At 41.4% G+C, this 228,666-nt stretch overlaps 6 protein-coding genes and 1 long non-coding RNA gene across 13 annotated transcripts; 4 read left to right on the forward strand and 3 right to left on the reverse strand.

Annotated features, from left to right (window-relative positions):
• Positions 1-264: 264 nt before the first annotated feature.
• Positions 265-77,492, reverse strand: LOC123793863 (uncharacterized). The gene is made up of 25 exons (XM_087865584.1): positions 77,252-77,492; positions 76,889-77,071; positions 72,030-72,142; positions 70,294-70,420; positions 69,091-69,187; positions 65,298-65,441; positions 55,530-55,618; positions 54,417-54,532; positions 52,903-53,041; positions 52,664-52,758; positions 51,566-51,668; positions 14,347-14,478; positions 10,011-10,032; positions 8,199-8,287; positions 7,888-7,965; positions 7,443-7,553; positions 6,790-6,853; positions 6,483-6,621; positions 4,361-4,462; positions 3,629-3,689; positions 3,489-3,524; positions 3,342-3,409; positions 3,124-3,218; positions 2,103-2,185; positions 265-453 (listed from the first exon to the last, which is right to left on the reverse strand). Exons 2-25 carry the CDS (start codon positions 77,024-77,026, stop codon positions 265-267), a joined length of 2,430 nt encoding a protein of 809 aa, XP_087721710.1. The 5' UTR covers positions 77,027-77,071; positions 77,252-77,492.
• On the forward strand, positions 77,469-89,238 carry LOC148110518 (ERI1 exoribonuclease 2-like). Of its 4 annotated transcripts, none has more exons than XM_087865654.1 (9): positions 77,469-77,584; positions 78,861-78,928; positions 79,015-79,098; positions 79,606-79,733; positions 80,331-80,487; positions 81,424-81,524; positions 81,784-81,865; positions 82,650-82,738; positions 82,944-89,238. In XM_087865654.1, the coding sequence occupies exons 1-9, from the start codon at positions 77,562-77,564 to the stop codon at positions 84,261-84,263; spliced, it is 2,052 nt and encodes a 683-aa protein (XP_087721780.1). In that variant the 5' UTR covers positions 77,469-77,561; the 3' UTR covers positions 84,264-89,238. The 4 variants fall into 4 exon arrangements, with proteins under 4 accessions (XP_087721780.1, XP_087721811.1, XP_087721790.1 ...); XM_087865685.1 differs by having other exon boundaries at positions 89,128-89,238; XM_087865675.1 differs by having other exon boundaries at positions 77,539-77,584; positions 79,020-79,098.
• On the reverse strand, positions 78,584-112,079 carry LOC148110519 (acyl-coenzyme A synthetase ACSM3, mitochondrial-like). 4 transcript variants are annotated; one of them, XM_087865727.1, is made up of 14 exons: positions 111,899-112,077; positions 106,462-106,731; positions 105,713-105,923; positions 100,679-100,886; positions 98,314-98,457; positions 98,042-98,198; positions 97,687-97,766; positions 96,295-96,418; positions 95,273-95,357; positions 90,670-90,770; positions 88,932-89,059; positions 88,728-88,827; positions 85,844-85,963; positions 85,062-85,456 (listed from the first exon to the last, which is right to left on the reverse strand). In XM_087865727.1, exons 2-14 carry the CDS (start codon positions 106,678-106,680, stop codon positions 85,370-85,372), a joined length of 1,764 nt encoding a protein of 587 aa, XP_087721853.1. In that variant the 5' UTR covers positions 106,681-106,731; positions 111,899-112,077; the 3' UTR covers positions 85,062-85,369. The 4 variants fall into 4 exon arrangements, with proteins under 4 accessions (XP_087721851.1, XP_087721853.1, XP_087721850.1 ...); XM_087865725.1 differs by lacking the exons at positions 85,062-85,456; positions 90,670-90,770 and adding an exon at positions 78,584-78,608 and having other exon boundaries at positions 95,277-95,357; positions 111,899-112,078; XM_087865724.1 differs by lacking the exon at positions 90,670-90,770 and having other exon boundaries at positions 95,277-95,357.
• Positions 112,080-112,194: 115 nt separating this feature from the next.
• Positions 112,195-124,041, forward strand: LOC148110520 (uncharacterized). The gene is made up of 3 exons (XR_015726217.1): positions 112,195-112,358; positions 123,076-123,193; positions 123,373-124,041. It is a non-coding gene; the product is annotated as an uncharacterized LOC148110520 (long non-coding RNA).
• A 9,117-nt stretch (positions 124,042-133,158) lies between these two features.
• Positions 133,159-141,762, forward strand: LOC148110521 (THUMP domain-containing protein 1-like). The gene is made up of 4 exons (XM_087865745.1): positions 133,159-133,700; positions 135,590-135,764; positions 136,739-136,987; positions 137,762-141,762. Exons 1-4 carry the CDS (start codon positions 133,470-133,472, stop codon positions 138,181-138,183), a joined length of 1,077 nt encoding a protein of 358 aa, XP_087721871.1. The 5' UTR covers positions 133,159-133,469; the 3' UTR covers positions 138,184-141,762.
• Positions 138,108-224,943, forward strand: LOC123793862 (transport and Golgi organization protein 1 homolog). The gene is made up of 15 exons (XM_045799884.2): positions 138,108-138,210; positions 144,168-144,202; positions 198,496-198,627; positions 200,590-200,653; positions 200,822-200,960; positions 202,943-203,044; positions 203,722-203,782; positions 203,887-203,922; positions 204,002-204,069; positions 204,193-204,287; positions 212,071-212,141; positions 213,734-213,896; positions 214,494-214,576; positions 222,293-222,446; positions 223,037-224,943. The coding sequence occupies exons 3-15, from the start codon at positions 198,550-198,552 to the stop codon at positions 223,285-223,287; spliced, it is 1,365 nt and encodes a 454-aa protein (XP_045655840.2). The 5' UTR covers positions 138,108-138,210; positions 144,168-144,202; positions 198,496-198,549; the 3' UTR covers positions 223,288-224,943.
• Positions 142,784-160,941, reverse strand: LOC148110522 (acyl-coenzyme A synthetase ACSM4, mitochondrial-like). The gene is made up of 12 exons (XM_087865592.1): positions 160,741-160,941; positions 158,564-158,774; positions 153,285-153,414; positions 152,309-152,465; positions 150,061-150,140; positions 148,240-148,363; positions 147,433-147,513; positions 147,196-147,297; positions 146,592-146,719; positions 146,396-146,495; positions 144,002-144,125; positions 142,784-142,854 (listed from the first exon to the last, which is right to left on the reverse strand). The coding sequence occupies exons 1-12, from the start codon at positions 160,939-160,941 to the stop codon at positions 142,784-142,786; spliced, it is 1,509 nt and encodes a 502-aa protein (XP_087721718.1).
• Positions 224,944-228,666: the final 3,723 nt, after the last annotated feature.

Below are 228,666 nucleotides of genomic sequence, written 5' to 3' on the forward strand. Positions count from 1 at the left end.
GAGCCCAAAACATCATGTCTGTGCAGGGCACCTGGGCAATGCTTTTAAGTCTGTCTATTGCACAATGTCACACTTCTTCTCAATGGCATACCCCTGCTGCCCAGTTCTGTATGGTGAAACGAGACAGTCCACGAAATGGATGTCCACAGAAAGTTGAGGAATGTTCCTGTGTCCTCACTCAGGTTGATCCTTGCATTGCAAAGCCTCGTGGTACCTCCTCTACATCTTCTCCACCGACACATGTAGTCACATGATGAATACGCGCTACAACTCACATAATGCAATCCAGATCATCTTACCACAGGGTGGCGGAACGAGGGGCAGGGGAGGCCCGCATGTCGACCAAGGTGGAGGAGGCTGAGGTGGCCCACAGCCAATGAAGCCTGGTAAAGTTTGGTCCATAGGGCAGGGCATGCAGGTGGGCCGAGGAAACCCTCTCACATCTGGACCCACCTGCAGACAGACAGGAAAATAGTTTGGTGAGACAGACAGAAGTTGTAACACCAAGAGATGAAACCCAAAGAAAGAGCTCTCAGCATCTGCCTCCTTCTCCGATACCACGTTCCAGCAGAGCCGCATCCGTGCTAGAGCACTTGACCCCTCCCCACTGCTGCCAACTATAACAAGGGGGGAGAGGGGAATGGATATTACAGGAATAACCTACTGTCACCAAACATCACTAACCATGTCTGCCAATGGTCACTAGCAAGAAGTAGCATCTTCGAAGATGAAAAAGGAGCATGGCAAACTAGTGAAGGCAGGACACTCCAGACACGGAGGCATCGGGATCCTGGACAACACTTCATCTTTCCTCCTCAACCACACAGAATATTTTGGTTTGTTAACAAGAGAGAGAATGTGATGAAACTGCCCTTTCTTCTCAGGAATCCGAGCCACTCGAGGTGAATCCTTTGCCTGCAAGCCCCTGACTGTCCCCACGCTGCCTCACTTCCTGACACAAGGGTCTTCTGCTCTCTGCAGTTTCTGGCCATGGCCACAAACACACTTGAGGAATTAGGGGCCTGTGATCTGACAGGGGAATTGGAAAAGTGTTTTCCAAAAGGAACGTGATACCAATAACCCTTCTATAACTCAGCAGCTGTGCTTATCTTAAAACACAGTCACTCGGACATTTCAGCACACTGAGTTCCAGAGTAATTTTGTCCAATAGGAAATTAAGATGGGAAGCATAAGTTAGAGAATCCACAAAACTGTATATGCTTTCCGATGGAAAACTCGAGAACGTGTGATGAGAGAAGAAACCTGCTCTCACTGTGACTTAGGACCAAACGACCTGCTCCTAGAAGCCCAACCGAAGGGCTTGTGGGGCACCGGTCATGCAGATAATCGCTAACATCCCCCCTTCAGAAAGTGTGTGTCACAGTGTGTTTTGCGACACGACACTAACAGCTTTGATCATGCAAAATAGTTGTGGAAAGGGTACAAGGAGAGGGATTCTGTATAGCACGTTTACCAGCAGAAGTAAAACAGGGATGACTTACGAAACATGGCCTATCTAAGCACATTCCAAACCGCATAGCAGATAATAAAAAGTCGACGGAGAGCTTCCCCTGGTTTCCAGTCGTGAGGATGACCACAGACCTTGTCACAGGTTAATTATCTAACTGCAATACGAACACAATACATATCGCACCTAAACCTACCCCGATGGGAGTCAGGCAGCCCAGAGACTTCAGTGTGCAGTGAGCTGTCATGTTCCTTGAGTTATTTCCCCGTTGTGCGCTATGGGTGAGCAGGGGTACACACACACACACACACACACACACACACACACACAGACACACACACAGTGTTCTGCCATCCTTCACACACACACACACACACACAGACACACACACAGACACACACACAGTGTTCTGCCATCCTTCACCTGTAACCACCTGTGGCTTTGGGAGAGGCCCCCAAAGATGATGATTTGTAACGGAGAAGCCTGTCAGCCCCTGGGTGAGCCGCTTGTATTTTGAGAGGTGAACGACGCCACAGACAAACTGGACGACCCACCCAACAGACACAAGGCCAGGACACGGTGTTGCTCAAAATCGGAAGTTTCTGGAAAAAGTGGAAAAGGCCACGGTAGTTACCTTGTACATCCCAGGGTGTCTATTAGGCTCAGTGCCGTTGTTCCTCATGGGTGCCCCATCAGCTTCAGCATCAGACCAATGCCCTAGAATGCATGGAAGTTTATTCAGACTGTAATTGTGCAGAATTCAACCCAACCCTCCAAACCCTCCCCCACCACGTCCCACCTTCTCCCTCTTTCGGGTCCCTTCCTAGACACAGAGCATTTCCCTCATGTCTCTGCTGACCCCTGATGACAAGGGGGACACCTGCCCCTCCCCCTCGAGGAAGGGACCACCGTCCTCCATCTGCTTCAGGTGCTTTCATAGCTAAAGAAACAGCAGTAGACTGCTCCGGGGAAACCAACTACGAATGAATAAAGCCTCAAAATGAACAGCATGCATTCTTCCTCAAGCCACAGGCTCATGGTTCAATCTTTCAGTCTACAGATGAGGCCTAGCATGTGTGACTGGCTATTATGGAAATATTTAACAGAAGAAATGGAGTAGACTGATCGTATAGTCGGGAGCAAAGAAACAATAGGAGATTGAGAAGTAAAGCTGTGACATCATACTAATAACATTACAGGAGTAAAATGCACACATCTCACTGATAAATGCAGTACTGCAGATTGCAAAGAAAACCAAAATAAAGGAACCTCCATAAAGAGTAAATAAATGACTTTTTTTCAAATAGTCTTTTTCTTTTCTCAAAAACTCTTTACCACTGAGTCAAGGTGGGAAGGAAGCTGGGGCTCATGACTCCTCCAGGCCCATCTCTTCAGTTGGGCGGTGGTGGGGGGCAGGGGAGGTTCTGCAATGATGGGACGGGCGTGAGCTCCGCCTGTCACAGGGACAGGTGCCCTGCTGCCTGGGGGAATCTGAGGAAAACACCCACCTGTCACCCCTTCAGACAACCTGCTGTCCGTAGGTACTGCTTGTGATTCTCTCCAGGACACACAATGACCACCCACAGGAATGGGAAGGACACCGTGTGCTTTCCCAGCAGAAGTCAGGCTGCCCTGTTTCACAGCGCGCTCCCTACCTCTCCGTGGAGGGCTCCACATCTCAGGTCTTCCCAGCATCGCTTCCTGCCTCATGCATCCCTCAGGCAGCATCTGTCCTTTCATCATGCGCAGTCTTGAATACAGAGAAAGAGCAGACATCTATAAGAATTACATCACCACGTCCTCTACTGGACACCAAACAGTGTAGTTGTCACCCCTCAAAACACCCGTAAAAAGGCACATCAGACTCGCACACCTGTGTATCATGTAGGCGTTCTCCCTTCTCTGCTGCTGTATCTTCCGCTCCCAAACCCGAGCCTTGATCTGCGGGAGAAAAACCCACCCATCTTCAGTTGTGCCGGACTGTGCCCCAAATGGAGAGCAGGGAAAAGAAAACACTTACCCAATTCCCTACAGCATTCTTTTCATGAACTGCGATCTGAAAAAGCCAACACACCAAAAGCGCATGTTCAGGGATCTAAGGGCCACTTCCGTCCCCTGCAGGAGGCGGTAAGGGGCCTGTTGGGGCACAGCTCAGGTTACCTTGCGTTCAAAGGTGAGCTCTGCCTCCTGCAGCTGGTCTTGCATCTTTCCGATCTGTTGTCTGTCAGGTACAATTGCTTTCGTCAGATAAAGCCCAATATTGGGTGTGATTTTAAATCATCGGCCCATGTGGCCGTCCTCCAGTTATCTGTCCCCTCATCCAATTGATCCTGACACAGGAAACACTTCCACATGACTATACGTGGACAGCAGGATCAAAGCTATTGTCACATCCTTTCCTTACTCATTTCTCCACACATGCAGGGTTCAGAGTTGATATAATTTCCTTACCCGTTTTCAATCTTTCCCTAATTTATCACATGACAAGTATCTTTCGTCATGAAGCTCTATTCTCCTTTAACTTCTATCCTCGCCACGTTTGCCAGGGTTGCAAAGACCAGCGCCATCAGATGGCACTACCGTGTTTATGGGTAGGATTCATCCTACGACAAACTGCTTTCCTCAAGATGACCACCATTGACACCACAACCAGGGACTCTGGCGTGGAACAAGTTTCCACAGAGTCAGGCCAGCGCTGGTTATCAGGACATGTTTACTAACATGGTTGTTTTGCTCTTTCTAAAACTTATCTCTTTGGGTCTGTTAATTCTTTCTGGATATGTCCCCTGAATTTTTGTTTATATTACTTGTTGAGTCTAGACATTGTACAAAGGTGAAAAATACAAAGTAAACAAGGATTTCAGGAGCCGCTAGTATGGTGTCTGAACTCACTTGTACTTGTCTATTTCTTCTTTGGTTACTTTCAGATTTTCCTCGGCATCTGACAGCTGATTCTTTGTTGCCTCCAGTTCATAAAGTGTCTTTTCCAGCTTCCTAAAATGGGAAAGGTATATACATAGACCAGTAGCCAAGGTCCAGAATTTCTGCCGTTTTTCCTCCCAGCACACTTGCGGCCTAGATTTGAATGGCTTCCATAAATGCACAGACTGTGAACACCATCAGGGAAATGAACTGAAGGCCCCATTTAGGGCTAAAGAAAAATCAGATTCTGGCTGCTGCCACGTCCCCTGCAATCAGAGCTGTCTTTGTACTTCTCTACTTCAATTCATTCATCACCAAGTCACCAAATAACACTGCACTTTGTGCCCTCTCAGAATAGGTCTTTCTTTCTCTGAGATGGTGAAGGCTCATTTCAGTTCAAAGTGAGAAACTAGGCCTGAAAACTATTTGGATGAAGCAGGAGACCATCATTAGTCCTACACCTCCATGGGGAGCCCCGATCCTCAGACCAAGGCTGTGCCCGACACGGACAGCCCAAAAGGAAGCCTTCCAGAGTACGGCTTCATCAGCATGGTAACTCACTCCCAGACATCTCTAGGGTTTAGAAGTACAACCCCTGCTTCCTCCTTCAAAGATCCTGGTGGAGGAAAAGGCCAATCTTAGTGCTGACAGTATGTCCTGAAGTATAAAATGATGTGAACTGTCACACAGTCAGGGTGTTATCTCCAGGCAACAGATGTCAGATGGACAACTATCAACTGCATGGAGTCAACCTACTTTAACAGAGTCCACTGATAGTGAAAGCAGCAAAGAGCGATGCTTAGAAAGGCTGGTTTCCTGTGTCGCCCTCAGACTCTTTTGTTCATGGTGTTGATTTAAAGGGTTTCAATGTGATTCTTGATTTACTCAAGAATCACATGCAAAAAGACTCTTAGAAACTGAGACAAAAGCTCTAGACAGAGAAGGACTCATGCATTTGCTTCTGGTCTCTCAGGCAATCCTTCAGCACATGCTCTGTGGAGTGGCTGTAATGTAGTGGTTCAGCTGTGAGGTGTTGAAGAGAGAAAGGTGGTCAGGACACTGTACCTGCCCCAGAAAGAACTTACCAATGAACAGAACCAAGATGCCAGTGAGACAGAGCGGCCCCCACCCCCGGTGTGGGAAGGATTAGCACAAAGCTGAGTCTCCAGGGAAGAGGGGGAACAGTTTTGCTTTTCAGCATGAATGAGGGACTCTAAGGTCCTGAGAACTTTCTCCTCCTGAGGAAAATAGAGGAAGTACTGTACAAAAGTGGAAACTCGTGAGTGAATGCACCCAACTTCTAAGGAGCGCATGAAGAAACAGGAGAACCAGATGCAGAAGAAGGAAGCCCAGGAGAAAGCCAACCTGGCAGTGGGAGCCAAGCTCCCCAGGGCTCATCAATGAGTTCTGGAACAGGCAAGTGAACTGCAAAGAAACTGAACGACTTTATGAGCACAGCCTTAGAAGGAAACAAGTGCTGTTCAGGGTCAGCCAGCAAAGGTGAGCCCCTAGTGAAACTGCAGGCTTTGCTTGGGACGCAGGAGAGTTACACCTACAAAATCAGGTTGACAGGAAATACCCTGGCCTTCTTAGGATTGGGCCACAGTGAACGATTTTGGTTGTACACTGGATGAAGGGATCCAGTATTGCTGGAGCCCCAACCCACTTTCCACAAAGAAATTCCCATTGTTTCTGCAGCAAGAGAATTCCATTTTTCTCTACACATTCTTGACCCAAGTCTGGTACTGAACAAGAAACTGACTGAATTCAGGGCTGATGAGAACATGTGATGAGACTGAAACCAAAAGGACAATGTAGATGGACCCAGAGGGGATCCAGGTATCAAGCTGATTAGTGCTGGTACCTTCCCTCTTCTGCCCCAGTGAATCACACCACAACGTGTGACAAGCAGTTGGAACAGAAACAAAAATGCAGGTTGCACAGATCAAGGTAGGAAGGGCAGGTACTTCTACAGAATGCATTTGGCAAAAATACTCTAGATCCAATTCCCAACGAACTACAACTATCTAGCTTGGCTGCCACATAAATTCATACAACAGTGTTTGTGACGATTAACACAGGAATAGCTTACTCTTCGGCAGCCACTTTTCTTCGTTCAGAGAAATCCATCACGATACCCAATTTCTTCCTTAGCAGCTTCAATTCCACTTCCTTAGCTGCTTTCAAAGAACTCAGGGCGTTGCACTTCTGTTCCAGGACCTTTTTGCTTTCTGTAAAGGATGAGTTTTCTTTTGTATGAGTGGGCATGGGACCTGAGAATTTGGTTTTGTTGGGGAAAGGAGAAGGGCAAGACCTTGAAGGCAGGAAGGCATTCTTTGCCTTCCCAGTGCAAACTCATTGCCAGCATCTGGGGATTTCTTTCCCTAAAAATAACATACCCTTCAGTACACGTTTTTTGGACTCCAAGGCTCCCTGCTCTTCATCCTCCAATGCATCTTGGGCCTTGAAGACGGATATGAGGAAAGACATTCAAGAAATCATGATCACAGAACAATGTGAGTGCACCTAACAGAACGGGATCATGCAGTGCAACAAAGAAAGCCCTTGAGGCATAAATAGAACAAGGAGAAAGTAAGGAGACCCACACTTTTGTATACACACATATACACAAACACACACAAACACATATACCTAATTATATACATAAATTATATATGTACATATCTTCCCCTATTAACATTGAAAATTCTCTCTTCAGCATTGAGAGGAAGGGACTATACAATTTGGCTGGCTATCACCCTTCATAACTCAAGTATCTTGTGGGATTTTCTGCATATCTTGGAGGGCAGGGCTGAACGATGTGATAATTACCTAGCTGTGAAATAAACCATACTTCCTAGTCCTTGAAATAGCAGACCTCATCGTGATGGTCCTAAGTGAAATTCCAGCTCACTGTTCGGTAGGAGTTTCAGTTCCCAGATGCCCACTCTCTACTGTGGTAAACAGCAAGCGAATACGCTGCCCTCCCCTCACCCAATGACCAAAAGCCTCCCGAGCCACGTTAAGGTAAATCTCAACAGCCAACTCTTACCATGTCCTCATTCTTGACATTCTTCTCTCTCATAGCTTGCAACATAGTCCGCTTGAAATGAAGGGTGACACTTAAATTTGCATTAACCCGTTCAACCTTTCCGATGTTCTCCTTCAACAAAACATATTGAATGAGTAATAATAATTCATCACTTAGGGCACGTGGGTGGCATCTGGGTGTCGCAGTAGGTCCAACTCCTGCTTTCATTTTGGCTCCAGTCCCCACCTCAGAGTCATGGGACTGACCCCTGCGTCAGCCTACACACTCAGCATGGAGTCTCCTTGGGATTCTCTCTCTCCCTCTGCCCCCCTCCACTCGCTCTTTCTCTCTCGCAAATCAATCTTTAAAATAATAATAATAATAATAATAATAATAATAATAATAATAATTCATTACTTTTATTTCTGTTGTTAGAACACAATTCAGGCAAAGAAGGGATCCTTACCTTCAATTTAAGAATTTTGTCAGAGACAAACTGATGTTCTCTCTTCATTTCTGCGCGATGTTTCTTTCTTTCCCTGATCTATAAAATATACGAAAAGGGAATCAGAATTCAAAAATAGCAGAGTGTTAGGCAAAGCTATCTAACGCTGTGTGACTCCTTTCTCGGATAGAGAGGCAGTGCTCTACACTTGTGAAGCTTCTCTTGAATCGCGATCATTTGTGGGTCACGTGAAATAGGTCAATAGGATGAACTACCAGAGGGGGAAGTAACCAAAATGAAATCACAAAAAATATTTGAAAGGGCACTGATACCTTCTCCTCCCAAATGGATATTTCTTTAGCAAGTTCCCTGTTTTCATTTTTAAGCCGATGGATCTTTTCAGCTATTTGTTGTAAAGTAACTAAAAGGAGAAAAAAGAATTTCTAAGATAATTAGCAAAACCAGTGACATCGAATAATCCCACTGTAATAGCCCCAGAGACACATTCTTGGACACTTGGGTGTAACTAACTTGATAGCATTCCCATTGTGCCTGAAAAAGCAAGGTTTAGCAGCATTTGAAACCTAAGACAACCTATTTCAGGGAGATTCCTACTTAAAATGTTTTCAGAAATAGAGAAACACAATCAAATGTCTTCTATTTTTCTCCCATCTGTAAGCATCATTCTTGGAAAATTCAATCACTGCAAATACTTATGTCATCACCAGAGATGTAACAGAAAAATCAAGCATCCTTTCAACTAACATCTCTCTCCTCCAATGATTAAGGTACGTAAGTAGGTCCCTGCAAACAACCCAAAATGAACAAAACCATCCTTTGCTCCTGCTCAGCGCCACGTCTACTTCCAGGTCCTACTTGGAATTCCACACAAGGAAAGCTCAAAATGTCAACTGAGTGGCTACTCAAAGGCCTTCCATGACTTCCTGCTGCTCACAGATTGCCTTTCAGGAACCCCAGGCTGGGGGCTCTGGAGGACCAGATCTTTGGAATCAAACACACTTGGGTACACTCTCCATGTTACACAGAGTCTCTGGAGTGCCTGGTAACTCACACTCCCTGGAACACAAGGTTTTCTCAGCCCAACTTGAGAATGCCACCCTCCATCCTTAAGGGAAAACAACCCTCATGAAGCTCCCTATCACAAGTGGATAACACCTGTAAGCTCTAGAACACAGACTCCTCTAACAGGCACTTAATTCTCTCATCTTGGGGCACCTGGGTGCCTCAGTTGGTTAAGTGACTGCCTTCAGCTCAGGTCATGATCCCGGGGCCCTGGGATCCAGTCCCACATCCAGCTCTCTGCTCAACTGGGAGCCTGCTTCGCCCTCTCCCTCTGCCTTCCACTCTGCCTGCTTGTGCTCTCTCTCTGTCAAGTGAATAAACCAAATCTTTCAAAAAATAATAAGTCTCTCATCTTACCTCAAGTGCAGATTCTCTTCTATTGGCCCAATGTGAGTGCTCTCGTGCCCCGAGATCTCTCTTCTCACCACCACCACTGCTGCACTCACAGGGACAAACACCAGCATTCGAGGGTTTGCTAAGGGCCAGGCAGCCACCTCGGCCGTCAGACAGCACCATGGAATCACCACAATCCATGAGGCCCGGACACAATACATTACCACCCCTGGCACACGTTCCTTTCCACTCCTTCTCCCCTGGCAGGAAAGGCTCCCTCCACTTCAAACTCAAAAGCATGCTTTAAACCTCTCTTGTGACACACACTCTGCCTGGCAATACCTGTCTTCTTCTCCAAGTGTAGCCTGCTTGATAGACTCAGAGTGTTTTCTCATCGTCACATTTCACCAAGAGCCAGGTCATGGCAAAGTACCCACTCCAGACCTCAGGCTCCTATCCTCACTTGCCTCCTAAACTTCTCTCTGCAAAATTACACCCTTTTTGTTCTCCCTCCTCCCATGAGGTGTTCCTCCTCCTGGTCTCCTAAGAGATGGCAACACCCTCCACATTATCACTTAGACTCCACATGGAGAAGAGAAAGATTTTCAAGACTTAACAAGTCAATTAGACATCAGAAGTCACCACATTTATCCCTAGTCAAATTACACCCACATCAAACACCGGTACTGAGAATTTATTACAAAGAAAACTAAAGCCAGAAATCTTACCTTCATATTGTCGAGGGGCAATCTAAGAGTGGAAGAAACAAAATTAAGTTTGATGTCAAAACATATTACTAGAAAAAATCTACAGTTCAGATAAATACTGAAATAGTAATCGAAAGAAGTTACAGTAATCATTTTACTTAGCAGAATGAATTCACAGGATTAGAAAGAAGACAAAATTAGCATTTCTAACTATGAAACTCATCTATGACTTTCTCTGAGTCATCATAGTTCACAATTCATTTTTGATAAAGAGCACAAAGGTGTATAACTTACGTTTTACCTCAAAATCTATTCACATTCTATTAAATGAACGTTCACCCTATTCAATTTTGACAAGGGATCGGGTGGACATTTAAAAAATAATCATTAATTCATCGTTTCCCTAACTGTTTTGTAACCAATATCCACACTGAAGTTTAGAACCTGGGATTATTGTTCAATCCTGAAAGATATAAAATGGAAGGAAGGAAGAAAGAAAGGAAGGCAGGCCGGTAGGGAGGAAGGCGAACAAGCAAAAACTCTGAGAAAGATATGCTTCTTGCCTTCTCTAGAAAGCCTTTCTGAAATCTTACAAAGACTTGGCTATTTGCTGAATTCACATGCAGTTACAGCACACAAGGTGTTATGAATTTTCCCAGACTACTACAAATGGAGGGTCATCAAAAAGAAATGAAAGCCATCGACGAGAAAAAGAGTGGCACGTGGCGAGTGATGAAGCATGAGCAACAACAGAAATGACAGCTGATGTTTCGAAAAAGGGGAACCAGGCTCCCCAGAATCGAGTCACCCAGATAAATTATAGCTCAATAAAATCTAGGCAAGACCCCATTTTGACACCATTAACATATTTCCCCGTTCAAAAGTTTTACAGGATGATGAGAGGCTGAGGCCAGCCCCCAAATCTTGCCAGGATATTGGAATATCAGCACACTATCAACAAGCCAGTCATGATAATGTTGTTGGGGAATGTGCATCAGTGGAGGGCAAACAGAAAATCATGGCTATTCCATTAATTTCACGTGCTGCTTAGGAACCTCTGAGCTTCCGTGGCCCTTGTCACCCAGCCCCACTGGCGGGAAAAGTGAAAAGATGGATGGGGCACACCAAATACTTAATATTTTTGTTTTCTTTCTGAAGGGAAGCTTTCTCCATTGGCCGGGACAGGGAGAAAATTCCCATTTAGAAATAAACTCAAAAGTTTTCTGTTCTTCTCAGAAAGGTCTGCCCTCAAGTGAAATATGTCACCAGAGCCTAATTGGGGGTTTCCCAAAGACTAAGCAATAGAGCTGAGGGCAAATACTCAACTCCAGTGCTCTCTCCTCCCTGTCTCACCTGGGAGTAAACTCAGTCTAACCCCTAGCCAGTTAAGTAGAAAACATCACCCTAAAGTCCACTTATCTAAGTTTCTTTACTAGGACACAATACCTACCTTTCAACACAACCTTACAGGGCACACTACAGGTAAAAACCACAACAGCAAGCACTAGAAACACACTTCCCATGGCAGAGATGATGGGATTAAGCAGGCTAGGAATTACAAGTCCCTTCCATGTATGATACTGGATCTCAGAATAAAATGGACAATAGGAAGAAGAGATGGTGAATGTACACAGAGAGATGAACCTCTAAGATTTTAATGTAATTCTAGACAACAACACCATAGCAGAAATCAAGAATGCCTTTGATGGGTTCCTTAACAGACTCAACATACCAGAGGAAAGAATCATTGAGCCTAAAGAAATTCCAGTAGAAAATTCCAAAAGAGAACACAAAGACAAAAATTACAAAGACGGCACAGAAAATCCAAGACTAGTGGGACAAATACAAAACATGTAACACACAAATTATAGGAATACCTATTCCTACAGGAGAGAAGGGAGAGATATTTGAAGCAATGACTGAGGATTTTCCAAAATTAATATAGTCACCAAATCACAGATCCAGGAAGCTCAAAACATCGAAAGCCAGATAAATACCAAAACAAACACACAAACAACTAACAAACAAAAAACACTAACAATGCCTGATCTAGACTATTCAGCTACAGATCATTAAAGACAAAGAAACAATTCTGGAAATCTGGAGCAGGGGTTGGGCTAGGTGTCTGAAGGAGGTGGAGGGGAGCAATAACACCTTACCCAAGAGGAACAAGGATAAGAACTACATCACACTTCTCAGAAACCATGCCATCAAGAAGGACAAAATGTTTACAGTGTTAAAAGAAACATCAAACTAGAAACCCGGCCATTGAAATGATCCTTCAAAACACACTACAGGGTAAGGAAAACTGTCAGGGGTAGTGACAGTCATTACTTCAATGGTAAAGGGGTCAATTCTCCAAAAAGACATAACAATTTCTAATGTGCGTGCATTAACAACAGAGAGTCAAAGTACATGAGGCAGAAACTGAAAATATTGCTGGTGGGAATAGATGAATCCACTCCTACTGCTGGAGAATTCAAAATCCTCTTATTGGTCATTGACAGATCCAGCAGATACAGAAGTTCCATGAGAACACAGGTGAACTGAACAGCATCACCAATCCACGGCATCCATTAACATCTGCAGAATACTTCATTCAACAACAGAAGTACAGACATTCTTCACAATCTCCCATGGAAAAGTCACTGAGAGAGGCCATATTTGGGGCCATAAGATACATCTGAACAACCAAAGGAATAGAAATCACAGGAAGTATGTTCTCAGGCCACAAATGACTCACACTAGACATCAAGAACAGAAAGATAGCTGGAGAATGACCAAACAATGGAGATTAAACAACACACTTCTGAAGAACACATGGGTTGGAGGGTAAGAGGAGGGAAGGGTGAAAGAGGTGAAGGGGATTGAGAGTACACTTATTGTGATGAGCACTAAGAAATGTATAGGATTGTTGAATCATGTTGTACACCTGAAACTAATATTACACCGTTTGCTAATTATGCTTGAACATAAAGAAAAACACACGTATGGATCAAGAAGGCACCTCAATAGAAATTTAAAACTATTTTGGCCAAAGCAACCTTTTTCATGACACATCTCCAAAGGCAAGAGAAACAAAAGATAAAATGAACTTGTGGGACTTCATCAAGATAAAAAGCTTCGGCACAGCCAAGGAAACAGTCAAAAAAACTAAGAGGCAGCCCACAGAATGGGAGAATATATTTGCAAAGGATACTACAGATAAAAGACTGGTATCCAAGATCTGCAAAGAACTTCTCAAACTCAATAGGCGGGAAACAAGTAAACAAATCATAAAATGGGCCGAAGATATGAACAGACACTTTTCCAGTGAGGACATACAAATGGCTAACAGACACACGAAAAAATGTTCAAAATCATTAGCCATCAGGGAAACTCAAATCAAAACCACACTAAGATACCACCCTACGCCAGTTACAATGGCAAAAACTGACAAGGCAAGAGACAACAATTGCTGGAGAAGATGTGCAGAAAGGGGATCCCTCCTACATTGTTGGTGGGAATGCAAGTTGGTACAGCCACTCTGGAAAACAGTGTGGAGGTCCCTTAAGAAGTTAAAAATTGAACTACCCTATGATCCAGCCATTGCACTACTGAGTATTTACCCCAAAGATACAAACATAGTGAAGAGAAGGGCCATATGAACCCCAATGCTCATAGCAGCATTGTCCACGATAGCCAAATCGTGGAAGGAACCGAGATGCCCTTCAACAGATGACTGGATTAAGAAGTTGTGGTCCACATATACAATGGAATATTACTCCGCTATCAGAAAGAACGAATTCTCAACATTTGCTGCAACATGGACGGCACTGGAGGAGATAATGCTAAGTGAAATAAGTCAAGCAGAGAAAGACAATTATCATATGGTTTCTCTCATCTATGGAACATAAGAACTAGGATGATCGCTAGGGGAAGAAAGGGATAAAGAAAGGGGGGGTAATCGGAAGGGGGAATGAAGCATGAGAGACTATGGACTCTGAGAAACAAACTGAGGGCTTCAGAGGGTAGGGGAGTGGGGGAATGGGATAGGCTGGTGATGGGTAGTAAGGAGGGCATGTTTTGCATGGTGCGCTGGGTGTTATACGCAACTAATGAATCATCGAACTTTACATCAAAAACCAGGGATGTACTGTATGGTGACTAACATAATAAAAAAAAATTAAAGAAAATAAAATACTGTGTAATGTTCCAAAAAAAAGAAATTTAAAACTATTTCAATCTAGGTGATAATCAAAATTGACATTATTAGAGGGAAATTTTTAGTGCTGAATGGATATAAAAATGTCCAGTGACTATAAAATTTTCTGCTTATTTATGAATAAAAGTATATCAGGTACTTTGGTATACTTACAGCGAGGACGGTTCTCCAGATGTAAATGAGAAAGGCACAAATGCCCAAATAGCCAGTAAGAATGGCAAAGTTCCACAGAACTCCAGCCCCATCAAGGCCGAGAATGAAACGGTCAGGCACAACGTGGACAAGCTGAAATAACATTTGAGATAATGAAGAATCTCAACGACATTCACAATGTATATGTCACAAGGAATCAACTTCACAGACTCCCCACCAGCCTCCAGGAAGTAAGCACACCTCTCAACTGCCTCCTCCTGGAGGAGAAGGAGCACAGAGGGATTACAAAGGAGCAGGGGCCAACTTTGGGGACTGATGAGTGTGTTTGCTCTCTTACTTGGTGATGGTTTCATTGCTGCTTACCTATGTCAAATATCAACAAACTGTATTCTTTAAAAAGATGTTGTGATCATACAACATGGAAGCTGCAGGAAAAATCTAATAGGCAAATCTTAAGAGATTTTATTTTCCCTACAAGCACATTGCAGATATTTTTTCTATAGCTAATAGAACTTAAGAATTTATAAGTCAAAATAAAATAGACAATGCAAGTAAATGTAAACTTAGAGTAGGTAAGAAGTCAGTGACTTCTATTGTACATCCATGAAGGACCTGGATAAACTCCTTTGGAACATTTCAAAAAATACACCCAACATGTATGGAAAAACAAGAGAAAGCAAGAATAAAACATGTACTAGAGATAAAAATGAGAATGTTATATGGACAGATGTTCAGATAAGGACATAAGTGAGACAGACAGGAGGTTTCTCATTAACTCATTAATATAACATGGGATTGTTATTCCAACAAAAATAAATTATAGTTATTGTTTGGTTTCTGAAAACATTGATGTTTTCTTTCAATGCTCACTTTGCTTCTGAATCACAGTCCAAAACATCAGATTTCTGAAGTACATAAAGATTTGCATCATCAGGTGATCTTGTATATTTTGAGGATATCTGTGAGGTTTTAGTTACTCGAACACCTATCTCCAAAAAGCCAATGAAAGGAATCCATGTTCCTATTTCTTAGTATTGTAACTAAATCAGTCAGTAGCAATTATAAAATTTAACTTTTTAAAGAGAGAAAACATTAAAATAAAAGATTGCATTTATTTATTTGAAAGAGAGAGAGCATGAGCTGGGGGAGGGGCAGAGGGAAAGGAGGAAGCCGACTGCCTCTGAGCAGGAAGCCGGACAGGGCTCAATCCCAGGACCCTGGGATCATGACCCAAGCCTAAGGTAGACGTTTAACTGCATGAACCATCCAGAGGCCCCTGAATTCTAAAAGAATACTAAATTCCTAGAGATGGACCCCAAAATAAAGAACACATCTCATTTTACAAAAACTAGAGTTATAAGTATTTCAGGAGAAAAGACGTTCACGATGCAATTTGTACTAACTCACACCAAGCTTGAATTTTGTGCAAACACAACTCTCTAGAAAGTAGCCCTGAAATCTATAACATTTCCATCTTTAGCCCTCACTGCTGAGGTCAGGAAAATGTGTGCTGGTGGAAACATACACTGTCTTTGAATAGCCACTGTCTGAAAGACAGCAGTAGCTGTCAGCACTATGGTTGATCACGGGGATCAATTGCACACAAGACAGAGGCCATCTTGTCATGAATGTAAAACACCCCCAGTCGTGGGCACTCGGTACATCTGGCAGCTGTCTGGATGCTGACCAGCAGCTGACTCTTAACTGGATGACATCCAATGGGGCCAATAACACTAGGTTTTCAGAGACAGTGGCCATGAGCAGGTGGAGGTGGGAAATGCAAGACCAGTTAGTTTATGCAAGAGCCCAGAGATGAGGCAGGGTGAGAAAGCTGAACTGATGCAGTTGAGATGATGACTGGGTAGAGGGGAATAATTCCAATCAAGACTACCAAGAAATGTCCTCCTTTGAAGACTCAAAAGAAACAGAACAGAGTCTATTTTGACTGGAGGTATTTGTGTGGAATGATTCTGCCTCAATATAAGGATCCTTCCTGACTACTGACACTTTCCAGATCTCTCTGTAAGAATCTGGTGCAAGCCGATCTAAAGAAGTCTACTTATTTCTAGGGGTGTTCCCTGTCTGTCTCTTTCTTTCTTTCTCTCCTGAGGGTACAGGTTTTACTTTTTAATGACAAAATGAAATATTCACACTGGAAACCAGGTATTTCTTTATATTTGGACAATCCTAAGGACGTTCAGGACCTTTTTACTTTGGGGAAATCAACACTCTGTACATACTTGGCCTAAGAAAGGACGACAACTCATTCACTTCCTGATCCCACCACTCCTAGTGATTTTCCCATGACAAATGTCTCAGCAGAATAAGGTCACTTAGTGTCTGCTGGGCGTCTCAGGGCTCCCATGGACCTGGTGGGACACAGAGTCCCTGGGGACAGCCTCCAAGACCAGAAGGAAAGGGCTGACTCAGAACTTGTTAAAAGTCAACAAACCAGGAAGCATGGAGCACAAAGGACATTTCACTTTTTTTTTTTTAAAGATTTTATTTATTTATGTGACAGAGTGACAGAGAGACAGCCAGTGAGAGAGGGAACACAGCAGGGGGAATGGGAGAGGAAGAAGCAGGCTCATAGCGGAGGAGCCCGATGTGGGACTCGATTCCGGTACGCCGGGATCACGCCCTGAGCCGAAGGCAGACGCTTTAACGACTGCGCTACTCAGGCGCCCAGGACATTTCACTTTTTAACACTCTAGTCCCAACACCAATGCTTGAGATATCTTTGTTCCCAGGGCTGCCAAACTCCACAAATATCAACAATGTGCTGATAGGAAAACAAACTACACATAAGATGGACCCTAAACTTACAAGGCTTGAAGCAGCAGCTTCACCGGGCTTCCAGAAGCCAGTCTAATACCCATAGTTCCTATTAAATTCGAGTTCCTGACATTTTTAAGGACAATTTTAATGAGATATAATGTACATATCATCTAAGCCCCCTCTTTAAGACAAAGAGCTCAATGGCTTTTCGTATCTTCACAAATCCTTCCTTCTTGACACCATAAACCTAGTATTTTCAGGTTTCCATCCTGCCAGCACTGTGGTTTTTGGACCAAGCAGCGCAGACAGGGTGTAGAACTTGGTGTGGACAGTTGTGGCCACAACCCCTTCAGGCTGACCGAGAAACCTGCCCTGTGGTGCTCGGTCTTCAGGGAAATGTGAAGGTCTTCTGAAGTTCCCATCAAGAACCCCAGGAAAAAGCTGTTATTTAACCACCGTGTCAAAGAACCCACTAGGAAGGAAGACACTACCAGCAGCTTTGGGGCACCTGGGTGGCTCAGTCAGTTAAGTGACAAAGTCTTGGTTTGGATCAAGTCGTGATCTCATGGTCCTGAGATTGAGCCCCTCTTTAGGCTCTGGGCTCACCACACAGCTGGCTTGGGATTCTCTCTGTCCCTCACCCTCTGCCCTTCCCTCTGCACCTGTGCCCTTTCTCTCTCTCAAATAAATCAAATCTTAAAAAAAAGAAAAGAAGGAAGACACCACTGAAGTGCCATGTTTACTCACATTTGGGTTTGGGTAACTGGGACATTGGAGCAAGAGAAGCCAGAAGAGCAGCCTCTGCATCTTCATCTCCTGGCGCTTTCAAGGGGTGCTGGGGCACCAGGGAGGAGGTGGAGATCGGGGGTGGTGTGGGAGTGGGGGTGGGTGGGGTAGGGAGTGGTGGGAGGGGATAGGGTGGTAAATAGGGATGGGGGTAAGGTGGAAATAGAGGGTAGGATTGGGGAAGGCGTTTGTCAGGACAAGAGGAGGTCTGGGACAGTGTCAGGGTCAGATCAAGTACTCAAGGGGAGGCAGGAAGGTTCAGAAAGGTTAGTAGGTCAGCAGGTTAGTAAATCACTAGGTCAGCAGGATACAGTAGCAGGTTAAACGATTGGAGGAGGATCCACCTTCTTCCAAGCCTTAACCTGACTGAAGGTATCCTTAGCAACACAGAGGCTGTATACTTTCTCTCGACCAATCAGCTGCCTTTGCCCCTGGTACATCATAATGGACACCCCGTGTGACCTCGTTTGTAAGTATCCCCTTCCCAACTGTCGTCTCACCACACACCATCCCAACGACAGGTCTTCTCTGGAACTTTGGCAGACCTTCTTGTTTCTGCTCCCTCCCAACCCAGGTCCCTGTTCCCTCTATTTTTCTATTTTTTATTTATGTATTTATTTATTTAATTTTAATGTTTTTTAATTATATTATGTTAGTCACCATACAGTACATCCCTGGTTTCTGATGTAAAGTTTGATAATTCATTAGTTGCGTATAACACCCAGTGCACCATGCTATACGCGCCCTCCTTACTACCCATCACCAGTCTATCCAATTCCCCCACCCCCTCCCCTCTGAGGCCCTCAGTTTGTTTCTCAGAGTCCATAGTCTCTCATGCTTCATTCCCCCTTCCGATTACCCCCCATTCTTTATACCCTTCTTCCCTTAGCGATCATCCTAGTTCTTATGTTCCATAGATGAGAGAAACCATATGATAATTGTCTTTCTCTGCTTGACTTATTTCACTTAGCATTGTCTCCTCCAGTGCCGTCCATGTTGCAGTAAGTGTTGAGAACTCGTTCTTTCTGATAGCGGAGTAATATTCCATTGTATATATGGACCACAACTTCTTAATCCAGTCATCTGTTGAAGGGCATCTCGGATCCTTCCACGATTTAGCTATTGTGGACAATTCTGCTATGAACATTGGGGTGCATATGGCCCTTCTCTTCACTACGTCTGCATCTTTGGGGTAAATACCCAGTAGTGCAATGGCTGGGTCATAGGGTACCTCAATTTTTAACTTTTTAAGGGACTTCCACACTGTTTTCCAGAGTGGCTGTACCAACTTGCGTTCCTACCAACAATGTAGGAGGGATCCCCTTTCTCCACATCCTCTCCACCAATTGTTGTTTCTCGCCTTGTTATTTTTGCCATTCTAACTGGCATAAGGTGGTATCTCAGTGTGGTTTTGATTTGAGTTTCCCTGATGGCTAATGATTTTGAACATTTTTTCATGTGTCTGTTAGCCATTTGTATGTCTTCATTGAAAAAGTGTCTGTTCCTATCTTCTGCCCATTTTATGATTTGTTTCTCACGTATTCAGTTTGAGAACTTCTTTATAGATCTTGGATACCAGTCTTTTATCTGTTGCATCATTTGCAAATATATTCTCCCATTCCGTGGGCTGCCTCTTAGTTTTTTTGACTGTTTCCTTGGCTGTGCCGAAGCTTTTTATCTTGATGAAGTCCCACAAGTTCATTTTATCTTTTGTTTCTCTTGCCTTTGGAGATGTGTCATGAAAAAGGTTGCTTTGGCCGATGTCGTAGAGGTTGCTGCCTATGTTCTCCTCTAGGATTTTGATGGATTCCTGTCTCACATCAAGGTCTTTCATCCATTTGGAGTTTATTTTTGTGTATGGTGTGAGAGATTGGTCAAGTTTCATTCTTTTGCATGTAGCTGTCCAATTTTCCCAGCACCATTTATTGAAGAGACTGTCTTTTTTCCACTGGATGTTTTTTCCTGCTATATCAAAGATTAGTTGCCCAAAGAGTCGAGGGTCCATTTCTGGAGTCTCTACTCTGTTCCATTGGTCTATGTGTCTGTTTTTGTGCCAGTACCATGCTGTCTTTGTGATCATAGGTTTGTAGAACAGCTCAAAATCCAGCAATGTGATGCCCCCAGCTTTGTTTTTCCTTTTCAACAGTTCCTTGGCGATCCGGGGCCTTTTCTGGTTCCATACAAATTTAAGGACTATTTGTTCCAGTTCTTTGAAAAATGTCATCAGTGTTTTGAGCGGGATAGCAATGAAAGTGTAGATTGCTCTGGGTAGCATGGACATTTTAACTAGGTTAATTCTTCTGATCCATGAGCATGGAATAGTTTTCCATCTTTTTGTGTCTTCCTGTCTTTCAAGAGTGACTTATAGTTTCTAGAATATAGGCCCTTTACGTCTCTGGTTAAGTTAATTCCAACGTAACGTATGGTTTTTGGTGCTATTGTAAATGGGATGGATTCCCTAATTTCTCTTTCTTCAGTCTCAGTATTTGTGTATAGAAATGCAACTGATTTCTGAGCATTGATTTTGTATCCCGCCACATTACTGAATTGCTCTATAACTTCTAGTGGTTTGGGAGTGGATTCTTTTGGGTTTTCCATATAGAGTATCATGTCATCTGCGAAGAGAGACATTTTGACTTCTTCCTTGCCAATTTGGATACCTTTTATCCCTTTTCGTTGTCTGATTGCTGTTGCAAGGACTTCTAGTACTATGTTGAATAATAGTGGCGAGAGTGGGCATCCTTGTCGTGTTCCTCATCTTCAGGGAAAGGCTTCCAGCTTTTCCCCATTGAGAATGATATTTGCTGTAGGCTTTTCATAGATGGTTTTTATGAGATTGAGGAATGTACCCTCTATCCCTACACTCTGAAGGGTTTTAATCAGGAAAGGATGCTGTATTTTGTCAAATGCTTTTTCTGCATCAATTGAGAGGCTCATATGGTTCCTGAGTCTTTTCTTGTTGATATGATGTATCACGTTGATCGATTTGCCAATGTTGAACCACGCTTGCATCCCAGGTAGGAATCCCACCTGGTCATCATGGATAATCCTTTTAATGTACTGTTGGATTCTATTAGCCAGGATCTTGTTGAGGATTTTGGCATCCATATTCATTAGGGAAATCGGTCTGTAATTCTCCTTTTTGATGGGGTCTTTGCCTGGTTTGGGGATCAAGGTAATATTGGCCTCATAGAATGAGTCTGGTAGCTTTCCTTCTGTTTCTATTTTTTGAAATAGCTTTAGGAGAATAGGTATTATTCCTTCTTTGACTGTTTGGTAGAATTCCCCAGGAAAACCGTACGGGCCTGGAGTTTTGTTATTTGGAAGGTTGTTTAGCACTGACTCAATCTCTTCATAATTAATTGGCCTGTTTAAAAAATCAATTTCTTCCTGTTTCAGTCTTGGTAGTTTATAGGTTTCCAGGAAGGCCTCCATCTCTTCCAGATTGCTTAATTTATTGGCATAGAGCTGTTGATAAATGTTTCTAATAATCCTTCCAATTTCATTGGTGTTGGTTGTGAACTCTCCTTTTTCATTCATAATTTTATTAATTTGGATCCTTTCTCTATTCTTTTGGATAAGTCTTGCCAGCGGTTTGTCAATTTTATTGATTCTCTCAAAGAACCAGCTTCTAGTTCTGTTGATCTGCTCCACTGTACTCCTGGTTTCTAATTCATTGATTTCTGCTCTAATCTTGGTCAACTGTTTCCTCATGCGTGGATTAGGCCCGTCCCTCTGTTGCTGTTCCAGCTTCTGGAGGTGAGAATATAAAAACTGCATTTTAGATTTTTCTATTCTTTTGAGTGAGGCTTGGATGGCTATGTATTTCCTTCTTCTGGGCGCTCTCTCCTTCCTTTCCCAACTCCCGTCCTAGGGCCATTGGCTGAACAACATAAAAAACAAAGGAGGATAGAACTGCAACAACAATCAAATACTCAAGCAGGGTGGGAGGTTTCAGCCCCCTCTCAGCAACTCAGTGCAGATTGAACATCCATAAGATGTAGGTCCTGAAAGCAAACCATCTGAATCCCACAGCTATCTCCACATATCTGTCCACATCCTTATACCACTGTGGAGGACACATTAACTGTAGGCACACAGGGTGCAGTTACAAAAATGCACCCGATTTATTTTGTCCACAGGGGAAATTTCAATGTTTCCAGGGAGTGAAATCACACAGAGTACATTTTGGTAATAAAATGGGCTAGAAATCACTATAAAAAGCTAACTAGAAATTCCCGTATGTTTAGAATTTGAGAAGTAACTCTGTAAATAAGAGTAAAGAAATCCCAAAGAAAAAGAGCGATGTTGGAACTCAGTGAAATGAGCATCATAAAATTATAATCAAATACGTCTTCTGGCCAGAAATTCCTGGAATATTGGTGTGAGAAGATTGTACGGTCTCAAAATCATCCCTAATTGACCAAGACATTTTAATACTGCAAACAGCGGTAGATCTGTCACTTATCTCTATGACCCTCCTACCCATTAGCTTGGGCTTTACGTTATGAACCACACAGGGAATCAATCCAAGCTGACTCTCATGGGATCTCCTGGGACCTCCAGGAATGAGAGCATTTTAAGAGAAAACGTTCACCAGCTTCTCTCCTGGGAGATCCAGGGGCCCAGGTTACTCGATGAACCCCTGTGATCATCTCTCCTGGGCCCTGTCCTGAGCGGCACTTCCTAAACTGTTTCTCTCTAGGACTAACACAATGTTTCCTCAACTCATTCAGGCCCAAGGCAGCTGAAAATCAGTGCTCTACAAACCACCACTTCATTATTTTGCAAATTTCTTGTAAATAGGAACCATTCTAGCTCTGCTAAACTAGGAAAACAGTATCTTTAACATAAATATAGAGAAACGATAAAAAAACAAGCGAACAAAAACAAAAGAAGGATCACAAAACATTAGTATTAAATTCTGTTTAGATGCCGCTGCCCACCTCAAGAGCCCCAGAGTTGGGCTGTCCTGGTTATAGAAGGAGAGACCAGCTACAGAAGGGGTGGAGTCAGACTAGCCCAAAAGTGAACAGAGAGAGGCCCAGGCTATAAGGGGGACTAGGGAATTCCATGAAGGATGGCCAGGGTCACCTGATTATAACTGGAACAGGGAGCAGGGAAAGAAGAAGCAGTGAACAGAGTTTGGGGGCATCAAACAGGTGAGATCACTCATGGAGGTGAAAAGTGTCCCCAAAGCCAGTGTCAGCCTCCCATCCACAAAGCCCTTCGTGGCCCCTGGAGACAGGGCCAGGAGCCGAGAGTTTGAGATCCAGCTGTGCTGCTTACCAGCTGTGTGACCCTGGGCTGGTTTCCTTCAGTGAACTGCGAGTGTCCACGCCTGTGTCCGTAACTGTGCGGAGGCCAAGTGAAAGACACATGCTGAGCACCTTTGGACATCAGTATCATCGTCTCCATGGGGCAAGTGTCTCCCAGATCTGGTGCCTCACGTCAGCTGTTATGTCACACCAGTGTTGCACTGGTGACAACCACAGGTCCCTCCTGTGTCAGGCCTGTGCTAAGTCGTGTGCTTTGCACACATCATCTCTCAGGCTCCAGATGGCAGGAGGAGGTCATGAAGAGTGGACAGAGTTATGGGCCCCTGGCGAGGCTGAGGGATTCCTGGGCCCTGGGAAGGGTGAGTGAGTGGGGTCCCCTAGGGAGGGCTGAGAAATGCAGCTCCTGGGCTTACCTTGGAAGGAATGGGGGATTGAGCACCCCTGGAAAGGACTGGAGGAGTCTTACAGGATTCCTGGGTCCCCACAGGGCAGATCCCTCCCACACCTGTGCTGATAAAGGCTGGCATCTGGAAGCAACAGCAGCAGCAGCAGCATTCAGAGGCAGCAGAGGGAGCAGATCCATGGGAGGCTGGATGGAGCAGTGAAGAATGGTCTGGCAGCCAAGTGGACTCACCAGGCTGGGCTGCCCTCGGCCCCTTCCCCTTCCCCAGCCACCTCACTAGCTCTGGCCTTGACCTCACCCTCTAGCAGGGCATGGGCAAGCCAGGCAGAGGTGGACACCTGGGGCCAAGGAAGGGTCCCTCCCCAGATCTCTGTGTCCTGGTTGTTGAATAGACAAAAGGAGTCACCCAGGGCCCCTGGAACCAGGAGGAGAATCTGGCCCGAGAGGCCTCTCTGCTGGGGCTTGGGGAGAATCATGGAAGGACAGCATTTAGCACTGGTTCATTCACAGAATAAAAGCACAACACAAGTCCCCTTGGATGCTGATATCCGTTTATTACCCCAGCCACATTCTGAGCGCTCACTCGGGGACTTGGAAGCAGGAGAGTAACTGACATTAATTTAAAAGAACAAAAATGCTGAAATGTGGTGCTCTTACAAATCAACGTCCAACACTCCCCCCCTCACACTCTCCATAGTGGGGAAACTGAGGCAGCCAGGGATTTGGCAAAGATGACACAGTGGTTTCTGAGGGTTTTGCTGATTACATCTGACTGAACTCCTTTTTCCAAAGGTCACTCCTTTTAATCTTGCCAGTGATGGTTTTGGGCGGTTCTGAGACAAATTCCACCTGGTCAAGGATAAAGCAAACTCATCCTGACTTAGTCCAGCTGTCATTTCCTACCAATGCCCCATGCACCTCCTCTGCCCCTGCACAGTCCCCTAGAAGGGGTGGCACCATGTGGTGGCCCCAGTAGGCTCCACCAAGCATGTCAGGGTGTCATCTGACCCTGGAAGTTAGATGCATCCCTGTGACGTGCTCTGGCCAGTGAGATGTGAGTGGGAGTGAGGGGTGCCACCTCAAACAGAACACTTGGGACAACTGAGTCTGGCATCCCCTCTGTCCATCTCATATAGCACCTGGCAGTTACCTACGGTGGGTCTGCTTTTATCCTGGTCCCAGGAAGACCATGTGGGTGTCTGGCAGGAGCAAGAAAGATACTTCCCTCGTTAGAAGCCGCTAAGACACAGGGCTACTAGTTACACACAGTAACATCTGGCCCATGCTAACTGGCAGGCACCCTCCGGTCTACTCTCTATGAGGCAGCACAGCCTAACATGCAAAGCATGAACTCTGTTGTCAGATACACATGGCTTTGAGCTCCAGATCTGCCCTTTTCTTCACTCCAACCTCAGGCAGTTTACTGTGAGTCTTTGAGCCTCCATTTCCACTCTGCAAAATAGACGGTTATACCATCTCAGGTTTGGAGGGGCTGAAATGAAACAGTAATACATGTAAAGCTTTGAGTCCAGTGCCTGGCACACATAGTAAATGTTCAATAAATATTAGCTGCATGCCTTTATGTTTCGAAGGTAGACATTCAGAAAGCACAGGAACGTATTATTACGAAAGAAGGACATGTTAAATTTTTGGCCCGTGTATCCTTTCAAACTTTGTTTTTCAACAAATAGCATAATATTTACATTCATTCACAGCCCTTTTCCTCTCAACAAGATACTGTGTTTTTTCCATGTTACAAATAACTACCTGCATCATGTTTTTAAGTTATATAATATTAAATACCATGAATAATTTAATCATTTCTCTATTGTTGGGCATTTTCATAGGTTGCAAATGGCATCAAAGACAAATGAAGTAGAATAAAGTCCATCATAACGTATTGCAGGCTAGAATAAATATTATTCTATTAACTCTTCTTTGTTATGTATCTATAAACATATTGGGTTGCGATTTAAAATGTATTCCTGGAGAGAATCCAAGATGGAGGAGGAACAGAAGACCTTAATTTCATACGGTTCCTGGAATTCAGCTAGATAGCTATCAAACCATTGGAACATCTGTGAACGCAACACAAGATGGAATAAAAGAATAGCTGCAACTCTCCAAATAGAACAAGTGACCACCTTCTCCAACGTAGGAGGTGTGAAGTGAATCTGAGGTGATATGCGGGAAGATAAACTGCAGGGGGAGGGAACCTCTGTTAGTTGGCTACAAGAAAGTGGTAGAGAAATGTAGCACAAAATCAGAGCTTTTAGAAGTCTGCTCCAGTGAGGGATGTCCCTGCCTGAAAGGTGCCCAGGTGGCAAAACAGGGCAGAATCCTAGGTGGGTTAGTGTGGTCTCGGGATCCCCGGGGTCACAGAAATAACAGGGGTGCCTGAGTGTGGCAGAGCTCGCAGGCATCGGAGCAGGGAGCCACCTGGAATCAGTGAGCCCAGGAGTGGGCTCTTAGCTCAGGGATGCCATATACCATGAACTGCAGAATGGCCAGGCAACCGCTCTCTGAGCAGGGGCCCAGCAAATGGCAGAACCAGCAGAATCCCCCATTCCTCCCCAGGGAGGAACAGCTCAGGGTGTGCACTGCAGGAGTCTGCAGGGGTTAGAGACACCAGTGGCATCCAGGCTTGAGATACAGATGCTCAGTCACAGGCTGGGTGAGCACAGAGAGCGGGCGGAGACCAGGGAGATAGGAATGATTGACTGCTTTTCCCTGAGGAAGCACTCAGGGGTGGGTCCCCGAGTTCCCGGATCCGGGACTGGAGTTTGGGAGGCCCCCATTTTCATTCTCACATCCGCTAAAGCTGGGCAGAAACCCTTCAGGGAACAAAAGCCACATAGAGCAAACTAGACCAGATTACTTAGCCGGGACCCTGGCAAGGGCGCTACAATTCAGCCCTGACAAAAATACCTGAGAATCAAGGCAACAGGCCCCTCCCCAAGATCTCCAAGAATATCCATTCAAGACCGAGTATACCAATCATTGAGAACTGCAAAACTTCAGCACTAGGGGAATATAGTATATAGAATTCATGGTTGTTTCCCCAGGAATCTCGAGTCTTTCAATTTTAATTTTTTTTCTCTTTCATTTTTCAACCCATTTCTTATTTCATCAACTCTTTCTTAAAAATCTTTTTAAATTTTCATTTGTACAGTTACATTCTATCCTTTCACTGTATTTAATTTTGTTTTTGTAAATACTCAAGTTTTTTTCTTTACAATTTTGGGATGCAGTTTCCTCTAACAGACCAAAATACAACCAGAATCTAGTGTATGGTTCAGTTCTCTTCACCTGTCTGATCATATTCTCTTTTTTCCCCCTCTTCTTCTTCTTCTTCTTTTTTTTTTTTTTTGTTTATTCGTTTTGTTTTCTTAAACTCTCTTTAAATTTTCATCTTTACAGATACATTCTATCTTTTCAATCTGTTTAATTTTTGTATATATAAATATGCTTTTCTTTACAATTTTGAGATGTAGTTTCTTCTAACAAACTGACCAAAATACACTCAGGATATAGTGTTCTGTTCACCTATCAGTGTATATTCTTTTATTTTCCCTTTTTTTCCACTTTGGTTTTTGTCTTTTAATTTCCATTTGTACGGTTACATTCTATCTTTCCATTGTATTCAATTTTATTTTGGTACATATGTAAGTTTTTCTTTCTTTACGATTTTGGGATCTAGTTTTCTAACAAACAGACCAAAATACACACAGGATCCAGAGTATCGTTCGGTGTATATTTCTTTGGGGTCGTTGTTGCCGTTTTAGTATTTTGTTCTCTCACTCATCTATTCTTCACTGCACCAAATGACAAGATGGAAAAACTCACCTCAAAAAAGAGAACAAGAGGCAGTGCTGATTGCCAGGTCCCTAATCAGTATGGACGTAAGTCAGATGTTGGAAGTAGAGTTCAATAGAGATAACTAGCTGGGCTTGAAAAAAGCATAGAAGACACTACAGAATCCCTTTCTGGAGAAATAAAAGAACTAAAATCTAACCAACTTGAAATCAAAAAGGCTATTAATGAGATGCAATAAAAAATGGAGGTTCTAAGTGCTAGGATAAATGAGGCAGAAACAGTGACTTTACAGATAATACAATGGCACTAAATTCATATCGTTCAATAATTACTCTGAATGTAAACGGGCTAAATGTCCCAATCAAAAGACAAAGGGTATCAGATTGGAGAAAAAAGCAAGACCCATCCATATGCTGTCTGCAAGAGACTCATTTCAGACCCAAAGACACCTCCAGATTCAAAGTGAGGGGGTGGAAAACCATTTATCATGCTAATGGACATCAAAAGAAAGCTGGGGTGGCAATCCTTATATCAGACAAATAGATTTCAAATCAAGGCTGTGATAAGGGATGAGGAAGGACACTATACCATAATTAAAGGGTCCATTCAACAAGATCTAACAATTGTAAATATTTATGCCCTGAACAGGGGAGCAGCCGATTATATAAGCCAATTAATAACAAAATCAAAGAAACACATGGACAATAATACAATAATAGTAGGGGAATTTAACACCCCACTCACTGCCATGTACAGATCATCTAAGCAGAAGATCAACAAGGAAACAAGGACATTGAATGACACACTGGACCAGACGGACTTCACAGATATATTCAGAACATTCCAAACTAAAGCAACAGAATACACATTCTTCTCATGTGCACATGGAACATTCTCCAGAAAAGATCACATACTGGGTCACAAATCATTTCTCTACTGGTACCAAAAGACTGGGATCATTCCCTGCATATTGTGGGACCACAATGCTTTGAAACTGGAACTCAATCACAAGAGGAAAGTTGGAAAGAATTCAAATACATGGAGGCTAAAGAGCATCGTGCTAAAGAATGAATGGGTTAACCAGGAAATTAAACAAGAATTTTAAAAATTCATGGAAAGAAATGAAAATGAAAATACAACTATTGAAGACCTTTGAGAAGCAGCAAAGGCAGGCCTAAGAGGGAAGCATATAGCACTACAAGCCTTTCTCAAAGAACAAGAAAGGTCTCAAAATGCAACCTAACCTGACACCTAAAGGCACTGAAGAAAGAACAGCAAATAAAGCCTAAACCCAGCAGGAGAAGAGAAATAATAAGGATTAAGGCAGAAATCAAGGAAATAGAAACCAAAAGAACAGTAGAACAGATCAATGAAAGAAGAAGCCGGTTCTTTTGAAAGAATTAGTAAGATTGATAAACCTCTGCCCAGACTTACCAAAAGAGAAAGGACCCAAATAAAGAAAATCATGAATGAAAGAGGAGAGCCACAATCAACACCAAAGAAATACAAACAATTATAAGAACATATTATGTGCAACTACATGCCAACAAATTAGGCAACCTGGAAGAAATGGAAGCATCCCTAGAGATGTCTGAACTACCAAAACTGAACTAAGAAGAAAAAGAAAACCTGAACAGACCCATAACCAGCAAGGAAATTGAAGCAGTAATCACAAATCTCCCAGCAAATAAGAGCACAGACCAGATGGCTTCCCAGGGGAATTCTACCAAACATTTAAAGAACTAAAGTCTTCTTCCAAGGTCTTTCTACAAGGCCAGCATTAGCTTGATCCCAAAACCAGATAAAGACCTCACCAAGAAGGAAAATTACATACCAATATCCCTGATGAACATGGACGCAAAAATTCTCACCAAAATACTAGCCAATACGATCCAGCAGTCCATTAAAAGGATTATTCACCATGACCAAGTGGGATTTATTCCTGGGCTGCAAGGGTGGCTCAACCAGCACAAACCAATCAATGGGGTACACAACATTAATAAAAGAAAGGACAAGAACCACATGACCCTCTCAATAGATACAGAAAAAGCATTTGACAGGTACAGCATCCTTTCTTGATTAAAACTCTTCACAGTGTAGGGATAGACAAAACATACCTCAATATCATAAAAGCCACCTAGGAAAAGCCCATTCATTCTGCATGGGTAAAAACTGAGAGCTTGTCCCCTAAGGTCAGGAACATGGCAGGGACGTCCACTATCACCAATGCTGTTCAACATAGCGCTAGAAGCCCTAGCCTCAGCAATCATACAGCAAAAGGAAATAAAAGGCATTGGCAAAGAAAAAGTCAAACTCACTCTTCACAAACGACATGATGCTGATAACCAAAAGACTCCACCCCCAAATTGCCAGAACTCATACTGGAACTCGGCAAAGTGGCACGTTTAAATCAAGCACAGAAATCAATTGCATTTCTATACACTAACAATGACACAGAAGAAAGAGAAATTAAGGAGTCGAAGCCATATACAATTGAACCCAAACCATAAGATACCTAGGAATAACCTAAACGAAGAGGCAAAGGATCTATCCTCCGAAAACTACAGAACACTCATGAAAGAAATTGAGAAAGACACACACACACACACACACACACACACACACACACACGGGAAAACGTTCCATGATCATGGATTGGAAGAACATATATTATTAAAATGTTTATGCTACCTAGAGCAATCTCTACATTCAATGCAATCCCTATCAAATACCATCAACTTTTTTCACAGAGCTAGAAGAAATAATCCTAAAAATTGTATGGAACCAGAAAAGACCCCAAATAGCCAAAAGAATGTTGTAAAAGAAAACCAAAGCTGGTGGCATCACAATTCCGGACTTCAAGCTGTCTTATAAAGCTGTAGTCAACGAGACAGTATGGTACTGGCAGAAAAACAGACACATAAATCAATGGAACAGAATAGAGAGCCCAGAAATGGACCCTCAGCAATATGGTCAACTAAACTTTGACAAAGCAGGAAAGAATATCCAATGGAAAAAAGATAGTCTTTTCAGCAAATGGTATTGAGAAAATTGGACAGCCACAGGCAGAAAAGAAAGAAAGTGGACCATTTCCTTATACCATTCTAAAACTGGATAAAAGACCTAAATGTGAGATAGGAAACCATCAAAATCCTAGAGGAGGACACAGGCAGTAACCTCTGTGACCACGGCCACAGCAACTTCTTGCTAGACACATTTCCAAAGGCAAGGGATGCAAAGGCAAAAATGAACTATTGGGACTGCATCAAGATAAAAAGCTTTTGCACAGCAAATGAAACAGTTGACAAAACCAAAAGACAACCAACAGAATAGGAGAAGATATTTGCAAATGACATATCAGATAAAGGGCTAGTATTCACAATCTGTAAAGAACTTATCAAACTCAACACCCAAAGAACAAGTAATCCACTCAAGAAACGGGCAGAAGACATGAACAGACATTTCTCCAAAGAAGACATCCAAACGGCCAACAGACACATGAAAAAATGCTCCACATCACTTGGCATCAGGGAAATACAAATCAAAACCACAATGTGATACCACCTTACACCAGTCAGAATGGTTAAAATTAACAAGTCAGGACACGACAGATGTTGGCAAGGATGTGGAGAAAGGGGAGCTCTCTTCCACTGTTGGTGGGAATGCAAGCTGGTGCAGCCACTCTGGAAAACAGTACCGAGGTTCCACAAAAAATTGAAAATAGAGCTACCCTATGACTCAGCCATCGCACTACTGGGTATTTACCCCATAGATACAAATGTACTGATCTGAAGGGGCACCAGTGTTTATACCAGCAATGTCCACAAAGACTATCTATGAAAGGAGCCCAGATGTCCATCGACACATATTGAATGGATAAAGAAGACGTGATATATATAGATGGATAGATACATAGATAGATAGATAGCTAAGATGGAATATTATGCAGCCATCAAAAGTGAAATCTTGCCATTTACAGTGATGTGGATTGAAAGAGGGTATTATGCTGAGCAAAAAAAGTCAATCAGAGAAAGACAATTATCATATGATCTCACTAGTATTTGGAATTTAAGAAACAAAAGAGAGGATCATAGGGGGAGAGAGGAAAGAGGTTAAAAGAAGACAAAACTAGAGAGGGCAACAAACCGTAAGAGACTCTTAATCATAGGAAGCTGACTGAGGTTTGCTGGAGGGGAGGGGGGGTGGAGGGATGGGGTAATTGGGTCATGGACATTGAGTAGGGCATGTGATGTAATGAGCACTGGATGTTAATATAAGACTGATGAATGACAGACCTGTAAGTCTGAAACCAATGATACCGTCTATGTTAATTAAATGAATTTAAATATATGTTTTTAAAAAAAGGAGAGGACAAAAATAAATAAAATCAAAAATGTAAGAGGTGAATTAACAACCAACATCACAAGAACACATAGGATCATAAGAGAACATTATGAACACTTATCTGCCAACAAATAAGACAACCTACAAGAAATTGATCAATTGCTAGAAACATATAAGCTTCTAAAATGGAATGAAGAACAGAAAATTGGAACAGACCAATTACTAGCAATGAAATTGAATCAGTAATCAAAAACCTCTGATCCAAAAGATGAGGACTGGATGGTTTCACAACTGAATTCCACCAAATAATTAAGGAACATTTAATACCTATTCTTCTCAAACTATTCTAAAATACAGAAGAGAAGGATAAGCTTCCAAATTCATTCTATGAGGCCAGCATGACCCTGATGCTCAAACCAGATAAACACACTACAAAATAAGGAAACTAAAGGCCAGTATCTCTGATGAAACTAGATGCAAAAATTCCCAACAAAATTTTAGCAAACTGAATCCAACAGGGCATTAAAAAACAAAAACCATTCCCCCCGGTCAAGTGGGATTTCTTCCAGGGATGCGAGGGTGGGTCAATATGCACAAATCAAGGCGACAGATCATAGTAACAAGAGACAGAAAAACAACTATATGATCATGTCAATAGATGAAGAAAAATCATTTAACGAGGACAACATCTATTCATTATTAAAATGCTCAACGAAGTAGCAATAGAGGAAACATACCTCAACAGAATAAAGGTCAGCTATGAAAAACCCATGGCTAACATCACCCTCAGTGCTGAAAAACTGAGAGCTTTCACTCTAGGTTCAGGAGCAAGACAAACATGTCCACTCTCACCACATTTACTCGACATATTACTGAGTCCTAGACACAGCGATCAGACAAGAAGAAATAAAAGGCACTCATATTGGTAATGAAAAAAACAAAATTTCCCCCTATCTGTAGATGACATGAGACTATGACATGAGACTATACAGAGAAAACCCTAAAGACTCTACCAAAAAAACTCCTAGAAGCAATCAATAAATTCAGTAAAGCTTCAGGATACAAAATTTATATATGTTGCATTTGTATATGCTCCTAATGAAGTTGTAGAAACCAAAATTAAGAAAACAGTCCTGTTGACAGTTGCACCATAAAGTTTAAAATACCTAGCAATCAACTGAACCAAGGAGGTGAAATGCCTGTACTCTGAAAGCTATCCAACACTGGCGAAAGAAACTGAAGATGACAGAAGCAAATCCATGAGCAAATTCCATGTTCATCAATTGGGAGAACCAATATTAAAATGTCCCTGCCACCTGAGGGAACCCACAGATTTAATGCAATCCCTATCAAAATACCAACAGCAGTTTTTCACTCAACCAGAATAAAGAATCTTAAAATTTGTACAGAACACAAAGACCCTGAATGACCAAAACAATCTTGAAAAAGAACAAAACTGGAGGTATCACAATTCCAGATTTCAAGACATACTATAACTCTGTAATAATCAAAACAATATGACCTGGCACAAAAATGAATACACAGACCAATGGAATAGGACAGTCCAGAAATAACCCCATCTTTATATGGTCAATTCATCCATGACAAAGGAGACCAGAATACACAATGGGGAAAAGACTTGTCTCTTCAACAAATGGTGCTGGAAAAACTGGACGCCCACCCACAAAACAATGAAACCAACCACTTCCTTACACCACCCACAAAAATAGACTCAAAATAGATTAAAGACCCACATGTGAGACCTGAAACCATAAAATTCCTAAAAGAATACATGCAGTAATTTTTTTGACATCAGCTATGGGAACAATTTTCTAAGCTAGGTCTCCTCTGGCAAGGGACACAAAAGCAAAATTAATTAACTGGGATTACAACAAAATATTAACTTTTGCTCAGTGAAGGAAGCTACCAACAAAACACAAAGGCAATATACTGAATGCGAGATGTTTGCAAATGATGTGTCTAATAAGAAGTTAATATCCAAAATACATATAGAACTTATACAATGCCACACCAAAAAAACCCCAAAGTATCCAATTAAAAATAAGCAGAGGACATGAATAGACATTTCTCTCTAAAGAAATACAGATGGTCAACAGACACCTGAAAAGATGCTTACTTTCACTAATCATGGGGGAAATTCAAATCAGAATAAGATATCATCTCACACACATCATAAGGGGTAGAAGAAAAAACACAAGAAATAACAAGTGTTGTTGAGGATTGGAGGAAAAGGTACCCTCATGCACTGCTGGTGGGAATGCAAACTGATACAGCCACTACGGAAAACAAGATGTGGGTTCCTCACAAAATTTCTAAATACCATACAATCCAGTAATTCCACAGTGGGCATTTACCCAAGGTAAATGAAAACACTAATTTGAGAAGAGAGATGCACCCCTACATTAACTGAGGCATTATTACCACAGCCAAGATACGGAGGCAACCCAAGTGTCCGTCCATACATTAGTGGATATAGAAGATGTAGTATATATTCAATAAAACATTACTCAGATATTAAAAAGAAGTTGAGATCTTGCCATTTGCAACAACATGGATGGATCTAGAAGATATAATGCTAAGCGAAAGAAGTCAGAGAGAGACAAATACCATGTGATTTCACTCATATCTGGAATTTAATAAACAAAGAAAAAAGATGAATCCAAACAGACTCTTAAATACAGAGAACAAACTGATGGTTGACAGAGGAGAGGTGGGTGGGGGGATGGGTGAAAAAGATGAAGGGGATTACGAGGACACTGATGGTGATGAGCACAGAGTCATGTATACAGTGGTAGAATCATATTGCACACCTGACACTAATATAACACTTACTTATACATGAATAAAAAAAATTTAAAGAATAATGGCACAACAGATTTGTTGATTTCTTTATCTTGGAATGAAAATGTGACACATTTAGTTTCTGAAATCATTCATAAATTGGAAAAAAAAAATGGGGGTATTGTCCTATTATTGCCCCTATCCAGATATATAATTGAGTAACTATAGCAGGTCTGTGCAGTATAAGCCATTATTTCTTCCCCCCAAATGATTATGCCCCCTTGCATCTTATTCAGCAAATTACCTTAATTTCATACGCAAAAGGTCTCCATTTATGATTTCAAATGTGCAAACCTTAAAATTGCACACATAGGATATATACCTCTTTTCAAATTAAATGAAATGGGGGGGGGGAGTCTTATGTCTAAAATATACCTATATTTACTACATAGTTAAAATATCAAATGAAATACACTATGATGAAATGACATCACACTGATACAGATACATTCCTTTTTTAAATGACTAGTCAATGTGGGAAGATATTTTCACCTGTGTGGAAAAAGTTAGTAATAACCTACAACAACAAATCCTGAAGTTATACAAAGCTGCATTCTCCTTAGAAGGCCTATCTTCTTGTCTTACAAGTCACAGGAAGGAGGCATGACAGTATGTGTTATGAATGTACAACTTAGGAAGATACAGGGGTGCCTGGGTGGCTCAGTCAGTTAAGCATCTGCTTTTGGCTCCGTTCATGCTCTCAGGGTCCTGGATGGAGTCCTGCATTGGGCTCCCAGCTCAATGGGGACTCTGTTTCTCCCTCTGCCTCTCCCTCCTGCTCACACTCTCTCTCCCTAAGGAATAAACAAAATCTTAAAAAAAAAAACAAACAAACAGGAAGATATATGAATATATGTGAATTAGAAAATAAACAAAAGAGAAAAGTGAATAAATTGGAAATGTATGAATTGGTGGATGCAAGCACCATTTTTGGGTGTTATATGCAACTAATGAATCATCGAGCTTTACATCTAAAAACCAGGGATGTACTGTATGGTGACTAACATAATAAAAAAATATTATCATAGGGGCGCCAGGGTGGCTCAGTCATTGCGCATCTGCCTTCGGCTCAGGGCATGATCCCGGCGTTATGGGATCGAGCCCCACATCAGGCTCCTCCGCTATGAGCCTGCTTCTTCCTCTCCCACTCGCCCTGCTTGTGTTCCCTCTCTCGCTGGCTGTCTCTCTCTCTGTCAAATGAATAAATAAAATCTTTTAAAAAAAATAGTATAATAAAATAATAAAATAAAAATTAAAAATTAAAAAAATAACGTTTTTTCTTCCAAAACAGATTCAAAAACTCTGCTTAGTACAATCTTCTCCATATTTAGAAGTGTTCCTGATAATTTTTTTTTTTAAGATTTATTTTCTTTGAGACAGAAAGCAAAAGCCAGTGGACAGGTAGAAGGAGGGGGAGGAGAGAGAGACAGAGAGAGAGAGAGAGAGCGCGCACCTGCAGATTCCATGCTGAGTGGGGAAGCCCAACCCAGGGCTCAATCCCAGGACCCTAAGATCAAGACCTGAGCTGAAATCAAGTCAGACACTTAACTCACTGACACCCAGGTGCCTCTGACCTGGGGTTTTGAGGCCAAGTTTTCTCCTAGATTTCAAGCTTCATACCCTGTGTCTGAGCTCTCCAAGCTTTACCTGGGATCTATTGATGGTCTTTTTTTTTTTTTTAATCACCCCTGAGTGTACTTGTTTGGCCTTCAGGTCTGATTCAGATTCTTCCTGAAGGATCTGTGCAGTCTTTAGTCTAATTCCTGTCTGGAATGGGACTGCTCCTAATGGAATTGGGCTAGCCCTCAATCTGAGTCCTTTTAAAAGCAGACCCTTCCAGTGGGAACTCTGTCAGTTGCAATTGTGTAGGCTTTGGTCCTATTCCCCTTTGCAACTGCACTCTTCCCTTTGGGACTGTGCCTGTTGGAACTGCACTAGCCTTCAGTCTCTGGTCTGTTTGGGACTGAACTGTTCTCTCTGAAACTGGGCTGGCCTTTGGTATGATTCCTTCTGGAAACAGGATGGCCTTGAAATTCTTTTATAAGAAATGGGATCCCAGTCATCAAAATGCTTTAGGGCATTTCACCCATGGGGACACTGGATGGTTTTATGTTTAAAAATAGTCTTTAAATTTGTATGGAACCAGAAAAGGCCCCAAATCTCCAAGGAACTGCTGAAAAGGAAAAACAAATTGGGGGCATCACAATACCGGATTTCGAGCGGTACTACAAAGCTGTGAATTCAAAGACAGCATGGTACTGGCACAAAAACAGACACATAGACCAATGGAACAGAATAGAGAACCCAGAAATGGACCCTCGGCTCTTTGGGCAACTAATCTTTGATATAGCAGGAAAAAACATCCAGTGGAAAAAAGACAGTCTCTTCAATAAATGGTGCTGGGAAAATTGGACAGCTACATACAAAAGAATGAAACTTGACCAATCTCTCACACCATACACAAACATAAACTCCAAGTGGATAAAAGACCTTGATGTGAGACAGGAATCCATCAGAATTCTAGAGGAGAACATAGGCAGCAGCCTCTATGACATCGGCCAAAGCAAACTTTTTCATGACACATCTCCAAAGGCAGGAGAAACAAAAGATAAAATGAACTTATGGGACTTCATCAAGATAAAAAGCTTCTGCACAGCCAAGGAAACAGTCAAAAAAATCTAAGAGACAGCCCACGGAATGGGAGAAGATATCTGCAAATGATGCTACAGATAAAAGACTGGTATCCAAGATCTACAAAGAACTTCTCAAACTCAATACACGAGAAACAAATAAATAAAAAAATGGGCAGAAGATACGAACAGACACTTTTCCAATGATGACATACAAATGGCTAACAGACACACGAAAAAATGTTCAAAATCCTTAGCCATCAGGGAAATTCAAATCAAAACCACACTGAGATACCACCTTACGCCAGTTAGAATGGCAAAAATAGACAAGGCAAGAAACAACAATTGTTGGAGAGGATGTGGAGAAAGGGGATCCCTCCTACATTGTTGGTGGGAATGCAAGTTGGTACAGCCACTCCCGAAAACAGTGTGGAGGTCCCTTAAAAAGTTCAAAATTGAGCTACCCTATGATCCAGCCATTGCACTACTGGGTGTTTATCACAAAGATACAGATGTAGTGAAGAGAAGGGCCATATGCACCCCAATGTTCATAGCAGCATTGTCCACAATAGCTAAATCGTGGAAGGAGCCGAGATGCCCTTCAACAGATGACTGGATTAAGAAGTTGTGGTCCATATATACAATGGAATATTACTCCGCTATCAGAAAGAACGAGTTCTCAACATTTGCTGCAACATGGACGGCACTGGAGCAGATAATGCTAAGTGAAATAAGTCAAGCAGAGAAAGACAATTATCATATGATTTCTCTCATCTGTGGAACATAAGAACTAGGATGATCGCTAGGGGAAGAAAGGGATAAAGAAAGGGGGGTAATCACAAGGGGGAATGAAACATGAGAGACTATGGACTATGAGAAACAAACTGAGGGCCTCACAGGGGAGGGTGGTGGGGGAATGGGATAGACCGGTGATGGGTAGTAAGGAGGGCACATATTGCATGTTGCACTGGGGGTTATAAGCAACTAACGAATCATCGAACTTTACATCGGAAACCGGGGATGTACTTATGGTGACTAACATAATAAAAAATCATTAAAAAAAATAAAAAATAAATAAAACAAAATAAAATAAAATAAGGGGGCAATATGAGAAAAAAAAAAAACAAATTATGGTCCCTCTGGAGGCATATTTTTAAATAAATGGACTGACCTAACCTGAAATAATTGACAACTTCAATGGCCATGATGAGGAACTTTTGATCATCCCAACCTTAATTTTCTCACACCTGAATGGACTGCCATGGTTCTAAAATTGACAAAACAGGATACCGATTACAATAGGTATTTGGAAGCTGCCAAATGCTAACAAGAATCGAAAATTGCATCTCTCCAAATACAATTTGTAAACTAAATGAGGGGGCGACGGGGTGGCTCAGTCAAGTGAGAGTCTGCCTTCTGCTCAGGTCTTCATCCCAGGGTCCTGAGCTGAGTTCCCCATCAGTCTCCCTGCTCAGTGGGGAGCCTGCTTCTCCCTCTCCCTCTGCCTGCCACTCTCCCTGCCTGTGCTCTGTCTCTGTCAAATAAATAATTTTAAAAAATTAAATAAATGATGCAAGCATACAATTAAAGAGACAAAACAGGGCTTCTGAGTCCTCTTCTTCTCCTCCCCCACTTTCTTTGTCTAAGGAGGGGAGGCAACCACATTGTGCTCAGGCCACACCTCAGGCCCCACCTCCAGCACCATCTCCCTCTGTTATCTCTGCACCCTCTCATCTCCTCTGCTCACACACTCTTATCTGATGTGGGAAACAAAGACAGAAGAAAAATTGTTAAATTTCCTTACTTCCTAGAGCCCAAGTCCTTGAAACAGGCAGAGTGACATTCCTCTAGGGACTCAACTGCCTTGATGTTAATACTTTGCTAAGGCCTCTCTCCCTCTTTTCCTTTTACCAAACCTTCCTTTTCCTCTGAAGCTCTCTCTGCTTCCTCCTCTCCTAAACCTCTTGAAACCTGCCCCTTTGAAGTTAAATCTCCTGAGGATCTAAATAGATCCCACATTTCCAACTTTTTTTTTTAAAGGTTTTATTTATTTATTTGACAGAGATAGAGACAGCCAGCGAGAGAGGGAACACAAGCAGGGGGAGTGGGAGAGGAAGAAGCAGGCTCATAGCGGAGGAGCCTGATGTGGGGCTCGATCCCATAACACCGGGATCACGCCCTGAGCCAAAGGCAGTTGCTTAACCACTGTGCCACCCAGGCGCCCCCCAACTTTTTTTTTTTTTTTGACTACAGTTGACACACAATATTACATTAGTTTCAGGTGTACAACTTAGTGATTCTATAACTTTATACATTAGGCTATATTCACTACGAGTATAGCTACCGTCTATCCCATTACATCACTACGAACCATCATTGACTGTATTCCTTATGCTCTGCTTTTTATTCCCATGACTTACTCATTTCATTACTGGAGGCCTATATCTCCCTCTCCCCTTCACCCATTTTGCCCACCACATGATAGTGAGTGTGCTGTGGGCTCTCCTTTGTTACAATATGTAGATGATTGGCATCTCTGCTCCCCTCCTCACACCTCTTCACAGGAAGACAGCATCCACCTGGGAAAACTTTTGGCCTTAAAAGGGTCATGCAGTCTCCAAAGAAAAACTGCAGTTTGCTCAAACTCAGCTTAGGTATTTAGGTCACCTGATCTCAGAACAAGGACAGTACCTGGATCCAGGTAGACTCAAGGCATCCTCAATTTCCCACAACCTAAAACTAAGCACCAATGACCAGGCTTTCCTGGACTGGCCAGCTACTGTCAACAGTGGATTCCAAACTTCTCTTTTAAGGCTCAGCTGCTGTACATTTTACTAAAACATGAGAAACCTAACACAATTATTCAGAAAGAGGGGGATGACACCGCTTTGAAACTTTAAACAAAAGTCTACCATTAGCCCCTGCCCTTGGAACTCCTAATGACCAACTTCCCTTTTTCATCTCTCTGATACGGAAGGGAATGTCCTTGCAGTGCTCACCCCAAAACACAAGGACCACCATCATCCCACAAGGTATAAGAGTCAACAGGTAGATGCTATGGCTGGGGGATACCCGCCTGCCTCAGAGCCATTCCTGCCACTGCCCTCTGGGATAAGGCCACTGAAGAATTCATCACACCATCCCCTTTAACCATCGCTGCACCCCATGTAGTAGAAGCCCTTCTGAACTCTCCTCACACTCAACATTTTCCAGACAGTCACCTCACCTCCTATGAAATCCTCCTGGTACCACTCCTCACATAACTCTTTCTGGTTCCAAAAGCCTCAACCCAGCCACCCTTCTCCCCTCCTTCACAGATGAAACCCCCCCACAGCCACTTCACACCAACAGGTCACCTGTTGACTCCCTGTGACAATTTTCAGCAAACTGCTCTAACCAAAGCACACTTTTCATGCTTTCCTGATGGTTCTTACTTAGAGGAGGAAAATGATAAATATCTCGCCAGCTAAGCTACCACAACTCCCTTTGAGGACACTGAGGCAGCACCTTTCCCTCTGGCTACTTCAGCCCAGCAGGATGAGTTCTGTGTCCTTAAGGCAGCTTCTATTGTAGCCGAGGGCAGCACTGCAAACATGTAAGGTGATACTCGGTATATGCTTTGGATAGCTAGCTCATGGTTTTGGAATATTATGGAAGAAACGAGGTTTCCTTCCTTACAATGGGGATGAGATTAAAAATGGCTGCTAGGTCTAAAATTCATCAGATGCCATGCTTTTGCCTGCAGATCTAGCTATTATTAAGGTCCCAGGGATATTCTGCACTTGACTTTCTGGAGGCCAAAGGAAACCACCTGGCTTATAGTTCTGCCCAAAAAAAGCTGCTCAAAAGGACACCGAGAGCCAGACCTCTGTCATGTTCTGAAGGGATGTCCTACCAACTGACAATTGGGAAAAATTGAGCAGACATGGCCAAAAACAGGGCCCAGACAAGGAGAAACAATGTTGGGAATCTGATGACTAGTTGATAAAAAGAGAGAATTCTGGTTTGGATCAAATAACAATATGGCCATCTCCAAAATTCTAAAATTCCCACTCCTGACAACTGTACAAATATTAAACCATTGGTCTACTGACAAACTGATAGGGTTGATGAACCAGTATTGGTGGGGAAATGCTAAGAAGACTGCAGAAAGTGCCAACCTTGCTTGTCCCACTTGTCCAAAATACGATCCTGGAAAACAAATCCATACCTCCCCTGGGCATTTTAGACTGCTCAATGAACCATTTGAGATTTGGCAACTGGATTTCATGCAACTTTCTCATCTCATGGAAATAAGTTTGTGTTAGTCAATGTGCCTATGTTATCTCACTGGACCAAAGCTTTCCCTTGTAGAAAGGCCAATGACTCTTCTGTGGCTAAAATCCTGTTAGAAAAAATTCTCTCTCCGGGAAAAGCTCTCTTGAACACCACAATGACCAGAAAACCCATTCTACCGTGCAGGCATTTCACTGAGTTTGTGATCTTTGGCCGGTTTTACAATACTTTCATTGTACATTACTATCCCCTAACCTCACAACTGGTCCAACACCATAATGGCAACACTGGGGACCCAATTGGCAAAATCTGCAGAGACTTTCCAATGACCTGGGCCAAAGGCATTGCCAATACTTCTTCTAAATCTCAAGGCCATCCCCTTTGGAGCTCTGACTCCCAACCTTGGAGATAGTCACTGGATATCCATGCATTTGACCTCTGCCCCCTTTTGACCTGGAGTTGAGAAAAGGGGATATATTTCAATAATGCAAAGATCTAGTTGCTTCTATCAAAATGAACACTGTTGTAGCAGAGCAATCTTTTCAGTGTCCACTCCCAGGGGATAATTATCTTGACCATCACACCCTGCAAGCTGGGGATTCTTTCTCTTGGGAAAGACACTTCCACAGAGATTCTCTTCAACCTCCCTTGAGAGGACCTTATCGGATACTGCTAACCAAACCTTGTGCTGCCAAATCCCAGGGAATGGGCTCTTGGGTCCACGGGACACATTTAAAGAAGGCACCAGACCCTGACTGGACCTGGACACCATCTGGTCACGAGAACATAAATACTTCCCAAATTGAAAGAGAAAACATCTGGGGAGACAGCTTTCCCCCACATGTCCAGACCAGGCCTGCATTCCTTTTCTCACTGTTGCTCCTCCTACCTCTTTTGTGCAAAGAACATGCCTTTTTCTGCATTTCCCAGTCTCTTGCAAAAGGAGGAAACCTCTTTGGAGTATGACCTTTCCAGAAATAGCCTCATTTTTATCTTGTGAGCATTTCTAGAGTTTTAGAAGTTTCAGAATTCAAAAGTCTTTCTTTTACCTAAACTATTAACTGCACCCCGATTCCTTTTGTTTGTTTTTGTTTTGTTTTTGTTTGGTTTCTTTAAAGAAACAGAATTTTTAATTTATTAAAAACATTAAAGACAAATAAAAAAAAAAAACCATGCCGTGTTTATAGACAGAGAAATTCAAAATCATAAAAAAATGTCAATACTTTTCCAATTGCCTTGTATATTTTATGCAGCAGCAATTAATATCCCAATATGAGTTTGCAAGAAATATGACAGGCTAATTCTAAACTTGATACGGAAGAGCAAAGACCCATAGACAGCCAAGATGCTTCTGAAGAAAAAGGAAAGGGGAGGGCGCCTGGGTGGCCTCATTCGGTTAAGCATCTGCCTTCGGCTCAGGTCATGATCCCAGGTCCTGGGATCCAGTCCCACATCGGGTTCCCTGCTCGGCGGGAGTCTGCTTCTCCCTCTGCACCCCCTCCCATGTGCACAAAAATAAGTAAATAAAATCTTTAGGGGGGAAAAAAAGGAATAAGGAAAGGAGAACTGCCCCACCAGATATCAAGAATTATTATGAAGCTATAAGATTTAGGATAGGGTGTTATTCATGCTGGGAGACTAATGACTACCACTAGTGCACCCAGACCAGAATCACAAATGTATGAGAACTTCATCCATGACACAGGGGGCACTACAGATCACTGGGGAATGGTGTATGAAATACATGATGTCAGGACAACTGGTCATCCACATGGTAGATCTCTATCTCCTGCCATACACAAAATCTAATTTCCAATGGATTTACCGACTTCAAAATGAAAGATAAAACTGGTTAAACTTGCAGAAGAATATATAGAAAGATATCTTTATGATCCCAGGATAAGAAAATACTTCTTCACCAAGGCAAAAAAGCATTCTTCAGAAAGAAAATTGGTAAGCATGACAACGTTAAAATTAAGAATTTTTGCTGGGATGCCTGGGTGTCTCAGTCGTTGAGCATCTGCCTTCAGCTCAGGGCGTGATCCCAGAGTCCTGGGATGCAGCCCCACATCCAGCCCTGCATCAGGCTCCCTGCTCTGCTGGGAGCCTGCCTCTTCCTCTCCCACTCCGTCTGCTTGTGTTCCCTCTCTCACGGGCTCTCTCTTTCTCTGTCAAATAAATAAATAAAATCTTAAAAAAAAAAGGAAAAGAACTTTTGCTAACAAAAAGATACCTTAGAGAAAAATTAAATTAGAAACCAGAAAAAGATACAGGCGTCCCAGGAAACAAGAATATTTGAATGAAATCTTTGAATTATACTTTATCATTCAAACTCCAGCTAACTTTTATATGAAAATCAGGAACCAAACAGATTCTGAAATCTAGGTAGTCTTCATTATTTTAACTCAGCTATCTGAATTCAAAAACTGATAACAAAGAATGTTTTATTCATAACACGCACAACCAACCACAGATCAATATCCAGAATATTTGAAAAGCTAATTCCTACATAACAAAAAGAGAAAAGCAAATAGCCCAATGGCAAAACTAGAATTTTATGGAAGAAAAAAATCCTAGTGGTGAATAAAAACATGAAAAATGTTCAACCTCAATAATAATCATAAAAATTCACCTTAAGGCCACAAAGAGTAACCCTTTTACATTCATCAGGTTGGCAAAAAATTAAGCTTGGCAAGACCAGTTATTGGTGAAGATAGGAATTCTATGCAGTACTGGGACAAGAACAATTGGTACAACTATTTTGAAAGATACTCTGCATTATCTTGCAAAACTCTACACGTTCATTCTTACAAACCAGAAATTCCAATACTAGAAAATGTATATGCCCTATTGAAAATCTTGAACCTACACACCAGGAAACGTGTGAGAATGTCCGTTGCAGCATTGTTCAGAATAACAAAAAACTGGAAACAATTATTCACCAAAAGCAGAATAAATAAATGGTGCTATACTTATATAATTACATAGTTTGAACATCCGGATTCTAATCCAAATGCATGGTTTCTGAATTTATAACATAACAGACCATTACTGATAACACATGGAGTTTTAAACAGCTCTTTTGAGATAACAATACTGTTTTGAAATGTCCCGGAAGTATTCCTATTCTTGCAACAAGTTCTCTAATGCTTCATGTTCCCCAGTGTATCTGTATTCCCAGATGTACTCAGTGATTTCATTTAGTGCATTCTCGCAGTATTTCACTATTTTGCTCCCAGACACTTGAGGAAGACACTTCCAGGAGGCACACGTGACTCCGGATTTGCCTTCATAGGGAGAAACCTGTCTTCCTTCAGGTAAACAACTGCCAATAAATATTTTCAGTTGGCTCCTTTCAAACCTAGGGTCCTGGGTTAGAACCAACACATGGTTTGGAATTGTCATCTTGCTTTTGATTCTGTACTTGCTGTCTGTCAATCCTTTGTAGAAACAGTGTCCCCAGTGAGGTGATGCTGGCTCACTGGTCTCAATCTCGAGCAGATACAGACTTCACACAGGAAGTACATGAGAGTTTCTCCCTTCTAACCTTCCCAGTTCTTCAAGTGTCACTTGAGTAGTTTACAACTGTGATGCACATTTCCTCCAACATGAGACACGCCACCAGAAAAAGACCTTGCTGGCACTGAAACACAAAACCACTAAATACAAAGAACTTGACTGCTGATCAGAAATTCTTCCAGGGACACCTGGGTGGCTCAGTCGGTTAAGCATCTGCCTTTGGCTCATGATCCAGTGAGTCATGATCCCAGTATCCTAGGACTGAGTCCCACACTGGGCTCCTTGCCCAGCGGGGAGCCTCTTTCTCCCTCTGCCTGATTCTCTCTCTCTCTCTCTCTCTCATACACACACGCACAAATAAAATCTTTAAAAAAAATTCTTCCATGGAAACTTTTTTAAAGTTTTTTAAATTACAATTACCTCACAGTTATATTCATTTCAGGTGTGCAATCTAGTGATTCAACACTTGTAGGCAACACCTGGTGCTCATCACAAATGCATGACTTAATCCCTATCACCTATTGAACCCATCCCCCCAAACATCTCCCCTCTGATTACCAACAGGTTGTTCTCTATAGTAAAAAGGCTGTTTTCTTGGTTTGCCTCTTTTTTCTTCTCGCTGCTCATTTGTTTTATTTCATAAATTCCACAAATGACTAAAATCATATAGTATCTGTCTTTGACGGACTTATTTTGCTCCTCAAGGCAAATCTTGATCAGAACGGGGAAATGTGAAAAGTCGTAACGGGAAATGCCACAAAACAGTCAGGAGGTTTTGGCAGGGGGAGCTCGGACACACTATCACTCTGAATAAACTGGGGACCCAACAGGAAGACATGGACTTGACCTCGCACGTGAATACTCCACTATTCCAGCTACAGGAACTCTATTCTCATCTCTCCATCCCCTCCCCCCAGCCCCCACCTCCCAACAGGACTCAACCATGAGAAGCCACAATGATTTGAACTACCAGATGCCTCCAATGGACTTTTGGTTCCTAACAGCCTTCTAAACTGCCCCCTTTTCGCCTGAAAACAGTGAGCCTCTCTGATGCTCCCCAATGTGCCTAAGGGTTAGTCACTGCTTCTTTGTCCTACATTCTATTCTTCTTCCTTCCCAAACAAAACCAACTTCGGCTGATAAATCCCTCAGAGTTTCTACCTTTAAGGTTACAAAATGGAGGGCAGTTTGTGTTTCTACCTGGGTCTCAGGTTCCAGCAGAATTAGGGAAGTGGGACCCCAGCTCATTCTTTTAGGAAGTCCTGAGAGTCAGCAGTTAGTGCATTCAAGTCCCCACTGAAAGCGGCTCCCGTTCCTCTGAATTTGGCTCAGGATTTCTCCCCAGAAACAAGCCTGCATCTGTAACAAGCCAACCACAGCATCTCTGATGTGGTGTCGCAGGACCCCTCAAGCCACGGATCCCTGAGTAAAACAGGTCTGTTCAAATACCCGCAGGGAAAATGAGGACTGAACCAGGGGAACAGCCCTCAAAATGCAAGCGACTGTGCTACTCACTTACCAGCATGTCCTGGGAAGCCGCCCAGAGCTGCCCCCTCAGCACTCAGCCAACAAGGCAGCTTCTTCCTCTACCTCGGGAGGCGACAAGTTGCTGCAAAGGCCCCAGGGTCTTCCCAGGGTGGGGGCCGAACCTACTGAAATGGCAGCTTTGGCGCTCTATTCCCTGCAGCCAGAGAGGGGCCGGATCCTTGGGGGCCTTCCAGAGCCCTTCCTGCTCTGAGGCGCCCTGTGTCAGAAAAGGCCACGGCGCGCCCTCTGCTGGCCGTGGCTGCGCACGCAGAGAAACCGCCCCCTTCCTGTTGGAGGTGCGCGCGCGCCCTCTGCTGGCCTCCCTGGGAATCCCTGCAATGCTCAAAGTCATGACCCCTCAGATGGAGGGACAGAGGGTGCTCTGTTCCACCCAAGCCATCTCTCTCCATGATAGAGCCTAGGGTTCGGCCCCACAATGCAAAAGGAGGGGTCCCCATCTTCCCAAGGGAAACGTCCTCTGCACAGCTCTGCCCCAGAGAGGTCGGAGGTTTGGGCTCAGGGAAATCTGACGCCCTGGATTCCCGCCTTCTCCAGTCCCAACGCTCAGAGTAGCTACCTAGACCTCCTCCCCCCTGGTCCATGGTCCACCTCCACACACCTAGACCAGCAACTGCTTTTCATCCTTCCAACTCCTCTTTGTCTCTGCTTTTCTCTACCCCCTCTCCCTCTCTTGGTTCCTCTCACTTTCCAGGATTTGCCCAATCCCCCCACCACCCACTCAGTGTCCCTCTCCCTGACAGTCTCTTTCTCTATCTCTCCCCAGGCCCTCAGGCCTTCTGCTCTGTGCAGCCCTGTCCAGGACCACCACAGAGGACCACCTCTCCTGTCTCCCCCTCTCTCCTGCCATCATTCGGCCCTGGCCCTGCGCACAGGGCATGACAATCCCATTTACAAAGGCTGCTCAGGCTGACCTTGGCTGTAGCAGGGCAGTTACCCGCCTCTCCAGGGCAGAATGTGGACAGACAGACCTTGACACCTTGGCCCAGCCATGACCCCAAGGCTGCTGGAGGATGTCTTCTTCCACAACCTGGAGAGAAGGAGGGCTTTGCACGATCCAGGAGCTCTGGTGCAGAATGGACTGGAGTAAAGGACCTAAGAAGCAACAGACACATACACCCAACTCCTGCGTGGTGAGAGAGGAATGGGTCTCCTGTCACTGGCCTCTTCCCTGCCCATCCCTCAACATGGAAACTGTGGAGGATTATGGGGCATCAGGGGTCTTACCAAGAACACTGCCACCATCAGCGACCCTCAGAGCCCACCCGCTGTTGCGAGGCAGCTGGTGAGGTGAAACCAGTGCACAAAACCTGGATTAATGCAGGGCCTCCTCACCGGTCTCCCGGGGCCACTACTGACCCTTCATACATTCCTCACCATCACAACAGACCACTGCCTGGGGACAGACACCTATCCTGCTGATCACCACACACCCCCAAAACAAGCAGACACCATGTACTCAAGGGTATCTATCACCAGAGTTAATACAACCACCAACAGATCTAAATACAGGGTGTGTCCACCTGCCCAGAAGGACTGCTTGGGCCCCTTGCAGTAAAGATGCCACAAAGGGTAATCTTGCTACTATCCTCCATCACCACCACTGCTGCCAGTTTGTTTCTGTGTGTACAGGATTCACACTGTGCTCTTGGAGGGAATGACTGTAGGTCCTCGTGAAGGCAGACGCTGACACACAGACAGAACCGTGAAAGGTTTATTGGGGGGATACGAGGAGAGACAGAGCACAGGGGACAGGATGGGCAGGGAAGGCATTCAGACCATTAGGCTCATCTGACACCTTTACAACATATATACTCTGCATAGCCTGGTTGTTACCGCTCAGGGAGATCTTCAAACTTCAAACTGACTGTCCTGTAAGTCAAACAGATTTTGGATTATTTCAATGGGATCTTATGTTCTGCCATATGCAATTTGCCTCCTATAGTATATCTGAGGCCTTGGATGAACACCTGAGTGTGTGGCTGCCTCTGTGAGTCTATATGTAATAGAAAATAATTGTCTTCACATCTCAGACATCAATGTCTGAATGTACCCATTCTCAAAAGTATCTTTTATTTCCTTCTTGGCTAGGACCTGAAATTTAATAGAAAAAAAGGAGGTCATTTCTTTGTTGTTGAAATGAGGCTCGCTGCTATCTGGGCTGAGATGTTCTACTCCAAGTGAAATTTCAAGGTCTTAAATGAACACCTTTTGATGATCATCTGCATGGAGCTATTTTTTTAAACAGTGAGTAGGGTGAGTGGCCAAAATCCCAGATATTTGGCACATTCTTTTTTTTTTTTTTTTTTGAAACAGAGAGAAAAAAACAAAGACAGAGAAAGGGTAAACTTGTGAGCGAACAGGGAAGGCGGAAAAGGAGAGGGAGAGAGAGAAACCCTAAGGGTCTCCACACTCAGCGTCAAACCCGACCTGGGACTCAATCTCAGAACCTTGAGATCACAGCCTCAGCGGAAATCAAGAGTCCAATGTTTAACCGCCTGAGCCACCCAGGGGCCCCTGCAGATTCTTTATGTACTTCAACTCCTGTGCCTCTAATGACCTCAGAAACCAATATGCTCCCGGTTTCAAAGAAAACAAAGCTGAGGTTCTGAGTAGGCCCCACGGAGAGCTGGCATTCGGGCTGAGACATCAGCAACACAGGCAAATCCGCAGGATACTGTGGCAGAAGTTCTGGGAGATGCAAAGCTACAGGCAGGGAGGGGACTCAGATGCAGAGGGTGGTGACAGGGCTCGAGCTAGGGCGGCTCCTGGTCAACCCCGAATTCCCCACTAAGAGCCTCACTCAGGCTGAAGCCAAGGCAGCAGCTCTCTGATCTCAGTCCTGTCTTCACTTTCTCACACGGGGGCACACAAACTGAGGCAGACAAGAATCCCCAAAGAACCAAGTTAAATTTCCCACATCTCCACGGCATTCTTTCACACAGTTCAGAACTTTCAAAAATTTAGGGAAACAATAACCTTTATAGATTATGAATGAACAGCTTTATGCCAACAATGACATTTTCACGCAAATAACTGCATTATTCACACTGTGTGACAAACACACGCAGCAACTCGGTGTGGACCTCACTCTGCCTTCACACTCACTGCTTAAGCTGCTGGCCTGCCAGGAATCGCCTCCGCTCTACCTGAGAGAGACCATCCACTCCCCTGAGCACCTCCATCCTGCTTCTCATCCACAGTCTCCTGTTTCTGTGTGACCCACGGCTCCCTCTCCTGTCCTTCAGATACATCGCTGGTGCTTCCCTTATAAGGAACACAACGTCTGTGTGGTTTAATGAACGTGTCCCTCCCTTCTCTCAGACACCCTAAATTCCTAACGTTAAGAATAGACCTCATTCCTTCCAGAGCGCAGGATATGGTCTCAGATACAAACATAGTCTTCATTGAAAAAGTGTCTGTTCCTATCTTCTGCCCCTTTTATGATTTGTTTCTCGCATATTCAGTTTGAGAACTTCTTTGTAGATCTTGGATACCAGTCTTTTATCTGTAGCATCATTTGCAAATATATTCTCCCATGCCGTGGGCTGCCTCTTAGTTTTTTTGACTGTCCTTGGCTGTGCAGAAGCTTTTTATCTTGATGAAGTCCCACAAGTTCATTTTATCTTTTGTTTCTCTTGCCTTTGGAGATGTGTCATGAAAAAGGTTGCTTTGGCTGATGTCGTAGAGGTTGCTGCCTATGTTCTCCTCTAGGATTTTGATGGATTCCTGCCTCACATCAAGGTCTTTCATCCGTTTGGAGTTTATTTTTGTGTATGGTGTGAGAGATTGGTCAAGTTTCATTCTTTTGCATGTAGCTGTTCAATTTTCCCAGCACCATTTATTGAAGAGACTGTCTTTTTTCCAATGGATGTTTTTTTATTATTCCATAAAGTGGGAGACCATTTGGGAGTTGCAAAGCAGAGATGAGATCCAAACTATTATCATTATTTGTATGTCCCAGAAGACATTTTAGAGTGTCTTTCTACCACTGTGACACAAACAGTATTCTGGATGCTTATGATTCTACATAGACTACCATTTATTTCATAGTGGAGTCATGACAGAACATATCATGCAATGGGACAATCGAATAAGTTAGAATGCATTGTAACAAGGTCTGTAAGAAACTGTCTCCTTCAAGGTTTCCCTTATGTGCTGTTCTAATCTACACCCACTGAACTGCTACTGAAGCAATGGCATGCTCCCCCCACCCCAAAAGAGCAAAAATCTATGTAGATTTTTCATAATTATTATTACAATTATCAGCATACAATGAGCCACACATTATAGTGCTTAATATATTCAAGGTACTGTACTAACCAGCTTTATATGAGATCTCATTTACCCTCACCAATATCCCAGAGACACGTGTTTCCATTTTACACATGTAGAAACTGAAGTTCTTCACAGAGAAATTGACCCAGATTATGTAGCTAAACATAGTAGTAATCTTTTTTTTTCTTTAAGATTTTAAAGTAATCTCTACACCCAACATGGGGCTCAAACTCATAACCCTGAGACCAACAGTCACATGCTCCACTGCCTGAACAAGCCAGGAGCCCCTGTACCATCTTTATTTAAAAACAGATAAGCCTGGACCCCTGGGTGGCTCAGTCAGTTGAACGTCTGCCTTTGGCTTGGGTCATCGTCCTGGGATCGAGTCCTGTATCAGGCTCCTTAGTCGGCAAGGAACCTGCTTCTCCCTCTGCCTGCCGCTCCCCCTGCTTCTGCTCTCTCTGACAGATAAATAAAATCTTTAAAAATAAATAAATAAAATAAAAACAGACAAGGCCAACTTCAGAAACTACATACTTAACTACTACATTATGCTAGTCATATAGGTCTTAATTCCAAATGCTCAGCTTGAATTACACTCTTATTTTTGTAAAGAAAGGTAATAACAGGAAATGGTGTCTGTGACTATCTGTTCCAGTCTCATAATTTTAAGAAAAGCAAACATACAGGTCAAAGATACTAACCTTCCTTGGGCCATACTTAAGGAAATACCGAGCCAATTCAAGGGTTGTTCTAGCATCTTCTGTGGCATCATGACCAAGCCTATCTGGACACTGTATATCCTTCCTGGAAAGCCAAGATAAAACTGACACACTCGACAGCATTTTCAATGATAGGTTCTTTCAACCACCTCTAATATTCTGGTTCCATGTAAAATTTCAGCAATCTGATAATCAGATTTTATCACAATAATCAAAATTCCTTTATTCCTAAGTGCCAGGAGAGTACCCGGAGTGAGAGGCACTGACGATGTACAATGATCAGGAATGGCTTTGTCTACAGCAAGAGTATCATCTGGACAAAAGGCTACCCAGTAAAGGCTCTGGCCACTCCCCAGCCAACCCCTTGCCTCATTCTTTTAGATGTAACCACTATTTAAAGTTACCTTCCAGAAATCTTATATTTCCATGCAAGTGTCTATATGTACTTAAATTTTTTCTTGGTCGTTTTCAAAAACCTTAAAATAGTACATATGTTTGTGTCTATAAATTTATCTAAATCTAATCTATATCATACTGATATCTAGGCATATACAGATCTTGTTCTAAATCTCCATTTTATTCTTAGTACTTTAAGAGGTTTCCTTATTAGCACTTACAGATCCATCACATTCTTTTAAGAATAACAAAGTATTCAATAATACAGATAAATGTAATTTATTTAACCACTCCTATAGAATATTGGCAGTTTTTGGCTGTTTTAAACCATACTATAATGAACATCTTTGTACACATGTGTTTGTACATAATAGGATACATTCAATATAGAAACATTATGTTTTCAAATTTTGGTTAACTTTTCTGGCAGTTCTATCCAGTTCTATCCATCAACCTTCAGATATAAATGTATACCCCTTTCTGGATTCCCATAATTTCTTCATCTCTGAGTCATACTTCTCTGGAATTAGGATCCCAGGATTCATAAGAAATGAAAGGAATCATGTTTACAGACTAAGAGGAAGAACAGAGACCCTGAATTCTGCAATATGCATTAAATAAGAAATTATATGCTAACTTACATGCAACTTGTCAGGACAATATTATAATATGCAAATAACCTACCCCAAAATAGCTTTGGCTAAGAACTTTAGCTTAAATCTTCTGCCCTGCTCTCTGACATAAAGCAATGATGTATCAATAACATATGGATGTATCATCTGAGGAGGAAAGAGAATAGAATGAGTAGCATCCTGTGCTAAAGGAAAAAAACAAATGGGCTGGGGAATAGAAGAACCCAAGACTTTAGATTTGAAATAAATGGAAAAGGCATATATGCTGGAAAAACTAAGTCAGATACTCACTTTCAGTGCTCTGAGATCCAAGTCTAAGGAATGGCCCACTAACACAGCATCAGGAGGAAGCAGTGCTTTTAAATGTCTCTGTACATCTTTGAGTTTGGTTGTCACTGGGTTAAGAATCTTCTTTGTGATTCCTGAAAAGCTTTCAATAAAAAAAGAGAAATGGACAGGTCAGGATATTAATAGGTTTTCCTCCTTGAAAAGTCATTTCAAAAAGAATATTTTAAAAAATTAATATATGCTCAGTGTAAAAAGGTTGAAAAAAAAAAAAAAAGGTTGAAAATACAGATAAGCAAAGAGGGAATTTAAAATAACCCCAAATCCCATGAATCAGAGATGATCACTTTTTACATTTTAGTAAATATCCTTTCATATTTTTTGATACATATATTCATGTGTGTGTATATACACACACACACACATATATACATACACATACAAATATATATATATATATATGTATATATATACACACATATTTAAAGATTTATTTGAGAGAGAGAGAAGCAGAGAGAAAGAGAGAAAATCCTCAAGCAGACTCCCCGGTGAGCACGAAGCGTGATGCAAGGCTCGATCCCAGGACCCTGAGATCATGACCTAAGTCGAAATCAAGAGTTGGATGCTTAACCGAATGAGCCACTCAGGTGCCCCCATGTATATATTTTATTTTTATAAAAATGCAATCATAATGCATATTACTTTATAACACGATTTTATCATTTGCCATATATCAAGTTTTCACATCGATAAATTTCAACACATCCTTTTAAATGGTTAGAGTATTCCATTATATAGATTTCACATATTTTAACCAATCCCCTACTTTCAGATGTTTATATTCCCATATTTTTTAAATACTGTGACAAACACGCTATACATACATCTTTGCCACAAATGATTGTTCCCTAAGAATACTGTCTAATTATGTCTGCTAATAAGACAATCTTTATCACTATCATGGCCTCTCTGTGCCTAAGGTAAGCATGAATCCATAGATGCAACTTCAAGAGTAATGTTTTACTAGCTTTTCTTTGCCTAATCACTATAATATGTACATTCTGAAATTACAAGATAATCTTTAAAAAGACAGACTAAAATTTTTGAGCTTCCAATTTCTGTTATGGAAAAACTTTGTTTTGTTTTGATTTTTTGAGGTCAAGGCAGCTTAAGCTCTAAATTTGACTGCCAAATAGTGATTCGCAGATTTTTCCAATGAGGTCTTATCAGAGAGCAAAACTCCACCTGTTTGGAAGTTGCTACATAATGATTACAGCTGGGAGAAGATCTGCTTACTTAAGGTCACAGGAAGACTAGAGAGCAAGAAGGTTTAAGAGCTTTATACACTGACGTTGTGCAATTTCAGTTTTAAAATTTACAGTTGTGCTACCCCAGCCTTGTCTTTGGTAACACAGAAGTAGATTATACCTAAACAAACAGAAACTACAAACTATTCCTGTTATCACATTCCACTCTAGTCTGCCAGGGCTAGGGAGGGCAGAAGGCAAGGTGAAAAATACCTGGTAAGGTAGTCCAGAATCTTGTTGTCAGGTTTAACGAGTTCATCCATAACACAGCAGCCTCCTTCAGCAACCAGTGAGATGCGTGTTAGCTCTCTCCCTTTGGATGTGAGGCACTGAAAGACCAGGCCATAGTCAGACTGCTGAACTGCGGAAGCTCTTGCTTCCTCTCATTATTCACACTATCTCAACCGCCATCAGCTGTAATCTACTGGAGTCCCAGTGACAATGGCAGAGACTTTGCTAACTAGAGAGCCCAGTTTGAATGAAATTAAAGCTAGGCAGACTGCTGAACATTTCATCTAATTGCTCTGAAAAGGATGTGCTCAAGGAAGATGGGTGGAAATAACATCATTCATCATTTTACCATTTATTGTGTATGACATCCCAGTATTAGCTGAGTACCACTAGAAAGTAATTTTTTAATAGTGCACTCCATTATCATCTAATGCAATACTAAGCATTCTACATACAACACCTGATAATAACATGATGAGGTACCTCTATTATTATCCCCACTTCACAGAGGGAGAAGTTGAGAATGAGAGGTTACGGAATTTGTCCAATGTGACAATGCCATTAATAGGCAAGGCCAGGGGATACACAACCTGATGCGAGACTCAAAAACTTTAGTTCTTAGCTACTCATTAAGAAATGAGAGACTGGTACCTGAGTACTGACAGGGGATGCCCTGTCTTCGAAAGGAGACTTACTAATTAGACAAAGTAAAACACAAAGGGAGCTTGAGGGAAATTCTACTTCTAATCTTAACTGTGTGAAACTAAGCCAAACCAATGGTAATTGAGTCAAAGTCTTTAGGGAAACAGTAACAAAACACTTGTTCAAAGGACAGAAGGAGTAAAGTTAGGGTAATTGCCAGAGATTTGGTTAAACATAACAACTAGTTAGAAAACTTATGTGATATCTTTTCTTCATCCTGGAGCATATATCCAAGTTTTCTAAAATGTGAGTAAAAGGGTCTACTTTCAGTTATTTAAACTGAAATACTGGAACTAAATGCACTGGTTCACTGGTGCATTAGACTCAATAAATCATCTTCTACTAGACTCTAGTTTGTAATCCTCCAGTTGAAACATTAAAAGTAGTACTTACTATTTCACAGTCAAGTCCAAAGAGAGGACTGTTGTCTGTTATAGAACCATTACATTTGGTAAGTACAAAGTTTTCACAGTCAGGAAAACCTAGGAGGAAAAGAAAATATCTGCCTTTAAAACTAGAGATGATAAACATCATTCTTAGATTCATTCACCGAGGGAAAACTGAAATACTATATTTGCTAGTCACCTTCTCTGTTAGACACTTGAAATATAAAAATTATATGAGAGACAATGTCAGTCCTCAAGTTTTTCGCTTATGCTCATTTTTATATTATGGGAGAATACTACAGGCTGCCCTTATAGGGGATAATAGGGCCTAGACTTCTTGGCAGTTACCAAGTAACAATTTTTCCTCCATATAAGAAAAGAGATTATAACTAAATTGTAGCTGGGGCGTCTGGGTGGCTCAGTCAGTTAAGCATCCAACCCAATTTGGCTCAAGTCATGATCTCAGGGTTGTGAGATCGAGCCCTGCATCAGGCTACACGTTCAGTGCTGGATGTAGAGCCTGCTTAAGATTCTCTCTCTCCTCTCCTTCTGTCCCCTCCCGTGTCCACGCACTCTCTCTCTCTCAAAAAAAAACCAAACCAAAACAAAAAACACCTAAATTTTGACTAAATCCCAAGTCACTGGACTAGAGGAGGATGAATAAAGTATGCAAAAACTGCATGTAACATCTTTCTTTCCTAAATAAAGAAAAAATAGGAATGAAATTCCACCACAGTAGAGATCTAAAAGGATTTCACCATAGGCAGAAAGTAACATTCACCACATGCACCCCTGCACCTAACTCTACCCTTAAGACCTCCCCGAGATCTCTGTTCAGAAACATGCCTGCATTTTTCTGGAATCAGAGCCTGAAAATTCCCTACAGGAACCCACTTAAGGTACCGCCTCCGTTGTGTACCCTTAGTCAATAACCAGGCACATTCAGCTCAGAGGTCCCAAAGTGTTTGAACCATTGAAGATTTCCTACCTTCAGACAGAGGCTTAAACAGTAAAAATACCTAGATCTTGTAAGACAAGAAACAAAGTAGAGTTTGAGAAACTTTGACTAGTTTCTATGTCATCGTACCTCAAAATTGCCAACTAATTACAATTAAAAAAATTAAAATATGATCTACACCAAAAAAGAGAGGCATCCCCAAATCTGGGAGACTTTATACTTGCTGCCCTTATCTATATGATTAGTAGCAATAATAACAAAAAATAACTTTTAAAAATCACTATGTGCCACCCACCATGCTAAGCACTTTTGTATACATTAACTCATTTAATCCCCATGGCAATCCATGATATCTGAGCTATTAACTCCATTTTACAGATAGCATATGAAAAGATGTTCAACATCATCAGCCATCAGAGAAACAGAAATCAAAATCATGAGCTACTGCTTCACACCACTATAATGGATGTAACAAAAAGACAGAATAAATAGTTGTTAAGAGGGGCGTCTGGGTGGCGCAGTCGTTGAGCGTCTGCCTTCGGCTCAGGGCGTGATTCCGGAGTTCTGGGATCGAGCCCCGCATCAGGCTCCTCTGCTGGGAGCCTGCTTCTTCCTCTCCCACTCCCCCTGCTTGTGTTCCCTCTCTCGCTGGCTGTCTCTGTCAAATAAATAAATAAAATCTTTTAAAAAATAAATAAATAAATAAATAAATAAATAAATAAATAAATAAATAAATAGTTGTTAAGAATGTGCACAAACCGAAACCCTTATTATTGCTGGAGGGAATGTAAAGTGGTGCAGCTGCTCTGGAAAAAGTCTGATAGTTCTTTAAAAGACTAAACAATTACCATATGACCCAGCAATTCTACTCCCAGGTATATACTTCCCCAAAATGAAAACACATGTCCACACAAAAACTCGTACCTGAATGTTCATAGCAGTATTATCCATAATAGCCAAAATGTGGAAACAATCTAAAAGTCCATCAACTAATGAATGCACAAAATGTTATATATCCATATACAGAATATCATCTGAATGAAAATAAAGGTGACAGACAGCAGCTACACTTAATGAGCACAGCATAATTACAGAGCTGTCAAATCACTACGCTGTACACCTGAAACTAATGTAACATTGTATGTCAAGTACTATACTTCAATAAAAATAATTGCTTGTTAAATCTTAAAAAAATGAAAGTATAAGGCTTTAATAAGTAGGACAAACTGAAAGAAGAAAGATACGAGTTTTCATATATGGATGGAGCCACATATATTATTTTCAAACTAAATTTTATACACACACACACCACACATATATGTTTTTAATACTTACTTATTTAAGTAACCTCTACACCCAATGTGGGGCTCGAACTCACAACCCTGAGATCATGAGTCTCATGCTTCTGACTGAGCCGGTCAGACACCGCCTAAAACTAAATTATATTTAATCTTATTAAAATTAAATTTAAAATAAAAGGAAATTAAAAAAAAAGAATGAAGTACTGATACATGCTACAACATGGATGAAACTTGAAAACTTTATGTTAAGTGAAAAAAGCCAGCTACAAAAGACCAGCTATGGTTTAATTCCATTTATATGAAATACCTATAATAAGTAAATCCACAGACAGAAACTAGTGATTGCCTAGGGGGTATGGATGTTGTGTGAAAAATAACAGTACAGGGTTTCTTTTGTGGTGATGAAAGTATCCTAAAATTGATTATGGTGATGGTTGCAAAATTCTATAAATACGCTAAGAACTATTGAATTGTATTATGTTAAATGGGTGAATTATATGGTATGTAAATTATGTATCTCAATAGAGTGGGGTTTTTTTATTTTATATATATTTTTTTTTTACTCTTTTTCCAGCATCCCCTTTATTTTTTTTAATAATGATTTTTTATTATATTATGTTAGTCACCATACAGTACATCCCCGGTTTTCGATGTAAGGCTCGATGATTCATTAGTTGTGTATAACACCCAGTGCACCATGCAATACGTGCCCTCCTTACTACCCATCACCGGTCTATCCCATTCCCCCACCCCCCTCCCCTCTGTAGCCCTCAGTTAGTTTCTCATAGTCCATAGTCTCTCATGTTTCATTCCCCCTTCTGATTACCCCCCCTTTCTTTATCCCTTTCTTCCCCTACTGATCATTCTAGTTCTTATGTTCCATAGATGAGAGAAATCATATGATAGTTGTCTTTCTCTGCTTGACTTATTTCACTAAGCATTATCTCCTCCAGTGCCGTCCATGTTGTAGCAAATGTTGAGAACTCGTTCTTTCTGATTGCTGAGTAATATTCCATTGTATATATGGACCACAACTTCTTAATCCAGTCATCTGTTGCAGGGCATCTCGGCTCCTTCCACGATTTAGCTATTGTGGACATTGCTGCTATGAACATTGGGGTGCATATGGCCCTTCTCTTCACTACGTCTGTATCTTTGGGGTAAACACCCAGTAGTGTAATGGCTGGATCATAGGGTAGCTCAATTTTTAACTTTTTAAGGGACATCCACACTGTTTTCGGGAGTGGCTGTACCAACTTGCATTCCCACCAACAATGTAGGAGGGATCCCCTTTCTCCACATCCTCTCCAACAATTGTTGTTTCTTGCCTTGTCTATTTTTGCCATTCTAACTGGCGTAAGGTGGTATCTCAGTGTGGTTTTTATTTGAATTTCCTTGATGGCTAATGATTTTGAACATTTTTTCATGTGTCTGTTAGCCATTTGTATGTCTTCATTGGAAAACTGTCTGTTCATATCTTCTGCCCATTTTTTGATTTATTTGTTTCTCGTGTATTGAGTTTGAGAAGTTCTTTGTAGATCTTGGATACCAGTCCTTTATCTGTAGTGTCATTTGCAAATATCTTCTCCCATTCCGTGGGCTGCCTCTTAGTTTTTCTGACTGTTTCCTTGGCTGTGCAGAAACTTTTAATCTTGATGAAGTCCCATAAATTCATTTTATCTTTTGTTTCTCTTGCCTTTGGGGATGTATCATGAAAAAGGTTGCTTTGGCCGATGTCGTAGAGGTTGCTGCCTATGTTCTCCTCTAGAATTTTGATGGATTCCTGTCTCACATCGAGGTCTTTCATCCATTTGGAGTTTATTTTTGTGTATGGTGTGAGATAGTGGTCAAGTTTCATTCTTTTGCATGTAGCTGTCCAATTTTCCCAGCACCATATATTGAAGAGACTGTCTTTTTCCCACCGGATGTTTTTTCCTGCTTTATCAAATATTAGTTGCCCAAAGAGCTGAGGGTCCATTTCTGGGCTCTCTATTCTGTTCCATTGGTCTATGTGTCTGTTTTTGTGCCAGTACCATGCTGTCTTTGTGATTACAGCTTTGTAGTACAGCTCGAAATCCGGCATTGTGATGCCCCCAGCTTTGTTTTTCAACAGTTCCTTGGAGATTCAGGGTCTTTTCTGGTTCCATACAAATTTAAGGACTATTTGTTCCAGTTCTTTGAAAAATGTCCTTGGTATTTTGATCGGGATAGCATTGAAAGTGTAGATTGCTCTGGGTAGCATGGACATTTTAACTATGTTAATTCTTCCGATCCATGAGCATGGAATATCTTTCCATCTTTTTATGTCTTCCTCAATGTCTTTTAAGAGTGATTTATAGTTTCTAGAATAAAGGTCCTTTACGTCTCTGGTTAAGTTAATTCCAAGGTAACGTATGGGTTTTGGTGCTATTGTAAATGGGATGGATTCCCTAATTTCTCTTTCTTCGTTCTCGTTATTCGTGTACAGAAATGCAACTGATTTCTGAGCATTGATTTTGTATCCCGCCACGTTACTGAATTGCTCTATAACTTCTAATAGTTTGGGAGTGGCTTCTTTTGGTTTTTCCATATAGAGTATCATGTCATCTGCGAAGAGAGACATTTTGACTTCTTCTTTGCTGATTTGAATACCTTTCATCCCTTTTTGGTGTCTGATTGCTGTTGCAAGGACTTCTAGTACTATGTTGAATAATAGTGGCGAGAGTGGGCATCCTTGTCGTGTTCCTGATCTTAAGGGAAAGGCTTCCAGCTTTTCCCCATTGAGAATAATATTTGCAGTAGGCTTTTCATAGATGGCTTTTATGAGATTGAGAAATGTAGCTTCTATTCCTACACTCTGAAGGGTTTTAATCAGGAAAGGATGCTGTATTTTGTCAAATGCTTTTTTGGCATCGATTGAGAGGATCATATGGTTCTTGAGTCTTTTCTTGTTGATATGATGTATCACGCTGATTGATTTGCGAATATTGAACCACGCTTGCATCCCAGGTATGAATCCCACTTGATCGTGGTGGATAATCCTTTTAATGAACTGTTGGATTCTATTAGCAAGTATCTTGTTGAGGATTTTGGCGTCCATATTCATTAGGGAAATCGGTCTGTAATTCTCCTTTTTGAGGGGGTCTTTGCCTGGTTTGGGGATCAAGGTAATATTGGCCTCATAGAATGAGTTTGGTAGCTTTCCTTCTGTTTCTATTTTTTGAAATAGCTTTAGGAGAATAGGTATTATTTCTTCTTTGAATGTTTGGTAGAATTCCCCAGGAAAACCGTCCGGGCCTGGAGTTTTGTTATTTGGAAGGTTGTTTATCACTGACTCAATTTCTTCATAATTAATTGGCCTGTTCAAGAAATCAATTTCTTCCTGTTTCAATCTTGGTAGTTTATAGGTTTCCAGGAAGGATTCCATCTCTTCCAGATTGCTTAGTTTATTGGCATATAGCTGTTGATAAAAATTTCTAATAATCCTTCCAATTTCAATGGTGTTCGTCGTGACCTCTCCTTTTTCATTCATAATTTTAATAATCTGGGTCCTTTCTCTTTTCTTTTGGATAAGTCTTGCCAGTGGCCTGTCAATTTTATTGATTCTCTCCAAGAACCAGCTTCTAGTCCTGTTGATCTGCTCTACTGTACTTCTGGTTTCTGCTCGATTGATTTCAGCTTTAATTTTGGTCAACTGCTTCCTCGTGCGTGGATTAGGCCTGTCCCTCTGTTGCTGTTCCAGCTTCTTGAGGTGAGAATATAAAAACTGCATTTTAGATTTTTCTATTCTTTTGAGTGAGGCTTGGATGGCTATGTATTTCCCCCTTAGGACCGCCTTTGCAGTATCCCATAGGTTTTGGACTGTTGTATTTTCATTCTCATTGGTCTCCATAAATTGTTTAATTTGATTTTTGATTTCCTGGTTTATCGAGTCATTCCTGAGCAGGATGGTTCTTAGTCTCCAAGTGTTTGAGTTTCTTCCAAATTTTTCCTTGTGGTTGAGTTCCAATTTCAGAGCGTTGTGGTCTGAGAATATGCAGGGGATAATTTCAATCTTTTGGTATCGGCTGAGACCTGTTTTGTGTCCCAGAACATGGTCTATTCTTGAAAATGTTCCATGGGCATTAGAATAGAATGAGTATTCTTTGGTTCTGGGGTGTAGTGTTCTATATATATCTAAGAGGTCCAACTCGTCGAGTATGGCATTCAAAGCCTTTGATTCTTTGCTTAGTTTTTGCCAGGGTGTTCTGTCTATTTCTGAGAGTGGAGTGTTGAGGTCCCCTACTATTAATGTATTTTTATCTATATGTCTCTTTATTCTGGTTAAGAGTTGGCTTGTGTATCTTGCTGCTCCCCTGTTGGGGGCATATATATTTATAATTGTCATATCCACTTGTTGAATACTTCCCTTAAGAATAATATAGTGCCCTTCTGCATCTCTAACTATAGTCTGTAGTTTAAAATCCAGTTTATCTGATATGAGAATTGCTACCCCAGCTTTCTTTTGAGGTCCATTTGCGTGAAAGATGGTACTCCATCCCCTTACTCTCAGTCTGAATGCATCTTTGGGTTCGAAATGAGTCTCTTGTAGACAGCAAATGGATGGGTCATTTCTTTTTATCCAATCTGCAACCCTGTGGCGTTTGAAGCCAGAATTTAAACCATTAATGTTCAGGCTGAGTACTGAGAGATATGCTTTTAATTCTGCCATGTTGTCAGTAAAGTCTTTGTTTGTATTGGCTGTGACTTTCTGTTTTGTATCACTCTTGGGGCCTTTTTACTTTTATAGAACCCCCCGTAATACCTCCTGTAGGGCTGGTTTCGTGGTTACGAAATTGGCTAGTGACTGTCGATTCTGAAATGTCTTTATTTCTCCATCAATTCTGAATGACAGCCTTGCTGGATAAAGGATCCTTGGCTGCATGTTTTTCTCTGAAAGAGCTTTAAAAATGCTCCCCCAACCCTTTCTCTCATTCCAGGTCTGTGTAGACAGGTCTGACGTAATTCTGATGCCTTTGCCTTGGTACGTGAGAAATTTCTTTGCCCTGGCCGCTTTCAATACTGTTTCCTTGGATCTCATATTTGCGAATTGCACTATGACGTGACGTGGTGTAGGTCTGTCATGGTTGAGCTTGGGAGGGGTCCTCTCTGCCTCTTGGACACGAATTTTTGTTTCCCTTGCTAGATTAGGGAAGTTTTCAGCTACAATTTGTTCAAATATCTCTTCTAGACCTCTGTTTTTCTCCACCCCCTCGGGGATGCCGATGATTCTAACGTTGGATCGTTTCGTTGAGTCAGTAATCTCCCGTAGTCAACATTCGTGGGCGTGGATTTTTTTAAGACCATCTTCTATTTTTATTTTTTCCTCTATTAACCCATCCTCCAATTCACTAACCCTTTCCTCTGCTTCCATGACCCTGGCCGTCAGAGCCTCTAGTTTTGCCTGCATTTGGCTCATAGAATTTTTAATTTCTGTCAAATTCGCTCTCATTTCCGCGCTTAGGGATTCTATATTCTCAGTAACATTTTCCTGAATACTTTTTTCAAGTCTACTCATTATCTTGACCATTGTTACTCTGAATTCCATTTCTGATAATTTGGTTACATCCATATCCGTTACTTCTGTGGCAGAGGCCACTGACTCACTGTCTTTTCTTTGCTGGGGGGGGGGGGCTTCTCCTTCTTGTCATTCTAATGAGGGGAGGTTGCGGGGTTGTCCACAGCCCAAAATTATTGACTGGGTCCCAGGCCGTGCCCCTTGTTTTATAGGGATCTTAGAGATGTGGGCTTCTTCTTTAAAGATTTTATTTATTTACTTATCTGAGAGAGGGAGACAGACAGCAAGAACGGAACAGAAGCAGGGGAGTGAGAGAGGAAGAAGCAGGCTCCCAGCGGAGGAGCCTGATGAGGGACTCCTTTCCGGAACGCTGGGATCACGCCCTAAGCCGGAGACAGGCGCTCAATGACTGCGCCACCCAGGCGCCTCGGGTTGTGGGCTTCTTGATTTTTCAGCCTGCCTTCTGGGGGAGGGGCCTGCCGCGCGGATACTCAGGCAACCCTGTTTGGTTAGAGTCTCCGTGTCCCCTGCGAGGGAGGATGGGGATGGGCACTCTCTGATCCGGTATTTCCAGGCTTTTGTTCTCTGGCGGCTTTCCCTGGCGGCCGGCTATGCCTCTTCTGAGGGTCAGAGCAGCAGAGGCTGCATTGTCACAGGACAGAGGGATTGCGGCCCGTTCTCCACTGATGTTCTGGCCACTTTAACTCTATTACTGTTGGTGCTGCTCAACCCTGCAGCGTCCCGGGATGTGCGCACCAACTCGGCGTCCCTGCCCTCACTTCCAGGGCCGGCGTGTCTCTGTCCTTTGTGTTTCTAATGCCGCCAGCCACCGGCCGCCCCGCACGCTCCCGGGTCTCCCGGTCTCAGTCTATGCCCGGTGAGCACACCTCGATTCCGGAGTTTCCGGAGAAGCCTGGTGGCGCGCGCACCCGGTTGAGGGTCTCAGTCTGCTTTTTCGCGGGTGCCGACCGCGAGTCCGCCTGCTCCCCCGTGCAGGTGGCCCGCCACCGCCCCACGCGCGCTCCAGGAGCTCTTGGTCTCAGTCTGGATCCCGTGAGCACACCGGGATTCCGGTGTTCCGGGACATGCCTGGTGGCTCGCGTTCACGGCTCACCGCTCTCAGTCCGCTCTCTCGCGGGTGCCCTCTGTGAGTCGCGGGTGCCCTCTGTGAGTCCGCCCGCTCCCCAGTGCAGGTGGCTGCCGCTTCCCGGAGCCCAAACGCGGCGGCTCCCTCCCCCTTCCGTTTATCTTCCGATATCTGTGCACGGTTTACAGCTCCCCTCTTCGTACCTCAATACTCAGCGCTGGAGATGTTCATTTGTAGAGATCCAGATGCATCATCTTGCGTCTCAGGCTGATTCCGTGGTTATTTAGGCTGGTCTGGTACCTATCCAGCTCGACTCGGGACCGGCTGAAAAAGAGGTCCCCTACTCCTCTGCCATCTTAACTCTCTCCAGCATCCCCTTTAGCATAAATCTAGAGTGGTTTTTTTTTTAAAGAAATTTAACATTATTGCTATGATTAAGAGGTAATAAAGAAAATAAGCTGAAATTACAGCATTTCTATTAAATTCTTGTTACATAACTGACCAAGGCTCTGAGCCTAGACTTGATCTATTCATTGAAGAAAAAGAAGATGGGGTATGGCAGGGTAAGAGGAAGACTGGAAGTACTAGAGAAGTGTTAAAGACATACTGACTTCCTTCTAATAGAGTAAGGAGGAAAGAAAGAAAACTGAAAAAGGAATAACTTTCTCACAGAATATTTCAATGATATTTAAGGTAATGTTTATGCACTACCTGAAATCATCACTTTACCAATCACGGTACACATCTACTCTTACAGTGTTTCCTTATTAATAGAAGATGGACTAAGTCATTTGGAAAGCAGCCAAAAAAATGAACTTTCAACAGTAATAGTTTTGAAAAAACTGTTAAATATTCTTACATTGTTACCAACCTCAGATTAAATATAAACCAACCTTGTAATGGAAAGTGAAATGTTTTCATTTCCTCCCTTGTGAGAAGGCATCTGGTTAAGCCCACTTTCTTAGAGCCATACTTTTGAATGATAGGGTCATTCTGCAGGTTAATGCTGACTTTTGAACTGGCAGAAGGTAAAGACCCTGAAACAAAAAGAACAATTAAACGTATGTCAGAATGTGTGTTTAAGAAAGGACACCTGGGGGGTGCCTGGGTGGCACAGCGGTTAAGCGTCTGCCTTCGGCTCAGGGCGTGATCCCGGCGTTATGGGATCGAGCCCCACATCAGGCTCCTCCACTAGGAGCCTGCTTCTTCCTCTCCCACTCCCCCTGCTTGTGTTCCCTCTCTCGCTGGCTGTCTCTATCTCTGTCAAATAAATAAATAAAATCTTTAAAAAAAAAAAAAAAGAAAGGACACCTGGGTGGCTCAGTCGGTTAAGTATCTGACTTGATTTTGGCTCAATTCGTTATCTCAGAGTCATGGGATCTAGCCCCACATTGGGTTCTGCACTCAGCACAGAGCCTGCTTATCCCTCTCCCTCTGCTCCTCCACACTCCCCTTGCCCACCACCAAGTTGTGCTCTCTGTCTCTACCTCTTAAAATAAAATCTTAAAAAAAAAAAAAAAAAGAAAATATTTGTGTTTAACCTAAACCTCAAAGGACATGTTTCTAAACCTTGTGTCAGGTAAACACAGTGAAGATCAAAAGATGTATAAGCCCCAGCCCCAACTTTAAGAAGCCTGTATTGTAATATAATTAGAGGAACACAAAGAGAATTTAAGTCTCAAATGGGTTATAATAATAAAAGCTATAAAAGAAAGGAAGAAGAATACACTGGCTGGGGTGGTAAGAGATGGTTCAACAGAGGAAAAGATTAGCTGAGTCTAAAAAGCAGAAATTAGAAAGTTTGTGTCTTAGACCTGCCCATCACAGTGCCTGCCACTCCTAACAGCCCATTCTAGCTCAGTCTATTCCACCCCTAGCCACTTGCTCAACCATCAGCCTATTCTTTAAGCAGGAGTGGTCACCAATTGGTTTGAGAGTGGGAAGTGGCTTAAGAGAGACACATCTACAGGTGCCTGGGTGGTTGTCGGTTGAGCATCCGACTCTTATTTTGGCTCAGGTCATGATCTCAGGGTCCTGGGATCGAGCCCTGTGTTGGGCTCTGTGCTCAGCATGGAGTCTCTTTGTCCCTCTCCCTCTGCTTCTACCCCCGACTCATGCTCTTTCTTTTCTCTAAATAAATAAAATCTTTGAGAAAAAAAAGAGACCCATCTATAAGTAGACAAATAAGTTGATATTCCTAGCCAAGACATGCTCAAAAGGGACAATGGCAATTAGTTAAGCTGATCAGATTGCTTGCTTCCAAAATCAAACTAGGAAATACAGAGGACTGACAAGTTAGAAGAGAACAGAAAGCAGAGAAGATGCCATGAAAGGGTACTTAGACTCCTGATGGCTTTCTAGTCTACATGCATCCTTTAAATAATATCCCTCTCGCTTAAGATGGCCTGAATGAGTATCTGGTCCTTGCAACTAAAGAAGTCAAAATACTGTAAGTAGAAAAGAGGGGATTCCAGGTAAGACAGAAATGTACAAAGCAAACTTGGTATGGTAGTGACTAGACCAACTGAGAAAAAAAAAAAAAAGGTCTGTGTAGGAGAGCAGTGTAGGAAACAAGGTTGAGGAGTATAAAAATGAATTATAGACCACTACAAATGCTAGACTCAAGAGTTTGGACTTTAGTACATTATTCAATAAATAATGGAGAGCAACAGAAAGTTCCTAAGATGGGAAATGGCATAACCAAACAGTATTTAAGAAAGATCAACCTCAGAGATAATGTGGAAAATGGAGGAGAGAAATGAGAAAAGGTTTTGCAGAAATTCTGGACCAAAAAAGATAACAAAAAAAAAAAAAAAGAAAGAAAGAAAAAAAAAGATTAGAGTCTGAATCAAGATGGTGGAAAGAATGGAGGAAAAGGAATATATTAAACAGTCTGTAAGAAAAACTGATAGAACACAGTGATGGAATAATTCAATTCAGACAACAAATATTTACTAAGTACTTATTATATGCCTGGCATTGTTCTAGCCACTAGAGATTCCTCAATGAACAAAGTCAACAAAATTCTCCATTGGGAGAATGAAATTCTAGTTGGGAAGATGAACAATAAACAAATATATGCCAGGTAAGGATAAGGACCGTGGAGAAAATCAAAGGAGGGAAAAGAGGAGAGGGTGTACTGGGGAAAGAGAAGGGTTACTGTCATCTATTTTACAATCAGGGAAGATCTCTCTGATGAAGTGACATATGAATAGTTACCCATAGGAGCAAAGGGAAGGAGCTATCCAGATTGGGTACAGGGAGCCAAAAGGAAAGTAATTCTAAAATTAAAGATTGTTGTCTTAAAGAAAAATGATACCAACAGAAAAGGCGATTTGAAGATGGGAGACTGTACATTATTTAAGGATGAGAAAAATGCTTTTAGCTATGTTATGATTGAGGGGACAGGGGAATATCCAAGTGGCACCATCCAGCAGGCAGCTGAAAATGCAAGCCTGGAATCTGGGACATCAGACCTAGAAATAAAGATACAGGAGTTAACCAAAGAAGAGTGATAAGTCAACTTGGAGAGACAGATAAATATTTCTAAAGTTTGCTTTGGGACTCTGATATTTAGGATGGGAAACAAAGGAAATCCTAAGAGGATAGAGAACTAGCCATAATCTTCTGACTCCTCAAAGTCTACAGAATAAAATCCAAGGTTCTTAGCATGACATTTACAGCCTACAGGACAAACCTTTACCCTACCTCTTGGCCTCGTCTCTCACCACTACCATCCTCCCCCAATTATCCCCAACAATCGATATTCTTTAGCCATATCAAATTTCTTTTTTCTGATGATTTCTTTTGCAAAGCTATGTCTTACATGAGCTCTGAATCTAGTAATGACTACTCTGTTATTTACTTAAAGATGTTTAAAATACAGTGGAGGTCAAATCAAACACAGAGGCAGGTCAGATACAGGTATCTATTAGGAGAGGGGAACAATGGAAAGGAAGGAAGTCAGGTGTCTTTGAGACAGGAAAATAGGAAGCACAGTCCTAGAGGAGATAGGAAGGAATCACTGGCTATTCCTCACCACTTTTTCATGTCTCCTCAGTTTAACTATTCAATTATTTCTGAACACACACAAAAAAGCATCACTGAACAGTACTTAGCTTACTATGTCCAATGAACTCTAGTAAGTTCTTTTCTATTCCATCACTTACCTGCTTCCTCCTACAAAAACAGAAGGTTCAGTACAACTTACTCCTGGACACAACCCAACATTTGAAAAACACTGCCATCGTGGGTATTTCTCTTTTAGATGGCCAGCATCTAAACCTCCTGCCTATTCCCCACTGTGAGTATTATTAAGGGTGTCCTTTACATTAGTCAAAGGCAAGATCTTCCTTCCCATCTGTACACTCGTGGGTACAAAGACCTACTGACAGTTTCAAAATTATTCACAGTAATTTGTAAGAGTCCAATGTTGAGTGATACGCAGGGACAGCCTTTGCTATTTCACCTAGCAAGATGGTTTCTGGGGCATGAATATGGGCTCCTGCTATCTATTCTCCCTAGGTACTTACCCATTTTTTCTTTAAAAACATATTGCTTTTCTGTTTAAGGCTGTAGAATTGACCTTAGTTGTTTGAAAGAATAAACTTGACCGATAAACCCACTTATAAACATATCCATGTCTTTTAGAATGAGCAAATCATCAAACTAGAGTCACAGCCATACCTTCCACCATCTTGGATAGATCCCCTGTTGTTTGTTTCTTTTGCAGTCCAATAATATCAGCTAGAAAATTAGATGATGGAGGTGGCAAGCGGAATTTCTGAAAATACATACCAAGTTTTTATAAAAATGTTTGAAAGCAATTAAAATATTGTAAAAGACTTGCACTTTTATTGTCAGCTCAGCTATGAGCTGTCAGCTATGAAAGGTCTGGACCTTAACTGTTTGTATTGCAAAATGAGGACTGTTTCCTTAATGTGTAAAAGTGACTAGGTAATTAAAAAAAAAAAAGTGACTAAGTAAGTGAAGCCACCTTTATCCCACCCCAGATATTTTCTTTGGCTCTGATTACACTTTGGAAACAAAGACAAACATTACAAAAATGTGTAACTCAGAAAAGGAAAGTTCTTTATATTTTTCAAAGCACTTCTGTATCTATTACTTTAGTGGACAGCTTGCCAGGTAGTTAGGCTAGATGACACAGCAAAGCTGAAATGTTGAGAGCTCCAGCCTTAGGCTCACCTGTGCTGAAATTCCAGCTCCACCACTTACTAGCTGTAACTTGGACAAGTTACTCACAGTTTCCTTACGTACAGAAGATATTTATATCTCTCACAGAACTGTGAGAATTAAGGATGATGCATGCATAATGATTGATGTAGGTCCTAGCACATATGTAGCCTTTGATAAATGAAAGCAAAAAAGAAAATGGAGACCCAAGGAAATTAGGACTCACCAACTCAAATCCCTCCGTGGTAAATGGATGAAACAGTCCAATAGACTGGAAGTGGCTATGGGAAGGAAAATGGGGAGCACATGCCTCTTCTAAAGATGACAACTGCTATTCAGCTCCAGATACTGTTCTAAGAATGTCCAATCTTGTGATGTTGTCAAGAGACCAAAAAACACAGACTTACATAAAGTGTATAATTTCTGAAAACATCATAACCCGAATAAAATAGGAAATATCAGCCTGGGAACTACATACAGATTGTAATCTGGTAATAAATATTTTGCCCAAATATCAAAGAAAATCAGAGGCAAACCTAATCTCAACAAGAGATCTCTGAATCTTAATCTTTCTTGCTTTCTACAACCTCTACTGCTTGTTCAGTCAGGGTGCCAAAGAGCATAGTTTGAGACAAGCACTAGTCTCTGGATGAGAGGACTCAACTCAGGCCCTAAAACAAAGTTTTCTTAACTTACGTGTCTAAATGCTTTTCGGAGAAATCCAAACTCCAAATAGAACCTGTAAAAGTGTAGCTGGCTCATTCCCTGCAGTACAAAAACCACCACGTTGTTCAGGTGATTTTGGTGAAAAAGCTGGCACCAGCTGTTGAAAAATCAAACCAATACAGCTAAAAGTGATACCATCAAGTCAGTTATAGACATACAAAAGGGAAGTGTGGGGAGAAAAGCAGTTTACCATTACTCAATGAAAACCTGGCAAAGAATGGCTATTACCGTACAGAATTCAAATAAAGATCTCTTGAGATAATTGTTTATTGCATTCAAATCAAGTAGGATACCAAGGGAAACACAATGTATTCAAATCCACAATCCTATTATGATTTGTTTTAAATTGGAAATAAACCCATTTTACAAAGGCATATCCTCAAGATCCCAAGCTGCTGAGTCCTTCCTAAGCTAGTAATCATGTGACTGGCTTTAAGAAAGCCAGTTTGGGATAAATTGACAGACTACTAGCAATATTTGTTAATGTGGAAGATGGCTTTTGAGGTATCTAGCCAATCTCCCTCAGATACGTCTGAAAAACTGAAAAGTTTTGAAAATTTTTTTGTTGGTCCATATACAAAAGCAATTTTCATTAGACATTTAACAATGGCATTGAAGATATCAGAACAGTAAAATTCTCTTTGTCCCTTAACGTAAAAGGAACAAAAAAGATTAACTGGGATTCTTAACACACGATCATGTTATTTCAGTTGGGTCTCCACTAGGGGTTACAAACCAAAATACCTTTAAGTGGTGTTGGGAAAGGTCATTGAAAAGACATGACTGCCAGCTAACCTGTCAGCTGGACCCTGGCACCTGCAGGCTCCTCACCCCCTTCTCCTCTGTCCTTGGAATGTGGGTTCTGCTTGTCTTTCCTGATCCCAGAGGCTGCTCCAAAGACAAAGCCTTGAGACGGTGATGCGGTGTTGAAAACACCTGCATGGTTCATATGACTGAACCCAGTTAAGGCCTCTATATAAACTTTTTTAAGATTTGGCAGGCATGTGTAGGGATCCATTTGTCTTCCTCCTGCCCGAGACAAGCCTTGTAGGCAAGTTCCCTTTGCTGCCACGTACCAACCTGGAGCAGCCTACCTCTTTCTTCAGTCTCTCCCTGACCTCCAAGTTAAGTGGGGCAGGTTTCACTTTATACCCAGGAAGCTCCCAAGAGGGTTGCAAACCATAGAGCAGCTAGAGAGATAATGTAAATAAGGGAAGCAGGCCTTATTTACCAGTAGGTGCTACACTAGAGTGTATCTGCCACATCAATAAGAGGCAGGCTCCTATTCAGCTTTGACAAAATGTTGCCACAGGGACAAGTGCCAGATCTTAGAGTTTTTCAAAGAAATAAAGTATCTGGATTTTAATAAAGGAATTCCTAAATTAAATGTTGGCAACTCCTGTAAAGAAAAAAATTTAGGGGGCACTGGGGTGGCTAGGATGGTTAGGCGTCTGACTCTCGTCTGACTCTTGCTTTCGGCTCAGGTCATGATCTCAGAGTCGTGAGACAGGTCCCACTTGGAGCCTGCTTGGGATTTTCTCTCTCCCTCCCCCTCTGCCCCTCCCCCACCATTAAAAAAAGAGAGAAAGAAAAAATTTAGGACACTCTCTACGGCAAACAAATAATGTCAATTAAGGAATATATGGCTCTCTAGACACCAATTTGAAAACTCTGGTCTATACCCACTATTTAAGTTCATCTTATACCTGGGTTTAGGAACACTGGATTTGCCCAGAACTGCATACTTCAGCAATTCACATAACTGGTCATGGGTTACTTCACAGTTTTCAGCAAATAAAATGGCAGATAAGCGGGCTTTCTGCAAAGATATAAATAAAGGCATTAAAAATTAAGACTACTGGGGCACCAGGGTGGCTCAGTTGGTTAAGCAGCCAACTCTTGATTTTAACTCAGGTCATGATCTCAGGGCCTTGGGATTGAGCCCCTGAGTAAGGATCCCTACTCAGCAGGGAGTCTGCTCCTCTCCCTCCTCCTCTCTCCCTCTCCCGTGCGCTCTCTCTCTCTCTCTCTCCAATAAATAAATCTTAAAAAAAAAAAAAAATAGAACTGGGGGTGCCTGGGTGCTCAGTCAGCTAAGCATCTGCCTTCAGCTCAGGTCATGATCTCTGGGTCTTGGGATCAAGACCCAGGTCAGGCTTCCTGCTCAGCAGGGAGTTTGCTTCTCTCTCTCTTCCTCTGCCCTTCCCACCGCTCATTCTCTCTCTCTCTCAGACAGATAAATAAAATCTAAAAAAAAAAAAATTAGGACCATTGAGAACAGTAATAAAGCAAAACAAATTATATGCAAATATAAGGAGGAATCTAATTAATTGGAAATGATAAAACAACCTGTGATACGACATTATTAATTCAATATTTAATAAACGTTGATACAGAACCTTACTACAGATACTTGGTTACTTGCTAGGGATAATGGAATGAATTAAACATGATTCATGCTCTCAAGTTCTAAGTACTAAGAGAAAGTTCTAAGTACTAAGTACTAAGAGAAAACAAATGCAGAAATAGGTCATTCCAATACAACGTGGGTAAGTGCTATTATAAAGGTGTAGGAACAAAGGGGCTAACTGCCTTGGGGGTTAGAGAGTTTGGGGGATAGCTTCACTGATACTGAAAATACTGGGGCTGTCCTGAGAATAATTTGTCAGTCAGATGGGGGGAAACATCGTGTCTAAACACTTAGTTTTGTTTGGCTGGAACCAAGTTGACATGTTGCAGAGTAGTGGAGATTTGAGAGTAGAGAAAAGAGCGAGTCAGGTCATAGATCAATGTGGTCTAAGCTAAGGAGTCTGACATTATTCTGGGGAAACAGGGAGCTCAGAAAAGTTTCTCCCTCCTAAAAAAGCTCTAATTCTTCATCTCTATATGAGACTGCCCCAAAGGATTAGAGTATACATTCTGTTTGGTAACCAACTCTGCAACCCTCACTCCCCCCACCGCCGCCCAAATCAGTATCTTTTCACATCAGTTAAATGTAACAAACACCAATTTTAATAGTCCATTCTCTAAATTTATCTCAACACTTACTATGTATATGAAAAAAAGTCCCTATTGATGACACTTTAAAAAAATATATAAATAATATCATGAGCATCCTTTCAAACATCCCTGTGTACCAGAATAAATTCTCCAGATAAGGTCCTGGTCAAAATAAGCACCTACAGTTGACCCTTGAACAACACAGGTTTAAACTGTGCAGATCCACTTATATGTGGTTCATTTCTGTTAAATATAGTATAGTATCATGAATGTATTCTCTTCTTTATGCTTTTCTTAGTAACATTTTCTCTGGCTTACTTTATTCTAAGAATACGATATATAATACATGTAATTTACAAAGTATGCATTAACCGTCTATGTTATCAATAAGGTCTCTGGTCAACTGGTTACCAATATTACTGGTAAGGTTTCTAGGCTCTAAGTAGTTAAGTTTTTGGGGAGTGAAAAGTTATACATGGATTTTGGACCACACAGGGCATGCAGATGGTGGTTTGGCACCCCAATCCCCCATGTTGTTCAAAGGTCAATTATTTAATTCTGACAAGTACTATTAATTCCTGAAAGAATACACCAATTTATATTTACCAATCAAAAATATGAGATTGATGGGGCGCCTGGATGGCTCAGTCAGTTAAGTGACTGCCTTCACCTTGGGTCATGATCTCAGGGTCCTGGGATCGAGCCCCATGTTGGGGGTCCCTACTCAGCAGGGAGCCTGCTTCTCCCTCTCCTTCTCCCTGACGCTCCCCCTGCTTCTGCTCTGTCAAATAGATAAAATCTCAAAAAAAAAAAAAAAAAAGAGATTGATAAGGTGAGACTGAGTGAGGTAGGTAGGGTCTATGTGGCAGTGAGTAATGGTTGCCAAGCATGGGAGGTCAGAGCTTCAGTAGGGGAAGGAGGGCATGGTAATTGGCGGGGGGGGAGAACTTGAGTAGGGGGAGTAGGGATTGGTATAGGGGAGAGAGCTAGGATTAAGGGTAGGAACCCAGGGCACACATGCAGAAGGATGGCTCACTGTGGGGTGTCAAAGCCTGAGTGGTAGAAGGCATCCATGCAGCGGGAAGTGGAGAGCAGTGAGGGCTGGTATCAGATATCAGAAAGTATTCAAGGTTTTAAGGACAGCATCAATACTGAGGGACAACAGTGGCCTGTCACAAGATTCAGAGTCTGAGCAGGGTGAGTGTGTCCATGTATGAAGGATGAGGATAGTAGACTGTCACACAGGAGGGTGGCCTGGTACATGGTGCAGGGTGACAGAGCCCAAGCAAGGTGAAGACAGTGTGGGAGTGTGGGGCGGTGGCAGCATGGGGAACTGGTCAAATATACCGAAGATAATGACAAATCAGGTTTCTCACTGGAGAGAGAAGGAAATTATAACCATGAAGAGAGAAAACCAGAATGAACCTTGTGGAAATAGACTGCAAGCAGAGATTTTAGAATGTATGGATAGAAAAATATTTAAATGTAAATATGTGTGTGTATATGGGTATACAGATAAACACATATTTCCTAGCTCTTTTTTGGGAGTACTGACATCCCAATAGCACTGAGTACATCTAGTACCCAGAACCTTGAGTTTCTAAATGTCATTCTCTACTAAAAGAACCAAGCGACCCAGAAAAAATTACTGATTCCAGGGCTGGGGCAGGAAAAGCACAGATGAGCCTGGAACATCTTTTTGTGCCAAAAAAGTAAGGAAATGCTCAAAGAATTATGAGGTCATGTTGAAAGAACACAGAAGCTAGCTTAATGTTCAAATATAGGATGTTTTGAGCATCAAAATAAATATAGTAATGGATTATAACCCATTGAATGAAATAGGCAATTAGTTCATACTAATAAAAAAATGAATTACAAGTTTAACAAGGAAGCATCTCTCCACAAAATTAGAGAAAAAGAAAACAAGAATGGGACAAATCAAAATCATGTACAACCTAACAAAATACAAGAGAAAAGAGTGTCACTTCTGTGATAGTCCTGCCAAACATGTATAGCCCAAAACTAATCAATGAGGAAACAGACAAACCTAACTTGAGAGACATTGTACAAAATAACTAATTTGGGATTCTTAAGAGTAGTAAGGCCAAAGATGTTAAGGAAAAAAACCAAAGAATTGTATGGATTGAAGGAGATACGACAACTAAATGTAACACATAGTTCTAGACTGGCTCTTATTGCTAAAAAGGATATTACTGGAACAACTGAGGAACTTGAATGGGGTGAAGATAAGATGGCAGCAATATATCCATGTTATTTTTTAATTTTGATGGTTGCATATGTAGGTTATGTAGGACTGTTTACAGGAAATACATATTTTAGTAATATGGGTGGGTGGTCATGGAGCATTGTTAGCAATCACTTTCAAATGCTGTCTGGGGTCGTTTTGGGTACTGTTCTTGCAACTTTTCTGTAAGTTTGAGATTGTTTCAAAATAAAAGAGAGATTGTCTATTTCCTTATACTTTTCACCATATTAACCTTTAAAAAGTTGTTTTGCCAATTTGATAGGCAAAAAAAGAATCCCTTTTAAATAAAAAATGTTTTCATAGCACTATTTTCCATTTTACACCCTACAGGTATCCCCTGCTTCCTGAAAGCTTGTGTTCTGCCACTTCCCTTTTAGGGCGGACCTATTAGCACTGTACCTGTTTTCACTTTTATCTTCAGCATTTGTTTCACAACAAGCCAGTTATAAAGGCAGCACACCCCAAGCAGAGTGGTACAGCGAAGCTCCTTTCCCAAGAACTACACTTAGCACGAAGCCCCCATAGCTTTGAATTGTGTCTGTGAGCATCTGCGCTTTATCTTGATTTTGTGCATCAGTTAGCAAGATCTGTCTTGAGATATGAGAAAACCTAACAGAGATTATTTTGGGAGTATGGAAACGCTCCAATATCCCCCCCCCCCCCATAAATTAATAACTGCTTCTTTGCTTTACACCATTTCAGCTTGGAAAGATTTCACGGGACCGCTCTACTTTCAGACAGTGGGGGAAACCTATATATAATTTCTATTGTTTGTTTTCGGTCTCTTTCCACTAGAACGAAGTAGTAAACCTCACTGATGTTCCCCAAGTGCCTAGGGCAGTGCCCAGCACGTGACAACAGAAATCTGATGACTGAATAGATGGACCACGTATATTTAGTTCTCAATACACAGCAGGGATGTTCATCTGCCTTATTATTCCCCTACCGGGGTGGTATGTAAACTGCATGAAGGCCGTGGGTTCGTGCACTGGGATATCCCCGGAACCTAGAACAATTCCTGGCACACGGAAGACTCAATAAAGTATTTGTTGAGTGAACATTCTTTTTGGGTCCCACGCACCACACCAGTTTTAAAGAGCCATTATCAGCCCTGAGCTAGGAGATATTAACATTATCGTTCCCATTTTACACACTGGAAAGCAGAATTCCGAAAGGCCAATGGGTGGATGAGGCTGATCTGCAGCGTCCAGGGCAGGCAGGGCCCCGAAGACTGCTGGGGCGCGGGCTTGGCAGCTTCTAACCTCCTCGGGCCGCCCACTCCAGCTCCCCGTTACTCACCTTGGCCTCGGGCTGCCTTTCCTCCAGATCCCAACGCGCTCTCATCGCCTCAGCCGCTCCGACCAGCGCGTTCGGGGCCCTCCTCCTCTTCCTGCCCTTCTTGAGGTGCCTCCCTGTCCTCTCCCTCTCGGGATCCATGAGGCTCTGGAGAAAGACCGGCGTGAGTTGAGGAAACGCCGCCTCCTGACGGGGGAGAAGGTGGGGCTTCAATAGCCTACAGCCTCCCTCAGATCCTCGCCTCAATTCAGTGTATGGAGCCCTCCCAACTCTCCCAACCCTCCCGACCCTCCCGGAAAAGCGAGGGCGCCAACGATCCTCCCTGTTCCGCGGCGGAGAAAACCGCACGGAGACCAACGGTTTTACCGTCCGCGCCGGAGGCCGGATTCGAAACGGTTTCCCAACGGCGCACACGCGCCTCCGCCCGTTGAAAAAGAGGGGAAAAGTTGCTGCCAAGCGACTTCCCTGCCAAAAAACACTCCCCGCGCCCCCCGATCCCCGAAAACACCGAAGAGAAGCCGAGCAGGCAGCAGAGGCCGCAGCCGCCGCCGCCTCAATCACAGCCAGAGCCGCCGCCGCAGCCGTCTCCCCAGACGCGCCAGGCGTTTGAACAGACCGGAAGTGCGAGTTCAACGACTTCCGGCAGTTGGGCTGGGAGGAGTAAGGAGTCCCGGGAATGGCGACCAAGGAGCTTGCGCGGTACGCGAGGGGTTTCTGGGCTGGGGGTGGCTCCTGGTCGGGTGCTGGCGCCCCCGGTAGGTCTGGGCAGTGGGCATCCACGGTGTCAGCCTTCATTCTCTGCGGCCCCGGCGTCTCCGACGTGCACTGTGTGGCCGGACTGAAAGGTCTCTGCTTGGATCTCGATCTCGAGCCTCAGGCAGTTTTCTGCGCGAGGGTGGAAGAACCGGGGTTCGGGCTGTGTGGCCTTGAGCCACTGTCAGCCAGTTCTAGGCCTCGGGAAACGAACTGGGCATGACAGCACCTCGTAGGCCGTTCCGAGGTTTCAGGCAGCCCCCACCTCACCCGTCAAGCTGTACACGCCACCACTTCCTAGTGATCCGTTTAATTAGTAATGTTATTTATTGTGTCCTTCTCCCTGATTCCTGGTCACGCTGTGCACATTTCTGATTTCTAGAAGCACTGTTGTAATGTATTCGTAAATAGCATGGGCTTCAGAGTTGGGTTTCACATACCAAATCTGTGTTCTTTCGCAAATTACTGAATTCGTTATCTCATCCATAATATAGAAGTAGCAAAAGTGATTATCTCGTACAGTGTTGAGGATTAAGTGAGATCACCAGAGTTCAGTGCCTGCTATTTAGTAAGAAATCAAATAAATATTCGCAATTATTCCCAACTCCTTGCACTTCCCATCACGTTTTAAACAAAAAACGACAACAGGAAGTGTCTGCTTAAACTCCACCTGTTCCTCTAGGACCTGTACCTCATAGTTGTCTTACTTAACACCTCATTAGGCTCATCCCTTTCTATGAACTCAACTATTGCCTTTGCGGATCCTTTGTCATATATTACCTTACAGTGGTTTGCCATGGATGTCTAGTTTCTTTACCCAGCCGTATTTTGAGCTCCTGGAAGACTGGATCAGCCGTATCTCCTCAGAACTGGGCTGTGCACGTAGCAAGGGCTTGAAAAATGCAAAGGCAGAAAATACGCTTTTCAATACATCTTTACCTCTGCAATCACTCAAGTTCCTCAGTATTTACTGTAAAATAAGGAAAGCAGAAGGAATTAGTCTAAGTTTGCAAATATGAACTTTGAGGCAGGTGAAATGACTATTAAGAGAGGGTGGCAGTCCATATAAGAACCAAGGTCTTCAGCTCTCAAAGCCTAGTTCAATTTCCTGTCACTCACATTAATACATTAATAATGAGGGTTATACCATTAGTTTGTTAGCATATTCCAACAGGAGTGTGACTGAGTTTGTTGAACATATTGGGTTGTTTTACATTTTTAGGCAGCTTGGATTAATTAGAAGAAAGTCAGTTGCACCAGCAAATGGAAATCTAGGAAGAAGCAAATCCAGTAAGTAGTGTGCTTCATTTCTTTACATTTTGTATCCTTGCACTTTTAACATTGATAATGCATAAGGATACCCTTTGTTTTTGCAGAGCAGTTCTTTGACTACTTAATTGTCATTGATTTTGAGTCCACATGTTGGAATGATGGGAAACGCCACCGGAGCCAAGAAATAAGTATGTCTGGACTTCTAGTGGCCAAAGCCAGCCCTGGAGGAGTCACTTTAATAGTCAACAATTAGTTTAAAGAAAACAAGATGCCCTGTGAATTGGTAGTTTACTGTAAAACCTGACTCGACAAAAAAAGAACAAAAACCTAATATCTAAAAGTATCATATAAAATAATTATCTTAGAATTCCATACAAAATCTCGATTGCATAGGAACTGAAAAAATACCTTTGCAAAAAGGAGTATATTTTAACTTCCATATGGTCTTCATATTTAATTATGGAAATATATTCAAGAGTTTTAAGTAGAAATACTGATAACTTTAATATTCTGGCTTATTCTTTGGCATAATTTTATTATAACTTATATCACACTGCTTTGGTCATTTTAATAAGCTTTTACTGAAATAATGATTGTTTAATAATGCTATCTGATGGCCAAATATGTTTAGAGTGATTACAGCATTAATTTAACAATTTTGTATTTAAGTGTCAATTGATAATTCTTTCATGTAGTTGAATTTCCAGCAGTATTGCTGAACACATCAACTGGAGAGATTGAATCTGAGTTCCATGCTTACGTTCAGCCTCAAGAACATCCAATTCTTTCTGAATTTTGCATGGAACTCACAGGCATAAAACAGGTATGCCCTTCTCTTTTCCCTACCTCTCTTCTCACCCTGCCCCCCCCCCAAACAAAACCCAAGAAAGTATGATGCAAATATTAAAATTCAGAAATCAGTTTTTAAAAGAAAATAAAAAGTATATACCATTTGGAATTAGATTTGTGTACTGCTAGAAATAATGTTCCCTCCAGCACTCTGTTGGAATCTTTAAAAATTAGATAAAATAGTGTTGTAAAAATGAATATCAAACTTTCTTCATGGAAATTAAGTGACATCAAATTTCTGTCAGTCAGGATTTAATTAGTATATTTTTTTTGTAAATTTTTAAAAAAGGTTTTATTTATTTTTGCGAGAGAAAAAGCGTGTGTACGAGTGGGGGGAGGGGCAGAGGGAGAAGCAGACTCCCCACTGAGTGGGGAGCCGGATGCGGGACGTGATCCCAGGACTCTGGGCTCATGATCTGTGCCAAAGGCAGATGCTTAACCAACTGAGCCACGCAGGCACCCAGAACCTCTTCTTTTTTATATCCCCCTATAGTGCCTAATTATGTGCTAATGATGTGTTCAATAATTATGGAATTCGATTGTTGAATTCAGATTTTGTGACTTTACTCAGGCTCAGGTTGATGAAGGAGTCCCTCTGAGGATTTGCTTATCTCAGTTCTGTAAATGGATTCAGAAGATTCAGCAAGAGAAGAAAATTATTTTTGCTACTGGGATTCCAGATCTGCCTAATTCCGAAGTAAAATTATGTGCATTTGTTACTTGGTCAGGTAAAAAATAAGTCATATCTATCAATCATAAATGAGTAGAGTTACCACTATGTAATTCTTTATCTGTAGGAAGAATTGTACTTGTTAACCTCTTAGGCCCCGAAGAGAAATCTCAGTGCCTGACAGATGTTAACCAAGGAAAGTAAATTTATTCATATTTTTCAAATTTTACCATCCTGGGATACTTAAAAATTTTTTAAGACTTAACTTTAAGAATCTTTCTGGATTGTTCCTCCCTGTTCTTCTGACTCCAGGCAAAGATGATTTAATGAAAACTCTTATGCTACTTTCTACAACCTTGAATAAAAAGAGTCTTCATTCAACTCACATCCTTTGCTTTAAACTTTCACACTAGGAAAAATGGGCCATTAAAGTAGATCTTTTGTATGCCTGTGTTATAGCATTGCCATTAATAGTCGTTGATAGCAATGCTGTGCCATCGATAGTCATATTTTTGGTTTCAGGTTTCTATAAGATGTCTGGTTTCCAATTACATTAGTATTTTCTAGAATGTTAAAAGCAGATAACCTTCTCCTTGTGGCCTTGTAACTTGACCGTACTCTTCTTTCTGAAATACTCAGTATGTTTAATTGGGTGTTTAAGAAATCATTTAGAAACTTAGTTACCAACATAATTTCTTAATGGTAAGTTATGTAAAGTGGATAATTGTTAGATATTAACAGCAATTAAATCCTACTGTCTTGTTTTATATAGTATATTGTTATAGTATATACAATACAGTATAGCTTACATTCTATATATAGTACATATTACACTTCAGTATATAGCACGTGATGATAGTATACTATATAGTATTATATATATTACGTCTTTCTAAATCTTATATAATATTTCTCTCTTTTATTTATAAACGATAGCATGAGTAAAAACTGCTGGCATCACTGAATTTGTACTATTTTAATATCCTTAATGCAGACTGGGACTTGGGGGTTTGCCTGGAGTATGAGTGTAAGAGAAAACAACTGTTAAAACCCGTGTTCTTAAATTCTTGGATTGATCTCAGAGTCACTTACAAGGTAAGGGTCAAAGATGGGGGCATGGTCACTTTCCTTCTGTTGAAAAATGATTAAACTTCATCCCATACATGGTATAGGTTACATAAATAGAATGTTATTTTAAATTTTCACATAAATACATTTCTTAAACTATGAAAAATGACAATAAAATAAGTACATTCCAAATCTAATAGAACAAAAAATTATGAAAAGTAAATGGTTAATACATAACCTTTCTAATAGTAACCTTTTTTTGCATATGTTTCTTTCGTTTGGTTAGATTTTCTATGGAAGAAAACCAAAAGGACTTAGTGGTGCCCTGCAGGAAGTGGGAATACAATTCTTAGGACGAGAACATTCTGGTTAGTATAAATTGAAAATAATTTTACTATGTAAGTCATCTTATTTCTATAAAGTCTTTCATATGAATCTCATGGTTTTGGTGATGTCATTAATAAGGACTATCCTTTCAAGCTAAGAAAAGTTCCTGGGGCGCCCGGGTGGCACAGCGGTTAAGCATCTGCCTTTGGCTCAGGGCATGATCCCGGTGTTATGGGATCGAGCCCCACATCAGGCTCCTCTGCTATGAGCCTGCTTCTTCCTCTCCCACTCCCCCTGCTTGTGTTCCCTCTCTCGCTGGCTGTCTCTATCTCTGTCAAATAAATAAATAAAATCTTTAAAAAAAAAAAGTTCCTAATCTATACAATTCAAAGATTTCTGACTTTAAAATTACACTACTGTAAAGTAGTATAAGATAAAGACTGCCATCTAGTGGCTTTCTAGTTGTAAAAAAGAATAAAAATGAGCTAAATCAAATGGAGATTAAACAAATGCCCAAACAACACAGCGAATTCGTGAAAAAACTGAACAAGGCCATTGGATTACTCACAAAGCATGGTCCCTACAGAATGTTGCTTACCTTTTTGAGAACTGTAACAAATTTTTATCTCTTCTGTAAATGTGGGAGATCTTGTCTCTCATTGGTAAGGTTGCAACAGCATGTGCTAATCCAATTTATCACGATTAAAATTAGTAGATGATCATAAAACTAATAGTATGTTCCAATATAAATTGTGATTTCTTATTTTTGCTATATTTCTTTACACTGGTACTACTAAATTCCGTGTTTGATATCTGTTTCCTCAGGGTTGGATGATTCTCGGAATACTGCCCTACTTGCTTGGAAAATGATCAGGGATGGTTGCTTAATGAAAATTACAAGGTTCTTGAACAAGGTTAGTGGTGTCTTGCCTCTTTATTCTGTCACCTCAAACTCCAGAAGTAATCATAGGTTCATTGAAATATAAATATCATGTGTGGAATAATTGATAAATCAATGAATGATGACATTTTTCTTTTTTGTCAAATCATATACTGTGTACTAAAAAGATTACAAATGCATTGTTTCTAAAGCTATTGGATTTGTCTGTGGAATCATAGGTGCCCACTAAGAAGAATTCCAGCGTTTTGGCCAGAAATTTGAATACGAATCAAGTTGAAGAAAGATCAGCCTGCAAGAGTAGCATTCAGGGTCTGAGCACATATGATAGGGAGCCTAAAAATACAGAAAATTCTCATGGAAAAGTTCAAATGAGGTCAGTTGGTGTGAATTCTCCTATAAAGGTACAGCAAGATCAGTTCCAACTAAAGAGCAGTGTAAAAGCAGGTCTTCACAATGGCAAAAGCTATTTATCTTTTTTTAATACAAAATCCTCTACTTCTCTGGAGCAGTTGCCATCTGCCAGCTTGAATACACCTGTGCAGAAGCACGTAAGAAACAAACACCTTGCGTTTAATGCCAAATCTAAGTCTTCAGCAGTTGGTTCAGAATTGGTACTTGTATCAACTACCATTTCATCTGTTAATCATGTTTCTGATACAGAAATGAGTTATGCTCTTGATTGTTTACCTATGTTGGCTGATTGGGAGGATGTAGCTTTACTGCCAGCATCTCAGCCTGAGCAAAGTATAGATTATGTACCTTCCATTAGTGACTCAAACTTAGACACTTCATTTAATTCTATAGAAAGATTAATGGTTTTAAAAGAAGGCACAGAAGAAACTCCTCAAAAATATGGTACCTCTAAGTCTGTTGTATATAAGAGTCCACATACTACTATTTATCACGTGAAAGAAGCCAAAGATCCAGATTCGGATGTTTCTGACTTTAAATTACCTGAATGCAAACCAAGTAGCTTCAACAGTGTTAATGCCACTATGTCCCATCCTTCAGTATTGGGGAAATATCCCCTCCTTTTAGATAGTACTAAAAGGAGTACTAAAAGGAGTCTGTCCAGTCCTCTATCTTTCCCATCAGCAAAAAAACAGATCCTCACTGTTCATGAAGAAAAGCCTACATCATCTGATGGCTCCCCAGTGAGAAGTTGTTCCCAGAAGGTCCTCCCCTCTATCTTAGCTTCTACAGTTAACCTGCAAGAGCCTTGGAAGAGTGGGAAAATGACACCGCCTTTATGCAAGTGTGGCCGAAGATCTAAGAGACTTGTTGTTTCTAATAATGGCCCAAACCATGGAAAAGTCTTCTATTGTTGCCCAGTTGGGAAATACCAAGAAAACAGAAAATGTTGTGGTTATTTCAAATGGGAACAAACACTTCAAAAGGAGAGAGCCAACAGCAGAGTTCTGTCTCATTCCCCAGGGGGACTCACTTTTAGTTCCCCAGAAATAAGCCATATTTGTGACAGAAATGTAAATTTTTCTACTAAAAATTCATTGAGACTCAGACCTTCAATGAGGAATTGATAAACTTTCTGTACATCCAAACTGTGGTTTTACTATAATATGACTTTTTGTGTGATAAACAGGAAAAAGTGTATAGGGCTACAAGTTATGGGGACTTAGTATATCTGAGTTCTGTAGACTGTATTGGGCTATTAAACACACACACACACACACACACACACACACACACACACACACTGAAGATAGAGAAAAAATCAATTTCACAGGCTTCTAATTTCATTCATCAGTTATCCAACATTTGTCTTCTGTTCATGTATGAATTCTGATTGTTCCTTGAATTTCCAAACATCATGAGTATTCTGATAATACTTGTACACTGTTTTATTTTTATTTCATATATGAACACTTGCCAAATTTATCATAACTTTCTTGAAGAACCACAAATTAAATATTTTGTATACTGCATTTGATTAGATACAAGCAACAGTAGTATGATGTTCTTCTTTTAGTTAGACCTCGAAATGAATTTAAGCTATTTTTAAGTTCCTTGAATAAAAATGTGACTAATAAAAATCCCTGGCCTGTTTTCAGGTAGATACTTAACTTTGAGAATTATGATCATTTTCTAACTTTTTGTTTTTCTAAAAACTTTAATAATAAGTTGTTTAGTTTTATTTCAAAACTTGAAGATTCGTTCTAATTTGTATATCAACATATCAGAAGAATTATTCAACTAGAATTTGAAAACCAACAAGTCAGAAATTTGGTTCAGATACTTTATGTTTAAAAATTTCTCAGCAATTGATGGCATTCTTTTTATATTACCAAAATCATAAGAATATTGACACTAATGCAGAGGAATTTACTAAATATTTTATTTCACAATTCAGCCTCTGATGTTATAACCATGAGATATTTTATTTTACTTTTTTAAAAGATTTTATTTTTTTAAGTAATCTTTACATCCAACATGGGGCTCAAACTTAGAACTCTGAGATCAAGAGGTGCATGCTCTACTGACTGAGCCAGCCAGGTGCCCCAACCACAAGATATTTTAAATCAACAATTTGTAAGTATATTATCACAGTTTTAATCACCTCCCTATACTCTTGTGGTTTGGACAGAGTCTTAGTTTTATAGATACTGTGATAAATAATAGAATGGATTTAAATTGTTTCCCATTCTTTCTTCCTCAGTTCATTTCTTTTTATCTTCCCACTGATAGTCTTTGGCAGCTCTTGAACAAATTCCACCTGTTGGTATCAAGGGAAAAAATTAGCCCAGAAGTTTTCATCTTGAGACAAAGTCAGTTATATAGCAGTTTTATTATCTCTAGGTGAAAGAATTAGGACACCCATCTGGTGGGTTTTGGTAGCAACCAAAAAGGGAGAGGGGTATTGTTGAGGAGATGTTGCTTGATATTTAGTATTTACTACAAGTCCAGAAGCCAAATGACCCAGCAAATTATGTCAAGAGTTCCATTTTAATCTCAAAGATTCTGCTTCTTATCCATGTCATTAGTTCAGTTTGGAATATTTTGTGTAGCATGTTTGAGGAGAGTGTTCATTAAAATTAAAAAAAAAAACAGCTGAAATTTGTCAGAACACTAAGCAAATTGTCATCATAATTAGAATACCTACCTTCCTGGGATATTTGTAAGGTGCTGTAGTTTTTTTTACATGCTCTTGAATCTCCTTTTTTAGTTGTTCTTGATCATGTGACTTGTAATCAGGGGTCAGAACTATAAAAGCCTTTACCACCTGAAAAAAATATTTGAAACACCAGGAAGATGAGTTGTATATTTTTATGTTTTAGTGTGTTTCTTTACTTTCTCTAACTGGGAATCTAAGTGCCTGCTGGGGTGGGCCAGAAGGCTTCATAGGGTTTGATCCCAGCTCTGTGCTCTTAAGTCAGCCAGTTGAGTCCCATAACTCCTGTTCTGTAATACAAGAGGGTTTCTGGGAACCCTGCTTTGTTAATGATCTTGGTGAACTAGAACTTTCTCATCTAACTACATCTTGAACTCTGCTTTCTGACCTTCTGTTTCTGAGCTGTCTTTGCTCTTGACTTCTTGCCTCATCTTTCATCTCCTTCAAGAAAATTTCCTTTTAGAAAAAAAGAATTCCTTTTAGAAATTCAACAATGCACTAAGCACAGCCTCTTGGGTAACATCTTAGCCTGATCTAGCCTAGTTTCTTGGTCCCCACCTCTCAGTGTGGCCCTTGTAAAGAGTATTCACACTGAGTTTGCTATATTCTTATTGAAAGGAACAGTTCATTGATGCTGTGCACTCCTCATTTCAGAGATACTTATGTTGATATAAGGCTGTGAAGATTCCAACAGCCCCTTTGCTATTATTCTGACCAATTTACCTGAACCTGAGGAGCAAGAGTAGAAAATGGTGGTGGTCCTTGCTCTCTAATTGGCAGGAGACAGGGAGACAGGGAGGACTTCATTACTTTATGCTCACAAATCCTGTTTTCATTCCTTGAAATGTTTTGGGAAATCCTGCCCTGCCCAGTTTTTGGACTATCTTTCTATAATTTTATCAAAGCCATTTTTTAATATTTCATAAAATGTTTTTGTGTTTATACTGGCTCTTCTGCTTTATCAACATTTTTATGAATTAAAAAAATGTAACCTTGCTATAAGTGAATCATTCAGAGGCAGATTATTTTAAGAACTAATGTTTATACTTACTGGTTTGCATATTGATGACTTCTACACCTTGGATAAGGTCTACTGTATCTTTATAAAAGTTTTTTTTTATGATTTATTTATTTTATTTTTTTTATTTTTATTTTTTTTTTAATTTTTTTAAGATTTTATTTATTTATTTGACAGAGAGAGACAGCCAGCGAGAGAGGGAACACAAGCAGGGGGAGTGGGAGAGGAAGAAGCAGGCTCATAGCAGAGGAGCCTGATGTGGGACTCGATCCCGGCACGCCAGGATCACGCCCTGAGCCGAAGGCAGACGCTTTAACGACTGCGCTACCCAGGCGCCCCTGATTTATTTATTTTAGAGAGAGACCGCAAGTGCATGTGCGCGCAAGAGTCGGGGGAAGGGCAGAGGGAGAGAATCTGAAGCAGACCCCACACTGAGTGCAGAGCCCAACTCAGAACTTGATCTCATGACCCTGACCTGAAATCAAGAGTTAGATGCTCAACTGTCTGAGCCACCCCGGTGCCCCTATAAAAATGTTTATACACCATTACAGAAGGTCATAAATTAATATGGAGCACGCTAACATGATTAAGGGCATGAACTCTAGAGTCAGATGGCCTGGGTTCAAATCACACTTCGTTGTGTAATCTTGGGAATGTTAGGATACCTCTCTGTGCCTGTTTCCTTCTCCAAAAAGAGAGGTTGTAAGGATTAAATAGGGCCTATACAGGCCCTGTGTAGGGCTTATAATACCCGGAACATCAGAATAAGTCATCAGAAATATTATGTATTAGTAGTAGTAGTATTAGAAGTACAAGATTTTTCTTTTAACTAAAATCCTTAAATCGGCTTCAAAGTTTCTGTAAAATTCTCTGCAAAACTCTGCATTTTTATAAGTCTACAGTTGTGCCACTTAATATGGTAGCCACTAGCCACATGTAACTATTTAAATTTAATTAAAATGAAATAAACATTTTCTCCGTCACACCAACCACATCTCAAGTGCCTTATAGCCGTGTGTATTGTATCGAGTGGTGTGGATATAGAACATTTCCATCATTGCGTAAGTCCAATAGTGACTTATGGTCTTCAAATTCCAAAGAACATTGTGATACTACCGGTGGAGTTCAGAGTGAAAGGATAAACTTCAGTAATCACAGAATCAATTCTCTCTCTCATCTATCTGGAATATTGGAGGCCCTGCTTGGCAAAGGGGACCCAAAGAGTAGCGTGGAAACTTTAAACTCAAACTACCCTCTGATCAGCCCCAATAAGAATGAACTTTCAAGGGTGCATGTGACTCTTGATCTCGGGGTCATGAGTTCAAGCCCCTCATTGGGCATAGATAGAGCTTACTTTAAAAAAAAAAAAAAAAAAAAAAAAAGGAATGAGCTTTTAAGGACTGTCTTATTCACAGCTTATTTCCTGAATCTTCCACTTGTCTACGTACCCAGCCTACTTCTGGTCACCTCAGTTCCTATCTCTGACCTTCCTTCCACCCCTGATATCTGATGCCAGCCTATCCTCCTCAGCTACAGTAGAGACCATGTTGGTTTCCAGACTTGGGTAATAACTTAATCCTATCTAGCTGACATCTGGCATCCTATCCTGTTGTGAGCCTGGGTTGTTGGCATTCACACCATCCCTCTATGGAAAGGATTCAAATTCCTTATACGTATTTTCAGTCTTATTTTTAGCAGTTCTTTCTGACTAGCATAGTTACTAATGACTCTGGCTTGCAGTTAGTGAGTGAATCATTTGGGTAATTCTGTTTCGATGAATTGTTGAAAAGTATGCGTTAGACTGCCAACAAATTATAAAATGGAAATGAATCTTTTTTTTTTTTTTTTTTTTTTTACCTCTCCCCTGATGGGGTCTGGGCTGCTGACAACTGCTGCCTCTACAACTGCAGGATGCTCAATCAGGGCACTTTCTACCTCAAATGGTCCAATTCTGTAACTGGGAAATAAAACATATGACAGGAATTTATAAAAGTGAGCAGCAGGTCCACTCCAGAACACGACGATCAATTAATGTAGACATATACGCAGATGAAAAATTACCCAGAAGATAATATGATATCATCTGATCTTGCAACAAACCAGAAATAGCCATCTTCATCCATATAGCCCCTGTCCCCAGTGATGTAGAAATTGCCTCGTAGGGTTGAAGCTGTTTTTGTAGGATTATCCTGTGAAACAAATAGCATTTTGTTTGTATTACTGTGAATGTGATTCTTCTGTTTGGTTGGATTTTTAGATGTTCAAGGGGGAAAAAAAGTGGTTTTTTTGAGAAACCTTGGAATGAAGAGGAGCCAGCAAATGAAATAAGGATGAAATTCCAGCATTGAGCTAGCCCAAGCAAAGAAAGGTAAACTACAGTTACAAAGACTAGGCATGCTGCCATCGTGAGAATTTTCTTTTCTTTTTTAAAGATTTTACTTATTTTGAGAGAGAGCAAGGGGGAGAACACAAATGGTGGGGGGGGGGGCAGACAGAGAGGGAGAAGGAGACTCCCCACTGAGCAGAGAGCCCGACATGGGGCTCCATCCCAGGACCCTGGGATCACGAGCTGAGCTGAAGGCAGATGCTTAACTGACTGAGCCACCCAGGTGCCCTTCTTTTCTTTTTTAAAGATGTTTAAAATTTATTTGAGGGAGAATGGGAGTGGGGAAGGGGCAGAGGGAGGGAGAGGGAAAGAATCTCAAGCAGACCCCATGTGGAGTGCAAAGCCCAATACGGGGCTCAATCTCAGGATCCTGAGATCACAACTTAAGAGGAAACCAAGAGTTGGATGCTTAACCAACTAAGCCACCAGGCACCCCCTGAGAATTTTCTTTGATGGATCACTAAACACTGCAGGAGTTCAGAGATCCAGAGTGTGGGCTAATTAAGTCTTTTAGGTGTTTAATACAGGTAGGGAAAGAGAGAGGTGAATACTCAAGAGTTAAATGAAAGCACCAGCACCTAATAAACCAAAGAATAAACTTTGTTTTTGTATTTTGTTGTTTTACACAAAAACAGAGAACTGGTTCTGTAACTTTGGCAGGAGGAAAAAGGAAGTATTGTTACATTATGTAAAATTCAGTGACAAGTTGGGACACCTGGGTGGCTCAGTCAGTTACGTGTCTGCCTTTGGCTTAGGTCCTGATCCTAGGGTCCTGGGATTGAGTCCTGCATGGGGTGCCTTGCTCAGGAGGGAGCATGTTTCTCCCTCTGCCTCTGCCTGCCACTCCCCCTGCTTGTACTCTTTCTATCTCTGCCAAATAAATAAAATCTTAAAAAAAATAAAATAAAAACTTAAAAAATTCACTGACGAGTAGAACCTGGACCTTTGATTATATCAATGTAAACTTTGTTACAATTTGTATACTTCCATTAGAGGTGAAAATGGGTTTGCAAACAGTAGGGAATTTGGAAGGCCTCTAGTGAAAAACATTTCTTAATCTCACTGCACATTTTCTATACCTTTCACTCAAGAAGGAAGACCACTAATCAGATTTCAGGAAAATGATTAGGTGCTGTTTTATCATGTAGAGGATCAGTGTATACAAAAAGGGCTGTCTTTCTAGGGCTCACTTCTCTTACCTTCATGAGCCTGGAGCAATGATCTAGCCCAGGGAGAACAAGCATTTAGGTGTTTCTGCAGTTTCCTCTCTGAGGCATTACTATTCAGGACAATGAATCTCTCAAGAAAAGTCCAAGCACCTATCCTAGGTGTGTTTTGTGGCAAATAGGGATAGTTACCAAGCACTTTTGAGAAATAAATAGGAAATAAGAGGTTATTTAATAAGTCTCTTACTATATAATGAGCAAAAAGGCCAAACGGTCGGTTAGGTAGAACTTGAATGCCAATATCTCCTTCTTGTCCAGGAGGTAGAACATTGCCATTTACATCTAAATCTAGGATAAAATAGAACAATTTATTTAAGGAGATTTTTATGTAAAGGTACATGTTAAAATTTTACTTTGTTTTGTTTTGAATTTTGCCATTTAAGAATGCAGACTTCAAAAAAAATTAAGTATACTTTAAATTCCCAAGAAAATGTGTTTATTTAAATTCTTAGTGTAAAATATATTATAAAATGCAAGTTAGCAAAATGTGAAGAATAAAAATTGTCTTTAAGTCTATCTAGCAATAATCGCATTTTTGGTGATATCTTTTGAGACAATATAGATAGACATAGGAAAAAATAGGATCACTTTATAATATACTGTTTTACAACCTTCTTTTACAATTTGCAATATGTCTTGGTTATCTTTTACTCTCAAGTAAATATTTCATTAGTGGTTTTCAAACTTTGTTTAACTGTAGAACAAATAAAACCTTACTTCAGGAGCCCAATATAAGTAAGCAGAGAAAGGGGAATGTTCTCTGGTTGAGACACTGGTGAGTATGCCAGAAGCCTTGCTTTCTTACCTTTTCCCCAGTCTTCCTGGTTCCCCGAAGTACCTAACAGTGAAGTACCTTCCAGCAGCTAGCATTTCATAGGCCCTGACTGCATTCCAAGTAATAAATGCTACAGCTCTAAGTACTTCACATGTATTGTTTTCCTTAGTCCTTACAACAGCCCTATCTGGTTAGCACTATTACTACACTCATTTTACGTATGAGGAAACCGAGGTGCAGAGTTTAAGCAACACAGTATATGACTGAGCTGGAATTCAAATCTCAAGCAATCACACTCCAGATCCTGCCCTTTTTATCACTAAACTTCTCTATAGAATCTTTCCAGGGAGTTCAATCCAATTTTTAAAAACCCAGATTAACATTTTTCAGATTGGTTACTTAACTCATGTACCAGATTTTGCCTTAAATAACTTTTAGCTGTCTTTACATATGAACTCTCTACTTTGCCTTTATATACATCCACCAAGAGCCTTCAAACCTGAGATGTGGCTTGTGTGGAAAATAGGGTGTAATACTTATTTGGCACTTTCCAAATGGAAATGGGCTGTGTCCCCAAAGGGAAACTTGAAAGGCTGAGGAATTCTAAATGCAAAATCTTACTTTAAAGTTCTTGTAAATAAAAAAATATAAATTCCCGCCCAGTCATCTAAAGAACATTTGGCTCCAGAATCAAGAAATTACTGATGGAAAGGAGATGTTTTCAGAGTTCCAGATACTTAGACTACTCTTTAATAGATGGGAAGAGGCAAAATGTTCTATTTCTGGAGAGATTCTCATTCTTTATTGTTCAAGTGGCCTTAAAAATCTTTAAACATGAAAATTATGGGCTTTGGGCTTTGAAGTTGCAAGAATCTGATATCCAGCTGGTTGGAGCACATCCCCAGATGCCATGCTGTCATTGCAGATGCTCTTAGCTACATAAACAAGAGCAGTAATAAGAGCCCTTGGGGGAAAAGATAAAAATGAAAGTAGCTACCTTAGGGAAATGCACATCAAAACCAAAAGAAGATACCACTTCACCCCCATTAGGATAGCTGCTATCAGAAACACAGAAAATAAGTGTTGGTGAGGATGTGGAGAAATTGGGCACTGTGCACTGTTGTGGGATGTAAAATGGTACAGCCACTTTGTGGAAAACAGTATGGCAATTCCTCAAAAAATTAAAAATAGTATTACCATATGAGCCAGCATTTCTACTTCTTTTTTTTTTAAAGATTTTATTTATTTATTTGACAGACAGCCAGCGAGAGAGGGAACACAAGCAGGGGGAGTGGGAGAGGAAGAAGCAGGCTCATAGCGGAGGAGCCTGATGTGGGGCTCGATCCCATAACGCCGGAATCACGCCCTGAGCCGAAGGCAGACGCTTAACCGCTGTGCCACCCAGGCGCCCCAGCATTTCAACTTCTGAGCATATACCCAAAAGAATTAGAAGCATGGTCTTGAGGAGATATTTGTGTACCCATGTTGATCACAGCACTATTCACAATAGCTAAAATGTGGAAAGAACCCAAGCACCCATCGACAAATGAATGGAAAAGCAAAATTTGTTATAGCCATACAATGGGATATTATTCGGCCTTAAAAAAGAAAGGAAATTCTGACACATGCTGCATGGATGAAACTTGAGGACATTATGCTAAGGTGTGATTAGCCAGTCACAAAAAGACAAACACACACTGATTCCACTTAATATGAGGTACTTATAAATAGTAGTTGCAGAGGTAGAAAGTAGAATGGTGGTTGCCAGGGTTAGGGGCATTGGGGAATGGGAAGTTATTATTTAATAAATACAGAGTCTCAGTTTTATAAGATGAAAAGAGTTATGGAGATAAATCATGGTAATAGTTGCACAATATTATGAATGTATTTAATACCACCGAACTATGCACGTAAACATGGTCAGGATGGTACATTTTATGTGTATTTTATTATAATTTAAGATTGGGGAAAAATGAAGGTAGTAATGCTAACTGGGAATGCATGACAGAGCAGTTCTCCTCTTGGCCACACCCTTTCTGCATTCAAATATAATTGCCCCAGAAAACCACTGGGCTTGAATTAGTGGGGTGGTGGTGAGATACTGCTGTTGGATCGCTCTGAGTACAGCTGCACCTGTGAGACCTTCACAGCAATGCATATTGGGAATTGTCATTAAGAGGGAAGAAAGGAACACAGCTTTGTGAAATGCCAGCTTGATTACTTATAATGCAGACATGATAATGCTTAATTACTAATTTTTCTTTCTCCAACCTAAGGCAGCCTATAAACCAATGAACTATTGTTAAGCCTCTTTACAGAATGTAACCAGGGCTCCCCTACCATCTCTTCTTAGAAAAGCTTTTCAAAGGAAGGGAATGCAAGGGAGAAATGAATGATAATAATGACACCTGTCTTTTAGACCTTTATTATGTGCTGAGCACTTTGTTATGCTCTTTAGAGATATTATCTTATTTAATCCTCACAAGAAACCTATGGTATCAGTTCCATTATTATTAGGGCAACCAACCATCAGTTTGCCCAGGACTGAGGCAGGAGAATGTCCCTGGGATGTATGACTTTCCATGCTAAAACCAAGTAAGTCCCCGGCAAACTGAGACAAGTTGGTCACCCTATTCCCTATTTTACAAATCAGGAAACTGAGACTTTAATAACTTCCCCAAAGACACTCAGCCAAAGACACTCAGCTCATGAAGCTCAGAGCCAGACCTGAACCACCAGGCCAGCCCATCTTTAGACAAGGTTCTCAGCAAAGTTAAAGTGAGGGAAAGAACTCAGATCTGGCTTATTCTATACACTGATATCAGCAATCCATTTCAAACTTACTCTAACTTTCTCAAACTTACCTGATCATAAGAACTGGGATGCTTGTTTAAAACACAGATTTCAGGGTCCCACCTAGAAGGGGCCTGAAAATTAGTATTTTTTAACAAGTGTCCATGTAATCCTTATGATCAGAAAACCTTGGGAACATTGATTTCATCTATAATTACCCTTCATTTAGGTTTGATTTTGAGCGCTCCATTCTGTAAATTCATCCATTTTGTGTTTTTGTTGCTATGCTGTGGTTTTCTCTTATGTATTAGTGTAAGTTCCTTTGGCTATACCTAGCTTTGGGTCTGCTGATCTGAGAACAATTCTAACCCTGTACTAAGTGTGCAGATGGGATAATAGGATGCTCCCTAGGGATCAGGTGGTAATAACAGCCATGGTTACAGAGAGCCAGGAAATGGCCAGGAAGGGCTGGGGAAGGAAAAAAATACTTCAGCTACTGTAAACTGTACCTTCCTTTGGCCTACTTGAACCCCTTAGAAGGTCTTGACCTCCCTTATCAGAGAGGGCAATGTGGTGTTGTGGTTAAGAGTACAGATATTGGAACCAGATTGCTTGGGATTGAATCCCAGCACTAGTAGCTCCTAGCTGTGTGACCTCTGGTGAATTCTTTCCCTCTCTGTGCCTCATCTATAAAATGGTTCTTTAATTTTTTATTGAAGTACAGTTGACATACAATGTTATATTAGTTTCAGGTGTACGACATAGTGATTCAACAAGTTTGTGTATTATGCTCACCACAAGTGTAGCTACCCTCTGTCACCATGCAATACTATTACAGTACCATTGACTATATCCCTATGCTGTATCTTTTATCTTTGCAACTTACTCATTCTATAACTGGAAGCCTGTGTCTCCTACTTCCCTTTAGCCATTGTAAAATGGTTCTTATATTGGTATGTCTCTCACAGGTTCTTTCTGGCAATCAAATAGATTGATATTTATAAAATGCCTAGAACTGCTTGGCACAAGAAACTACTTTGCAAAAAATAAAAAAATGGAGACCATTAAACTAATGTCCCTAATCCATTTCCATTACATGGAAATTAAAATATCATAGAAGTAGCATGAAGTCATCACCAAAAGTAGGAGTGTAGGGGAGGGCACAGTGGGGTAAATGGTAAACAGATTGGGTTGTTAAATATTCTCCTAGAAGGAGATGTGCAAACCTTAACATCAAAAGCAGGAGACGGCTTTCCCATTGAGCCAGGCTTAATCTTCATTCCCTTAAAATTTCCACAGATTAGCACCTAGTTCAGAAGGAGAAAGTAACGTTACAGGTAGCTTAAAATTCTGTTCATCTACCATGCATTCATTAAACAAATATTTATTGATGATCATCATTATGATGATGACCGAGGCTCGAAATAAAACAAATTTTCTGCTCTCGTGAAATGTAGAGAGAGACACTAAATAAATACATATAGTAAAGTGATAACACTTAATAAATTGATAATTACTAAAATATCCATATTTATGAAAACATTTGTACCCATATTAGCATGATACTTGTTATGCTGTTCCTATTTAATACATCTGTCAATTTTAATTTTAACCAGGTACTACATTCTCGTGGTTTATAAATAGAAGCACTATAAAAAGGCAAACTATGAAAAATTTCTTTCAGCCTTTCCCTTATCTGCTTTATTGTATGCCTCCTTTTCCTTACATAATAACCAGTTTTGTTAGTAGTTTATTCACTTCCTCTAGAATTTCTTCTTATTCTTATTTCTACAAGCTCTTTAAATAACCCTTTTTAGAGTATTCTTGCCAAGGAGTTATCTAGTGAACTTATAATATTTCAAGTAACTCAGCATTTTCCATTTTTGAGGCAGCCCTGACTAAGAGAGTTCCCTCTTACGTAAGGAGAAATCTTTCACTATAGATTCTTTCACTTAAAATATATTTTAATGCTCTCACTCTGATCAGCTCTATAGTGGCTTTTCTCAATGAATGGTGAAATAACTGTCTGTTACAGAGCTTTTTTGCAACTAGCTTCTCTCCCAACTTTTTTTTTCCTGACTATTCTTCTAACCACTCATCTACTTCCCTATCCCTCACATAATCATAAGGATATAATAAATACTTATTTTAAAATTTATTTATCAGTTATTTACATTTATTTATCAGTTTTTATTTATCCAGCTAAGTCAAGTCCAGCCCTGTCTTTTCAATGAGGTCCTATACCGTTTCAGTCTGTCCATATCCTTCATAGATATCCAGACCCGTCCTTTTTCTCCATTGTTCAGTCACTTCAGGATTGATTGGTTCGCCAGCACTCACACAGTGCTTTAAGCTTTTGAACTTATAGCTTCTCAGAAAGCAGATAAGTTAAATTTAGGAGAAAAAATGGGGAGGAATGAAAATCAGAGTTATTTCTAATGAAATTCAACATAGAGTGTGTTTTAGTTCCCTCCTTTCTCCCCTCTCCAATACAAAATCAACAAACAATTCTAACATCATAAAATGACCCCCAAGACATCCATTTTTTTCCACTTTTATTTTTTGGGAGTGTGTGATCTGTTGCAAAAAAAAAAAAAAAAGCCATGTCATCCTCAGGGAAGGTGCTGCATGATAACATTTTAAATCAGTGATTAAAAATTTATCAATTATATGGTTAAATTGACTGTGGAATTTTATGCAATGGTATACTATAGAGCTGTAAAAAAAAAAAAAAAAAGAAAGAATAAGGGAGCTCCTAGACAGTGCTGTCCAATAGAAATTTTTGCCACAAAGTGTTCTATTATCTGCACTATCCACTGCAGTATCTTCTAGCCCTGTGTGGCTATTGAGTGCTTGAAACATGGCTAGTGCAACTTTGGAACTGAATTTTTAATTAATTAAAATTAAATTTAAGTAATTACATGTGGCAAGTGGTTACCCTATTGGATAGAATTGGATAGCACACAGTTCCAGGATGTATTGTTAGGCAAAAAAAGGAAGGTGCAGAACCGTGAACATGTTATGTTTCCATTAATGTTTTTAAAAGGGTGAGAATACTGGCATATTGGCTTGTGTTTGCACAGATTTCATGGAAAAGGAGAACAGAGACTGAGAATAAGGCTTGGAGGAAGACCTTTCACTCTATATTCTTATATGCCTATTGAATTTTATGTCATATGAAGTATTTCCTATTCAAAAAAATTTCAGTTTTAGCAATTTAAAAATATTTACCAATGCATTCTTTCAAATGGAATCAGTAATAGAGCAAAAGACTTATATCCTTTTTCCTATTTGCTGGGATAGGATTCCAAATAGGGGGTCATTTCTGTAGTTCCTCAGTTCAGGTAACATTCATCATCCAAAAGATTAAACACCTTTTTATCCATAACCACTGGGCTCAAGGGTATACCCATGGCTGAACTTTCTCTTTCCTCTCCTTGCTTGGGGAAGCCTGCCCTGGACGTAACAATTATGACTTAAAGAATGAAAGCAAGAAGGAGAAGGGGGACAAGAGATTGTTAAATTCCATACCTACTAATGTGGAACTATGTTTTTAGGCAGAAAGATCCTTTATTTTATGGCTTCCCCTTCCTTTCCCCTACCCCCACTAAGTGCCTCTTTACCAACCTTTCTTACCTGGTCATATCATTCTGTATAAGCATTCGGTATGCAGTTGGTGCTGAACAGAAGACTGTGATGGGAAACTTGGAAAGGGTCTGCAATTTAGAAGTAAACTCTTAGTCTTCCTACAACTGTAATAAGTCCCTAAATGCTTATGGTAGGCACAGCACAACTTAAACGTTGTTTATTCTAACATAAATGCATTCACACCTTTCTTCTGTATGTCTTTTCAGGATAATTGACTTTCCAGATGTGAAATATCTTAAATCACTTTGGCTACTCTGATTTCTGCAGGTTACTTTGTTCATCAGTCCTATCAGGGATGCTGCTAAAGCATTCCTAAATGGTGACCTCTTGTGATCTGCCTTACTTGCAGGATGGAAGTTGGCTCAAAACGTGGCAAATAATGTGCAAATACACATGCTCCCTGGATCCATGGAGAAAAGACGCTACTCCATGCAGACTTCGCCCAGCCTGTGTCTGAGGTATTCCACATCACATCTGAAGGAGTCAAATCCAGCCAGTACCTGGGAAAACAAAGAATAGTCATGATATGTACAAGGAAAACACATTTATAAGACCAATAAACGAATCATCCCCTTTGTAGTTTTGACATGTCAAGCTGGAGTTCTGCGAAGTTACCTTCCATTTACAGATAATCCTAAACCAAAACTGCTATGCGTGTGTCCCGTCATTTTAGGAGATCCGCTTGTTCCACTGGTAAAGTAAATGGCCATCATCTCATCATGTTTTGTCTTCACACAGGTGTGGTTGTCACTGGCGTGTCTACAAAGGAAGAACTACAATGATTCTGCCCATTGCATGTGGCGTCATAAACTGTTACCCCAGAAGAGAATTCAAGAAACCATCTACTCGGACATCTTCACCTCATGGCTCAGGCCCCAGGGACTTGGGTTGAATTCCAAGGTAAAAGTCATCTCTTTCTCCATCTTCATAGGTGCTTTCTGGAATTACACTAAATTTTATCATCAAAGCCCATTTATAATAGTTGGTTTCATAGCTTTTTATTGTATGATGAAGAAGAGCTGAAGCATTTTTAAAAACTCCAGTGGTTTATCATTCCGTCAGCAGAATGAGGAGTCTGTGATCTTAGAATCAAGGCTATGTGAGAACTCCTCCTTCCCTGTTACTGTGGATGTTTTCAAGTGATTTTTTTTTTTTAAGAGAGTAAATATGTGAATAGAAGTCATGGATAATGGTATAAGGCAGGTTGGTAATTCCCACATTGTTTAAGAATCAGCTGTAGTTCCAAAGGATAACTGGGCTGCTAATAGGTCATACATTAGGGCACTTGAGAGGCAGTGAATTCCGCACACACAGTGCCTAAGAAGCATAGAGATTTTATCTGGGAGTATTGGGCTGAGAATGAAACATTAGAATTCAAAACATCCAGGCCACAAGAATTATAGAAAAGCTGTTTTAAAAGTCTAATAAAGCTAGACTAAGTGTTTAGTGTATGATTCCATAATTTTCTTCCTTAAAAATAGTACCTATAGCTGGGTACCTATCACTTCTATTGTAGATAGAAGCCTAAGGCGAGGTTATCATACCAATCTCTCACCATCAGAGGCAGTAAACATAGCAGTTAGGAGCGTGAGCTCAGGTGCCAGACTCCCTGGGTTTGAAACCCAGCTCTGCCAGATCCTAGCATTTGACCTTATTCATCTGTATTACTGTAGTACCCGCTTCTTAGGTTATTGTGACATGTAAATGAGTTAATATGTGTGAAATGCTTGGGACAGTTTTTGGCACATAACGAATGCCATATAAATGTTACCCAAGTTGCAATTATAACATTTTTAATTAGAATGTACTTGGCTTTCGGTAAGAGCTCAATAAATGTTAGCTCTTTTGGAGGAGGTAGGAATAAGTCTGTAGTTGCAGATATGCTCCCAAATCCTTGAGTAAAGGTGGGAAGCTCATTCTAGAGAGGAAACTGGCTGCCAACCTAAAGCTAAGGTAGAACCAATACCTGGCAAGAGTGCTAAGTGACCCCTGGAAGCATTCCATAGCAGGGGCTGAACATCAGTGTAACTTAGTTTTATAATTGCATCCATTAACATTAAGTGTTCTTCTTATTTATAACCTGAAGTGTTGCTATCTGCAAGGAAATGATGTAGCCTACACATAAGAATTGATTATGATCAGTTTCTCTGGGAGATGATAACAGTTCTGTGGTTGGTGCTGTGAATGCCCCTCTTAGATCCTGCTGCCGGAACAAAGGACTTACTCCCCTCAGGTGCTGGGAGCCGTATTTGGAGATTGCTTTGGCTGAAGAGAGCTGCCTCGCTCAAGGTCACCCCTCCTTCTAGGGAAAGCCCACACTCAGTTATGGATCAGTAAGGATATATAAAGGCCAGGACCTTTTGCTTTATCTGAGAACAGCTTTGAAAGACTATCCAAGCCCCAGAGGTCCTAGTGGATTAGCTGAAGGTTTTTCTGGGAGTGCATGGCAGATGAATTTCTTCTTTTGCCCAATGCCACATCCTTCCCCTTTTTTCACGGGTGTTGACCCCAGGACAAATCCTTAATAAACTTCTTACACAACTAATATCTATCTCAGGGCCTACTTCCTTCAAGATCCTAACATACAGGGGCGCCTGGGTGGCACAGCGGTTAAGCTTCTGCCTTCGGCTCAGGGCGTGATCCCGGCGTTATGGGATCGAGCCCCACGTCAGGCTCCTCTGCTATGAGCCTGCTTCTTCCTCTCCCACTCCCCCTGCTTGTGTTCCCTCTCTCGCTGGCTGTCTCTGTCTCTGTCGAATAAATAAATAAAATCTTAAAAAAAAAAAAATCCTAACATACAAAAACCACTCCAAACTCCTTCCTGCCTCAGAGCTTTGCAGGTGATTAGTGCAGTAATAATCACCAGTTGTTCCCTTTGCCTTGTTTTAATTTTCATTTTTCTGATCACTTCTGGGTTGAATATCTTTTCAATGTTGCCTTTCTTTTGGGAAAGCTGTTTACAACAGTTATGACTACTCACTTCATCATCTCCTTGAGGTTCCCGCACCCATCTTTGGGGTTCTGAGACACAATTAGCTTGGAGCGCAGATTGTCACATTTAGGCGCAACAGCATCTACTGCTGGGGCTAAAACTTCGTTGGTGATAATGCACTTTGCTTTCGAAGATTGTAGTCTGTAGAGAATGTCTTTCTGGGTCAGCTGAGTGGTTCCTGGAATTAAAACTGTCCCTAAAGGAGCAGAAAAGAAACGATGTCTAGAAGGAAGGATTTTCTTTATCATATTAGTTACAGTAGAATAGAGAGCTCAGGTGTACTCTCAATGTCCCAGAATGAGTTTACTATTCTAGTTGTCTATTTGCCTTCCTTTCATTATTCTGCTTTTGCCTTTCAAGGCATCTCAATATCTGTGGCCCTTTTGACCAAATATGAAAGCATGTTAAATGCTGGATAATTTTCTTCTATCTGGAGACCATTCATAACATTCAGCTTGAAGACAGGTATTTTTTTCCTTTCATTTCTTTGGAAGAGAGTTTTTATTGAAGAGTAATATTAGCCAATATTTATTGGCTAAATGCTAGATGCTATCTTAAGTGTTTTGCATGTTTTAACTTATTTAATCCCTACCAAAAAAAAAAAACCATAAAATCTATGAATAATTTGCCAAAGATCACTGGAGTGGAAAGTGGCAGTCCAGTGATTGAACCCTGTAGCCTGACCCCAGAGCTGCACACTTAACTACTTCAGTCCAGCACCTTTTAAAACATACATAAATGTTGTATGATTTCTTTCCAAAGGGAACAATTGAGTCATGCATCTTTTCTGTGCTTCTACTTCTCCCTGCCATAAATTATACTGTAAGTGTAGTATAATGGTTAAGAGTCTGTCCTGGGGGCGCCTGGGTAGTGCAGTCGTTAAAGCGTCTGCCTTCGGCTCAGGGCGTGATCCTGGCGTACCGGGATCGAGTCCCACATCAGGCTCCTCCGCTGTGAGCCTGCTTCTTCCTCTCCCACTCCCCCTGCTGTGTTCCCTCTCTCGCTGGCTGTCTCTCTGTCACATAAATAAATAAAATCTTTAAAAAAAAAAAAAAAAAAGAGTCTGTCCTGGAGCCAAACAGTCTTATAGCTTCGCCTTGGACAAGCCACTTTATCTCCATGAGTCTCAGGTTCTGCATCTGTATATTGGGGATTCTATAAGATTAATGAGGAGTAAATGAGTTAAAATGTGTAAAGAGGCTGAATAAATTTTAGCTATTATTTTCTCAAAGGATTAATGGACTTTCAAGAATATGTATCTCTATAGTTATATGTGTCCATATCTATATCTCGGGCTCTACCACTCTTTTTTTTTTTTTTAATTTTATTATGTTACATTAGTCACCATACAGTACATCATTAGGGCTCTACCATTGTTAAGTCCAGACCCTAAAGAGAGGGTGGAAGGTATGCACTTCACAATTCAGGAAAAGAAGATTGAAGAACACATACCTGGTCATCCCTGGACACTGGCTTGTCTTTCCATCTGGGGAAGGATAACCCCCTCCAGTGGAGTTCTTCAAGAAACAGACAACCAGGACCAAAACACAAAGTTTTCAGAATATCTTTCTTTTCTAATCAGGCAATGCAGCAATGTTTATAGTCCTTAATTCCAATGGTTATTCCTTAGCGATGTTCCATCTGGGAATAAGTAATTAGCCTACCATGGCTTAACAGTTTTCTATAATTTAGAGGCACTCTCTAAGAACAAGCCCACTGCCAGCATTTCATGCCTAGTAGAAGCACTTTATTTAAACACATCACCCTTAGATAATTAATTTCTGCTAATATATTATTCATACCCTATCTTTAAAAGAACCTATTAATAGGGGTGCCTGGGTGGCTCAGTCATTAACCGTCTGCCTTCAGCTCAGGGCGTGATCCCAGAGTCCTGGGATCGAGCCCCACATCAGGCTTCTCTGCTGGGAGCCTGCTTCTTCCTCTCCCACTCCCCCTGCCTGTGTTCCCTCTCTCTCTGGCTGTCTCTTTCTCTGTCAAAAAAATAAATAAAATCTTTAAAAAAAAATAAAAATAAAAAATAAAAGAACCTATTAATAGTGATCAGTCTTACCTATTAAAATTACTTCCTGTCCAAATTAATCATTTAGGGAAGCATTACATAGTTTCTTGCCAAGTAGCAAAATGTTACTTTTTTTTATTATTATGATATGTTAGTCACCATACAGTACATCATTAGCTTTTGATGTAGTGTTCCATGATTCATTGTTTGCGTATAACTCCCAGTGCTCCATGCAATACGTGCCCTCCTTAATACCCATCACCAGTCTATCCCATTCCCCCACCCCCCTCCCCTCTGAAGGCCTCAGTTTGTTTCTCAGAGTCCATAGTCTCTCATGCTTCATTCCCCCTTCTGATTATCCCCCTTTCTTTATCCCTTTCTTCCCCTACCGATCTTCCTAGTTCTTATGTTCCATAGATGAGAGAAATCATAAGATAATTGTCTTTCTCTGCTTGACTTATTTCACTTAGCATTATCTGCTCCAGTGCCGTCCATGTTGCAGCAAATGTTTAGAACTCGTTCTTTCTGATAGCTGAGTAATATTCCATTGTATATATGGACCACAACTTCTTAATCCAGTCATCTGTTGAAGGGCATCTCGGTTCCTCCCATGATTTGGCTATTGTGGACAATGTTGCTATGAACATTGGGGTGCATATGGCCCTTCTCTTCACTACGTCTGTATCTTTGGGGTAAATACCCAGTAGTGCAATGGCTGGGTCATAGGATAGCTCAATTTTTAACTTCTTAAGGGACCTCCACACTGTTTTCCAGAGTGGCTGTACCAACTTGCATTCCCACCAACAATGTAGGAGGGATCCCCTTTCTCCACATCCTCTCCAACATTTGTTGTTTCTTGCCTTGTCAATTTTTTCCATTCTAAAATGTTACTTGAAATCTTGGGGGAGGCCTCTCATTACCATGTTGATAATACAGGGTGTACAAAATGATATTACCAACATATACATTTGCATGAAGGGTCAAAAGACTGGCACTAGTAGCCCCTTCTCTCCCTGTTAACAGATCTACATGAAAAGACAAAGTTTTTCCAGGAGTTTGTTTGGTGGACAAAAGAAGTAACTTTCATAATTCAATTTGGCAACAGGATTTGAAAGCCTAGCCCATCCACCCATCCCTCTAGGTGGTAGATAATGCTTATTTTCAGCATTGTTAGTATATTAGATTTACCATTTACTCTCTCCCTTTCTTTCTCCCATCTAAGAGAATCTGCCTTCCTTTCTGCAGCCCCAGTGACCATGTTTTTTATCAAATGAACCTGCCTCTGACCACTTCTGACTAGCCTAACCCAAGCCGTGCCAGTCAGATTCTGCCTCAAGTATTTAATTTAAGAGACTCAGTGGATTGGGACATACAAAATTAGGGCCCAAGGTATCTGTGTAGCAAACCAAGCCATGTGTCAGTCAAAATGAAGGGGAGCAAAGAAATCATGTGTCAGCAGAAAGTCAAAGGAACAGATGCTTAAGAGAGACAGAGACAAGAGGCCCTATGGCTTCAGAGCAAAAGAAATAGAGAAGGAAGCCAGTTGCTCTGTCTGCACTTTTTTTTCCCCTGTAGATTCTTCAGTAGACGTTCAATAATTCTCCTTCCTTATTGAACTAATATGAATGGATTTCTGGTCCTGGCAGTCCAACATGTTGCCCCTTTACTAAGAAAGTGAGCTTAAGCAGCATTCATGAAAGCTATCGTTTTGTTAAAATAAAACTCTAAAAGTGGGCTCTGCTACTCCAGTATACAATTTATAGGTACATATGATATGAGAACATGTAACTCTCAAATGCAAGTAATTATGGTGAATTAAGAATGTTTATTCAACATAATGATTGATTATAACAGTAGGGATATTAATTCAACAAATATTTTACTGAGCATTTACGATATGCCAATAATTGGAGGTACAGACATGGCTATCTCATAGTCATTGGCTTTTAGAAACATACGAAGTCCTAGGGGAATGCCAAATTTTAAAAAAATAATATACTCAGATAATATAGTACAGGTTAACATAGAAATACATACATGTTTTCTAGAGGAGGTCAAAAAAGAAAGCACCTGAATTGGGATGTCAGGGTGGGGTTGCCTGAGAAGTGACATTAGAGTTGAGACCTAAAAATCTAATAGAGGTTGTCCAGGTGGTTACATGTGAGGGAAATGCTTTCCAAGCACAGGAAACAGTGTGCACAGAATCCAGGAAATGAGAAAGATCGTGAACCTTATAGGAAACCATTTGATATAGCTGGAGCAGAGAGTATGAAAACAAGGAAGGGAGGATAGCTCAGACCTTCCATGATACACCTAAAGAAGCTCAGATTTTACCTGGTAGGCAATGGAGAGTTATTAAATAATGTCAAGCAGCATATTGACAGGATAAAATGTGCATTCTAGAAATAAAACTAGATATTGAGGATGAATTGGATTGGAATAAGTTGTGGGCCCACACAAGATCAGAATTAGGGAGACTTTTGGGCAAATCCATTCAGGAGATGGTAAACGTGAAGTAAGGCAATGGCAATGGGATTGGAGAAGAAGAGGGACTCTGGGGACATGTAGGAAGTCAAATTTACAGGATGGAGGAACTGATTTGGAAGGAGGAGTAGCAGCTGCTTGCTTTGGGCATCAGATGAATGGCAATTGACCACGAGAGAAATAAAGGTGTGAAATAAGAACTTTGAGTTTGTGGCTGCACTGAGTTTCAGATGACCATGGGTCTATAGGAAGAGAAAAGTGGTAGGTATGAGGGTATTCAATTGTTGATTGGCATTTGGTTAATAAACCTATTTCATTATGAAAAACGCAACTCATAGTTTAGGTCAAAAGATATGGCATGTTTCCAACACATTTCTAAGGTTCCTGAGAATAATACTATATTGTGTGCAGTTCCTCAAATAATTTACCCAAATAAATGTCTCATGATTACTTAGATGTTTTGGAAGATCTCCCATCCAGCCTACTTTAAATGTAATCAGATTGCAAATACTACTAACCTGTTCTCAGACAGGCTACATTTGCAAGCCACCACTCTGGGATCTTGGGCAGAATCACAATTACTCGATCTCCTCTTTGCAGGGAACAGGCTTCTGTAAGTATATTGGCAAATTTCCTAGACAAAGATCCCAGTTCCTCAAAACTCCATCTCACTTCTTCTCCATTTCCATTTATCCACCAGAAGGCTGGATTGGAAAGTCTCTTTCCAGCCTGAGGAAAGACAGACCAGATGATTTAAAGGTCATTATGCAGCTTAATTCTATTTTAAGTGGAATTCAGTGGAATATTTTTTCAGAAGAAAATTCACAGGTCATTAGTTAGGACACGCATGGGATATTTGAAAATAACTCCGGGGTCTTTATTTTTTAGCTGTTGGGAGCCATGTCATTTCTCATTTAGCCTCATTGTTTTTCCAAAGAGTTAGAATTCTTGCATCCCTTTATATTCTCTCAATGCTATGTCTATGCCTCATTCCCTACCATTTTTGACCATTTCTGACTTTCATACTACTACTTTTTGGGTTTTTAAAGAAGTTAACCTATAATCATACATTTTTATAACCCAGGCTTTCTCAACTATGGAACCATTAACATGTTGAGCCAGATAATTCTTTGCTATGGGGGACTGTCCTGTGTATTAGAGGATACATAGCAGCATCCCCGGCCAAAATTGTTTGCAGACATTTGCCCTGGGGGCAAAAATCACTTCCATCTGAGAAACTGCAGTTGGACTGGCCCTTGCTCCATACCTTTTCCATATTGGTCCATTGGTCCAGGACATCTTTAGCAAAGTTAAAATACTCTGGAATCTCCAGTTTGAATTCCTGTTTCATGGATTCGTAGTTGGAAAAGTTCTGAGGGGGCACTGTTCTATAATCTTTATGTAGTACTGTCATAGAACCAGGGCTTGCTAGGCGCCAAAAACACCTGGCACGAAGTAATGTCTCCATGGTGACAAGAGCTAGCATCAGTCTTGCTGGATGTGTTAGCACTCAGGATTTCCACAGAAACCAATCCATCTAAAAGACAAGCAAAAGGACATACATTTGTCTCTGTCCTAAAGGTAGCCTGACCCCAAAGTAGCTAAGTTTTATTATTATTATTATTATTATTATTATTATTATTCTTTATAATCATCATACAAGTGCCATTCTCTGAGCACTCAATATGTTTTGAACACTGTATTCAGTGCTTTACTTACATACAAATTATCACTAAATCTTCAGAGTAACTCTGTGAAGTGGATATTATCATCTCTGTTTACAGAAGGAGAAAATGACTAATAAGAGACTGTCTTAGTGAACTCCAGCCACCATAACAAAATACTATAGACAGGATGGCTTCAACAACAGACATTTATTTCTCACTGTTCCGGAGGCTGGGAAGTCCAAGACCAAGTGCTAGCCAATTCAGTTCCCCGATATGGGCTCTGTTCCTGACTTGCAGATGACTACTCTATGTCCTCATGTGGGAGTCCTGGTTTCTCTTCCCCTTCTATTAGAATACTAATCTCATCATTGGGGCCTCACACTATGACCTCATCTAAACCTAATTACCTCCCAAAGACCCCACCTCCAAATACCATGACATTTTGGGGATTAGGGTTTCAACATATAAATTTGGAGGGAGACACAAACATTCAGTCCACAACAAAGGCATTGGTTGGATTTGAACCTAGAACTGTCTGGTCCCAGCCCATTTTCCTGACTATGTACTACATGCTGTTGTTTCCCCTATGCATTTCTAAAGAAGTAAAGATCTGGGTCACCCAGTTACTCTCAGTGAAAGCAAAGATATCTAATCTCTTTCACCTGCATTTCAAAAGTCATACAGACATGTTAAGGAGAAATTTCCACAGTGGGTAATCCACAGTGAATTAATAGAGTAACTGAGTACCAATTAGGCATGAAAGAACTGTCAAAAATCATTTAGTTTATAGGCTGTGGTTCCCATGCTCCCAATAGGAGCCCACACAACCTTCGAGTCCAGACTTGGAGCTGCATTTACCAGAGATGTCAAAATAGGGCTTTAACCTTTGGGACTTTTGTGGGGGAGGATCCTCCAGGCCACAAAGCCCTCCCTGCTTCTGTGGGAAATCATTTGATCATGATGTCATTTACTTGGCTGAGGTCTCATAAACAAGGTTGTTAAAAACATGGTTCTAAAGATTATAGAGTTCTCTTCTTCATACTTTCTGTAATTTTCCAAATTTCCTACAATGAAATACTACTCTCACAATCATTAAATCATTTTTTTTTTATAGAGGGAGGGGAAGGGGCAGAGGGAAAGGGAGAGAGAGAATCTTAAGCAGTCTCCACACATGGAGCCTAATGCAGGGCTCGATCTCACAACCCTAAGATCATGACCTAAGTCGAAATCAAGAGTGGGACACATAACCGACTGAGCCACCCAGGCACCCTATCATTAAATCATTTTTAACTGCAACTCTGTGTAGTATGTAAGGCAGCATGGCTGTGTGGAAGAGTTTCTATATTGATATTGATGCGTTGCCAAATAATGGATGTCACCCATGAGTTTTATCCTAAATGGGCCTGGTGTTTGGGCATCGTGTTGCTGCACCCAATACACTGGGAGACCCCGGTACTTCTGACCTGCCCACCTCTTTATGTGAGGACCTGACAAGTCACTGAGCGTGAGCCCTCTGAGATCATCTGGTTTGAGCTCCTTATTTTTCACCTGCAAAGAAAATAGGGCCCCAGAGAGGGAAGCAGCTCGCTTCAATAGGTCATGTCAGAGTTAGAACTAGAACTCATATCTTTGGATTCCCATTTCAATGTTCTCGATTCAGTAGAGCAGTGATTCTTAACCCTGGCTGTACCTTTGAATTACCAGGAAAGTTGTTTTTTTTTTTTGTTTTTTTTTTGTTTTTTTTTTTTTTAAACCAATGCCCGGGGCTTAGACCAATTAAATCAGAATCTCTGAGGGTGGGAGGCCAGGGCATCATATTTTTAAAAATTTCCTCAGAGGATGCTAATGTCAATGAAAGTTGAGAATCACTGATCCAGAGATGGGGATCTGTGAGCCAGCAGATCACCATCATCTGGAAGCTGGTTAGAAATGCACATTCTCAGACCCTCGTTTCCCATTTTACCAATGTAATGACTAATAAAACGTCTATCAGAGAATTGTCCTGAAGATTAAATGAGATAATGCATGCAAAGTGCTTATGATGGTGTCGTTGGCAAAATTTTTCTGTAAAGGTCCAGATAGTAAATATGGCTTTGTGGGCCGTATAGTCTCTGTGGCAACTGCTTACCTCAACTCTGGTTGAGAGAGCAGCCATTGACAGATAATACATGACTAAATGGGCATGGCTGTGTTCCAAACAAAACCTATTTATGGATACTGAAACTTGAACTTCATGTAATTTTTTTTTTTTTAAGATTTATTTGAGAGAGAGAGAGAGAGAGAGAGCGCACAGGGGGAGGGCCAAAAGGAGAGGGAGAGGGAGAATCTCAAGCATACTCCCCACTGTGGGTGGAGCCTCACACATGCTCTATCTCTTGACCCTGAGATCATGACCTGAGCCGAAACCAAGAGTTGGACGTTCAACTGACTGTGCCACCCAGGTGCCCCATGTGTAATTTTCATATGTCATGAATTAGTATTCCTCTTTTGGCTTTTTGAAATATTTGAAAATGTAAAATAAAAACCATTCTTGGTTTGCAGCCTGTATAAAAACAGATAGAGGGCTGGATTTAACTCATGGGCTATACTTTGCTGATCTTTGGTGCTAGAGTGTAGGTTTTACTTGGGTGGGTGTTTTGTCTGTTATGTTCATGGTACTATCCCTGGGAAATAACATAGTGTTTGGCCCACAGTATGTGCTTATTTGTTGAATGAATAAATGATGTTTTCAGAAGGGAGAACTTTGTATATGGTTTCTTTCAACAGCTCAGGGTTATAGTAGACCTGAGAAGTGCCTCTGTTGCTTAACCAGATTTATATGACTACCTGCACTGTTCCTAAACGGCTATTTAAATTTAAATTAATTTAAATACTATTTAAAAGTAAGTTCTTAGTCACACTAGCTGCATTTCAGGTGCTCAACAGCCATGCGTGACTAGTAGCTACCGCATATAGGCAACTGCAGACACAAAACATTTCTATCATTGCAAAACATTCTTGTGGACAGTGTTGATCTATACTGATAACAGCTCAGAACTGGACGATATGAAACATTAAAATACAGGAAAATTGAGCTGAAGGTTTTCCCAGATAAGATTTTTTTAAGGGTTCAGGATTAGTAAAGCACTGCCTTCACTGTTGTCTTGTTTGGCAGTGGGGTTGAGTAGAGAGGGAACCACCCTTCTCTGCTGTTTGCCAGCAAGTTATAGCCCACCCATTTGGCAGTTATCTCCCTTATTACGGAATTAGCATCAGGTTTCCTTCAACTGAAGGAAGAAGTTAAGTAGTACTTAAAACATGTTTTTAGTGTTGTAACTTTTCTCTTTCTTTTTAATTTTTTAGAGAGTGTCTTCAAATGGTTCCAAAAACATAAAAATTACAGTGAAAAATTGCCCCCTGCCTGGGTGGCTCAGTCTGTTAAGCACCTGACTCTTGATTTTGGCTCAAGTCATGATCTCAGGGTTGTGAGGTCCAGCCCCACATCGGGCTCCACACTGGGCACGGAGCCTGCTTAAGGTTCTCTCTCTCCCTCTCCATCTGCCCCTCCACCCTCTCTAAAAAACATCTGCCCCCTCCCACCCCCATCTCACAGCAGCCCAGTTTTATCCCAACCTACTCCCTCCACGAACTATGATTACTTCTATGGATCTTTTCAGGATTTCTTTCCATGTATTTAAGCCAATGACTATAAATTCTTATTTCTCCACCACTTTGACACAACAGGTAGCCTAGAATACACACTATTCTTCCCATTAAAAAAATTTTTTTACAACATATTTTTGAAGGTCCTTCCATGTCAATACATGAGGATCTTTATCATTTTGTTTTGGTTTTGTTTTTATTTTATGTTTTTTTTTTTTAAGAGCCGCACAGCATTCCAAAGAACAACTACACCATAATTTCTTAAGCCAGTCCCCTATTGATGTTATTTGAATTGTTTCCATTATTGTGCAGTTAAGATGAAATTTTGAAACTATTTCCTTTACCACATTTAGAATCCTTCAAATATACATTGAAAAGAAAATTGACCAGTCAGTTGGAGCTTAAAATGAGCCTAACCATTCTGTTCTACCGAAAAGAAGATATCAGCATCCTCCTGATTAGAGAAAATAAGATTGCCTTCTCCTCAACAAAACTTTTTTTTTCAGTAATCTTAGCACTTCACAACATCTATTTCCCAGGTTTCCAATATTCTTTGTAGGTGAAAGAGCTGAGATATGAGTCCAGATGTTTGTACCGAGCCACAGAAAACTCTTCTAAGAAAGAAAGTACCACTGCTGGTCAGTGGGGCTTGAAAGTATTTAAGGTCTCATCTGAAATGCAAGCTCTACACGCATATAAACAGCAGTGCACAGGAAGTTTTAGCCTCCTTACATCGCCATAAACATCTCTCCCACCAAATAATCCAAGTAATAACATTGGCTCAGTATATATAGCCTCAAAGCAAGGTGAAGACCCTACTATTCCCCCCAGCCCTAACAAGATCCTACCCTAAACTTCTATACAGGATTTTTGGAGCTTCTCTTGACCATTTCATGGAGAGAGGGGCTACCCCAGGATTATTTCCTTGGATTTTCATGTATATATTCCCCGAAATTTCCCTAGACATATATGCATACTTCCCAGATGATGCAGAAGATGGATTCCAATCTGCCACTGAGCAAGGTGGAGAGCGAAGTAGACAATACAGTGCAAAACTCAGCTGCTCCTTGGACCGAATTCAATTTTTTTCCCAGGACATTTTACCAAGTTACCACATGCACATAGTTTTTAAAAAATTACATGGTACCAAAAGACTTAAAATGAAAAAATTAGCTGCTATGTTTGTAGCTTTTTGTGTGTACATACTCCTGGCCACTAACTAGATAGGATTACACAACAGCTGAGAAGTTCTGATAGAAACACTTGGGCTGCCTAAAACTTCCATGAGAGCATTATTGATCTGTTGGTTTTGGTTGCTCGTTTGTTATCTTTGCTCAAAAGCCTGCGTGCCAAACCAGCAAACCTCTCAGAGAAGACAGATAAGGAAGTACTCACTGAAGTGACAGATTCCGACACAGCTGGAGGTGATGGTAGACCGGTGTCCTAGAAGAGCAGCCCTGAAACTTGAACTCTCACTTCTGCTTAGTCCTGGTAGTAGCCAAAAGAGGGAGAAGTAGTAGTCTGACAATTGGAAGAAGCAAGACATAGCCAGAGGGCCTTTCCTGGATTGGTGGAGACGTTCTGAGGGAGGAGCAGGAATGCTGGGCTAAGTTCACGCTGAAAGTTTACACAATCTCCTGCCACCCTCCAATCATAGTTAATGATTTAAATGCATTGCAACCTTTTGCTGGGGGGGGGGGTTGCTGGGAAAGTGATTTATTCACAGGAAGGAAAGTAGGAAAGTGCCCATGGAGCTGCAGGAGGGTTTGGTCCTGTGAAGGGATAGAGGAAGAAAGAAAAAAGGATGGAAGAGAACGTAGAAGGGTTTTGAAATGGAAAAGAAAGAAGTTAAATGGTAGGTTTGGGTTGCTCTAGGTCTCAGAGAACCAGTTGCTTTGTTTATCTGTTGAACTGGTCAGGACTAAACATAAATGCACTCAGGTTGCTCCTTTGCTCAAACCCTTCAATGCTTTCTAGTTCACTCCAGGTAAAATCTCAAGTCCTTACATGGACCACAAGGAACTGCGTGATCTGGCACAGGGTCCTCTCTGACCCACCACCTGCTCCTCCTTCCCTTACTCTGCTGCAGCCACATTAGTACCCTTGGTTTTTCTTGAACATACCATGCATGTTCCAGCCTTGGGATTTTTTCCGGTGCCTGGAATGCACTTACCTTAGATACCCCCTTGGCTAAATCCCCATTTTATGAGGCAGCCTATCAAAGAGGTCTTTCTTTCTACATTTTCTAAAATAGCACCCCTCAATTTTTCTCTTTAATCTGTTTTAACTTTTTATATCTCTTACCACCACCCTTAAGAGTAAGAACTTGGTTTTGTTTGCTGATGCATCACTACTTTCTAGAACAGTAACTGGCAAATTTTAGGCATTCAATAAATATTTGATGGGTTAATGAATAAATAAATGACGCTTCCAATTACATGTGACAGAAGCCCAATTTAGAGTCACTTAAACAGAATGAGGAATATATTGGTCTCTTTGGTTCTGTGAGTTTTTGGTTGTTGTTGATTACTTGGGATTTTCTATGTAGATAATCACATAATCTGCAAATAGGGACAGTTTTACTTCTTTCATTTTTTTTAACAATTTAATTTTTTAATTTAAATTCAATTAATTAACATATAGCATATTATTAGTTTCAGAGGTAGAGCTCAGTGATTCATCAGTTGCATATAACACCCAGTGCTCATTACATCACATGCCCTCCTTAATGCCCATCACCCATTTACCCCATTCCCCTATCCATCTCCCTTCCAGCAACCCTCAGTTTGTTTCCCATAGTTAAAGTCTCTTATGGTTTGTCTCTCTCTCTGATTTTGTCCTATTTTTCCCTCCCACTCTGTTTTGTTTTTTAATTCCACATATGGGTGAAATCATATGATAAATATCTTTCTCCAATTGACTTATTTCGCTTAACATAATACCCTCTAGTTCCATTCATGTCATTGCAAATGGTAAGATTTTTTTTTTTTTTTTTGATGGCTGAGAAATATTCCGTTGTGTATATATACCACATCTTCTTTATCCATTCATCTGTAAATGAACATCTGGGCTCTTCCCATAGTTTGGCTATTGTGGACATTGCTGCTATAAACATTGGGGTGCAGGTGCCCCTTCAGATCACTATGTTTGTATCCTTTGGGTAAATATCAAGTACTGCAATTGCTGGGTCATAGAGTAGCTCTATTTTTTACTTTCTGATGAACCTCCATACTATTTCCCAGAATTGCTGTACCAGTTTGCATTCCCACCATTAGTGTAAGATGGTTTCCCTTTCTTCATATCCTCGCTAACATCTGTTGTTTCCTGACTTGTTAATTTTAGCCATTCTGACAGGGGTGAGATGGTATCTCATTGTGGTTTTGATTTGTATTTCCCTGATGCTGAGTGATGTTGAGCATTTTTTCATGTGTTTATTGGCCATTTGTATGTCTTCTGTGGAGAAATTTCATTTCCTGACTGGATTTTCTGTTCTTTTGGGTGTTGAGTTTGGTAAGTTTTGGATTGAGTTTACAGATCTTGGATACTAGCCCTTTATCTGAAAAGATATTTGCAAATATGGCTTCCCATTCTGTTGGTTGTCTTTTGGATTTGTCGACTGTTCCCTTTGCTGTGCAAAAGATTTTATCTTGATGAAGTCCCAATAGTTAATTTTTGCTTTCCTTTCCCTTGCCTTTGGAGATGTGTCTAGCAAGGAGTTGCTGCAGCTGAGGTCAAAGAGATTGCTTCCTATGTTCTCCTCTAGGATTTCGATGGGTTCCTGTGTCACATCGTCTTTCATCCATTTTGAGTTCATTTTTGTGTATGATGTAAGAAAATGGTCCAGTTTAATTCTTCTGCATGTGGCTGACCAATTTTCCCAAAACCATTTGTTGAAGAGACTGTGTTTTTTTCCATTGGATATTCTTTCCTGCTTTGTCAAAGAATAGTTGACCATAGAGTTGAGGGTCCATTTCTGGATTCTGGATTCTGTTCCACTGATCTATGTGTCTGTTTTTATGCCAGTACCATACTGTCTTGATGATTACAGCTTTGCAATACAGCTTGAAGTCGAGAATTGTGGTGCCACCAGCTTTGGTTTTCTTCTTCAATATTCCTCTGGCTATTCAGGGTCTTTTCTGGTTCCATACAAATTTTAGGATTATTTGTTCCAGCCCTGTGAAATATGTTGATGATATTTTGATAGGGATTTCATTAGATGTGTAGATTGCTCTGGGTAGGATAGACATTTTAACAATATTTGTTCTCCTAATCCATGAGCATGGATTGTTTTTCCATTCCTTTGTGTCTTCCTCAATTTCTTTCATAAGTGTTCTGTAGTTTTTGGAGTACAGATCCTTACCATTTTGGTTAGTTTTTTTCCTGGGTATTTTATGGTTTTTGATGCATTTGTAGATGGGATTGATTCATTGATTTCTCTTTCTTCTGTCTCATTGTTAGTGCATAGAAATGCAGCTGATTTCTGTGCATTGATTTTATATCCTGTGACTTTGCTGAATTCCTGTAGGAGCTCTAGCAATTTTGGGGTAGAGTCTTTTGGGTTTTCCACATGGAGTATCATGTCATCTGTGAAGAGTGAAAGTTTGACTTCTTTGCTGATTTGGATGCCTTTTATTTCTTTTTCTTGTCTGATTGCTGAGGCTAAGACTTTTAGTACTATGGTGAACAACAGTGGTGAGAGTGGACATCCCTGCCGTGTTTTTGACCTTAGGGAAAAAGCTCTCAGTTTTTCTCCATTCAGAATGATATTCGCTGTGGGCTTTTAGTATATGGCTTTTAACATCTTGCAGTATGTTCTTTCTATCCCTACACTGTGAAGAGTTTTAATCAAGAACGGATGCTGTATTTTGGTAAATGCTTTTACTGCGTCTATTGAGAGGATTATATGGTTCTTGTCCTTTCTTTTGTTAATGTGGTGTATTACATTAATTGATTTGAGAATATTGAACCACCCTTGTAGTCCAGAGATAAATCCCACTTGGTCGTGGTGAATAATCCTTTTAATGGCTGTTGGATCCTATTGGCTAGTATCTTGGTGAGAATTTTGGCATCCATGTTCATCAGGGATATTGGTCTGTAATTCTCCTTTTTGTTGGGGTCTTTGTCTGGTTTTGGGATCAAGGTAATGCTGGCTTCATAGAATGAGTTTGGAAGTTTTTCTTCCATTTCTATTTTTTGAAACACCTTCAGAAGAATAGGTATTATTTCCTCTTTAAATGTTTGGTAGAATTGCACTGGGAGGCCATCTGGCCCTGGATTCTTATTTTTGGGGAGATTTTTTATTACTGCTTCAATTTCCTTGCTGGTTATGGGTCTGTTCAGGTTTTCTATTTCTTCCTGGTTCAGTTTTGGTCATTTAGACATCTCTAGGAATGCATCCATTTCTTCCAGATTGCCTAGTTTGTTGGCATATAGTTGCTCATAATATGTTCTTATAATTGTATTTCTTTGATGTTGATTGTGATTGCTCCTCTTTCTTATGATTTTATTTATTTGGGTCCTTTCTCTTTTCTTTCTGATAAGTCTGGCTATGGGTTTATTGATCTTATTAATTGTTTCAAAGAATCAGCTCCTAGTTTTATTGATCTATTCTACTGATCTTCTGGTTTCTATTTCATTGATTTCTGCTCAATCTTTATTATTTCTTTTCTCCTGCTGGATTCAGGCTTTATTTGCTATTTGCTGTTCTTTCTCCAGCTCCTTGAAGTGTAAGGTTAGGTTGTGTTTTGAGACTTTTCTTGTTTCTTGAGAAAGGCTTGTATTGCTATATACTTCTCTCTTAGGACTGCCTTTGCTGCATCCCAGAGGTCTTAAACTGTCGTGTTTCCATTTTCGTTTGTTTGCATGAATTTTTAAAATTCTTCTTTAATTTTCTGGTTGGCCCATTCATTTTTTATTAGGATGCTCTTTAACCTCCATGTATCTGTGTTCCTTTCAAATTTTCTCTTGTGATTGAGTTCAAGTTTCAAAGCACTGTGATCCAAAAATATGCAGGGAATGATCCCTGTCTTTTGGTACTGGTTGAAACCTGATTTATGACCCAGTATGAGATCTGTTTTGGAGAATGTTCCATGTGCATTTGAGAAGAATGTGTATTCTGTTGCTGTAGGATGAAATGTTCTGAATATATCTGTGAAGTCCATTTGGTCCAATGTGTCATTCAAAGCCCTTGTTTCCTTGTTGATCTTCTGCTTAGATGATCTGTCCATTGCTGTGAGTGGAATGTTAATGTCCCCTACTATTATTGTATTATTATCAATATGTTTCTTTAGTTTTGTTATTATTTGGTTTATATATTTGGCTGCTCCCATGTTAGGAGTATAAATTTTTACAAGTGTTAGATCTTCTTGTTGGATAGACACTTTTATTTTGATATAGTGTCCTTCTTCATCTCTTATTACAGTCTTTGGTTTGAAATCTAATTTATCTGATATAGGGATTGCTACCCCAGCTTTCTTTTGATATCCAATAGCATGATAAATAGTTCTCCATCCCCTCACTTTCAATCTGGAGGTGTCTTTGTGTCTAAAATCAGTCTCCTGTAAGCACCATATTGATGACTCTTGGTTTTTGTATCCAACCTGATACCCTGTGTCTTTTGAGTGGAGTTTTAGCCCATTTACATTCAGAGTAATTATTGAAAGATATGAATTTAGTGCCACTGTACTACCTGTAAAGTCACTGCTTCTGTTTATTGTTTCTGTTTCTTTCTGGTCTTTGTTACTTTTGGGCTGTCTCTTTGCTTAAAGTATCCCCTTTAATATTTCTTGCAGGGCTGGTTTAATGATCACAAATTCTTCTAGTTTGTTTGCTTCCTTCCTTCCTTCCTTCCTTCCTTCCTTCCTTCCTTCCTTTCTGTTCTTTTAGTTTCTGTTTGTCCTGCAAGTGCTTCATCTCTCCTATTCTGACTGACATCCTTGCTGGATAAAATATTCTTGGCTGCTCATTTTTCTCATTTAGGACTTTGAATATATCATGCCAGTCCTTTCTGGCCGGCTAGGTCTCTGTGGACAGGTCTGCTGCCAGCCTTATGTTTCTACCTTTGTAGATTAAGGACCTCTTGTCCTGAGCTGCTTTCGAGATTTTTCTTTATTTCTGAAATTTGCAAGCTTCACTATTATATGTTGAGGTGTGTTGCACTATTTTTATTGACTTTGAAGGGGGTTATCTATGCCTCCTGGGTTTGAATGCCTGTTTCCTTCCCCAGATTATGGAAGATCTCACCTATCATTTGTTCAAATAAACCTTCTCCTTCTCTCTCTTTCCTCTTCCTCTGGACCCCTATTATTCTAATATTGTTTTGATTTATGGAATCACTGATCTCTCAGATCCTCCCTTCATAATCCAGTGGTTGTTTATCTCTCTTTTTCTCAACTTCCTTATTCTCCATCATTTGTCTTCTGTATCACTGACTCTGTCTTCTGCCTTGTTTATCCTAGCAGTTAGAGCCTCTGTTTTTTGTTTTGTTTTTTTTTTTGTTTTGTTTTGTTTTGTTTTAAAGATTTTATTTATTTATTCATGAGAGACAGAGAGAGAGAGAGAGAGAGAAAGGGAGGCAGAGACAGAGGGAGAAACAGGCTTCCCATGTAGCAGGGAGCCTGATATGGGACTCAATCCCAGGACCCTGGGATCACAACTTGAGCTGAAGGCAGAAGCTTAACCAACTGAGCCACTCAGGCACCCAGAGCTTCTGTTTTTGATTGCATCTCAGTAATAACCTTTTTGATTTTGACCTGATTAGATTTGAGTTGTTTTATTTCTCCAGTAAGGGATTCTCTAGTGTCTTTTATGCTTTTTCCAAGCCCAGTTAGTATCTTTATAATCATTTGAATTCTAGTTCTGATATCTTACTTATAGCCATATTGATTAAATCCATGGCAGTGAGTACTGCCTCTTGTTTTCTCTTTTGGGGTGAGTTTTTCCATCTTGTCATTGTTTCCAGAAAAGAATAGAAGAGAGAGAAAATACAAAAATAGCAACAACACCAGAAAAATATACACTAAACAAATCAAAAGAGAACAGAACCCCCCCCCCAAATTTTTAAAAAATCAAACAGAAGTTGAACAGAATAGAACAATAAACTAGATCCTAGGTGTATTTTGGTGTGTTTGTTAGAAGAAACTAGATCCCAAAATAGGAAAGAAAGATAAACTTATATATATACAAAAATAAAATTGAATACAATGTTGGAAACCACAAATGAAAAATACATATATAAAACATAAATGTAAAAATGAGAATTAAAAAAAGAATTGATAAAATAAGAAAATAGCTGAGAAGGAAAAAAAATATAAAACTGAGAAACTAAAGAATAATAAGAAAAAAGCATGAATGCTAATACTGCTTTCTGCAAGAGCTAGAGTTTTGCAGTTCTATTTGATCGGTAAACTTGGTATTAGCTGGAAGTTCCTGCTGGTATTCTGGGGAAGGGGCCTGTTGCACTGATTCTTAGGTGTCTTTGCCTGTGCGGAATTGCAACAACCTTGCCAGGGGGGTGGGCTCAGTGCAAGTAGCTCCGGAGCCAATATCGGGGATGAAAATAGCGGTGCCTGGATCTCAAGCCCCAGAGCTGAAAGTTTGTGCACCCCCCTTTAGTGGGCCCTCACAGAAAACAGTGAATCACTCTAGTCTCCCTGATTTCTGTCTGAACTCTGGGTTCACTCAGCCTGTGACTGAGCGTTTTTAGCTCAGGCACACGACCCTGTTTAGAATCTCCAAACTTACAGACTCCTGTGGCACAAACCTGCGCCAGTCCTCCCAGGGGAGGGGGGGGCTCTCCAGGGTTCTGCCTCTTGCTGCGCCCCAGCTGAGAATGCAGTCACCAGAGGTGCAGCGGTTTGAGGTTTATGGAACACTGAGCAGAAAGCCGGCACCTGGACTCACTGTTTGCAGCCAGCTTCCCTACTGCAGTGCTTGGGGAACTCTGCCACACTCAGGCACCCCCATTCTTTTTGTGACCCTGGGGATCCCGAGACCATGCTATCTCAACTGGGATTCCACCCCTACTTCACACCCTGAACACCTTTCAGGAAGACTTCTAAAATTTCTGATTTTGTGCTTTGCTGCTTATAATACTTTTCAGTACCCAGCTTATGGAGGCTCCCTCCCCCCGCATTTATCTTCTGATATATTGCCTCAGATTCATGTCTCCACACCTCCTACCTTCCAAAAAGTGGTTGCTTTTCTATTTGTAGAATTTTAACAGTCTTTTCTCAGATCTTTGGTTGATTTCACAGGTGTTCAGAATGATATGATAAGTGTCTCGCTGAATTTCAGGAACCAGACAAAATTAGAGTCCCCTACTTCTCTGCCATCTTAACACTTCCCCCTACTTCTTCCTGCAGATCTATGTGCCTTTCATTTCCTTTTCTTGCCTTATTGCATCAGCTAGAATTACAATATTATGTTGAATAAGAATGGTAAGAGCAGATATGTTTGCATTTTCCCTGATATTAGGGGGAAAGCATTCAGTCTTTAATGCTTGGGGGTTATGTGAGCTGTAGGTTTTTTGTAGATACTGTTCATCAAGTTGAGGAAGGTCTCCTCTTTTCCTGTTTTTCTGAAAGTCTTTATCATGAATAAGCCTTGAATTTTGGCAAATACCTTTCCTGCATCGATTAATATCATCATGTGATTTTTATTTATTAGCCTATCAGTAAGGTGGATTACACTGTTGTTTTTTTAATTTTGTTTATTTATTTGAGAGAGAGAGTGCATGAGTGGTGGGAAGGGGCAGAGGGAGAGGGAGAGGGAGAAGTAGACTCCTCACTGAGCAGGGAGCCTGATGCAACGTGGGGCTCAATCCTAGGACTCTAGAATCATGATCTAAGTTGAAGGCAGGTGCTTAACCAACTGAGCCACCCAGGCACCCCTACACTGATTGATTTTTAATCACTGAACCACCTGGCTTCCCTGAAATAAACCCCTGTTGGTTCTTGTGTATATATATTTTTATATATATTGATGACTTCTATAGTTTATATCTCTTGCCAAATTTGAGAAATTTTCAGTCATTATTTCTTTTTCAGCCCTGGCTTCCCTCCCCCTCTCTCTCCCCTTTTGGGATTCTGATGACACAATGTTAGATCTTTTGTGATAGCCCCACAGTTCTCTGAGGCTCCGTTCTTTTTATTCCTTTTTTTTTCTTTTCTTTTTTTTTTGTTTTGTTTTGTTTTGTTTTTGTTTTTGTGGGGGTTTTCTGTCATTATTTGTTGTTTTGTTTTCCATTCAGCCTGGTTTCTCTCTGTTGTTAATATTGGGTAATTTCTATTGTTCTATCTTCCAGTTTCACTGATTATTTTCTTCTCTTCCTCCCATTCTGCTGTTGAGTCCATCCAATCAGCTTTTTATTTCTCTTATCATATTTTCTAATTGTATTTTTTAGTTTTAGAATTTCCATTTGGTTCTTTTTGATACTGTCTATTCCTTTGCTGAGGCTTTGATATTTCAAGCATATGTATTTGTAATTGCTTGTTGAAACATTTTTATCATGGCTGCTTTAAAAACTTTGTCAGATACTTCTAACATCTTTGTCATCTTGGTGTTGGCATCTATTGATTATTTTTTTAATTCAGTTTGAGATCTTCCTGGTTCTTGGTATGATGAGTGATTTTCATTTGAAACCTGGATATTTTTATATTATGTAATCAGATTCTCAATCTCATTTAAAGCTTCCTTTTTAGCTGGCTTTATTCGACACTGTTTTGGCAGGGGAAGTGAGAGGGTACCACCTCATTAATGCCAGATGAATATAGAAGTCCAGATTCTCTGCTAAGTCTCCAATGAAACTGGGATTGGGAGGAGTTCCTTTTTAGTGCTGGATAGGATAGGAGTTCCAACTCCTCATGGGGTCTCTACTGACACTGGCTTGTCCCCTACTTGGCATTCTCTGATACTATCCCAGTGGAGGGTATTGGGACACCTTGTTACAGATTCATGAGAGTAGAAGTCTAGGCTTCCCACTCTACCTTTGTTGGCATAGATAAAGATGAGTAGAGCCATGATTTTTTTTCTGTGGTATTTGGCTAGAGTAGAGCAGTTGATGTTTAAAAGTTTTTGTCTTGCTTGGCTGCTCCTTACTTGGTCCTTTGGTGAAAGACAGCAGGCTTTTTCTGTGGCTTTTATTGTTGGTACCATTGGTGTTTCCAGGTTTTTGGCTTTTTCAACTCCCAAGTCTAGGGTATGTGAGGCCAAAAGAAAACCCAGGGAACTGACCTCTGTGTCATTCCTTAGGTCCCAAAGTCTGTAACCAGTCTGCCTTCCTCTCTATACCTTCCAGAGTCTTCTTATGTTTGTTTTATATATAATGTCCAGCGCTTTTAGTTGTACTTAGCAGGAGAAAAGAGAAAGGTCTGTCAACTCAATCTTCCCAGAGTAGAAGTCATCCCATCCTCATTTTTAAAAAGATTTTATGTATTTATTTGAGAGAGAGAGCGAGAGAGAGTGCACGTGCACACAAGTGGGTGGAGGGCAGAGGTGGAGGAAGAGAGAGAATCTAGAGCAGACTTCCCACTGAACAGGGAGCCCAATGCAGGGCTTGATCCTAGGACCCTGAGATCATGACCTGAGCCAAAGGCAGATGCTTAACCAAGAGCCACCCAGGTGCTTCCATCTCACTTTTTGAGGTTAGAATACCATTGATAGCATTTTTTAGACAAGGACACTGCTAAAAAGAAAATCACAGGCAACTGAAAAACTGTGAACATAAGTAAAAAGTCAAAAGTAAATTATTAACAACTGGAATCAGCAATGTACAAAAACCAAACATCCATTACGACCAGTTTGAGTTTATCCTAAGAAAAGGTAAAAAGAAGGGCACCTGAGTGGCTCAGTCAGTTAAGTGGGGGGCTCATTGCCTCCAAAAGTAAATACATATAGAAGGGAATTTCTGTATGTGGTAAATAATGGACATCAACAACTTAATTTGATATTGAAACATTAGAAATATTTCATGGTGAAATGTTAGAGGCCTTTCATTCAATCAGGAATAAGGCTGTAATCGCTATACCTAATTAATATTATACCAAAGGTCTTTGTCAGCCCATTCCAGGCCAACTAGAATGCAAGTACTTAACTGTTTACTCATGACTGAATTTCAAATAGTAGAACAGGGCACAACACATAACAGGCATTCAGTAAATATTTGTTAAATGAGTGAGTGAAGAAGCCATATCTATGAAAATGATATACTTTAAAAAAAACCAGGAAAACAATGGAGAATAAGTGTTTTTACGTGTAAGTAATTCATGTTGATTTTAAAATTCTAACAACATAGAAAAATACAAAGAGGATGGTAAAAAACAATTTCAAATCTCACCACGAAGAAACAACTGTTCATAACTCTGGGCTCACATCATTTTACATATTACACCAGGCATATTTACAGATGGAAGGTAGGTAGATAAACTGATAAAAAATGGATCTGGGATACACATAATATTTAAAGTAAAATGATATTGAACTTTAACCCATGGAAAAACAATTGAAGTAAAACTAAAAAATAGTCAAATACCAGGGAGGTATTTATTTATTATTTTTTATTTTTGCTTAAGTAGGCTCTATGCCAAGTGTGGAGCCCAGTGCGGGGCTTGAAATCGCGACCCTGAGATCAAGACCTGAGCTGAGATCAAGAGTCGGATGCTTAACTGACTGAGCAACCCAGGCACCCCCCAGGTAGGTGTTTCTTAACTAGACATGTCATTAGTTCCTAAAAGATCCCACCAAAGTTAAGAAAACGTTAAGTGACTGGAGTAATTTTAAAAACTACGTTTTTCTAGTTAAACTGTATCAATATCGACTTTAAGAAATTAATCAATTGATATGTTCTGTTTCTCTTATCTCCCTTCCCCTAGCCCCTCGGTTTTTGTTATATTATTGTCAGGTTTGGAGACCTGTGCATTCTCTTCTGTAACCATAACTTCCTCAATTATGAAGCCTTAGTTTATGTCACTGATTCCCAGCTGGGGGCAGTTGTGCCCTAGGGGGATGTAGGGCAATGTCTGGAGACATTTCGGGTTGTAACACCTTGGGGGGACTGCTATTGGCATCTAGTGGGTGGAGAGTAGGAGTGCTGCTAAACAACTTAAAATGCACAAGACAGCCTCTACAACAAAGAATTAATTACCCAGCCCCAAACTTAAGTGCAACTATGGCTAAGAAACCCTGACCTAATGTGTAAGTGGGAGTCAATGCTCACCAAGAGCCTTTTTCACATAGCTTCTCTTTCCTTGTATTCTTTACTGTTTTTCTTCATTAGCTGAATTTGACATCTAGTAGTTTTTTTTTTTTTTCTTCACAAGAGCTTATGACTGTGTTCCCTTGCTTAGTTGATAATGCCTATCCTCTGACTTTATATAGGGAATAACTTGGCTGGGTTTGAGTTTCTTATGTTAAATTTTCTTTCCCTCAGAAAATTGTGGACCTTGTTATTTGGCATTAAATATTACTTTGGAGAAGCCCAAGGTCAACCAATTTCTTTTCTCCTGGTATGTGTCTGTTGCATAATAAAAAATTTGACTGGCCTTTGTCCTTGGTTCCTGTCACAGGAGACTAAACCCTTAGAATTCCTGAGTAATAGGAGTGCCTTTGTTATTCATGAAACCCCTTAAATGACACCTGAGAGTTTATGCTAGAAGGTGACTCAGGAGGAAGGGTCTGGTTACCAGAAAGGTCAACAATGTGATTACAGGGTTGGAGTTTTGAAGCTAGCCCAGTGTCTGGGGAGAGAAGGGGGACTGGAGATTGACTGCAGTCACTTGGCTAATGATTCCCTGATAAAAACTCGGTGAAGCTTCCTGTTTGGTGAACATGTCGGATGTGCTGGGAGGGTGACATGCCCTGATTCCACAGGGAAGGGGCATGGAAGCTCTACATTTGGGACCCTCTCAGACTTTATGTTTCTCTTCATTTGGTTGGTCCTGATCTATGTCATTTATAATAAAACTGTAATCCTAAGTATAACACTTCTTTGAGTTCTAGTGACTTAAGGAACATGTAGGAGTTCTGGGACTCGCTGATTTTGTAGCCAGTTGGCCAGAGGTTTGCGTGGCTGGGGACCCCTGAACTCGCAGTTAACATCTGAAGTAAGGGAAGTCTTGTGGGGACTGTGCCTTTAAAGCTGTGGGGTCTGACGCTAATGCCAGTTAGTGTCAGAACTGAATTCAAATGTAGTATTGTAGAGCCTCACTTACTCTGCCTGGGTAATTATGTAATTCTTTCTTTATTCATAAATTAATTAATTTCAGCCAGAGATGTTTTGATGTTGTTAGAACTATATCAGGTCTTACCTGGAACAAAATGTGTTCTATTGTTCTGCAGATTCTTTCTCTGTTGTGCTAGTTTATGGTCATTTTCTATTATAATTTCTCCATCATTCTTGTTGGTAATGTTACTGACTTGGGTCCTAGGGCTCTGCAAGCAATACAAATTGGGGCCAAATGGGAATTTCCAGGCAGGGCTCTTATTGTGGCTTATGCTTGAGCACAAGGGAGACCCACAAAGTGATGAGGTTGTGGGATATAGGTGAGGTTCAGTGGGATGGAGTCTGGAGCCGACGACCAAGAAAGAATTCTTGGGACGTCTTTGGTGCAAAATGGTGGTTTATTAAAGCACGGGGACAGGACCTGTGGGCAGAAAGAGCTGCTGCCTCTGGTTGTGAGGGGTGGCTGATTATATACTATGGGGTTGGGGGATGTAAGGAAAAAGGGGGGTTGAGAAAATACTTTCATATGTTAAAGAAGACTCACAGGGTACTGGAGGCCTTGCCATTGTCAAGTTAAGGTTGTTTAGGAGTCTAGTAAGGAATTAACGTGAAGATAGTTGGGAACTTCCTGAAGGCTGCAGATTATAAGGACATTTAATTGTATCTTCTTCCTGTCTTCCCAGTTTGTTGGCCTTTACTGTTTTTATCACAGTAATTCCTCGATACCACTAAAATCTTTAGTCCACTGACCTCAACACTGCCTTCTTTATACCCTCACTTACCTCTTGCCCATCTTGGATTCTAGGTACTACTCAGCGACTTTGCACTGCTCTCCCTCACCATACTCATCTGGCAGAGCCCAGTTCTCTGCAAAACTGATTGCTATCTCCCTACTCTGGGACTGCACATGAGCAGCTTAACATGGTTCTGGAGAAATGGTTCTGCGGAAACGTGGTTCTGCACTTAGGCTGTTGATCACACTTGCTAATGGTCTTAAAAAATCCAAGCAGGCCCTCCTCACTGCTTGATAACCCCATTACATATCTGTAGTTGGAGATAACCATTTGACACCTTCTGTTTCTGTAACCTTCACCTCTCCTCTCCCCCTTATTTCACTGAGATTTATAAGTAGCCAGAAGAGAATGTCCTCAACCCCATAGCACCTAATCAACCTGTACTCCTACAACTCTGCCCACATCCTCTGCATTCCTTCCTGTGACAATGAATATTGTCAAGCTCCTAGCTTGGGCCACCCTCTCAACTGCGTCCTTGACATCATCTGCTCTCCTCTACTCAAGAACATTACTCTCTATCTCTCTCCTGTACCATCCATTTCTTCCTTTTGTTTGGACTATGAATTGTGGTAAAGAGAGTCAGCCACAAACATGGTAATATCTCCTTTATTAAAATATCGTGTCCTCTTCCACCTCTTCATTCCTCTTCTTTTTATAGCAAAATTTCTCAAAATAGTTATCCAACTTGTTATCTTTACTTCTTTATTCTCTTTCTCTCTTCCTACATTACTATGGAAAAATTTCAACCATATATACTAGTAGCTAGAATAGTATAACGAATCCCTATGTATCCATCACTCTGCTCCAACAATTGTCAACACATGGCCAATTTTGTTTCATTTATACCCCCACCCACTCCTCCCTCTCCTTGCATTACTTGGAACTGTGGAGGATCTCATATGAATTTAGTCACTTCTGCCCACATTTCGGTGCTCCACCTTCACTTATAGGGAGGTGAGAAATTAGCCTAGCTGTGGACCCAGGATGAAGAGAAATACTTCGGTGAGCATCCACATCAAGAAAGCAACAGTTTATTTTAACATAAAAATAATACACGCATATGGATAAAAATAAAAGAGAATGATATAAAAGAGTAGTTACCAAATGTGTTGCAGAACAAGGGTTGGCTTGTGTGTATGCAGGGAAGGGGTAGAATCTATATGTAACTAATTTTTCAAACAGTTCTTAAATCAAAACTTTATTCTTCCTCCCAATTTCTGTTTTCCCCCTGCTGTATCCAATATCCCTTTTCTATCCCTTAGTGACTTCTTGTGATGATCCCACAATTCAATTCACAATCACTTTTAGTTACAAAAGTTTGCCCACTTAAAACTGTTAATCACAAACTCAATGTACATTGCACCTGTTCCCTTCTCCCCAACATAGGCTTGCTCTGTGCTTCTGGGGACCAGCAGTGGACAGGAGCACTGGCCACTCTTCTGCACTCCTCCCACTCTGTCACCTCGAATAAAGACAAATGGCTTGTCTGTCTCCCAGACACCTTTCCCCTTCCCACTTCTAAGCTCTAGATACTCTGTTGTTGGGGTAAGGAGAAAAGACTAGGGCAAGAGGATTTATCATGCTGGCTGTGACTTTAATCCTTTGTTGGGTCTACCTGTTCAAGCCCAGGTACCTCCTAGGAGTCTACTTGACACACAAAGTACTCACACATCTTTAGAACACTGTGTGTTGGGCTGCAGGCCTCTCCTCTGTTGTCTCTCCACCCCATCTTTCTCTCTGTGCTCTGCCATGTGTCTCTATTTCTCTTTCTGGCTCATTTCAACACTTGTCCAGGCAGAAGGGGACATTGTCCCAGGAATGTGATGCCAACGTCTTCTTCCAGGCACCTGTAACCCTTATGAGGGATTCCCTTAGTGTCCTTCTCAGCAAAGGGTGTGAAAGTACTCTCTGCTCTCCCATTACCACGCTTCTGATGTAGGTCCCAAAGCAGAGTGGTGTCAGGTTTGCAGGACCAGTTGAGCCACATTTTCACAAACCAGGTAGAGTTACCTAACTTAGTCTTTTTTGATAGTTCTCTCTTTAGAATGGAAAGGGCAGTGCCTTAATGCCTCTTAATCCTTAGCTTTGGGCTTTAGTTGAGAAATATGAAGAAACACCTGAAGTCTTACTAAGCATCATTTTTATATACATGTAGGATTAAAACATATATATGTTAGTGTATATGTTATGTGTATACTCACATATGGATGTGTGTATTCCCTTTTAAAACATGAATCGGCTTACAGTACGCATACCTTACTGTTTTCCCCTTCATTTTCCAGTGTATCTTATAGATTTTTCCATATTAGCACATTTAGATAAAATAAGGCTTCTCTTGGGTACTGGAAATTAATAAGGGATGGCTGGAGACCCTTCCAAGCGAACTGAGCAACACAAAAAGCCTGGGTCTTCACCTCAACTCTTGTTTGATTATAAATTAACCTCACCAAACCTCCCAATTACCAACAGTCACAACAAAACAGCAGTAGCTAACATTTATTGAATATTTCCATGTGTGATTAGTATGAATTATTTTATTCAATACTCACAATGGCCTATAAGATATATATTATAGCTATTTCCATTTTACAGATGAGGAATATGAGGTTAGAACAGTTAATTTGCCCAAGGTCATAGAGCTAGAAAGTGGTAGAGTCAGTATTTAAACACAAGACTGTCTTGAGACCTAGGAAAGTGGTAGAGTTCGTATTTAAACACAAGACTATCTGACTCTCTTGGGGCACTTGGGTGGCTCAGTCAGTTAAGTGTCTGCCTTCAGCTCAGTTCATGATCCCAGGATCCTGGGATCAGAGCCCCAAGTCGGGCTCCCTGCTCAGTGGGGAGTCTGCTTCTTCTTCCCTGCTCTCTCTCTCTCAAATGAAAAAAACCAACTCTCTGATTCTCAATGTATATTCTTAATCAATTTGTCTCTGTTCATCTGTACACTGAATGCTGTATTCTCATTGACTTCCCTCCAAGTTTTAATTTAAATATAAATGATTCAGCCTGACCACTCATGTAGATTCTTATGTAGGTCTCATCTGTGCTGAAAGATCCTCTAAACCTCAGTCACCCTGAACTCTTAAACGTGTACTGTACCTACTCTGAAATTTATATTTCTTGCATTTGTACTTTATCCAGTGCTAGGGTTAGGCTTTGGTGGAGTGTGCAGTTCATAGATGATTTCAGTTCCAAATGGATATATTTCTAACTTGTTGAACTGTCCGAAATTCCACCTTTAGGGATCCATTCTAGGAGCACTGACTAAAGTGGAAAGTAAGAGGAGCAGGAGGAGGATCTAGAAGTGGTCAAAGAAGTGGAACTAAATAGTAAAACAATTCAATTTTAACATAGACATAAATTATTTAACCAAATCTCAGAGAAGTAGGAAGGAAGTACCCATGAATCCTCAGGAAAAGTTTTAGGGAGAAAGACTCATGCAGTGTAGGGTATAAAACTGGAAAAGAAAATTGGAGGGAAAGAGATTTATTCACTCTTGCCCTCAAGAACCTATGTCTGTAAAATGCCAAGTTTGCCTTAGAGAAGCATACCTGTCAAAATGAGTCTCCAGCAGTGGTGGGATGAAGCACATTGAGGGACGCTGGGATCAGGAGCTCAGGACACGCAGCAGGGCTGAGCAAAGATGCAGGAGGGAACAAAGAACCAGACCAAATGTGGCTTCCCCACGGATAGACCCAAGTTCACGTGGCTTGAGAGTCAGGCTCCAATCTGGGGCTCAGGCTGTTGGGCATGTTTCCTGTGCAACTTGAGGTGTAATGAAAGTGCATGTGTGGCACAAGTGCTGTGGGCACAGAACCAGTGAAAGGTGTGGGGTGTCATTCAATCAAATGGAAGGCAGGAGCCAGGTGGCAGAGGTAAGGGCATGCAGGTGTTATGTATTTTATCCTATTTCACTTCACACTATATTATTTTTAAAATTTATTTCCCTTCTGGCCTCCTTCCTAGAAGGATTAAATTTTGCTTTCAATAAGTGACACACTGAGATAAGAGATTAGGGGACAAATAATGCATTCAGGGGGTTGGGTTGAGGAATGGATACTAATACCAAAAATACTAGACCTCAGTGAGTCACAACTGAGCCCCAAACCAGCTGTTTTTAAGTCCACATTGACTGAACTGTGACTATGAACTAAGCACTTGTCATGCCTGATCTTAATGAATTCTCCCAGTAACCCAGAAAATGGGTATTTTATTATTACCTTAATTTAAAAAAATTGGGGGGGGGGGCGCCTGGGTGGCTCTGTTGGTTGAGCATCTGACTCTTGGTTTCAGCTCAGGGCATGATCTCAGGCTTGTGAGACTGAGCCCCATGTTGGGCTCTGCAGTCAGCATGGAGTCTGCTGGAGATTCTCTCCCTCTATCCCTTCTCCCTCATAAATAAATACTTTTTTTTTAAGCTAATAAGGAAATTTGACTTAAAACTTGCTTGGAGTCCCACAGCCAGAACATGGCAGAACTGGGGTTTGAACCTGGTTTGGCTTTAGAATTTGGATTCTTGATTAAACACATAATACCAACTCTGAGGGTGGCAGGTGTAGAAAAATCAAGTCAGCAGGTGACCAGGGTTACTGTGTCAAGACATCTATCCCCTGAAAATGCTGGGTAACAAGAGAATAAGGCAGGAAATGCTGGGTGGATAGTGCAGTCAGAACACAAGCAAAATCTATGAGTGTCTGCTGTTTGTGTTCAGGACCAGGATGGATTCCGTCCTCAACATACAAGTAGAAACTACATGGCAGTAACTTTTAAGGTTAGGAAGAGAAAGGGAAAGAGAATTTAGAATGTCTTAAACCATTCCTCCATTCCTTCCTTAAACCATTACAAGCCATATCACAGAGCCCTTGGTGCCCAGTGATAGACACCAGACCACTGACCATGACTGGTAACCGAAGGAGGTGAAAGTTCACATGACTAGAAACTTTACACAAATGTGTTTCCAGCATTGTCAGGGAAATCTCTCTCTTAATTCCTAGCTTCTTTTTTAGCTCCTATGGTGGGGCTTTATGTGATCTGGATTTGGTATACTTCCCTTCTTAACAGCATGAGTCTTAACCTTTTTCCTTTACCGAACATTTTTTGGGGTTGAGTTCAAATGTTCAGTAGCATTTTTTGAGTACTTACTATAGACCAGGCACTACGCTAGGCACTGAACATGAAAAGAAAAATAAGAACGAGTTTCAGTCAGCTCTATGCCTGTAAATACCACCAGCAATGCCAGCATAATGAAACTGTTCTTCATAATCAGCTGAGGACCTCCAGAACTCTATGCTATGAAATTTCCATTCTGAAAAGTAAAGGCTGTACTGATTATATAGATGGAAGAAAAAATAAGATGATGACAAGATTTTTGGAAATAGTGGTAGATCCAGGGTTAGAACCAAAGATTAGTGACTATTATTTCAGTGCCCCTGTGCAATTTTAGATTCCCTCTTTTAGAATTTCTTTGAACTCAAATCTGGCAGCAACTCTGTGTCTGAGGAGTAGCTGCAGGTGAGTACGGGGAGCACTTTTGAAGCTGCTAAAGTTATGGATAAAAAGACCCCAGAGAAAGCAGTGTGAAACACTTACAGAAGCCAACATTCTTGGTTGTAAGTAATATTGAAACGTATTCCGGCACATTTAGGCTAGAAAGGTACTTATTGGAATCCTGTGGGAAGCTGACAGAATTATAGGGAAGGCTGAAGGAACAGGTGCCAAGGATGGCTGGGGGAGCTAGGAGGCTGCAACTAGATCATTGTTCTAGAAAGTCTGGCACTGCCACCACTTCTGGAGTGGCTGCAAAGCTGTTGATACTGGATTTGGGATGCCGCTGCCGTTGGCGGGATGAATTCTGAACAGGCACTGCCTCTTTACCCATTTGCTTCCAATTCTCAGTCCCAGACAGAAGCATCCAGTTGATGAAGCTGTGGTGATGTGCTCACTTTACAGGGTGGGAAGAAGGGATACCTGAGATTTCAAGCTTCCATGATGCAAGGTGGGCCTGCTTTCCACTCAGATTTATCCAAAGATGGATTCTACCTCCTTCTACAGAAGGGGGTTCATTTATTGAGCAAACAAAAACAATAAATGTCAACCATAATGTAGACAAAAACTCAAGAGGAAGTAGTCATAGGTGGTTATTGTATGTGTTCTACCCCAGTCTTCCCCTGTTGGTGACAGAATCTCATTATTTCTCTACCTTCGCCCCTAGAGTAACAGTATTAAATAAAGACATTGGAAAACACTTCCTCAGATTCCATTTCTTATGAAATCGCTTCCATATTTGGCCAGAAGGGGGCACCCTGAAAGGGAGATTAATGTTTTCCATTTGTCCTCTGCAGTGTGGAATAGGGCAGTTAACACCTAGCACTAATCAGGAACTGTAGTATTAATATTAGTAATTTAAGGGAAAGAACCTCAGGAAAGATACGGTTATACAAAGAATATGTATATACACACACATACATATATATGTATATATACAACTATACACATACATATACATACGTGCTTACATATACATATAATGAAGAAAAAAACCAGTTAACCATCAAGTTCAACATCAGGCTAATTACTTTTCCTCTTTCTAGTATTTTGTTGTTTCACACATAACAATTAAATCTCAGAATGTGAGATTGAAATATCTAGGTCAGCAAAATGCACAGTGTTCCTGCCTTTGCTCACCAAAGCAATACACTGTCAAAGGCAGAACACCAACACAAGGGATTTATAAAGTTCAAGTTGACTTTTAATTGCATGAAATATAAGGAGCTGGATTCCTGACTTTCGGGTATGGGGGATATTATGATGTTAACTATGAAGGGGTTGCTTACCTATCCGGACTAATAAGTGCATTCTTAAACATTTTGGGGGACAGATAAGAAGAAAAGAAAATAGCAAGATATATTTCATTGGAGAAAAGAATATGAATACTTCCCCTTACTAGTAGCAAAAATTCTTTTATATGTATATGGATTTCTAGACTATTACTTCATATCAGCATTACTTTGTCATGGGAGTCACAAGAATGTCAATTAGAGAGACGCAGGCTCTTTATTCTGACTTTTTTATTCTTTATTTCTGACTTTCTGCTACCATCCACTCCACAACCAAGTGCACTTGGAACCATAATTCACCAAAATGTCACTTGTTATAACATCGGCGTCAAACAAAAGTATGTGAAGAAATTGATACAGACAATATCTTGGGTATGAATGGAAATATATTTTACAAGTTAAAATGTTCCCGTAGTGACAATTTAATGCTAAGAAGTTTGTCCAGGTTTCCCTGTATTTTATATTTCTCATTCTGGTAATCAAGTCTCTGACTTAGGAGTTCCTTATACTTTCTGTCCTTTCTTTGTACCTCTGGGGGGGTCCTTCAACAGGAGTACTAAAGTCTATTGATTATGCACATTCCACCAGGAGCAAAAAGTAAGTAGAATAGGTTTGGAAGGCCCCCAGTGACTTCTAAGAAACATTGGCCTAGAAGGACAAGATGTATATGAAGTGTCTTGCTTTGCCAACCTTAGTATTTAATAGGTCCATAACTAGCACATAGGTACTTAATAAACATTAACTGAAGGAATCAGAGAATATGAATGGTAAATGAAACCGTTCTTTACAAGTACTATCTACATCCAGTTGGAGGCCAGCATGTACGTTTACAGAGCGGCTCCACCCAAAGGCCGCTTTCCCAGGAACTCCAGAGAGCACGGGCTGGTGAGCAGTAAGAAGTGCCCGTCAACCGTCGCGAGAGGCGGGCCTCGCACCACCTCCCCACAGCCTGCCACCTACCGGCTCTAGGACCCCGCGCAGCACCGGCTGGAACTTGGAGGCGGGACTAGGGGAGGCCGTCGCGCACGCATGACGTAAGCCAGCTCGCGCCGGCAGAGGCGAGGAAGCCGGGAACAGTGGAGAAACACGTTTCTCGCTAGCCTCCGTTCTCACGCGCCATGTTGACCCCCGTCCAGCAGCCTCCTCAGTCTAGCGGCGGAAAGCGCAAAGGCAAAACTCAATATGTGCAGGCCAAGCGGGCTCGGCGCTGCGACGGCGGCGGGCCCCGGCAGCTGGAACCCGGGCTACAGGGTATTCTCATTACCTGCAACATGAACGAGCTCAAGTGCGTGGAGGAGGCCTACAGCCTGCTCAACGAATACGGCGACGACATGTATGGGCCGGAAAAGGTACGCGCCCGGGAGAGTGCAAGCAGCCTTTGAGTAGTGAGGGAATGCTGCAAGGCCGGCTTTCTCGTACGCGTGCGCGCGTTTTGTGGCCGAGCTGGCTAAGGGGTGTGGCCTCGCCTGTGTTGCCGCCTCTTTGCCATATCTGGGTTGCAGACCCCTGCCGGGTCGTGTGCTTGAAAAACTAGGAGCTTTGGGGTTCCCCCCATTAGTAATCATAGTGGTTCCTATTTATAGGTTGATTCTGCGGTCCACGTGTTGTGTTTCTGAAGCTCTCAAACGTTTACTACTAGACTTGTGAAGTAATGTTGACCAGAACAGTGAAGCGCAAGTTGGTTAAGTAAACGGTCCAAGTTCGTAAGGGAAACTTAATTTGTCCTCGTAGTTTTTGCCATATCTTACCACGACTTTTACACCATGGTTGTAATGATGTTTGTCCTAAGCAGTGTCTGAAATAGTGGATTTAGTACTAGTGCTAGTTATTTTTCAAATGCGCATGTAAATACACTTTAAAAAGTAAAAGCTTTTGTACTCATACCACCTAAAACCTAATTTTCCCATCACAGTTTGGAAATCGTTATAGTCTTGGCTTAGGATCTGGACTAATACATACACAAACACCTCAATGAATTAAAAGGGGGAGGATAATACAGTGAGGATTTGGGTTCAAGTTCCATTATTTACTAGTTTTAGGGCTTGGTCATGGGCGTATTATTTCATTTTGCTGAGCTAAATAAAAAAGAAAAATGATAATGTACCGAATGTTGGCCTAAAAGTTGCTTATGTATATAAAATACATACTGGCATAAAGGTTCCATAAATGTGTATAATTATTAATTAGTGCATGTCTTGCAGACTAATAATGGTGGGGCAGAGAACTGGACAACAAGTGAGTTCCCTGTTAACACTGGTACTTTGATAAAATTCTTTACTGTTTCTGTTCCCTGTTCCTTAGTAGACTAGAGGTAAGGGGTTTTTTATGCCATAACTCTTTGGTCTAGTTGATGTAGTTTTTTAATGTAGGTAAGGTCCAGAGCTGACAGCCAAGAAAGAATTCTTGAGGCGTTATTGGTGCAAATAGTGGTTTTACTAAAGCAGGGGGACAGGACCTGTGGGCAGGAGTTGCTGCACGGGGGCTGTGAGGGGTGACTGATTATATACTTGGGAGTTGAGGGGAGGTAAGGGAAAAGGGAGGTTTTCAAAAGAGCTTTTGTATGCTAAAGAGGACCTACAAGATTAGAGACCTTGCCTTTATCGAGTTAGGGTTTTTCCCCTCTAGTAAAGCGTTAATAGTAAGACAGTTGGGAGTTTCCTTCTGGAAGTTAAGTTATTGATAAGAATGCTTTTTTTCTGGTAAATCACTCAGACATTTTGTAAACCAAGGGAGACTCATGTCTTGTTGTATTGCGATCTCTGTTAGTTAACCATTTGTTTTTCCTTCCCTTAGCTTTAGGGCAGCCAGGAGTGCCTGAGATTTGTCACACATATCCCACCTGGGTGGGGGCTGGGGTTTGTGGGGTGTCAGCTTGGGCTTTGTCCTCTGTCTGCCTTCTGCTCCCTCATCATAATCTCACCAAAAGGAGATGGTCTTATTAGGCACAAAGATACCTAGTGATAGGATTAAGGTCTGTCTTGAATTAATTCATCTGGTGAGCACATTACCCTGTGTCCCAGAATGTTAAGATGTTTTTGAAAACATTTTCAAATTCTGTGTGCCAGTCTGAGGGAACTCCCTTTTTCCTCCACATTTTGTAGGAAGCGATGTGTCAGTTTCTTAATAAAAAGCTTTATTGTCAGTATTGATCCATCTGCCACTGGAGAGTTCACATAGGTAGTTAATTATCCTTTTAACTTGAGCTATTTTTGCGTTTCTGCTCATCTGTTTCATGCAGTTTATGGACAAAGATCAGCATCCCTCTGGAAGTGAGGGAGAAGATGATGATATGGAGGCTGCCTTGAAGAAAGAAGTTGGTGACATTAAAGCATCAACAGAGATGAAGCTAAGAAGATTCCAGTCAGTGGAGAGTGGAGCAAATAATGTAGTCTTCATCAGGACACTTGGAATAGGTATGTCTGACTAATAAACCTTAAGATTATTAAGCCTATAATATCTGGACATCTCCTTGCCTCAGAACACTGCCTACAAAATGGCTTGATGGTTATGGTTCAGTTAATCATTTGATTGATCTTTTCCACACTGTTCTAGCACTAGACATACGGAAAGGTAGAATGGGTGGTGAACGTCACATTGGCTTAAGAGTGGAAACCTGGCTTTGCCATTTTCTTTGTAACTTTAGGTGAGACAAGAGTACATACTTTGTTTAAGAGGAGCAGCTGCTCTTCAGTGCCAGCCAATTTGGAATGGCTCCAGCCATCTGGAATGTAGTCCTGTAGGGCTAGATCTTCTGGTTTTTCAAAAGAAGTTGGAAATTTGAAGAAGTTCTAGATTTTTAATGCTGTTAACTAATTTAAAAGTATTGAAAACACTGAGTGGCCCCAAACAGACTTGTAGGTAGTGAGGATGGCTGAAGGACCATTTCATGATCTTGTGTAATTCATGGTTTTGGGGCTTCTCTGAGTTCTGAGATCTAGATTATTGTACAAACTTAACTAGTGGATGAATTAAATCTTTTAAAGTGACTTGCAGGTTTTTTTGTTTTGTAAAAAAGTGTACTGTTTAATGTTACATTTGTAGTTGCTATTGTTATAAGAAAGTAGTATGGTGGTGTTGGACAAATGAGACATCACAAAAATGTTAACTCCAGTGTCTTCATGAACGATTGTTTTTAGTGAAAGCAGTAACAATGCTGAAGAGTTAACATATTAGATATAGTAATAATCATCATAGGCAGTGGAGAAAGTTGGAAAAAATGTTTGATTAGACTTACTAATATTCATTATGGTAATTTCTTCTATACTGTTGATGTGGGTCACTGCCAATGACAATTCATTTTAGAGAGTTTGAAGAGGTTCTAAAATGCCCGAGAGTTTATATTCTTAACTTGTTTGCTTTGTGCTGACTCTTTTATTTTTTCCTTTAGAACCTGAGAAATTGGTACATCATATTCTCCAGGGTATGTACAAAACCAAAAAGAAGAAGACTCGGGTTATTCTACATATGTTACCCATTTCAGGCACATGCAAGGCTTTCTTAGAAGATATGAAAAAATATGCAGAAACATTTTTGGAACCCTGGTTTAAAGCTCCAAACAAAGGGACATTTCAGATTGTGTATAAATCTCGAAATAACAGTCACACGAATAGAGAAGAAGTTATCAAAGAATTGGCAGGTATGTTTTTTTTAGTAATTTTACATTAGTATGCAATACTAAATACTTATTCTTGATTTTATGGTTTTTTTTTTTTTTTTTTTTTTTTTTTTTTTTTTTTTTTTTACACAACTTAAGGCTTTTATTTTTGGGTGTAAAAGAAGTATATTAAAATGTCCTTAAAATAGGGGTACCTCGCTGGCTTAGCAAGCAGAGCATGTGACTCTTGGTCCCAGGGTTGTGAGTTCAAGCCTCACGTTGGGGGCAGAGATTATTTAAAAAAAAAAAAAAATCCTTAAAATAATATCAAACCTAACATTGTGATATGTTGGATATGAGACTTTCTGGTAGGTAGATATGAAATCTTCCACATCAAGATTGAATTTTCTTTGGGAAAAAAGTACTCTGATTAAATGTCTCAGGATTTCATTTTTATTTATTTATTGAAAGCGTTCACAGAATTTTTTTAAAAGATTTGTTTATTTATTAGTGTGACAGCACGAGCTGGGAGTGGGGGGAGAAGGAGAGGGATTCAAGCAGACTCCCACTGAGCAGAGAGCCCGATATGGGGCTCAGTTCCAGGACCCTGAGATCATGACCTGAGCCAAAGGCAGACACTTAACCAACTGAGCCACCCAGGGGCCCAGAGAATTTGATTGAGGTCCATGTAGAAGAGTAGACTAGTATATATATTGATTTAGAAAGTCCCAAACGGAAAGATGAAAGATTGTATTTGTATCTGTCAAGCTTCATGGTATCCTTCTCCCTCTAAGTGTTTCCCTCTTCTTGTTACAGGAATAGTAGGCAGCCTCAATTCGGAAAATAAAGTGGATCTTACCAATCCACAGTACACAGTGGTAGTAGAAATCATTAAAGCTGTCTGTTGCCTGAGTGTTGTGAAAGATTATATGTTGTTCAGAAAATATAATCTCCAGGAGGTGGTGAAGAGTGCTAAGGACCCATCACAACTTAACCCAAAGCAGCCAGTGCAAGCAGGAAATGGGAAAGAAGCTAAATTGGAATCTGGTGACAAATCAAGTCAACATGACCCAGTAGAAGGAAAAAATAACCAGCAGGTGGTACCAGAAAATAATGAGGAACTGGGGCAGATAAAACCAAGATCTGAGACACAGGTGGTGAATGACGGAGGAGCTAAACCTGAACTTGAAAGTCAAGTCACAGAAAGATCTGAGTCGAATGAAAATGACATCTCATAAGAAAAAAAAATTCATTTGGTGTTGCAGGTGGGTTTCTCAGATGGTGTTCGGTGAGATATTGCTAGGATTCCGTATAAAATTGTGACTAAAAATATATTGTTTTTGACCTTTCTGCACTGCATAATGCTGACCTCACAATAGTGAACAGTGATTGAGCAGCCCCATTAACAGTTCTGTTGGAGATCTTTTCAGCCCCCTGTGCCAGGTACAGTTAGGCCCACATGCATTTGGTTGAGCTAGGAGAAGCTGTGGATAATGATGGACACTTTCGTGGTGGGGAGGGTGGAAGGAAGATAATGTTGGCCTTTCCTTCCTGATTACCTTCCCCAGCCTCCCCTTCTGCGCTGCCATCTGACTTATGGGAGCAAACAAACTCTAAAAGAGAAACACATAGGGACATTTTCATTCTAAGGAAGGAATTTTTATGTGTTGCAACTCAGCTGTCCCTTCCCACTTTGTTGTAAACATTGCAAAAACATGGGTCTTACAGATTTAGAATTGAATTGTTTTTATGAACCTTTCTATTTTTTGCGATTATGTTAGTTATTATGCCAGTTATATTTTACTAACATTTGTTACAAATCTGATGGTCCAGTGCTGCAATTTTTGAAGGCATGGTGTGAGATAGAAGAGGACCATTCTAGACATAGAACTATAGACATTGCTGATAAGGTTAGTGATGAAGAATTAGTCTTCTGAGTTTCTTCAGTATGCCAGTGCAACAAGAGACACAAATTCTTTCTTTATAGTGAAAGCTACTTTTCAGTGGTCTTATATGGACTTAAATCCAAGCTATTTTATTGCATTATATATTGTCGGTGGAATGCAACTTACAAACCTAGCATTTGCTCCAGCAATTGTAACTATAAATCATAACCATTTGATGAGTAAAGATGTTCGTTATTTTAAATGGCATCTGGAATATCAAAACAGTGAAGTTTTGTTTTAAAAATCACATTCAGGGGCACCCTGGCTGGCTTAGTCTGTACAGCATGAGACTGTTGATCTCGGGGTGGTAGGTTCAAGCCCCGTGTTGGGTGTAGAGATTACTTAAAAATAAAATCTTAAAAAAATAAAAAATCACATTCAGTGAAAGGTTTAGGAAGCAAATTATTTAGTAACAGCACTTATACTAGGAAAAGAAAATTTCACATAGTCGGTAAGAATCTAGTACCAACATAATGTTAAAATGCTAGGGCAAAGGGGCGCCTGGGTGGCACAGCGGTTAAGCGCCTGCCTTCGGCTCAGGGCGTGATCCCGGTGTTCTGGGATCGAGCCCCACATCAGGCTCCTCTGCTGGGAGCCTGCTCTTCCTCTCCCACTCCCCCTGCTTGTGTTCCCTCTCTCGCTGGCTGTCTCTATCTCTGTCAAATAAATAAATAAAATCTTTAAAAAAAAAAAAATGCTAGGGCAAGAAACAGTACGAGAAATTGAAAAGCCTTCACTTTCAGTTTAATAACTTATGCCACCTGATGCTAACGAGGTTTGTGTAATTAACTGAAAAGCAGCAGCTTCTTTGTTTGGGTTGATGCGTTAGCAGTTCACGAATATTTGTCATACTGGAGCCTTAGTAAGATTGGTAAATGATGATGAAATTCAAGAAAGCTTTTTCTGCTGTGAGGAGCCTCTCAAAACAAAGGCAGTATAAATTTATATCTGAAGACTGAAGGTCTGCCATCCGTACTCCTGGTGCTCATCAGTTTTGCTGATTTTGGTAAAAGAAAATCTGATGTTGATGTTACAGCACACCAGTTTCTTCACAGAGAGGTGCTGATATAAAACACTTGGAGATGAAATGGAGAAAGTTCTGGATAATGCTGCAGAAATTGTTAACTTTATTAAAGACCCATTTATACAAGAATGTTTAAAAAAACAAACGAAACAAAACTAAAGTCTGAACAAAGGGCACATAAATCTACATACAGAAATCCAGTGGATTGTCAGAGGAAGAGTTCTCAACAGGATATTTGAGTTGAAAGGTGAATTGCTAGAGTACACACAAGGAGCTACTAGGCCAGATTTTGCTGAGTGCTTTGGAGATGAAGGATGGCTACAAAAACTAGGCTATTTAGTAGACATTTTTCTTCACATGAACAAATAAAACAAGTTTCTGCAAGGTCCTGGATAAAATATGTTTTCTTGAAAGTGATAAGATTCTCAGATTAAAAAGAAACAGTCTCTTTGGAACTATCACTTTGCCAAACTTTTGAAATGTTTCCACAGCCCTTGGGCTTGAGAATGAAGAAAAGATAGCAACAAGTCTGAAGCCTTTACTAAAACTCTCCATGAAGAACTGCAACGCCAAATTAAATGGCATTTTCCCTCCTTTTCCTAAAACTGGTGTATGACTGGGTGAGGAACCTCTTCTCTGAATCTCAGCCTGAGATTTTCCCCAGAAGAAAAAGAACTCTGTGAGTCATAGTCTGATAGTTCTGGGTTTCCGTGAAGTAAGAATATCCTTAACTTAGTGCTCACACTCCCATGCAATGAGGGTTCCCTTAATTTGGAAGTTTTTTCAAGGTTTCCTCCAGGGTAAAACAACAGAAAAAAGCTGAAGAGACAGACACCAAAGAGGGCTGCATATTAAGTCCATATTGAGAATAAATATTAAGAGGCTGTGAAAGTCACTTTTGGACATAGGTTTACTAAGTTTTGAAAAGTTCAGTAGTATTATAAATGTTGAGTCTTCCTGCACCAATGTCTGTGTTTATTTAATGGCTAGGGAATATGGGAATATATTTTTATCCTCCTAAACTAGTGGTCCAGACTAGAAGGATTTGGGGGAGGGGTAAAGGCTATGGACTGGACCTTGGTAATGCAGATGAGGCTGGAACTTTCTTCTAGATCTTAGGTATTTGAGTGTTGAGGTCATCTTGAAAGGATGATAAGAGCATTTTAAGTGTCATTTGCATGAACAGGGAGGATAGGATTTTGGTGCCTTCATCAGACTTGCTCCAAGACAAAGATACTTTTATTTTGATAGTGCAAGACTCTGGGACTCTGGGAATAAAGTTGGCCATACATACGCTTTTCGAATATTTAACTCTGCAAAACTGGATTCCTTTTGCTTTGTGGAAGCTGCTACTCTACAGAAAGATTTTGATTTAGTAGTTTGTTTTTAATCTTGTGTTTATTCGTATTTGGTAAGACCTGAGTGCAACAAAAGCTATTCTTCCCCAGCTGTGAAGCACTGTGTTCTGTTGGAATCTGAATTCATTCATTGATGTATTTTCAGGTTTCCCAACTTTATTGTCGTTGACATTTGAGCATGTTGTTTTATAAGTGACAAGATTCCAGGGTGGGAATTGAGTGATTTTTTTCTTTTCTTTTCTTTCCTTTTTTTTTTTAAAGTTATGTCAGTTAAAAAAAAACTCCAGTGTTGTGGTTTAGTAAACTTGTTTTGCTCTGTGGAGGAAAGTGTGTTAAACTTGGTATCTTGAAACATGTTTGTTTAAGGTTAAACATGATTTCTAAATGTTGTTTTTACTTGTATTTTGCTTTTGGTATGGCCAAATATTTAGCTTGTTTTTCATAGTTACTGATATTTTCAGAAAAATCAAAATAAATTTGTTCCCTAAAGATTGGTGTTCTGTGCCTTTTCTTCCTGCCTTTTAGTAAATCTCTGGCTTTATAATAGATATCTCATAAAAGATACTTACATGCCAAATTATGTATCAAAAATCATGTACATTGTCCTAAAAAAGTACAGATATAAAACTTTTAATAATTGCTCTTGATTAATTACTCTTAAGTAATCCAAACTTTAGATATTTTACAGTGAACTTGCTTCAAAAGGAGGTATAGGGGTGCCTGGGTGGCTCAGTTGGTGAAGCGTCCAACTCTTGATTTCAGCTTGGGTCTTGGTATCAGGGTTGTGAGCTCAAGCCCCATGTTGGGCTCTGCTCAGTGGGGAGTCTGCTTGGGATTCTCTCTCTCTTCCTCTGCCCCCCCCCCACTCTAAAATAAATAAATCTTTTTAAAAAAGATATAGTAATACAGTACTTAATTAAATTCACTTACTGGTTTTGAATTATTTATGTTCCTTATTTTAAAGTTAGTATTTTAATTCACTCTATTTTTTTTTAAAGCAGGCTTCACACCTATCATATAGAGCCCAGCGTGGGGCTTGAACTCATGATCCTGAGATCAAGACCTGAGTGGAGATGAGGAGTCAGATGCTTAACCGACTGAGCCACTCAGGCACCCCTTTAATTCACTTTAAAGAACTAGTAATATAAGATGTTAGGCAGAAGAAATTCTGTATTGAACACTCCTTAGAATAGTTTTAAACTTTATTTTGAGTTAATCAGACCCAAGATAAATTCATTGTCCACTGTGCTTTTCTAAGTAATCATGTGCTGTTTTGAACCCTGCAAGTCATTAAAATCATTGCCTTTGTCAGTTTGGTCATCATAACCGTTTTCTTTCCAAATATTTTTGGATTTTTATTTATTTAATTTTTGGCTAAGTACAGAACAAAAAATTGAGTTTTTCAGCCAGGAAAAGTCTTCAGCACTGTAAGAGAGTAGTCACTAAATTATCAGGAAGCAAGGACTAAAAGTAAGCCTGTAACTCCTTAATGCTATAATTTCTTATCAGGCTATGTTCGACCCCATTCATGGTCTCTCAGAACGTTGCGTTTGATTTTCCCAGTGATTGTCTTCGGGAGTTCTGAAACAAATTCCACCTAATTAATAGAGAAACATACTATGAGACACTTGATGCCACTGTGACAATCCCAGTTGTCAGTACAATAGGGAGAGCTTTCATGTAACTGGCGAGTTTGGGTCTGGGGATGTCTAGTCTAAACTCATTGAAATTCTTGTGTTTATCGTCCAGTTGACATTGGACCTACACCAGGAGTTTTTAGTGCAGAGGCTATATGCTTCGTCAGAAGAATATAATAAACCCCTTACTCCATTGCTTCTAGTTGAAACTAGACCTGGGCCTCTACTGCCCTAAAGAAATAGAAGCCACACCTAAATGCACAAAGAAACAAGTTAATTCTTGGGTTTTGGGCTTTAAAGAGCTGGGTCCTCCCCCTTTCGGAGGGAGAATTTTGATACTTAATTTTGAGTACAAGTTTCCCCTTACGCCCATGGTAAAAATCCTCTCTTTGTTTCCCTCCCTCAAGATGTTACTATTTTAAAATTTTCTCAAACAACGTTTTTCTGAAAATCAACTGGTGACTGATTTAGTAAATTTAATGGAGAAAATATAGCTAGTTCTTAGGTTGAAGTTAACTACCTTTTGGTTGCAATACCAATTGAAATGGAATTCTCATCTTAAGGATCAATATCAACCAACAGTATTCCAGGATGAGAAGGAAAGAAGTTGCAGTGTCTTCTCTTTTATACAGAATTATTCTTAAATCCTCCCTTGAAGTTTTCAGGGAAGATTCCGTTTTTTTGGATAACATCTTTTTTTCTGAGCCTTAAGTTTGGTCAGTTAATACATAAAGGCTTGCGCTTTGAAGAGTATTATGGCTTGAGAGTACCGATAGCTGAATCAGGGGCTGTCTTTAAAATTTTTCCACAGTTTTTTTTTTTTTTTTTCCCTCACGAAATGGGACTGATTAGTCTTATAAGGATCCTTAGTAGTTATTCAGTATTACAGAGCTGGTCAAAACTAGTTTATCAAACATCTAAGTGTCTCAAAATAAATTTTTTAAAGCAAAATTGTTAGGGCTAAGCAAGTTGGAATAGGTGTCTTCTACTTATATAATGAGCTACCATAAAGTCGAAAGCTAATAAAATCTATGTACTCAATAGCTTAGACCCTTGTTTGGTAACACACTTAACTTTTGGGCAAAAAATACTTGCCTTCCTTGGATATTTGTAAGGTGCAGTTGACTTTTTCACATGATCCTGAAGTTCAAGAGTTAATTTCTCTGGGTTGGATGATTTAAAGGGTGCAGATAAGACAACAAAAGCTTTCACTACCTGCAGGAGAAAAGTCAATTTATATCGATGTTTGTTTTTCAGACACGTCAGGAGTTTGGAATCAATGCTGAACACAGGTACTTATAATTATTTGTTAACAGCAGCTTGAGTGATGAATGCAAATCCAGAGATCACCTCTGAACACAGCTTGGGTACAAGTGGGGTTTGAGTGGTTTGTGAGTGTGAGGAGTGCAGTGTTTCAATAAAGCTAAAAAGTTGAGTTTTATTTACATGTCACACATGTATTTAACATTTCAGTCAGACTAGTCCTATATATTATACGGGCAGTCCTTGATTTGCAGATGACCCCTCAAACCTACACTATTAGATGTGTGTAATAGGGAGACAAATGGAGGTTCCAGAGAATATGGTTTTAAAGGGACTTGAGGAGGCTTGGTGGAGGGATTTTGTATGCTGGGAGATGAACTCTTGGGAAGGATCGATCTACCCGTAAAAGGTCTTTTTTGCCTAATATTTCTTGCTTCTCTTTGGAATACTATTCAAAACCCACCAATTAGATAATTATTGAGATTAGTTAATTATAGTTTAAGTTATTAATTACTCATACATTGATTCCAATTGGTATTTACTTCTAATATTCAGATGAAACCAACTATATGGAGAGAATGAGAATATGGTAGCAGGAGAAAAGTACTTTGGAGAATGGAATCCATTGGGTGTGGAGGTGGTAATGGAGGTTTCAGTATGGGGTCCATAGAGTCACTGCAGAGGGTCACTGGTGTGTAAAAGGCATCAGAGAGGGCATCTGCGTGGCTCAGTCGGTTAAACATCTGCCTTCTGCTTGGGTCATGATCCCAGGGTCCCGGGATCGAGCAGCACAGTGGGCTCCCTGCTCAGTGGGGAGCCTGCTTCTCCCTCTTCATCTGCCACTCCCCCTGCTGTGCTCTCTCTGTCAAGTAAGTAACTAAAATCTTTTTTTAAAAAAAGGTGTCAGAGAAAGAGGTGTGGGAGGATGCTGATATACAAACTGTTTTTGAAGTTTTGCTATTACTGAGTCTGTAAGAAACTTCCATGAGGAAAGGAAACATCTCCCTTCCATACTACATGGCTTCCTCCTAAAACTGAGGCTGTTACTGTCATTCCCCAAGTTCCTTTTCATTAGGTCCTGGGTAGGCTTGTGGGACTTATTTGGGAACCTGGCCACAGTCTCCTATTTGCATTGTTTCTGTGAGAAAATGCATTCTGATTTCCATGACAATCATACGTACAGTAAAATCTGCTTTTTCTTATGCAGCATCTGTTCTCCCCTTTTAGTAATGGTACCCTGATTTTCCTACAGAGTATTACCCTAACCTCTCTCTGGTGGTGTTGACACTAACTTCTACCTTCAATGACCAGCATATGATCCTGGTCTGTCCAGTGAGCATATACGATTCCCTGGACCACATTGGTTAGATACGTGATCTAAGATAGGCAAATGTTATTCTGGGAGTCGCTTGAAACTGTTGGTAAAGGAACTGTCTCCTTTACTGGTTGTGAAGCTATGTACATTTGGAATCAGTTGCTACCAAGTAGGAAGAACCTGCCCGAATGGAGCCAACCTAAAGAACAACAGCCAGGAAATGAAGAAAAAGTTTTGCTAACTTCACATGAACCCTCGGATGTAGCTGTTGAAGACCTCACTTACGTGTGAGCCAGTAAATTCCTTTTTTTTTTTTTTTAACTTAAGTCACTTTGAGTTGAGTTTCTGTCACTTACCACTAAATGAATCCTAATACATCCCCATTGGAACACAACTCATTTGTAAAGTTGAGTAACCGGATGATGGGTATTGAGGAGGGCATGTGTTGTGAAGAGCACCGGGCGTTATACGCAACTGATGAATTGTTGAACGCTACATCAAAAACTAATGATGTACTGTATGTCGGCTAACTGAACATAATTTAAAAAAATGAAGAGAAGGGGCGCCTGGGTGGCTCAGTCATTAAGCATCTGCCTTTGGCTCAGGGCGTGATCCCGGCGTTCCGGGTTCGAGCCCCACATCAGACTTCTCCGCTAGGAGCCTGCTTCTTCCTCTCCCACTCCCCCTGCTTGTGTTCCCTCTCTCGCTGGCTGTCTCTATCTCTGTCAAATAAATAAATAAAATCTTTTAAAAAAATGAGAAAAAAATAAAGTTGCGTGCCTAGTATACATTTTTGGCACATGTGTGCTTCATCATGAGAATTACATGACTACTACTTGATTCTCCAGAGGAGTCAAATGGATAGAACTGGAAAATATGAAATTGCTAGTTTAAGGACATTCACTACCTCTCCTCTGATTGGATCCGGACTACTGACAACAGCTGATTCAACAACTGCTGGGTGTTCAATTAGCGCACTCTCCACTTCAAACGGCCCAATACGGTACCTAGAAGAGGAAAAGAAGCCCTTGATCACTACATCACCCAAGTAGGAGATCCCCCCTGGCAATCTGTTACTCTCTAAGAGTGGCAGATGTACAAACCCAGAAGATATGATGACATCATCAGCTCTGCCAACAAACCAGAAATACCCATCATTGTCCATCACTCCTCTGTCTCCAGTGACATAAAAATCCCCTCTTACTGTGGCAGCAGTTTTCTCTGGATTGTCCTAGGAATCAAAGATGACTTTGGACATTAATTTGGTCAGATAGAAAAAGGTGTATGACACCCATGAAGTGACTAGTACCTTGCACATTCTATTTCTAAAAAATTCATTTTTTAAAAAAAAGGTAGTTCCTACTGTAGAATACCAGAGGTTCAAGAATATAGTGAAAAGGAAACCCCTCTTGCACCTCTTCTGCCCTGTATCGCCCCCTCCCTGCCCCCTGCAGCCTGCCTAGTTGTCTTTTCTGAGGACAAGCACAGCAACTTGTTTCTTACACATAGAATTTAATCTTTACAAAACTCTTAGGAGATAGGTGATATTCTCCCCATTTTACAGTTGATGAAATAGACTTGGATTTTGTGACTTGCCCAAGGTTACGCAGCAACATATGGTCGATATGAAATTTGGACCCAAGTCTGTATGACTCCCTATACCGCCTTTCTATTAACTTGTGATGAGCTCATTCTACGTTTTTGTACCACATATTCAGAGAAGAAACAGAAGGGCCGTGTGGACTTCAGTCTGAGGGCAATTTCCCCTTCTTTGCCAGGTGGTAGGATGTTGCCATTTTCATCTACAATCTAGAATGAAAGAAACAATTTAGGTTTCTAAAATTTTCTTTTTACAAAATGAAAACAGGTTATGAATAGTTGTACAATGACTAGCAGAAAACTGTAAAACATTCTTCTTTATTGAAATAGTCAGATATTACCCACCTGGACGTCATAGGGTAGTACTCCTTTCCCCATTGAACCCGGTTTAATTTCTTGTCCTTTTTGATTGGCACAAATTATTCCCTATTGAGAGAACATGTTTTATATAAGAATGTAAAAATTCATTTTCTGTAGCTATTTATATCATGACAATATAAGACTCCGTTTTGACTGGATTGATTTTCCCATGCTTGTCTTCTGGACACACACACACACACACACACACACACACACACACACACTATTTTAGACCAGTACTTCTCAAACATGTGTGTCAGAATCACCTGGAACATTAATTTTCAAGCACAGGTTGCCAGGCCCCATCCCAGAGTTTCTGATTGAGTAGCTCTGGCTTGGGTGGGGTGGGGTGTCTGAGGATTTGTGTTGCTACCAAATTCCCACATGCTGCTGCTGCTGCTGCTGCTGCTGGTTTTGGGGCCACACTTTGAAAACTACTTCTTTAGACTAAAGATCCCATTTAATGCACCTTGGGATAAATTCCCCACTGGGGCTCTCTGGGGTCCTCAGTGCTGCTGAGAAGATGAGCCACTTGATTCTGACCCTATCCAACCCCTAACACCTCTGAGACTTCTGCATGGGTAGAAGACAGGAAGACTGCAGTGAATAATCCTAATTCCCCTCTGGCCAAGCCAAACTGGGCAGTTCAGAGGTTTTGGTAGTCACTGGCAAGGTAAGGTATTCTGGGAAACTACATAAAAATTTAGAGCACCAAGGGGGCTCTTTAGGGGCTCCTCCTGGGGTAGAAAGGCCCCCAATATGCTAAGCTTAAACTTTGCCCATTAAACATACCACTTCTGTCTGTCCGTAGCCTTCATACAGTTCCAGCCCAGTTTGTGCCTTCCACTGTTCCAGCACCTCTGGGTTGAGTGGCTCCCCTCCTGTCAAGCAGTGTCGTAGCTTCTTGAATTTGTATCTGCAGACACAGAGTCTCATGGGGTCTTTGGGGAGAAGAAATCTGAGTGGCTTTCATTAAAAAATTATTAGGATGTTCTAGCAACAAGCAAACGAGCTAGGAAAGGCAAGTTTTAGGAAGGTTTGTTCAGCAAATATTTTTGAGCACCTACTATCTTACCAGATATGGTTGTAGGTTGTGTGGGGCATATTTGTGATTAAAGTAAATTTCCTGACAGAGCTTGCATTTTAGCAGGCTGTTAAAGGAGGGGTGAAGGTAAGAGAAAATGCTGATAATGATCTTAAGCACTTATTATGAACAAAGTGATAAAACAACTAACATTAATTGAGCATTTACAGGACTGTGAGGGCTTTAGGAGCATTCTCATAATCCTCACGCCCTATTTTACAGATATGGAAATTGAGGCTGGGAGAACTTAAAGAAGTTGACCAAGGCCTCATGAAGGCCTGAGCTGACTACTCTTCCCCTACCATTTGTTGGGTGTCTAATCAAATAGGCCACTTACATTGAATTCTCAACACAAACACATGAGGCAGCTCTTAATCCTCTCTTGTGGATGGAATTAAGGGAGGCTTACTTAGCAAAGTCATCTCGAATGTCTGAGGTACAGAGCCCCACTTGTTTTCACCACTGGCCTTACTACTCTGCTTCCCGCTTTCTCAAGTGAGAAAGTCTGGAACAGCCTGGCTCTAATGTATTGAGGGTCCAATGGGCAGGACCAGAATTGTGCTTATTCAAAATAATGCTTGAAAGCCCTTGAACTACTCTTGAGATGTAAGCAAGATGCTCACATTTTGAGGGGCACCTGGGTGGCACAGTCAGTTGACTGTCCGACTCTTGTTTTTGGCTCAGGTCGTGATCTCAGGGTTGTTTTCTCAGGATCTCGGGTTCGTGAGATCGAGCCCTATGTCAGGCTCCATGCTCTGTGCGGAGTCTGAGTTTCTCTCTCCCTCTGCCCCTCCCCCCATGTGCTCCCTCTCTCCCTCTCTGTCAAATAAATAAATTTAAAAAAAAGATGCTCATATATTGAGGGCCACAAGGGCGTTGACCCTGACTAGGATAAGAGAAGGTTCAGATCTGCTTTATTTTGTTTCATAGCACTCTCCCTCCTGGACATCCACACGTGGGGGGATAGAGGATGTGCCAGTCTGCACTACTTAAATTGTTACTACTTACATTGTTTCTCTCTTCCTTTCTGTCCTCATGTATTCAATTCATATTGGTTAAGTAAATGTACATTGCAAGTCCTCTAGGGGTTCAGTTGATTTCAATAAATTGATTATAATCTTCAAGTCATAAGACTTCATTAGCTTTTCTTCAAGGCAGTATAAGTGCAGTTGTATTTTGGGATGGAGGGGAGTTAGTTCTCGGACTGTAGGGTTCTGGTTGTCCCTGAGAAAACATGGAGTTGCCCCTAGAGGCTATCCTTAGGGACAACTGGGAGGTGATTTAGGCAGTATCTGGAGACATATTTGACGGTCACCAGGGAGGTTCCACTGGCATCTAGTAGGTGGAGGCCACATAGAATGCTACTCAACATCCTACAATGCACAGGACAGCTCCCGACAGCACAGAATTATTCAGTCCAAAATGTCAATAGTGGCAAGACTGAGGAAACCTGGCCTGAAATGGGGAGATGTGTGATGCTGGACTGCAGCTTTTGTTTGTGCTTCAAATGGAGATTTCCACTCAAGTACCTTTTCAGATCTTTCTGCACAAGCATCCGGTACACAGTGGGAGCGCTGCACAGGGTCGTGATGGGATAAGTGGTGAACGTCTGGATGATGGAGAAAGACAGTTGTCAGAAGCGGTTGATTAGAGGCCACAACTAGAGCTGACGTCTGCAACCCCTCATCCTCTTTCATTGACATGTTTCCATCATATGATCACTACTAGGAATAAGAAAGCAAGTATTTATTAGTTGTCACTAGTGACTGTATGTCTGTTGGGAATTTCCAATTATTGGAAAGAACATGTGTATCTTACAGTAACAGACATACACAATCAACTTCAACAGAAAGTAAATTGTTGAACTTGAGACCAGCCCCAAAGTATGAACTGGTTTATTCTACCTTAGGGCTGCAAATTACCTTTCATGGTGGAATTTTGAAACCCCCTGCCTGGGGCGTCTGGATGGCTGCCTTCAGCTCAGGTCATGATCCCAGGGTCCTAGGATTGAGCCCCGCATCAGGCTCCCTGCTGCTCCCTCTCTCCCCTGCTTGTGCGCTCTCTCTCTCTCTTAAATAAAGAAATAAAACCTTAAAAACAAACAAAAAAAGAAACCTTCTGCCCATATATTTCTACACAGTACTCACCCTGGATGTAAATTAACCTACCAAAACCTTCCAACACTTTATCTATAAAAGACACCAGTCCCGGGGCACCTGGGTGGTGCTGTTGGTTAAGCCTCCTACTCTTGGTTTACACTCAGGTCATGATCTCAGGGTCGCAAGATTGAACCCTGCATAGGCTCCGCAATTAGCGCGGAGTCTGATTGGGATTCTTTCCTCCTCCCTCTCCCCTTCCCTCTGCTCCTCCCCTTGCTTGTGTGCTCTCTCTCTCTAAAATTAAAAAAACAAAAACAAAAACAATCCCTTTGAGTGGATTGATTAAATGCATTAGTAAGGCCATTTTTCAGGACTTTCCTTAACTGTTTAAGATTTGATGGGCTCATTTTACCTCCAGCTCCTCACAGAAAAATAATGACCTAGGCATGTTAAATCTAGAGAGATACTCATGTTTTAGATGTGCTATATCTAGAGAGATTCTACTATGTCACATAATGAATTGACAGTTTGTATTAAATTTAAGCATTTGAGAGAGTATTTTCAAGATGTATTTCTAGGCTATCTGGATTGTCAAAGATCAAGAAAAACTTTTGATTCATAAGTGAGCCTTTCTACTATCTGTACTTGCTCCCTGGATTCCAGCTGTTCTTAATAAGTGTAAATGCATGTAACTAAGAATAGTGTAGTTCTTAGAGCATTTAAAATACACATACTATCTTTGTAAAATAAGAGTATTCTTATTTTAATAGACTTATTTAATATAAATGCCATATATCTTAATATATCTTATTTAGTATGATATTAAATAAGACTATTAAAAAAGAATATATTATATTTATTACTTAAATATTATATAGTATTTACTGTTTTATAAAAAATAATATTCTTATTTTTAAAAATGCAGGATTTAGAACTGCAAAGTTAGTTTATCTACTCAGGGCACTTTGTAAACCTGACATAAGGATCCTAGTTCTTATGTTACCCACCATTTCTGTTAAGACCCTCAAGCCATCTTGTCAGACCAGTTAGCAAAATAACAGGGTGAGTATAGCTTTTACTCACACACAGGTGTGGTGTTTAATATGTATTTCATTAAACATAATTGGTTTTTCATGGTTGAAAAATAATTGGCCTGAATCACATCTTTCTAAAGGCTAAAGAAATCGAGCAATCTGATACCTCAGTCTAGCTGTGTCTGGCTAAGAAGGAGGGACATACCTGGTCTCAAGACAAGTATTGGGTTCTGAGAATTAACAAAGTGAAAAGCACAGGGTGAGGGGAGAATGGAAGGAGCTACTCTGGGAGAAAGGTGACCCCACCTTCAGTCTTCTCTACATAGGGTTTTGGATTTATCATCTATTGTTTTTGTTTCACGGAATCAGAAATCAAAGATTTGTTTAGACTTGAGTCTTGTAATCTGTTATTCAGAACCTTTAGAGTCCTGAATAGTTTGAAGCATGAGAGTGTTGTGGGTGTTCCTTCTCTGTTAAATACATTCAAGAGCCAAATCCCCAGAGACTTCATTTTTTAGAAAGGAGTGATTTCCACAAGCCCAGGAAACTGTATTCTGAAGAATCATTTCTTTGTGGTTTTGGCAGGGGGTGGGGTGGGGTGGGGGGAAGACAAGGGAAGGATGTAGCTAGAAACCATGACTTACATCCAGGAAGGTATCAGTGTCAAACTGGGCCATCCGATGTACAAAGACACAGGCTCCCTGAAGCCAGGATGAAAACACACTGCCAATGGCAGCCTTGATCCAACCAGTGTCAAACATATTCCATATGATATCTGAGGACTTCAGGTCTAGCCAATACCTAAATGATATGGAGAAGCAACAAGACAGACCAAAAAACCCCAAAACAAAACAAAACAAAAAGCAGAAAAGCAAACAAACTGGAATCTTTGAGAACTGGCTAGAATCTCAATGGCTACAGAGAAGCATCAAAAGAGAGAGGCCCAAAGGCAGGATGAGTGATTCTATCTCCCACTTTTGTTAGAGGACTTTCTCAGAATCTAGGTAATCTGAAAGTAGAGAGGGAGGCTGGGTTTGACATGATATTTGTTCATTAATGCAACAAATATTTATTGTGCAAATATATGCTAGGCACTGTTCTCCCTAGCATAGTGAGTGAGATAGACCAGATATCTGCTCTTACTTTAGCAAGACAGATAGTGGATAAGCACACAATAAAATGAGTAAGAATATAAATCAGTATCATAATTTCAAATAGTGATAAGTGCTCTGAGGAAAATAAAACAAGGTAAAGTGATAGTTTTAGGATACCTAGGAAAGTCTTTCTAGGTGGGTGAATTTACCTGGCAATGAGAAGGAACCAGGCATGCTGTTGTGGAGATGGGGTCAAGGTTGGTTCCTGTATATCACCCTGTGTATCATCACACAAGTGCACTCCTTAATCCCGTGACCTATTTAACCCATAAATTCTTGCTTGATCCGCTGGTGAGATGGTGCCATTTACTGAGCTAAGGCTGGGCAGGGGCATCAAGGATTCTGTTTTATAGATGTTACACTGGAGAAATCGAATAGTCATCCAAGTGGGGGTGTGAGCTAGGCAGTTGAATATACATGTTGGCAGCTCAGGGGAGAGTTTAGCAAAAACGGTTTTCTTCCCTACCTTCCACAGAGGGTGTACCCAATTCTGAGGCTTCTCTGAGAGTGCTGGGCCATCTTGGGAGAGCCTGTGGTCCCACTGGTGAAATAAATGGCCATTGGTTCTTGACTTCCTGTCTCCACACAGCTATGCTCTGCAGAGGCAGATCTGTAAAATATGGGTCCCAACCCAACATGGTGGCTGAAGATGGCAGACAAGTTTAACTCTGAGACTATATATATATATTTTTTTCTCTTTTCCTTTGCTACTTGTGCCCTCTTAATATCAGAAAACAGTTAATAGAACAAAACCTAATCCAAAGCCTCCTTGAAAGGAATTTCTCAATAAATCTTAAAGGGATTTTGGAGATCAATGCAAAGCTTTAACAACTCATTTCTCTCTCTTTTTAAGCACCACCTCTGTATAGGCCACATTGATAACCAAGATGACTTTCAGTATCAGTGACAAAAAGATGTGTATTTTATTTACTTAAATATTTTTTTTCTAAGTGCTTTTTTTTAAATCTGTGATTTTTAAAAATCAGTCATGAGTCTGTGAATTGTTTATTAACATTTCAGGAGGTTTTATGATTTAAAGGAAGATCCTTTGGCATTTGAATCAAACTTTTTAATACTTTTTATTCAGCATCTTCATCACTGGCAGACACAGTTAGGTGCTTACCATATAGCATACCATTCTTCTTCCTTGCACTGATAAAACTCTGATTTTGTTCTGGTATCAGCAGTTATATGCTTCAGGGGAGACTGTTCCTTATATAGCTCCAGGGGTTGAATCTTGATTATCCTAAACCAATTGTGGTAATTCTCATGCCAGAGACTGATTTAGGAATGGGCACACATACAGTTACAGTCAATGAAATTTAAAGGCTTTATGGAAAGGATTTATGTTTCCTTAATACAAATCAAAACCACAAAGAGATACCACCTCACACCTGTCAGAATGGCTAAAATTAACAAGTCAGGAAACAACAGATGTTGGCAAAGATGCCTAGAAAGGGAAACCCTCTCACACGGTTGGTGCGAATGCAAGCTGGTGCAGCCACTCTGACAACAGTATGGAGGTTCCTCAGAAAGTTGAAAAAAGAGCTACCCTATGACCCAGGAATTTCACTACTAGGTATTTAGCCCAAGATACAAATGTAGTGATCCGAAGGGGCACCTGCACCCCAATGTTTCTAGCAGCAATGTCCACAAGAGCCAAACTATGGAAAGAGCCCAGATGTCCATCCACAGATGAATGGATAAAGAAGATGTGGTATATATATACAATGGAATACTACTCAGCCATCAAAAATGATATCTTGCTATTTGTAGCCATGTGGATGGAATCAAAGGGTATTATGTTAAGCGAAATAAGTCAATCAGAGAAAGACAATTATATGATCTCACTGATATGTGGAATTTAAGAAACAAAACAGAGGATCATTGCGGAAAAAGGAAAAAAACAAGATGACACCAGAGAGGGAGACAAACCATAAGAGATTCTTAATCTTAGGAAACAAACTGAAGGTTGCTGGAGGGGAAGGGGGATGAGAGGTTGGGGTAGCTGCGTGATGGACAGTAAGGAGGGTACATGATATAATGAGCACTGGGAATTATATAAGACTAATGCATCACTGAAGTCTACCTCTGAAAGTAATAATATACTATATGTTAATTGAATTTAAATTTAAAAAAACAAAAAACAAAAAGGAAGAAAATGTTTTCTTGTTCTCAGAAGAGTCATGAGGAAGGAATGCTGCATTTCTCCTCCCCACCCATCTTGTTTTCTGGACTTTGGATATTGTTGTGAAAGTATATTATATCTGGAACTACCCTAGGTATGTTGGAATCGCTGGGAGGGCGTGGGGTGCAGGAAGGGTAGGGACGGATTAGTAGATACACTGAGGATGGCACGATGGAAAGATGACTGAATCTGGGTCCATGCTAACTTCATCGTAGTACTGAATAACCAACTCTCATTCCACTCTACCTCCGTACTTCTTATTTGTCATATAATAAAATTGTGTTGTTTAAGCCACTTATGCTTGGGTTTCCTAGTACTAAAGACAAGAGCATTCTCTAAATAGATAACAATAACAGTATCTGTATAAGATTGTCTGTATAGACAGCTTCAACATTTCCTTCCATCCCTGTGTAAGCATGCCACTCCCTCATTGAGGAATGGAGCCTATGTCCTCTCTCCTTGACTCTGGGCTGGTCTTAAGGCTAGCTTTCATGGGTGGAGTGTGACAGAATTTCTTTGACTTCTCAGCTTAGGTCTTAGGCTTTATAGTTTTCACTTTTCACTGGGAGGAACGCAGCCACCATAGAAAAGTGTTCAGACTGTTCTGCTGGAGAGAGAGACCATGTGTAGGCGAAGTGAGGTGCTTCAGCTAACACAGAAGCTTCAGACTTGCGAGTGAACCCCTTCTTGTGTCCTCCAGCTTCAGACAAGCTGATGTGAAGAAGGACAAGCTGCCTCTGTTGAACCCTGCATGAACTTCTAACCCACGGAATCCTGAGCAAATGAAATGATTGTTGGTTTATTCCACTAAATTCTGGGATATTTTATAGCTCAGTATTGGATAACTGATAGAATACCTGAGAATTTTGGAGACTCGTGTATCATTTCCTGAGTTTAAGGAAATAGGGTCAAGGATGCTATTTTAATTCATCTTGATGATGAGTGAATAAGATTGTCATTAAAATGGTAAAGCAATGAGGATTAATATATAAACATACACTATATTGTCAAACATAGTTTCATGAAATACTAATATGATTTTCTTGGCAATTTGCCTTCTCCCCCCCAAAAAAGATCACTCAGTTATATTTTTCAGTATATATATATATATATTTTTAATATATATATATATATATATATATATATATATATGCATGCATGTGTATATATATATGTGTGTGTGTATGTATGTGTATATTGTGTACACACACACACACACACACACACACTGAATTTGAGAAGAACCAAATTGGAATCAGAGGAACCACCCGAGGGACTAATCTAGGTGGGAGAAGATGTGGGTCTCCAAAGTGAGTTCTGCAAGGTAATCCACTGAAGATGAGAAGAAAAATTAGAATTTAAAAATTAGAAGAAAATTTAGAATTTTTTCTAATTTAAAAATTAGAAGAAAAATTAGAATTTAAAAAGAATTTTATTGATTCACCAGAGCGAATGGGATGGAGGGAAGGAGGCAAAGTAAAGAACTAGCAGGACTTGGAGATTGATTGGACTTGAAGGGTGAAGGAAGGAGGCAAGGCTGATCTGCTTTTAACATGGGCGACCGGGAGACTCACATGCTTTATCAACTGAGCCAGCCAGGCGCCCCTCAATAATTATTTTTAAAGATATTCTATAATTCAGCAATCAATAAAGAGCATCAAACTATGTTCATGGGATATATATAGAGATATATATAGATCTATAGATAGATAGATCTATATATAGTGAAGCTGGTGTGTGGGGGCTGGAGAAAGGGGGATTTCTTCACAGTATCTAATACTGTGGGGGGGAAAATACTATTATTTTTAATGTTTCTCAATCCAGTGTGGAACCCTTTAATGTAAGGCTTTAAATTTTCTTTTTTGTTTTACCAAAAGAGGACACATTACAATCTGTGGGTGACAAGGAGATTTTCAATTAGTGATTTCACTGTCTGACTGACTCTGTTTCTTTGGACGCCTGAGTTTTATCTTTCTGGATTTTTCAGAACTGATTATATGTTGATGACTTCCAGATTTGTATCTTTAGGTCCTTAAGTCTGACACTCATGTATTGACCACCTGCTGAACATTTGGATGTTCACAGACCCCTCAAATCTTAATATGTCCAACTTTAAACTCTTTCTTCAGCTGATACTGCCCACCCATTCAGTCACCCATCTTAAAAAGCAGATCAACTTTGACTCCTTCCTTCATTCTCTAAGTCCAATCAAAGCTTCCATTAGGTGATTCTTTTATGGGAAGGAGTCTGGATCAACTGACAGTATTGCTAAGTCCTTGGAGGCAAGGAGACTCCGAGATACAGTTGGAATTGATGTTATTGCTGGTACTGCAGATGAGGCAGGAGAAGATACTCACTGAAATAATTCCTGGAAGCTGAGCCACCCATTCTGGCTGCGTGGAGACACCAGGAGTTTGGTCTTCAAGTCAGGACATTCTGACATGATGGACTCCACTGCTGGGACCACCTCGTCACTGGCCACAATACACGGCCTTGGATGTTCGTAGCCGATAGAGAATGTCTTTTGCTCTCAGCTGGGTTGTTCCTGGCATGAAGACCAGCCCTGGGAAGGAGAGAGAGCCCTGAGCTGAAATAGAACTCTTGTCCCTTTGGTAAGATTATGTACCGTGGAAACAGGCTTCGTGCTTGGGTGAGGAATACAGCCTTTAGCTACTCCTGTCTTTGTCCCCAGGGACATCCCACAGGCCCCTGGTCACCAGGAGATCCTTAGATCAGTGGCTTCAGAGATTCTATATTCAAGAAAGTAAATTCTGGATCATCTAGAGAAATGTATCATAACCAACTCTACCAAGAGACGTTACTATCCACATTTGCTTTGATAGAGCTTTGTGTTTAAATCCCAATTGCGGGGCTCCTGGGTGGCTCAGTTGGTTAAGTGTCTGACTCTTGATTTCAGCTCAGATCATGATCTCACAGTTGTGGGATTGAGCCCCCCATCAGGCTCCATGCTGAGATTCCCCGCCCCTTTCCCCTCTCTCTCAAAAAACAAATAAATAAAATCTTTAAAAATAAATAAATAAATTCCAATTCCATAGCTTTCTAGTTGTGTGACTTTGGACAAGCTTCTTAACATCTCTGAACCTCAGTTTCCTCTCTCGCAAACCTCTTTTTTTTTTTTTTTGGCAACACCCACCTCTTAATAATAATAATAATAGTTGCTATTATTATTCCATCATGGTTGTTCTTCATCTCAACTCTTATTTTTCTGTTCTTTGTAAGCATAGCTTCAGTCGGAACTAACAGTTCAGAAAAACCTCAAATTTCATTCTTTCTCTCTTTCTGCATGATTTAGAAATGTTAAATATTGGGGCACCTGGTGGCACAGTCGGTTGAGCATCTGACTCTTGGTTTCCGCTCAGGTCACGATCTCAGGGTGGTGAGGTGGAGCCCCAAGTCTGGCTCTGTGTTCAGTGCGGGGTCTACTTGAGATTCTCTCTCCCTCTCCCTCCCCCCACCACTTGCATGCGCGTGCTCTCTAAAATGAATAAATAAAATCTTTTTTTTTTTTAAAAGAAATGTTAAATATTGGCACTGACCTGTTCGCATACAAGCCACGTTTACAAGCCACCACTCTGGGATACGAGGCAGAATCACAGCCACTCGGTCTCCTCTCTTTAGGCCACAGGGCTTGGTGAGCACATTGGCAGCCTTTCGGGACAAGGAGCCCAGTTCTTCAAAGCTCCATTTGACCTCGTCCCCTCTGCCGTTCACCCACCACAGGGCTGGGTTGGCTGGTCTCTCTCCTGTCTGGCCATGGGCACATGGGAAAGAAAAAAAGCTTACATGACTGGTCTACCAAATAGATGGGACATCTGCCATTACTTCCCCTCAGTACCCGTGGTGGTGGATTCCGGTAAGAGCACCCCAGTTTGTCTTTGGGGGAACAACTCTCCTGTTGAATACAACCTAGGTGAGCAACCCATCAGGGTAATTGCCCACCCACCAGTGGGTGGCATGTGACTCATGTTGGACGAGTCAGACCTTCTCTCCCGGATTTTGAGTTTTCTGAGAAGAACCAAAAGAGAATATGGTTGAAACAAAACCTGTGTATGGGCTTTTGGTGCTTACGTATCTCCAGGAAGCTGTCCTTATTTCCTGGTCTTGCTGAGACTGACTGTCCAGCTTGCAACCCAGTTTTGTGAGCACTCCCTTGTCCAATAAATTTTTTTTCTTGCTTAACTTAGATTCTGTTCCATCCAAATAACCACAATTTGTGTGCTAAAGTTGATTAGGAACTTAACATCCTTTTTTTTTTTACCCAAAAGGCTGAAGTATGGGTTTCATAGGTAACAAAGAACAAAATAGTGGGCCTTTGGGGGGAGTTCATCAAGTGATTGATTTCTGGAGGAAACTTCTCATATGATTCTACAAGTACACTGTCTATGCTGCAGAACCTCTTTGCTTTATGTGTTACCTGGGGAAAAAAATTACTTCTCCTTTCTTCCCCTACCTGGAATATCTGGAATGCTCCTTTTACCTTCCCTGGTTGGAAAATATTTCAAAACTTAATTTCCATTTTACTTCCTCTAGGAAGCTTTCCTTAGGCTCCCCTTCTTCTCCTCTCTGACTTCTCTGTGTTTCTCCAGCATTATGCTCAAATGCCAGATGACTCCATTGCACTGTATCATAGGCCCTGCTCTATGGGTATAAGCTCCCTAAGATCAGGGGCTGTTTCCTGTACCCTTGGGACTGGTGAGCTTGGATAAGGAGCTTAACTTCTGTGAGGTCAATTTCCTTATCTGCAACCCCCCCCCCCAGGGTGGCGATGGGGATTTGATGAAATAATATAGGTCAATATTTCTCAATCTTTAGTCATTGGAGTATCACGATTTTTGCCAGATCTGTCTACACCTGTGCTATTGTTCTTTGTATTTTTCTTTACATTCACTCACTTTTCTTGTACACATTTACTTAAGAAGGAAAATGCATTTACTCGTCACCATAATTGGAGAACCAGTACTGCTTGTTAAAAGTAGGTTACTGAAAAATAAGTATATTAAAAACAAAATATGCCCAGAGATTTTCAACTTCTACCTGCTCTTTTGTTCAAAAGAGAGTTTAGCAAGTATAAGAGAGCTGTTAAAGATGTAAATGGATTTAAAGGAAGACTTTCCCCTCAATTTAATAGGAAAGATTGATTCAACATTATTTGAAACCTTGTATACCTTCTGAGGCACAGGTCCTTGCAGTGAATTTTGGTAAGCACTGATAGGTAAGTATCTAGCTCCGTGCCTGCCATGGGGTGGGGTCAGTAAGCAGGGACTTGACCTGAGGCTACAGTGCAAACATGCAAGGCTTTTTGCTTCATTCTTTTCAACATCTGATTCTTTCCTAATCACTCCAATGATGACTATCATTATGACACCAAAGTTCAAATTACTGTTTTTTGGATAAGCCTGTGACCAGCCCAGACAGATGAATAGAGAGCAAAGAGCTGCTGCGTGGGACTTGGAGAAAATGAAGGAAAAGAGGCAGGATTCTTTAAGTAACCACTGTAAGGGAGACCGAGGAGGCTCCAGAGAAAGACAGCATGTGTAGTTGTGGATCAAAGATCTTCCCTGGGGAGAGAGGAGGGCAAGGGGAAAACAAACAAAGGAAACCAAGAAGGATGAAAGAAATGAATTAAGAGTGGTAAATGGACCACGGAACAAGAAATGGAAGCCTGAGATGTATGTGGATACCAAGCATCTAATAGAAGCCTGTCATGCCATACCTTCTCCTTTTGGGACCACTGGTCCAGCACATCCCCAGCAAAGTTAAAGTTCTTAGGCAGTGACTTTTCACAGCGATTTATGGCTTCAAAGTCAGCAAGAGTCAAAGGTGCCCAAAGCTGGTGATCTTTGTGAAGGTACCGGCCAGTTGGCTTTGCAAGCCAGATGAATCTGAATGTCTGGTAGCGGAAAAAAATCATCATGATTCCCGAAGGGCTTTGTCAACTGATATGGATGTGGAAGTTCTGCAGCCTGTGGGGATAGATGAGTGGAGAGCGTTAGTTTCTCCGGATGCTGTGTGGTGAGATTGGGAAGTGGATTGTGGCTGTGTGCTTCCCCCCACCCCCAGGGAAGTTGGGGAACACCTGGAAAAGACCCATTCTTCTTTAGAGCTGTGGCAGTCAGCTTTTCACCAGTTTCCCTGCCACTGGCCTCTCCCTCTTCATTCTATGATCAGATTATACTTAAAAACAAAATAAAACCAATGACTATAGAATTGTCAGGCTCCCATCTTGTGTCCCTACCCTCTCCCCGAACAAAACTATAGACAAACAGAATATTTGCTGCCACAATGGACATTCAAGCCCCACTTCTGTCTGCCTCATGCTCTATTCTAACTGTATTTTCGAACTCCTCTCCTTGAATTTCCTCTTCCAGTAAAAGCAGTCCACTCACTTTTCATGAATGTCCATTTCTAGCTCTAAGATTTAGTCTGTCATTCCCCTTCCTTCTGGCTTCTCTGCCTTCCTTTCCCCTCAGTTCTTAATTATAATTGGTTAGGAACCTTGATTAAAGTCCTGCCTCAGCAACTTTCTGATGGTAGGACCTTGGGGAAATCGCATACCCTTCCAGCACCTCATTTTTCTCATCTGTAAAATGGGGGAGGGGAGGAATATAATACCTATCTCCTAGGGTTATTATGAGGATTTAATAAGATAATGTGTGTAAAATGCCCAGCATGTAGACCGTACCCTCAAAGTGTTAACTAATGCTTTTGTTAAGATTATTTTCATTAGTACCATGGTGGCATAGGTTCATGAAATAGTTTTACTTTATTAATCAGGAGGCCTGGACTTGACTCTGAACTCTTCAAAACTAGCTTTGTGACATTGGTAAAGTCACCTTCCTACTGCCATCTGTAATTTAACATATTTTTTATAATACTGTTATTTCCTCCTCTGAATTTCCATAATATGCATCAATATTCCTCACGTGACAGTTTTCTACCTTATATTATTAATCGTTTTCAATATATGTGCCTTGTCTCCCTAACCTACCTAGATGGTGTGGGTAGAGGCTGTGCATTTCATCCTTAGCACTTAATATGACTTACAGAGCTGTCTTCAATAACAGAGGCCAGGGTTTATTAAGTGTTTGCTGTAGACCAGGCATTCTGCATTCCTGATATTATTTAGCATACATGACAAACCTGTGAGGTTGGTGCCATTATTATCTCTATTTTATAGACGGGGAAACTGAGACCTATGTAGACTTAAGTAACTTGCCCAAGGTCCTCAATCTCATAGTGGCAGAGGCCAGGTTTCGACCCATATGGTCTGACCTCAGAGCTTGTGTACTCAACCTCTCTGCTATTCAGCCTCCTTTGTGTTGCCTTCTTTGATAAAGGTTTCTTGCTGAAGATGAATACCCTTATCTTTTTGCCTTTCAGTCCGACTTAGTTGCCTTGTATGGAATGGAAAAATCTGCAGGTGCAAAGAGTGCCTGAGTCTGCCGCATGGTAATAACATAAACAGCGAAACAAAGGGTGCAGGGTGTACCATCCCCTCGTTGTTGTTGTCAAACCTTCTTTGCTGCTCAGAGTGACATCTGGAGAAGCAAGAGGCCCATTTGGTGCAAATGCAATTTACCATAGCTCAGGAAGAGCTATTTCTAGCAATACCATTGGTATTAAAATCTCCATTATGTCAAGGAAGAAAGAAGAAGGACCACCTGGGCAAGCGTGGTGGAAGTAGCAAGAATAGAGAAGGGTGGGGAGAGGGAAAGTAGTGGGGGCCATGCTTATAATTTAGCATTTTGCTGAAAGTGAGACCCCTTTCTCTCCTAAACACACACACACACACGCACGCACGCACACACACGCACACACATGCGTGCATGTGCACTTATACAACACACATACTTGCATTCATACTTGCCTCTCTGGATGCCCTTTGCCTAATTGCTTAATATCTCCAAGTTTCATTTCATCTGTGCAATAAGAGTAATGGTAGTACCTTCTTCATTGGCTAGTTGTGGCGTTTAAGTGAGCACCTTAGCACGGTGCCTGGTGGGTAGCTAGGACTCAGTAAACGTTGCATGTTAAAAATCAATCTTCACAATTGTTTATGGCAGAGGCTTTCACTGTTCGATATCCCAAAAAACTAGAAAAGCTATTGGATTGGAGCCACCAACATTTTGGTGACTTATTTTTGCCTCTTTTAATGCCCTGTCACTGTGCTCCAGGCTCCAGGCTCAGCCCCCATCAGTCTGAAGCATTCCAGTCTTCACTTCCATCATTTTGAACTTTTTTGGTCCTGGTTTAATAATGAATTGGAAAAATTATCAAGACATGGGATACCTGGAACATTCTTGCTTCCTAAGGAGAATAGTGCAGATAATAGAGCAGATAGTTTTTAATGCAAATCTCCTTCATCTTCTCCTCCAAATTGAAAAATTATTTTTCATGAATTGTTCTGATTTCCCATACCTCCATAGATAAATTTGCCATATCATCAGATTAACATACCAACAAATCTAAAACTAAATATCATAAAATAGACCTGATCTGAATATACACTTCAGCATTACCTGCATTATGTGCATAATCAGTGAAATAGGTCTTGCATATGCAAACACAATCATTACTAATAAAATACTAATCAAGATATCACAGAGTAGGATTTTTCAATTAAACTAAAATTTTTTTTGCCAGTAACATTTCTTCTTTCTATCTCTTTGGTCTGCTATTGATTTTCTGGGTAGATTTGTACAGATAGGCCTATAGGGAGACCATGAAACTCTGAAGAGCTGCCATTTTGCATTGAACACAGCCATTTCCTGACTTTGGATCCTGTGGGAAGTTCATATGATTCCAGGGTCAAATATGAGAATTACTGACTCTTAGGTCAAGACATTATCTATGTAGAAATTTGTATATACACATATGTAACAAAATATTTCCTGAAGATATCTAAAAGGTGAGAGAATTTCAGTAGGTGATTTCTAAAGTCTTAGTGATTTCCAGTGTGTTAAGGGAAACTTTACCAGTGGAAAGATGTTTGAGCAATTGGTATGCACTCAACACTGTATTTTTTATGCACCATCTTGTTTAATTCTCTCAACATCCTTCGGAGGCAGGCATTTTGTTTTATTTTTATTTTTTAATTTTTAGAGAGAGAGAGAGAGAAAGAGAGAGTGAGTGGAGTGGGGTGAGGGTAGAGGGAGGAGAGAAATAATCCTAAGTGGGCTCCAGGCTAGGCTGACAAGTCCGACATGGGGCTTGATCTCACAATCCTGAGATCATAACCCTGAGATCATGACCCGAACCGAAATCAAGAGTCCAGGCGCTTAACAGACTGAGCCACCCAGGCACCCTAGGCATTTTGTTTTACCTATAAAGTGACTGAGGTTCTGAGAGGTGAGAAGTTAACAAAAGCCATTCATGGAACACGCAGAACAAATTCTAGCCTGCATTTGTTGTCTCCAAAGCCAATGCAAGGAAATGCTATCACAGATTTTTGCTATATTTCTATCAACTTTAGTAAAATAGAACAGTCCATTTTCCTGTCAAAGAGACATTTATCCAGGGTTGAATCAGCAGTTATCCAAGTACGGCAAGACGATGGGACTCTTAGTGCTCTGTTCTATACATTTAAACACACTTTCACAACTTCTCATTCACTAGAATCACTTATATGTTACCACATTGCATTTTTTCCTTACCAAAAAATGGTATTATTGCTCCCGAAAGGGCTTCAGCTTCTTCACAAAGACTCAGCTCCGTATCTGCCAAAAAATTGGTTCCTTTCTTCTTTTCTTTTGGTGGCATCTATGCCATTATAGTCCCGAGTCTCTGGTGCACAGTCGGGAGGATCATAATCCTGTGGGAGGAGAGTTGATGTTTCTCTGGACAGCCTGTGGTTAAAGCAACAGCAATTTATAAGACACAGCCGGGAGGGGAGAGAGGAAATGCAGGAGCAACTTCCTCTTACGGTTCAGTGCTAAGCCCCAGCACATTAGCGGATTATTCTTGTCCATGGAGCTGATGATATCAAGATCCATACTGCTCAATGGCCTATTATCAGAGTCTCCCATGATTTTCAAGTAGCCTGGAATATTGGCATGCTTGACTCTGTGGCATAGCTGGATATAGCCTGGCATCCTGGCAAAGGACAGCTAATGGAATCATAACTGAAGTCTCAACTCATTGATTAGAGTAGATTATGAGAAATCCTTCAAACTCCTGGCTTTTATTGAGCATTGACTATGCGCTAGCCACTACAAGGTGTCCGTCCTGACATGATCTCATTTGGAAATAATTTTGAGACCGTGTTGCTGACTGGTTTGGACATAAACTTTGCCTGCTTGTACCTTTGTGCATGTCAGTTGCTGGGAACAGGAATTGAGTTTAGTGAAGTCTGTGCCTAAGTGTTGCTTGTCGATGACAGTGATCAGACAGTGACACTTTTCACCTTCAGTATTCATTGGTACACCACATGATATCCAGAAGAGTGTATCTCTCATGGGGTCAGACATCAACAGGGCTCCTTGGTCCTTTAACGAATGAAGTCCCGAGGCTAAGACCAGTTTGGTAGACTGAATAAAGGCTCTCCAAAGATATCCATGTCCTAACCTCCAGAAACTGTGAATATGTTAGCTTATCCGGGGAAAAAGGACTTTGCAGAAGTGATTAAGTTAAGGACCTTGAGATGGGGAGATTATCCTAGTTTATCTTGGTGGGTCTGATGTAATCATAAGAGGGAAGAAAGCCCCTGGCCAATAGCACAGGCTCAACAAATAATAGTGCTCATTAGGAGGTGGCATCCTTCCCCACCCCCCCACCCCAGACATTCTATTCCCCTAGTCCTACAGGAAACAATAGAGCTCAACACAGGCTGAGCTGGTGTGCGGGGTGGGTGCAGAGATGTTCCTGGAGGACATGAAGTTTGAATTGGGCCTTGGAGGATGGCAAGACTATGAGTAGGTGGAAAGAAGAGCTAACAGGCATCTCAGAAAGGGACCACAACATGGAGAAGCCCAGCTGTACCTGGATTTTCCTGTGGTTTGGCTGATCAATATATTCTTTTTTTTTCCCCTCATTTTTTAAGATTTAAATTTTAGTTAGTTAATATAGAGTACAATATTGGTTTCTGGAGTAGAATTTAGTGTGTCATCCTTTACGTAACAACACCAGTGTTCCTCACAAGTGCCCATCTTAATATCCATCACCCATCTAGCCCATCTCCCCCACCCTCCAGCATCTCCTTCCATCAACCCTCAGTTTGTTCTCTATTATTGAGTCTCTTATGACTTGTTTCCCTCTGTCCTTTTTTTCTTTTTCCTATTCCCATATGTTCATCTGTTTTCTTTCTTAAATTCCATATATAAGTGAGATCTATGGTATTTGTCTTTCTCTAACAGACTTATTTCACCTAGCATAATACACTCTAGCTCCATCCACGTCATTGCAAATGGCAAGATTTCATTCTTTTTGATGGCTGAGTAATATTATATATACAATATCTTCTTTATCCATTCATCAGTTGATGGACATGTGGACTGTCTCCATAGTTTGGCTACTGTTGATAATGCTGCTATAAACATCTGGGTGCATGTACCCCTTCAAATCTGCATTTTTGTATCCCTTGGGTAAATACCTAGTAGAGCAATTGCTGGATCATAGGGTTTTCTATTTTTAACTTTTTGAGGAACCTCCAAACTGTTCTCCAGAGTGGCCATACCAGTTTGCATTCATCAACAGTGCAAGAGATTCCCCTTAAACTTTGCCTGCTTGTACCTTTGTGAATGTCAGTTTCTGGCTTACATATCGCCTTCCTCACCACTGCCAGGGTATAAACAACTACTCCCTCTTTAAACCATTCACATGCCACATGCAACACTTTGGTGACTAACTTCTTTACATATCTCTTCCCTAGAATGTAATGTCCTTCAGGACAGGTGCATGTCTTATTCATCTGTGACACCTCTGCTCCTAGTGCATAGCCTGAAATATTGGAGTGTCCGGTGATTATTCGCCCCCCCCCCCTTGGCCTGTCTCTATGTAGAGGTGATATGATCCTTATCAGTTTCCTCAACTTTCTGAAGAGGATGTTAATCCAACTCCCACCTCAGCAGACTATCTGAACTTTGTCGATGTGGTCCAGTTATGTCTCTGCCCCTAAACCTTCATAGAATTTGCTTTTATCAAATTGTATACTGCTGAAATGCTGTATTGCCTTGGGCATAGAAACGAACCAAACAGAAATTCATTGCTGAATTTGGCATGGGAATGATAATTGAAGATGATGTTCACAGAAAGATACAGGAGAAAACTTTCTCTCTGGCCTAAATATCAGGAAAAAGTGGGATTTTTCTAGGCAACTGGTGTGTATTTGTTGCATGGACACTCATTGTGCCCAATCGTGCTTCCTTCCCTCTTTCAGCTCGTTGGCGGAAAGCGCTAGCCAAGTTTCCGACACACTTCTAGCAAATGGAGAGGTCTTTGTGGCATGTGTTTTATGGCCTTATCTTACTCTAGTTTTTTATCTTGCTTTTCTACTCTACTTTGTATGTATCTTCATTTCCTCAGTTCCCTTTTTTTTTTTTAAGATTTTATTTGTTTGAGAGAGACACAGAAGAAAGCACTAGCATGAGCAAGGAAGGAGGTGGTGCAGGGAGGAGGAGCAGAGCTAGAGGAGAAAAGGGAGAGGAAGAAGCAGACTCCCCACTGAGCAGGGAGCCTGACATGGGGCTTAATCCCAGGACTCCAGGATCATGACCTAAGGCGAAGGCAGATGCTTAACCGACTGAGCCCCCCCATGTGCCCCTCCTCAGCTCCCCCTTTTTTTTTTTTAAGAAAAATATTTTATCCCATACCTCAGAAAGCACAATTATTTCCTGATAGGAGGTATCTACCTGTTAGACCCTGCACAACTTCCTCAAATCTTGGCATTATATTGGCAATACCTACCATTGTTTCCCATTCCACAATGATTTTCATACAGTACTTTTTAAAAAACAGATTTAATCCATTCTTTATTTCCCTAAATAAAATTGTAATAATAATTCTTACTTTAGAATAGTTTTAATTCACAGAAAAGTTGCAAAGACAGTACAGAGAGTTGCAGGGAATGTTTTTCCCATGGTTAGACTGGGGTCACTGGTGTTGGGGAAGAAGGTCAGAGCAGTGAAATGCCATTCTCATTGCATCATATCAAGGGTGCGTGCTATTAACGTGACTTGTCACTGATGATGTTAACCTTGATCACTTGGCTGCGGTAGTGTTTTTCAGGTTTCTCCATATGGACACTGTCATGATAGTCATATAGTTGAGGAGATAGGCTATTCTCAGAAGTTGGTTGCTAGGCAGACAATCCTAGCTATCTGTGTCACCTGTTAAATCCTTGTTATACACCAATATCAGGGCCAGGACCTGGGGATATGAGATAGTACTCAGTATTCTCTCCCAAGGATGTCATGAAAAACAATCACTAATTCCCGGACAACTCACTCCTGAATTCCACTTCTTAGTTATTCTCTCTCCTTAGTGCTTTCATCCAAAATTTGGAGTGCAGTCATCCAGCCATAGTCACTTGGGATCCATTTGGTTCTTTGAACATCTCTGAGGTCTTTGAATGCTTTGTTTGGATTGTAAGAGCTGAATTCTCCCTCCTACAAGGGGTACTATGTATTCTATGCTTTCTTACTTGGTTACACAGGTGTCCTATGGGAGCCTTTTACTTAAGCTAGGAAGGAAAGATAACAAGCCACCACTGTTAAATTGCTACCAGCCCTCTAATGGGTCCTTTGGAAGGGCCAAGATTTCTTCCAGTGTTGACAATCACCAGGGACCTTGTTATGCAGAAGACTTCAGGGACTATATGAACAATGCAGCTTGGACCATTAGCTGGGCCTTTAGGGAGCATACTTCATCCCTGACAAGTGAGATGGTAATTATAATCCAGCATAGGTTTTATTTTTTTTAATGTTTTTTTATTATATTATGTTAGTCACCATACAGTACATCCCCGTTTTCTGATGTAAAGTTCGATGATTTATTAGTTGCGTATAACACCCAGTGCACCATGCAATACGTGCCCTCCTTACTACCCATCACCAGTCTATCCCATTCCCCCACCCCCCTCCCCTCTGAGGCCCCCAGTTTGTTTCTCATAGTTCATAGTCTCTCATGCTTCATTCCCCCTTCTGATCACCAGCATAGGTTTTAAGGGGGAGATTGTACATCCTATCAGAATAGAGAAGCTATACTTACCCACTTAGGTAAACTGCTTGGATCAGAGGCTGGGAATGTTGAATCACTCCTCAGGGTTGTATAAGCACAACAATCCAAATGTGAGGAGTCTAAAAATCCTCAGAGATCTGTTTTGCACAGAAACTGTTTACATGGTAATAACAGCTATCCTTTACATGTGTACAGCAGTTTATAATTTCCTGAGATCTCATATGCTGTTAGTTCAGGTAATCCTCACAAAAATCCTATGAAGTAGGTACAACTAGTACTACTTTATAAATGAGGAAACTGGAGCTCAGAGAGTTTAAGTAGTTGCCTCAGGCCACGTATTTTAATACTTGATTCTTTCTCTATGTTATCATCATCAATTGTCAGCCTATTGAGTTGGTGCTCTTGCAACCTGTAATGGTGACTAATGAATTTTTTGGACTAACGAATTTTTAAAGTAAGATTATAAACTGAAATACACACACACACACACCTACGATTATTTAGGATACATTTATTCCTCAAATATTTACTCATTAACATACTTTGTACCAGACTCTGTGCAGGATCCTGGGCATATACGTGTTGCAGATTCACACAGCTCAGAGTAGAATAAAAGAAATGAGGTGGGTTTGTTACTGTCTTTCTCACCCTTGGATGAGATGGCACATACATTAAACCATACCTGACCTTGAGTTGCAGTATTTTCATGCAAACGTACCAGTTAGAGTAAAAAATGGTGTTAACATTGACTTTAAACTCTACCCCCTGAGCCTTCTGGCCTGAGTGGGTAATTGCCCTAGGGAGAGTCATTTCTTCAGGGATTCCCAAGGGGGTGAGGGAACCTTAGATGCCAGGTGTAATGATCAAAACATTGACTCCATTTCTTTCTCTAGTCCAGTGGGCAGGGCACCAGGTGCAGCCAGAAGAAGAAAGAGCTATTGTTTCCTATGAAGGGAAATGAAAACCAGTATTTAAGAGTTTAAGCCAAATTAGTGACCTGCATTTCAGGGCCCCAGACAGTGTAGGTTAGATTATCACACGTATTGCTTCACACTTTTCCCTAAATGTTGAGTCAAGAAGGAGGTTTTGGGCTGACCACATTTCTCATTTGTTTGGTTGGATGCTCAGATCATGAGAAATAAGAAGAGAACATACTGGCACAATTAAGTGTCTTTGGAGCCATGTCATTATCCTCCCTTACTCCATTGGAATATAAGCTTCATGAAAGGAGGGACAGCACTTTGGATAATGCCTAGCACATAGTAGCTTTCCCAGTATTTGTTGACTGAATTCATGTATTTCTCCCACAGAAACATTAATATGGGTAGGCTCTTTTTTGGGAGACCTTCTTTTTCCCCTTGCTTGGCTCACATACACATTTTCCTTCCAGGGAAGTGTTTGTGGTCTGAATGCGGCTGTTATTTGGTTTTTCATTTATCAACTGCCTTGTCAGGTTGAATAACTGATCATACTGAAAGAATATTTATAGGAGTGTTTTCCACTAATGGACTTGGAGTTTTTAATTTTGAATGTACTTATTAGCAACATACACACACACACACACACACACACACACACACATGCACATACATATACACGCATACACATGGTCTTCGCAGGCCTGTATCTTACATAAATAGAACTAGTGAATTGTCCTCCCTAGTAGGACTAGTAATTTATCCTCCCTGATAAAACTGAGAGATAATCCCGTTTGTACCAGGATAAACTATGCTATGCCGTATATCAAATAACCACCCAGATCTCCCTGGTGTATAGAACAACAAAGGTTTGCTTATTTTTTGCGCATGCTACTTGCCTATCGTGGGTCTTCTGTGACCTGGCTGATGGAACAACCATTATTTGAAGGGTTGCCAGTAGGTGTGGAAGAGTGAGCAATTATGTGTTCTAGCTTAGAAATGATAGACATCATTCCCATTTATTGGCCAGAACTTGTCACTTGGCCAGAGTGCATATTCTCGCATTACTTGGGGGTTGGGTAGTTGGGTAATGACTACCATAGTTGTCCTTTTACCAGAATATGTTAGATTCTTTCTATTTCTGAAAGTCTTTCATAACATAACCCAAAAGAACTTTCCTAGAGGAGCAGTACTTAAAAAAGGTAAAGACAGACCATTTTGTAACCTTAGCAAACTAGAGTTCACATAGAGGAGAGTGGTGACAATCATAGACTTTTTGGAATCAGAGAGAACTGAGTTCAAATTTCAGCTCTGCCACTTAGTGGCTGTGTGGCGTTATGTAAAACACTTAGTCTCTCCAAGATTAGTATTATCATCTCTAAAATATTTACCAGATAGGATGAAATTATTGTGAAGATAAAGTGAAATTCTGTACAGAGGTGCCAAGCACACCACGTCTGGCACATTCAGATTCAATATACGTTAGCTAGCTTGAAAGTTGGAATGCCTTGATATTTTATGAGTTGGTGCCTCTTGGGCTAAGTTTTCTTGGCAGGCAATGCTTTTATGTTCTCAGGAGGTCAGGCAATTAAGATTGTTCACATTTCTCTGTGGAGGATGTTCTTGAAAGAGCAGTTCTTTTGAAATGATTCTTCAGCTTACTTTGTTTAAATTTCACTAATTTTCTGTGTCCACCCTCAATCTTACACATGTATTCTCTTTACTTCAGACTCTCTGGAAATCTTAGTATTTTAAAGCCTGAACCTTGGATAGCTATCAGAATCTCCAGGGTGTTTTTCAAAGCACCTGTGTCTGAGTCCCACCTCAGACCAATTAAATCGGATTCTCTGAGAGGGGACCCAGTCATCTGTATTTTTAGAAAGCACCTCTAGTGAGTCTAATGAACAGAGAGGTTTTGAGAACCACTGCTCTTCATATTCTTGCTCTTGCTCACCTCTCGAGCCTCACCTACCATCACATTTTCTCCCTTGCTCACCATGCTCCAGGCATCTTTTTTGTTCATTGAACATGCCAAAAGTTGTTCCTACTTCAGGGCCTTTGCATGCACTGTTCCCTTAGCCTGGAGTGCATCTGGGTTGGAAAGCATTGAGGTTTCTTTCCCTTAAACTACTCTTTCTAATGAACATTAAGAAGAAAACGTATGGGACTTGAAGTCAGAAGTTTGAGTTTGAATTCTGACTCAGCAGCTTATCAGGGAAAACCGTTTAACTCCCCAAGCCTGTTAACAAAGTAAGGACACTAATAGCTCCTATCTCAAAAAAACTGTATAAAAATAAAGGGAGAGGGACGCCTGGGTGGTGGCTCAGTCAGTTAAGCGTCTGCCTTTGGCTTAGGTTGTGATCTCGGGGTCCTGGGATCTAGCTCCATGTTGGGCTCCCTGCTCAGTGGGGAGTCTGCTGCTTTCGCTCCCTCCGCCCCTCCCCCCTGCTTGTGCTCTCTCTTCCTCAAATAAATAGATGAAATCTTTTTAAAAAAATGATACGCCGTAGGTAAAATTACCTTGTATTTTGTGGGATTTCAGCAAATATGTTTAAAAAGAATATACCACTCAAATGCCACTTAGATTTGCCATTTTCTTTCTGTCCCTCTTGCTGTTGTATAAGAATGGGGGAAGGGACTCCTTCACAGTCTCCCTGCCTCCATCCTTCCCACCTCTGGGCCATAAACATAAATTCTGATCTCTTCCACTATACCATCCTACTCTTCTAAAATATTGTATAAAAGTGTGTGTATTTTATTTTCATGTTTCAGGAAGTTGTTCATGCTCTCTCATTGTAGTACAGTTTTCTCTTGAATCAGTTGGTGTTGAGGGATGGACCTTTAGAAGTAGAGGGCACCACAGAGTTCCAGACCCTTTAGCTTACAGAAGAGAAGGAAATAATAATCTATTTACCTTGAGAGGTTGTGAAGTCAAAGGAAAAAGTCACCTGCTCCCACACCTCAATTGCAGTCAAGAATTACTGATTTTCCTGAGACACGTCTCTGAGGCAGATCAGACTTTCTCTGTATTGATATACAGGATGAGGGAAGTCTTTTTTAATGTAAGATTAAAAACAAAGCAGGAGAAATAAAGCAGGAGCTAAGATTATAAAAGCTTTCACAACGTGCCAGACAAGAGAACCAGTGGGAACAAGTCCATTCATGAAACTGCATTAAGAAAGCTCACATATTACCATGATTGAGGCACTAGGAGAGACACAGATGGAGAGATGGATTATACTTTGGCTTCTAGGAGCTTCCACCAGCCACCATCTAATTAATTACATCAAATACTAATTTGGGGAATCCAGTTTGAACATTGCCTAGCTTAATGGTTTTCAAAGTATGTTTTGGAGATCTTTAGAATCAGAATCATTTTGGCATACTTTAACTTGTTACCTTATTTACATTATTTCTCTCATTATTTACATATACACACAAACATACACATATGAATATATACATATGTTTATATATGTATACACACACATTTTTTTTCTAAACAATTTGAAAGTAAGTTGTAGACATTACTTTCTTCACATTTAAAGTCTTCTGCATTCATCCTTAAAACATAAGGACATTCTCCTGTATAACAATAATACTGTTTTCACACCTAAGGCAATTAACCAGAGTTTCTGAATGTCTTTATATCCATTCCACACCGAAAATTCTTCAGTTATCTCAAAATATCTTTTATAGTCTTTTTTTAAGATCCAGGATCCAAACAAGATCCATGTAATGCATTTTGTTGTTATGCCTTGTCGGTCTTCTCGAACCTGGAGGAATTCTTCTGCTTTTATTCCCATGACATTGCCTTTGTCTTGTTGAATATCTCACATACTGCATGTGTGTGATTGTTTCCTTATTGTTGTGGTCTGAATATTTGCATCCCCTACCCCAAATTTATATGTTGAAATCCTAACCCCTGAGGTGATGGTATTAGGAGGTGGGAATTCGGGGAGGTTATTAGGGATGACCTAATAGTTTAATTGAGCCTACTAGTTTTGAGGCTAATAGTTTACTTTAATGAGGATTTCCCCTTATGGATAGGATTAGCACTCTTATGACAGAGGCCTGAGAGCCTTCTTGCCTTTTCCACTGTGTGAGGATATGAGAAGAGGGCCCACACTCAACAATGTGGCACCCTGATCTCGACCTTTGAGCTTCCAGAGCCATGAGAAATAAATTTCTATTGTTTATAAGCCCACCCAGTGTGTGGTATTTTATTATGGCTTCCCAAATGGACTAAGACCCTCATGGTATCATTTAACTTGTTAATGTGAATTGGAGATTAGGTTTATATTGGAATAGATCAGATTCCAGAATCAATATTTTTGACAAGAACATTTCATAGGCAATCCACATACAATACATTGCATCATGTCACTAGGCATATGCTGTCAGATTGTTCCTCTGTTAATGATATTAAATGGGTTTACTTGGTTTAGATGGTGTAAGACACATTTCTCAATTAAAGGTATGTTTAGGTAAGCATGTAATTTGTGGGATAATACTTGGGTCTGTGTGAATATCCTATTTCCTAATAACTTTCATTTAGAAGATACAGTGTCCAAAAATGATCCTTATCTCAATCAATCGCTGCATTGGAGGTTACAAAATGTTGATTTCCAAATTCTGTCCTTTTTCTACATTTACTAACTGCCATTTGCTCTAAAAAGAACTTTCCTTCCTCCTCCTACCCCCTGTATCACTATTGAGTCATGGAATTTTAAAACTTCAATGTTTTAACCAGTTGCAGTGATTATTCTTTTTGATGCCTACATTTTCTCAAATTTGATCAATGAGAGCCCTTTTAACAGACTTTTGTGTCCCTCTGACATGACCCCATCATTATTTCATTACTTCTTTACTTTCTGATCTAACAAGAGGTCCCAGGCTTACCTGGTATTTGCTCTGCTCTATACTTGGGAACATCAGTGTCTCATAGGATCTCCTTGAATAAGAAATGGTATTTAGAAGTCATGATCTAGGCTCTATGTTGATTCATTACTGTTAGATGCCATTGTTTTGAGGACCTTTTTAGTACACAGAACTGGGAAAAACAATTTCCAAATCAAATTTAGCATTACAATTTTTGTGTTTTTTTAAAAGATTTATTTATTTGAGAGAGAGCTAGCAGGGGGAGGGGCAAAGGGAGAGGGAGAGAGAATCCCAAGCAGACTCCTTGCTGAACATAGAGCCCGATGTGGGGCTCTTACGACCCTGAGATCATTCCTGAGCCAAAATCAAGAGCCGGATGTTTAACTGAGCCACCCAGGAGCCCAAGGGTGGTTTGTTTGTTTGTTTATTATGTTCAATTAGCCAACATATAGTACATCGTTAGTTTCTGATGTAGTGTTCAACAATTCATTAGTTGCGTATAACACCCAGTGCTCATCACCACATGTACCCTCCTCAATACCCATCACCCGATTACCCCTTCCCCCATCCCCTCTGTTCTGTAACCCTGAGTTCATTTTTTTTTTTAATGTTTAAGGAACATTTGTTTATCTTTTCCTATAAACTTATTCATGTATTTTGCCTATTTTCCTACCAAGTTTGGTCTTTTTTCTTCTTTAAGAACTCTGGATATAGGGGCGCCTGGGTAGCGCAGTCGTTAAAGCGTCTGCCTTCGGCTCAGGGCGTGATCCTGGCGATCCGGGATCGAGTCCCACATCAGGCTCTTCCGCTATGAGCCTGCTTCTTCCTCTCCCACTCCCCCTGCTGTGTTCCCTCTCTCGCTGGCTGTCTCTCTGTCACATAAATAAATAAAAAAAATCTTTAAAAAAAAAAAAAAGAACTCTGGATATATTAGGGATATATCTATGTCTGTTATATAAGTTGCAGAATTTTCACTCAATACCTCATTTGTAATATCTGACCCCCATTAACCTGCCTGGAGCTCATTTCTGAAGAAGGGCTCCTTATTCACACAAGCAAAACACGGGCAGAAGAAAATGGAACTCCTTTTTTTCAGATGTCAGGCACTGTTCTGGGTGCTTTGTGAACATTTTCTCATTTGCAACTTATGAAATACCTTTGAATATTATTTCTTTTTCAACATTTTATTTATTTATTTATTTATTTATTTATTTATTTATTTATATGTAAAATCTTTTTTATTATTATTAACATATAATGAATTATTTGTTTCAGGGGTACAGATCAGTGGTTCATCAGTCTTACACAGTATACAGCGCTCACCACAACACATACCTTCCCCAATGTCCATCACCCAGCCATCCTATTCCCCTACCCCCCCTCCACTCCAGCAACCCTCAGTTTTTTTCCTGAGATTAAGAGTCTCTTATGGTTTGTCTCCCTCTCTGGTTTCGTCTTATTTCATTTTTTTCCTCTCTTCCCCTATGATCTTCTGCCTTGTTTCTCAAATTCCACAGATCAGTGAGATCATATGATAATTGTCTTTCTCTGATTGACTTATTTTATTTAGCGTAATACCCCCTAGTTCCATCCACGTGGCTGCAAATGGCAAGATTTTGGTTTTTTTGATGGCTGTGTAATATTACATTGTATATGTATACCACATCTTCTTTATCTATTCATCTGTCAATGAACATCTGGGCTCTTTCCATAGTTTGGCTCTTGTGGACATTGCTGCTATAAGCACTGGCATGCAGGTGCCCCTTCAGATCACTACATTTGTATCTTTGGGGCAAATACCCAGATGTGCCATTGCTGGGTCATAGGATAGCTCTATTTTCAGCTTTTTGAGGAACCTCCATGCTGTTTTCCAGAGTGGCTGCACCAGCTTGCATTCGCACCAACCGTGTTAAGAGAGTTCCCCTTTCTCTGCATCCTTGCCAACATCTCTCCTTTCCTGACTTGTTAATTTTAGCCATTCTGACAGGTGTGAGGTGGTATCTCATTGTGATTTTGATTTGTATTTCCCTGATGCCAGGAGATGTGGAGCACTTTTTTCATGTGTCTGTTGGCCATTTGGATGTCTTCTTTGGAGAAATGTCTGTTCATGTACTCTGCCCATTTCTTGAGTGGATTATTTGTTCTTTGGGTGTTGAGTTTGATAAGTTCTTTATAGATTTTGGATACTATCCCTTTATCTGATATGTCATTTGCAAAAATCTTCTCCCATTCCGTCGGTTGTCTTTTGGTTTCGTTGACTGTTTCCCTTGTTGTGCAAAAGCTTTTTATCTTGATGAAGTCCCTTACCCGAAATGTATATGGCTAATGTGTTTTATTTTTTTTTATTTTTTTTTATTAATAATGATTTTTTATTATATTATGTTAGTCACCATACAGTACATCCCCGGTTTTCGATGTAAGGCTCGATGATTCATTAGTTGTGTATAACACCCAGTGCACCATGCAATATGTGCCCTCCTTACTACCCATCACCGGTCTATCCCATTCCCCCACCCCCCTCCCCTCTGTAGCCCTCAGTTTGTTTCTCATAGTCCATAGTCTCTCATGTTTCATTCCCCCTTCTGATTACCCCCCCTTTCTTTATCCCTTTCTTCCCCTACTGATCATTCTAGTTCTTATGTTCCATAGATGAGAGAAATCATATGATAGTTGTCTTTCTCTGCTTGACTTATTTCACTAAGCATTATCTCCTCCAGTGCCGTCCATGTTGTAGCAAATGTTGAGAACTCATTCTTTCTGATTGCTGAGTAATATTCCATTGTATATATGGACCACAACTTCTTAATCCAGTCATCTGTTGAAGGGCATCTCGGCTCCTTCCACGATTTAGCTATTGTGGACATTGCTGCTATGAACATTGGGGTGCATATGGCCCTTCTCTTCACTATGTCTGTATCTTTGGGGTAAACACCCAGTAGTGCAATGGCTGGATCATAGGGTAGCTCAATTTTGAACTTTTTAAGGGACCTCCACACGGTTTTCCAGAGTGGCTGTACCTACTTGCATTCACACCAACAATGTAGGAGGGATCCCCTTTCTCCACATCCTCTCCAACAATTGTTGTTTCTTGCCCTGTCTATTTTTGCCATTCTAACTGGCGTAAGGTGGTATCTCAGTGTGGTTTTGATTTGAATTTCCTTGATGGCTAATGATTTTGAACATTTTTTCATGTGTCTGTTAGCCATTTGTATGTCTTCATTGGAAAAGTGTCTGTTCATATCTTCTGCCCATTTTTTGATTTGTTTATTTGTTTCTCATGTATTGAGTTTGAGAAGTTCTTTGTAGATCTTGGATACCAGTCCTTTATCTGTAGTGTCATTTGCAAATATATTCTCCCATTCTGTGGGCTGCCTCTTCGTTTTTCTGACTGTTTCCTTGGATGTGCAGAAACTTTTAATCTTGATGAAGTCCCATAAATTCATTTTATCTTTTGTTTCTCTTGCCTTTGGGGATGTGTCATGAAAAAGGTTGCTTTGGCTGATGTCGTAGAGGTTGCTGCCTATGTTCTCCTCTAGAATTTTGATGGATTCCTGTCTCACATCGAGGTCTTTCATCCATTTGGAGTTTATTTTTGTGTATGGTGTGAGATAGTGGTCAAGTTTCATTCTTTTGCATGTAGCTGTCCAATTTTCCCAGCACCATATATTGAAGAGACTGTCTTTTTCCCACCGGATGTTTTTTCCTGCTTTATCAAATATTAGTTGCCCAAAGAGCTGAGGGTCCATTTCTGGGCTCTCTATTCTGTTCCACTGGTCTATGTGTCTGTTTTTGTGCCAGTACCATGCTGTCTTTGTGATCACAGCTTTGTAGTACAGCTCGAAATCCGGCATTGTGATGCCCCCAGCTTTGTTTTTCCTTTTCAACAGTTCCTTGGAGATTCGGGGTCTTTTCTGGTTCCATACAAATTTAAGGACTATTTGTTCCAGTTCCTTGAAAAATGTCCTTGGTATTTTGATCGGGATAGCATTGAAAGTGTAGATTGCTCTGGGTAGCATGCACATTTTAACTATGTTAATTCTTCCGATCCATGAGCATGGAATATCTTTCCATCTTTTTATGTCTTCCTCAATGTCTTTTAAGAGTGATTTATAGTTTCTAGAATAAAGGTCCTTTACGTCTCTGGTTAAGTTAATTCCAAGGTAACGTATGGTTTTTGGTGCTATTGTAAATGGGATGGATTCCCTGATTTCTCTTTCTTCGTTCTCGTTATTCGTGTACAGAAATGCAACTGATTTCTGAGCATTGATTTTGTATCCCGCCACGTTACTGAATTGCTCTATAACTTCTAATAGTTTGGGAGTGGCTTCTTTTGGGTTTTCCATATAGAGTATCATGTCGTCTGCGAAGAGAGACATTTTGACTTCTTCTTTGCCGATTTGAATACCTTTGATCCCTTTTTGTTGTCTGATTGCTGTTGCAAGGACTTCTAATACTATGTTGAATAATAGTGGCGAGAGTGGGCATCCTTGTCGTGTTCCTGATCTTAAGGGAAAGGCTTCCAGCTTTTCCCCATTGAGAATAATATTTGCAGTAGGCTTTTCATAGATGGCTTTTATGAGATTGAGAAATGTACCTTCTATTCCTACACTCTGAAGGGTTTTAATCAGGAAAGGATGCTGTATTTTGTCAAATGCTTTTTCGGCATCGATTGAGAGGATCATATGGTTCCTGAGTCTTTTCTTGTTGATATGATGTATCACGCTGATTGATTTGCGAATATTGAACCACGCTTGCATCCCAGGTATGAATCCCACTTGATCGTGGTGGATAATCCTTTTAATGAACTGTTGGATTCTATTAGCAAGTATCTTGTTGAGGATTTTGGCGTCCATATTCATTAGGGAAATCGGTCTGTAATTCTCCTTTTTGAGGGGGTCTTTGCCTGGTTTGGGGATCAAGGTAATATTGGCCTCATAGAATGAGTTTGGTAGCTTTCCTTCTGTTTCTATTTTTTGAAATAGCTTTAGGAGAATAGGTATTATTTCTTCTTTGAATGTTTGGTAGAATTCCCCAGGAAAACCGTCCGGGCCTGGAGTTTTGTTATTTGGAAGGTTGTTTATCACTGACTCAATTTCTTCATAATTAATTGGCCTGTTTAAGGAATCAATTTCTTCCTTTTTCAATCTTGGTAGTTTATAGGTTTCCAGGAAGGATTCCATCTCTTCCAGATTGCTTAGTTTATTGGCATATAGCTGTTGATAAAAATTTCTAATAATCCTTCCAATTTCAATGGTGCTCGTCGTGACCTCTCCTTTTTCATTCATAATTTTAATAATCTGGGTCCTTTCTCTTTTCTTTTGGATAAGTCTTGCCAGTGGTCTGTCCATTTTATTGATTCTCTCCAAGAACCAGCTTCTAGTCCTGTTGATCTGCTCTACTGTACTTCTGGTTTCTGCTCGATTGATTTCAGCTCTAATTTTGGTCAACTGCTTCCTTGTGCGTGGATTAGGCCTGTCCCTCTGTTGCTGTTCCAGCTTCTTGAGGTGAGAATATAAAAACTGCATTTTAGATTTTTCTATTCTTTTGAGTGAGGCTTGGATGGCTATGTATTTCCCCCTTAGGACTGCCTTTGCAGTATCCCATAGGTTTTGGACTGTTGTATTTTCATTCTCATTGGTCTCCATAAATTGTTTAATTTGATTTTTGATTTCCTGGTTTATCGAGTCATTCCTGAGCAGGATGGTTCTTAGTCTCCAAGTGTTTGAGTTTCTTCCAAATTTTTCCTTGTGGTTGAGTTCCAATTTCAGAGCATTGTGGTCTGAGAATATGCAGGGGATAATTTCAATCTTTTGGTATCGGTTGAGACCTGTTTTGTGTCCCAGAACATGGTCTATTCTTGAGAATGTTCCATGGGCATTAGAATAGAATGAGTATTCTTTGGTTCTGGGGTGTAGTGTTCTATATATATCTATGAGGTCCAACTCGTCGAGTATGGCATTCAAAGCCTTTGATTCTTTGCTTAGTTTTTGCCAGGGTGTTCTCTCTATTTCTGATAGTGGAGTGTTGAGGTCCCCTACTATTAATGTATTTTTATTTATATGTCTCTTTATTTTGGTTAAGAGTTGGCTTGTGTATCTTGCTGCTCCCCTGTTGGGGGCATATATATTTATAATTGTCATATCCACTTGTTGAATACTTCCCTTAAGAATAATATAGTGCCCTTCTGCGTCTCTAACTATAGTCTGTAGTTTAAAATCCAATTTATCTGATATGAGAATTGCTACCCCAGCTTTCTTTTGAGGTCCATTTGCGTGAAAGATGGTACTCCATCCCCTTACTCTCAGTCTGAATGCATCTTTGAGTTTGAAATGAGTCTCTTGTAGACAGCAAATGGATGGGTCATGTCTTTTTATCCAATCTGCAACCCTGTGGCGTTTTATGGGATGGTTCAAACCATTCACATTAAGACTGATTACTGAGAGAGATGATTTTAATGTTGCCATGTTGCCAGTAAAGTCTTTGTTTGTATTGGCTGTGACTTTCTGTTCTGTATCACTCTTAGGGCCTTTTTACTTTTATAGAACCCCCCGTAATATCTCCTCTAGGGCTGGTTTCATGGTTACAAAATTGGTTAGTGACTGGCGATTCTGAAATGTCTTTATTTCTCCATCAATTCTGAATGACAGCCTTGCTGGATAAAGGATCCTTGGCTGCATGTTTTTCTCTGAAAGAGCTTTAAAAATGCTCCCCCAACCCTTTCTCTCATTCCAGGTCTGTGTAGACAGGTCTGACGTAATTCTGATGCCTTTGCCTTGGTACGTGAGAAATTTCTTTGCCCTGGCTGCTTTCAATACTGTATCCTTGCATCTAATATTTGCGAAATGCACTATGACGTGACGTGGCGTAGGTTTGTCGTGGTTGAGCTTGGGAGGGGTCCTCTCTGCCTCTTGGACACGAATGTTTGTTTCCCTTGCTAGATTAGGGAAGTTTTCAGCTACAATTTGTTCAAATATCTCTTCTAGACCTCTGTTTTTCTCCACCCCCTCGGGGATGCCGATGATTCTAACATTGGATCGTTTCATTGAGTCAGTAATCTCCCGTAACCTACATTCGTGGGCGTGGATTTTTTTAAGACCATCTTCTATTTTCATTTTTTCCTCTATTAACCCATCCTCCAATTCACTAACCCGTTCCTCTGCTTCTGCGACCCTGGCCGTCAGAGCCTCTAGTTTTGCCTGCATTTGGCTCATAGAATTTTTAATTTCTGTCAGATTCGCTCTCATTTCTGTCCTTAGGGATTCTATATTCTCAGTAACCTTTTCGTTAATAGTTTTTTCAATTCTACTCATCATTTTGACCATCGTTACTCTGAATTCCATTTCTGATACTTTGGTTACATCCATATCCATTATTTCTGTGGCAGAGGCCATGGACTCACTGTCTTTTCTTTGCTGGGGGGGGCTTCTCCTTCTTGTCATTCTGATGAAGAGAGGTTGCGGGGTTTCTAGAGCCCAAATTATTGACTGGGTCCCAGGCCGTGCCCCTTGTTTTATAGGGATCTTAGGGATGTGGGCTTCTTCTTTAAAGATTTTATTTATTTATTTATGTGGCAGCCAACCAGCGAGAGAGGGAACAGAAGCAGGGGAGTGGGAGAGGAAGAAGCAGGCTCCCAGCGGAGGAGCCCGATGAGGGACTCCTTTCCGGAACGCCGGGATCACGCCCTAAGCCGAATACAGGCGCTCAACGACTGCGCCACCCAGGCGCCCGGGTTGTGGGCTTCTTGATTTTTCAGCCTGCCTTCTGGGGGAGGGGCCTGCCGCGCTGATACTCAGGCAGCCCTGTTTGGGTAGAGTCTCGGCGTCCCGGCGAGGGGGGATGGGGATGGGCACTCCCTGAGCCGGTATTTCCAGGCTTTTGTTGTCTGGCGGCTTTCCCTGGCGGTTTGCTGTGCCTCTTCTGAGAGTCAGAGCAGCAGCGGCCAAATTTCAGCCTCTGTCACGGAACAGAGGGATTGCGGCCCGTTCTCTACTAATGTTCTGGCCACTTTAACTCTGTTTCTGTTGGTGCTGCTCAACCCTGCAGCGTCCCGGGATGTGCGCCCCACACCCGGCGTCCCAGCCCTCACTTCCAGGGCCGGCGCGTCTCTGTCCTTTGTGTTTCTAATGCCGCCAGCCACCAGCCGCCCCGCGCCCGCTCCCGGATCTCCCGGTCTCAGTCTGGATCCAGTGAGCGCACCGGGATTCCGGTGTTCCGCGAGATGCCTGGTGGCACGCACCCGGCTCACGGTCTCAGTCTGCTGTTTTGCGGGTGCAGTCCGTGAGCCCCACCCACTCTCCCGTGCAAGTGGCTACCGCTTCCCAGCGCCCGAAGGCGGCGGCTCCCTCCCCCTTCCATTTATCTTCCGATATCTGTGCATGGTTTCATGGCTCCCCGCTTCGTACCTCAATACTCAGCGCCGGAGATGTTCATTTGTAGAGATCCAGATGCGTCTTCCTGCGTCTCAGGCTGGTTCCGTGGTTGTTTAGGCTGGCCTGGTACCTATCCAGCTCGACTCGGAGGACCGGCTGAAAACGGTGTCTCCTACTCCTCCGCCATCTTAACTCCCTGATTTATGTATTTTAGAGAGAGAGTGTGAGAGATCAGTAGAGGGGTAGAGGGAGAAGGAGAAAGAGAATCTCAAGCAGGTTCCCTCTTGAGTGCAGAGCCGGACGTGGGGCTCTATCCCATGACCCTGAGATCACAACTTAAGCCAAAACCGGCTGAGGCCAACACTTAAACAACTGAGCCACCCAGGCGCCCATATCTTTTTAATATGTGTAAAATCTATAGTGATAACTCTTTTTTTTATTTCTGATATTGGCACACAAAAAAATTTTATGTTGAAGGATGATTGTCCAAGTGTTTTGTAAAGTAAAAAACTGAAAAACAAAACAAAAACCAACCTCCAACAATAAGGGATTAGTAAATTAAAAAATTTTATCATCTTGACAGAATGAACTACTACATGGCCCTTAAAATTATATGAAAACTATGATGAAATAATACTGCATGCTTACCAGGACGACTAAAGTTTAAAAGATTCATAATAACAAGTGTTGTTGAGGGTATGGAGTAAATAGAACTTTTTATAAAAGTTTTTCTTTAAATTCCAGTTAGTTAACATATAGTATAATATTAGTTTCAGGTATAGGATTTAGTGATTCAACACACCAAACAACATCCAGTGCTCATCACAACAGTACGCTCCTTAATCCCCATCACCTATTTCACCCAACTGCCCACCCATCCCTGCACCTCAGGTAACCATCAGTGTGTTCTCTGTAGTATGTCTCTTTCTTGGTTTGCCTCTCTCTCTTTTTCCTTATGCTCATTTGTTTTGTTTCCTAAATTCCACACATGAGTGAAATCATATGATATTTGTCTTTCTCTGACTGACTTATTTCACTTAGCATAATTATGCAAATGGAACTTCTATTCAACTTTTATTCAAATTCCACTGTGGTAGGAGTATAAACACAGCATCTCTATTTTATTCCTGATTTTAGTAATTTGAGTCTTCTTTTTATTTTGATCATCCTTTCTAAAGATTAGTCAATTTTGTTAATCTTTTCAAGAAATACTTTTTGTTCAGTTGATTTTCTTTTGTTCTTTTTTTCCTTTGTACTGTAGTTGACTTTCCTTATTGTTTTTTTATTCTCTATTTCATTTATTTCCTACTGTGAACTTTATAATTTCCTTCCTTATGGCTGCTTTGGATTTAGTTTGCTCTTTTTTTTTCCAGTTTCTTAAAATGAAAGATTAGGCTATTGACTCATGATCTTTCATAGTTTTTGAATGTAGGCATTTACAACCATAAATTTCCCTCTTAGCACTGCTTTAGTAGCATACCATAAGTTCTGGTATGTTGTATTTTGTTTTCATTCATTTCAGGGTATTTTCAAATTTCTCTTGTAATTTCTTCTTGGACCCATTCATCATTTAGTAGTGTGTGTTCACGTTGATTTTTCCATATTTGTAAATTTTTCAAATTTCTTTATGTTGTGGATTTCCAATTTTATTCCATTATGATTAGAGAACATGCTTTTTATTATTTCAATCTTTTTAAATTTATTGAGAGTTGCTTCCTTACTAACATATAGTCTGTTTTGGAGAATGTTTTTTGTGCACTTGAGGAAAATGTGTGTTCTGCTGTTGTGGGGTAGAATTTTCTATAGATCTATTCATTCTAGTTGATAAAATAAAGGAAATTTTCAACTTTTCATGTATGTGGGCCCTGCTTCTGGGCTTCTAGGAAAGCTATACCTTAACTTTTACCAAGGTCAAAATGACTAAGCAAAACCTCTAAGCGTGGGCTCAGTTTCTGTCCCCAGCACACATTGTATATCTGTTTTATTAAAAATATTACCAAAAAGGAAAATTCCAAACATAAAGAAAAAGAAAAAAAACAAAGCAAAACCGTAGTCCCCATAAGATTAAAGTCCTACAGCCTTGCTGCACATACTAAAAACATAAGATAAAGTCTGTAACTTTCTGGAATGTTCTTGGTTATGATGATTTATAACTCTTTATATAAAAAACCCATATATAACCCTGCACCAAATGTTCCTTCCTTGGAGTATTTTCTTCTTTGTGAAGATTATGTATCCTGGACAGGTATCTTGGGCTCAAATAAAATTCTTCTCCTTTCTCTTTAAAATTTTTAAATAGGTTTGTTTATTTTATGTCAACATAGTTGTTTTACAGTGTTATTCAACTCTCCTATTTCCTTGTTGATCTTTTGTCTAGTTGTTCTAGTGATGATTAATAAAACTGGGGTATTGAAATAGCCAACTGGGGAATATACTTTTGAATACAAAAATAAACTTTATAGTAATGAGACTGCTTTTCTTGGTGACCCTTTCCCAAAGAATTATCATAAAATATTTTTAAGCAGAAGCTATACTGTTAAAACAAAGGTATAGGCTCCCCGCCCTCCCCCAGTTATTTGCGGTGGGAAGGTGAATGTTGTGCTACCTTCTTACAGAATTCTTTCCTGATTCTCTAGCTGAAAGAAGTTTCTCTTCCTTCTGAACTCCTTAGCAATTTATCTAGGATCTTCCTGATTGCATTAAATTGCTCCTTCATTGATCTCATCTCCCCTAGGGGTCTTTCAGCCACTCTAAGGGTAAGAACATTGTCTCATTCACCTTTATAACACTGGCATCTAGCTCAGTGATTTTCATTCTCTAGACTTTTGATAACATTTCAGTATAAGTGTTAAGAAGAAACATATTAGAGGTGCCTGGGTGGCTCAGTTTCTTAAGCACCCAACTCTTGATTTCCACTCAGGTCATGATCTCAGGGTTGTGAGATTGAGCCCAGCTTTGGGGCATGGAGCCTGCTTAAGATTCTCTCTCTCCCTCTCCATCTGCCTCTGCTCCCCACTCATGCACTCTTAATCAGTCTCAAAAAAAAAAAAAAACCCAAAAAAATAAAAACCCCAAAAAACGAAAAACCTATATCATTGCTATTTGCCCAAATAGTGGTTTTTAAAATGTATTGTTTTACAGGGCACCTTGGTGGCTCAGTCAGTTAAGCATCTACTTTCAGCTCAGGTCATGATCTCTGAGTCCTGGGATCAAGCCTTACGTTGCACTCCCTGCTCAGCAGGGAGCCTGCTTCTCCCTCTTCCTCTCCCTTTGCCCTCCCCCCAACCATCTGTGTGTGTGATCTCTCTCTCAAATAGATAAATAAAATCTTTTTTAAAAAGTATTTTTACTGTCCATGCTACCCAGAGCAATCTACACTTTCAATGCTATCCCGATCAAAATACCGAGGACATTTTTCAAAGAACTGGAACAAATAGTCCTTAAATTTGTATGGAACCAGAAAAGGCCCCGAATCGCCAAGGAACTGTTGAAAAGGAAAAACAAAGCTGGGGGCATCACAATGCCGGATTTCGAGCTGTACTACAAAGCTGTGATCACAAAGACAGCATGGTACTGGCACAAAAACAGACACACAGACCAATGGAACAGAATAGAGAACCCAGAAATGGACCCTCAGCTCTATGGGCAACTAATCTTTGATAAAGCAGGAAAAAACATCCAGTGGAAAAAAGACAGTCTCTTCAATAAATGGTGCTGGGAAAATTGGACAGCTACATGCAAAAGAATGAAACTTGACCACTCTCTCATACCATACACAAAGATAAACTCCAAATGGATGAAAGACCTCGATGTGAGACAGGAATCCATCAAAATCCTAGAGGAGAACATAGGCAGCAACCTCTATGACATTGGCCAAAGCAACCTTTTTTCATGACACATCTCCAAAGGCAAGAGAAACAAAAGATAAAATGAACTTGTGGGACTTCATCAAGATAAAAAGCTTCTGGGGCACCTGGGTGGCACAGCGGTTAAGCGTCTGCCTTCGGCTCAGGGTGTGATCCTGGCGTTCTGGATCGAGCCCCACATCAGGCTCCTCCGCTATAAGCCTGCTTCTTCCTCTCCCACTCCCCCTGCTTGTGTTCCCTCTCTCGCTGGCTGTCTCTATCTCTGTCAAATAAATAAATAAAATCTTTAAAAAAAAAAAAAAGATAAAAAGCTTCTGCACAGCCAAGGAAACAGTCAAAAAAACTAAGAGGCAGCCCACGGAATGGGAGAATATATTTGCAAAGGATGCTACAGATAAAAGACTGGTATCCAAGATCTACAAAGAACTTCTCAAACTCAATACGTGAGAAACAAATAAACAAATCATAAAATGGCCGAAGATATGAACAGACACTTTTCCAATGAGGACATACAAATGGCTAACAGACACATGAAAAAATGTTCAAAATCCTTAGCCATCAGGGAAATTCAAATCAAAACCACACTAAGATACCACCTTATGCCAGTTAGAATGGCAAAAATTGACAAGGCAAGAAACAATTGCTGAAGAGGATGTGGAGAAAGGGGATCCCTCCTACTTTGTTGGTGGGAATGCAAGTTGGTACAGCCACTCTGGAAAACCGTGTGGAGGTCCCTTAAAAAGTTAAAAATGGAGCTACCCTATGAAATAGCCATTGCACTACTGGGTATTTACCCCAAAGATACAGACGTAGTGAAGAGAAGGGCCATATGCACCCCAATGTTCATAGCAGCATTGTCCACAATAGCTAAATTGTGGAAGGAGCCGAGATACCCTTCAACAGATAACTGGATTAAGAAGATGTGGTCCATATATACAATGGAATATTACTCAGCTATCAGAAAGAACGAGTTCTCAACACTTGCTGCAACATGGACGGCACTGGAGGAGATAATGCTAAGTGAAATAAGTCAAGCAGAGAAAGACAATTATCTTATGATTTCTCTCATCTATGGAACATAAGAACTAGGAAGATCGGTAGGGGAAGAAAGGGATAAAGAAAGGGGGGTAATCAGAAGGGGGAATGAAGCATGAGAGACTATGGACTCTGAGAAACAAACTGACAGCTTCAGAGGGGAGGGGGTGGGGGAATGGGATAGACTGGTGATGGGTAGTAAGGAGGGCACGTATTGCATGGTGCACTGGGTGTTATACGCAACTAATGAATCATCGAACTTTACATCAGAAACCAGGGATGTACTGTATGGTGACTAACATAATATAATAAAAAAACATTTTAAAAAAGTATTATTTTACATGTGGTTAAAAGTATGGACTGTGGAGCTGGGGTCGAGATGGCAGCATGGAAGAGTCCTGAACTCACCACCTCCCATGAATACAATTCTACAGCTGCATATGGAACAGTTCCCTCTGAAAATAACCTGAAAATTAGCTGAACAGTGTCTCCACAACAAAGGATAAAAGGGCCACAAGTAGGTAGGTAGGAAAGGCAGAGACACGGTCTCACAAGAAACCCTACCACAGATGTGGTGACCCATAGTCAGGAGGATCTCATAATACAGAGGATGTCCTTGAGGAGTGAGGGGTTTGTGACTCATATCAGATACTCCAATTCTTGGGACCTACACCAGAAAGATGAGCCTCTGAAGCATCTCACCTTATACAAAATAAGGCTTACTTCCTGAAGAACCATAGGGCTTTAAGGAAAAGGAAATCTGCTCTAAATGGGCTCACATACAAATGCACATTCACCTGGGACCCAGCACCAAAGCAAGAATTTGAAAGTTGCCTAGACCAAATGCAAAGGGGACTCGTTTGTTAATCTTAAAGCTTCTACCAGAGAGGCAGGAATTCATAGGGACTCTCTATAGGGATAAAGGTGCTGGCAGTCACCATTTTTGCATTCTCCTGCCTTGTAGGTACCAGTGCTTCTGGGCCATTTTTGCAACCTCCACACTCCCAGCCCACTAACTCCAGTGGGAGGGCCTTACTTGGCACATCCCAGCTGTAGCCGACCATCCCAACCAGGCTGGCTGAGCATGCTGTCCCCATGCACCACAGCATGGCCTATTCTGCCACAGCCAGCAGGCACATGCAACCCACACAAGGGATGCCTCTTGGGCACCTGGCTTTGGTGGCCAGGAAGGATTGCAGGGTCTGAAATAATCAGAGAGATAGCGCTTGACCGGCTGTCTTCCCCAGGGCACTGCACAAACAGCAGACAGAAACATACCCCAGTCTTTGTGGAAAAGGCCTATTTTCTTGTCCTGAAGCTTCAGCGTGAGGGGCAGGCTTTAGGTGTGTCACACATCTAGAAGTTCCGGAGGAGCTCCCAGGGAACATGGGTAGAAAGATACCATATTAGCATCCTTCCTTGGCCTTGCCACAGTTTGCTGACATCTCCCAGAAATGAGCTTATACACAGTATAAAGCCACAATTTTTGCTACTATTGCCCAGAGGACACCCCCAGAACTCCTGTTCTGGAAGTCATCAGGGTTTACAATTGTGGACTCACGAGACTGCATATATTCACATGCTTTAAAAGCTGCTGCCTTAGGATCTGGCTTACAATTAGCCGGAAACTAGGTGACACCTGAGATCCCTCCTTTTGGAACAGTGACAGGTCTTAGCACACCCTCAACAACTGGGATCTATCAAGAGCAATCAGGTTACTTAGACAATTACAAAGGTCCAAGAAATAAAACCCAGAGCAAGGTTGAATGATAACTTTCATCTTCTATAGCCACTCCTTCAAGACTGGGAGAAATTGCTGTTTCACCTAATACATAGAAACAAACACAGCAGGTAATGAATCATGGAACTTTACTTCAAAAACTAGGGGTGTACTGTATGGTGACTAACATAATATAACAAAAAATTATTATTAAAAAAAAGAGAAAGAAATAGACCTTAATGAAATGGAACTAAGTAAACTACCTGATAAAGAGTTGAAAGTAATGGTCATAAAGATGTTTACCAAACTTGGGGGAAGAATGAATGAACACAGTGAAAGTTTCAGTAAAGAGATAGAAAACATGATAAAGTAGCAAACAAGTCACAGAGCTGAAAAATACACTAGATGGGCTCAATAGCAGAATAGACAAAGGAGAAGAATGGATCAGTGACCTGGAAGATAGGGCAGGGGAAAACACCCAAAAGGGCAGTGAAAAGAAAAAAGAACTTTAAAAAGTAAAGCTAGATTAAGGGAACTGTGGGGCAACATCAATCTTAATAACATTCACATTATAAGGATTCCAGAAGGAAAAGAGAGAGAGAAAGGAGTGGAAAATTTATTTGAAGGAGAAATAAAGAGTTTTCCAGACTGTTATATATATGCAGTATGTTGTATGTGAAGCTTGTTTTAATCACAAAGCAAAAATCTATTACATGTTTATGCGCCCAACATAGGAACTCCTAAATATATAAAACAAATATTAGCAGACCTAAAAGGAAATTGACAGCAAACAATGATAGTAGAGGATTCTTTTTTTTTTTAATTTTATTTATTTATTTGAGCAAGAGAGAGAGTAGAGCAACAGAGAGAGAGCATGAGTGGGGGTAAGGGGCAGAGGGAGACGGAGAAGCAGACTCTCTGCTGAGCAGGGAGCCCAATGCGGCACTCGAGCGCAAGATCCTGAGATCATGACCTGAGCCGAAGGCAGATGCTTACCCGAATGATCCACCCAGGTGCCCCAATAGTAGAGGATTCTAATACCTCACTTATATCAATGGATCCATACAGAAAATCAATAAGGAAACATTGGCCTTCAATGACATTTTAAGCCAAGTAGACTTATTTGACACAGAGAACCTCCCATCCAAAAGCAGCAGAATATACATTCTTCTCTAGTGCACATGGGAAATTTTCCAGGAGAGATCATATGTTAGGCCAAAAAACATGTCTCAATACATTTAAAAGATTGAAATCCTATCAAGAATTTTTTTCTGACCACAATGGTACGAAACAAGAAATCAATTACAGGAAGAAAACTAGAAAAATCACAAATATGTGGATATTAAACAACATGCTACTGAACAATAATTGGATCAAAGAAGGAATCAAGGGGGAATTTTAAAAAATGACTGGTAACAAAAGAAAACGGAAATGCAATAGTCCAAAATCTAGGGGATGGAGCAAAAGTGCTTTTAAGAGGAAAGCTTATAGCAATACAGGCCTACCTCAAGAAACAAGAAAAATCTCAAATAAGGAATCTAACCATACACCTAAATGAACTAGAAAATTAAGAACAAATAAAGTCCAAAGTTAATAGAAGGAAGGAAATGTTAAAAATCAGCATGGAAATAAATGAAATACAGACTAAAAAGGCCATAGAAAAGATTAATGAAACTAGGAGCTGGTTCACTGAAAATATAAACAAAATTGACAAAACTTTTAGCTAGGCTCATAAGAAAAAAAACAGGGGCTCAAATAAATAATATCATAAATGAAGGAGGAGAAGTTACAACTGCTATCACAGATAGAAAGGATCATAAGAGACTACTAGAAAAATTATACACCAACAAACTGGACAACCTAGAAAAAAATGGATAAATTTGAGCAGATCTGGAGCTCAAAGCCGTGTGTATCTGACAACAGAGTTCATGCTTCGCATGTTAGGCTGTGCTGCCTCATAGAGAGTAGACCGGAGGGTGCCTGCCAGTTAGCATGGGCCAGATGTTACTGTGCGTAACTAAGAGCCCTGTGTCTTAGCGGCTTCTAATGAGGGAAGTATCTTTCTTGCTCCTGCCAGACACCCACATGGTCTTCCTGGGACCAGGATAAAAGCAGACCCACCGTAGGTAACTGCCAGGTGCTATATGAGATGGACAGAGGGGATGCCAGACTCAGTTGTCCCAAGTGTTCTGTTTGAGGTGGCACCCCTCACTCCCACTCACATCTCACTGGCCAGAGCATGTCACAGGGATGCATCTAACTTCCAGGGTCAGATGACACACTGACATGCTTGGTGGAGCCTATTGGGACCACCACATGGTGCCACCCCCTCTAGGGGACTGTGCAGGGGCAGAGGGGGGGCATGGGGCATTGGTAGGAAATGACGGCAGGACTAAGTCAGGATGAGTTTGCTTTATCCTTGACCAGGTGGAATTTGTCTCAGAGCTGCCCAAAACCATCAGGCAAGATTAAAAGAAGTGACCTTTGGAAAAAGGAGTTTGGTCAGATGTAATCAGCAAAACCCTCAGAAACCACTGTGTCATCTTCGCCAAATCCCTGGCTGCCTCAGTTTCCCCACTATGGAAAGTATGAGGAGGGAAGTGATGGACATTGATTTGTAAGAGCATCACATTCCAGCATTTTTGTTCTTTTAAATTAATATCAGTTACTCTCCTGCTTCCAAGTCCCCGAGTGAGCGCTCAGAATGTGGCTGGGGTAATAAAGTGACATCAGCATCCAAGGGGACTTGTGTTGTGCTTTTATTCTGTGAATGAACCAGTGCCAAATGCTGTCCCTCCATGATTCTCCCCAAGCCCCAGCAGAGAGGACTCTCGGGCCAGATTCTCCTCCTGGTTCTAGGGGCCCTGGGTGACTCCTTTTTGTCTATTCCACAGCCAGGACACAGAGATCTGGGGAGGGACCCTTCCTTGGCCCCAGGTGTCCACCTCTGCCTGGCTTGCCCATGCCCTGCTTGAGGGTGAGGTCAGGGCCAGAGCTAGTGAGGTGGCTGGAGAAGGGGAAGGGGCCGAGGGCAGCCCAGCCTGGTGAGTCCACTTGGCTGCCAGACCATTCTTCACTGCTCCATCCAGCCTCCCATGGATCTGCTGCCTCTGTTGCCTCTCAATGCTGCTACTGCTGCTGCTTCCAGATCCCACCCTGTATCAGCACAGGTGTGGGAGAGATCTGCCCTGTGGGGACCCAGGAATCCTGCAAGACTCCTCCAGCCCTTTCCAGGGGTGCCCAATCCCCCATTCCTTGCAAGGAGTCCAGGAGCTCCGTTCCTCAGCCCTCCCTAAGGGACCCCACTCACTCACCCTTCCCAGGGCCCAGGAATCCCTCAGGCTCGCCAGGGGCCCATAACTCTCCCCACACTTCATGACCTCCTCCTGCCATCTGGAGCCTGAGAGATGATGTGTGCTAGGTGAATGGGAGGCTGACACTGGCTTTGGGGACACTTCCTCACCACCATGAGTGATCTCACCTGTTTGATGCCCCCAAACTCTGTTCACTGCTTCTTCTTTCCCTGCTCCCTGTTCCAGTTATAATCAGGGTGACCCTGGCCATCCTTCATAGAATTCCCTAGTCCCCCTTATAGGCTGGGTCTCTCTCCCATTCACTTTTGGGTTAGTCTAACTCCACCCCTTCTGTAGCTGGTCTCTCCTTCTATAACCAGGACAGCCCAACTCTGGGGCTCTTGAGGTGGGCAGCGGCATCTAAACAGAATTTAATACTAATGTTTTGTGATCCTTCTTTTGTTTCTGTTTGCTTGTTTTTTTATCGTTTCTTTATATTTATGTTAAAGATACTGTTTTCCTAGTTTAGCAGAGCTAGAATGGTTCCTATTTACAAGAAATTTGCAAAATAATGAAGTGGTGGTTTGTAGAGCACTGATTTTCAGCTGCCTTGGGCCTGAATGAGTTGGGGAAACATTGTGTTAGTCCTAGAGAGAAACAGTTTAGGAAGTGCTGCTCAGGACAGGGCCCAGGAGAGATGATCACAGGGGTTCATCGAGTAACCTGGGCCCCTGGGCCTGCCCACCTGCTTGGCTCTCCCCACTCAGCACACCTGGAGCTGCCAGCTCTCTGGGTGTTGTCCCTGGATCTCCCAGGAGAGAAGCTGGTGAACGTTTTCTCTTAAAATGCTCTCATTCCTGTAGGTCCCAGGAGATCTCATGAGAGTCAGCTTGGATTGATTCCCTGTGTGGTTCATAATGTAAAGCCCAAGCTAATGGGTAGGAGGGTCATAGAGATAAGTGACAGTTCCACCGCTATTTGCGGTATTAAAATATCTTGGTCAATTAGGGATGATTTGAGACCACACCAATATCATACCAATATTCCAGGAATTTCTGGCCAGAAGACATATTTGATTATAATTTTATGATGCTCATTTCATTGAGTTCCAACATCGCTCTTTTTCTTTGGGATTTCTTTACTTATATTTTGTTTACAGAGGTACTTCTCAAATTCTAAACATACGGGAATTTCTAGTTAGCTTTTTATAGTGATTTCTAGCCCATTTTATTACCAAAATGTACTCTGTGTGATTTCACTCCCTGGAAACATTGAAATTTCCCCTGTGGACAAAATAAATCGGGTGTATTTTTGTAACTGCAATCTGTGTGCCTACAGTTAATGTGTCCTCCACAGTGGTATATGGATGTGGACAGATATATGGAGATAGCTGTGGGATTCAGATGGTTTGCTTTCAGGACCTACATCTTATGGATGTTCTATCTGCACTGAGTTGCTGAGAGGGGGCTGAAACCTCCCATCCTGCTTGTGTATTTGATTGTTTTTGCAGTTCTATCCTCCTTTGCTTTATATTTTGTTCAGCCAATGGCCTTAGGACGGGAGTTGGGAAAGGAAGGACAGAGCGCCCAGAAGAGGGAACAGGGACCTGGGTTGGGAGGGAGCAGAAACAAGAAGGTCTGCCAAAGTTCTAGAGAGGAACTGTCGTTGGGATGGCGCGTGGTGGGGCATCAGCGGGGAAGTGTTTTTTGAAAATGAGGTTACCTGTGGCATCCATGTTGATCTAGGGGCAAAGGCAGCTGATTGGTGGAGAGATTATAAAGGTTCTGGGTTGCTAAGGAAACATTGAACCAGGGGAAGGCTTGGAGGAAGATGGATCCTCCTCCACTCCAACTGCTCCTGAGGTTCCCTGTACCTGCTAATGTGTCCTGCTGACCTAGTGATTTACTAACCTGCTGACCTACTAACCTTTCTGAACCCTCCTCCCTTCCTTTGAGTACTTAATCTGACACTGGCACTGTCCCTGACCAACTCTGAGAAACGTCTTCCCCAATCCTACCCTCTATTTCCACCCTATTCCCATCCCTAATTACCACCCTGTCCCCTTTCCCACCCTTCCCTACCCCTACCATCCCCACATCGTCCCCTTCACCATCTCCACCTCCTCCCTGGTGCCCCAGCACCCCTTGAAAGGGCCAGGAGATGAAGATGCAGAGGCTGCTCTTCTGGCTTCTCTTGCTCCAATGTCCCAGTTACCCAAACACAAATGTGAGTAAACATGGCACTTCAGTGGTGTCTTCCTTCTTTTCTTTTTTTTAAGATTTGATTTATTTAAGAGAGAAAGAAAGGGCACAGGTGTGGGGGGAAGGGCAGAGGGGGAGGGGGAGAGAGAATCCCAAGCCAGCTGTGCAGTGAGCCCAGAACCTGAAGAGGGGCTCAATCTCAGGACCATGAGATCATGCCTTGATCCAAACCAAGACTTTGTCACTTAACTGACTGAGCCACCCAGGTGCCCCAAAGCTGCTGGTAGTGTCTTCCTTCCTGGTGGGGTTTTTCCCCATGGTAGTTAAATAACAGCTTTTTTATGGGCTTCTCGATGGGAACTTCAGAAGAACTTCACATTTCCCTGAAGACCGAGCACCACAGGGCAGGTTTCTAGGTCAGCCTGAAGGGGTTGTGGCCACGGCCATCCACACCAAGTTCTACATCCTGTCTGTGCTGCTTGGTCCAAAACCCGCAGTGCTAGCAGGATGGAAACCTGAAAATACTAGGTTTATGGTGTCAAGAAGAAAGGATTTGTGAAGATACGAAAAGCCATTGAGCTCTTTGTCTTAAATTGGGAGCTTGTATGATATGTACATTTTATCTCATTAAAATTGTCTTTAAAAATGTCAGGAACTAGAATTTAATAGGAACTATGGGTATTAGATTAGCTTCTGGAAGCCTGGTGAAGCTCGTGCTTCAAGCCTTATAAGTTTAGGGTCCATCTTAAGGGTAGTTTGTTTTCCTATCAGCACATTGTTCATATTTGTGAAGTTTGGCAGCCCTGGGAACAGTGGTATCTCAAGCATTGGTTTTGGGACTAGAGTGTTAAAAAGTGAAATGTCCTTTGTGCTCTGTGCTTCCTGGTTTGTTGACTTTTAACAAGTTCTGAGTCAGCCCTTTCCTTCTGGTCTTGGAGGCTATCCCCAGGGACCCTGTGTCCCACCAGGTCCATGAGAGCCCTGAGAAGCCCAGCAGATAGTAAGTGACCACATCCTGCTGGGACATTTGTCATAGGAAAATCACTAGGAGTGGTGGGATCAGGACATGAATGAGTTGTTGTCCTTTCTTTGGCCATGTATGTGCAGAGTATTGATTTCCCCAAAGTAAAAAGGTCCTGAATGTCCTTAGGATTGTCCAAATATTCAGAAATACCTGGTTCCCAGTGTGAATGTTTCACTCTATCGTTAAAAAGTGAAAACCATACCCCCAGGAGAGAGAGAAAGAGACAGACAGACAAACAGGGAACACCCCTAGAAATAAGTAGACTTCTTTAGATCGGCTTGCACCAGATTCTTACAGAGGGATGTGAAAAGTGTCAGTAGTCAGGAAGGATCCTTATATTGAGGCAGAATCATCCCACACGAATACCTCCAGTCAAAATAGACTCTATTCCATTTCTTTTGAGTCTTCAAAGGAGGACATTTCTTAGTAGTCTTGATTGGAATTATTCCCCTCTACCCAGTCCGCATCTCATAGATCAGTTCAGCTTTCTCACCCTGCCTCATCTCTGGGCTCTTGCATAAACTCACTGGTCTTGCATTTCCACCCCCCCACCTGCTCATGGCCACTGTCTCTGAAAACCTAGTGTTATTGGCCCCATTGGATGTCATCCAGTTAAGAGTCAGCTACTGGTCAGCATCCAGACAGCTGCCAGATGTACCGAGTGCCCACGACTGGGGGTGTTTTACATTCATGACAAGATGGCCTCTGTCCTTTGTGCATTTGATCCCCGTGATCAACCATAGTGCTGACAGCTACTGCTCTCTTTCAGACAGTGGCTATTCAAAGACAGTGTATGTTTCCACCAGCACACATTTTCCTGACCTCAGCTGTGATGAGGCTGAAGATGGAAATGTTATAGATTTCAGGGGCTACTTTCTAGAGAGTTGTGTTTGCACAAAATTCATGCTTGGTGTGAATGAGTATGAATTGTACGGTGAGTGTCTTGTCTCCTAAAATACTTCTAAGTCTAGCTTTTTAAAAATGAGATGTGTTCTTTGTTTTGGTGTCCATATCCAGGAATTTTGTATTCTTTTAGAAGTTAAATTTCATAGTTGCTGCTGATAGATTTAGGTAGAATAGTAAGAAATAGGAGCATGAATTCCTTTCATTGGATTTTTGGAGATAAGTGTTCAAGTAACTTAAAATCTCACAGATTTCATCAAAATATACAAGATCACCTGATGATGCAGATCTTTATGTACTTCAGAAATCTGACATTTTGGGCTGTGATTCAGAAGCAAAGTGAGCATTGAAAGAAAACGTCAATGTTTTCAGAAACCAAACAATAACTATAATTTATTTTTGTTGGAATAACAATCCCATGTTATATTAGTGAGCTAATGAGCAGCCTCCTGTCTGTCTCACTTATGTCCTAATCTATAAACAGCTGTCCATATAACATTCTCATTTGTATCTCTAGTACATGTTTTATTCTTGCTTTCTCTTGTGTTTCCATAAATTTTGGGTGTATTTTTGGAAACGTTCCAAAGGAGTTTATCCAGGTCCTTCATGGATGTACAATAGAAGTCACTGACTTCTTACCTGCTCTAAGTTTACATTTACTTATCTTGTCTATTTTATGTTGGATTATAAATTCTTAAGTTCTGTTAGCCATACAAAAAATATTTGCAATGTGCTTGTAGGCAAAAGAAAATCTCTTAAGATTTGCCTATTAAATTTTTTCTACAGCTTCAGTGTGATATAATTTATGTATGATAACAACAGCTTTTTAAAGAATACAGTTTGTTGATATTTGACATAGGTAAGCAGCAATGAAACCATCACCACAGTAAGATGGTAAACACATTCTTCACTCTCAACAGTTTGCACCTGCTCCTTTGTAATCCCTCTGTCCTCCTCCTCCATGAGGAGGAATTTGAGAGGTGTGCTTACCTCTTAGAGGCTGGTGAGGGTTCGTAAAGGTGATTCTTTGTGACAGATATATTGTAATGTCTTTGAGATTTCCTCATTATCTCAAATGTTATTTCAGCTTGTCCACATTTTGCTTGACCATTTCATTCTTGGCCCTGATGGTGTTGGAATAATGTGGAACCTTCCCGTTATTACTGCCTCCCTGGGACTTTGTGCCTTTCTCATTTACATCTGGAGAACCATCCTTGCTGTAAGTATACTAAAGTACCTTATAGATACACTTGTAATCATAAGTAAGCAGAAAATTTTATAGTCACTGGACCTTTAATATGCATTCAGTAGTACAAATTTCCCTTTATTATATTCAATTTTCATTATCATTTAGATTGGGATATTTTATAATTTTTCTTGAAGTGCCTTCTGTGATCCATATGTTTTTTTTTAAGTTCAAGCATAATTGGCAAACAGTGTAATATTAGTTTCAAGCATACAACGTGATTCAACCATTCTATACACTTCTCTGTGCTCATCACAATAAGTGTACTCTCAATCTCCTTCACCTCTTTCACCCATCACTCCACCCAAATCCACTCTAACCCCTGTGTTCTTCAGAAGTGTGTTGTTTAATCTTCTTTTTTTTTTTTTTTTTTTGTCGTTCTCCAGCTATCTTTCTTTTCTTGATGTCTAGTCTGAGTCATTTGTGGTCTGAGAACATACTTCCTGTGATTTTATTCCTTTAGTTGTTCAGATGTATCTTATGGCCTCGAATATGGCCTCTCTCAGTGAATGTTCCATGGGAGCTTGAGAAGAATGTCTGTACTTCTGTTGTTGAATGAAGTATTCTGCAGATGTTAATGGATGCAGTAGATTGGTGATGCTGTTCAGTTCACCTGTGTTCTCATGGAACTTCTGTATCTGCTGGATCTGTCAATGACCAGTAAGAGGATTTTGAATTCTCCAGCTGTAGTAATGGATTCATCTATTTCCATCAGCAATTCCTTCAGTTTCTGCCTCATGTACTTTGACTCTCTGTTGTTAATGCACGCACATTAGAAATTGTTGTCTTTTCAGAGAACTGACTGCTTTACCACTGAAATATGCCTGACAGTTTTCCTTAATCTGTAGTGTGTGTTGAAGGGTGATTTCACTGACCACAGGTTTCTAGTTTGATGATTCTTTTTAACACTTTAAACATTTCATCCTTCTTGATGGCATGGTTTATGAGAAGAAGTGTGATGTAGTTCTTATCCTTGTTCCTCTTGGGTAAGGTGTTACTGCTGCCCTCCCCTCCTTTCAGCACCCACCCTTAACCCCAACTCCAGATTATCATATGATTTCACTCATATGTAGAATTTAAGAAACAAAACAGGGGGTCATAGGGGAAGAGAGGGAAAAATAAGAAGAAATCAGAGAGGGAGTCAAACCATAAGAGACTCTTAACTATAGGAAACAAATTGAGGGTTGCTGGAGAGAGAGGTGGGTGGGGCAATGGGGTAACTGAGTGATGGACATTAAGGAGGGCACGTGATGTAATGAGCACTGGGTGTTGTATGCAACTGATGAATCACTGAACTCTACCTCTGAAACTAATAATACACTATATATTAATTATATGAATTTAAATAAAATCAAATTTTTAAAAAAGAGTTGACTGTTGCATTTTACTGTAATGTGGCTCGGGAGGCTTTTGGTCATTGGGTGAGGGGAGGGCAGCGTATTCGCTTGCTGTTTACCACAGTAGAGAGTGGGCATCTGGGAACTGAAACTCCTACTGAACAGTGAGCTGGAATTTCACTTAGGACCATCACGATGAGGTCTGCTATTTCAAGGACTAGGAAGTATGGTTTATTTCACAGCGAGGTAATTATCACATCGTTCAGCCCTGCCCTCCAAGATATGCAGAAAATCCCACAAGATACTTAAACGACGAAGGGCGATAGCCAGCCAAATTGTACAGTCCCTTCCACTCTTAATGCTGAACAGAGACTTTTCAATGTGAAAAAGGGAAGATTTTTTAAAATATATATTCCACTAAGAAAGCCATTGTGAGTTCTTTTCTTGAACTAGTTTCCACCCTCCTTACTTTCTCCTTGTTCTATTTATGCCTCAAGGGCTTTCTTTGTTGCACTGCATGATCCCGTTCTGTTAGGTGCACTCACATTGTTCTGTGATCATGATTTCTTGAATGTCTTTTCTCATATCTGTCTTCAAGGCCCAAGATGCATTGGCAGATCGAGAGTGGGGAGCCTTGGAGTCCAAAAAACATGTACTGAAGGGTATGTTATTTTTGGGGAAAGAAATCCCCAGATGCTGGCAATGAGTTTGCATTGGGAAGGGAAAGAATGCCTTCCTGCCTTCAAGGTCTTGCCCTTCTCCTTTCCCCAACAAAACCAAGTTCTCAGGTCACGTGCCCACTCATACAAAAGAAAACTCATCCTTTACAGAAAGCAAAAAGGTCCTGGAACAGAAGTGCAACGCCCTGAGTTCTTTGAAAGCAGCTAAGGAAGTGGAATTGAAGCTGCTAAGGAAGAAATTGGGTATCGTGGTGGATTTCTCTGAACGAAGAAAAGTGGCTGCCGAAGAGTAAGCTATTCCTGTGTTAATCGTCACAAACACTGTTGTATGAATTTATGTGGCAGCCAGGCTAGATAGTTGTAGTTCGTTGGGAATTGGATCTAGAGTATTTTTGCCAAATACATTCTGTAGAAGTACCTGCCCTTCCTACCTTGATCTGTGCAACCTGCATTTTTGTTTCTGTTCCAACTGCTTGTCACACGTTGTGGTGTGATTCATTGGGGCAGAAGAGGGAAGGTACCAGCATTAATCACCTTGACACCTGTATCCCCTCTGGGTCCTTCTACATTGTCCTTTTGATTTCAGTCTCATCACATGTTCTTATCAGCCCTGAATTCGGTCAATTTTGTTCAGTATGAAATTTGGGTCAAGAATGTGTAGAGAAAAATGGAATTCTCTTGCTGCAGAAACAATGGGAATTTCTTTGTGGAAAGTGGGTTGGGGCTCCAGCAATATTGGATCCCTTCATCCAGTGTACAACTGAGATCATTCACTGCGGCCCAGTCCCTAAGAAGGCCGGAGTATTTCCTGTCCACCCGATTTTTTACGTGTAACTCTCCTGGGTCCCAAGCAAAGCCTGCAGTTTCACTAGGACTCACCTTTGCTGGCTGACCCTGAACAGCACTTGTTTCCTTCTAAGACTGTGCTCATAAAGTCATTCAGTTTCTTTGCAGTTCACTTGCCTGTTCCAGAACTCATTGATGAGCCCTGGGGAGCTTGGCCCCACTTCCAGGCTGGCTTTCTCCTGGGCTTCCTTCTTCTGCATCTGGTTCTCGTGTTTCTTCATGTGCTCTTTAGAAATTGGGTGCATTTACTCATGAGTTTCCTATTTTGTTCAGTGTTTCCTCTATTTTCTCAAAAGGAGATCAGGACCTTAGAGTCCCTCATTCATGCTGAAAAGCAAAACTGTTCCCTCTCTTCCTGGAGACTCAGCTTTGTATTACTCCTTCCCACACCGGGGGTAGGGGCCGCTCTGACTCACTGGCATCTTGGTTCTGTTCATTGGTAAGTTTGTTCTGGGGGAGGTACAGTGTCCTGACCACCTTTCTCTCTTCAACACCTTACAACCAAGCCACTACATCACAGGCACTCCACAGAGCATGTGCTGAAGGATTGCCTGAGAGACCAGAAGCAAATGCATGAGTCCTTCTCTGTCTAGAGCTTTTGTCTCAGTTTCTAAGAGTCTTTTTGCATGTGATTCTTGAGTAAATCAAGAGTCACATTGAAACCCTTTAAATCAACACCATGAACAAAAGAGTCTGAGGGCGACACAGGAAACCAGCCTTTCTAAGCATCGCTCTTTGCTGCTTTCACTATCAGTGGACTCTGTTAAAGTAGGTTGACTCCATGCAGTTGATAGTTGTCCATCTGACATCTGTTGCCTGGAGATAACACCCTGACTGTGTGACAGTTCACATCATTTTATACTTCAGGACATACTGTCAGCGCTAAGATTGGCCTTTTCCTCCACCGAGATCTTTGAAGGAGGAGGCAGGGGTTGTACTTCTAAACCCTAGAGATGTCTGGGAGTGAGTTACCATGCTGATGAAGCCATACTCTGGAAGGCTTCCTTTTGGGCTGTCCGTGTCGGGCACAGCCTTGGTCTGAGGATCGGGGCTCCCCATGGAGGTGTAGGACTATTGATGGTCTCCTGCTTCATCCTAATGAGTATGGTTGGTCACTTTGAACCGAAATGAGCCTTCACTGTCTCAAAGAAAGACACAAAGTGCAGTGTTATTTGGTGACTTGGTGATGAATGAATTGAAGTAGAGAAGTATAAAGACAGCTCCGATTGCAGGGGACATGGCAGCAGCCAGAGTCTGATTTTTCTTTAACCCTAAATGGGGCCTTCAATTCATTTCCGATTGTGTTGTCAGTCTGTGCATTTATGGGAACCACTCTAATCTAGGCCGTCAAGTGTGCTGAGAAGAAAAATGGCAGAAATTCTGGACCTTGGCTACTGGTCTATGTATATACCTTTCCCATTTTAGGAAGCTGGAAAAGACACTTTATGAACTGGAGGCAACAAAGAATCAGCTGTCAGATGCCGAGGAAAATCTGAAAGTAATCAAAGAAGAAATGGACAAGTACAAGTGAGTTCAGACACTCCATACTAGCGGTTCCTGAAATTCCTGTTCACTTTGTATTTTTCACCTTTGTACAATGTTTAGACTCCATTAACATGTAATATAACCAAAAATTCACAGGACATAATCAGAGGGAAAAAACAGACCCAAAGAGATAAGTTTTAGAAAGAGCAAAACAACCATGTTAGTAAACATGTCCTGATTCCCAGCGCTGGTCTGACTCTGTGGAAACTTCTTCCACACCAGCATCCCTGGGGGTGATGTCAGCAGTCCTCATCTTGAGGAAAGCAGTTTGTCGTAGGATGAATCCTACCCATAAACACGGTGGTGCCATCTGATGGCGCTGGTCTTTGCAACCCTGGCAAACGTGGCGAGGATAGAAGTTAAAGGAGAATAGAGCTTCATGACGAAAGATACTTGTCATGTGATAAATTAGGGAAAGATTGAAAACGGGTAAGGAAATTATATCAACTCTGAACCCTGCATGTGTGGAGAAATGAGTAAGGAAAGGATGTGACAATAGCTTTGATCCTGCTGTCCACGTATAGTCATGTGGAAGTGTTTCCTGTGTGAGGATCAATTGGATGAGGGGACAGATAACTGGAGGACGGCCACATGGGCCGATGATTTAAAATCACACCCAATATTGGGCTTTATCTGACGAAAGCAATTGTACCTGACAGACAACAGATCGGAGAGATGCAAGACCAGCTGCAGGAGGCAGAGCTCACCTTTGAACGCAAGGTAACCTGAGCTGTGCCCCAACAGGCCCCTTAGCGCCTCCTGCAGGGGACGGAAGTGGCCCTTAGATCCCTGAACATGCGCTTTTGGTGTGTTGGCTTTTTCAGATTGCAGTTTATGAAAAGAATGCTCTAGAGAACTGGGTAAGTGTTTTCTTTTTCCTGCTCTCCGTTTGGGGCACAGTCCCGCACAACTGAAGGTGGGTGGGTTTTTCTCCCGCAGATCAAGGCTCGGGTTTGGGAGCGGGAGATACAGCAGCAGAGAAGGGAGAACGCCTACATGATACACAGGTGTGCAAGTCTGATGTGCCTTTTTACGGGTGTCTTGAGGGGTGACGGCTACACTGTTTGGTGTCCAGGAGAGGACGTGGTGATGTAATTCTTATAGACGTCTGTTCTTTCTCTGTATTCAAGACTGCACATGATGGAAGGACAGATGCTGCCTGAAGGATGCATGAGACAGGAAGCGATACTGGGAAGACCTGAGATGTGGAGCCCTCCACGGAGAGGTAGTGGGCGCGCTGTGAAACGGGGCAGCCTGACTTCTGCTGGGAAAGCACACGGTGTCCTTCCCATTCCTGTGGGTGGTCATTGTGTGTCCTGGAGAAAATCACAAGCACTGCCTAAGGACAACAGGTTGTCTGAAGGGGTGACATGAGGGTGTTTTCCTCAGATGCCCCTGGCAGCAAGGCACCTGTCCCTGTGACAGGTGGAGCTCACACCCCTCCCCTGACTGCAGACCCGCCCCTTCGCCACCCCCTACTGAAGAGAGGAGGCTGGAGGAGTCATGGGCCCCAACTTCCTTGCCACTTTGACTCAGTGGTGAAGACCTTTTTGTTTTTTAAAGATTTTATTTATTCATTTGGGACAGAGAGAGAATGAGTAGGGGAGGAGAGACAGAGAGAGATGCAGACTCACCACTGAGCTGGGAGCCCAATGTGAGGCTTGATCCCAGGAGCCTGAGATCATGACCTGAGCAGAAGGCCAACCCTTAACCATCTGAGCCTTCAAGTGCCTTGGCGAAGACTTTTTTGAAAAAGAAAAAAAAAAAAAGACCATTTGAGAAAAAAGGCATTTACTTACTCTTTATGGAGTAAATATGGATTTGCTCTTTATTTTTGTTACTCTTTATGGATTCATTCTTTTTTTAAAATAATTTTTATTTTGTTATATTAGTCACCATACAGTACATCCCCAGTTTTTGATGCAATGTTCAATGATTCATTATTTGCGTATAACACAGTGCATCATGCAATATGTGCCCTCCTTAATACCCATCACCAGCCTATCCCATTCCCCCACCACCCTCCCCTCTGAGGCCCTTAGTTTGTTTCCCAGAGTCCACAGTCTCTCGTGGTTCATTCCCCCTTCTGTTTACCCTCGTCATCATTCTTCCCTTCCTCCTCCTACCGATCTTCATGCTATTTCTTATGTTCCATAAATGAGTGAAACCATATGATAATTGTCTTTCTCTGCTTGACTTATTTCACTTAGCATAATCTCCTCCAGTCCTGTCCAAGTTGCTGCAAGTGTTGTGTAATCGTTCTTTCTGATGGCTGAGTAATATTCCATTGTATATATGGACCACATCTTCTTAATCCAGTTATCTGTTGAGGGGCATCTCGGCTCCTTCCACAATTTACCTATTGTGGACAATGCTGCTATGAACATTGGGGTGCATATGGCCCTTCTCTTCACTACATCTATATCTTTGGGGTAAATATCCAGTAGTGCAATTGCTGGATCATAGGGTAGCTCGATTTTTAACTTTTTAAGGGACCTCCACACTGTTTTCCAAAGTGGCTGTACCAACGTGCATTCCCACCAACAGTCTAGGAGGGATCCCCTTTCTCCACATCCTCTCCAACATTTGTTGTTTCCTGCCTTGTCAATTTTTGCCATTATAACTGGTTTCAGGTGGTATCTCAAGGTCGTTTTGATTTGAATTTCCCTGATGGCTAATGATTTCCAACATTTTTTCATGTGTCTGTTAGCCATTTGTATGTCTTCATTGGAAAAGTGTCTGTTCGTATCTTCTGCCCATTTTTTGATTTGATTATTTGTTTCACGTGTATTGAGTTTGAGAAGTTCTTTGTAGATCTTGGATACCAGTCTTTTATCTGTAGTGTCATTTGCAAGTATCTTCTCCCATTCTGTGGGCTGCCTCTTAGTTTTTTTTGACTGTTTCCTTGGCTGTGCAGAAGCTGTTTATCTTGATGAAGTCCACAAGTTCATTTTATCTTTTGTTTCTCTTGCCTTTGGAGATGTGTCATGAAAAAGGTTGCTGTGGCCGATGTCGTAGAGGTTGCTGCCTATGCTCTCCTCTAGGATTTTGATGGATTCCTGTCTCACATCAAGGTCTTTCATCCATTTGGAGTTTATCTTTGTGTATGATGTGAGAGAGTGGTCAAGTTTCATTCTTTTGCATGTAGCTGTCCAATTTTCCCAGCACCATTTATTGAAGAGACTGTCTTTTTTCCACTGGATGTTTTTTCCTGCTTTGTCAAAGATTAGTTGCCCCTAAAGTCGAGGGTCCATTTCTGGGTTCTCTATTCTGTTCCATCGGTCTATGTATCGGTTTTTGTGCCGGTACCATGCTGTCCTGGTGATCACAGGTTTGTAGTACAGCTCGAAATCCGGCAACGTGATGCCCCCAGCTTTGTTTTTCCTTTTCAACAATTCTTGGCGATTCGTGGCCTTTTCTGGTTCCACACAAATTTAAGGGCTGTTTGTTCCAGTTCTTTGAAAAATGTCATTGGTATTTTGATTGGGATGGCATAGAAAGTGTAGATTGCTCTGGGTAGCATAGACATTTTAACTATGTTTATTCTTCCGATCCATAAGCATGGAATATTTTTCCATCTTTTTGTGTCTTCTTCAATGTCTTTCAAGAGTGATCTGTAGTTTCTGGAATATAGATCCTTTATGTCTCTGGTTAGGTTAATTCCGAGATAACATATGATTTTTGGTGCTATTGTACATGGAATCGATTCCCGAATTTCTCTTTCATCAGTCTCATTGTTTGGGTATAGAAATGCAACTGATTTCTGAGCATTGATTTTGTATCCCGCCACAGTACTGAATTGCTCTATAACTTCTAGTAGTTTGGGGGTGGATTCTTTTGGGTTTTCTCTATAAAGTATCATATCATCTGTGAAGACAGACAGTTTGTCTTCTTCTTTGCTGATTTGGATACTTTCTATCCCTTTTTGTTGTCCGATTGCTGTTGCAAGGACTTCTAGTACTATGTTGAATAATAGTGGCGAGAGTGGGCATCCTTGTCGTGTTCCTGATCTTAAGGGAAAGGCTTCCAGCTTTTCCCCGTTAAGAATGATATTTGCTGTAGGCTTTTCATAGATGGTTTTTATGAGATTGAGGAATGTACTCTCTATCCCTACACTCTGAAGGATTTTAATCAAAAAGGATGCTGTATTTTGTCAAATGCTTTTTCTGTATCAATTGAGAGGATCATATGGTTCTTGACTCCTTTCTTGTTGATATGATCTTTCACACTGATCGATTTGCGTATGTTGAACCACCCTTGCATCCCAGAGATGAATCCCACTTGGTCATGATGGATAATCCTTTTAATGTACTCTTGGATCCTATTAGCTATGATTTCGTTGAGAATATTGGTGTCCATATTCATCAGGGATATCGGTCTGTAATTCTTTTTGATGGGGTCTTTGCCTGGTTTGGGGATCAAGGTAATACTGGGCTCATAGAATGAGTTTGGTAGTTTTCCTTCTGTTTCTATTTTTTGAAACAGCTTCAGGAGAATAGGTATTATTTCTTCTTTGAATGTTTGGCAGAATTCCCTGGGGAATCTGTCTGGCCCTGGACTCTTGTTTTTGGGGAGGTTTTTGATCACTGCTTCAATCTCTTCATAATTAATTGGTCTGTTTAAATAATCAATTTCTTCCTGTTTCAGTCTTGGTAGTTTATAGGTTTCCAGGAAGGCATCCATTTCTTCCAGGTTGTTTAATTTATTGGCATAAAGCTGTTGATAAAAGTTTCTAATGATCCTTCCTATTTCATTGGTGTTGGTCGTTATCTCTCCCCTTTCATTCCTAATTTTATTAATTTGGGTCCTTTCTCTATTCTTTTGAATAAGTCTTGCCAGTAGCTTATCTACTTTATTTATTCTTTCAAAGAACCAGCTTCTATTTCTGTTGATCTGCTCGACTGTGCTCCTGGTTTCTAATTCACTGATCTCTGCTCTAATCTTGATCACGTGCCTTCTGGTGGGTGGGTTAGGCCTGTTCTTCTGTTCCAGCTCCAGCTTCTTGAGGTGAGAATATAAAAACTGCATTCTAGATTTTACTCTTCTTTTGAGTGAGGCTTGGATGGCTCTGTATTTTCCCCTTAGGACTGCCTTTGCAGTGTCCCATAGGTTTTGGACCAATGTGTTTTCATTTTCATTGGTTTCCAAAAATTGTTTGATCTTCCTTCTTAATTCCCTGGTTTACCCAATCATTCTTGAGCAGGATGGTTCTTAGTTTCCAAGTGTTTGAGTTTCTTCCAAATTTTTCCTTGTGATTGAGTTCCAGTTTCAAAGCATGTGGTCTGAGAATATGCAGGGAATAATCTCAGTCTGTTGCTTTTGGTTGAGACCTGTTTTGGGACCCAGTATATGGTCTATTCTGGAGAAAGTTCTATGTGCATTCGAAAAGAATGAGTATTCTGTTGTTCTGGGGTGTATTGTTCTATATATATCTATGAGGTCCATCTGGTCCAGTATGTCATTCAAAGCTCTTGTTTCTTTGTTGATTTTCTGCTTAGGTGATCTGTCTATTTCTGAGAGTGGAGTGTTGAGGTCCCCTACTACTAATGTATTTTCATCTATATGTCTCTCTCTCTTTTTTTAAGATTTTATTTATTTATTTGACAGAGAGAGACAGCCAGCGAGAGAGGGAACACAAGCAGGGGGAGTGGGAGAGGAAGAAGCAGGCTCCCAGCGGAGAAGCCCGACGTGGGGCTTGATCCCAGGACTCTGGGATCACACCCTGAGCTGAAGGCAAATGTTTAACGACTGAGCCACCCAGGCGCCCCTCATCTATATGTCTCTTTATTCTGGTTAAGAGTTGGCTTCTGTATCTAGCTGTTTCCCTGTTGGGGGCATAGATATTTATAATTGTCATATCCACTTGTTGGATACATCCTTTAAGAATAATATAGTGTCCTTTTGTATCTGTAACAACTATCTTTAGCTTAAAGTCCAATCTGTCTGATATGAGAATTGCTACCCCAGCTTTCTTTTGAGGTCCATTGGCATGAAAAATGGTTTTCCATCCCTTCACTTTCAGTCTAGATATATTTTTAGGTTCAAAATGAGTCTCTTACAGACAGAAAATGGATGGGTCATGTCTTTTTATCCAATCTGCAACCCTGTGGCATATTATGGGAGCATTTAGGCCATTCACATTGGAAGTGATTATTGAGAGATATAATTTTAATGATGTCATGTTACCTGTGAAGTCTTTGTTTCTATAGATTGTAAATTTCTTTTCTGTATCACTCTTGGGTCTTTTACTTTTATAGAACCCCCCTTAATATCTCATGTAGGGCTGGTTAGGTGGTTACGAATTCCTTCAGTTTCTGCCAATCCTGGAAGGTCCTTATCTCTCCATCAATTCTGAATGACAGCCTTGCTGGATAAAGGATCCTTGGCTGCATGTTCTTCTCAGTTAGAGCTTTGAAAATACCCTGCCAACCCTTCCTAGCCTGTGAGGTTTCTGTAGACAGGTCTGACATTATTCTGATATTTTTCCCTCTGTATGTAAGGATTTTCTTCCCCCTGGCCGCTTTCAAGACTGTATCCTTGGATCTAATATTTGCAAATTACACTATGATGTGACGTGGTGTAGGTCTGTTCTCATTGATCTTGGGAGGGGTCCTCTCTGCCTCTTGGACTCGAATGTTTGTTTCCTTTGCCAGATTAGGGAAGTTCTTAGCTACAATTTGTTCAAATATATCTTCTAGACCTCTCTCTTTCTCTACCCCCTTGGGGATGCTGATGATTCTGACATTGGAACATTTCATTGAGTCAGTAATCTCCCATAATCTACATTCTTGAGATTGGATTTTTTTGAGCAAAGTTTCTGTTTTAACTTTCTCTTCCACCATCCCATCCTCCAATTCACTAATTTCTCCTTCTGCCTCATTTACCCTGGCCGTCAGAGCATCTAGTTTAGATTGCATTTGATTCATAGCATTTTAAATTTCTGCCAGATTCGCTCTCATTTCTGCCCTTAGAGATTCTATATTCTCGTTAATATTTTTTTCAAGCCTACATATCATCCTGACCATTGTTACTCTGCACTCCATTTCTGACAATTTGGTTATATCCATATCCATCAGTTCTATGGCAGAGGCCACAGACTCATTATCTTTTCTTTGCTGGGGGGATTTCTCCTCCTCGTCATTCTGATGAGGAGAGGTTGCGGGGCTGCCCAGAGCCCAAATTATTGACCAGGACCCAGGCAGTGTGCACTTGTTTTATAGGGACCTTAGGGATGTGGGCTTCTTGATTTTTCAGCCTCCCTTCTGGGGGGAGGGGCCTGCCGCGCTGATACTCAGGCAACCCTTTTTGGGTAGAGTCGCTCTGTCCCCTGCAAGGGGGGATGGGGATGGGCACAATGTGAGCTGTTATTTCCGGGCTTTTTCTCTGGCGGCTTTTGCTGGCGGTTTTCTGTGCCTCTTCTGAGAGTCAGAGCAGCAGTGGCCGTATCCTAGCCTCTGTCTCAGAACAGAGACATCTCAGTCCGCTCTCCACTGAGCTCTCTTGGCCAGTTTAACTCTGTTTCTGTCAGTGCTGCTAAAAACCCTGCAGCATCCCGGGTTGTGCACTCCACAGCTGCTGTCCCAGCCCTCACTTCCAGGTCTGGCACGTCTCTGTCCTTTGTGCTTCTAACACCACCAGCCGTCCCCGGTTCCCGCGCATGCTCCCAAACTCCCTGTTTTAGTGTGGTTCGCGTGTGCTCCGGAGCACCGGTTTTCAGTCTGGTCACACACACGCTCCCAAGCTCCTGGTATCAGTCCAGTTCCAGTGAGCACTCCGGAGGTCCAGTTTTCGTTTTGGACGTGCGCGTGCTCCCCAACTCCTGGTTTTAGTGCGGTTCCAGTGAGTGCTCCAGAGCTCTGGTTTTCAGTCTGGTGGCACACATATTCCCGGGCTCACAGTCTCAGTCTGCTATCTTGTGAGTGCACACCGCTCCCGTGAGTCCGGCTGCTCCACAGTGCAAGTGGCTACTGCTTCCCGGCACCCGAGCACATCGGCTCCCTCCCCCTTCTGTTTATCTTTCGATATCTGTGTGCGGATTCACGGCTCCCTGCTTCGTACCTCAGTATTCCGCGCTGGAGATGTTCATTTGTAGAGATCCAGATGTATCTTCCTGCATCTCAGGCTGATTCCGTGGATTTTCAGGATGGTCTGGTAGATATCAAGCTCGACTCAGGGGACCAGCTGAGAAAGGGGTCACCTACTCCTCCGCCACCTTTTCTCCTCCTTGCAGAAAGTGGTCGCTTTTCTGTTCATAGAGTTTCTGCTACTCTTTTCTTTGTTCTCCAGTTGCATTCATTGATATTCAGAATGGTTTGGTAGCTCTCTAGCTGAATTCCCGGGACCAGATGAACTTTAGGTTTCCTGCTCCTCCGCCATCTTGGAACCCTAATCTGGATTTACTCTTTATTTTTGTTTTATTTGTAGTCTACCATACTACATTCGTCAATGAAATTCGTGCATTTTACTCCTCTAATGTTATCAGTATAGTGCCACAGCTTTACTGCTCAATATGCCTTTTTTTTCCTTTGCTTGTGATTATACAGTTAATCTACTGCATTTCTTCTCTTAAATATTTACATAATAGCCAGTCACACATGCTAGGTCTCATCTGTACACAAACATTGAACCATCAGTCTGCGGCCTGAGAAAAGAATGCATGCTCTGCCTGTTGAGGGTTTATTGATATCACCCACCCAAGGCTTTTCTCACTTAGATTTTTAATCTTTGAAGAAAAGTTGATTTTGCTGGATGTGTATTGAGCACCCCAGTTTCAGTGTTGATTTCCAGCCAGTTGTTCCCCGACCTATCCACTGTTGATTGATTACTTATGGAACACTGGATCCAGGGTCTTCGAGTGTGTCCCGCAAGAGTCAGGTGGCTGGTATCTCTCTTAGCAAAGGAGTTGCTTGAGTCATGTGGGAAATCCTCTATTCTGATTGGGAAAGTGTAAGATGGGGAGGAAGGCATAGAGGGTATACAAACCACAATAAACCTCCATCCTTTGTCAGATCCAGAATCTAGACCAGTTCCCAGGATGAACAGCAGCACCAGCCCTAAAAAGGACTCAGAGATGGCTACGGTAAACACTATGGGCATTTTCCGTTGTGTCCGTTTCTGGATGTTATTCCTGTGTGAACAGCACCTGGTCCTGGCCTTGTGGCTGTTGGGTGTGTCCTGTGATCTGTCTGAGGTTTTGCTCCCCTTTGAGAATGCCAAGTGTTCATGCAGGAGCTTACGGGCATCTCTGTTTCCAGATCATCACCTTAGACAGGGACTCCTGAAGCCCCAGGCCCTTAGAGTTGAAGGACAGGAGAGCATTCCCCTCTTCTATGTGTCGGTGTGTGTGTGTATGTGTGTGTGTGTGTGTGTGTGTGTGTGTGTGTGTGTGTGTAAATAACTCAAGGAGGGTGACACCTCACTCCACACTGAAGTTGGCCAGTCTGGCTGACTCCTTGCAGTTTGCTTTCCCGTGGGAGTGGTAGCATTGTTGGTTCGGGACAGGAGACTAACCTGGGAGAGTGTCTGCACTAATCCTCACTGGAAAATGGGAAAAGCCATCCCTGCCTCACACTTTGTGCCCCGTGCTCTGGGCAGTTCTGATGCTGGTAGAGAAGGTGAGTTGTGACCTCATGTGCATTCCATATGTGTGAGTAAAGATGCAACCCAGAATCCCTCCAGTTGTGCCCTGGGTGAGAGGACGGATAGCTCTGCCAGGCGCCCGGTGTGTAGTAGAAAACACCCCTGGAGCAGCAGCCACGAAGAGGGAATCCCGGTGACTCCCTGCAGGGCCCACACCTCACACACGTTTCAGTTGTGCTCCTGTGAGCGGATTCTGATGTGGTTTGGTGGCTGTGAGGCTAATAGCGTCTCTCCTGATCCATCCTGAGAGTGTCACACCAGCTCCTTAGACACGCTGGTTCACATCTGGGGATGTCGACTCGGCCGCTCAGTGGTTCTCGGCACCAGGGATGATGCATTTGCTCTGTGCCTGAGCCAAGGAGCATCTGAATGTCAGTGACGCAGACCCACGGAGCTGGGTCTCACTAACTCACCGGGATGGTGCTCTTCTCAGAAAGCACTTTTCCAAGTCCGCTGCAGGACTCCAGACATTTCTGTCTCCTCAGTGGAGTCTGAGGCCATGACAGCACTTGTGGAGAGTAGAAGACCCCTTTGTCAGGGAGAGAAGCATGGCAGGGTCAGGTGGGGGCTGGTAGGCTGCCAGTTGACCCTCGAATGACTGTGCTTCCATTGTGGATACTGGGCTTCCCATTGCCTCTCATTTTGTCTGTTCTCAATGTACAGAAGAAGATGCTGTGGTTGTCATGGCAGGTGAAGTGTGGTCCTGAACATAGATGCCGGCCCATCTGGCATAGACATTTTTATTAGTTTAGTATTAACTCTGTCAATACTTTGGGGCAGACTCCTTGCCTCTCTAGATTTGCAGGCATATATTACATGTGGTAACAGTAGTTTATCCCCACGGCATCTGTTCACTACAGGCTGTAGGTGGGACGCAGGAGACGGGTAACCTCTGGCACTGATGTTACTGTCTTGGAACTTGGTGGTGGGGAAGGTTTCAGGGAATGACACCTGTTTCTTTGGTTTTCAGCTTTCATTAGTGTTGCTACCTTTCTCTCTCATGTCAGCCTATGGTTTATTTTTTGTGTGTAGGTCTATATGGATGCACCGGGGCTTCATCATTTCCCAGGACCTCCCTGTGGGCCTTACCCCAAGGACCCTACCTTATTACCGTTCCTGTACTATGGGCCACATTCACCGCCTCCACCCTGCTGGCCTCATGGACCTCACCAACCACCTCCACTGCCCACATTTGGTAAGGTGATCTGAACAGTAGGACTTGGCCTGCAAAGCATATCCATCTTTCTCCACGAGGAAACTTTGGAGAAGATGTAGAGGTGGGGCCCTAGGGCTTTGCGTTGCAAGGGTTCACCTGGCTAAAGACATACCAAGATTCATTAGTTTCTACACTGTTACTACACCGTGGGGCATGTCATTTTCTCATTTTGATCTGGGTAGCAGGTGTTTCTTGTAGAGAGAGACAGACATTTTACAGAAAGTCAGACATAACATTCTTCAGCCAGACCATTTCCAGCGACTACATTTTGGGCTGTTGAGGATTGAGGCACACCGCTCACTTCATTTGTAGCCGGTTTTCCCAGAGCAGCCTACTGCTATTTCCTTAGCTATGAAAACACCTGAAGCAAGGTGGGGGGACAGTGGTCCCTTCCTCGAGGGGGAGGGGCAGGTGTCCCCCTTGTCGTCAGGGGTCACCAGAGACATGTGGGAATGCTCTGTGTCTGAGAAGGGACCCAAAAGTGGGAGAGGGTGGGACATGGTGGGGGTAAGTTTGGAGGGTTGGTTGAATTCCGCACAGTCAATGCCGGTCTGAATCCACTTCCATGCGTTCTAGGGCTTTGGTCTGATGCTGAAGCTGGTGGGGCTCCCATGAGGAACAATGGCACCAAGCCCAATAGAGACCCGGGGATGGGCAAGGTAATTACTGTGGCCTTTTCCAGTTGTTCCAGAAACTTTTCCCTTTCTGAGCAGCACCCTGTCCTGGCCTTGTGTCTGTTGGGTGGATCCTCTAGTTTGTCTGTGGCGTTGTTCACCTCTCAAAATACAGGCAGTTCACGCAGGGACTGACAGGCTTCTCCGTTACAGATCATCACCTTCAGGGGCCCCTCCTGAAGCCACAGGTGGTTAGAGGTGAAGAATGGCAGGGTGCTCACCGTGTGTGCATGTGTGTGTATGTGTGTGTGCATGTGCATGTGTGTGCATGTGCATGTGTGTGCACACGTGTGTGTGTGCTCCCCTGCCCGCCTACAATGCATGTGGGGGGAAATAACTCAAGGAGGATGACGCCTCACTACACACTGAAGTCTCTGGCCAGCCTGACTCCCATTAGGGTACGTTCAGGTGCGATTGGTGTTGTGTTCATGTTAGGGTTAGATGACTAACCTGTGACAAGGTCTGTGGTCATCCTCACGACTGGAAACTAGGGGAAACTCTCTCTCCATTTTATATTCTCTGCTTTGCCATTTGGAATGTTCTTAGATTGGGCAAGTTTCATAAGTCATCCCTGTTTTACTTCTGCTGGTAAACATGCTGTACAGAATCCCTCTTCTTGGGGGGTTGGAAAAAGATGGCGAAGGAATAGGGGACCTTTTTTCAGCTGGTCTCCTGAATTGAGCTGGACATCTACCAGATCATCCTGAACACCCATGAAATCAGCCCGAGACATAGGAAGATACATCTGGATCTTTACAAACGAACATCTCCAGCACTGAGTATTGAGGTACGAAGCGGGGAGCCATGAATCTGTGCACAGATATCGGAAGATAAATGGAAGGGGGAGGGAGCCACTCCACTCGGGCACCGGGAATTAGTAGCCACCTGCACTGGTGAGCAGGCTGGACTCGTGGACTGGCACCCACAGGAAAGCAGACTGAGACCGTGAGCCTGGGAACGCGTGCACGACCAGACTGAAAACCAGAGCTCCAGAGTGCATACTCGAACTCAATGAAACCAGGAGCTTGAACTCGATGAAACCGGGAGCTCGGGAGCGCATGCACACAACCAGACTGAAAACTGGCGCTCTGGAGTGCACGAGAACCACACTGAAACAGGAAACTCGGGAGTGCGCTTGGGAACAGGGGTGGTGGCTGGCAGTGTTAAAAGCACAAAGGACAGAGATGGGTCAGCCCTGGAACCGAGGGCTGGGAGAGTGGCTGTGGGGCGCACAACCTGGGATGCTGCGGGGGTTTTTAGCAGCACCGACAGAAACAGAATTAAAGTGGCCAGGAGAGCTCAGTGGAGGGCAGACTGTGATCTCTCTGTTCTGAGACAGAGGCTAGGATACGGCCACTGCTGCTCTGACTCTCAGAAGAGGCACAGAAAACCACCAGGGAAAGCCACCAGAAAATAAAAGCCCAGAAATACCGGTTCACATTGTGCCCATCTCCATCCCCCCTCACAGGGGACAGAGTGACTCTACCCAAAAAGGGTTGCCTGAATATCAGTGCGGCAGGCTCCTCCCCCCTGAAGGCAGGCTGAAAACTCAAGAAGCCCACATCCCTAAGGTCCCTATAAAACAAGTGCACACTGTCTGGGTCCTGGTCAATAATTTGGGTTCTGTACATCCCTGCAACCTTTCCTCATCAGAATGACGAGGAAGAGAAATCCCCCCAGCAAAGAAAAGATAATGAGTCTGTGGCCTCTGCCATAGAACTGATGGATATGGATATAACCAAATTGTCAGAAATGGAGTGCAGAGTAACAATGGTCAAGATGATGTGTAGGCTTGAAAAAAAATTAACGAAAATATTAACAAGAAATATAGAATCTCTAAGGGTGGAAATGAGAGCGAATCTGGCAGAAATTAAAAATGCTATGAATCAAATGCAGTCTAAACTAGATGCTCTGACGGCCAGGGTAAATGAGGCAGAAGAACGAATTAGTGAATTAGAAGATGGGATGGTGGAAGAGAAGGAAAAAATGGAAACTTGGCTCAAAAAAAATCCAATCTCAAGAATGTAAGTTACAGATTACTGACTTGATGAAATGTTCCAATGTCAGAATCATCAGCATCCCTGCGGGGGTGAAGAAAGAGAGAGGTCTAGAAGAGATATTTGAACAGATTGTAGCTGAAAACTTCCCTAATCTGGCAAAGGAAACAAACATTCGAGTCCAAGAGGCAGAGAGGACCCCTCCCAAGATCAATGAGAACAGAGCTACACCACGTCACATCATAGTGTAATTTGCAAATATTAGATTCAAGGATACAGTCTTGAAAGCGGCCAGGGAGAAGAAAATCCTTACGTACAGAGGGAGGATCATCAGAATAATGTCAGACCTGTCTACTGAAACCTGGCAGGCCATTAAAGGTTGGCAAGGTATTTCAGAGCTCTAACTGAGAAGAACATGCAGCCAAGGACCCTTTATCCAGCAAGGCTGTCATTCAGAATTGATGGAGAGAAAAAGACCTTCCAAGACTGGCAGAAACTGAAAGAATATGTGACCACCAAGCCAGCCCTACAAGAAATATTCAGGGAGGTTCTATAAAAGAAAAAAAAACCCCAAGAGTGATACAGGAAAGAAATTTACAATCTATCGATACAAAGATTTCACAGACAACATGACATCATTAAAATCATATCTCTCAGTAGTCACTCTCAATGTGAACGGCCTAAATGCTCCCATAAAATGCCACAGGGTTACAGATTGGATGGAAAGACATGACCCATCTGTTTGCTGTCTGCAGGAGACTCATTTTGAACCTAGAGATACATCCAGACTGAAAGTGAAGGGATGGAAAACCATTTTTCATGCCAGTGGACCTCAGAGGAAAGCTGGAGTGGCAATTCTCTTATCAGACGGATTGGATTTTAAACTAAGGACTGTAGTTGGAGATGCAGAGGGACACTGTATTATTCTTGAAGGATGTATCCAACAAGTGGATATGACGACTGTGGGTGTCTATGCCCCCAACAGGGGAGCAGCTAGATACACAAGCCAACTCTTAACCAGAATAAAGAGACATATAGATAATAATACGTTAATACTAGGGGACCTCAACACTCTGCCCTCAGCAATAGAGAGATCACCTAAGCAGAAAATCAACAAAGAAACAAGAGCTTTGAATGATATACTGGACTTCATAGATAAATACAGAACACTACACCCCAGAACAACAGAATACTCATTCTTTTCGAATGCACATAGAACTTTCTCCAGAATAGACCATATACTGGGTCCCAAAACAGGTCTCAACCAAAAGCAACAGACTGAGATTATTCCCTGCATATTCTCAGACCACATGCTTTGAAACTGGAACTCAATCACAAGGAAAAATTTGGAAGAAACTCAAACACTTGGAAACTAAGAACCATCCTGCTCAAGAATGATTGGGTAAACCAGGGAATTAAGAAGGAAGATTAAACAATTTTTGGAAACCAATGAAAATGAAAACACATTGGTCCAAAACCTATGGGACACTGCAAAGGCAGTCCTAAGGGGAAAATACAGAGCCATCCAAGCCTCACTCAAAAGAAGAGTAAAATCTAGAATGCAGTTTTTATATTCTCACCTCAAGAAGCTGGAGCTGGAACAGAAGAACAGGCCTAACCCACCCACCAGAAGGCACGTGATCAAGATTAGAGCAGAGATCAGTGAATTAGAAACCAGGAGCACAGTCGAGCAGATCAACAGAAATAGAAGCTGGTTCTTTGAAAGAATAAATAAAGTAGATAAGCTACTGGCAAGACTTATTCAAAAGAATAGAGAAAGGACCCAAATTAATAAAATTAGGAATGAAAGGGGAGAGATAACGACCAACACCAATGAAATAGGAAGGATCATTAGAAACTTTTATCAACAGCTTTATGCCAATAAATTAAACAACCTGGAAGAAATGGATGCCTTCCTGGAAACCTATAAACTACCAAGACTGAAACAGGAAGAAATTGATTATTTAAACAGACCAATTAATTATGAAGACATTGAAGCAGTGATCAAAAACCTCCCCAAAAACAAGAGTCCAGGGCCAGACAGATTCCCCAGGGAATTCTGCCAAACATTCAAAGAAGAAATAATACCTATTCTCCTGAAGCTGTTTCAAAAAATAGAAACAGAAGGAAAACTACCAAACTCATTCTATGAGCCCAGTATTACCTTGATCCCCAAACCAGGCAAAGACCCCATCAAAAAGAATTACAGACCGATATCCCTAATGAATATGGACGCCAAAATTCTCAACAAGATTGTAGCTAATAGGATCCAAGAGTACATTAAAAGGATTATCCATCATGACCAAGTGGGATTAATCCCAGGGATGCAAGGGTGGTTCAACATTCTCAAATCGATCAGTGTGATAGATCATATCAACAAGAAAAGAATCAAGAACCATATGATCCTCTCAATTGATGCAGAAAAAGCTTTTGACAAAATACAGCATCCTTTCCTGATTAAAACCCTTCAGAGTGTAGGGATAGAGGGTACATACCTCAATTTCATAAAAACCATCTATGGAAAGCCTACAGCGAATATCATTCTCAGTGGGGAAAAGCTGGAAGCCTTTCCCTTAAGATCAGGAACATGACAAGGATGCCCACTCTCGCCATTATTATTCAGCATAGTACTAGAAGTCGTTGCAACAGCAATCAGACAACAAAAAAGGATAAAAGGTATTCAAATCGGGAAAGAAGTCAAACTGCCTCTTTTCGCAGATGACATAATACTCTATATGGAAACCCAAAAGACTCCACCCCCAAACTACTAGAACTTATAGAGCAATTCAATAATGTGGCAGGATACAAAATCAATGCTCAGAAATCAGTTGCATTTCTATACATGAACAATGAGACTGAAGAAAGAGAAATTAGGGAATCCATTCCATTTACAATAGCACCAAAAATCATATGTTATCTTGGAATTAACTTAACCAGAGACGTAAAGGAACTATATTCTAGAAATTACAGATCAGTCTTGAAAGTCATTGAAGAAGACACAAAAAAATGGAAAAATATTCCATGCTCATGGATCGGAAGAATAAACATAGTTAAAATGTCTATGCTACCCAGAGCAATCTACACTTTCAATGCCACCCCGATCAAAATACCAATGACATTTTTTAAAGAACTGGAACAAACAGCCCTTAAATTTGTGTGGAACCAGAAAAGGCCCTGAATAGCCAAGGAATTGTTGAAAAAGAAAATCAAAGCTGGGGGAATCATGTTGCCGGATTTCAAGCTATACTACAAAGCTGTGATCACAAGGACAGCATGGTACTGGCACAAAAACAGACACATAGACCAATGGATTAGAATAGAGAACCCAGAAATGGACCCTTGGCTCTTTGGGCAACTAATTTTTGACAAAGCAGGAAAAAACATCCAGTGGAAAAAAGACAGTCTCTTCAATAAATGGTGCTGGGAAAATTGGACGGCTATATACAAAAGAATGAAACTCCACCACTCTCTCACACCATACACAAAGATAAACTCCAAATGGATGAAAGACCTTGATTTGAGACACAAATCCATCAAAATCCTAGAGGAGTGCATAGGCAGCAACCTCTTTGACATCAGACACAGCAACTTTTTTCATGACACATCTCCAAAGGCAAGAGAAACAAAAGAAAAAATGAACTCGTGGGACTTCTTCAAGATAAAAAGCTTCTGCACAGCCAAGGAAACAGTCAGAAAAACTAAGAGGCAGCCCACGGAGTGGAAGAAGATATTTGCAAATGACACTACAGATAAAAGACTGGTATCCAAGATCTACAAAGAACTTCTCAAACTCAATACATGAGAAACAAATAATCAAATCAAAAAATGGTCAGAAGATATTAACAGATGCTTTTCCAATGAAGACATACAAAAGGCTACCAGACACATGAAAAAATGTTCAAAATCATTAGCCTTCAGGGAAATTCAAACCAAACCACACTGAGATACCACCTTACGCCAGTTAGAATGGCAAAAATTGACAAGACAAGAAACAGCAAATGTTGGAGAGGATGTGGAGAAAGGGGAACCTTCTTACACACTTGGTGGGAATGCAGGTTGGTACAGCCACTTTGGAAAACAGTGTGGAGGTCCCTTAAAAAGTTAAAAATTGAGCTACCCTATGATCCAGCAATTGCACTACCCCAAAGATACAGACGTAGTAAAGAGAAGGGCCATATGCACCACAATGTTTATAGCAGCATTGTCCACAATAGCTAAATCATGGAAGGAGCCGAGATGCCCTTCAACAGATGACTGGATTAAGATATGGTCCATATATACAATGGAATATTACTTAGGTATCAGAAACAATGATTACCCAACATTTACAACAACATGGACAGGACTGGAGGAGATTATGCTAAGTGAAATAAGTCAAGCAGAGAAAGACAATTATCATATGGTTTCACTCATTTATGGAACATAAGAAATAGCGGGGAGATCGGTAGGAGAAGGAAGGAACGAATGAAGCGGGAGGTAAACAGAAGGGGGAATGAACCATGAGAGATGATAGACTCTGGAAAACAAACTGAGGGCTTCAGAGGGGAGGGAGGTGAGGGATTGGGATAGGCTGACCTGGGTATTGAGGAGGGCACATGTTGCATGGAGCACTGGGTGTTATACGCAAACAATAAGTCATGGAACACTGCATCAAAAACTAAGGATGTAGTATATGGTGACTAACAAAACATAATAAAAAATTATTTAAAAAAAAAGAATCCCTCTACTTATACCCTTCTACAACTATTTTGAATAATCAAACCTGTCGGTGTCCTGTTGCAAATGCACTCTGACACACGTTCTGAAGGGGGTATGTTATGACCACTGCCCCACAAGCCCTTCAGTTGGGCTTCTAGGAGCAGGTCGTTTGGTCCTAAGTCACAGTGAGAGCAGGATTCTTCTCTCATCACATGTTCTGGAGTTTTCCATTGGAAAGCGTATACATTTTTGTGAATTCTCTTATTTATACTTCCCATCTTAATTTCCTGTTGAACAAAATTACCCTGGAACTCAGTGTGCTGAAATGTCTGAGTTATTGTGTGTTAAGATAAGCACAGCTGCTGAGTGTATATAAAGGTTATTGGTATCATGTGTCTTTTAGAAAACACTTTTCCAATTCCCCTGTCAGATCACAGGCCCCTAATTCCTCAAGCGTCTTTGTGGCCATGGACAGAAACTGCAGAGAGCAAAAGACGCCTTTGTCAGGAAGTGAGGCAGCGTGGGGACAGTCACGGGCTTGTAGGCAAAGGATTCACCTCGAGTGGCTCGGATTCCTGAGAAGAAAGGGCAGTTTCATCACATTCTCTCTCTTGTTAACAAACCAAAATATTCTGTGTGGTTGAGGAGGAAAGATGAAGTGTTGTCCAGGATCCCGATGCCTCCGTGTCTGGAGTGTCCTGCCTTCACTAGTTTGCCATGCTCCTTTTTCATCTTTGAAGATGCTACTTCTTGCTAGTGACCATTGGCAGACATGGTTAGTGATGTTTGGTGACAGTAGGTTATTCCTGTAATACCCATTCCCCTCTCCCCCCTTGTTATAGTTGGCAGCAGTGGGGAGGGGTCAAGTTCTCTAGCACGGATGCGGCTCTGCTGGAACGTGGTATTGGAGAAGGAGGCAGATGCTGAGAGCTCTTTCTTTGGGTTTCATCTCTTGGTGTTACAACTTCTGTCTGTCTCACCAAACTATTTTCCTGTCTGTCTGCAGGTGGGTCCAGATGTGAGAGGGTTTCCTCGGCCCACCTGCATGCCCTGCCCTATGGACCAAACTTTACCAGGCTTCATTGGCTGTGGGCCACCTCAGCCTCCTCCACCTTGGTCGACATGCGGGCCTCCCCTGCCCCTCGTTCCGCCACCATGTGGTAAGATGATCTGGATTGCATGATGTGAGTTGTAGCGCGTATTCATCGTGTGACTACATGTGTCGGTGGAGAAGATGTAGAGGAGGTACCACGAGGCTTTGCAATGCAAGGATCAACCTGAGTGAGGACACAGGAACATTCCTCAACTTTCTGTGGACATCCATTTCGTGGACTGTCTCGTTTCACCATACAGAACTGGGCAGCAGGGGTCTGCCATTGAGAAGAAGTGTGACATTGTGCAATAGACAGACATAAAAGCATTGCCCAGGTGCACTGCACAGACATGATGTTTTGGGCTCTGGGCTTAATGGAGCACAGTCTTCACATCACTTGCACGTGTGGAGGCCCCAGTTGTCCAGCGTTATTGATTAGTTATGAAATCATCTCTACTGTGCGGAGTGGTCATATCCCCAAGAGTGAGGGACTGGTTTCTCCTTTGTCCACAGAGGTCAGCGGAGACCTGTGAGAAACGCTCTGCATCTGGAAGGGACCTGAGAGTGGGAGAGTGGAACAGGCTGGGGCAGGTGTAGAGGCTTGGCTTGAATCCTGTGTGGTCAACACCCATCTGAATCCACCTCTGTCTCTTCTAGGGCTTTGGTCCCATTCAGACGCCTGTGGCGCTCAAGGGGACAACAGCGGCATGCCGCCCAAGGAGGTAAATACAGTGGCTGTTTCCAGTTGTAACCATTTCTGGAATCCTGTTCCTGTCTGGGCAGCACCGTGTGTGGCCTTGTATCCGTTAGGTATATCTTGGGATCTGTGTGGTGCCATTTACCATTTAAAATGCCAAGTCTTCATGCCGGAGCCTACAGGCTTCTGTGTTTCCAGATCATCACCTTAGGGATGTGTGGATGGAACAAATGCAGAGTTTGTGCTGATGTCTTGACATTGCAAGGGAAACCCAGCTGGGGACACTGTAACATCCTGAAGTTCTCACGTCATACATGCATTGTGCTTAACTATTTCCATATATTGAGCAGTGGGTTAGGTGCCATTGGTGTGAAGGAAGTGTCTCTATTGCACAATGGCAGACATGTGTTTCTTACTGTTGTGCATGTCCAGAGTCCACATTTGTTGTTCCTGGAGGGATGAAACACCTCTCACTTCATGTGCAGTGTGTTGAGTTTGAGCTGACATTTCATTAGTTACATAAACCACTGAGGAAGGTCTCTGGTCCCTTGATTCATCATTAGGGTTGGGGTCTGCCCCTTCCTCTGCAGCCTGTGGATACTTGGGGGAAGCCCTCTTGTCGGCTCAGGGAGGTGAGAATGAGAGACAGTGGCAGATGCTGGAGGCAGGTGTGGAGGTTTTGTGGGAATGTGGCTCAGTCACTTCCTATGGGCTCGTCCTCTGTCTTTTCTGTGGCATGGGTCAGAGACAGACGCTGGTGCGTCCCCCATAAGGAATAGCAGTCCTTCATGCAGGCGTCTCATGTCATGGGGGAGTGAATGTTGCTGAGGAGGTGATCACTTTCTCCAAGTTGCTCAGGAGATCCATTTGATGGACTTCATCTTTCACTCCTACTGAGGTGGTTGGCAGGTCCCTTTGCGGTGAAGGAGAGCCTCTCTTCTCCGAGAGCTCAGCACAGCAGGTGTGCGCAGGGACGCTGTACAGAGACCATATCCTGCACTCTGGAAGGGATGAGGTCTAGTCTTAACATTAGGAATTTAGGGTGTCTAAGAGAAGGGAGGGACACGTTCATTAAACCACACAGACGTTGTGTTCCGTATAAGGGAAGCACCAGCGATGTATCTGAAGGACAAGAGAGGGAGCCGTGGGTCACACAGAAACAGGAGACTGTGGATGAGAAGCAGGATGGAGGTGCTCAGGGGAGTGGATGGTCTCTCTCAGGTAGAGCGGAGGCCATTCCTGGCAGGCCAGCAGCTTAAGCAGTGAGTGTGAAGGCAGAGTGAGGTCCACACCGAGTTGCTGCGTGTGTCTGTCACACAGTGTGAATAATGCAGTTATTTGCATGAAAATGTCATTGTTGGCATAAAGCTGTTCATTCATAATCTATAAAAATATTGTTTCCCTAAATTTCTGAAGGTTCTGAACTGTGTGAAAGAATGCCGTGGAGATGTGGGAAATTTAACTTGGTTCTTTGGGGATTCTTGTCTGCCTCAGTTTGTGTGCCCCCGTGTGAGAAAGTGAAGACAGGACTGAGATCAGAGAGCTGCTGCCTTGGCTTCAGCCTGAGTGAGGCTCTTAGTGGGGAATTCGGGGTTGACCAGGAGCCGCCCTAGCTCGAGCCCTGTCACCACCCTCTGCATCTGAGTCCCCTCCCCGCCTGCATCTCCCAGAACTTCTGCCACAGTATCCTGCGGATTTGCCTGTGTTGCTGATGTCTCAGCCCGAATGCCAGCTCTCCGTGGGGCCTACTCAGAGCCTCAGCTTTGTTTTCTTTGTTTTTTTTTTAATGATTTTTTATTATATTATGTTAGTCACCATACAGTACATCCCCGGTTTCCGATATAAAGTTCAATGATTCATTAGTTGCGTATAATATTCAGTGCACCATGCTATACGTGCCCTCCTTACTACCCATCACCGGTCTATCCCATTCCCCCACCCCCCTCCCCTCTGAAGCCCTCAGTCTGTTTCTCATAGTCCATAGTCTCTCATGTTTCATTCCCCCTTCTGATTACCCCCCCTTTCTTTATCCCTTTCTTCCCCTACCGATCATCCTATTTCTTATGTTCCATAGATGAGAGAAATCATATGATATATGTCTTTCTCTGCTTGACTTATTTCACTTAGCATTATCTGCTCCAGTGCCGTCCATGTTGCAGCAAATGTTGAGAAATCATTCTTTCTGATAGCGGAGTAATATTCCATTGTATATATGGACCACATCTTTTTAATCCAGTCATCTGTTGAAGGGCATCTCGGCTCCTTCCACGATTTAGCTATTGTGGACAATGCTGCTGTGAACATTGGGGTGCATATGGCCCTTCTCTTCACTACGTCTGTATCTTTGGGATAAACACCCAGTACTGCAATGGCTGGGTCATAGGGTAGCTCAATTTTTAACTACTTAAGGGACCTCCACACTGTTTTCCAGAGTGGCTGTACCAACTTGCATTCCCACCAACAATATAGGAGGGATCCCCTTTCTGCACATCCTCTCCAACAATTGTTGTTTCTTGCCTTGTCTATTTTTGCCATTCTAACTGGCGTAAGGTGGTATCTCAGTGTGGTTTTGATTTGAATTTCCTTGATGGCTAATGACTGTGAACATTTTTTCGTGTGTCTATTAGCCATTTGTATGTCTTCATTGGAAAAGTGTCTGTTCATATCTTCTGCCCATTTTTTGATTTGTTCATTTGTTTCTCATGTATTGAGTTTGAGAAGTTCTTTGTAGATCTTGGATACCAGTCTTTTATCTGTAGTGTCATTTGCAAATGTATTCTCCCATTCCGTGGGCTTCCTCTTAGTTTTTTTGACTGTTTCCTTGGCTGTGCCGAAGCTTTTTATCTTGATGAAGTCCCACAAGTTCATTTTATCTTTTGTTTCTCTTGCCTTTGGAGATGTGTCATGAATAAGGTTGCTTTGGCTGATGTCGTAGAGGTTGCTGCCTATGTTCTCCTCTAGGATTTTGATGGATTCCTGTCTCACATCGAGGTCTTTCATCCACTTGGAGTTTATTTTTGTGTATGGTGTGAGAGATTGGTCAAGTTTCATTCTTTTGCATGTAGCTGTCCAATTTTCCCAGCACCATTTATTGAAGAGACTGTCTTTTTTCCACTGGATGTTTTTTTCTGCTATATCAAAGATTAGTTGCCCAAAGAGTCGAGGGTCCATTTCTGGAGTCTCTATTCTGTTCCATTGGTCTGTGTGTCTGTTTTTGTGCCAGTACCGTGCTGTCTTTGTGATCACAGCTTTGTAGTATAGCTTGAAATCCAGCATTGTGATGCCCCCAGCTTTGTTTTTCCTTTTCAACAGTTCCTTGGCGATCCGGGGCCTTTTCTGGTTCCATACAAATTTAAGGACTATTTGTTCCAGTTCTTTGAAAAATGTCCTCGGTATTTTGATCGGGATAGCATTGAAAGTGTAGATTGCTCTGGGTAGCATGGACATTTAACTAGGTTAATTCTTCCGATCCATGAGCATGGAATATCTTTCCATCTTTTTATGTCTTCCTCAATGTCTTTCAAGAGTTATTTATAGTTTCTAGAATATAGGTCCTTTACGTCTCTGGTTAATTTAATTCCAAGGTAACGTATGGTTTTTGGTGCTATTGTAAATGGGATGGATTCCCTAATTTCTCTTTCTTCAGTCTCAGTATTTGTGTATAGAAATGCAACTGATTTCTGAGCATTGATTTTGTATCCCGCCACGTTACTGAATTGCTCTATAACTTCTAATAGTTTGGGAGTGCATTCTTTTGGGTTTTCCATATAGAGTATTATGTCATCTGCAAAGAGAGACATTTTGACTTCTTCTTTGCCGATTTGGATACCTTTTATCCCTTTTTGTTGTCTGATTGCTGTTGCAAGGACTTCTAGTACTATGTTGAATAATAGTGGCGAGAGTGGGCATCCTTGTCGTGTTCCTGATCTTAAGGGAAAGGCTTCCAGCTTTTCCCCATTGAGAATAATATTTGCTGTAGGCTTTTCATAGATGGCTTTTATGAGATTGAGAAATGTACCCTCTATTCCTACAGTCTGAAGGGTTTTAATCAGGAAAGGATGCTGTATTTTGTTAAATGCTTTCTCTGCATCAATTGAGAGGCTCATATTTTTCCTGAGTCTTTTCTTGTTGATATGATGTATCACGCTGATCGATTTGCAAATGTTAAACCACGCTGCATCCCAGGTATGAATCCCACTTCGTCATGGTGGATAATCCTTTTAATGTACTGTTGGATTCTATTAGCCAGGATCTTGTTGAAGATGTTGGCATACATTTCATTAGGGAAATTGGTCTGTAATTCTCCTTTTTGAAGGGGTCTTTGCCTGGTTTGGGGATCAAGGTACTATTGGCCTGAGATTGAGCCCCAAGTCGGGTTTGACGCTGAGTGTGGAGACCCTTAGGGTTTCTCTCTCTCCCTCTCCTTTTCCCCCTTCCCTGTTCGCTCACAAGTTTACCCTTTCTCTGTCTTTGTTTTTTTCTCTCTGTTTCAAAAAAAAAAATGTGCCAAATATCTGGGATTTTGGCCACTCACCCTACTCACTGTTTAAAAAAATAGCTCCATGCAGATGATCATCAAAAGGTGTTCATTTAAGACCTTGAAATTGCACTTGGAGTAGAACATCTCAGCCCAGATAGCGAGGATCCTCATTTCAATGACAAAGCCATGACCTCCTTTTTTTCTATTAAATTTCAGGTCCTAGCCAAGAAGGAAATAAAAGATACTTTTGAGAATGGGTACATTCAGACATTGATGTCTGAGATGTGAAGACAATTATTTTCTATTACATATGGACTCACAGAGGCAGCCACACACTCAGGTGTTCATCCAAGGCCTCAGATATACTATAGGAGGCAAATTGCATATGGCAGAACATAAGATCCCATTGAAATAATCCAAAATCTGTTTGACTTACAGGACAGTCAGTTTGAAATTTGAAGATCTCCCTGAGCGGTAACAACCAGGCTGTGCAGAGTATATATGTTGTAAAGGTGTCAGATGAGCCTAATGGTCTGAATGCCTTCCCTGCCCATCCTGTCCCCTGTGCTCTGTCTCTCCTCGTATCCCCCCAATAAACCTTTCACGGTTCTGTCTGTGTGTCAACGTCTGCCTTCACGAGGACCTACAGTCACTCCCCTCCAAGAGCACAGTGTGAATCCTGTACACACAGAAACAAACTGGCAGCAGTGGTGGTGATGGAGGATAGTAGCAAGATTACCCTTTGTGGCATCTTTACTGCAAGGGGCCCAAGCAGTCCTTCTGGGCAGGTGGACACACCCTGTATTTAGATCTGTTGGTGGTTGTATTAACTCTGGTGATAGATACCCTTGAGTACATGGTGTCTGCTAGTTTCAGGGGTGTGTGGTGATCAGCAGGACAGGTGTCTGTCCCCAGGCAGTGGTCAGTTGTGATTGTGAGGAATGAATGGTCAGTAGTGGCCCCGGGAGACCTGTGAGGAGGCCCTGCATTAATCCAGGTTTTGTGCGCTGGTTTCACTTCACCAGCTGCCTCGCAACAGCGGGTGGGCTCTGAGGGGCGCTGATGGTGGCAGTTTTCTTGGTAAGACCCCTGATGCCCCATAATCCCCCA

The sequence above is a fragment of the Ursus americanus genome, chromosome 2, assembly GCF_024610735.1.
Source record: "Ursus americanus isolate L20-20 chromosome 2, mUrsAme1.1.p, whole genome shotgun sequence".
Lineage (NCBI taxonomy): Eukaryota > Metazoa > Chordata > Mammalia > Carnivora > Ursidae > Ursus > Ursus americanus.

Coding starts and splice junctions, on each gene's coding strand:
- LOC123793863 (XM_087865584.1), bottom strand. CDS start 77,026: ATGGATCCCGAGAGGGAGAGGACAGGGAGGCACCTCAAGAAGGGCAGG. Junction 54,533..55,529: donor TTGGACTTGACTGTGAAATA/GTAAGTACTACT, acceptor CTGGTCTTTCAG/TGCCTCACATCCAAAGGGAG. Junction 4,463..6,482: donor AGAAAAGTGGCTGCCGAAGA/GTAAGCTATTCC, acceptor TTCCCATTTTAG/GAAGCTGGAAAAGACACTTT.
- LOC148110518 (XM_087865654.1), top strand. CDS start 77,562: ATGGCGACCAAGGAGCTTGCGCG. Junction 77,585..78,860: donor GCGACCAAGGAGCTTGCGCG/GTACGCGAGGGG, acceptor TTACATTTTTAG/GCAGCTTGGATTAATTAGAA. Junction 82,739..82,943: donor TTACAAGGTTCTTGAACAAG/GTTAGTGGTGTC, acceptor GTGGAATCATAG/GTGCCCACTAAGAAGAATTC.
- LOC148110519 (XM_087865727.1), bottom strand. CDS start 106,680: ATGCTAGCTCTTGTCACCATGGAGACATTACTTCGTGCCAGGTGTTTT. Junction 98,458..100,678: donor AACCTCAAGGAGATGATGAA/GTGAGTAGTCAT, acceptor CTTCCTTTGTAG/ACACGCCAGTGACAACCACA. Junction 95,358..96,294: donor GATATGGACAGACTGAAACG/GTATAGGACCTC, acceptor CTTCTGAACTAG/GTGCTAATCTGTGGAAATTT.
- LOC148110521 (XM_087865745.1), top strand. CDS start 133,470: ATGTTGACCCCCGTCCAGCAGCCTCCTCAGTCTAGCGGCGGAAAGCGC. Junction 133,701..135,589: donor ACATGTATGGGCCGGAAAAG/GTACGCGCCCGG, acceptor TGTTTCATGCAG/TTTATGGACAAAGATCAGCA. Junction 136,988..137,761: donor AGTTATCAAAGAATTGGCAG/GTATGTTTTTTT, acceptor TTCTTGTTACAG/GAATAGTAGGCAGCCTCAAT.
- LOC148110522 (XM_087865592.1), bottom strand. CDS start 160,941: ATGATGATTTTTTTCCGCTACCAGACATTCAGATTCATCTGGCTTGCA. Junction 147,514..148,239: donor GCTACGGACAGACAGAAGTG/GTATGTTTAATG, acceptor TTCTCTCAATAG/GGAATAATTTGTGCCAATCA. Junction 144,126..146,395: donor CGGATCCAATCAGAGGAGAG/GTAGTGAATGTC, acceptor TTTCTCCTGCAG/GTAGTGAAAGCTTTTGTTGT.
- LOC123793862 (XM_045799884.2), top strand. CDS start 198,550: ATGTGGAACCTTCCCGTTATTACTGCCTCCCTGGGACTTTGTGCCTTT. Junction 204,288..212,070: donor GTGGAGCCCTCCACGGAGAG/GTAGTGGGCGCG, acceptor ATCCTTTGTCAG/ATCCAGAATCTAGACCAGTT. Junction 214,577..222,292: donor GAGACCCGGGGATGGGCAAG/GTAATTACTGTG, acceptor GTCTGTCTGCAG/GTGGGTCCAGATGTGAGAGG.